The sequence below is a fragment of the Lepisosteus platostomus genome, chromosome 2 (assembly GCF_059453375.1).
Source record: "Lepisosteus platostomus isolate fLepPlt1 chromosome 2, fLepPlt1.hap1, whole genome shotgun sequence".
NCBI lineage: Eukaryota > Metazoa > Chordata > Actinopteri > Semionotiformes > Lepisosteidae > Lepisosteus > Lepisosteus platostomus.
This window is the reverse complement of record NC_142612.1, coordinates 18,721,244-19,009,601: the sequence shown is the minus strand read 5'-3', so window position 1 is coordinate 19,009,601 and position 288,358 is coordinate 18,721,244. Positions and strand designations below refer to the sequence as shown.

Below are 288,358 nucleotides of genomic sequence, written 5' to 3'. Positions count from 1 at the left end.
TAGTAATCAGTCCCAGAAGATGTCAAGATAATTGTCAATACGTTCTGTTTCTCACAGACTTGATAGTTTGTTGAAAACTAAAACCTTCAAAACGTATTGACTTTTCAACTGTTTTATACTGAGCATTTGATGTCCTTAATAAATTTAATCTTTGATTCCTATTCACAGGAAAATGTTTCATTTCACTTGTTTATGGCCCTTGCATTAAACGGGCACTAGAATATAAATACCAAAGCTAAGAAACTTAATGTTGAGAATTGCTAAACCTAATATTCCTCATGACATGAAGGATAATAAAAGGAATGGGCTTGCTCACCTTCATAAACTGGGATGTCTGCATTGGATGCAGCAGGCAGATTCGGAGGTGTTCCCCTTTGTAATCCATTGTAATCATATCAAAAGCAATAGCCTCAGGCACAGCTAGGATAACTGATAACACCCAGATCAATGTAATCTCTATTGCCGTCCACTTTGGGATTCCAATTCCTTTAATACGATTCCAAGATGCCACTGCTCGATACCTGGATGTGAAATGAAGAATGTTACAGTATATCTAATACAAGAACAATCTGAATGCTTAAATATCAGTTAATGCATAAAAATGTAATGAAGATTTTTCAGGTACCGGTCAATGCTCAGTGCACATAAACTCAAAACTGTGATCCCAACAGATGTTTTTTGAATAAAGGGCACAAGTTTGCACATTCCAACTCCAAATGGCCAGTCTTCTGCTAGGAGCTGTGAACAAGAATGACTGAATGTTAACCATCATTGTTTATAAATACGAAACCATTGTCCTGTCTTAATTTTGGAAATAACCCCCAAACAACTCTGAATTCAAGATGACTAAAATGGGGTTGTGAATTCTGCTTGGATCACTGTCACAAAGACCATGAATGAGAACAAATTGCTTACTTTCTGTAGTAAAGATTAAACTGGTACTGGTATCCTTCAGACATTCCTACTACTTAAATAGTACACATTGTGCATACATCACAATGAAAGATTTTGCTAGAATACATATTTATATATTTAATCTTCTAAGAATGTATTGTAAATATACATACAAATTTTAATGTATCTAAAGGCTTCAAACATTTGTAGGGGTTATGATGTGGGAAAGTAATAAACACGTGCTTTTTGGATGGGGTACTCCGTAATACATTTTTTCATTTCATCACATAATATTTCATGTTCTTTGGTCAAAATAATAAAAAGGAAACACAGCAATTGCATACTGTAATGTATAATATTTACACTATATTTCAAGAATACGAGTTGAAATCGTTTGGTTAAATAGCCTTCATACAATACTCTGTATAGTTAATTTAATAACACTGACATATAAATTGTAAATCGTATCTGTTACATACTGTGAAAAAAATATGAAATAAAATATTTGTACAAATGAACGTTTTGTATTTCACTTTTCACATATTCACGTTTGTATTGATGTTATTGTTCTGATAACTCACTCTGAACAAAGTCTGAAACACTACAGGGGATAACTATGCAACTTTTTAAAATATTGAATATTTAGTATTTATTTCAGCAAGAAACTAAATGCTCGCATGACTTACAAAAATGCAGTACCATTTTTGGTACTAATGGTAATGGTAACATAATGTAACAAATAGAGAAGATTGTAGTTATGAGTGTTTTGGGACGAATGGGATCAAATTATAAAACGTTAATAAATTATAACTTGCATTTCACTCAGTGAAAAAAAACACTTACCTTGTACACATTTATAGGTATATCAATCACAATATGCAGGAGATCTCCCAAAGCGAGACTTGCGATGAGGATGTTAGGCCCGTTTCTCATGCATTTATTTTTGTAGATAATTCTCAGCAAGGTTGAATTTCCGATTATTCCAACTACAAACACTAGGCAAGAAACCACGGTGTTAATGTATTTAAAAGTATCCCTTATTTCGGTGGGTCCTGCACACATAGGCAACTGGTTGGAACCTCCTGACTTGATGGGTTTCGGGAAGTTGCGAGGCGTTAGCGAATGGGATGTATTTGAGTTCACTGTGTTCCTGCTGGTTAGTGATTTCGGCGTAGGAGCCAGGAACGGGTGTTGAGGATGAAGGTCGTGCGAGACAGGTTCCAGGTTTGGATCTTTGCTTTGAGCAGAGACAGAGCGACAGAGAGGCTCCGCGAGTAGCTGTAATAGCAGCAGTGCAAGAAACTCTTTCTTTGCCATGTCAGGTTTTGTCTAATTTGGTGCTGTGTCCAAGGTGCAAAAAAAAAAATAGACCGTCTTCTCCGGGATCTGGTTTTAAATTCTGTTTGCTCCTCTGAAAAAAAGAACAAATAGTTTAAGTTTCCGAACGCGTGTAACCTTAACAGACATAACTCGACTTAAGCTTTCCAAGACATGGCATACCCCTCTTTTAGCCACAGCCAAGAGTATTTTATATATTAACTGTATTTTACATATTAAAAAAACAATCCCCGGTACTCTGCAATGTGTATTTCGGTTAAGTATTAATCTTATCCCGGTCAAACAACAGGCATCCATTGACTTGTGTAATTATCTGTCAATAAAGGGGGAAAGTGGCTGCGGACAGTTGTAAGATTGGTTTTGTTAACATCGATTGCAGTTATTAACAGCCTATAATCGAGAAATTGAGATCTCCACAAACAGACGGCATATCTGTGTAGCTTTGCTGTTGCTGGTGTTGATTACGTGTGATTAACTTAAAACAACAACAGGCTTAAAATATATGGTAAAATAATAAATTAAAGTAAGTATGAACGAAATTAATTCATTAACATCAATTTACAAATGAAGTTTAATTTCGTTGTAACAAAACGTTTAATCTCCTAGCAGCTCTACTACAATTTCTCATATTATCTTAAGTCTTTTCTTTAGTTGGAAGATTTCCATAAGAACGTCTTGTATTACCTTATCGGGAACGCTTCAGACACAAAGACACCACACTTGCATGATTTGCAGAAATCCGCCAGCTCAGCGAGAATAACCTGTTACTTTCATCCGCGCAGCTCTTGGCTGCAGCTTGTGAAAGATCCTACTGGAGTCGATAGTTGATGTTACTCCCGGACGGTTTTATCATCTGCGCTGTGCCATCAATCATAGTTCTATTAGTGCGGACTGACCCCTCCTACGTAGTGTGCCCGGCAGAAGAAAAGACTGAGCAACATCAGGCAGGGCCCCTTCTCCTTTTGTAAAGAGGCGAGCATACTGCCGTTTTAAGTTTTACGCGTTTGTTTTAGCGCTTTCTGTTTTAAAATAGCAACACCTTCCTAAGAAGACAGAACATACAGCTAGTGAAAAATGACACCTCTCATGCCGCGCAGGAAATTAACATTATTTTAAAATATTTTGAGCTACTATTTTGGGTCACATGGTTGTTCATATGGCGAACCAAGGAAGAAAAACCTGATATTTCCAATGCATTCTGGAACGGTACAGAGCTACATTCTATGGCCTCCCTGAGCCCTGGTTAGTCTTTCAGTTAAGCGCTTCATTCCTGCACTCTGTACAGTGAACTGCTGCTTTATCTGCCAAAGCAGAGCACAGCGGGGGTAAAGTCATACTGTAGTTGTTCTTTGTGTTGGGCTTGGAGGTTAAAACTGCCATAGCTCATCATTACAAAGCATGGTAAAAGGTTTCAGCTTTGGTATGTTACCGCTGGTAATTCATCTGTGCTTTTTCTAACCAATTTATCCACTACAGGGCTGCGAGGGAGCCGGAGCCTATCCCAGCAAGTGATGGGTGGAAGGCAGGATACACCCTGGGTGGGACACCTATCGCACACAGACACACACACACACTCACACCAGGGCTGATTTTCATAGAAGCCAAGTAACCTGCCAGAATATCTTTGAACTGTGGGATGAAACCAGAGCACCCATGCAAACACAGGGAGACAGGATCCCAGGAATTAAACAGAGGACCCCAGCACCATGAGGCAGTAATGCTCACCACTGCACCACCAGATGAAAGAAGGGAGTCATTTGTAATTTTGCCACTTAATAATGTTGTTTGACCTCACGTTGGCCAAAGCCTTTTCAGTGGGGTACGTGTCTCCCTCATTGCAGTGTTTGCTGCTGCCACAGGGAAGCTTCAGCCGAGGAGATGCAGGGTCCGTGCTAGCTTTGTATGATGGTGCGAGGGTGACTTAGACTCACCCCTGACTTGTTCTGTTTCACAGTGCCTCGCCACGTTCAACAGCTGTGGCCGTTTTCTGCAGTGGCGGACAAATGACAGAACCCTTTATGCTCACGAAGAAACATATGAGCACCATGGGATTCTGAAACAGTATGTTTCTGTTTGGAAATCTTTCCATTACTAATCAACCATAATAACAAAAGACTGGCGGTGTTACTTTCATTTAAAAGTACGTTTGCAGCTGACATTTCTAGGAGAAAACAGACCCTCTTCGAATGTTGTCTGCAGGATTGTTCACATGTTCGTAGTTGAGTATTGTCTCAGGATGCTACTTACTTTTACTTTATTGGAAGTTACTTTCAATAATATATTTTTATATTTTACTTTTGAAAAGTCACCTATATAACTATAATGGTCCTGCCAGCAAAGTAAACTCTGCCATGCCTTTGTCTCAAGTATCAAACTTCAGACTGAGCTTATCACATGTCAGCCTAGACGTAGAACACAAAAAACTGCTGATTTGTATGAACTGTTGCATTTATTTGAATATGTGCAGGGCACAGACAATTTTATTTTCAATCCCGTTGAACTGTCACTTGTAGCAGACAGATCTTACACAACCTTTGCCCGATGCTTCTGCTGTTTTTGTGTAGTTGTATTGGGAGCTTATTGTAGGCTTTGCAACCTGAGTTTAAACATAGGTATAGATCTGGCTTTCTTAGAAACCGTGCCCAAGCAACCTTTTTTCAAGCAAACAGACATTCATGTGTGTCTCAGAGCTTCTGCTTTATGTGTACTGGAAATATGCCAATTCTTGCCCACTGGGCATGCATGGCCAAGCAAAGAGGAGAAAATGAAAGTTGATAAGAGAGAAGGAGGCATCAAGAACAAAATTCAAGAAAATTCAGGGTTAGTAGGCAGTTTACAGCATAGAAGCTTAGATTGGTAGAACCTTTGAAGGTAGTCATATATTGTATTTCCATATTTGCCATTTGTCTTCAGTTATGCTTCTTGAAGAAGTTACCCTTTCCTTCTTGGCTGTTTTCCAAGAGGAACAAGAGCCTTTGATCTGAAATTATGATCAAAAGAATTTGAGATCTGAAAAGAGCACTAAACTGTTACCATGCTGAGTTTTACAAAGCTGAAATCGTCCACTTTTTGTTAACACTGGTGGAAATATATTTTAGAATTGTATTTCAGAATGGCAATCCACAAGCTACTTCTTCTAACTACAGTAGATAAATGAACTAAGAGCAATTTCTCATTGGGAAAACTCAACTACTGCAGAATTCAGATGTACGCATAAAGAATCATTACAGGTTACTACCAGAACTTTTGTATTTTAAGGAACGCTGAGGATCTGATGAGGTGTTTTAAGAATCCACCTGATATTTGGCTTTAAGCTGCCTGTTTCAAAAACAGTGTTGAAAGGGAAGAAACCCTGTGCCTTTTTCAAGAGAACACACAGCTGTCATAGTACAGGAGCAGGCAAATTTAGCTCTTCAGTTCCATATTATTACAAGACTTTGGTCTTTGATCTAGCAAACTATTAATGTATTGACATCTTCAGCAGGCCATTAATCAATTAATCTAGACCCCCATTTGAGTCTGAGTTACGTCATCATTGATCAGCAATGAAATGTGAACAAATTCCCATTTACTAGGATAACCTGGAAACCATTTTTACAGCAGGGAATATACTGGAGCAATTTGAGCCCTAATTACTACTCCACACTGCTGCTAATTTACTTACAGTAATAGTTTGAAATAAATGCTCTGATCTTTCTCTAAGAAACAACATTTCTTGGCTGTGCTTAATAATGAGGTCTCAGAGAAATACTTGTCTATACCGTTCTAGTTTCATTAGACATAAATATAATCTAAAATATATACAGTAAATGATATACAGCAATTAAACAAATACAGGCTTTTTGAAAGGATTTCATAACCTGTGACAGTGTTTTGAATGTCAGATGCAACTGTAAAGATGCTTCACCTGAGATGGTGAATTATGTTCTTGACAAAACCATAGGAAGTTCTCTCAATGTATGCTGAGTATTACACATTGCTTTCTGTCTGTCACATGAAGAGAAATACAATCTGAAGGACATGTTCACAAACTAAGCTAAACTTCCCGCTCAGTTCCAAGGAACGTTGATTCGAATGAGACACACCTGGTTCTGCGATGTTTTATGAGCTTATTTTCAGAGTTACTGGCTACAAATAGGAGGAGTGTTTGTGCAGCACTGAATCCAATGAGACCAGAAGAAACCAGATGGAGTCAGAGTTCTTTATTTTAATTGAGCATGACCTGAGGTACGTTCAGGGCTCTGGTGTGGTACAGTTAATTTTATCAACTTTTTTAATTTGATACATTTTATAAACTATATCTGGTTTTTCAGTGAATAAAACCATCGAATGCTGTGTTATACTACACCAGTTCCTCCTCATTTATGTTTTTTTTAAAGCTGAGAATACAAACTCTCATGTTCCTGGAAATAATTATGGGGTGTCTGATAAAGTTGAAGGATCCATCCATTTAATTTAATTCTTTTTTTCCTCCTTTTTGCCCTGATGATAGATAGTTGTGGTAAAACACCCACCACAAAATAACATGACCATGTTTTAATTTATGAATACATATAGTTGTCAGTGATATACAGTTATATGATACAACAGCACACAGATTAATAGAAGATTACTATTGATATCTCACATATCATGTACAACATGTGATGTGACTACCAATTTCATTGACGATAAAATACAATTTTAAGGCCATATTAAAACTTTCCCTTTTATAAATTGGAATCTGCACAGCACACACCCACTGGAGCTGCACATACTGTATGCATCCTTTTAGTTTTTAAATCACATTTTTAAAATGTTAAAAATGAAAGTGTGGAAACGTCTTATACTTGAGGATAATTACTCTTTTGCTCAGCTTTTCATAATTCATTTTCTCAAAGTACAAAGATTTTTATTTCCATTTTGTATTAAGCAATGTATTGTTCCATCTGAATGAAGAAATTTACATTTGGATTTTTCTGTCAGTTTCTAAAGATAACGTTCTTGTCTATGTAGTCATGATTCACAGAAAGGGAAGCTTTCAGGGTGAAAAAATCGTATATTGAAAATAAGGGTTGCATTATACAGTACAATAGAATGCCATCTTTTTAATGTATTGGTGTGAATACTTTATATACACTATTACTTTAATGTGCATGTATTACAGATACATGTCCACAGAATAAAACCGGGGTGAAATGATCCTTGTGCTGTAAGGGAGTTTTTAAGAAATGTAAGAACGGTTGCTAATTTTATTTGTATTAATGCAAATCAGATAATGATATAAAATATTATACATATTATATTTTGGTGACCATCCTCTTGGTGTCACATACATTTCACTTCAGGTCTCCAAGTAATTGCTCATCATTTATATTTATCCCCTTATTATCCATTGTGTTGTAGGGAAACTATAGGATAGTTCCTCCATAATTAGGTGTAACCTATTTGTCTTCTGTCTCCTAGGTTTTGAGTTGTCTGTGGGGCAATTAAAGCATGATTTAACTTGTTTCTCAGCAGGGTGAGATGAGGTCAGAGAGCAATATGTGACCCCTAAGTTGTGGCTGGTAAGATATAAACCCCTTGACAAATTCGAAGAAAGAAGAAGAGTTTCACCCAACTTCTCATGGGTATAAATCATTGTATACGTACTTGAAGTAGCTCTTCACACCACTTTCTATAAAGATCTTTACCACCGTCTTAATCTGTATTTGGACTCTACTTAGAATTATAACTATCAGGTTCCAGGTATAGGTTCCTGTTCCAAAAAACAATAACTGGTTCTCTGCTACCCCACACATACAAATAAACCTTTGCTGACTTTGAGAAGTCTTTGATCAAGTAACGAAAGATCTGCATTTTGGTACTTTTCCTCTACTGCAAAGGCATGTGCCTCATGGTCATCATGGTAAATGTTCCCAACCAACATACTTATTTAGTTATTTACTTACTGGATGTTCTCAACTAACTTTATTTACTTGAGTAATGGATCGATGCACAGTGATTGTTTTCAAGGAAATTATTTTCACAGTGCATGGTATTTAAAATACCTGGACTATGTCTACCACCTGTGGTTGTATTTTGATATGGTTTGAATTATTCTGCTCACTGCATGTATGATAACATGAACACATCAAGAATGCTTTTGGCGTAACTATAAGAACTGTAGTATGATCTGCCATTTGGTAAAATTTAGTTTTTTGGAGGGCATCAATAAATTTGTCCAATATTATGTAACTAACACTTTGAAATTCTTTATTTTTTTACAGGGAAGGTGGCTTCAGAAGGTTTGCTCAGATGTATTAAATGACAATCCCTTTACCATTTTTTATCCTTGACTATATTTTATGCACCCCTTTAGGAGCAAATATATATACTTGTAGCCACAAGATTAAGTGTGATTTGAACTGCTGCAAGCCAAGATAAGAGATAATCAGGCTTTTGTACGGAGAATCTGTTTTCCAGCATTACCACTGATGTCCAATTATGCCCTCCAGCAATACTTACAAAGACCTCCAGTTGTAAATGTGATGAATGCTGTGTTAGTCAATTAATACACAGATCTAGCTGCTGTGGCAACAATAGGTCCTTTACATAAGTCATTTTGGAAAAAAGAATCTGTTGTGTTGAGTGGTCATGCCCTAGTTTCATAAACCAAGAGTTAATGCAGGTAACACAGATGCATCTGTTGAAAGATGAGTAGGACAAATAATCAGTCAGATCTCCTTCAGCACACTAAGTTTGATTCAATAGTGAAGATTCTTTGAACAAAGACCACAAAATTCAAGAAGTTCAACAAGCGCCTTGCACAAAAATTGCTTGAGCTAGTAGGTGTTTGACAAAATATCATTTCACCCAGTTTTCTAAATTGTGCTTATGTTGTACAGTATCTTCTATGTGAACGGAAATGGAAAGAAAGGAGAAAGAGAAAATACACAATCCATGTTTGTTTATAACATTTATAAATACTCGTGGATTGACTTTATAATGATAGTTTTGATTTAAGATGACATGATAAACTATTGAACCAAGTCGTGCAAACAAGGACATTGTAAAAAATAAACATAATAAGGTCATTCATTTCTCATGCTCAAACTACACGCTTGAGGTATCCATCCGTTATCAGAAAGCCCTTTATTTCTTGATGTCATCTTGGTGTTTATCTCAAAATTATGGAGAAGAGGGCAGAAATATGGTCTGGATAGGTCACCAGTCTATGCAGTCATACAGTACGTCCTTCTATCCATTTTCTAATCACTTTGTCTCATTATGTTTTTAGGGTGGAGTGGTGGCTCTGTGGCTAAGTATCTGCGCCCGTGGCTGGAAGGTTGCCGGTTCAAATTCTGTGGCTGGCAGAGGAATCCTGCTTTGCTCTGCTCTGAGCAAGGCCCTTAACCCCAGGGGCACTGTATGAATGGCTGACCCTGTGCTCTGACCCCAAGCTTCTCTCTGCTTGTCTGTGTGTCTCATGGAGAGCAAGCTGGGGTATGTGAAAAGACAAATTCCTAATGCAAGAAAATGTAAATGGCTTATAAAGTGATCTTATCTTAAGTGCCACATGGGAGCAGGAGCCCATCTCAGCAAACACTGGGCTTGAGGCAGGATACACCCTGGAAAGGACATCAGTCCATCGCAGATTTAAAGTAGACATAAATGCTATACAAAAATGGTATGCTTTACCCCATTAATTAGATGAGTCCAATAGGCAGAGTAATGTACAGTACATTCATTATTACTAACAGGTGATGGCAAAACTGCTATTTTTCCAGCTTTGCTGCTGGTTTCAGAGACCGTGGTGATTCTACTGTAAAGAGGATTAAATATGGCAGAACCCACCGCAATGAATGGTTATTAATCATCCCATCACTCCTTCTAGCATTCAGTTTCACTTCATTACCATAGACTTAAAAGGAATTACAGAGGAGATCCCTGGGAGAAAGGAACTGGTTTTCTTTTCTACAGAGCTTTTCAAAACATCTACAACTGGATATTCAAAACATGTAAATACTCAAATTCCATGTAGGACTGCAGTGGGAACTTAAGTATTTTGAATTTACAGACTCTACTATCTAAAGATATCTTCCTACTTTAGGCTGTATATTTTCAACACACACAAAGATTTTGATTATTAAGCTCCCTGAATGTTTTGCAGTATATTTCAACCAACATTAATTAATTTCTGTAGTTGTTTTTTCTTACATAATCATAAAATCTTGTGAGATACACATGCTAACTACAACACACACAGACTTTGATGTTTTTCCCTTTTGTGTTTTTTTCAAGCATGAGCATTTTTTTTTTAAATCTGACACACAAGGGCCTTTTGTAAAGCAGGCAAGTTTCCCGGTTTCTACAGATACGTTAGCCTTTCTCCTCAAGGTTTGTGAAGCAAATTCCAAACAAAATTTCAATGTGATAAAAAAAGCAAGCTCTCAAAAAAGGTGTTTAGAGAAAGGGTTTTACCTTTTGTGAACAAATGAAACTTGCCCAAGACATGAGACGCATATGCCCCAGCTGAGATATCGGCGTTACCACTGCCAATCCTGTAAAAATAGGTCACCTTCTAGTTTCATGTATTTCAAATGACCAGTGCCATTTATAGATTTCCCTTGTCTGTACATTGAAACACTTCTTAACTCTAGGTGTTACAGACATCATCTTAAAGATATTATAACCTGCAACCACAGCATGTCCTAATTTGAAACCATATACACAGTTTGTCAATAATACCAAAACTTAAGTATTATGGGCACATCATTTAAAATTGTATTTTTGTTTAAATTATAGAGTATATGATGATATCCTGATAATTATATACATAGGTAATATACCATAAAACATAGTGTCAGTCTGCCTGTGTAACATTGTTCATTTAAGGCTCTTGCTCTGTCTAGCCAAAATATTGATGCATGCCTTGGTTTCATCAGGATTAGATTTCTGTAACACTTTACTTCACTTTACTAAGGTCCTTAACAGGTCATGAATTCAGCTGCTTTTGTGCTAACTAAAAGTACTCTGCATCATGACATATCTCTAGTCTTTAGCAAATTGCACTGACTCCCTGAAAATGAATGGACCGAAAAGGTTCAACTGGTTCTCAGATCACTGATATTCCCACCTCATCCTGAAGGGATTTCATTCCAACCTGGATTCTTAACAATATGATTGAACCAATCATTTTAATGTTAACCTACTGTAGTTGGCCTACATTATCACTGTAGTTTACACAGTAGCCTGTTGCTTTTAAGAGCCTGGTGAATTAGAGTAAATACCATTGGTCCCCTCTTAATCCGAGAACTGATGATTCAGGATTTTTTTACATTGCCTAAGAGGGCCACAAAAGGGGCAATCTCTTGTGAAAAATTAGGGACACTGCAACTGTTGACCTTTTCAAAACCTGCTTACGGAGATATCTTTTCACTAAGTCTTTCTTTGTATGATTTATTTTTACTCTTGGACTTCAAAAAATCAGTTTGCATTCTGATTGCTTTTTCCTGCTGTTGTGTATTCCATGTGCACTATTGTACAGCATTTTATGTTTGTTGAGAAACACAAATAAATTGTAATATAAATATAAAATAATCTTATAGGTGATTTGTATATTCTTGTTCTTGAGGAAATATTAACAATTGTACTTATAAAAAATCAATTCAGATGCGTCTGACAATTACATTGTAGCATGTCACCATTAAACACTTTAAGGTTAAATTTGTAGGTTAAAGGTTTCATTTTTACAAATACAATTACTACTTTTTAGTGTAGAATTTGCATTTAAAACACAAACGTTTTTAATTTGTTTCCATAATTATATCCAATGTAATACTGTATATAAACATATTTTTTAACTTTATACTTCATACACTGATGGCTGGTCACGTTATTGCATATTTTATTTGTCTATTGGAAGATTGCTTGAATTATACCTAAATTATAGCCAATGTTACTTTATTATAATTAATCTCAGCCTTCCTGCTATCTTTAAAAAATGTTTCCAGACTTTTCTTCTTCAATACTTTGTGTCCATGGATCATTTTTTTTAGCTTTTATGAACTTGTTCTTTTACACTGTTCATTGACCCGTGTGTTCTCCCACAGGAATTCAAAATGTGCTATTTTAGGTTCTTTCTTTCTACAACAGACAAGTAATTAATTTAGTGTATTATAGTTCCAGCTTCTAAACTTCAGTATGTGGTGTGAAATTAATGTATGCTGTGGCTGTAGGTTATAACCATCTTCATTCAACACATTTCAGTTCAACTTTTGTGGTTCACCGTTAATGGTTTGGTAAAGTAAAAGGAAGATTTTGAAAGTCTCTATTCTGGACTCTGTGCAGCCAAGTGGTTTCCACAACTATTCCATGTATACAAAAGGTTTTGTTTGTATTTGCTTTGCAGAGTATCTCATTCACGAGCTGACTGTTTGATGGCCTTTGAAGAATTTCTACCCTGTGTACTTTTAAGAAAACCTTTCTGCTGGTGCAGTCCAGCTCCCAGAAGCAGACACAACCCTGATTTGTTCCCATGAAAAAATACTTTCAGGATGCTACCTGATTCCCCCAATGGAATTCAATAGCTACTAAAGGAGTCATTACACATTTAATATATATGCACAAATGACCAAAAAGCTAAAAAACAGAAATAGAAGCCCATTTGGCAGATGTTGTGAAGATGAGCTTGCCTCATTGGTAAAGGTAACATGTTTTTACCCTGTCTCTGAAATTGGCACTGGGACAAGTACATTTTTGTGCAGGCAGCTGAATTTGTTTCTGTTCCAAGGATTTCACAGGATGCACAATGAAATTAGATTCCTTTTAGCATTCCTTTAGAAAAGTGTTTAACAGGTTTTAGTGGTTAGAGTGCTAAGAGCACATGCAGCTTTTGGTCTGTCGGGTTTTATATAATGCATCTTTCCTTTATGTCAAGTTGTTATCTTGCTTTTTGGTTTCTGCACGAATTTATTCAAGCTGAGAAGGCAGTTTTTAGGGTAACCACTGAATGAAAACAAGATTGTGAGAATGCTGGGCAGTGTACTGCAGCTGACTAATTGCCTGTGACTGATTTCTAATGACCTGCAGATCCTCTGTGAAAAGAAGTCACTGTTTGTTCTAACTAGTAGCTCCTCAGACAGCTCGAGAGACAAAGGAGCTGTTCCTTCAACTAGAAGACCCTTTTGTTCCTGTGTCGATTTTCCCTTTGCAATAAAAGGTTTTTTTGCAGTGTTCCACAGTGGCCGTGCCGAAGGAGAAGAAAGATGAATACGTAATTATCTGGAGCTGTTTTGCTGTGATAAATAAGGATTCTTTGTGCGCAGTTGATGCTGGACCATTCACGCTTCTCTTGAGTAAACATTCAAAAAGTTTAATTTGGACAAATGTTCTTAAATATAACTTGAAAAGACCTCAAAGGAACATTTCGAGTTTGCACGAAATACAGTACTGGGAGACTGACTTTTCCTCTTTAAGTAACACATACAGTATCACTTGTGTTATTCAAATCCAAAATACAATGGCAGTTTAAAAATAGTAAATCTGAATATATGTAGGATGTAATATGCAATTCACAGTTTCCCTTAGTGTGTTTTAAGCCACTGTGCACAAACATAGAACTGTCAAATATGCCTATGATGCTTACTATACACATTTTAAAAAATAAAAATGAAAAGCAGTAAACCCAGTAAGGCTGTTTGTTTTGTTTTTATCTAATTGCTTTTCAAATTTTAAATGAGGAAAACCACAGAAGCAGAAAACACACTTCTCATCATTGCCCTGTGATGGACTGACTCTCCCGGTCAGGGTGTACCCTGCCTTGCGCCCGCTGTTTGACAGGCTCCAGCTCCCCCACAACCCTCAACTGACTAAAGCACTTCGAAAATGGATGGATTTTGCATCATTGAGAACTATTACATTAAAAGATTTTAGAATAACTGTCATTGAAATCCTTGTACAGAAAGTATTTATACATTGAGAAATGATTAAAATGTCTTTTTATTCCATGGCAAATATTCTGTTTAGTATTTTGAGAACTATCTCAGTTTTATCAACATGTTAACTGTTAATTATACAATGTCCTTGGTTTTCATCTCAGTAGACCACAGTTTCCCATACTGTAAAGGAATGGTGTAATCCTTTGTTTATACATTGCCTGTTCCATAACTCATATTTCCAAAGCATTATCTCTATATAAATATTCCATAAAAAAAGACTATCATGAATACTTCAGCTGGCTTAATCAGGAGCTTCTATATTCATTTTAGTTATGCTGTACTAATGCAAAATATATATATATATGTACTATTTTCAGTTTGATTTACCCTAGCTGTTGTGAACATATCTCTTGACCTTGTTTTGAATTATTAATTAGCATGCTTTTAAAGCTTACACCATAGCAAACAGTATTCATGTATATGAAGACTTCTAATCTTTCTAGACTTTCTTAAGTATCTTGCCTCAGTGATGTTTTTAGATTTCTGTCCTGCTTTGCACCTGATGCTTGCTGACATTGGCTCCAGCTCCCCAACGACCCTGAATTGGATTAAGTGGTTAGAAAATGGATGGATAAATAGATTGTATTTCTTTTAAGAGATACTTTACCCTAATGGAAGCTAGGTAGTAAAGAAAAAGGGACTTAGCATTAACCGGTCGGTTTTTGTTTTGAATTACTGTACATCAAAGAATACTTACAAAGTATTTTCACAGTTTTTATCTCGCACTTAATCTGTGTTTTCCTGTTATCTGCACAAAATTTTACCAACAGTTTTTGTTTAAATATTTTATCGTCGTATCCTGTGTGTACACATATTTGTTACTGATAGCATATTTTTTAAAGCAAAACCTACAGTAAATCAATATCTTAGTTCAATTGGGAAGCTTCACTGCTCTAGAATAAATTCTGGACAGGGTTGTCTTTCAGTTGGGCGTTTCTGAGTTGCGACAGAGTACATTATCCTAGCTAACGTCACACTGGCAAAAGAAGTACTTATCTGGGGACCAGACCATTCTGTTACCATAGCTGGGGCACCTTGTTGGCTAACCTTGTCCGCTGAAACACTCAGACAGAAAGAGAACACCATTACAAAAGCAAAGTAAAAAAAAAAAACTAGCACATGTATTGAAACATATGCGACTGCTGAATCCATTTTCCCTCAAATGCAACCTATTATTACATGTAGAAAAAATATTTCATTCTTCTGTGAAGAGCTAATTGATTTCTGAAGGCCATAGCTAAGGAGTCTGGTCTAGTCATGTGAGTGCCCCTTGGCTGTTATGGGAAGCAAACAGCTGTCTCGTTGACATTTAATTTGGTTGGTTTCATTCTATACAGATAAGAGAAGACTAATGCCCTCTTACATGATAATCCGTTTACTATCCTGCATCATCTAAACAGAAGATATCCAACCTACCTTTATCAAAGGGAACAAAAAAAATGCACTAATTTTGTTCCTCCGATTCCCTACCTGTAGAAGACCAAAACAAGCTCTGTCCAGCAATAGCATTTACTAACAGTAAACAAACTGGATTTAAAAATGGTTGTCCATTTAGAGTTAAAATTAATTTATACAAAACATGCATCCATAAAAAATTGAATCTAAGAATTGAGTTGCAATAGGTTTTGTGCTCTGTAGTGCAGTGATATATTTCATGCATTTGGTACTGTTTTTATAATACCATGACACATTGTTTAGCAAACACTACATACTTTATGTCACCACACAGGCTAGCATAATGTCAGTGATCAGTGGCAAAGCCATGACTTATTTACAGGATAGACAAAGACAATGGAAAACAGAAAAGCGTAGCGTGCTGGTCTTGTGACAACATACCACGTCATCCCCACAGCTTTCTGGGCAACACAGAATATAGTGTTGCATTATTTGGTTTAGAGAAAAGGTTCTCATAGTTTAGCATTAGTTTTAGACAGGAGACTGTCCTGCAGGCTCTTTGGTTGTGTAGAAGCCAGAATCACCTCACTAAACTTTGCCACTAAACTAGCCAGCAGCCATATCACCCCGCACCTCACAACTGGCAGCCTGCTGCTGCTCAGCAGGTGTGAGCCCGGTCAATACCTGGAGGGGAGACCTCCTGGAGAAAAACTAAGATTTACGCTGGAAAAGGTATTAGAGGGGCCAGTAGAGGGTACTCACCCTGCAGTCTGTCTGTCCTCTCTGTGGTCATTAAAAATCCTAGGGTGTTTCTCGAAAAGAGTGGTGGTGTTACCACAGTGTCATGGCCAAATTTCCCATTGACCTTTACCAATAATGGCCTCCTAATAATCCTCATCTATGAATTGGCTTCATCACTCTGTTCTCCTCCCCACTGATAGCTGATGTGTGGTGAGCATACTGGCACACTATGGCTGCCGTCACATCATCCTGGTAGATGCTGCACATTGGTGGTGGTGAAGGGGAAGTCCCCATTACCTGTAAAGCGCTGTGAGTGGTTTCCAGAAAAGTGCTTTATACTGTAAGTGTAAGGAATTCCAATTATTAAACTACTGCATCTTGGTTGGATACCTTAGCCCATCTTTGAGGTGAATGGCCTGCACTCAGGGGCTCCCAGTAAGTGTAAAACACGTGTAAACTGTAGGTTCAGGTTTTAATTATTGAAATGAAATATTCATTTGTCTTTTAAATGTGTGTCTCCTCATAATGCTGTTAGCACGCAGTGCTGGGCAAACAAGAAGAGAGAGCACGTAATGACCTTGGTTGGATTTCAGTCCTGATTATAGAGGATATTTTGTCCTGTATTTTATCAAAGATTTTTACCTTCAAATCATTGCAACACCTCCTAGTTTATAATTTGACTATTGTTGTGACCATGAACATCGTTATCTTCACCATATATCCGTTTTCTCAGCATAAGGGGCATTAGGATTAGCTTCCTTCTCTTGTTGGATAATGGCTTCATCTCTACAGCATCAGCTTTAATTGCATTATCAGAGTAGGGCCTGATTCAAATTAAAATATATTTCTCTAGTCTTCTATTCAGTAACTAGAATGGCCATCCTTGTTCTACGAGGAGACAGCCTTATTTTTATTAGTTGCATGCATTCCTAATCGCTTTCCATTAACATTAAATTCCAGTCTTAAAGTGGTTTAACAAATCCCTATGTAATTTTGTTTTTAAGAGAGGTTTCATTTTCACTTATCTAAGGCTTACGGAGAATAATTAATAGTGTCTTTTTATTTAAGTATTTAAATGCTGTCTAAAGTTAAAGTCACTTGAATATTCAAACGTGAACAGCCGTAAAAATCTCGTATTTGTAAAACTGTGCATTCAGATGATCTTTGTTGCAGTTTCCATTAGTTAAGAAAAGAGTAAGCACACTGGTAATTCCTGGCGCCTTGTCCTGGCACTTTGATAATTCCTTGTGGAAAGTTCAGTTCCTTTAGGCCAGGAGGGATCAGGATTAAGGTGAGTTTCAGTCCCAGTTTCACAGAAAACATTTTACCTGTAACAGCACTGGTGTTCATGGGAGACCGTACTCCCAAAGAAGGATTTTCTTGGAATACAGCTTCAGATTTGCTAGCCAAGGCATTCTGTTTTTAAAAAGAAAGGCTTTGATCCCAAGATCATTGACTTAGGATTTTGATTTCCACCAAACCTTATTGTATACATATATACTGTATATAGGTGTATTGCCAGTATGTACATTTTGGATAAGACTGGTGTGCCAAAATCATTTAAGGGTAGCTAGACCATTGCTAGTTGGCCTTTGTTTTTCTTACTTCATACCTATATTTATAACCACTAAAGCTGAACAATTTTCAGAGTTTGGGTGAGCAAAAGTATTTTACTGTTTGACATTGTGACAGAGAGCCTGTTTTGGTACTGGGAATTGTACAAAGACCCTTTTTCGTTTCTCGATTTAAGTTTGGTATTTCTGGACATACGAAGACATTCTTAATATAAATGTGTTGTATCTTAATAGTAACTGGCTTTGGCCATTATTTAATTTGCTGATTATGCAGCACTGTAATGACCATCCCATTAGTTTCACTCTGAACTGTGTATAGTCTATGTGCACACAGTATAATCCTTTTGCTCTGTTTTGATCCATTGAGACCCATGTGAGAAAAGATAATTTCCACATAACAGGTTTGCAGTAAAAGAACAATACACTTGGAGGCAACACTATTTGGAATACGTTAAAATCTATTGACATAGTCAAAAGCTCATCCAAGTCTACAAACTTGTTTCAAACTATAACTGAACCTACTAGAATTCCCATTAAGTCGCCAAATACAGTAAATCACCCTTGCTTGACATGAAGTTTTAATTAACACTTTTTTATACATGATCTATATGAATAATAGGGGCAGAATTTCCCTCATCCAATCAACTGAAAATGTTTGGACCAATTTAGTGATTCTATTAGCATTACTGTTAATAAGCAAGCACAAATTTTGACATTCATAGTTAAACATTACATCAGTTCTTGGTTTAGAGCCCAAGCTAGCTTTAATTAAGCAGAAGAACCTGGGTTGGCAAACTACTAAGGCTGCGTAGAACCCCTTTGGTCAGCTTTTCTTCAAACAAATTAGAAATAAATAAGCACAAGCCTCAGATGTTTAAAATAACTATAACAACCAAGAATTTCCTAATCTCTCAAATAATCTAAAAGAAAATTCAAAACACATTTCAGTTAAATTTACGGAGGACAAATCGTAATTCTCCCATTTAGCCTTTTCAGTTATTTACAGAAGTAATACGTACAGTATGTGACAGGCAAAAAGTTGTTTTTTTGATTTAATGAAAATGATAGTTTTGAAGTGTGCAAAGTTCAGAGTCCCTTCGGTTTAACAGGAAAGTCAGTTGCTGAATAAAATAACTAGCTTAGCTTTGTAAAATTAACAGCATTATGTTTTCTGGTCATTATGTATTGGTGTTGACTGATTTTCAAAATCACTAAAAATTAACTAGCTGATCTCGTCGGCAACTGTATTTTTTCTATGATAGCTTTGGTTAAAACATCATATAAATGGACATGCTACATTGAGAAATTTAAAATTTCTCTCTGATTATTATAATAGGCCTCACACTTGTGCGACTATCTTTATAAATGTATCTTAGGCGTAACCTTAACCTGTCCATAATCTGCTGGCCTTCCTATTTGACTGAAGTCTGGACAATTAAGATTAATGCTACTGACACAGTAGCAATTTGTTATTTATACTATCTCCCCACAAGATTTAACCTCTTTTTAACAATGCTGTCTGCTCATGAGACAAAACCATTTCTCTACTCTCTCACCACAAAACTTTACCAGTATGTTCCTAAACCAGTATAGACAGCACTTGTAGAGTGTTGAACTGTTTTATAGAGGACTCAAACTGTAGACAGCTGGACCTTATTCCTCTTAAAACCATGTGTGAATGGTACTTGTCTCTGGTTTGTCCCTACAGTATAATGCTCCCTAGTGGTCTAACCAATGTTGACATTTCAGATTCAACTGCTCCTTTACTCAGGGAATAGCAGTTATGCCAATATGGGCTATGCTTAGCTCTTGAATAATACCTTCACTGCTCTATTTAGTGAGACGTTAATGTTTGACTTCTACCTTGGAAAAGAATACTAGAGTTGACGGACCAGCTTAGCCACATTTACCAATGTACCAATTTTCTTTCCTTTGAATGGGACGAAGAATTAGGAGACCTGAGTGAAAAATGATCAAATACACTGACGAAACAGCAAGCTAAGAGGTGCACAGACTGTTTAGACCAGCTCAGTATATGAGAATTTCAGCCATTATTATTCTTCCATCCTAAAGAGCTGAAGAAGCCAGAGTGTCACAGGGGGAACTACACCTTACTGTAGGCCAAACCTTCTGCAGCTCAGGCTACTCCGAGCCCTGAAGAGATCAACTGGAAATTTAGAGGAAAGAGCTGTGTTTTACATGTAAGAGAAAATGAATTTCCTTTTTGTATCCATCCAGCTGAGACTGTATCTTACAGTTGCATAGTCTAATCTAGAGAATTGGATGGCATCGGTTTTAGAGATCAGAGTTCTGCAGAGAGTTTCTTGTTGTGTAGAAACCATCATTAAGTCCGTAAACAACTGTGTCTTGGTGAAAACATAGTTTTTTAATTATTGTAAATAAATTGATGTTTATTGTTTATCTTTTCTCTGAAATCATGAGAGCCCCTTGACCACATTTATCTTTCCCTCACTGTAGGTTTAGTATCTTTTATAAACTTGGTTGTTAAGTAAGCTGGTGTCAAGACCTCATTTCTCAATTAAATTCTGCCTCATTCATCTACTTCCCTTAGTTTGTTACAGTATGAGAATGTCTGAGAGCATCAGAGCAAGAGCTCTGTGATTCACTGTCATCAGTTCCCACCAGGATGAGGCAACTGTATTTCAAGGCAAACTGAGATTTAACATTGACATAAATTGTGTTTGATAAAATTACTAATAATGTGCTTAGGCCACTGACTTCTGTGCAGAGAAGAGCCATTAAGAAACACTGGTTTACAAAATGGCCTCCAAAGCTATTTGTATATTTTTCAGCTATAATATTCATCATTAGTGCCCCCTATCATCCTCATCATTGTGAGCTCTCTACACACTAAACACGCTTTAAACAGGTTCCAATTAATCTACAGATCTCTATCTGGGAAAGCACATTCATGTTTTAATAATTTATTGCAGTACTCCAGAATTTAAGATGTAGTACATAATGTGTATCAAGCTGGACTTCCAAAGATCAGTTAAGACATCTTTTACAAATCATTTCAGCTCGCTGCTGCCAACTGAGATAATCTGCATAGTGAGCTAAAACTTTCCACATACTGAGCAGTGTCCTGAAAGCGTCTCAGGATGCTTTAAGTTGCATGATTAAATCATATGTGCCTGACTTTTGTGCAGTTTCTGTTCTGTTACTTAGTCTTACTGATTGTTCTCCATTTTTCCTTTTGTGTAACATTGGTGTCAGCATCGTCAGAGCGTCGTAGTGAATAAGAATCTGTTCTCTACTGATAATTTGTTTAAATTTAGAAGTATGGTGAGTGAAAATATTTCTTGAACAATAGTTTTACATATTACACAATACACCTTGTTGGGAATCGGGCAACGTTTATTCAGATCCTGCTAAATCCTAAAATGACACCTTAACTTTTAATATCCAAAGGGTTTATTTTGTCCACATTGTGACAAAACAGCACAGCACCCAATGATCATCTGTACACTCCAAAATCTAAAGATTGTTTAGCCCTCCAAGTACAAAGGTATACCAAATTAAAATTAATAAAAATTTTAATTAAACAACAACTTTTAATATGACATAAGATAAAACATTTTTTTGTCTACAATATTTGTTTTCCAGTTAGTCTGTTTTCTGGGAAGGATTTTATATTTTAAAGGCTTCAATTTCCATGTAAGTAGTCTGTTCATCTTGACATCATGCTATTAATCCATTAGCCATAGTTTCAGCTGGGGTTCTTAATCCCTTAAGGCTTGAACTGATCTCAGTTTTTTGCCTCTAGCATAATGTTAAGAGAGTCATCCTTTGAATAGAGCATTACATAGTACTTAACACATATTAAAAAAAAGAACTGAGATGTACTTGGTTGACTTCAGAGATCTAAATTATGTGAAAACAGGACTTTTGTGAAGGAACATTTCACTAACATTCAAAACATGAGATAATAAAAGGTTTCGCTAAAGGGAGGGATTTACATAAATAGGTAAAAACATTACATACCCGTACACAGATTCTTTTCATGGGCTTTTATTGGCTCACTCTATGATTAGCCTACTATTGTATTGGTTTCTTCAATCTATGCATGTTGCAAATAAAAAAACAGCACAATTATTGACTTCACTGGCATAAATCTGTGTATGGTGACGCACACAATAGACTATGTTTCGCTCATTTTTCATAGTAAATATAATGTTATTTATGTTTTGTATAGTGGTAGATAGGTGTGTTGACTGTATAACAATGAACCCCTTTTCAGGTTAAAGGGCCACAATCATAATATTATTATACTATTATAGGTATGAATCTTAGGTCTTTGTCAAATGATAATGCTACAAATCACAGAAATGTCTATTTCGCCGTTTATGCCATATAATATCATGTTTCTGAATACCCTGCTTCTGTCTTCTGTAGATCTAGATTAATCTCCTGCAGCATTGCAACAAAGTACTGGACAAAGATATAATTATTCACATTAAGAACCATGTTATGTTGTCTTCTTTCAAACCATTCTACATCACTCTGCACTGAGTCTGCTAAACTGACTGGGAAACATTTGCAGGTTAAGATGGACTTAACTTGCAGACGGTGACAGATTCGTTTTTGGGGAAATTAGATTTCAATATGCTCAGGCAGGAAGCCCATGTGAAAAGAGGAGGATTTCACAACCGAGTAGCAGGCGAAGGTATCAGTTTTCCAGATACCTATAGTTTAGCCTATGAGAGAAGAAAAGTGTTAGGCTGACATTTTGTCTGTTTTGCTTTGAAGTTGTACCAATTTTGACTGAGTTGTGACCGTTTTCTAAATTTAATTTATAAATATACTTGAACTAGAATGCACAGAACAAGCTCATCATAGGTTCACTTCACAGACTTTGACGCATCTGTTACATACTCTTATAAGGTCAGAAGATGCTGAGCCGGGAAGAGTTTTATCATGTTCAATTTTTTTATTCCTGCCTCTCAGAATGCAAAACTTCATATCCATATAGTCTGGTCTTAAGCCTTTTCACTATTTTAATAACCACATTCTAGTTAAAATTCATTTCCACCATATAATGTAATGGTTATGTAGAGTACACCAGTACACATCAGAAATCAATTTTTAAGCTTTCATTCCACTGGATTCAGTAATTCCATACTGTATAATGCAGACAAGAAATAGTAAATGGAATGGTGGGTGAATGATAAACATACTGTAACTCAGCAGTAATTTGCACTCCAATGCTGTCTAGTAACAGAGGTTGGGGAACCCAGAACCAAAATATAATAAGGATTTTCTACAGCAATGTGTCTGGCTTTGGGGCCAATTCTTCAGCAGGCACAAAGTTTGTATTTCGGAATATTTATCAGAATATTGAATATCGGAATAATTTCAATATTTTGTTTGGCTGAATAGGAAGATGTGCTACACTACCTAAGATTCTTTAGTTCTTATTCTAAGTCAATATTGTTATTGTTTCAGATGTATTATTATTTATTTATAGTTTTCTTTCTAGATTATTCACAGGTTTCTCCTCGTAAAAAAGATGTGTTGAAAATCTCCTTAGAGAACTCATGAAGAAATATCCATAAACCTAATTATCTACACTTCAATGCTTTTCGAATCATTTTATAAAACAAAGGGTTTTAGTGTTTAAAATAGAATTTAATTCACCCCATTTCCAACACAAAGAAGTGTCATCTTGACAAAAAAAATTACATTCATCCAGATTGCCTATAAAAATTCAGAGGAGTGCTGATTACGGGTGATACTTTTAAAAAAAAAAACGTATAGCAGTTCTTTAACTGCAATTATAAAATGCTGTCAGACAGCTACTTCAGCACAGAAGAATGCTGTTGGGAGTGTGATATGTGTGCCAACAACCTCCATACAATAGTCCATCAGTCTCTCCAAGAGCGAAAAATATGCGCTGTGAATATCCATTAAAATCATACAAAGTTTTAGTTTCGTAACTGACTAAATCCTTAGTAGCTAAAGAATACGTCGGTCATATTACATTTGTTGTATACAATACTGACATAACGTATTTTGTATTCAAGACAAAGAAAACAAAAACAACACTGACAACACACATTGAGAACAAAAGACAGAAATGCATAAGGCATAACTCTAGGGTAGGTCCGCGTGCAGGGGTTCAGCTGCAGATAACGAATTTAACTGCGTGTAATTAGGAGATTTATTTTAAAATTTTGACGAATGAGCTGAGCTATTTAAAAAATAAAATGAAATAACTGCAGTTAGGTAAACATTTCTTGTTACGGATCGTATTACTACCGCAAATGAGCGCACGGTGTTTTATCAGTTTCTGTTGCTGTTTTAATTGTGAAATGATGGCATCCTGTTGACGTAATAATACAAATTATTATTTCATTGTCACATCAATCCAAACCAACAAACTTAATAAAAACAACAGTAGCATTTCACTTAATATGAAACCACGTTAGGAAGAACGCTGTAAGTAAACGCGTGTAACACCGTATTATCTGAACGAGAAAGGCTTTGAAATAGGCAAGTTCCACCTCATTAATTTCTATACTTAAAAAGAAAGACCTTAGACTGTTAATCTCGCTGTAATTTCTGCCTGAATGAAGGAATGGGACAAACATTTAAACAAATTTGCTGCTCCAAATAGGACAAGGGTCCTTATAAGGCATCCGTGGTAGAGATGGCCTCTTCTGGTCCCGTTTTTAAAAAGATGGAAAGTTAAGGAACGCTGAGATTTTCTGAAAAAAAAAGTTTTAATCCTTCATAGCTATATTAATAGTTTCAGAAGTTGAAGAAATTGATAATCACTTTCGAACTGCACGCGTAAAAGGGTAAAAATTAGCAAAGTAAGCAGCTTTTTAGACTAAAAGTGATATTTTATGATATTGTACATAATCGATAAAACGTGAATTGAATTGAATGGCATATTAAATAAGGAAAACAACATTGTAAATGTTAACATTTTACATAACATTTTTTGGGTAAAGCAGTTTTGTGGGAACATAGGATTTCTTACTATTGTTATATATAAAATGATAGTTTAGATTATATTTGTGTGTACATTTATACACGTGTGTCTTGGTTCCTTATTTTCAGTACCTCATCACCTCCAGTACTTTTATCAGGAGATGCCTGGCTACAAGCAGAAATGTCAGTGCTAACGTTCCTTCTCTCTTAGTATTTGTACAACTGGAATGAAGTAGTATTATGAGATTGCATGAGAATACATGATTATCATAGATCTGTTACCTTTCTGTTCTGTATGTCCATATTGCAACATGGTGGTGCTGACTACTGCTTTGAATCGCACATCATATGAAACAACCTTGTTACACATATAAGTAATGCAGTACGTATTAAAGCTAAAGTTTTCAAGACAACATAAAAAATTACAAGAAAAAAGTGAAAACATTATGGAAAGCTGCATAATTTTATATCAGACTTCACCCTAGCTCACAGACTATATAACGCTAAAGTCTCAAGTAAACAGAGGTCTTAGAGGCTTGTAAGTGTCATATCTCAGAAACCAAAGGAGCACAAATTCCGTTTTTTTTTTACAGAAGAAAGATGAGTTGGGAGTTGTTTGGAGGGGTGCAAACTTCATGGGCTGATTCAAGTCATTCCCCTGAAAGGAATTCCTAATATTTTAAAATCTTAAGCAGTACAAACTCTCATAAAGGAATGAGATCAGTTTGGTTTTCTTGCAGTCTTCTAAGAGTGTGGGAGATGTCACTGTCTGACACAGAGTATGTAATATCTCAGAAACTAGTGTAGCCCAAATGCTACTTTAACTGGCACAAACCAACACAACTGTAGCACAAGTGAGTGATTACGATGAAATTGTTTGTGCTAGTTGTAGGGCGGGCAACTTCATGGGCTGAGTGACATCACTCCTGAAAAAAGAATGTCTTGTATCTCAGAAAGCAAAGCATACAAATGCTACATTTTATGGCTGAAGCCGGCACAAATGTAACACAAAATAATTAGATCAGTTTGATTCTCCTGCACCGATGTAGGAGGGTTAAGTGATATCACTACCTGAAAAAAAGAATGTGTTATATCTCAAAAATAAAAACTTTATAACGGGAGGCTAACCTCACGGATCTGTCTATATGCAACTCATCTTTCATGTAGGCTACACTAAAACAAGTGCTTCTGTTAAAAAGAAGGTGCTCATTTCTACTGGAAATACGTTGTGGTTGTGCGCTGTAAGTAATTTCTTCAGTAATAACATAATAAAGCTGAAAACCAATCTGAGGCCATTTGCCCCATGTGGCTATCTGATTATTTAAAGATCTTGTCCAGCCATTTCTCGAAAGAAGCCAGGGTATGGGCTTCAAATACATGTTAGAGTAGCTTGTTCCATACTCTCACGATCTGAGTATTTCACCATGGTAAGTTCCAGCACAAGGTATCTAAGAGACTGACAGCCCAGACAGGTGCCTTTTGAATGGTTATTGCTCGGGATCACGTGTTTTCAATTGAGTTTTTACAAAATTTCATTTTGATAACTATTTTGTCAGAAAAAGATCCAGCCCTACCTATAGAGGCCAAGACATTTACAGTGATCATTAATGACATTTTAAGGTCAGCATGGGACCTACATGTGATTTGTATCATGTTAGATCTTCTAACATCCTGTAAGATGGGTTCTAGAACCTCTCTGGAAATAATATTGATTTCTGAACTTCTGACTTTACTCGATATTGCAGATAAGAAGATGCCAGTTTAGCACATCAGTCCAGAGCCACAAATGTCTCAAGAATCGGTGCAGACTAGTGATGAAGGGGAACAAAATGCTACTCTTCCATCTGGGTTAAGACTTACTGTGGAAAATGTGAAGAGGCTGGAGCAGCAGTTTGAGGAAGATCGGCAGGACAGTGCTTTGGAGAGAATGGAGCGGTACGTCAAGGAGGCTAAACGCTATTGCCCACAGCAAAAGTCCATGGAGAGCTGGAGGGCCAATGGCCCAGCAGTCAGTGAGAACCAGTTAGGTGATGGCTCTACAGCTGTTCTGGTCCCAGGGGCTGCTGGGAAACCAGCCGGGCAAGCAGAAAGTTCTGACTATGTGCTGTGTAAGTTTCTCCTCAGAATGATGCCGCTTTTATGACATTATGTTGCGTCCTTTTGTCGTTGTCTGTTAATCTTCTAAGCCTAATAGTTTTGCAACTGTTTCCAAAAGAGGGTAACTGTGATGAGGTTGTGTGGAGAAGTAGGTAGGGTTCTGGACTCATTTCTGGGTGGTTGTGGGTTCAAATCCCAGCTCACTGCAGCTGGCATATGTATGAGTAAGGTCCTCAAAATGTACTGGTAGAAAACAGCAGCAGAATGAAAGCAAAATGCTAAAAACATCAGCCTTGGAATTAATAACACCACATTAAATCAGGTTCAAATCATAATGGGAACAATTCTAACAGTATTTCTGTTTGATTTCAGCGGTAGAGGAACACTTTGCACAGAGCAGCTTATATGGGTCAGTGTTTAATATGAGCAAAGGATACAGTGACAAGACAACAATGTAAGAAGGCACAGTGGCACTTGACTTCTGTAGCTTCAAAGATGTACAGGATTTTACTACAATACTGCTTAATTGTACCAACAGATGAGAAATTACTTCCACTACGGAAATGCAGGGAGTGATGTTTTTCATATACTGTATATGATAGTTTGTTCTATTCAGTATATTTATATTTATTTGTTCTAATGACAGTTTTATTCTTAGTCACAGTAATGTCACTATCAGTTTCTTGTTTCTGATGGCGATGCATTCATAAGTTAAGTCTTCTTGGGTTTTGTGCTGTTAGACAAGATCAGCTTTCACAGAGAGAGCTCTGTGTTTGTGTGATCGCAGTACATGAAAAACAGAATACCGCCATTACGAGGAAGCATTTCTGTCATGGGTATTTGCTTCTTCTAGTTGATCAGATGAGCATTTGACTTGAAGAGATTGTTTTGCTTCTTTACAGAACACCACACAGAAGCGCGTCCACATCACCTCAGTATATTCAGGGCTGCACTCTGGATGGCAGAACGTTCACTGCTGTGTGTGCAAAAACTCAGACTGACTGGGACTGGGTAGTGAAATCCAGGTCTGAATGGAGCAGAAGAGGACCTCAGGCTGTTTCTTCTGCTGCTCTTACAGATGCAGCTGAAGGTGAAGGTTAATCAGCAATTGAGACCTGTGTAGTTATCAATGGCTTTAATAGCCCCCATCATGTATAACTGGACTTACATTGGAATCCACGCTCAAGAAACTTGCTTTTACCTTTTAAAAAAATGTCAGCTATGTAATTGAAAAGTTAAAAAATTACTAAAATAAGTAACTTCTTGAAAGGCCTTTTAAAACATAAATCTCCATGAAGGATTTGAGGGGAAGGGGGGCACGGCTTATCTTCTCAAGAACAACATATTTGGTGACATTCATTATTTTTGCCAGGGGCACCTGAAACAGAGGATGATTTTCAGTTTGTTCAATTTGGGGAGGTTGAGTCCGAATCGCACCTCACAAAAGACTCACAGAGCTGTCCTGAAGGACTAGTTGTGAACTCATTATCAGAGGTAAGGAAACAGAGCTAGTATCTGCTACCTTGACATTAAACACTTTATGCAGACAGTTAGGCAGGTGGCTGAGAATTAAGCCATGGGCCTGGAATTACAGTTGACCAATGGGTTAACTACACTGCTGTGGTGTTTAATGAACATGCACATTTTAATGTAGCCTCCTCTTGTGTTACTGGATTATTCAGTGAGCTTTGCTGTAACTATTGGAGGCATAAAATCAGATAAATTGAAGTGCTGAAAGCTCATACACTTTTATTGTTTTTATCTTTTTCATGTTTCTCTGAAGTTGCTCTCTGTGATCAGACCTGAACAGATTTAATGAACTCAGCAGTACTTTGCGATTAAAACTTCACCCAAAACATTTTTCGCATGCCAAAGTCTTACTTCAAAGGATTGCTTTTTCCCCTCTCACTGAAAAACAGGTCAATAGAAAAAGAAAATGAACAAAAAGTCCAGATGGAAGTTCTTCCTTAATGTTATATTTCTGTTTAAAATCCTGTTTTGGCAACAGGATTACAATTACCTTCTGCTGTATGTCAAATCGGTAGTTCTCCATCTCATGGCCTGCTTATATACAGTAAATATACCGTGAAACATCGGAAGCACACCACCCCCTATCCCCTCACACACGTCACCGGCCCCAACACACAAGTCCTTATTCATGCCCGTAACCCTCCAACTGGGAGATTTTCAAAAAATGTGAAAACATTCCAGATTTTTCCATTAAAAATATTGTTTAATAGATACCGATACAAATACCAAATACCACCACCACCCTTTGACAAAGCATCCTCGCTTTTGAGTGTTCAAACCTGGTAACCTTCAATATTTATTTTGAGTCTGCTTCAAATTGCATAGTCACATTATCCTGACTGAAATTTATAGCAGTGAAACACAGACCTCTGTTGCTCAGTTATTCTCTGTTCTCTGTTTTTGTATTTTATATACTTCAAACATTATTCACATCATGTGTGATTCCCACGTGTGCACTCTTATAGCGTGGATGCTGACTTTTCCAAAATTCTGAGGCACACAGGTTGAGAAATGTTGGATTGGTGAAAGATATACAGTAAATAAACATGGATGAGGTTGACAGGATATGTGAATATTTACAGTCTTAACGTGAGCTGTATTTAGCGTCTTAAACATGGCACTGTTCATTTGCTCTTCCACGTTGTCCCTTTCCATCAGAGGAGAAACCAGTGTCGCTGTCCTTCTTTTTAAGAGTGAAGACACAGAAATCCGAAACCTGCTAGACGGTGGATTGTATAATTTACCTGAAGTTGGACCTCCTTGTCTTCTCGCATACAAACCAGAGTCCAAACAGCCTCCACCTAATTTTGATCTGGTAACTATCGACCTGCAGGAACCTACATGAACACACAGCTCAGAATCATCCATGTGTTCTGTGTAGTGTATGGTCCTACTATACGGGCAGATCTCGTGTTTCTGACTGCACCCTCTCTTTTCCATTTTCCCCTTAAGCTTTCTACAGAAGGGTACAGTATAATATCTTGTTCTAAATGAACCACAAAACTTTTCTCTCCCGCACCCTCAAGGTCAAGCTAAATTTCTTCCTTCTCCCTGGCCCTGTCCTCTATGTCCCTCATTGTCTCAGAAATAGTATCAAGTAAAATCGTTTTTAAAAAATCCTCATCTACTACCAGAAAGTTCTCTCTGTTTTTTATAGCCCAGGGGAAAAGTATTTTCTGTCCTTTATATGTAGCTAGATAAGCCACTGAGATGTCTCGATTGTTTGTCCAAGCTGGCTCCAGTATATTTTTCTTTGTTCATTCAAAAACAAACCTCCCTCATGCTGTCACCATCAGTAATTATAGTGTGCTACCCCCAAGACCCCAGGCTACTGCTAGATTCTCTGCCATGTGTGATACTGCCTAGGAAAAGTAGTTGGGGACCCCCTTTTAAAATAGGCATGTCTCAGGAATTAGACACAGCAGCTAAGCACATTCAGCAAAGAATGATCAAAAGCAATGCCTTTATTTCCAATGCAGAGAGGAAATACAAAACAGAACCGAACGACTGATAGCAAGGCAGATAAGCAGCTTAGTGATACTGTCATACAGTATAATAACTTTACCTTGTCCGTATCGCAGTCAAGACTTACACATTCCATAGTGCAAGACCTCACTCAGCAATGCAGGACATTTCAGAGTATATTCCTCCTTTTCTTAGAAGGTAGATGCAGAACAGGGGATGTCTTCAGGTCCTGCTTTTTAAGTCATCAACCGGTCAGGTGAAGGTGGAGGAACAGTAGATCATCCACCACAATGTCTCACACAGGACTCCTACATCCTTTGGTGTAAAATTCTGCTTCCTGTTCTTGATTTTAAATGTACACTGCTAAAGTTCCCACTTGTGTCTTCTGGTTTGGGTTTCACTGTTGATTCTGAAGAAGCCCGTTGGATGGACTTTGTTACAGCCTTTGAGAGTTTTGAACCAGGTCCCCTCATAGTCATCAGTGTTCAAGACTAAGAAGATTCAGTTCTTTTAAGCTGTCAGGGTAGGATGTTCCTTTAAGCCTGGATGTACTGTATCTGGTCTCTCTGAACTGATTCTAGAACAGTAATATGTTATATTATATAATATGAACTGGACTAGTTTGATAGCTATACCAGAATCTAGATACATTGATAGAAATAGTCCCAATACACATGCCTGTAGAACACACACAAATTTTCTCCCCCATATTGAGCACTTACACAAATAATTATCTGCGCTCTCCATTTTCCCTTTATTGGCCAGTTTTTAATCCACAAATATGCAATACCCTGAATAACTACCATTCAAAATTTGGAGAATTAAGTTTTTCTAAGGGACTTTGTCCCTCGTGTGTTGTGCTTGTGTGCATTGCTATTGCTTCTTCAAGAACACTTATCAGATTAGTTTAGCGAGACCTGCCTTTTCTAAATCCAAGTTGCCTGTCTCTCCTCGTGTGTGGCTGCCAGGACGTCGGGTGGTCAGAAAGTGAGGAGGAGCACCCCACCTGCGAGTTTTGCCAGCAAGTGACGGCGCCTGTCATGGCAGGGGAGCAGGTGAACACTGACCCGAGCCGATTGAGAATGCCCCCCCCGTCAGTGTGAAAAACCGTCTAGACGAGCAGAATCACATTAAAGCAGTTTGGTGGGCACATCTCACACAAACCTTTAGTGAGTGTCTTGATTTATTTTTGGGCATGGCATCCCATCATTGAACCTCAGGCAGATTTAGGTGTAGAAGCTTCCAGCATTGTGTGGGTGTGTATGTAATGAGAAGACTGTAAGGGATATAAAACATGTATTAAGAAACAAGCAGTAACTAACAGTATTCTATGCCACAGATTACAATTAAAGAACAATCTGAACTGGCGCAGTAAAACAATTTTTCAAATGACTACACATGACAGATTTGCTGTTCCCAGCTTCATTACACCAGCTTAACGCAGCGTGTTCAGCTGTGATCTGTGATAAAATCTCCGGTCATGGAAACTGCATTTGAACCGCGTTACACCAGAAACAGCTTGAGAGCCCCATGCTTCGCTAGTTTGCACAAAGGTGGTTGGACATTGGGCTTTCAAGTAAAATGACTTCAAAACAGTGTAAAACTGACAGGATACAGGGCCATTGACTTGAGCAAAAGGTCTGAAGTAAAATGGACATACTCATGGAAACTCCACTATTGTGACCACAGAGAATACCGTTCTGTTGGTAGTACCATTAATCAGTTTAATTGAAGATGAAAATAGGGTAAGAAGAGAACAAATATTTCAAATATATCAGTACATTTTGAAACCCATCAATTCCTTTCTTAAAGCTAAGACCATGCATCAGTTCTCAGCTGTTCACCATATGTGAACTGGCACTCAAACCAGTCTCCCTGCTGGTCTGTATTCAGTTGTTCTGCTGTGAAGCACATCAGAAGTTATGTGAATTCATCTGGGAAGAGGAGGAGGCTCTCTCTGCTGCCCAAGCAAAGAGGAAGATTGATGTCTCTCCTCACCCTCCCTTTAAGAGCAAGCAGGAGAAGAAGGCAGCCAAGGAAAAAGCAGCTCAGAAGTGAGGCTCTGAGTTTTTCAACTGTTTGACTTCTTTTTTCTTTTTATTTTTTAATAATTACTCATAAGCAGTTGATTGACACACTTCAATCGCAACTGACCCTAATTTGCACATGCATTTAGTGCTGTACTTTATAAGTTACGCCTGACAATAGATTTCCATGTTCTACGTTTTTATAGAGGCCTTTTTTAAGATTTTGTACTTTTTGTTTGCATATAGCTATCTTATTTTTGTTGGATGCAGCTATTTGTACTCTTGAGCTCTTATCATGTTAATGGTGCAAACAAATAGTTATGTTATTGTGTCCTTCTCTACAGGTATGTCGGTTTTCTGTGTAACATTAGTTTATGTCTTCTCCTGGCCAAATTGACATTGTAAATGAGAATCTGTTCTCAACTGGCGTATCTTATTAAGTAAAGGATTATTAACAATACAGCTGGAGTTGAGCACTGAGAGCAGAAGGTAGTTCTAGACTCAACTATTGATAGGGAAACAGAACAGTCTCCCAAGCTACAATAATGGATTCAGTTCCTTGGGATCGTGCAAGAAATGACTTGATGAAGTTCTTGAATCATTAGCTACTCCCAAGCAAAAGAAGAAAGTAAGAAGAACAGACTGCATGCTGACCCGCTGATCCCACACAAACCGATGACTGGCTGGGTACAGTATGCACAGACACAGCTGGGGAGGGACTGAAGAGGTTTTCATGTTTCATGTTTGTGTAGATGTGCTTTGTCTGTGGCCCCTGGGTGTCAGCTCTGTGTTGTTTTCAGGCTGAGAGAGTGGGAGCTCCAGAGGTTTAAGAACTCCATGACCCAGACGCGCTTCTTTACAAGTCAGTTTTGCTTTGTTCCCCTTTAAGCACCTGGATTTAATTCACCCTTCAGGAATGTTGGTTTCCACAGCCAAGTATTTAAAGATAAAAAACTAACAGAAAGTTAGAAGCCACTTACAGAATCTGGCTGATTTACAGATTGATTTTTTTTAATGTGATTGTTCTGGGTAAGAGACACACCTGAAGAATGCAAACGTTTTTTTTTGTTTCTTCTTTTCACTTTTTTTAAGGAATTAACCTCACCTTGTGCCTTTGCATTTACAACTGTCAACAAAACAATCCTCTAGACATAAATTGATGTGCTAAAGATACCACATCAGTTACAAATTATTATATTTCTAATAATCATTAAATATTATTTATGTAATGTGTTACATAAAGTAAAATACATGTAATTAGTGTATGTCAAGTTGAAATTAAGTTAAAGAAGTCTTATGACTGAATGAAAAAATCTTTTTTTACCATTATGTTCTGTTGTAAGTAGTTGTTTTTTTCTTTTTTCTTTAATTTTGTCAACATGATCTGTTCTGGCCCACTTTGCCTTCAGTATTCATCTATAATTAGCACATTTCATTAATTAAGGATAAACATTTATCCTTAATGCTTTAGCGCTGACGCAAAATGTTATTCTGAGGAAATGTTTTATTTTGTTAATACTGTATTGGTGTTTTTGTTGAGCACTGTATCTTGTTCAATACAGAAGGTCTCCAGACCAAGACCATAACCTTCAGGCTGTCTTCTGAGAATCCGGCTGCACAAAAACAGTCCCATTTCCCCACAGAAGAGGTCAAAGACTACAGTCAGCTATTTACTCTCCAATCAGGAGAAGAAATGAGAAAGGTAAAATGCTTTTTTTCACTTCAGTCACTTGTATAATGATAAAACTAGCCATTAAGCATTTTCATGTGCAACACATGCACACACACTGTTTTATACATTGCCTGACTGAATATAATCATACAATACGTGTGTTACATGAAAATGCTTAATGGCTAGTTTTATTATTATATTAATAATGTAATTACTCTTAAGTTGTGACATTATAGAACTTCTGAAGTTTAAAATATAGTGTAAATAATTAGGTAGGAGATTTTTCCTTGGACCTCAAAGGAAAAGGTCCAATTTTGCTGGAGCCAAGAAAAGAAAATTGCCTGCTACAATTTTAATATTGGTAGATGATACAAGTCAGCAAAAACAATTGTTTAGGATTTTTTTTTAAACATAAAGGATTTATGTGTATTATTAACAAAATTGACTGTATGAGCAAAACTTATGAAAATAGTTAGATTAGGTCAGAATTGAAGTTATTGAGGCAATAGAGCTGATCAATCAATAAATCGAAGTGCGAAGGGTTATTGAAAATATCCACAAAATTCACAGTATCATCAAAACGAAAGGCATTTACTCTCCTTTATTTTTACCTAACCATAGCAGGAGATAGAAAAAAGGTGTTTTAATTATATCGGATTGTGTCTTTGAATGAATAAAAAAAGCATATGGTGTTGGGGGAAAAAGATGTTCTGAACTAGGTTGCTGTGTGAACATCCTGTAATAACTCATCTACAAAACAAACTCGTGTTCCACAACATAAAATTCTTCATCCAGCATGTGAGCAGTATGGCATATTTATTCATATCTACCCTATGTGCCTAATCCAACAAGTAGTTGGTGTTAGTATTTATGGATTTTTCAGTTTTCAAATTGCAGTTTCTTCTTGTTTTACAGAGCACGCACGCAGTTAGAAAATTCTACCCCGGAGGCCAAACGTTTCTCACAATGTTCCCAGATGGCACAGGCCAAGCTTTGTATCCATTTATGCCAGAATGTAAATGGCTATGAAATTACTGTTGACATGTTAGTGGACTAAGGAGTGCAGGGCAGCAGGGAGGAGGAGATTCACTGCTTGTCTGGTGTTCACTGTGCAGGATTGGCACAGTGGCCTTGCTGCTAATTTTCCTCCTTCCGGCCATTAAAACAGCATCAGCACACTTAATTTCCAACAAGGTCACATAACACCAAAGAGCTCCTGGCATCCTGCCTGTCTTCTCTGCCACATTATGTGCCCAGATATACAGTACAAGATGTTTTAATTGGCTAGCAGTTAAAACATACTGGGAGCATAGTCCTTCTTCGTGGCTTGAGTTTCCTTTGTTTCATTTCTTCTCGTATGGCAAAAATGGTGATCATCAGCTGTTATCAATATAGTTTATTTTTTATAACTTGTCTCAAGAATTATAATTATATTCCTTAAAATCACGCAAGCTATCCATCAGGAAGGGTGGCTATCATGATCTCTTCCGTGAATCCAGCAGACTTTACCTATATAATTCTTGAAGATTGTGCCGTTAAGCCAAAAATACGAGCAATCTTCACCACCAGGGGACAGTCAACATGCTATCACCTTAATGGAATGATTTGGTATGTCATTTGTTAATCGTCATTCTTTATGAAGTCACTGGTGGATAAAGGCCTCCACATGATTCAGCTACGGACATCCCTTCCAGGGAGTATTCTTGATTGATTTTAGACTCTTGGGTTCCATGTCAGTATTTCTTTAGTACAACAACAATCTGTTCTTCTTGCTGCGTGTTGATGGCGATCAATTGTCATTTATGTCTCTCTTTGTTATTCCTAATGTACATCATCTCTCCATTCTGCTTTGGGTCATCTGTAGTTTCTGTATCTTTGTTCCACATCCATATACCAGTCAAAGGAGCAATATATACAGTATACTGTAGGTGCATACAGTAACATGGTTAATATGAGCACTGAATCTGTGATGTCACTCCTGCAGGCCGTGGACAGCACTGAATTCTTTGGTCGTAGGAGGCCGAATTACTTTAGCAAAGTGGAATTCTGCACTATTTTAAAATATCCAAATTCCAATTTATATATACAATCTTTAAAACAATTTTTAAACTTTCAGACATTTATATTATGCTAGAAGCATGTTATTAGTAGATGTTAAAGTTTTGTCTTGATTGACACCACCAGTTTGTAAAATATAAAATGTTCCCACTGGTCAAAGAATACCAAGGAGAATCATGCAGCTTCTGTACTTCTCTGGACTAATAATTTCAAAAGACAAGTACTTACACTACTGGAGTGAGATCTAAAGCACTTTTAAGATAAGGTGACAGTCAATACAGGCATTTGAGCTGGTGCGGCATTATCTTGGAGAGATATTGCACTTGAATCACAATGAAGTGTCACCAGTCAGTCTTGAATGCAGCTGCCATACTAGCAGTTTCAGTGGCTGGTGGTAGACATGGACATGTGCATTTAATCAGCTTGTCCCACTAGTGCTCGACTGGGCTGAGAGTGATGCATCTGGTCTTTGGGTAATGTAAATAGTGTTTCCAACTGTTTCACTCATTTCTGCTTTTTGTACTAATGGTCATTCTTCTGGTACTGTACAGACTGTACAAACCCTAATCTCACCCACTGTCTACCTATGAATAAATATAACGATTCTTGCTTACCCACGATTTCACCGATAGGGTTTAACGGAAGAGTGATGTCTTCCCAGGGTGAACCTGAACCAGCTTGGTGGCGTGTGCTGCAGCGAGAGAGGAGTCCCGAAGAGGCGCTGGAAGTGGTTGGGCTGGGATCCCCATGTTCATGCGCCTCCTTTCCAGCCCATCTGTATGGCTCTGAACCCCCACACGGGCATACGCATCCTCTCGCAGGAACAGATCTACATCACCTTCGCCTTCCGGAGGAACAGCGTCAGGTTTAACGTTGGGGCCAGGCTAAGGGTAAAGTTCAATTCTTCTTCTGAATTAATATTCTCTGTCGAACAGAAAACCGAATGTACAGACATGGAATCTTCTTGAAACGCTGGTCACTGGCCACTTTCTTTCATTAACACAAGATACAGCACAAAATCTAATAATCTTGGAAGCTCAAGAAACGCAATAGTTGATTGCATGTTCTTAATTTAGCATCATAGCCTCACTGCTCTGTTCACAATAACTAAAATCAGAGGAACAGTGGGGCTCGACTGCTGTTAGGAGATTGTGGTTTGGCTTTTGAACAGAAACCCATCAAAATTAAAGTTCTGCAGGAACTTACTATGCTGATTTTGTAACTAAACTGCCTGAATGACAAATTCCGTTTTTAACACAAAGAACAAATCCTGACAGAGAGTATACATTGGCTCCCTCTGAAGGAAATGGCAATGTCTGATGCTTCCTTTGCTAGGTTGAAGACCCCACGGGACTGAAAAAGTCCACGCCCGATATCCTTAACGAAGACCTTCGAACAAGAACGCTGGAGATCTACGCCCTATTAGAAAAGATCCAAAATTCTGTGAAATACCCACACTGCGCCCGTTCAGAGAAGATCCCTCCTCAGTTCAGCCTCTCTGGTCAGCTCCACAGGCTGAAGGAACAGCTGGGGAAAGCAGAATGTAAGAAGACGACAAAGATTTGCTCCCCCACCAAGGAACAAGAAGAGTGATCAAATGCTGCTCAGCCTTCTGCTCCTCTTTGGTTGTTTCTCAAGTAGCCTTCCACCAATAAAGCAAGGGATTGCTCAATTCAGGTTTTATTTTCTAAAATTACATTTCCAGTGATGCAGCATAATGAATTCCCAATGTAAATAGTGATGAAAATACAGTATTAAGACCCTGCTACCCTAATACAAGGAGTCAAGCAGTAGACAGGGGAGAAAAAAAAACCTTTATTTGAAGGTGATCAGAATCAGCATTCTTCATAGATAAATACAGTATTTCCATTTTATGTACACTGCTTTACATTTTGTGTTTATAAAAATGTTACATATTTAAAAGTTAATATAAACCTTATTTTTTTAATTTACCTCTTCAATCATTTCTGAAGGATAAGGAACACCCAATGCAATCCCTTGCCATTCATAGAAATATTTCTCCTTGAAATCAGCAAATTAGACCAGACAACTGCTGTGTGTGACCAGACGAAGGACAACTGTGACAGACAGAATCACAGTCCAATATTACTTATTTGCAACTTTAGCTCTAATCTTTAATCTTTAAAAAATATACAGTTATTTTACAAGTATACAGCAAACCAGTTGTCATGGAGTGTTGCACACACAGAGAAGACTTATTTTACATCGTTGACCAATGATTTAGTTACAAATCCTAACACTAGAAGATGAAACAATCAGTTCCAGCACAAGCTTTGTACAATACAGTAATGTAATTTCATACCAAAGTCTCTGCCCACTAATGATCATAGTTTAGCTATGTTTTCATCTTTGCCTATTATACCCATCTCAGAACAAGGTAAAGGGTCTTGTCCCAGTAAAGACGCAATAAAACTGACTTAAATAAAGCAGGGATGGAATGATAAGAGTATGAAAATATTTGAGGGTCAAAAAGAGAGAGCATCTCAGTGGGCTCTAATACTGCATCTGGGGACGGAAAGTACTTGTGAGTCTTAATTTTTACAGAACCAAGACGCTCTCCCACAGAGCCCGAGGTACTGTTTGGATCAGTGTGGCCATGCCTGAAAGCTGTCTCTGAGATCACCACTTACCACAGGTGGAAAACACAGCTAGCACAATAGGCCAATAGAACTCTAGGAGTAAAAGGTGAAACTTTGGATAATGGGGGAAGGACAGATAATCCACCAGATGGGCTGGACCCTGGGCAGCACAGCACAATGTTCCAGACAGCTCAAAGAACACAGCCAACGGAGACACACCACACTGCTTTTTTAGAGATCTCAGTTCAGGAAAAGATGTGATATGTCATGAATAGAGATATCCATTTAGCTTTTGTATTTTGTAAAATAATATTATGAAAGCTGTATTTCGAAAGCATCTAAGATGCTTCTCACTACCCCTATCAAGCAAGACTCTAGTATAGAGGTTTAAAACTTGGGTTTAGAGGATTAACATAAGTTATGTTATGTTAACCGCTTATCCAGAGAGGAACGTTTTTTATGCAATAATAAATCTGCACAACATCTTTAATTTGGTGGAAAAATAATGCATTCCTAAATACAACCATGAACGTCTGCTTTTAGAAAATCTATACATTACAAAGCTGTACAAAAAAAAACAGAGGCAATTTGTCCTACAAACAAAAGACAGAGCACAGAAGAAGTACTAAATTATTTTGTTTCCTCTTCTCACATCTGGACTGAAATCATACTATGTATACCAAAGACTTAATATTCCAATAGAGAAGAATAAAAATAACTAAACTAAAAATACCCACTGTTATTAATCAAAGCAAACGTCGCGTACCCCTGCAATCCACCAGCCACTCTTACTTGATGACCTTTTCGAAAGGAACAGCAATGCCTCCACATAATGAATGTGGGTCAATACATTCAGAAAACACTGTACAAAATTTCTGGCAACAATCTCTCCGTATCACTTTAGGGTATAGTTCAACCTTTACTTTCACTCTCTCTCATCAGCCAACATCACACCAGACATCCACAATGACAGGGGTCCCCAGTTCTGGCTGTGGAGGGCCAGTGTGACTGCAGGCTTTCTGTAGAAAGTAAAGCCGAGAAAAGTAAAGCTGTTCCAATTAAGGCAACAGCTAGATGAGTGAGGTCATTAGGAGCTGGAATGAAGACCTACCTGCAGACACACTGGCCCACCGGTATCAGGACTCCACACCACTGCTCAGAATCTGCAACCCAACAGGCGAATTAAGTATCCTTACATCAGCAACGGCTTCAGACCACCACAACACTATTAAATTGGACCAATTAACCCTGAGCCCAGCTAACTGAATTCTCTGTCTGAGGTCTTGTCTTTTAGAAATTTAAAGAGATCAATACGACCTGCTGGACCACCTTTAGTGCACAATATCACATCTATGGTTAAAATTCCCTTTCTGTTCTTCTTGTTTGGTATATTCATCAGGAACCCAGTCAATGGCTGCCATGATCTCACCTGCCTATCTTGTCCCAGTCTAAAGATGTCCTCAAACTATGAGAGACAAGAAACTGTTTTTGTTCAGAATCTGATTCCTAAGCTGACAGGATGAAGGAACTGAACTTTTTCGAACCTTTATCATCTTGAATAGAGAAAAAATAAAAGGGAACTGTTATTCAGAATCCCCAAAGGTTGTGACAAAGTCTACTCGGCAGATGTCTTCAGAACGAAGACTGAAGCATGAACCAAAAGGACATAAGTAGAAACTATGTAGAAGTGCACTGAAAACTGGGACCAGTAGGCACTTCTTTACCTAAACAGCTGAGGAAGTCTGTGACAAGCTACTCAGCCATTTTGCTGAAGCCAATACCATGGGTTCCTTCAAGAAAAAGAATTTGGATGACATCCTTGAATCCATTAACTACTAACTACTGAATAGGCTACTGCATGTGGGCTAGATCCTATGTTTCTTAAGAAGTCATGTTCCTCAGTGTACTCAGTGTAATGTTCTAAAGCAATCTTTCAAATGAGTTGTGAAACAAAGGGCCATCTGAACAGCCTGTTCTATGATCATTTGACTCAGCCTCATTAGATGACAGGATCTCAAATGCCACTCTGAAGTTAAGATCTAGTGATGTTAAAGTATCAGTTTCATCTTCCTGGGGTCTCTACCTCTGTCCAACTGCACAGCTCTAGTTCAACAAGGGCACAACTTTGCATAAAAACACTGATAAAGAAATAACACCCCAAGACCTGTACATGCTTCCCACTTCCTCGTGAATCCTCCAAATTCTGAATCAACGCTGAAACTAATGTTTTTTGAGGCTCTTGTTATTATTTTACTGAAGAACAGAAAATAAAACTGTATGGTTCAAGTAGGGAAAAGGATATTTCTTCGTAGAAGTGAATGGAAAGCCTTCATGCTCGATTTGTACAGATAGCTGTAGCCAAAGATCTATAGTACATTTGTAGATGTTTGGTGTTTTGTATGGCTGATATCTGGCAAATAGTGTCCTGCTTTTTTATGTTTATTTTCCACCACAGAACGTCCCTTGAACCCTGACTTTTGCCTGTTTCCCAAGTATAAAGACTAAAACTCTACTAATTACAAGAGATGAGAGGTTTCAAACTTATCACAGGCGCTGGGTTATCATTCCCGTATGTCAGTACTGTAGTTTACCAGTTGATATACATATAAGCATCACATCTTGGCTTGTGAAGATATCATGTGTTTCTCAAGAGTAACACATCCCCCCTTTACTCTTTTACTCATGATTCTTTCCCAAGGTCTAGAAAATCATCCAATATTATTCACTGTTCCTACCTTAAGACTACTGGATTGTCAAAATATGAACACTGTTGCATGTTTATGATAATTAACCTATTTAACTTAATATAGTAGTTAGTACAAAATATAAAAATGTAAAAAAGTAAACTTTTGAAAACATGGATAACAGGTGACTATAGGCAACACAACCACTTGTCCTTTTCAGCTATTTCCACACTTCTTACAGCCAGAGGAATGGCTTTCCTCAATTTCTGTGCCTCAGAAGCAATATGTTTTGCTGAAATTATGTTAAAAAATAAGGAGTATGTTCAATAATAAAAATCCCTAATAAATGAGAGCTGTCAAAAGGGAAGCATCTTCAGTTGAAAAAATATGACCCCATAGACTGAGAAAACAAGTATTAAAAATACATGCTTCATTGTAGCAGAAATTCAATTACATCGGGATTTCTGATAGCTTGGGGTGGATGTGTTCTCCAGTTCTTGAACGAAATATCTTGACACTTTTTTTCTCAGGATAACAGAGCAAACAATCACAGTTATGATATTTTAAATATGGATAATTATGATTCAAACATTCCCATATGTAGAGGGTAGTAGTAAGTTTTGCAAAATTGTCATCCAGTGAAGACACAACGACTGTTAAATGCATTTTAAAGGGAGGTATTTCACTGTAAAATAAACACCAAAATTGCAGGACACTACAAATAAAAATATTATCTATTGCTTGTGCCTAGTATCTTGATAATTTGTTATATACAATCATCCTGTAGTACATTTAAATAAATGTCACAACAAATAAGTTTGACCACCCTACCATAAATGAGTCTCTTTCAGTAATGTTACCTTTGACAAAGGAAACCCTCTGAATTTTACTCCTAAAGTACAAAACAAAACCGATATGCATATTGCTACCAGTTACTTGAGAGTACTAGAAGAAAATTTTGTGATTCTAAGTGATTATGCCATTTCACCTCAGCTTTCTGCTAGAAAACCAACCCTCCTGGGCCCTATGTGATTACCGACAAATTTCTACTTCCTGAATTCATACAAGTGCAGGATATATATTTATTGAAAAACCTGCTTCTGCCAATATCGTCTTCAGAAAAGCACATAAAAGAAGGTGATCAGGTATTTTCTTCAGATGTTAGTTAAATAAGAGTAACCACACCACTCCAACAAATATACAGGTACAACTGTGGCTGCAAGCTTATCAAATTATGTCAGGAAAAAAATACTTGGTAACAGAAAATGGTGCCAAATCAAACTAAGGGGAAGAGGTGCCATTTACATGTCAATAATCACCCAGCTTCACAGAGAAGCTCACCTATAACAATCACTTTCTCCCTGTTTCTCGTATTATAACCTGTTTTTTCAATGTCTAAGAACTTTTAAAAAAACTGAAAAAACACAAAATGCGTAAGAAATGTTGGCAAACCCAGCGTTCTCCGTTGTCAGCATAACATCATCTTTGGTTTAACTACTGTGCAACATGTCCCAAGGAACAACACATTCTCACAAGTCCGGGAAAAAAAACCTGCAGCTCGAGTTCTTTGAATGAATCTGCAAGAAGAGGTGGCGAACGTGGAAAACCCGACACCTGCATCCCGACAGCACCTCCAGAGTTAAGGCCAGTGGCTGCCTCTTCAAGACTTTCGCGGTTGGTTATTATTTGTTTACCGACAGCAGCAAATTGATCTGCAACAGAAAACAGAGCTTCAGATCTGGCGCACTGCTCCCTGAGGCTGTTCAGCACCATTCAAATCATGTGTCAAAATTAGCATCGCTCAAGTACAATTAACACACAGTACACCAGACAAATCGTTATATTTTGTAAATGTTGTCTAAATACATTTTGTTGCCATCAAAACACGAGATAAAGCATAGCTTGTTTCAAACTTCTGCTGACTTCTCTTCTGACATGTGCTTTGGGGTTTATGGATTCCACATGTTTTCTACACACACACACATACAACAGAAAAGTAAGGGCAAAACTTTGGAGTATAACAGATTTTAAAATAATTGGTTTTTCAGCTGAGAAGGTGAGATTGAAGAATCAAAACCTACAGTTTATTTTATAGGGAGGGTAACCCATTCCTATCCTATTTTTACAATCCTTGAATCCAAAGCAGAACAGTGAGTTCACATTGTTACAAAAAAGTATCATCACTGCAGCACTGGACTAAGACAGCTTCATTAATTCACACTCAAGACTTCCAAAACATTCTTAACAGGTCCACTGTTGTTGCCACTGATGTCCTACGATGTCGCTGTCCTTTCCTAACGTCCTGTCGTTCTGGGTGGTGGAGGGGGTCTGTCCTAATATTTGGTGTATGGGAACCTCATCATCTGGGAATTTAAAGTCTCCTCCTTACTCGATGCCCAATATTCAAAATGCTAGCAAACTGCATTATAATTAGTACCTGCTCCATAGAGGGACAGGCAATGATCTGCAGATCCTCCCCGCTGTATTCCTCTTGGAGAACTGTGTGGAGCTTCTGGAACACTTGTTGAATATTGTTCTACAAATGACAAAACACCAACAACAATGTCAGGCTCTGAGATTTTTTCTTGTGTTGAAATGGACCCGGTCCAAGTACAAAACCGAATATGAGAATACAAACAAGTTCAAAGGTGCCATCTGGAGCTCTATTGCGTTTTGACACAACCATCATACTTTATAACCATTTTAATACACAGCTGAGTTATCTGCCCCAGTAAGCATTCCAGGTGGACTGACGCTTAATTCACTGAGACCCCTCACTCTGGGTTACTCACCCGGACTGGCTTGAAAAGGATGAACTCTGTGTCTCTGTTGGCCAGGTACAAAGACATGCTTTGCGAGGTTGTTGGTAGTTTCGTTTTCATGGTTCTGTATGTGGCCGTCAAAAGCTCATTGATCTTGGCTGTGAAAGAAAGAAAGGCCCAGGAGCAACATGAGCAGCGTAAACAAGCTTTACAGCTTAAGTTTACAGCGTCAATTAGCAATTCCAGGTTATGGATTATGCAACATGCCAACGTCTTTGTAACACTGGCGTTTCTTGCAAAAAGACAAAAAAGCCCTATTTTGACTACTTGACAGGAGGAGGGATTTGGACACATTTGATTTAGGCTTCTGATGTTTCATCCTCTAGAATGTAGTTTGTGCCAGCACCCTTGATGTCCTCTCTTGCAACAAAATTTATGATGTAATGCTTTAGTTTCATCATCAGTGGCGGATTAACAGGAATCGGACTTCGCATCAAATGTTTTAACAGACATGTTTACAAGCCTTATTCCCTCCTGTTTGTGAGCAAGCGGTGGTCTCACCAGGCTGCGCCCATGGCTGCTGAGGAAGATTATAGCTTGGGCCCCCTTGGTTGGCCATTGTCTTCAGTGCTGTCACCTGAAAAACAGCACACTGGTAAACAGACTACATACTAATGTAATGCTCCATCAAATTCAGATGCGGCTTCTACAGAGAAGCATACATCCAAAACCTGTACAAACAGTTGCAGAAAGCAACACGTGCTGTACAATGTGTCTGCCCACATGAAGAGGCTTGTTTAAGGTCATCGCACTCAGAAGCTGACTATAATAATTCTGAGTTAAAACTTAGAAAGTGTGGTTCTGCTGCATTAAATCAGCAAACCTGCTAAGGTAAAAGGTATTACAGTATAACTGCATCTGCACAACATTCTTAAACACTTGTAACATATAAAGAGTGATTTATTTTTCTTCTCCGACTTTCCTCACCTTGGTTAGAAATTCCTCCAAGTTTCCCACAAAAAGCCTGGTCTGCTGCTGGATAAACTGTTCGCAGCTGGATTTCAGATGGCGATCGACATCTTTCTTGGAGTCTATATAATGCTCTTTTATCTCGGGCGTTCCCTGTAGCAGAGATAATAGTCTACAGCTATAAAACGCCTATGCAAACTCTGTACAACAACTTAAATGTCAAAAATTTTATACCATAACCAAGAGAGGCCAGAATAATCGTAGAGACATTATGGATCTATATAAAGGAAGACGGACAGGTTAATTTATGCTGAAAAGCAAGAAGAAAAAACGTTTCATCTGTGGAATCATCTTTGTGTGCGAGTATACCCGCTTCATACCTATGAAGGTTCCACAGCTGAACTGTTGTGTTTTATCTATCCTTCTAATTTTTAGCATGGAAAAACCTCTTCATATTCCTTTTCAAGCTGCACTTACTCAGCTACTCATTCTGACACTATACGCATATATTGGGACTATTCCTCTGGATCTTGGGTCTTGGGTCTTGGGTGTGAGCTCCAGCTGCACACACTGCTGGTGTACCTTCAAATGAGGTACTTTACCCCAGTTGGTCACCCAGCTCTACCAGTGTGGACCAGAATTACTGGGTGGGGGTGGTCATCCCTGTGATGGACAGCTGTCCCACCCAGGGGAGGGGAGTCCTGTGCTCAGAAACCAGGATGAGCTCTGGCCTGATGAGCTGCTATGACCCTGGTACACATTTATAACTACGTTAACACTAAAAGACACTGAAAAAGCAACAAGTGCTTCAAATGCTGTTCTCACTTTTGTGTTTTTGAAGCCTCTCAGTATGTATTTGACAAGCAGCATTGCTGCCTTTTAGCCTGATCTAAGAAGCTAGGCAGGGCAGAGCCCCGTCAGTGACAGGCTGGGAGACCCCCAGGGAAATCCAGGAGATGAAAGTGGTACAATTCCCTCTGAGCCACAGCTTCCTAAACAACGTCCCAATACAAAGGCAGAAACACTGAGTTCTTATGTTAGACAGGGATCCTAATTATTTCTGGTTGTTGGCAAGTCCAGGGGTACTAATTCCAGTGTCCTGGCTAAATTCCACTCTGGGTGTGCACAGTCTGGCCTCGCTTGCTTCACCCTGTTTGTGTCAGTGGTTAATGAATCGGGCCCACTCTGATATGTAAAGTGGTAAATGAATGCAAGGAGTGATCGTTATTATATACATGCACATATGAACAGGTAACGGGTTTATTCCATGCTGAAAAGAAAAGAAAGGAAACACAACGTTTTGGCCGTGGAGCCTTCTTCAGTTGTGTTTCTTTTATTTTCTTTTCAGCATGGAATATACCCGTTACCTGTTCCTTTGCAGCCTACGCATGCTGACGCAGCTCCCTACTCGAACTACATGCACATATGTAATCCAGATCACAAAACACACTGAATCACTCTTTACCTCAAGCAGAAACTGAAGGATAGCATTGTGACTGTTCAGTCGAAAAAACTTAGGAACTGTCCTAGGATTAAAAATTTTAAAAGCAGCATCTGAAAGAAAAACAAGAGCAAATAAAAGCCAGAGTAAAAAAATATAACATCTTACCCGTCCATATTAAAAGGGGTGGGGGCTCCCTCTACTGGATATAGTCTAATACTGCATGTCAATAAACCATCTTGTTCTTTGTACTCATCCACAACTGGAATACAGCTGCATTGCGTGTTTCTAAGTTTTTTAAAATCAGACTTGATCTTTGCTGTGGCATGATGTTTGCATTCAAATTTCTAATCAGTAAATATGAAAATATTTAAAATAATTAAATGCATGAAAATAGGAGGGTCTTCCTTTTTTTACACAAAGAAAAATTACTTTCAGCCAAGTTGTTGGGAGTTGGCTTCCTTCAAAAAAAGCTGGATAAGATCCTTCAATTAATTAGCTACTAATTAATACCAAATAAGCAACATGAACTGAAAGATCTCTTCTCATTTTTATTTTTTTTGTTCAGTACCTATTGTACATTGTACATATTGTACTTACAGCTTTAATTGTAAAAAAGGGTATTTATTAATTACCAGATCTAATACTGTTACATAAACTACATTGCAATGTAAATGACAGATAATTTACATTTACTGTCCACTGGCACTGACATGAATTAGAATAACAAGCGAGTGAAACTACAGCATCTAATCACTCTACCATGACCAAGAAAGACAGGCAAAACATATATTTAGAAATCTAAAATAAACAAACCAAATTCAGTACCAGTGCTGAAAGGAGTTCTGAGGTAAAGACAATTGAGAAATGACACGGATCATGTTATGAAGCAGGACCTAGCTACCCAGACCCGGCAGTACATACCTTTAGTTTTTTTGAGATCCAGAGAAATTTCCTTAATGGCAAAGTCAGTGTGGAAGGGAGCAATCTGTTCCCTCATGATCAGCAGGTGCTTGATGAGAAACAGCTGGCCATCGATTTGAGTCTGCACAAGAACAGAGAACATAGTAAAACCCATGTTGCATTATTAACACCCATTGCATACTTTGTTTTTAAACAGACTGTGACCTTACAGTGCTGGCATAAGAACAAAAGAAAGGCTGCTGTCCATGAGGGAAAGCTATTTAACCCACCTTTCTCATCTGGTGGTGATAGGAGTCAAGTGAAACGAAAATTTCACCCAGCCATTTCTTGAATGATCCTCCAGTTTGAGACTCAGACACTTGCTTATTAACCCTGTTCCTTACATCTGCAACTCTTTATGTAAACAAGGGCTTCCTATTTTTCATCTCGAATGGATTCTCCTTTAGTTTCCCAGTGCAACCCTATGTACTGGCGTTCCACTGATGAGTATAAATAATTCAGCCCTAGGATAAACCCTATCCATGATCTTTAGGATTCTATATACTGGTTACAAGTTTGATCTCAATCTCATTTGTTCTACATTAAACAGGTCCAACTCCTTTAACACATCTGTATGTAACAATCCACAGAGACCAGGAATATTTCTTGTTGCTCTTATTTGACTTTTAAGGCTATGCTAACCTGTTTATTGTGCGTTCCCCAAAATGGAGCAATTTTTTGGTCCTACTAATGCTTTCCAAATCTTGAACAATACTTCCCCAGTTTGAAATTGAACACTATTTGCTAAATATGCTAGCAAACTTGCTTAAAATACCACACATGAAATATGTACAGCACAGTGTATTTCCTGTTACCAGTGTGGAGCACTTTGCATTTATTGATGTAAAATTTAATTCCCAAAGGGCCTGCCCAGTCCATCTCTTTTTTCACGGTTTCTGTGTTAACAAACTGCTTTACTTTCACATCATCTGTAAATCTAACTAGTTTTCTAAATATACCAGAACATAAATAACTGAAATAGCTCACGAAGGTCAAAGGGCCTAAAAACGATGAACAGCTTAGATCGGACTAATCAGAGACTGTGCCCCATAAAATGCTGTGCGGATTCCTGTTTGTTAAGCAGTTCTTCATCACGGTGCACACACTAACTTGGATTCCTATGGCTTTTCATTTCAAAATTAATTTTTTATAAGGGCCTTTACTAAAAGCTTCTATTTAAAAAAAAACTTTTCAAAGTTCAAAATATATCCTGGCATATGCTTTATCAACTATCCTCATGGCTTAAAGAATTCTAGCTGTCTCTTAAAATGCCACCATTTTGGAAGTATTCTTTGAGTTTATCATCTCACTACTATTCCTGTAACTGTATCAGTAACAGAAGACATGCTGTAATAACTGGCCTGTGGTTTTCCTTTTCAGTTTTGCCCTCTTTTACCAACTAGCTTTACATTTGCAGTGATCTCCACTGTGGGAGCTGATCCCACCCGCACTGCGGGCGGAACAAGGGTGTCAGGGTGTTCAACCGGCATATGACTGGAAAGATATTCAGAGCAGGGAATCCTATCTATTACCCATCCTTCTGTAACCAATTCCACTGGCTGCTTGTTTCAGAAGCTGAGTCACCAGTCAAACTCCTCACTAAGCTACACTGCACCAATTCGCTCTGCCACAATCACTGTATATCACTCTTTGATCGCAGGCCGGGGAAAAGCTCCTGCAGAGACACACACAGGACGTCCCAGAGAGCATTCCCAACTGGCAGGGGTCTGGCTCCACTGGCTGAGACACATCTGATAAACGTCTTACAGCGCTAACCTGAGGCAATGCAACTGACGGCCCTTCAGACCTCAGCCCCCACACACCAGATCTAAAGAGCCCTCATTAACACAGAGGAGCCAGGCAGGCGTCACAAACATGCCTCAGCCTGAGGAGGGAACATACAACCTTCAAAGAGAAAAAAACTCTTTGCCACTCAGTACCTTTTACAGATGTCATAAAGTGAAATTAACTGATGAAGGATTCCCACACGCATTCTACTACCTTGACACATATCTGCTATAAAGCAACATTTGATAAACAAGTGACAAACCTTAAATTAACATTAAATGTAAACCATGAAAATAATCGCATTTCAGGCTTTGATGTACAGAGGTCAAGTTTCAAATTAGATAAAAGAGCTCTCCGTAATACAAATGAAACAAGTTGTATTTTCATTATAATATGCCATACAAATTAATCGGAAATAAAAAATGCTTGAATCTCAACACAATAAGACTGCAGTGCACTCGAATTCCAAAAGGATTCCCCCAGTGGCAGGATAAACTAGGACACTTTGCTCCGCTGACACAGCGGCTGATATCCTGCAACACGAATTGAACAGGAACTGCTCTTGTGGTGAAAGTAAAGGGTTGAACTCTGTCATGTAAACTACCGAAGTACCAAGTGGGCCACTGTATCAGTTAAGTTACCAAAATACAAAGATGTGAAATCGACTAAATTAAATTAAATTAAATACAACACAGACCAGTAAATAATGTTCAAATTAAAAAAACAAAAACACTCCCATGCAAAAAAACTAATCTCTGCAAATTCAGGATACTTTCTCAAACCATTCAGTGGATTAAGGAGAAAACGAGTAGGAGACTACCCACTGCACATGGACGTTATTCTGATTTAATGTGGCATAAATAACCAGATTCAGTATTTCCAGTAAAAGATATGCATTCTTCAGGGTAGTATGAAAAGATGAAGTACATGCTATGGCAGAGATCAACCAAAAGCTGCAGCATTTTCCCTGAAGCCTGAATTCCTGCATAACCCTCAAGTCAGAAAAATCAACAAACACAATCGAACTCCCAGCTCAAACCTGTGGGTAGGTGAATACTCCATGGGTACTGACTCAGCGGTTTGTAAAATTATTATTCCCAGGTGAGGAGTGAACTAGAATTTAAATACCTAGGGAACTTAATCACAGGATCATGACCGAGGCATCATCTTCATTACAGTAACCACTCACCTTGTTCTTAGTGATGGCATCTGTGGCTTTCAGTAGCGACTGGATACATGAAGACAAGGCCTCTTGTGATAAGCCTTGAAAAACTGCTCTCTAGAAGGAGAAAACAATCACATCAATGCAACCTCACTGACCGCGGCTTGTCAGCCGTCCGACAAAACAGTCCATCCACCTCTTCACTTCCACCCTCACAGTGGGAGAGGTGTTCGATTTCTGCCTCCAGACAGGTTTGCTGAAGGGCGACATCTTACATCAATACACCTGTACAGCTTGGACAGGCACACCAAGGTCCTCCTCAGGGTGGGGTACCACATGCCGTGCAAGTCCGCCGGAGAGATGGAGGCGTGCAGCCGAGCTCCGGGAGCTTCTCCAGTACCTGTGGTCGCAGAGAGGGCAAGCCGTCACACGCCAGCTCAGGAGGAGAGCTCTCCTCCTCAGGGAGCCAACAAACCTAATGATGGCCGCTGTACAGGCCAACCGGAGGAGGTTCCCCATGGGCCTCTTTCATCCGTTTCACCTGATTTGATGACATTTTTAGAGTCCGCGTCTTCTAGCTGGACATCTGAAAATGAAGAATCCAAGGAAAGCTGTTTCTTCTGCTCTTCCTTTAAGCTCTGGGCGATTTTCTGAGCAAAATGGGGAAAAAAAAAGGGGCAAAACCCAAGTCAGGTATTTGAAATCAGAGGGGGGGGGGATCCTTTCACAAACATAGGCATTTTCAAAGTAGGCAAACTCTATATTAGCTTACGGAATATTGCCTGAAGACCACTAATCACGCCAATCGAAAGGATTTTGGCCTGAAACTACAACACCTGAAATCCCAGATCATTTGGGTCTGTTCACTGGGATGTGAACTCGAGGGAATGGCAGTATTTTCCGCACCTCCATCATTTCCAGCTTATCAGGGTATGCCAGGTCTCCCGGGGCAGGGTTATACCCAATGATGTCAGTCTGGATGTAGATGTGGGTTCTGTACACAAGTCGCTCTTGAACGTCCTCCAACATCTGCTTAACCACAGCTTCGAAGGCTCCCAGCTGTTGCACTGAAAGGACAAATTCCACACAAAGTCACAGAGGCGCATGCTACTCTTAAAGGCTCTTCTTTAAGATATAGAGATTGCAAGAACACAATCAGAATTAGCCACATTAGTGAATAAGTGCAAACAGTGCCCTGCACGGTTTCCTGAAGAGGCCGAATATACAGAACACGTACTACAAGCCCTACAAGTACCACAAGATTTTGCAAACACAGACTAACGTAATTGAACTGGAATTAACTTCGTGAACTTAGTGAACTTCCTGTTCCACTGCAGGAGTAGTTTTGCATAGTACAGCAGCCTGCACTGACTGATGAAAAAAAACACTGACAATCATCCTTGATTGTGCAAAAAGGCTGAGCTGCCTTTAAAAAACAAGCAGGATAAATTTCCCCCGTGAAGAGAAACGGGTCGCACAGCCTTCTGATCTGATCTTACTGTTGTTCTGAACATGGTCCTCCAGCATCTCATTCTTGAGGATCCCACAGAGCTCTGACAGGGTCTCCAGATGGATGACGTGGATGATGAGCGGCCTTAAGACGTCGTACAGCGACAGGCACAGCCTCTCCAGCAGTTCACTGTGAAAGGAACAGCTCAGAGTGACAGTGCGAACCCTGCCTACCTCACCAAGGAGATCGTGGAAGATACAGGAAGAGATCGTACAAAAGTAAACTGCAAGACCCATGTAACATCCCAGAACAAGTTCAGCAATACCTCGCCCAATGCGGTTTCTATAAGAGCTAATGCTCCATAGTGCCCTTTGTTCTAGTAATTACTGTACTTTAAAAATATAAAACCTTCATGAAATATAAAAGCAGAATGTCTGCGACATGCATATTGACTAGATGGAATTACTATAGCAAAGTAGCGTGCTACTTTTTTGTGCTAAACAACAACAAAAAAATCCAGCTCTCATCCAAAAGGTATGAGTGTGGCATAACACTCATGTTTAATGCGCAATACAGCCTCATGCCAGCTGTAAACGTTCTGTGTCTCTGTGTGTGCACAACTTTACCATGGTCTCGCCTGTTTTTGCATATTAATATTCATGAGAGCCACAGCCTGACCCAGCTGGCTAATGTAGCTCCTCCCCTCAGTCTCCGCCAAGCTGGAGGAGTGAAGGCAGACAGTGGTTAATCCAAGCGAGCTCAGACCTGTATGTATGAATACATGGCCAATTCTGTTGTTAAAAAAACTCTGTTCTTCATAAAATGGACCTACATCTTTGATAAAAACACCAGCAACTGTGCTCATGGGAACACACCCCTATTAAACACATGATACATCTGCCTCTATTAGCACACATTCCCACAGTGCTCCTTTCTCTGAACACATCTTCAGTGCTAAGTGAGATACTGCTGTGCTGGATTACACTAAACATTTAGATATACTGCATGACTTTCACCTCACAGAAAACAACTTAAATCCAAGTGAAATGTAAAAAGCTAAGAATTCCAAGAACGGTCATTTGTAACCTCTCTCCTGGATTAGAGTACAAGTAGTGCGGTGGTCAGGGCTCTGGAGAGCCACCAAAAATTCATATTTATAAATACTGGATTATCTTGGCACTACACTTTGTAGATATGAACTACAGTACATTACCTTTTTAACTGCTAAAATGGGTTTTGCAGGAAGACACAAAAACTGCGCTAACGATCCACAACAGGTATACTTACTCTAGCTTGACTGTTGGCTTAGAGAAGAACTCGTTGTAGAGCTGGTGCTCGTCCTGACACACGTGGACCATGAAGGCACAACCACTGCGCACCTGAATAGCGACAGATGGACGTTAGAGGTTTATTTTTCTCTACTTGATTGACCCTAGTCACAGCTACCCCAGAAACATTGCACCACTCATTCCAAATCCACATGGCTTGCTGGATATCCCCAATTAATCCGTATGACACTCTGGTTATTTATCCACTGTTATGTTGCTTGTGTTTCTTATCCAGGCAGTGAAGGAAAGGATATACGATGAGGTCAGAGGATGACAAGGTTTCTAATCAACATGCATTCAGTCCTAATCCATTCCGTCCTTAAACAATCACTCAATTTCTCCAGCCAGGCAATCAGATAATGAACAAACCAGCAAGAGGGCGTCAAGACCAAGAAGAAGTTAAGGAAAATCTGAACGAAAACCACCACAGCGAACATGAGTCTACAATATATACTGTACTACCTGGTGCAATGTATTTGAAACCCAGCAATGAAGCACCAGATACTGAAGTAGATGGCATGATGAAACTGTAGCAGAGGAACTCAGACAGTGGGAACCATATAAGCCAATGTAAGAGTGAAGGCTCGTACCAGTGCACAGTGGTCCTTGTTATTCTGGCTGGTCAGGTCTGTAATGGTGGACGTTATGCTGGGACTGAGTAACTGCTCTCTCTGATCTAGGTAACACTGGTGAATTTCTCCTAATAGCTGCTGATACCTGAAAATAAAAAAAAGGAAATAGAGGTGATTTATCCAGATGCCTCTGTTCCATTGTTGTCTTTTCCAAGAAAAGTGTAGCAGAAACAAAAGTGTCTTTTGCAATGGCTCGGTAATATACTGTACATCTTGAAAAGAAAAGGAACCCAATACCATGTAACATTGGATGCCGCATCAGGAAACATGTGCTGATTGATAGATGTACCAAAATGTAAAAAAAACACAGTTACCACAACCATAGTTATCTTTGTTTTATTTTTATTAAGAGGAACGAGTAAGCCCAATCTCAAATACAAGTACAAACCCCATCTTGCAGGGTCAACAGTCTTAATTGGCGATATGGCCAGCAGCCATATCACCCTGCAACTCACAACTGGCAACCTACTGAAGCTCAGCAGGTGTGAGCCTGGTCAGTACCTGGATGGGAGACCTCCTGGGAAAAACTAAGGTTGCTGTTGGAAGAGGTGTTAGTGGGGCCAGCAGGGGGTGCTCACCCTGTGGTCCATGTGGGTCCTAATGCCCCAGTATAGTGACGGGGACACTATACTGTAAACAGGCGCCGTCCTTCGGATGAGACGTAAAACCGAGGTCCCAACTCTCTGTGGTCATTAAAAATCCCAGGGTGTTTCTCGAAAAGACTAGGGGTGTAACCCCGGTGTCCTGGCCACATTTCCCATTGGCCCTTACCAATCATGGCCTCCCAATAATCCCCATTTATGAATTGGCTTCATTACTCTGTTCTCCTCCCCACTGATAGCTGACGTGTGGAGTGCGTTCTGGCGCACTATGGCTGCCGTCGCATCATCCAGGTGGATGTTGCACATTGGTGGTGGTGGAGGGGAGTCCCCATTACCTGTAAAGTGCTTTGAGTGGAGTGTCCAGAAAAGCGCTATATAAGTGTAAGCAATTATTATTATTATTAATATGTTTTCTGTACGTTTTTATCTAGAAATGAGAAAAACTACATGTATCTTAAATATACATATATGTAAAATGTAAAGAATAATAAAGTTCACCAAACTATTAAATTAAATGTTGAATTTTAACCCTGTAAATGTAATAAAATAATGTGTACACCAGGAATTTAAGAATTTAAGAATAGAATCATTTATATACACACATTTTACAATCTTCATTACACAAAAATCACATAAAAATCTACGTTAACTTTGTAAGTGGTTGAGATACACCCACAACTTGCCAAAACATGCAGGCATTCACACAGAAGGGAACACAGCACTAGATCTGTACGACTTACAGACAGGGGACTTACTCAGGTATCTTCTCAGATCTCTGTTCTATCTGCTCTATGAGTGTCTGCAACAGAACAAGAAATTATAAGATGCCAGCAAGAATAACACATTGAAGAAGAGTCAAGGATGTAAGGCTTGAGGAAGTCTTTAAGAATAAAGAAACTTTTAATATAAAAAGGAGGTTTTGCTCAGGAGAAATTGTGAGCTTACATTACATACTGTACATTAAGCATCTGTTCACTAACTTCTGAGAAGCAATTGGCTCTCAACATGACCAGAAAAGTCCTTAGGCTTGCATACAGAAAGCTGACTGACGTTTCAAAAACAACAATACCAAATCCAGAACACCAGCAATGTGTAGCAAACTACAAAATGATTAGTCTGCTACAATACTGAAAGAGAAATTCAGTTTAAATTCCCAGAATAACACATAACCAGTGAGAAGTACAGTTTTCTAAACTCAGTAATACATTGTTACCCCTTCCTCCAAATTATCTCTTGTAATACTCCTATTAGATTCAAATTGTTAAGACTAAAATTATAAAAGCTATGAGACTGGAGTAGAACAGTAAGTGGCTGAATGTAAAGAGAACAAGGTTCACACATCAGAAAAAAAATCATACTTACTCTAACTTTAGGGGCAGATGCTCTGAACTTCACATAATACAATGTAAAAGCATTTTCAGAACTAGGCACACCCGATGGATCCTACAACATATGAAACACTTATGAATTTGTAAATACATAAAGAAGAAAAATAAATTAAATTATAGGTTTAGCCTAATAGAAGCCTTATTTCTTAACTCTGAAAACAAGATATAATGATTAGCATGTTTCCTCCATTTTGCGTTTAAATGCCTTACTCAAAGAAAACAAAAAGAGCTTAATGGTTTTAAAACGTCTTGTTTTAAAGGTCTGTTTAAGGCTTTTCTACAAGCCCAGTAACTACCTGACATTCTGCAAGGAACTGTCTCACACAAAATGGGTACTGGACATAAACCAATCACTGAAAGTGACCAATCTTCATTTTTCTTTCATCAAGCTGTGTGGTTGTTTTAGGAGGGGTCCTGGGTTCTGAAGTCAAACAAAATAATCATAAACCTTCCAAGTCATTTGGCTGCCCCCTTACCCTTTTTGTTAGCTGGGTGGTGAGGTTCTGTAGTGTGTTCACAGTGTGAGTCTTCATTAAATGCATAGCTTTGGAAAGGCATTGTTTAAACTTGGCTAAGTAAACAGGATAGTCTTTAAAATGTGGCTGGAAAATAAAAGTAAATCAGTTAGGTATAGAATATACAGTAACAATCATAAGATAAACACATTACAATTAAACCTTGAAAGACAAATACCAAATCGACTATTACTCAGGAAAGTGTAATCTTTTACATATTTCCTGATTAAAAGTTTTTTTCTCCACTATGCAGGGAAACAGCTTCCAAATGGATTCATATATTTGACAAACTGGAACAAAATACTGATTTAACTAAGAAAATAATGGTGTACATTCATACTTTTCAACATTTATGAATTTAAGTTTTTATGTATGAAAATGTCTATAGTATGAATGTAATAAAGAATTATTGCATGTAGAAATAAATTAATTTGAAAATGCCCTACCCATACATACTATACTACAGTCTTTTCATTTTTTTATTTAGATTAGAAATGTATTTCAAAATGTCCTACTGAATGTACTGTATACATACAGCAGGTTTTCATACTAAATCAGGTTTTAGTTATCGTTCATTAAGGGTATACTTAGGTTTAAAGGCTAATGCAAGTACAGTGTAATCACCTCAGTTCAATACCATTCCTGATTAAAAAAAAGTTTTGAATCACTACTTACATGTGAGGAAACATATTCGATGCAGTCGTCCAGTTTAGAGAGCATCGGTATAAATCCTTCACTATTCACAGACAATGTAGGAGAATTCAACTTCTGTAAACAGGAAAAAAATGTATATATTTTTGCCTTTATAAGAAAATAATCTGTCAAATTTAGAACACTACACTTTTCTAATGTCTTCCAACACAACAATCTTTTTTCTACAGCCATAACAGTGGCAGTTCACTAAATCTTCTTTTATTCAAGACTGTCGTGTTTGGATTTCTAACATGGAATTCATCAAAGAAGAATGAGTACTAATACTGCCTTTGGTGATGAGCCTCTCCAACCTTCCTTTAATTAGATAGAACCCTAACCTATAAAGAAAAAGTAAATCTTTTCTTTTAATACCTTCATTAAACAGCTCAACCAGCTCTTTAACTGTTAAATGTTTTTCATACTCTAACGTACACCATGTAAAAGCTGCAACCTACTGTACCTCAAAAGGAACTTACCGCGTTTATATTTTCTAATTCATTAAAATAAGACAGCTTCTGTTGTATGCTCTGTGCCAGGTCAACCAGTTCTGACTGTTGGAAGACAATAAAACATAAAAGTCAATAATTTATTTTCTTTGTTACTCATCATTCTATACCTTTCCATCATTCTTATGGCAAATAGTAAATGTTGCAGTATTTTGCAAAAAACAATCTGTGTGCTGTTTGTAGTGGACAATCCCCCACAAACTGCAGGGAAATGCATGTTTTTTCAAACTGTAAATCTCTGCTCTTTTAAAGTGAAAACTCCTGCTTCAATTTTGTCTTCACCTACTAGTTGCTTGTCTTCTACAATATGTGGCTAAAGATTCCCAACAGTGATAGTGCGGTCTTCCACGCTACACTATGAACTGCACTGTTGGGAATTGACTCACTCCGAGTAGGCATCCTGAAACAGCTACTTTGTCAACTTTCACACCCTCCATTTCTAACTCCACCCCCCTGACCACTTCTGTCATATCCCTTTCTTTCTAACAAAGTTGGGGACCCACTTTTCTTCCACAACCCCGATTTTAACAAGAGCCTGTGTCTTCACAAAACAGGTTGCTTCCTGCAACGTCAAAACAGAAGTCTCTCTTTCCACTTTTCCCAGGTGGAACAAATCATTTACTTCCAAGGGGATAACCCCCATTGACTGAGATTCCCTCGTTAAAAACAGCCCTGGTTGTTTTTGGTTCCTAGCTGAACAGAGAAAATGAGGTAAGCCACTTCACTGAACACCAGAACTGACTTCTAGAAGCTACCTCTGAGTAACCGCGGCCTACTGAGATCATTTCCTCCAGCTGAGACTAGCAGCCACAATACAGCTGATGTTAAATTTAATTCCTGCATAAAATGTTTGAGCTGCGAGACAATACCTGCTCTTTCAGGAGCTGTTCACAGGCCTCGTGCAGTGTTCCTGTCTTGGTGGATACGAACAGGTACTGCTTCTGCAGAGAGTCCAGGTGCTGCAGGGCAGTGTTCACATCATTCAGGATAGCATCGCACTGGTCCTGAAAACCACTCAGGTGATCTCTGGTCAGTCTGCAGGAAAACAATATAGCATTCAGTGGACCAGTGTCACAGCTTTTATTGTGCAAAACTGCACTCTGGATTCGGAGCACTAAGTCTGAAAGTCTTCAAGTACAGCTAGGATAGCCTTCTGGGTAGCAGTAGTTCAAGTAGGTAGCTGCATCAGCATGCGTAGGCTGCAAAGGAACAAGTAAAGGTTTATTCCATGCTGAAAAGAAAAGAAAAACACCTAAAGAACGCTCCACAACCGAAACGTTGCGTTTGTTTTCCCCTCTTTTCGGCATGGAATAAACCTTTACTTGTTCCTTCTAAAAATGGTCCTCTCTCTTTTTAAGCACTGAGAATGTTCCCCCATGTTTGGTTAACTGGCGTTCAGACAGCATATAAAACAGATGACTCTACATTTCTCAGACAAAACCATCTCCAACTGTGGAACATGCTGCATTTATCAATTAGCAGAGACCTACTTGCCTACCTTCATTTCAGACATTTCCAAAACGCATATTTACTTATTCCCACAAACCTGTTCTTTGCACCTTCATCTTGGTCCACCCGTGTCTGCAACTTGGAAAACCAAGAGAAGAACTGAAAAGCAAAGAGGAAAGAAATAAGTAATATTTTACAAACTCTTAGCAGATCCTAGAAAGCACAAATGATCATGGAATAATCAAATTTCAATTCAATTTTAAACTTCTGTGTTTATTTGTAGGACTCTGTCCTGCTTTCTACATGAGTCATTACATGTTTTGATGGTATTCTGTCACCTAGTAGGAAAGCAAAACAGTGCCAGGGGCTGTTTCAGGCCCTGTTCAAGCCCTGTGATGGCAATTAAACGAAGAAAATGTCATTTTGCCCCCTTGTCAGCTTTGCTGCGTTCCTAGCTAAGAAGATGATACAGTGGAGATTCTCTGGCTTCTTCAAACACTGTTATCAGGACTAAGGATGCCAGCAGTGTCAGAGGCCGTGCGCTCTGGTCAGTACCTGCTGTGCGGTCTCTATCCGCTCATTCTCCATGCCCAGCGACTGGAAGCCCTTGAACAGGACGTCCTCTGTGGAAGCCGGCACCGTCGTGGACAGCGGGGCACAGAGCGAGCGCGACGTCAGGCTGCACAGGTCTTCAATGGGCAACTGGTTCAGGAAACATCCGGCACAAAGCGTTACCCTTTCAGGGTGGGTGCTGAACAGGAAGGTTCACCATCACACTACGTCACTGTGCTGGTTCAAGACAAAATCCCTGGCAACCCAAGTCTGAGTTTAAACGAGTCACACAGTGACACCTTTTACCCTGCCCACCTAAAATTATATACACTCATAGTTCCACAATATAAATCAAAACGACAAACTGAAGAACAGAGAGTAATTTCTGAGATACAGACATACATGCATTTCAGTCCTTTGATATGCTTATGTTATCAATGTACGGACATACATGCATTTCAGTCCTTTGATATGCTTATGTTATCAATGTACGGATGCACTTTTTCCAAGAAAACTTCGGGGACAGAAAAGTGGTCCGCAGACCGAAGGATACAGGCAAACTGAAAGAACGCGTCTAGAGACACTGGTTAGGACCTGACCTCAGACAACACAGGTCATGCTCCTCTTGTAAGTCATGTAAGATCTGTCTTACTAGAAAATCTAACTTCTCAACACATTTTGAAAAACAGCCGAAACATTTAAATGCATTAAATCAGCGCGAATTGTGCAGTAGAGAGCCTCAGAACTGCCCTATCAGTCCAGGATGTGTGCGAGGACACCCTCTACGCACACTACTACGACTCCCCTTCTAGCTCTATAGCACGTCCTCTTTTAACTACAAAAGCCTTCAAATCACTGAAAATCACAACGAACCGCCGTAGATAACTCTTATTTTATTCTGATAAGACACTCCTGAGTATCCAGGGCCACGGTGCCGTTTAATTAGCCACTGTATTGGACCTCACCTCAGAAGGGATTGGGAGATTCTCAGCGGCTGCTCGGACCTCCAGAATGGAATCCGTCTGGCGCTCTGTCAGGGGCGCCATGGGGTCCGATCTGCGGTCCCAGAGAGACAGCTTCTCCCGGGTTTCTTTCTCACTCTGGTCCAAGACAGACACATCCACCGCCGCCATCTCCAACATCAAACGTCAGCACTGACAGGAGATCCTGTTCCGGGGGGCAGGGAGTTCAGAGTCAGACGCCAGCCAATCCATAAGGCGCCCCTGTAGCCACGCATCCAGGAAGCGTGCCTTCTTAAAGGGAAAGCGGGCACAGAGCTTGTAGTGACAAGCTGTCTCAGCTACTGTACGTTGACCTGCACATTTAGCCCACGAGAGATAAGAACGCCAGGATATATTTTTGGTAATTATACATATTGTTTTAGAGCAATCTGAACATTAAGGTGCTGTCTTTTTATTATTGTAATATTAACAAGAATAATAATAACAATAAAATGATTGCTGTCACGTTATGTTATTATTATTTTTACAGTTTAACCAATGCAACGAATTTTAGTTGCAATTTTATGAAAAGAGCCACCAATTATTAAAATATTCCAGTCCAGTGCATGGGTTGGGGAGACAAAGACATTTTAATAGCAACATGATGAGTAGTATAATAAAGGTACTGTATTCATTCTCTTTTTCAAGCAACAGAGAGATGATGAATAAATTATCAGAAATTATGCATGCTTGTTCAAACACCGCAAAGTATGATTCGTATACACAGTACCAACAGTTCAAAACAGGTCATAGTGTTTTCATGCAAAGTGTAGTTGCCATACAGATTTCGAGGAGCTGAGCCAGGCAGTGCCACATGTAATTCAGATACAGACAGTCCTGTGAGAATGCTAACAGTGTGACATGCTAGAAACAGCGCTGGGGGAATGTCACCTGAAATTCTTTTGACCAAAATGAAAGGAACACTTTGGGATAGAGCAGAAGGTCACTGGATCTCTTGCTCTTAAACCAACTCAAAAAGACACAACAGACCACATTTACACCGACAAGCTGGTTTTTGGTTGAGGTAGGCCTATACAGTATGATATACCACAAAATAAGTAAATCTAGTAAAGCATTCCTGTCACAGTGTATGGCCCTCTTTCATGCGCCTCTTCGACATCTGTGACTCCCAAAGACAGACAAGTCACAAATTCTGGAACTTGTGTGAAGATTCTAGCATTTGTACAATGCTTTATCATATCGTCTCCTTTAACAACAGTGCATTTTTACCCATTCATGCTTTTTCCTTGCCCTTAGTCTGTTATAAAAGCTCTTTCCCCGGGGTGGTTAGGGCACCTTTTACTCGTTTTGAGATTGTAAAGATGTGGTTGTGTTTTGGAAACAGATCTGGTTTTTTTGCCATCATTTTAAACAAGAGTACTCTTTGCTCTCAGCTAGTGCTTTTCCTAAACAATTACTACATAGCCCGTCTCCTCTCGGGAGCAGATGAAAAGATGCTGGCACTGCACTCGGAGCCTCTCATTTCCTCCCATGGAATCTTTGAACGCTGTCCTATCTTTGACATTATCTATATGGAGCTCTTATGGCTTACATCCAGGGAGCTGGACACTTGGATTCGTACTTCTGTCTAGCCACACAATTTCATTTTAGGAGTCATTTGATAGGTGGTGTACCTCTAATGGAGACTTGGGGATCATAGACGGGGGGAGGGGTACATTTAATTCATTTCATTCTGATTTTGCAAAGTTTGAAAGGAAAAAAAAATGGTTCACCAAAAATAATTTTATTTCTAAAAATGCTTTGTTTAGAAAAACAAATATCTTCCTTTAGACATTTGACCAGAAAGAATAGACTGCGTTAAACTGTGTTTTCATTTTAAACAAAAAAACTGTGCGCATGTCTAGGTAAACCTTCTGACATTTAGGAAAGTTGGGCATTTCAAGAAGAAAATTAGTATAGTTTTAGTCATACCTTATCCATTAACTTTTATGTTCTTACAACACTTTTAGTTCTATAAAAGTCAGAGGGAGTTCAAGATTTGTCTGGGACAAACAACAATGAAAACATCAAGCTGCAACACTGATTAAGGTAAGAAAAGAGGACATTTTAGAGAATCAGCCAGAAACCAGAGCAAACCCATGTTTCAATATGCTTTTTTATTTACTGCACTTTTGTGATCTTGGCAAATGCTAAATAATACCATGAAATGCTTTATAAAACATATTACAGTGTACACTCTGCAAATACATAAGACCAGTCCATTCATCACATGTTCACAACAGCAGTACTTATATTACTGAATGCAAAACTGCACATTTCATTGAGATTCTCATCTTCTTACTCTGAATTCCAGAGAATGTGCAGCTTAGAGACAATTCATTCTATGGAACACTTTCACAAAGATAACTATGAAATATCCCCTTTTTTCCACACCACAATGCAGGTAAATAAATACCCCCTCCCAATTTACAGCTTATCTAAAAGGAGTATACATAAAAGAATATCATAGAGAAGGCATACTCATTGTGCATATATCGAAGGCAGTGCAGGAGAAGTGTACCTGGAATGTTATTACAAAAATAAAACCTCTCAAACAGGACTAGTTGAAATTTTTGGTCCTTTCACAGTGCGATGTTTAGATTTCGGTTTTTTTCTAATCCCCACTGTTTTAATAGTAAACAGCAAATTCTGTTGTCCATGGCAATAATCTTGAAAAAGCTTAGTTATAAAACAAACACTATACATTGTTATCAATAATAAATGTAGGTGAAATGAGATACTGCTTTATTAAAATATTTTTTTTACATTTTCAGAGGTTCAGAGGAATTACATGAAGTATACTCATAAAAGAACTGCTGTGAATTTGTTCATTACTGCCAAAAGCGCGAGATACACCAAGTACCATAATTCTCTCTGGCCACACTTTTACAACTGCAAACCAAGGAAACAACAGGTTTTTATAAACTCACAAAGCATGAAGAGAAAAACGTTTGAGTGTGCACAGTTTGTCTGAAGGAATAATTCCACTAAGTGAACAAGCTTTACAAACTTAAAAGCTTTCAGAGGTCAAAGCGGAGAAAAATGCTTTAGAATTTCCTTTGGTAACCATTAAATGAAAGTGGCAGGAGGCAAGTTCATTGGCTGAATCCCATTTTGTAAGTTATGTTTGATCAGCTTGTTTATGTCACATTTCAGGTGCACACTCCTGGTACTATAACAGTGTGGAAAAAAAGAAGTATTGTTATTTCATTCCAGGTGTTTATCAAACAATACACTTCACTTATCATTGTGATTATTTTTAGAGGGCAAAAGTAACATTGTGTCTGACAACACAATAACCCTTCTCTTTTAATCTGCCTTGAGATATTTTTACTTTGTCATGATTTTAACAAAAAAAAATGCCTGCCTGGAATTGGCAATTATCCATACTCATTTTTATATATACTGTAGGTATATTTGATATATTGAGTGTAATATCTACAACTTCAGCTCCTCTCCTAGCATTGCCTTGATACACAACTCACCATCTCCTAACAACTTCCAGAAGAAATTGTGCAGCTTATTCATAAATGTGAACACGACAACATACAGTATGCATAAACAGTTCTATCACGTTTCCATTCACTGTAATGAATGATATATGCCCAAAAATATAGTGCATGTTGTACTTAAGTTCAAAGTCTTTGCTAAACATAGCCCTCAATGCTGTAATGCTTGTAACAGCTATTAAAAAAACAGAAAAAAAATCCTTTGTTCATACGTATGTTTTACAGGAACTTTTTTTATTATTAAAAAAGGTAGATTACTTTTTGTAAAAAAATATTTCTTGTTGAAAAACCTACTACTTACTGAGTAAATTTCCTTTGTAGTTTCTCCTTAGATTCCAACTCTGCATGACAGCTATTCAAGTAAAAATGACTTTAGGACAGACATCTGAAAGTCTCATTTACGACCAGCAAACAAGTTGTCCAGGTCTTTTCAGAACCTCTCTCTGCCGGAACACTTCAAAATTCATAACACTAGGTAATCATCATGAGCGATAAAGCAAGTCCAATACAGAGTCACCAATACAAAAAGTAACTAAAAATACTGATATAAACTGCATCTTTTTGGCACCAGATTCCTTTACCTATGTGTCGCTAACTTAAAATAAAAATAGGTGTCTGCGGAGACTAGCAGGTTCTTTTCTGCTTGTTGGAAATAATAACACTATGCAATCAAAAGACATTAATACACATTGGACTTCCATACATACAAGGATGAACCCACTCGCCAGATTATAAATATTTAACTCTATTATTGAATTAACACAGCTACCTGAAGAAGACCAGCCAGATATACAATGTGTCAATTCCAGAATTATTACACAGTGAATGTTTGAAAAGGTTTTAGCTTGCTGTTTTGGCTGGCTCAAATTAACTGAAAAATGAATCGTCATACACCTGATATTATTACACTGTGCTGCAAAGTCATTATAGCAAACCAAAATGAAGAAAGCCCTTCTCTATGGTCATTAACATGAATACAGTTTAATGTCATTGTAAGAAAGCAGCCAAAGAAAGGCAAACACTAGTCCTCTTCTAATAGCCTGCTGCCAGTGTCACAAATGTACACGTACACAGGCAAAAGAAAAGCTTAGATATCACCAGCTCTGACTACTAGTCAGTACAGGGACACTAACCAGCCCCTGTATGATGTACTGTATAACTAGCTAGGGCAGATATTATGCATTAAAAGTGCCTGGTGCTTTTGAGGTACAGGATTGATTCAAAATGATTAAGCAGATTACTTTTTCAGACCTGACAACTCTTAGTGCAAATTAGATTTGGATGGCAGCCATTTATGATCCTAAACTACATTAAACTTCCAAAAAATCTTTACCTGCAATTCCTCTAGGGACAAAAAGGTCACTTCTACTTGTCCTGGTTTTAAACAGTCAACAGAATAATTCCTAATTCCTTTTCAATAATTTAAAGGTCCATCTTGGGTCCCAAATCAGAATTCAAGCCTGGAATAAATCCTATATGGTCAGCAGTCTTGAAATATTTATAATAGTTACATAATTTGACACTTACACATCTGCATACCACCCACATTATAACATATTTTGAACAGTTTTGTTTTTCCTTATGAGCCCAGAATAAACATGATAAAAAATGAATCATATCCACATCCACTATGGCAAATGTGTGTTGAAGTTTTGAAAATAAATGCCTAGAATTGCAAAGGAACCTGTTAACTGAATACAAAAACTGCATATGTTGCCCTAGGTAACCCTTACATGAAACCCTCTCCTAACATGAAACATGTACCATATAAACTAAAAGAAGATAAATTAAAATAAAATAAAAAGTATGTTCCCAGAGATACGGGTATTGAGAAATACGGGTCTGAATTATCATATATTTATGTGTAACACAATGAATACATTACAATTCATTTTGTGATCCACATAGTGTGCTGTTACATTGCCAAGGACTTTTTTAGGACAACCCTACTTTCATTTACCATGTTTCCATATGGTAAATTACAACACATTTAAGGGATTTACCTCTTCACGCATCTCTTACAAATACTGTATATACAAATGTTCAAAACTGCATTCTCTGCATCTACACTTCACCATAATCCAGCTTTCCGAATAACATCTCTTAAGGCGACTAAATGAACAGACCCATGTTTTGGCCCCAAGAAGGCACCATCACTTCCAACCATTTCCATCTGTTTAGAGACAATCCATCCATGTTGGGCAACATACACTAACATGGTCAGAGGTACATACATCCAGGTGCGGAAGTCCAGACAAGACGGAAAAAGCAAAATCTTTGGCATCAGGAGCCAACAGTTTTGAGGTGTTATTCAAACTTCCCGACACAGAGTCAGACCTCAATCTTCTTTAGCTGCTCATACGTTATGAAGAACTGAGACAAGAAAGTTAAGGGGAAAAAAAAGTAAGAGCGCTGTAAAAAAAAATGCATGCTTTGTGTTTGTTACTTTACAATTTGATTTTTGGACTACTGTTCATTGTCAGCTACAAAACAAAAAATAATCAGCAAAAAAACATAAGGAAGAAGTAAAATATACCTAGTGTAAATAAAGGGAAATGTCAAAGCAATTTCAACAGAAATAGAAACACTTGAGTGTAATGTGCATATACAGTATCTGATGTGCAAATAATGCAAGGAAAAAGGATACAATGATATTCCAAGGACCCAGTCTCAGCCAGTTAGGAAAAAATCCTTTATATAGTGCAAAGAAACCTTCTGACCTCGATGTCTGAAAAAGAAAAAAAAACGAAAGTCTTAATCTTCTAGACATTTTCTTTTGTATTATAAAATACACTACTCATGCAAAAATAAAATAATAGGCTACCTACAATCTCAACCGTAAAAATATGTATAAATATAAGTCACTATGAATGAAAGCATTGGCTTTATTATTATTATAGTATAAAACACTTTTTTTTAAACAAATTCAGATCTCAAGTGGCAAATATGGACTCTCTGGATACCAGAATCAATCCTTGGAGAAAAACTACCTTAAAATGTCCATTCAAAGTCATTCACAGCACACACCAAAAGGCCTCTCAACCATACGAACACTGGGCACCCATGGCCCCAGTGGGCAGTGCCCCCCTGATGTACCTGCACTAGGCAGTCCAGTGTGCCCTTGTAGCCTGAACACGTTCCGTCAAGAAGCACTCGCTGGTTCATCATGCGGGTCCGTACAACATCGACAGGATTGGATGCCAGGGCTCCTGCCAGCCCACACACAAAGCTTGACCTGGAATGGAGGCATTGTTAGATAGGTGGGATCAGGAACCTTCTGTCTTCAGCCAACTAGGACAGACAGGATCCAGTGAGAAAGGCAGTAGTAAAGAAGGACGCTTGTAGCACAGAGACTTTGATCATAGGCACAAACAGGCCTGGTGCCCTGCAGAGCAAGCTAGCATTTCCACGGCAGCCAGCCACACCTATACTCTGTCAGTCAGGCTGGTTGCCCTGTATACCTTATTAGATAGCAACCTTGATTCACCTGTGAGTAATTACGTCCTTGATATCATTACCCTTTGATTTTAAAAATCCCTAACCTTCAGCGTCTTTTTGCAAAACATTGGTTATTAATTAGGTTAGTCTTTGTAAAGTCTGCATACAATAACACTAAAATCACAGGTATTTATGCTTTCATCAGAAGGGCATCACTTGGCCAGTTTCTTAAATCTGGTGATGAGAGTTTAATACATCAGTGATCAGGTTTCTGAGACTTTTACCAGGCTGATTTTGCAAGTTCATTTTGATTACACACTGATATTGAACTCCACATACAGCCCAGAGCCGAGCTTCAAGAACTTCTGCTCTCTTTCCATCCAGCCACACAGCTCCCTCTCTCATTCAGATCACTCACACAAAGTGTGTGTAGACGGTGTCCCCCATGTAGCCAGACAGGATCAGGTGCTTCTTGGTGAGGTCGTACACTGGCAGCTCCACGCCCACCACAATGGCAGCTCTCTGAGCGGTCAAGGAAACCCCCTGAAGCAGAGCAGCACATCTTCAATAGGCACTCATTTACATCCCTCTTCTTCCAGTGATAACAGGAACTTTGTAAAACCATGTATATTTCCTTCATGAAGTCAAAGTTTACACTGTTCATGCATCTCCTCTACAAATGATAAAATGACATGTACTTATGAAGGATAAAATTAGGGACCCTCACCAAAATAGGGAGCTGGACCCCTAAAATATGGTCATTATTTTGGGCAGAGAAAGTGACGGAGGTCTCTCTCATGCTCTTCAGGTCAACCTTCCACTGCAAGAGTCTGTTCACTTGGACTGTGGCTCCCTAATGTTTTTGCCAGTTTTGAAGGTTACAACGCACATTACAGTGGCCCAGAGAAATGTTAAACCTAAGATGAGCCATCACAGTAGGGAAAACTTACTTTCCAGAGACCCCGGGTTCCTTCCTGCTGATAGATATTGATAAAGTTTCCGATCATTCCTCCCTGGACCACGCTTCCTTGGGCTTGCATTCGGATCTAGTGAATGAAAAGGCACAGAAAAACGCCCTGTAAAAGCCCTGTACAGTATATAGATTCTACAGTGAAGTATGAATCATAATGAAACAATTAACAACACCTAAAAAACAATATACCCCCTTATAATTGGCTAACACAGGAGGCTTGCCAGCATTTGAAAGTGATTTCTTAATATTTCTGAGATACTATTTACTGTTTCACGACCTACTGTACATGTCAGCCCAGCAGTTCTCAAACCGGGACCCCTTGTGGACCAGACAGCTAGTACATTGGTTCATGGAAAAGAAAAATCAGATTTAAGGCTGAAACTATCATCGCTCCAACCTGGCTTCCTGCCATTGAAGTCAGTGGAACTGCACCAGTTGTCTCGTGAACTTACCCAGGACACACACCTTCACTCCCAAGAACTGCTATGCATCATACATACATTTCTTGAGGCCCAGATGTTTAGGTGTGTAAATTACAAATGTAAACTGGGCACAGATTATTTCTTTGTTCTGTTAGATTTCTATATATACTGGAGTGTAAAAAAAAATAGTAGTGTGTAGTGATCAGCAAAATGTTTGGAAATTGAAAAGGGGTCCACACACTCAAAAAAGTAAAAAAGCACTGTCTGAGGCTATAAAATGCACAGAAATGTTCTACATTTTAAAATATTTTAAAACATAAAACAGTTCACGAAAGAGAGCAGACTATTCTGCCAATTTAGTGTAGTTGGTGCCTAGTAACAGACAGATTTGAGAATCCCTTCCAGCTGTTTCCTGAAAGAAATGACGACATAGACATCACACTTTTGAAGGATACTGGAAGCATTGGCATTACTATTTGCTTGGTGTTCCCTTGCAATAATATTTGAACACATTTTCAAAGCATAATATAGTCATATTCTGCCACCTGTATAACAGTGCTATAACAGCCTTGCTCTGCTAACCTGATACTGAAATACTCATACATGCCTTTATTTAATCATGATTGGACTATTGTAACACCAATGTTATGGAGCTATCTTCTAGGTTTCTATCGTCATTGTATTAAGTAAACATACATGGCATTAGCACAAAACACCCATCCTTAGGGCGCATTTATAAGGTACAGACAGGTCTTGATCAAGATTTTATTTAGACATGCACGGGTATAATCTTACAATTGATTCAAATTCGAATTCTAATTGATCTACATTCACAAAAATCAAATCACACAACCATCACACACAACATCATTTTTCATAGAGCACTTGCTCTGTTCCGAGACACTTCTCTCATGGTCAGTCACTGATATTGAAAACAACACATGAAGTAAAGATGAAGGTAAAAGCAGAGCATATCACCTTGCATATTAACAAATACTGGACCAGACCCTCACCATTTTAGTGGTATCTGACAGCCTGAACATGTTTGAAGGGGACAAAATTTGGAAGGCGCTCAACTGTTTCTAGACTCATTATATTACTATTACTCCTCATAAGACATGAGTATAAGTATTATGTGATGTAGTTCCAGAATAGGTCAATCCAGAATAAGAAGTGAAAGTTCCCATTTCCTTCAGATTCTGAACCAATAGAACCTTGAAGCTTTATGGTTTAGCTTTTCCTTAGTCCTAAAAGCCGTTACGACATTGACTTCTTACATCGGTCCGTTCACTTTAAACTAGCTTGCTATTTTTGTATCTTCTGCTGAGATTTCAAACTATTTGGAATGCCAGTAACCCTTCTGTGTCACAGACGAAGCAAATTTGACTAAGGTTAATTTTTAATTGCTAATCTATCTTTTAAACGCACCAATACATGTGTTTGTGGTCTAGTAAATGGCACGGGGAACAGCAGTAGCCATGAGTTCTGCCAAGCATGTCCACAATCCTGTCAGAGCCCTGAAGGTTTTATTGATAGTAGCTGCAGCTGACACTGGCAGCAGACAGTGTGCTGGTTTGCCCTGTGATCTTTACAAGGAATTTCACTGTTGAAGGAACCTTCAAGAGTGAAACATTCCATCACCATTTCGGCTCTGTATGCCATCAAGTCTTTGAATGACTGACAAGATCTTTTTGCATTTGTCCACTGGAGTCAATATGGCATTTCATTTTCACACTAGCTGGGATCCCAATTTAAACTGCTCCTTTAAGGCCAACACACGTGCACACTTGGGTAAGCATTCTAAACACATAAAATTATACTACAACAAGCAAAACTGCATATGCTACAATTGCAACGCACGGCCTTAGTGTTCTCTTCAGATGCAGCTATAGGCCGCAGATGAGTTTGGCTTCAGTGGAGTGCATACTAGAAAAACACAATCCTAGATTGCGCTCTTTCTCTATTATAGTCACAAGACCCTAGGAGAAGCTGCTGTGTGTCAATACATTGCACCTAGGGCAGGAGTACAGTAATATACATAGATCATGAGTGGTCTGAGTGGGGATCTGTGTTAGTTTACAGGCTACAAAGGAGCAAATACAGGTTAATTCCATGCTGAATAGTCAAAAGAAGGGGGAAAAAAAACTATTTCGGAAACCCGAACTTTGTGTTCTTCCTTTTCACTTTCTTTCAAACATCTTCAGACCACCTCCACTGTGATCTAAAAAAAAACACTGCAAAATTTCCTTTTACTTTGCAAGCATGGAGTTCCCTTCTGCTTGTTCCTATAAATATATCGGTAAATACAAGCTGCACCGGTTATGCCAAGAGTCTCATTGACAAAAAGAAAGAATATCTTAACAAATAGACTGGATATTTGAGTCAGAGTCACCAATTCAAAACAAAGTTTCACAAATGTGAAACTACCATTACAATACAGGTCTAAATAAAGTTTGATTGGGAACAACATGTTATGTTTCCTTCTGAGCAGTGCCCATATCTGCTTTCTTTTCTACGCAATGACAAGCTATTAAAAAAAGAAGTACTTCCATGTATAACAAATACTGGCATTCCTTCAAAACTATAGCCATGGTCACTGTGTCTATTTTAATCCATTACCAGACGCGCAGTACGAAGTCACAGCGTGACACAGGACAAGCTGTTCCTTTCTGTTCTGAACTCATTCAACTACTGAACTCCTGGCACGATTAAAAAAATAACTGACCTAGAAGAAAGTGAAAGCTTTTACTTTCAAAGAAATAAAGGACAAAATCCTGACTTTCAATATTTCTACATTAATTACTTTTTGCTCTAATAAAATCTACACTTAGTGCTACCATGGGGAAGAAAAGGTAATCCTTTTTTTGATACAGTAATCAAATATTCTGCAGAAATAAAACTTTTAAGCCTCAGAATAACTTTTGCCCAGGAATTTACAAAATTGCCGAATGGTTTTCAACAATTTACTCTTCCACCACAACTGCATAAACATCTAACACAACCAGAAACTAAAACACCCTATTAGCATAATAGTTATCTGTTATTAGCTGTAGGGCTGTAACACACATGCATTTAATTTATTCAGCCCAGAACTACTGCTTTCAACTGAGCACTGTCATTTAAACATGCGACATAAGAAAATCTAAAGTCCTTGTTTGTGGGTCATGAAGTGTTTCTTGGTTTATGCACTTGATAACAGGTACTCAGTAAAACAAAGCAGCTAAAATAAATACTTTACAGACTCATTGATTCCCAACATAATATCACCATGGTATTTCTCTAATTAAATGGTCAAATAAAATATTCACCCACGAGTCACGTATTGCAACATACGACTTTCTCACACTAAAGGATAGTGGATTTTACAGTTTCAATGTCTCATTTAATGATCTATAAATCCTAAAGTTTGGTTTGACTATTGTATTGCTTTCACACTGTGTCAAGAAGAAATAAAACATCAACATAAGCACCCTCAGTCTTTTTTAAAATGTGCTTCTTCAAACTCATGTGCTTCCCATTCTGAATTTTTAGTTCATGTTTTTACTACCTACAAGAAACATTCAGGACTATCTACATGTCATCTATCATGTTATTTCCCAGTTCTTCCAGAATATTGCCTAAAACTTCCTGGATTTTCTTTGTAGCTCCTGAATGTCCTTTTCTGGACTGAAGGCATCTCAATTCACCCTTCTTACCTTGAGCACGTCGGTGGGGTTAGCAATTGAGGATGAGATCACTCCAGACAGAACGCCACACAGCATGTTCATCACCAGTGTCTCATCTGCACAATACAAAACACTGCATTTAAGATGTGGTACTAAAAAATGCACACCTGCTCCTGCAAATCTCAGAATCCACTCCCCCAAAGATATCACATTTCATCAAGTAACCAACCTCCACCTCGCTGAACTTTTTTCCCTTTTAAGCTTTTTGTGAGCACTATTTTCTATGCTCTTTTAAATCCTCTATACTCTCTCCTTTCCCTCCTTTTAAAAGACCATCTTATTTCCAATTAATTTTGGATGACAAAATCTTTGCGCAGAAGGTTCTTATTTAGAATTTTATTTATTTATTCATTCATTCTTTTGTCTTACAAATCAAAAGAGGATATATAATGAATATTTGCCCTGACCTCTCCCAAGACAAATACCTAATACTTTTCTAAAATGCATTTTTTTAATAATCTAAGAAATGTAATGTAAAAGGAATATGCAGTTGTGGGCAACCTGCTGGCAAAGCAACAAACAGAAACTGGGTTAAAAGTCAGAATCCACAGGGAACATCTTACTGGCAGCAGTCTCCATTGGGTTTCCTGGCTACTATTCTATTGCTATTCTTTAACAATTAGAAAAGACTACAAACTGCTTGTACTCATTTGTACAAGTTGCCTGGTTAAGCGCTGTTCTGCCTGATGTTAATAACTCAGTTCTTCACCGAATCTCACAATTTAAGTGATTACTTATTTTCTGCCATATATGTAATCATAACATTCCAGATAACAAGATCAAAAAAGTAATAGAGAACTGCAAACTCATTAATAGAAAATGCAATTTAGTAAAACAATTGGAATAACAGCTTAGCTCTGCACCTACAAGTTAAATATGACTGCATTCTCTAATACATAAATGGAGTCATATTTAAAGTACAGGAGCATCCAACCATCTGATTTTGATTGTTATAATGGTTCAACATTAGCTCGTTTCTCCAGGGCTCAAACAAAATGTTGTAATTTATAAATATTCCTTTCAAACCAATGAAAAAGGCACCTTGCCTTGTGCATGAGAAATGTTATTCTGCCTAAGATGCAAAAAAAGGCCTTAGTGGTCATGGCCACCTGAAGGTTTTAACATCTGTAAGCTTTATAAACGGTACTGGGTAAATATTTAACTAAATTACTCATTTTCAAAGGGTGTGCACTGTGCATTTGCAAATAAATAATCCTGGTTGTTACTGGCTAAATTTTATCAACCACTTGTAAAGTGTGACTTTGGGTTCCCATCTATAAACTACAGAATTTGCATATTTACATTCTCTGTGGGATAAAAATATTTTTTTAAAAGACTCATCACAAGGTTCCAGCAACAGAGAGATTACATGTCTTAAATGTCATAAACTATAAAAGTAAACTCATACCATAGAACAACATGACTACTTTTTAGGAAAGCAGGTAGAAAGCAAATTTAAACAAGAACACGATTTTATTTCTACCAATGCTTACGCTGTGTGCTTTAGCACACAAAATGGAGTAAATTAGGTGAGAAAATAGGACAAATTGAGTAAATTATTTAAAATAAATGTACAAACAAACATATAAACTACACTTTTTCAACCCATTATTCACGCAAATATTATTCCATAAAAAAACATATAGAATACCATCATTTAAATGTAAAAATATTCTAAGGATTCCAACCAATGTAGGCAGACCTAGAGGCAAATGAATCAGCAGGCTGAGAAGACTGAAAAGAACACTAGTACAAGTCCTACTGACTACAGTAAGGCAGCAGCTACTGAGGGTTGCGTCAGACAGCACTGCTGGTGAGGGGTTTCTCTCACTCACCTTCTGGCCTGTCCACAAACAATCGTTTGAAGCTCTGGTACGTGCCAATCTTGATGGTGCCATAGGAAGCCTGCCGGAGCATCGCAGGAGCAATCCTGGAATGTGCCACACAACCGTGAGAAACCAGGAAAATAACTAGACAGGAGTTAGAAGGATGGTATCTGTATTTTTTCCTTTACTGGACACTGTTCCGAATGCTTAACTGTTGTCTTGGAAATGGTAACATAAGATGGGGCTCTTGTCATCTCTTGGCTTCAGAGGACATCCTGCTTTAGGTGACACAGAGTTCAGCACTTAAAAGAAGAAATTAGTGGAGTAAGTGGGTTTCAACAGCTAGAGGAAAAATACTGAAGCCTAGGGGCTCTTCCAATCAGCACTCATCCTGACTTCTACAGCATCCAGTGGTCTGAGAATATGTGACTCTGCACTGGATGAGGGAGTCCACCTCACCAAAGCCGACAGCCATTTGTACAGCTGGGCAGACTGGAGAACTGGGGTAAAGTACCCTGTACCTCACTTACATCTACAGAACCCTCGGGAGAAGACTTGTTATTGCTTGAATAGGTAAAATCATTAACAAGTAATAATAAGTAATCATACCTCAAAAGGTACAGAGACTCGAACCCACAGCCTTCCACTAACGAGTCCAGAGTCATAATCACAACTCTACGCATCCTTTTTTGCAAATAGCTAATCACAAATTATACAATACGACTGGCGTAATTTTACCATTTTCAATCAATAACAAGACTCATTCTGGGGTTTCTGTAGATGGAAATGAGATCAAAAAGGGAATCGAGTTCTATCTCACCTCAAATTACCTTACATTTAATCAACTTCTACAAACTAAAGGGAATAGCTTAAGGAAACCTCCTATCCAGCAAAAAAGCCAACGTACAGACTTCAGCTCACAACAAAACAAATGCACAAGGCAGTAGATGTAAATCTAAAGTGTGGTTTTAACAACCAGAATAAAACAAAAACTGTATTAAATAAAAGCAGTTCAACACTCCTTGGATTAGCATCCTTTACAATCCTCATGACATTTGAGTTCTTCTGATCTGGCAGTACCGATTAAGGCTCTGTCTTGCTTACCCTGAGTATAGTGCCCTGAGGCCTTCCTCTCTGCATATCCGGACAAAAGCATGGAGCATTCCTCGGTACCGAATCTCTCGGTACTTACTGTCGCTGACCTGGCCTTGGACCTGCAAGCGCGTTTTAGTGAGGTCAATGGGGAAGGTTCCTGGAAGAAAAACCAGAAACCGTGGTTATAACCAAATCTAAGCGCTCTGCCAGGTAGTGAGGTAACATGGAAAAAAACTAAACTTAATAAATAAGTGCTAGGGTATGTGTAGAAATATATTTACCCCCCTGAAAATAATTATTCTCTGGTAACACTATGTACTCTACTACCCATTTTTCTACATCACCAATCAATTTTTTAACCCTTTTAAATCAAGACCTCTACCAATTTTGCTAGAATTTGTTCTGTGACAAAGTGATTTCTGCAGAAATGTCTATTTCACTTGTATAGTTATAGTTACTGCAATTTAATTGATTAATGACAGCAGTTTTACAACTGTACTTTCAAACAGCTGTGCCATGTGGCATCATTTAGAACCTTGTACTGGGTAGATCCTGATTAATAACTACTTTCATGTAATATGACCCTATTTTTATTCATAAAAAAGTACAAAACAACACATTCCGTTAAGAATTAAATTATTTTTTGCGCTCATAATCAAACAGACCCTTAAAAGATGCAACCTAACAGAACAGTTTTGTCCATGAAAACAGTCACAGGAAGCAATAATGAATGCCTTGATATATAAATTCTTGATATGCCTGAAACACACACTAGTCCCTCCAGGGTACTTTAGCTCCTTGTAAAACTTACTGCTTGCCGGCAGTTCTCCTACCTTCACAGGCCATCAGAGTTTTAAAAACTGTTCCCCATTTTGTGTTTTAATGTAGTCAATGCAAACAGCTTTCCCACTTTAAAAGCCTTGTCTTCAGAAGGATAACTATGCGCATAACATTGATTTTAAGCTTACAAATAAAATACAAACACTTACCACACTCTGCAGTCACAGAAGCCAAGCCTCCATACACAAAAGGCTTCCAGTTCAAATTAGACATTGTGTGCGCATATGCTTCCTCACGGATTCTGTAAGAAAAAAGGCTTTGAGCTACAGGCCGTCCCAGCTAACAAGCACTTCGGTACCATGTGTACTTCGAAACAAAGCAAGCCAGTGGCCTTATCTCCAGAGGGTTCGGAGATAAGACACAGTTGTCAGGACAGGAATTCGACTCCTTGTTCCAGGCTAAAACACATCAAGAAACTTGTCAGACCCCACCTACCCCTGCTGTGCCCCTCCTGGCCTCTGTCCAACCTCTTGCATTGCTCAACACTACCGGATGGAGGGACAGAAATGTTCGCCAAGGTCACTCGTGAGAAGTGGAGTTGGGCTTGTTTGTAAAAACAGATGTTTTCTTTGTTTTTGAGCAACACGCGTTGCATTTTTGTGGCCTTTTTTTAATCTAGAGATCATATTTGCCCTTTTTTGTTTGGAACTAATTTTGAATTTTTTTGTTTTTTTTTGTTGGATTTTTTTCAACTTTAAGTTTAAGTAAAACAAAGTTCAAGTCACTATTATTTTAGAGTCCTCTTGCAATAGATAGATAATACTTTATTAATCCCGTAGGGAAATTGATGAACTAAGTGTGAACTAACTTATGAACTAACACACTAAGTGTGTCTCAAATGAAAAGGGTAACTGAATTGAACTAATAAGGTTGGAAAATTAAGGAATGTACAAATGTAATAATATCACTCTTTAATTTCGGCTAAACTTGTTTTCAATGGCAGTGTCAGTCTTTCTGTTAACACTGAAACTACAACAACAGACATCTATTCTTCTGTGTTTTCTCTTCAAATGTGAGAGCTGCCTTTCCAAAATGTTCCAAAAATCCAAAGGTCTTTTAAGATATTGTCACCATGTCAGCAGTGTGTCAGTCCTAAACGTTAAAAAAAAAAACTTGTATCAAAAAAGACTTGCAAGTCTTCATTCTAAATATTTTATGCTAAATCAGGTAGTTTGGAGTAAAGTGAAGTTTCACTGGTTCAATGACCAGTTATTGCTGAGCTTTGCACAACTCAAAACAAGAAGAACTTGTTTAAGACACAGTGTAAACTTATTTTACTTTCAATAGGTGGTATTTGCATAACTATTTCAAACTCAGCTGTCTCAACTGTAACCATTAGCGGAACTGGCTCCATGCAGTTGAAATAGGATGGGCTGTGAATTCACCACGCCTAAAACAAATTTTCACAATACTAATGGGGGAAAACAGATCGGGGGAAAATTGGGGAATAGCTAAGACAATACCCAATATGCCTAACAAAAACTTCTACACATTACACACTTAAGAAGCCCCTAAAGAAAAATAAATAAACCTTAATTACTAAAGCTATGTTTTATTCTTGATGGATCAAAAATACCAATTTATGGGACCTTCTGCTAGTTCACGCATAGGCATTCTGTGCACAGACTATTATCACAAAGACTCATGTATACAGTTGGTGCATGGCACTTATTAACATAGTGAGAAGTCTTCCCTAAAGAAACCTTAATTAGTCCAAGAACAAACACTGTCTGATTTAATCTATGGAAGAGACACTAATAAAGATGAAGTCTAACACAAGTCAGGGCAGATAAGGTTTTGACTGGTCATGAAGGCTAGTGGAATTATTTCATGGAAACAGCACACTGATCTGATCTTCTGTTTAAAGACAAAAAAATTGGTTTGAAACTCTTTCAATCAGCATCACAGCTTCTAGTCCCAGTCAGATAAGGAAAATAATAAAGTCTTAGTATACTATAACTAAATATGATGTGATTTAGTACTTGGTTATATCTAAAGTCCATCAATTGTTGCAGAGCTGCTTCACCTAAAGGAAAATTGCAGCAAAATGAGTCCAATCCCCAATCCCAAAATCCCAATCTGTGACCAACTTTTCTTAGAAAGAGTCCTCAACAGTGTTAAACACAGACACCCGCCATCAAGTACTCAGTTTTATTTTGGGATTGGTGGGTGGGCCGAAGTTTTGATTTAATCAGGACTGAACTGAGTCATGGGACCTCAATGTCTGGAACACATGCAGGCAAATCCCCAACACCACCTCAGTCGCTGTCTGGCACTCATCCAGGATGGACAACGGGAAATAAATGCAGTAGTTCCCAAACCACAAACTTGCAGGTACGAATATAAGAAACAAAGCAGCTGAATGCCTGTTGACTTAATGAATACCTATGGTAAACAATGCAGAGGAATTCACACACAAAATACCCTGAACTCCACCACCTCACTATGTACCGGGTGACTGTTTTCCAACTCAAATACTGCCTGTGCCATCCATCCATTTTCTAAGCAAATTATCTAATTCAGGGACCCGGAGCATATCTTGGCAAGCAACGGGTGCAAAGCAGGATACACCATGGACAGGACGCCCGTCCATCACAGGCACAGACAGAGACAAACGCACACACTCACACCAGGGCCAATTTTCCGAGAAGCCAGTTAACTCACCAGAATGTGAGGGGAAACTGGAGCACCCAGAGGAAACCCAGGTGAAAAACAGGGAGAGCTTACAAACTCCAGATAGATAGCACCCTAGAAATTGAACCCAGGGCCCCAGTTCTTGCAAGGCAGTAACCACTGTATTGCTCCATTATGATACATATGAAAACACAAACTTCTATTAATTTAAAGGGCAAAAAGCAGTCTTGACTAAAAAACATCTGATACTGTATTCACATTAATAATAATTAAGCATTATGATTGCTTTGCTACACATGACAGAAAATATATTTATTCCTTTGCTCCCAATGAACAACAAAGACAAACTGGCCACTTTAGTGTCCTGACAGTAAGGAAGACAACATCTGGGACAAATGCTCCTTGCCCAAAACAGTAAAGCCAAGAGGAGGATCATCAGTCCTCTTCTCCACTGAAATGGATCAAACTGCTGATAGGACAAAAGGGGAAAATAAGTACATATTTTTATCAGCTCTTTTAGAAAGTATAGTAGATAAGAGCTGAACTGGAATAAAAAAAACCAACAAAATCTGTTCAGGACCTGAGGCAGGAATACCAAATGACCTGGCTTCTTCTCCCTTATACTCACAGATATCAGACAATTCTGTTCTACTGCAGTGGATGAGGCCTACAGAGGAACAAATGGGGCCAGCCAATTTCCTGTTCCTGTCAACTGAAGAGCTGAGGTCTAACAAGACCTATTCATTCCGGACAGGAATAATAAAATATTTTGTACACTAAAACACTGAGAATGTGCTTTTCTCTGTACATGGAATACATTAATATTTAATATTTGGACAATAACACACTAAGAATTTGCTTTTCTCTATACATTCCAATTTTGTTGTGGGTTCATGCATGATATAGACAAACAGCCTAGATGTAACTGCCTGTGTTGCTCTGTGTGCAAACAATGAACAGTTTATCTTCTTAAAGTATATAATTTGTGGTTCTCCTTTGTTGCTATTTCTTCCTCTAACAGTCCCGCTTCTGACAGAATGTCACAAAGTCTAGGCGCAAGACTTTACGAAGGAAAAACACATCAGCAATGTACCAGCCTGGTGCACAAGCAATTTAAGATTTCTCATGCAACTGGAAAACAAGTACCTATCGAATGTAGAGCTACAGTACAACCACATACCATTCACTCTCCTTCACCTTTCAAACAAGTCTTTTCAAGTTCCCCCTTCCCCCAATCGGTCATTACGAAGAAAAGCAGTGCGTGCAAAAGCAACAACATGAAAAGATGTGAAACACTAAACAGCAGATATAAACCACTACTTTAAAAATCAGATCATGAGTGGCACAGAGGATAGCACATGAAAAGCCAATGCAGGATTTTGGAAACTACATGACCTTCTGTGTCCTCTGCCACAAATAAGTATTAATGTGCCCTCCAGAGTCCAAGAGAGGACTCATTTGTCTTCACTGTAATCCCTAGTAGACACTGACAGGACTCTCTTCTTTCACCGGCCACTGAAAACTAGGTGAGGCAAAAGCCCTTGAAGTCCGAACATTATACATATGTGGGTTTCTCTGAACACACAGTTAACTTTAATGATTGCACAGATCTTATTGTAAATTGAATGTTTCCTAAATTTAAGCAGCAGTTTAATTGTACCCAAACGTAAATTTATCAGCAAGGCACACACATTCACAGCTGCTTTCCTAATTATACAGACAAAATATGTCTGCCACCACTCTTCATCTTTATATACTACTGTATATTGACCGTGGAGACACTGGGCTGTTGTCACATTTGGGCAACTTCCTCTGTGTGGTCCAATTTAAAAACGACACCATTGAATCCTAAGATGCAAAAGTATTAGAAAAAAAAGCAGAAGCGATAGACTCCCGCACAATCTTTTTGATGTTTCCAGACACTTAAAATAATACATATTACCTTAAACTAATCATATTAATAATTGTATCTTAACAATTTAAAAAACATGTTTTGCATTGCACTGATACCTACGCCTTTATGGGTTGGGGATTTGCCGTTTCTTACAAAAGCTTTCTGAAAATGGAAATATTAACATGGAATAAAAAGAAATTAAGCTTCGCATATCAATTAATGCACACAAAGCAGTATGTTTTTAGCTCCATCCATACCAAAGCGTCCACGAATTGTGGGCTTTGCCTTTTAGGGTCTAATAAAAAAAAAAGTTCCATATTATCACACTTACATAAATAGTAAAAACGAGTCTTTGAGCAGAGAAACTGCGTAGCACTTTTAGGATTGTATCATACCTGGAACTTATATCCCCCAAAATTTCAACACGATTGCTGCATTCATTAAACAGCTTGTTTATACCGTATTTCGTTGAAGTTGAAAAATAAACACTTCCTGTAAATGTTTTGATGCTGAACAACGCACGCGATACAAAACTACCACAAATGCAGAACAGTAATACGGGATAAAAACTACTTAGCAAGAGAATATAGGAGAACAGCGGATATAGAAAAGCTACTTACTTGCAATGCAGGAGCTTGCTTTAAAAACCGTGTTTCTCGCCGAAATCGACTGATTCTCCACGTTCCTTCACTCCGAGAAATACGAAAATTCAATAAAGGCACTGACGAGTTACGGCAGAAATAATGAATCATACACGTGTCGTTTATTCGAAACGCTTAAAAGCCCTTGCTGTGGTTTGGTTCTACTTAAGTCTGCGTGAAAAACAAGGCTTAATTGTTTTCATGCGTTCACCTTCAAGCACATTTTATGGTCTTTTCGAGCTAACGGATCGGATTAAAGAAGAGACAAGTTAATTTCACTCGTGGTGCGGTGGCATCATACGCGCTTCTTCCGTCAAGTTCTCACAAATGACATCCAGACCCTCTGCAACAAACCCGCCCAGTAGTTCTGCTCACACACCCCCCCCATCCGCTCAGACCGACAGCCCTTCCCTTGCACAACGAAGTAAATCGATGTCACATAGTAAGGTGCTGCCATTTGAGTTTTAATATTATAATTTTAATATTATAATTATAATAAACCGTAGTTTACAGATCGTTGTTTAGGAAATATAAACGGAACACGGTATTGTTCTGTACGCCGGTTACAGCCCCTTTTCAACAAAATACGCCATCCCTATTCCAGTTTGCAGGCAAAGATACACGGATTCCTCCTTCTGTTACACCGCTTTACCAATGCTGCCATCAGCTTTGTCCACCCCGTCCTAGTCACCTCTCTCAGAGAACATTCTTGCCGTCTGCGGGCCCGAAAAGCTCATCACCCTACACTTCAAATTTATGTAAGGCCAAGGCACTCGTAAAACTGGCCAACTTAATGAAAAACTGTTCTTCTTTCCGATTTCTGGCAATGTAGTCAAGTCTAGTTGTTTGGCGTGGTGAGGATCCTCGTTATCCTGATGACACAGAGGGTTTCGCTCGAAAGTTATTCTACTGAGCGGTGCCCAACATCGAACAACACAATGCTTCTCTGTTGCTTAGTATTTCCAAAGAAAATGTACACTCAAGGACCAGCAGAAGGCACTATCAAGCAGGCACAATAGAGTAAATATACAAATAAATTAAATAATGACAATGAGTCAGTTGAGTTAAGGTAATTGTAAGACACTTTCAGACACGTACCCCCTAATTTCCACTGGCTCCACTGTCTGCAAACACGTAACCAAGTCGACTACAACAAACCCCTCAAACGTGCTCTACAGCTGCAGCAGAAGCCTTCGGGCTCTCGGTGTATCTGGTTTTGACCGTAGTTTCAGAGCCAGAACAGGGAAAACAGACATTGACAAGTGACTTATTATGCAAATCATGCCACAACAAGTGAAACAGTGAAACGACTGAAAGTGGACAATTATCCCTTTAAGAATGTGTATAACTTAGTAGAAGATTGTATGATATTTTAGAGTGTGCACTCATCGTACGATTGGTATACATTGTGGAATAAAGTTTATTTTGTTAAACAAAATCGGGGTCTGACCGATTCTCACTGACTTGCTGACTTGCTCGCGGTTTCACCCATTTTGTGACGGGTATGAATCGGGTTCTGTAGGCTAGGCTTTGCAATTATCAGAGCGGTACTTGAGAAAAACAAAAGTTTGACATGCATGTAACACGGGAGCACTTTTGTCTTTAAAACTGCCTCAGAGTTTGCGTTTAATTCCTGTACAGGAGACCATGGCAAGCCATGCTATTTTATGGGCCTTAATTTTAGTCAGTCTGTTCGATTGTTTATTTCAATATTATTTGGTGCGAAAACGGCAAGAGATTTGTTTTTTTTTTACATACTTTACAAGTACATACTTTTCAAAATAGTTAAGTGAAGCCTTCAGGTGGTAGGATTTGCCAAATGCGCGCAAAGCAGCAAACAGGTAATGCAGGTCTGCGTTTTTAAAGTACCGTCCGTCCTCTTAACTGCTTTAGCCAGTACAGGGTGGAGCCGGAGCCTTATCCCGGCAAGCAAGAGACGCAAGGCAAGATATCACCCTGTACAAACACGCACGTACACCAATGTTAGTTTCCCCAGAAGACAATGAACTTACCAGTATGTCTGTGAACTGTGGGGGGAAACCGGAGTAAACCCACATGAACAAGAGGAGAACATGCAAACTCCTCATAGACAGCACCCCAGGAGCTGAACCCAGGGCTGCGAGGAAGCAATGCTAACCACTGTGCCTAATTAGGATTGTGTTTTTGTACAGAAGAAAACATAAAAAATGATAGCATTTAGGGCTTGTCAGGCATCATGCACATAAAAGAAACGAAACAATGAGCATAACACATAGGCAGCGATTAAAACTATAGGCTACACAATAACTATTCTAACTATATTCAGCATAATTGGACTACATGTATATATTGCATACACCATGGACACATAACAGCTCTGCTCACATTGAGTTTTATTCAATTTAAAAAATGTAACCTCAATTTTGTGATTTTTGTGTTTTTGTGAATTTTTGTGACTTATGTGAGCTCGCAGAAAAAGACATTTCATTGCCAGCAACTACTGCTGCACGCCGTATTGTTGTGCATTTGATAAATAAACTTTGATTTGATTTGATTTGATTTATCACAAAAGGTCACCCGAATATCGGTACTTTGCACGTTGCCTGCAATATGAAAGCCATAATGTCACAGGTAATTACCTAAAACAAACATCTTTCCCTTTTAATTTAACCTAGACCGTTATTAACGATCGATTTTTGTATGGGTTTGGTCAATACATAAGGGCTTGATATTTAGAAGTAAAAAGGAGACACCGAGCACATGGGCGGAGTGGGAACACCACTTCGAAAAATCATTCACAATTTTTACCGTAATAGCATGATAGTGTTAAAGCTTTACAGCCCGATTAATTTAAGGTGGTCTGTATTAAGAACGAGAATCGCTCGATTTGAGCACTTCTCGAAATGTTGCATAAAGTATTGTAATGCTAATAAAAATGTGGTTATGCAAACCAGGTTTCAGAAATCCGCTCCAGACTTGGATCTTATTTTGCCGATTAAAAAAAAAGTTTGTTGGTTCTTCGCTTCGCACTTCAAAGACCGTAGAAGACAAGCGATACATTTTAACCCCTCTATATTACCACCAGGGGGCAAATTTGTTTCAAAGCTTGTGGCTCAATGACGTCAACGATGCTGCCAGTATCTAAGCTGGGAAAAAAAGTATATCGCTCCTTTTCAGCCAGATCCGCTAGTGGGGAGAGCAGGAGCCATATTTGAATCAAACCCTTAAAACACAATCCAGCAGAATGATCATCTACAAGGATATCATCACCGGTAAGAAAGCGATGTATTCAGAAGAAGCAGTTTTTAAGATTTAGATTCTGTGTCTATTTCTTACCGTGGAAAGAATTAATTCGTAATATTTCACTTTTTTTATGCCCGTGTTTTATGAGGCCTAGTAGCGTAGGCCCCGGCTTGATACTGAACTCGCAGGATGCTGATTGACCATGATTTTGTTCTTTTTCGTTTGAAAATATTGTCGTGTTATAGGTTTTTAACCAGTCCCGCTAAAGAAAGACAAAAGCGAGTGATTTAATACAATTTCTTAGCTAAGCGGTATTTACGACAAGTAAACTTCGGGGGCCGGTTTGTACCCCCCCTATAAAGGCTTTATTCATGAAATTCCATTAGTATTTTACTTGTACGTGGCAGGATGAAATACTACTCAATCGAATAGTGAAATCGGTTGCTTTAGTATCTTATTCTTTGTAAAGTAATTCAAAACGCGAAGGAGATTTTTATTACCTTTTGCCCCCAGTTGGGACGCATTTTACGCTTTAAGAGGGGCCGAAGTATTTCTGCTTTTGTTTGTTGGAATGTGGCGGGACCTCTTCTAGAAATATTCAGGCGGGGTGTGAAAATAGCGGAGCTCAGTGGCATCCCGCTCTGGAGCCGGGAAGTTCAGTGAGGGCTGCTGGAAGTCGGATTCACGTCACCAATTTTCTTTCCTGCAGGAGATGAGATGTTCTCTGACATCTACAAAATCATGGAGTCGCCCAACGGAATCTTAATCGAAGTCGAAGGCAAGGTAAGGGGTTTTCGCAAGAGGCCGAGGTGTGCAGAAACTGTGGGGCTGGGTGTGGGGGGTGAATCAGCCTTGTTCACTGCGAGTGTGTTTAGTGGGGCGCTTCTCTGACGTGATCGTGACGAACGAGGGAACGTTTCCGGGTTGAATGGGAGCTTTAGAAATCGGCAGATGCTTTGATTTCCACACACACACACACAAAAAGAGTGCGGTGTTAAAAAATAAAGTAAATCGTTTCAGGCTCCTAGGTTATAGTGAAGTAATGGGAAATGGAAGCACAGCTTCCATTCTGAAATAACTGAATGCTCCAGATGTGGATTTATAGCTACTAGTCATCCTTTCACTTTTTCCTTTCAATGAAGAGCTTGTATGACTGAAAGGATTCCAACTCTGTTCTGTGGCTGCTGAGGTCAGTGGGAGAGAGTGAAATTTTGCCACGAGGAGGGAGGCCGGCGTGCCAAGTGGGCAGCCTAGGCTGAAGCTGTGGCCTTTGAGAGCCCCGCGTGAGATGGGCGTCTGCATAGAGTTTGAGCGGCTCCTGTAGACCCCCCCCCCCTTTTGTTCTTTGTTTTAGGTGGTCAGCAGGTCAGAGGACATTGACGACTCTCTCATCGGCGGCAATGCGTCAGCTGAACTCCAGGATGAAGGCACAGAAGCCAGCACCGTCAGCGGCGTGGACATCGTCTTGAACCACAAGCTGCAGGAGACGGGCTTCACCAAGGACACGTACAAGTCATACATCAAAGACTACATGAAGACGTAAGTGAGCGCCGGAGACCGGATCGCCGCCTTCGGCTGGCTGCATCGCTTGACAGGCCCAGAGCCTTGGGAAAGTGGCTTGAAGGGTTTTTTGTGTCGATGCAAGAGCAATTTCCTCGCGCTTTCTGTGCATCTTTGTCCGTAGCTGCTCAGATTGAAGAGGGGAAGACACGCTTTTTTCCCCTTTTGATAAGAATTATTTTTGTCCCTTATTGGGGGGAAAAGCCCAACATTTTAAGTGTCCATTCACAAAGCGTTTGCATTAATCTGGCTTTGAACAGAAGAACCTTTTAAGATCATAATGTGGTTTCTTGTTTTGGGAAGTAGCTGTTTGTATAACTTTCTATGTTATACTGAAATTCTGATGTAGTAAAAGATTTCAGGTGCTGTGAGGGGTATTTGGACTGTTTTTAGAAGACAGTGTAAGTATAGATTTTCAAGTTGTCATGGTGTTGTGGTATTGGAGTAAAATGGACAGCTGGAGAACATATATAAAAGTACCGTTAATGTGTTAAATTCAATAACTTCCAAAGATTGTGGTTGAGGCTGGAAGACCAGATGATATTATCCTGAAGTACTGTAAATAGAAGGTAAATTGTAGAATATATAACCTACCTTATGTTGAAACCTGAGAACTGAAAAGATTTTTCAAAGGTCATTTAGATGCTCCCAGATATGGTTAAAGAATTGCACATTTCCAGATCCAAGCAGAAGGCAGAACAGGACAGTGTTTTGTCTTGAATACATAAACATCTGAATCCCCTAGATTTTAGATGATGAAATGGAGACTTGCGGTAAAAAAGTCCTTGATATGTGCTGGAGCCAGATCATTCAAACCCATTTTGGTTATTGTCTTAATCCTAATCAGCTAACCAGTGCTGGGAAGCAAATACAGGAATAGTACTTTTAGCTGACTCAGACTTGAGCTATTGACAGACTGAATGTCTGTAATGTCACGCTGCAGTGTTCTCATTAATTTTCTAGATGCTGTATCGCATACACCACATCAGATAGACTGGTTTTCATAATAAAAATGATTACTGGTATTTTTGAAAAAACCTCTGCCTTAAGACTAATCTTGAATTTATAGATGCTTTGTTCACTAAACTTCATGTACATTATTTATGCAGACAATGTGGAGGAGTAGTAATACAATCCCATGCTACTGTTTAATGTAAATGCTGACGCTTCCATAATTAATATCTAACCAACCGTTTAATGGTAGGCATGGCAAATGCAGTATTAGATTTAGTCTGGAAGAGTAGTTGGATGTTGTCAACATTAAAAACTGATTCCTTAAGAATTGGTGATCTGGCTTGAGGATAACCTATGAATACTAGTTTATAAACAGCTGGAATCGACCAAGCTTACTTGAAGGCACCCAAGTAAGGCAAATATTTTTACTGTAAAATGTCTGGGGTCTGCTCTCTATCTTGTATAAGGTGGCTGACAACTGCTGAAAATGGTTAGCAAACTCCAAGTTAAATTGGGAAATTACATTGGATTGGACACTTGTTCAATGTTCTGTTGTGTTTAACTGGTCATGTTTCTGCATTCTTTCTGACAGACTCAAAGTAAAACTGGAGGAGACTAATCCTGAAAGGGTAAAACCCTTCATGGCTGGAGCGCAGGAAGAAATCAAGAAAATTATGGCAAATGTCAAGAACTATCAGGTACGGGAGCAGAAAAGGTCGCTTAGCAGCAAAGAACTTAGCAGTGTGCCATGATGACTATCTTAGGACACCTTTGGAGGGTTTTATCCTATGAAACGAATGCATTTCTCTGAGCACTTCACCAAGGGAATGTATGTGGAGCATTTCTGCTTTCAACTGTGATCTGAAACCTTTTCCTGTGTCAGTTTTTCACAGGTGAATCCATGAACCCAGAAGGAATGGTTGGATTACTAGACTACCGTGAAGATGGCATCACTCCATTCATGACTTTTTTCAAGGATGGCCTGGAAATTGAAAAATGTGTAAGTACTCATCGTTTGCCAGACAAGTGCAATTAGTCCCCCATTTCAAAAATACATTTAAAACACCTTTATTATTGTGATAATAATTGTAGTACAAATTTATTTTTTATTAAACATCCATGTTCATTTTAAGTACCTACCTACATCACTCTGTCTCATCACTTTGGCATCCACTGATAGACCTAAAGCAAAATGTATTGGCTTTTTGGTTTGCACTCGGATGCAATATCAAATTCCTTGCACTTTCTGGCTGTCACATTTGGCAGATTGGATTGAATAAAGGAAGACATGATGTTAGAAAAAAACGTTTGACGTTGAATTCTATCCATGTCACTATTTTAGATCCTTTAGCTTTTGAAAGATTGCATAAATTGCATTTGGTTTTGGTGCTAGAGGTATACTTGACTGCTGGTTATAAGGTATTGGCCTTAGCTTGGATTACATGGGGCTTACATTTTGTAGAGTGAAATGCAACATTTGTACCAAACAAAATGTACCGATTAAAATATTGCTGTGATGTGGTTTAAATGCAGATCAGAAGTGCATTTTAATTAACTGTACCCTACCTGTGTTAATTAAAAAAAAAAGTTTGTATTTCAGGTGATTTTAAATAGTATTTTGTATCCTTTGTTTTCAGTAATGCTTCAGGATCTAAATCTTCATCATAACCGGCTGCTGCTTCTCATCACGAATTTAACGAACGTGGACTGGACTTCATTTGCTGTTTATTTGGAATGGAAGCATTATTTTAGACTGTAATATCAAAATAAAAATAAAAACTTACTTGGTCTATTGATGGCCTGAATCACAGATGTTGGAGAGCATCAGAGGAAGAATTTACATCACCTTATCCCACAACAAAGTCTGAAGTGAATGGTGCAGTATGAAACAGTTTTGTCAAAGGATTGTCGTTATGAGCAGGGAAATTTCAATTGGATCTATTTTTTCAGCTCATTAAAACAAATTCTCAGCCTCACCGCTTGCCCCGTGTATGCAGCTAAATGAGACATGAACTCCCTCTCCCCCAGGATTGATCAGCCCCTGACTTGAGTTGTAAGAAAATAAACCACTGGATACAATTTCTCATTCATTGTTTGGTATCTTAAATGTTCTTGCTTGGCTTCAATTTTCTGGCTTTTTGTACAGTAATGCAAGAGAAGTGAGAGTACAGGAGCCATGAGGTGTTTTGGGACTGCTTTGTTGACATTTGGAAGGCAGGTAGCTGAGTTCCAGGATTCTGATTACAAGTGAAGGTTAATGATGATAGTACGGACACCGGTGAGAAGCTCTGCTTCTCTAAAGGGTGCTAAATCACCTGTCAAATATACTCCCACATGGTGGATCACTATTCCTGCAGGAAAGAACATTGATTACCACCATTAAAAATTGATGATTCCAAATAATTGGTATTTATCACAAATGACAGTTGGAGAACAAGGTATAAACTTGAGAAAAACGTAGTAGAACAGAATGTGCACATTCAACATGCTATTATGACTGATTAAATTCGTTTAATGCGTGTTGCTTAACCTTAAAGGAGCACCACAGAAGTATGGGTAGATGGATGGATTGTGCCACAGGTGCATTTTGTCTGTTGAGAACATAGTCAAGCATCAAGGTGAAGGATGATTCATCTGGATACATAACATTTCTCGGCGTGGTAGTCCCACCAGATTTTCAGACATTTGTAAGGTGTGATGAGCATTTAGTGCACTACAGCCCCGCTGTGGAGTTCTTGGGTTGAGTGTTTCTCATTAACTGCTTGCTGCCCAAAAATGTTAAAAATTGCAATCAGTTGATCAGCAGTTACTCTTTTGATTTGCCTGACACTTCTAATGAACACTCTTATGATCCTAGGGTATTCTCTTCTGTTCCCTGGTGTCTTTTGGCACCGAGTCTTTGCTTGGGAATTTCCATGCTGACACTAGGGAAACACCACCCTCACTAAAGCTCCTGCCAAACGTGTCCCCACAGCCACTCCTCTCAAAGTCACTGAGGTCTCTTCTTACAGTCATGATCGTCATAATGATGAGCAACCAGGCCTGTCCAGCATTTTTATACATGACCCTCAGCATTCTGGGATGTTAGGTGCTACAACTCAGAGTAACAGCTGTGTGAAGGTCCCAGGTTTCAAAATACAGTAATTTCAGTGGTGTCCCTCATTTACCGGTATATACTTTTTTGTCCACTATCTGTATGTGTGATTCTGTGCAAAGAACTGGTTATGTTGATTTTTTTATATTCAAATTTATTATTAAGCAGTCCAACCCTGAATTAAAACATGAAAATATTCGACATTTTCACATTTAAATTTACAAAATATGATTCTGTTTACGGGTACAGAACCGGATAAAAATATTTTTCTGACTAGTTCCAGGCAATACATACTGTTCCTCTCAACTGCAAATTCTGCTTGTAGTAGACCATCCATTAAACAGAGGGGGGAAATAGTTAAAAGGTATATAACATTAGAATTGACAGACTCAGACTAAATTTGAAAGACTCAGAACTTGAGTAAGCCGATACATATATTCTCCCATCTAAAAGCACAAATAAACTTATGGTTTTAATCAATATTTTTTCAGACCCTTGGTAAATGCTTACGTGGTTGTATATGCATACTGATTGAGCCACTTTGGCTCCTGGAAACTAGAACAGAAGAAGCTGCTTTGTGAATAGCAGACTTCAAAATCCTTACTCTGGACAGCCGACAGCCCTTCATAAGAAACTACCAGCATTTTTCTCGGAGGGCTCGTCTGTACCAGAAATATTGGCATAAATAGAAGGAATGCAGCTGTGCCAGGGGATGTGACGAGGCATCAGTGGCACAGTCCTGTTGCTGTGCTAGTCGCTCTTGTCCTCTCCCTGGTAGTGCCGGTACTCGGGCTTCAGCTCCCACGTGTTCTTGTGGGTGCCTTTCACGTTGTAGATCCCGATCCCACGAAGTATCTCCTTCAGGTAAATCTGCAGCAGGGATGAAACAAGAGCGTGCAAGCCTGCGGCCCATGGTGGTAATACTGGGAGCAAACCTGCCCTAGGTCATAATCTCTTGAAGGCTTGAGCTGTCCAACACATGGACAGATAACACTATACACACCCAAAGCCATGGGCTCAACAAGTACATGTAGCCCATCCAGAACATCAAACTTGTATGTGGTACGCACACACAGGAAAACAATTGTATAAATGTTTTGGGCCCACTTCTTAAGCACTGGTATCATGACACTGTTCCACTTAGATTTCTTTAAAAATGATCTGAAAGGAAAAAGTAAACAGCTGTGATATTTACAAGCTGTTACCCTACACACACAATGAATCCCTTCAGCATGTGGGCATTCAGACATACTTAGCATGAGATGTATTCTGAAAACTAGCATTTGCAAGCACAAAATGCAACCATGAATAACAATGACCTGCACTGGAGTCAAGTAACAGTTCTTGTGATATATTTTGTATTTTTCCAGCAGAACTGCAAATGTTCATGAACACAGCCAAGACTATTAACAGTATTAAACCAGTTAATGGATTAACTAAACCTTACAAACTTAATCATGAAAAAACACAAAAGCAAAAGCAAAACCTTAAGCTTTTTTTATTCTAATAGTAGTGAATCTGCTTTTCCTCAAAATATTACCGGATTATGTTGACACAAAAATCCATGGAAAACAACACAATGACCACTAGGTGTCTATAGCTGATAGTATTTTAACAGTCAATATATATTTCAGATGACAAAAGATGAGTTTGGCATTAAGCAATGAAGAAGTCTGCACAGGTACATCTCCAGGTATATCATAGGGGTGGTTAAAACTCTTGACCCAGAGAATTAACCAGACTATAAATGCCTAAACACATAAAGCTCTTGTGAGCTCTGATTTAATAAGTTTCAATTAAGTCAGGAAATGTCACCTATAGTCCTTGAGACCTACACTGTGTCAATATTTTCATTCACATTCTCTCTCTATGCTACCTAACACTACAAAATAAGTGGCCAAAACATAGTGAAAAAATCATTTCAAGCCCTTAGAAAGTATTGATTTAAGTGAGATTCATTGAAGCTGCTGAATTGTTTTTCCAAGGCCAAGGCTGAAATTCTATATTCCCATGATGATGTGAAGAATATGATAAATGTAGAAAATGGGTTCAGATTCCTAAATCTTAGTAAGATATATTAAACTGTGTAAAGATGCTGAAAGCTATTGGCAGCTAATGCTGTCCCAAATATATCATTTATGGCATTAGAATAGAACCGTGATTAAAAAAGGAGAAGTAACATAAACCAGGAAATAAGTGCTGTCCACTGAGAATAGAAAATAAAAATGAAAAGAACAGGATGCACACTCTACTACATAATAAATGTATCATCTTGAGAGCTAATACATTCGCTGGAGTACATTTTATTGTTTCCAATATAAAACTTTGACCAAGTATAAGATAAGATCACTTTATTGGCCATATACAATTTCTTGCATTAGGAATTTGTCTTTCGCATACCCCAACGTGCTCTCCATGAGACACACAGGCACACAGACGGGGAGAGAGAAGCTTGGGGTCAGAGTGCAAGGTCAGCCATTTATACGGTGCCCCTGGAGCAGCTGGGGTTAAGGGCCTTACTCAGGGGCCCAACGTTTATTCCTCTGCCAGCAGCGGGATTTGAACCACCAACATTCCAGCCACAGGCGCAGATCTTTAGCCAAAGTGCCACCGTTCCGCCCCATACCATAAGTATGCTTAAGATACCAGTTTACTTTTCAAATCGTTTGATTTATACATTTATCCTAAAAGCAAAATCATTCTGGTGATCAACAGCAGGTCATTATTTACTGAATAAGCTGGAAAGAAATAGACTGTACATGGAAATCACAAATAGGACCAAAAAAAAGCTGTTTCCAGGAAATCCGCCCACATTGAAGGTGTTACACTTAAATTCCAATCTAACTCTACAATTGATAAAACACATACTCTGTCTTGCATAATGTCAAATACATGTTTCACACTAAAGTGTTTTAAAGCTTACTGAATACTCAATAGTGAGTAAAGAGGTTGATTACACAACCAAAGTGCTGACAAAACCATTGTTTTGCTGAGGGTTTTAAACCATTGTTAGGAAACCAATTCTCACTTTAATACATCTGTGGTAAACCCAGGTATATTCACAACTTAACTGCATATTTCATCTGTTTATCCTTAAAACAACACCCCCAGTGTTCTACCAATGGGTTTGAGTGCCTTCACTGCTATCAGAAGTGACATGCAGTGCTTGATGTCATACTTCAGGGACTGGCCTGTTATTTTATCATGAGCTGTGAGTTGTGTCTGGAGCGGCGGCGCAGGACTCACCACGGGCTGCTTGGTAATGTCCACCAGATCCTTGATGTTGTAATACTGATGCTTCTCAAAGGCAGAGAACAGCATGTCCAAGACCTGCTGCTTGTCGGCTCGTGCGCGCTTCCCTTCCTCCTTCTTCTTCTTCTCATACTCCACCTGCACCACAGAGCGACACACACAGGCTGTGTGAGACACCAGGACCCCAGGGTGACACACGTCACACATCTCGCAACACGTGTCAGGCAACACACGTCACGTCTCACGACACACATCAGGTGACACGTCTCGCAACACGCATCAGGTGACACACATCACAGGTTTCACGACAGGCATCAGGTGACACACGTCACACGTCTCACGACACACATCAGACAACACGCGTCGCACGTCTCACGACACGTCAGGCGACACGCGTCGCACGTCTCACGACACGTCAGGCGACACGCGTCGCACGTCTCACGACACGTCAGGCGTCACTTGTTAGGAGAGACGAGCCGCAGGTCTGACGTCATACACTGCACAACAAACAACCCACAGAAGTCTCCAGTGTCTCACATTGTACGTGTGATTCGCCACTGGCTTATAGTTGGTGGTGACTGCCTTATCCAGCTGCTGTGACAAGCGGGCAGGTTTAGATGATTCTTCAATCTGTAGTCTAGGAAAGAAAAAAGCAATCGTTACAAGGATGCTGTAATAAATTTAAAGCAAGGAAAAACTTGATGGGTTGACATCTGCTTTCTCCATGTGACGTTAATTATATGGTTTCCCTGGTACAGACTAATTCAAGAGTTTCTAATGTAATTATGAAGTATACCGATTCATGTCTATTCTAAAAGCTGAACCGGTGTCTTGTCATTATTATGAAAGCAATTTAGAGGCATATGATAAGAACAACAAACATGTCAATTGCTCTTTTTGTTCTTTATGTTCTACAGCAATTAAGTAAACAGCATAGTGAGGGACCTTAGGGCCTTGTGTCTCTTCTAGTAGAAGGTTTTGAGATGTACTGACTACGGATAGTTCATTCGAATCCAGGTAATATTAGAGGTGCCCAAGGGGGCACTACTTTGAAATGAGCACTGGGGGACTGAGTGGGAAGGAACTTCCCAGGCAAATGCACACACCTCAGAGCATTCATGACTCAGAATGAATATCATCTGTCAATTCTGGATTAAAATGGTGGTAATAGCTGGTCCTGCATTTACAAAATGTCAACTGTAGGAATACCAAAAGTATTTCCTTTTGTAAAAAAAGGCTGCTGAGCTCTGACAATAACTCAAGTCATGGTTTCCAGAATATACCAGTTCACACTTAGTGATCCGTTTTCTGCATTGTTCAAATACACAATGTTTTGCGAGTGGGGCTTAAACAAACAATCCCAGCTGCGATCTGGAGCAACTTGGTACATTTCAGAGGTGCCTTTTCACAAAACTACTGTATTAATTCATGGATCTGAAATGGCGAATGAGATAGCTGCCATCATAAGTTAAAAATAAAACAACAACTCAATAAAACATCCTGTCATCTAATGATACCTACTTTTTTAACTTCATGTAATTCTCATTGACTGCAGGTCTGCATTCAGCTCGTTGCACCACTACTCCTTCCAGTGCAATTTTGTCTTCAAAAGAGAGGGGAGAGAATAACACTTCATTAATTTTCCATTCATCCCAAAGAGCTGCAGAACACCTTCAGTGCTTCCAGCATAGTTCATACTGTCATTTTATGCGATGTGCATACAACAGTTATATCCACAACCACAGTCTTTTAAATTTACTTAATATCCATCATGGATGGCAAACATCCCATTTAACCTTCTTAATTGCAGCAAACTCATGTTACCATATGACACAACTGAGACAGAAATTGTGCCCGATCCTTTCAAACATAATTTAGTTGCTCATGCACTTGGCAGGAATATATGCTCATCACTGTTGCTTAGCTTCTGTTCCTGTTTTAATGCCCGAGAGGTCTGGGAAACTTGTTCTCATTTGTGAAGGATGTTGCTAAACACATCATATAAGTAAGTAAAATGCGTTGAACAGCTAAAATAGTGTGGAAAGGTTTATATTTCAGATTTGTTATGGCTGTATTTTCAGTTTCTCTACTCTAAGAGGTAAAACTAAGCATTCAAAATTCTGCAATCGCTTCAAAGTAAGGATTTCTTTTTCCAAAAAAAAAAAACAAGATCTAAAGCATGGAATGTGTACGTTCTCCCCATGTTCCAAGGAATTTCCTCCAGGTGCTCCAGTTTATTCCTACAGTCCAAAGATATACTAGCAGATAAACTGCATTCTGGGAAAACTGGCCCTGCTGTGAGTGTGTGCCCTGAAAGATCCAAAGATTTAATTATTAGTTGATAACAAAGCTACTTTTCAAATCTAGATGCAATTGCAGATGGCTGGTTACAGTTTACATATTTGTCAAGCATTTCTTGGTTATTTATTAAGTGCCAACATCCTCTAGGTCTGCAGAACAATTACAATGGACCAAGGCATCCCTTCCTTTTACATCTAAATGCATTTTTTAACACTATCCTTTAACACACAATCAACCTTTGCTCTCCTATCAAAGAACCAAACAGTCTGAGAACCTTTGAGATTTGGCTTCAAGTTAGTGTAGCCACTACAAGACCTACTGCCAGCCATGCATTGTTTCAGAATAACAAGCTGTACCTTTTAGCCTGTCTTTCAAACAGATCAGCTTCACTTTTTACATATATCCATATATGTCCATTAAAACGGCATACTTCATTAACATCACAAACAATTTTCATAAAGTATTTTAAAGTTAAGAGGCACCTCTCACTCACGAAATTCATCACAACAATTCTGGTAATGGACAAAATTGCTTAGAATCACTAAGTGCTCTGGTACTTGTTTTAATAACCCAGTAAACACTTGTATTCAATCATGTTAATAGAACAAATGGAGGCAGGCATTCATGACGCCTACACATGCATTTCAAATCATGCAAAGTTATCAGCACAAGTGAAACATCGATTTGCAGTTAAACATCACATGACATGTTGGCTGAGTTGTTGGCCTAACCCTGATTACGCTTCTGAAACCCTGCAGGCCAGGTTTAAGAGGCTTACTCTCCAACAGGAACTTTTTTTTTCCATTGTCCATTGTCAGTGCGCATATTTCAGCAAGAGTCAAAAGGCTTCCTGCCTGACGAAATGCTTAGAAAGTGGAAATGAAACTTTTTACAGGTCTGATGTTGATGTACATCTTGTTCCGCTGGGCAGATTGCTAAAAACAACAAATAATGACCATCCTCACGATTTGAAATCACCTAAGAAACATGAAAAGCACCAAAAAAAGTTTAAGCTTCAAGTTTGCTCTCCAGAGCCATTCTAGAAGCTCTGCTGGCAAACGGTTATGTAACATGGAGCTGTCCAAGGGAAGTAGGAGTTGATTGACTTTCACAAATCCATTTAAGGGGAGAAAGTGACAAGGGCCAAGCCAGCCTGAGGCTGCAGAGTTGGAGGAAGAAAGATACAACTGCCACCGGGGGGGGGTGACGAGGTGGGCTGGCCACCCCCTCATTTGAGTCGAGCATCTCTGCTTCGCTGCTCCCTGCCCCTTGCTGCTGCACCTCTCTCATTGTGAATGTGAGTCTGCTTTCATTCTGGCTGGTAGAATCACAAAGCTGCTCAGCCTTCTGTATCGTCAGGTGGACCGGAACGCCGATGCATCTCTTCCCCGCCGGTCCTTGAGCCCCGCGGCCATACAGACCAGCCAAATCTGCTGCACTCTGTTCTCCCAGGCTACCAGCATCACTTGGATAGTGAGGAAGAGGATTGGAACTTTGTTTTATTGTTAATTGTATGAGATCATACAAACTCTAAGGAGAAAGCACCCCAGGAATTGAACCTGGGGCTCCAGCACTGTGTCACCATGCTGCCATCATACACAAATGAATGTATGAAACTGCCCCATAATTTTACTATCATCACTGTGTTAAATAAGATAAATAAGAGCTGTAGAAAAAGTACACAGTATTTTTAAGGTCATGCAAAGTTACATTCTTAGATGTTTCCAACACACATAAAATATTTTATTGCTAAGGAATTCTTTAACAGCTGACCCTGTTATTTTAACTGTGAAAGAGATAAACAATACAAAGAAAGGTTCAGAATGTAATGCATTACCCCTGTCCTTCTGAAATTATATAGTCTATGCACTGATAAATGTGTTGTGCTTAAACATTATAGAACAAAAAGTGTCATTTAAAAGTAAAAGTTAACCAATCGATCAACCACATTCATACAGTCATATTCCCATTTTGAATGTGTGTGTTCTTGGAGCTGTCTGCCAAACCCATCCACAAAATGCCTACCAGTGTACTGTATGTGGATTTCTTGGATTATTCACCATTATTAGTTTTTTCTCACATGTAGCATAAACTCGAGAGGGGCACATGATTCATTTACTCCCACATGCACTGATAAGAAAAACAAAAGGCTATTTTTTACCTAGGGAACACAGCACTAATGTTGACTTGTCCCAGGGTCTTATAATATGCATTAGCCTTATATAGAAGTAAATAAATATGTATCTGAAAGGTATCGCTCTGCATCTCCAGACTTGAACAGCCTTACAGATTCCTTCCTTGTTTACTGTCAGCAGCACCACAGTATCCTTTGGTTTCAAATAATGGAGGGAAATTCACCTTGACTCATTGGTAATGCTCAAATTGCTTAACTTTCTTGAGTATGTCACATACTGCTCTTACAGTGCTAAACTGTGTCAAGGTAAACCATTAACAAAATAAGACAAAAAATACTTTATAATTAAATAAGACATTTTAACTTGAATTACCATTGTGCTTCTGGACATGTTTATTAGATGTTTGATTTGACAAAAAACACCCTAGTATTATCTTGCTTCCTGAACAGCATGTTTTATTTAATATTTGCTATTAAAGAAAAGAGTAACCTCTGCAAATGTGATCACACTGAGCCCAGAGAAGGTTTTTGGAAGAAATCTGCGATAAGAAATACTCAACACGAAACACACAATTTTAATGAACAGGAAGTCAGATTCATTCTTCCTTTGCCAAACAACTCAATTCTTTTCATCAAGTGTTCCATCTTTATTTTCCTAACTTCCCATGGGTTGAGTCTGTAGCAGAAAGTACTTGCACAAATCCCTCACAAGCGCTTCAGTGTGGTAAATCAAGGTACATTTTTAATTCACTTTCCTTTACCTTTCTCATGCATTAGTTCTCGATCGACCTCATTAATCTTGTGCTCAAGTACAATATTCCAGTTCCCATACCTCATCCATTTTCTAACCACCTCTTCCGGTTCAGGGCCACAGGGTAGCTGGAGCCTATCTTGCCAAGCAACGGGCACAATGCCATTCCATCACAGGGCAGACACATCACACACACACACAAGGGCCGATTTTCACAGAAGCTAATTAACCTACCAGTGTGTTTTAACACTGCGGAAGGAACCCAGAGCACCCAGAGGAAACTCATGTCAACAACACGCAAACTCCACAGAGACAGCACCCCACGTCTGAAAGGATCCCAGAGCTCCTGCATTGGTGCCCTGAAGCGCTAACCACTGTGCCACCATGCTGCCCTGAAACATCACATTTCACAGAAAACGAGCCCTGAACATATATGCAGAGACACTGAACGCAGTAACAGATTTCAGCTTTAGCAGCACACAAGTACCAATGACTGATATCAGACTTCAATCAAAACACTGTTACAAGCTGTAATTAATCTGCCTTCACAGATCTACATGAAAGTGAAGAGTCCTTTTATTCCTTACTGGAGATCTTCGGTATTGAAAATACAACCCTGATTTCCTGAAAACCCGAGGCATGAATTATAATTGACCAGGAAATGCTCAGAATGATAACCTCAGAATGATGCGTTTTAGTTCATACAGTCTTCATTCTGCAACTAGAGATGAAGAAGCAGCCCTGCTTCATTTTCACAAAGCTTACTGCAAATGTGCAGCTGCAATAATGGCACCAAACATTAATCTTGCATTATTTAAAACTCATTATTGCATTATTCTTATTAACACCCTTTTTTAAAGCTATGCTGGACTGCTCCTGCTTGACAATTAATCTGCACCTCTATAACAAACAAATATGTGTGCCAAACTTAACTTTAAGTAAAGCCAAAATAGTATTAATACTATTATTTACCAGTAGCGATATATTACTCATTCTTGAAATACTACATCACTATCGACTATTTTTACATAATTCATTCTTTGCAATGGTGTCAGATTCTCATTTTCTATACCTCAGTCATTTATGTCATTCATCTCACACCTAAACATTTATACAAAATACCATTATATAAATATCTATTTCAATCTATATATAGTGTTTAGGTAGCACTAAAGAGAATTTAAGCCTACAACGTGCCATTTTTGTGTAGCTGGTACATTAGCAATGCATGATAGCTGGCAAATGTTATTAAGCAGTATTTCCCTTTAATATCAGAGCAGCCATATTACAAGTGTTACAAGTTCTGCATTCAGAACCATTCAGGCTCTGGCGAATTGAGGCAAGGGCTCTGGAGAATAAGACATTAGCAGGGAATAGCCTTCAGAAACTCAACAAAATTGTTATTGGAATATATTATTAATAAATGATGGGTTTTTGGAATATTGCTTTTATAAGTAATATCTGTCAAACTGTAATTTCACCTTTCTTGAATATTTCAAGATTAATTCACACTACAAAATATAGGAAACAAGCGTATAAGTATATGGACATTCGTGCTCTGAATTTTAAAAAGCTTCAATGTGAAGACAATATATAGGTTTATTCAAAATATATCACAGGTTCAAAGAAATCCATAAAGAAAATCTTGCTCCTTGCCTACTCTCAAGAACAACAGTAACTGTTTTTTTCACCCATATGGCTTCTGCTGTAAAATCTGGCTTCTCATTTTATTGTTCAAGTAGAATGTTCATATCAGCTCACAAATAAACTTGCATTACAATACACTGCTTTAAATCTTTATTCTAATCAGACAGCTTTTGCCGATACTGTGACACAGCAATTAGGGACAATTCTCTGGTAAAATTCTGGGAGCAATACAGCTAGTACAAAGGATGTTTTTGAGCCCTGCAATACTAAAATGATCACATATAATGGAAATGCCCAGTTTCCCACAACACTTACTACAATTGTGGAGAATTGTGGCGTTTTGGGCTTGCAGTGAGGCACAACAACAATCCCACAAACCACGCTATGTGCTTTTTTGTGTTGTAAGTCTCACATTATTGCTGTATGAGACTGCTTGTCTCGTAAAGATCACAATCTTATACTACCTCATCACATTCTCATGAAATGCCGTAGGACCTTTACAAATCAAAGAGTTCCTTTCCGGCCTTGCTCTCCTAGTTTCTAATGAGGTTTTTTCTACCTTATAATGCCTCGGAAGGATAAAAAGGCAGCTACACACACACACGCACTATGGACGAAAAGAGAAAAACACGACTATCTCCTAATTAAACAGCAGAGATCACTTTCCTGGTTTCTCCTGACCAGCTGGAAAGTCAGGTGCCTTATTTAACAGGTAAGTCAAGTAGTAATATGCATGACAACAAACGCCTATTAATACTACTGTTACTGTTACATGTACTGCTAACAATACAATTAAATTAATAATATTTATGTTAGCAGGCCCAGACAGCAGCAGACTGTCTTACAACTAAAAGCATCTGTCAGTCGTTGCAGGTGGCTGCTGAAAACCCATGCAAGTGAAAAATACGACACTACCTGATATAAATCTTAAAGATATAAATATCTCATATCTATATCCATTCATAAGTTGTAGCATAACTCCAGACATTTTGGTTCTCAACTTGTAATCTTTGACCTTTTTTCTATTACAGATTAAATTATCGTTTGTCAGCATTTATCAAAAACGTCCCAGACCACTAATTGTAAATAAAGCCATGTTAAGCACACAGAACACAAGGGAGTGTTAAATACATGATTATATTGTCAACAGCCAGATTAAATATTTGCTTGCTACATGGATTACATTGTTAATTAAACATGTATAGAAAAAAATAACTGGTTGCAGGACAGAACCTTGAGGTACTCCTTTTATGATTAAGAATAAAGGAGTATGAAATCAAATTTTTATACACTGCAGTGGAAATAGAGGAAATCCTGAAACCAAGACATAGGTCATTAAAATTAACAAGAAAAGCTGAATAACCAAAGGCAACAAAAGTCTGTGATCAGACTAATCTTCTTTAATAAGGTCTGTCCCTCATGGTTTTCTTTTTTCAAATAAATCCATCAAACAGTTGATACTTAAAAAGGCAGAATTTTACAAACTGTCAAATGATTTTCTCAACTAGGTATCGTTTAATTAACTAGAATTAACTAAAATAAAAAAACAGAAGAGAATTAGGTCCTGAGGACCAGCAGTAAGAACATCTACAATAAATAAATCTACAAACCTAGAAAAATAGGTCTGATTTTCTCATGGGTGTTTAAAATGTGACAGCAGCTGTAAGAGCACCGTGCCCATTTCCAAAACCAGACTGCGTAGCACAAACATTATCATTGCCGTCTGAGAAATAGTTTAACTGCTTAACAATTAGGCTGTGCATTAGCTTTCACAGGTATGGCAGAGCTGTCATGGACCTAAAACAGATTAGATAAGACCTGTTAAGTTAAAAAGTAAATAGTTGATCAATTAACTTATTTTTTGTCACCAATGTAATGCATTATCAGCGATTTAAAATTTTCCACTCCTGGTGGGAAAACATTCAGGATCAACTGTACATGTCACATGTCAGTTTTTCCTGGCACTCTTTTAGTGCCGAGAAGTCCTGATTAAGCTTGGAGCTATGCTATACTTTTTTTCCGTTAAAAGCTATGGCATGTTCCTTAAGAGCATGAAAACAACAATTTTCCTAACAGCATCTTCAATGTCCTAAAGATATTTGATTTCATTACCTCAGGGTTATATCTGCCTCGCCAGCATTATGAAATAAGCCAATAGCATACTGTACCTTTGACTCCAAGAAGTTTGCAAGAAGAAAAATATGGATTACATTTGAGGTACACATTACCATGTCAAACATCAAATATGCTGTATTTACTACCTATTATTTGTTGCACTTGAGGGGTGCAGGAGGAGGGTGGAGCAGAACAGGTAAAGGGATCAGGAATTTATTTATTATGGCTTGTACGTCTTTCTTAATTAATATTGCTGTTAACATTTTCAACAAAGAGTTAATTCCACATTTTTTGTACAATAAAAGGCTCACTAACTCCCTTTAACCAACATATTATACCTTTCCTCAAAAAGATTTCCATTAAGCCAAAAATGCCATTTTGTCATTTATGCTGACAGGAAACAGTCTGCATTGTCCACCTCTTTTGTTTTTTGTTCTCAAGATTCATTCAGTACTGACTGCTCTGGTTACTGAAAATACATTGACAGGAATACCAGCATGTCTTAACTGCTCTCCGCAAACTGACTTTTTACATAACACATTCCGGGCACAGCTCGGGAAAGCAGAAATTGACACTGAAGAATCGTAGGTAGCGATGCACAGAATCCCAACAAGCAAATAAGACAAACAGCAAGAGGAAGACATTTAAAAATATTCACCACAAAGGCCACCATAAAAAAACTGTATGGATATATTTTTAAATACACAAACCCCCTTTTGCCTTTAACATATCAGAGTCATGTTTACAAAAAAAATGAGTTTGGAAATTAGCTATGGCTCTCTGTTGCACCTATTATTAATTGTGGCCATTTTACACTGACAATTAAGCCCAAGGGCAGCATGACAACTTTAAAAGAAGTGGATCACGCTCATTATGGCTTTAACAGTTTAATTCTCTGTGATTTTTCATCTCCACAAGAGGCATTCGTAGTTCTTACAGGCTGCAACTCACCTTTCATCACTGAGAGAATGTTAATTGCCCGAAACACTGCTGCAGCACACTGGAGTAATGAAGTGATTAAATCATCCTTTTTGAATGGAGGGTTAAAAGCTCTTCTCCCCATCCCCCGCCTCCTCATCAAGCCCACCTCACAGCACAGTCGATACACCTCCTACAGCGTAGCTGTGCTGAAAGCTTAAGAAATGTAAGCAGCATTTGCATATCTCTTTCACAGCCAGCACTGCACAGCTCAGCACAGACAAACGCGCACACAGGTGCTCCAGCTTCACAAAGGGAGACGAGGCACAGCCTGACAAGGGAAAGCACATTGCTCTGGAATGGAATGGAATCTCAGAAGAATGGACAGTGAACTGAAGCACATGAATCCTGATCTGCTTCAACCAAGCAAAAGCTTTAAGAAGCCGTCGTCTTTCACCATTACCCTCAATATAGGGGGCTACCTCTATGTCACCCAAAAGCAGACTTTATCGAAATACCCGGGCTCTTTGCTGGAAGAGATCATCAGTGGAAAAAAGCCAGTTTTGCATATGGATGCAGTCGGCAACACCTTTATTGACAGAGATGGTCCTCTCTTTCGCCACATCTTGAACTTCCTGCGCATTGGGGAGCTCCTCCTGCCCGAAGACTTTAAAGAGTTCAGCCTGTTGATTCGTGAGGCAGAGTTCTACCGGTTAGGGGAGCTTGCCGAAGCCGTGAAAGACTGCGAGCAGCAGCAGGCGACACTGAGAGAGCCAGCCTTCCTGGAGGTGACGGACAGCCACGAGCGCTCCCAGGGCCTCAAAGTCTTCTGCAGCGATTCCCATTTCATCGACAAGGTCAAGAGCCGCCTGGTGCAGGTCTCCAAAAGCAGGCTGGACGGCTTTCCCGAAGAGTTCATCGTGTCTTCCAACGTGATCCAGTTCCGGCACTTCATCAAGTCGGAGATGGGGTCACGGCTGGTGCTGAAGGAGGACAACACGTTCCTGTGCACCCTGGAGACCCTCAAGCTGGAGACTGTCATGCTGGCCCTACGAGGCGGCTACCGCCTGCTCACCAGCCTCGACAGCTCCCGCGGCTCCGTCGTGCACTGCGAGGCGCTGCACTTCGTCAAGTGACTGCGCGGCGAGGAACGCCAGCCTGCGTCGCCGAGAGCACACAGCCCCTTAGCAGGATCCCTTCTTAACTCGCAGATTCTGCTTCAGATGTTGTTCATCGCTACCAACGAGCTGTCTTCACACCACAGTTCGGGATGACATGGAATTGGTGTGCATTTCTGTCTCTGTTTCATTTCTTTCACATCACCCAAGGCTTTCAGTTGTCTTAGTGAATGACGCTGTTTTGTGCTACATCAGGCTGTTCAACAACTTGGATTAACTATCTCCTTGCCAGGCATACACCGTACTTCTTCCAATTATGGCAGAACAGAACGAGTAAATGATTCAAGGATTGTCCTATACTTCTTATCCACCACCTAAATGGCTTGATAATCATTCAATTCTCTGAAACAAGCAATGAGGTTCTTCCCTGAAGAATTAAATCATTTGGACATTTGAATGCTTTACTTAAATAGGTGTGAAATGTATCAGATCTTGTGCTGTGTAAAGAAAAAAAATGACATACTGGAAGTGTTTTGGAAGATGTCTGTAACTGCAATATGAAGTTATATTTGCCATATCAAAATGTTGTTACATATCTGAAGTAATGCAAATGCTGTATTAGATAGAATGAACGATTTTGTTTTTCGTGAAATTATAGGTTATTGCATGCAAAAAGCTCATTTATGATTTGTATCTAAAGCTTACTGCTTATGTTGTTTATTACACTGAACTTCAAAATTGATATTAATCTGTGTAGAGATCAGTTAACTTATAATGAAAAAGTGACAGTCACATCAATTAATTAAAACATCTCCCATTCAAGAAACGTCAGGTAAATTTTTTTAGAAATTGAGGAATGCAGGATGTATTAATACCACGGAGTACCGATACACTGGCTTCTACAAAGTGTTTAAAGCATTTTTGAAGTTGTTCAGGCAGATGCTGGGATGGGTTATTCATCTGGGTTTTCAAATGTAATCAACAGTACAGACACAGGAATGAAACGGATTACATTTTCATCTAATTATCATTTCTGCTCTCATGAGCCTGAAAAAAATATTTTAACTTTTTTATATGATCATTAGAGCTGGCTGGATCTTTTGAGGGACCAATCAGTTTTTCCAGGTGGTGTTTTTTTCTTCTTTAGAAGGAATGTGTTTGTAAGGATAAAGAAAAAATGCATTTCTGAGGTTAGTTCTGCATAATTATAGTTACCTGCCAGAAGTGTACCTTACTTTACAATAAAGCTGTACATGGCTCCCTGCAGCTCTAACGAGATCATTACCAAGTTAAACTGGAAAATGAAAATGTTCTTTTGTGTAAGCCTACAATGAAGAATAAATATCTGTCAAAGCAGATCTTAAAATAGACTGTCATTACTGTACTGTCCTCCTACCAAATTCCTACATAGTTTGCATTTTAGACAGCCTTTTACTGTACTTGAAGAAAAGATAAAACTGAAATTACTGCAAGTATAAAAGTAATAACTGCTGGCTACTGTACAGTGCTTTAACCATGAAGAAGCCCCAAAGGCTTCACAGATCCTCTCCATCCACCCCTGCGGTGCAGTGCCCACCTGACGTGAGGCGGCTGACGTGTGGTGGCTGTTATGTGCCAGCAGCTCCACGACTTCACCAGAAGAAATGAGGGAGAGCCTGAGGCAGGCCAGGCTGAACGAGTGCACAATTTAGCCATGACGCCTAAGTGATCAATCCTGCTCTTACAAATACTGCAAAAACATTTTGCTGCAGCAAAGTTTTAATGAGCAAGCAGCCACTACCCCGCAAAGGATGGTGCCTCCTACAGTACGGCAGCCCCCGGTCTCCATACGGGGGCATTGGTTTGGCAATTCATGTCCAGAGGGAGCAACTACACCAATTAAAGCAGCAAACAGGTTTTCCTTAGTGGTCTCCCATCCCAGTACTAATTAGGTTGAGCCTTGCTTCTGAGATCTGCTGATGGCGAGATCACTGCTTTTAGTTTGCATATATTGATATGTGCATAGCTTATATGATACATTACCATATAAGCTAAGCAATCTCCAAAATCAGATGACATTTGTTGTTGCGTTACCTATGTCTGCTGAGGGATGGGTTGGAGCATGTCCCCTACTGTGAATTGTTTGCATAGAACATCATCATCAATAATTCCTGTAACAAACACCATCCTTACTGTGGATCTCTACTGTTCACTGATAATTTTGTCACTCACAGCAACAGTCTCCCGGCTAGATATCTAGTGACAAGGAAAATACGAATTATTCATGGAGAGAAAAATGTATTTTTTTTAAAAAAAGGGTGAGAGATGGGGGGCATAGAGTCACAAGTATTAAATTTTACAACACAGGTGTTAGTACTCAACATAAGCTTAACTATTTTCACTTCAGCTGCACATCTCATTAGAATCAAGAGATTGGTTGCCATAGATACTTGACTGAATCAAGGACTTAAAGCTTCTTTGAACAATACACTGGCCAAAAACCACCACCAAAATATCTGGCGTGCTAAATGGCAAAGATGTTTGTTAAACTATTGATGCCTCTAAATTCTGCTGCATGCCCTGCAAAAATAATTTTATCCACCACAATACAGGCTTCAGCTACAAGAAAAAGAAATGCCACTGAATTAGTCATTCAATCAGCCGTCGATTTCACAAAACTCGCAATGATTCCTAAAAAAAATCACGGATCCTCAGATGGCTGTCAGACCTTTTCTGTCATGATAATCACAATAAAAAAAGCAATCTATGAAACAACATGACTGCTAGTCTTTGCTATTTTACCTGTAAACAGCTGAAGCAGTATAATAGATTCAAACTAGAGAGCACTTTTTTTCCTAATTGCAGATCGGGGCCATTAATTTTTTATGAAGATTCAGCAAGTAACCTTAGCTGCTTATTAAGCTACTGCTCTAGCTTATATGGTTCTAACCTACAGGCAGCGTGAAACAAGCACCACGGAGCCACAGAACTGGCAGCCTTCCTTTAAAACTGTGATTAGACTGAAAAAATCAAATCCAAAGATTCCTTTTGCTGACAATAGCTGGAATACCATTCCTACCCTTTGTGCTTCAGAAGATCTTGTGAGAATGCAAATTGTTAAGTACAGGCGGGCTCTTGATTTAATAATCTTTGCAAGAAAATCTCAAAAGCTGAAAGAGATTAAAAGACACTGGGGTGAGGATTATGTTCTTAAGATTTGCACTGTGGAAACAACCAGGAGTTTGGGCAGAAAATGCAATTCTGTTGAAATGAGGATACACTTAAAGAGAAAAGAACTTAAATCTCAGCAAAAGCAGTGACCTCCCGATAGAACAGACAAGACGGCTGTCAGTACACTTACCTGGACTGCTGCTGTCAGATTTTTCTTCTGACTGTCCTACAGAAGAAGAATGTGCTGCTGTCATTGGATGATCACAACAAAGTCATTGACAAAATGGACATATTTCAGTTTTAACAACTGTAAATGAAGCCCATCCTAGTTATTAAACATAAGGAACCTTAAGAAGCATTATCCAAAATGTGTTAGCATTAATTGTAAGGATTATAAATAGAACAAAAACATATGCCAATTCTTAACACAGAGATGTCATCTCCAATCAATTGAGACTGATTTTAAGTGTAGAGGCATTATGTCATGTTATTAGATTCAGTTTTCTAGGAATTTTGGTTAAAAAAAAACACAAGACTCAGACCAGCTCTGCCTGATTGATCAAAATGACAAAGCTGTATGTCAAACATTTTAAAAATGATATATTGCTGTTGAAGAATGTGTTTTCATATTTTGACAAATGATCATGCCTCAGGATGTGTATGATACAGCAGCGTGCTAACTTTGCATGCCTTAGTCTTAACAGATGCAGGGCTTGTACAGCTGAGCTCTCCTGAAGCCCAGATATGGGCATCGGCAAAGTTTTCGTGTAGGATGAAAAGTGTAGAAGCCAGTTATGAAGGGATTAGGAATCAGGAAACAGGCCCCTGCAGGCTGGATCTGGGGTGGCTAGTATACACCCCTATGGCAAGGAGCAAGGAAATCTCCTTGCAGAAAATCAATGAGCTAAATACAGATGTACTGTATATAATGTATAGATTCACAACCATTGCTGCATGAAACTCACTCTGTTTTCAAATATCATACTTCCCTATTTTAACTGTGCTGAAGTTTAACCCTTTGTCATGTCACAAATAGAGACACGAAACAGCTACAACTCCAGTTGCAGACACCTAACGAAAGGCATAAAAATAACTTCTTAATTTCCATTCTGCAAAAATGTCTCAGTTGCCAAAGGGTTAAGTTGTATTACACGTGGGAGTGAAGATGTGTTTCTGTCTCTTTCAGAGACCATATGGTAATATGTAGAACAGCAAAAATGCCAAATATTTTTATGTAACCTAAATATATACATACATGCGCTGTGGCTTACTGCTAAAAGACAGGTAACTGAAAAAGATCACATTTAAACTTGTCCAAACAACTCAAAAACCATTTATATACAATATTTAAAATTAGTTTTAAAAATTATCTTTCAAAGTCTCTCAAACATGTATTCTATAAAGACACCTAAACTGACCAAAAAGGTCATGTTACTTAAGCAGAATTTTGAATCACTTTACAGGAGCTGTATTATGCAGAGCCAAGATCTGAAGCTCAGTGTGAAATGTAGAAAAGGTCCACAAATAAGCACAAATACTGGAAGAAACAGATCCAGTGAAAAGGAAAGCCAGCAACTTTGACTTGAAAAATAGAAGCTTCACTAATATGACAGAATCAAGACACAATTAAAAGCAAAGGATAATGGTGATTAAGTTGTCACTTTCCCTTGTTTCAAGTCATAGTTTTTCTTCAATCATTTTAATAAACTTTCATTAAAGTACTAATACATCACTATGCATTTCTATCACATTTGCCTGGTGATTGGGTTGTCTACAAATATAATTAGAATAGAAAAATATTTTAAAATATGCATGTAATGTGTAGCACCCATAGCATTAAAAATCATTTAGCATTATATTTTTAAGCACTGCACAGAGAAATAAGTAAAATAGTCAGATGTGATTTAACGTTCAGATTATTATAACATTGCTTGGTGTCGGTGTTGGTTCTGAACCTGAAAAAAAGCCTAATCAAAAAAGTACTAAATTTCATCTGAATTAACACAGTTTATTAGATCTATGTGTTTATCTGTTAGTAGAAAACATTTGAAAAAAAAAATAAAGCTGGAGATCACAACACGGAGAAAATGTTTTAAAGAAAAAGTGAAAAATAAATCACCATTACTTTGAGCCCTGTTAATGGAACATGCCTCTGGCATCCATATGCAATGAGTAAAGCAACATTTTAGAGAATCATAAAAGATAATTCCGCAGTTTTATAATAACGGGTTTTAGAGATCCTTTAGTATTAATTAGGAATTATCGAATTGTTTGACTTCCATAAGATACACATAAAATATAAATCCTGACTTTGAGACCTTGTGAATTTCCTGACAGATGGCGCAGGTAGCAATCTCTTGAAAGTATTAATATAGAACACTGTAATTGCAATCACAACTTGCTATATACACTAGAGATTTCCCACTGGTTGCTATACATATTCTCCAGTTCCACTTCTTAAAACCATTGGCTTTATTTAGATCTTTATTTAGATTCTTTTCTTAGCCAACTTCAAAGGATCATTCTAAAGTGTGAATATTTGTGATTTTTGAAAAAGTGTTTTAGATTTGTAATCATGGCTCCCTCCATCTCAGGGAAAGGTTTTCAGTGGAGTAGAATGATCATGAATATAACTTCACAAACCTAAGTCATGAAGTCATGCAGTTTCTTGCTGGCTCTCAAAATACCAAAACATCCCAAAATCTTTTGGGGAAAAAAATATTTCCCTTCTTTTGCCATTATGCACCCTGCCCTGTTACTACAACACAACCGACCTATACAAAGATCAGAGAAGGAAGCCTAGTTTCCACATTGCAAAAAGTTACAGCACATTGCAAGATCATTAATGCAAGAATACCACCACCTCACCACACATTTTACAAAGAAAAGTACAGAGCCTTTTCTTCAGCAGGTTTCTCCTTTAAGTTGATATAATGGGGATGTATTTAATAGGGTAATGATTAAGGGAGACTAAAGATGTTAAAGGTAGAAAACAAAACTGAGTACAACTTGCCTTGACCACTCTTCTGGTATGAACAGAAGGGTATACAGTAATAAGAAATGTAGATTTGTTAATTAACTACAGCAATAAAGATGCACTTGTGCAGGACAACAGAAAAGTGATTTGCAAAATATGAAGACTTGCAAACATTTTTCATGATTCCCATTAGACCTGATTATAAGCCCAGTCAAAAGCAGAGAGAAATGCAAGCAAAACACACCAAGCTGAGAAGCACAATGACCTGTGAAGAACTAAATAAAAACTGAGCAGTACTTACCAGAGATACCAGTTCTCGTAAAATATTGCTTCATTAAAACAAGGTATACTACTCACTCATGCTACACTCATACAGGAAACAGGAAAAGGATGGCATTCACCCAAAGAAATGTCAAAACCTGTATCAAAAGAAACTGCAGCTCTTCCTTGCTGATGACCTACATCCATTTTACATGAGAATTTCTCAGCTGAAGGTATAGACCTCACTGATTTTTACAATTCCTAAAGCACAACAATTAAATGAGGATAATCATTAAAACAGCATTTTTAAATAACCTGCAATAAATGTGTGGTATAACATCTGTGTTTAAAGGATGTAGATAAGAATGCTTAAAAACTGCAAGTATACCAACCGACATTGAGTATCTTAAACTGCCTACTAAAAGCTCAATTTCAAGAACCTGTAGCTGTGGTCCCATAAGTAAGAATAAAAGGTGAAATTCCTATTTTTCTCTGAACCCTTGCCACTACAGGAGGAGCAACTAAATAAATTCTTCATCAAAAGATAACTAGTAATTCTCTCCTTTGGCTCAGGGTCAAATCGCACGAACACAAGCCTGTAATCTGGTAAGAAAGATCTTTTGTGTTAGGTTTATCACAGTATTGTTTACAGTCAAGTGACTGACGCATTCAAAGGAGAGCTTTTCACCTTTAAACACTTCCAATCCACAACTCTAAGAAAAATATATTTATTGCGGGCAGAATTGGAATTGGACTCAATACCATAAAAAATAAATTCTGAAGCGCTATTCATTACAAAATTCTATGGCAAAACTAGTTGCTTAGCAACCACTTAATCAATACCTGCAGTAAGCTAACTTCAATTGCCATTTTCAACGTTAGGGCTACATAGAGAAATCCAAGCCACAGCTGAATGCTTGCTTTTTCAGTGAAATTGTCATTCTGCTCATGTTTCTGGATGAATAAAGTCACCAATTGGCATAATTAGCATGACTGTTACAAACACGTGGTTAAAATTAAGATCAGTAATCCTAATGCAAATGAGATTGTAAAACAGCTGTTGGTCTTTGAAAAAAACTTTTTTTTTAATCATGACTAAAATTACAGCACAAACAACCAACTTAAAGCTCAATCAATTTCTATCAACTAATGAAAATGAAACTTTCCAAAATGCTTGCAATGACATAAAAAATTAAATGTTTGGCATCAGTGGTCACTCTGAAAAGACTCTGATAAGTCCCATTTCTGTCAACCCAACTGAAGAGTCATCGATTTCAGGCCAAAAACGCACAATTTATCTCATTACTCAAATGCCAAAGAGTACAATTCCTGCAAAAACTATGCCAGTAATAGCCTCGAGTATTACTACCATACAAATCTCCAAAATAACTTTTTGGTTTGTAGTCCTTTTAATACTTGGAAAATTAAAAATGTTTTAAAGTTTTAAACTGTATTTGATGGTTATTTTAGTTACTGTAAATATTCTCACATAACTTGCATTCTGTTTTGACTGAATCTGAATATTATTATTAAGCAGCAGTGTGGAAAAAACCGCAAGGATGCAGGTTCAAAACTGCTGTTGTACACTTTACAGCAATGTACTTTCACCTGAATCATTACAGTAAATTACCCAGTGTCTTTAATAGGTACTAATGTAAGTCACTTTAGGTAAAAGTGTCAGCCAATAAACAGCCTCAATTAGTACTTATAATCCACCAAAGCAATATTAAATTAAAAAGCTTAAACAATACAGATTAGGTTACTTTACTACAACTGCTGCTTTTGGGCAACTTTTCCAGGTGAATTTGCTACTGGTTAGAATTATTACACACAATCTATTGTCTATTGGGACAGCCTTGTAATCTCTAATGCACCAACCAAAATATTGAGCTAACATTGTCCAGGTTATCACTTCTGGACTTCAGACTTCTGTTAGCTAGTTTTTGCATATTGACAAAAGTCTTTCATTTTTCAATTTTGGAGTGCACTTATATGATGCCATTTGTCACTCATACATAAGGTTGGGGGCTAAAACATCCGAACGACATCTAATCTCTGTAGTCTGCCCGGTTTTACAGTAACGAAACACTAGACAACAAAAGCTTCATCTAGGGCATACTGGGCGGTGTGAACACAAGTTTAAAAACAATCTAAAAGTGGAGAAATTTTCCATGACAGAAACTACTCTCCTTCTTATGACCCCAGAAAACTCTGAAATGAAAGGAGTCCCAGAGACCAAGCGACCCCGACTGCATCTGCAGTGACCGCAGACGTTCCTGAATTTACTACCTTCATGCGGAGACCTGCCGCTTACAGATTTTGTAAGAACTTAAGACTCACCGGAGGAGCTCTCTGTGAAGACTGCCAGGGTCTGTCCTCCAACGCTCTGCATGGTGAAAGGGTGATCCCGAGGTGCTTTCACAGAGGACGACTTGTCCCCGATGTCCGTAATAGTTGCCAGCTCTTCATTAAGAGTGAAGGACACCTGACAAAATTAAGATCACCATATGAACCAATCAACAGTGAAACAGTGAAACAAACAGTTGTTCTGAGTCACATTCAGCATTCTCGTGTTTTTTTACCTGCTTGAGACTAGCTCAGATTGCCAGTTGCCTTACAGAAGCTGTTACAAGATAAAGCTAAGCCAGCTCTTCTACCTGAAGTCCGAGTAGAGCCAGACGATGCCAAAGCCAGAATATAACTGACTGAGGAGGGACTTTAGACCTTCAGGACCTAAGCAAACTGCTACCACAAGACTCCGGACATATTACTTCGTTTATAAAGGAAAAGACATTTATAGAAAAAAGTATTTAACCTATGAAAGTGTTTCTATTTATATGCCAACATGTGCAGGAAGATAAAGTTTACAAACAAGAGAAGGCAGGTCCTCTTCCTCAACTGGGATTTAAAGTAGAACTTTTACAGTCTACCACTCTTTTAAAGGCACTGCTGCTCTGTAACAGGTTCTTATTGCTGGCCCTTGAAGTATCTTTTAATCATCAACAGCCTGATCTCTGGAGAAGGCCTTGACATTTAGTGTGACGTTTTAACCGTCCTCTCAGGAGTAAATCTACTTTAACATTACAGAGAAACAAGCTGAAGAACTGGACCTCCCAGGAGTCCCCTGCTCTATGCCTTATGCAAAAACATAGATGGACTAGTTTTTTTTATAAATCACTCACATTTACATAACTTTTTTTTTACATAATCAAACTTTTGGGGAATATGAGCAAACCCACCAGAAGGTAATGTTAATTATAATCCAACCCCGAGTTCAAACACCACTGCAGTAATATTGCCACAGCTCCACTACAAGCTATTTCACTAAACCCTAAAATTAATCCCAGTGTTATACTGTAGTCAATTAAATCTACATTTAATCACAAACCTAACCCATTGGAGGTCACCACAGAAGAAAAGCAAAATAGATTCTGGGGTGCATTCTCTTGATCTGCTTCAGCACACTATTGGGTTTATTATCGAGGGGCACCAAGAAGGCTTCAAGCTCAACCCATGCTCATTTACACTAAATTGATCTGTCAAGGATCACCATGTCTGTGAAAGATGAAACGTGATTCACAAAACTGCACCATACCAGAATCAAAACTGTTCAAACAGGACAAATGCCCCAGAAACACTCAAGTGAAGTGAAGTGAAATTTTACACAGTTACCACATAAATGCAAATCCCATCTGGACGTACCTGTTGCTAAACTGCAATATTATTAATAAAATGGAACCAACACAGAGGATATAAAATGTCATCCTGCAACACTGACACCCAGTGGCACACAGAACACCTCCAGCACTAAAGCAATTCTTACATAATGGCAGTTATCACTTTTTTAATTAGACGTCATGCTTACCTCTGCTTTTCCCTGATTCCTTTTAAAAAAAGAAGAAAAATGTGTTAACAAGTTCTATTAATGTACATTAAAGTACTTCTTTATGAAGAGATACAAATGGTTTGTCTGTGAAAGTTAATATGCGCCCTGCTGACCACCTTTTAATAATAACATCACTTTATTAACCCTTTACAATTTCTTGCATTAGGAATTATCTTTTCACATACCCCAGCTTGCTCTCCATGAGACACACAGACACACAAATAGGGAGAGAGTCTGCCATTGTACAGCACCCCTGGAGCAGTTGGGGTTAAGGGCCTTGCTCAGGAGCCCAACGGAGTAGGATTCCTCTGCCGGCTCGGGATTTGAACCGGCAATCTTCTAGCCACAGGCGCAGATCCTTAGCCACAGAGGCACCGCTCCGCCCCAAGTATAATACTGTAATCATTAGAATGACTGTATATATGATGTCTGGATAATATCTGGATCTACTCCACACTCCAACTCTTTTGGCAGGGACTCATGCATGCAATGTGTCATGAACAAGTGTTGAATGGATAAAATGATCCTATCATTTCTAACATTGCATAACTGCAAAAAAAAAATTGGGTGTTACTTTGATGAAGTTACAGAATATCAGGGCTGCCCAGTCTTTCCTAGAGGGTCAGATTGTCTGTAGAGACTGGCATGATTGGAGTGCTACAGCTTTAAAACATACTAGAAAACGTACAGACACAGTGACCTTCCAGAACCAGGACTGAACAGGCCTGCAGTATATCCAACCAAAACATAGTCATAACTATTTTCTAAACCATAGAACATAAAAACAGAAGTCTACCACTGCATAAACCTCTAAAGATAAAGGTGGGATTTACATAGCTGCTTGCATTTGTATTGCAGTTTTCATCCCAAAGTGCTACACACATATCAAGCGAAACATCATCCACAGCTCCAGTGCAGCACCTGACTGGGCAACACATGGGGGCCATTTTGTGCCAGCAGCCCCTCTAAACAGCAGAGTAGTGAGGAAACACTAAGTGAACTTGAATTATGGGGAGAATGTTAAGGAGGCCAGCTTGAACAAGCCTAAAGTGAACTTTATCCAGAACACCAGAGTAACACCCCAACTCCTACAACGTGCCAAGGGGTGTCTCTGGGCTAGTCGGGAAGTCTCTAGCTGAGGGACAGCACATCTTATAGCGCAGTGTTGCCAGTCACTGTACTGGGACAATGGTTGGAAAATTTTGATTTGGTGGGGCAATAACACCACCGCCTGGTCGAGCAACAGCGCTTAAAGTAGCAGCTAATGTTCCTGAACAGGCCCAGCCTTGCTAAAGAGTAGCGTGAAGCTAGCAACATTGAGCAATGTGAATTAATTGGAAGTGTTTGTAAACAGCTGAATTTTCAATCAAAGTAAAAGTCCACACTGCTCTTGCTCGTGCAGAGATCTGGGCACAAGGAAGTCTAGTGCTTTAAGTGCCTTAAGAAATTACTACATGGGTGAAACAGGTGCACTCACTTGCAAATTTTGAGCTTTCCTACTTCACCCCTGCCTGTTGCTTTGGCCCACTGCTGTGAAAGGTACTTTGGAACCTGTAAGGAAGAAGATTAGAAAATATCTCTATATCTTTTCTCTCTCAAGACAAACCTTTGGCCATTTAATTTAACATCTCTAACAAGAGACTGGGTCACACGCCCCATTACACACTACAATGAGTGGGTAGGCAGACCTTTTACTTCATTTTAGGTAAAACTTTCATTAATGCATTTTTCCACGATTCCCATTAAGTGAACGACATCCATATACAGTCACTGATGTGATTAGATCATCTATCTTGGCACAAAAACGAATCATTCATCAATTCTGGCGTGTACTACGTCTTCATCACATTAAACTTCTTAGGGTCGATGTCTTTTTTCCCCCACAGCTAAGGATGCCTGCTTACAGGGTAAAAAATTGAGACTTTCTCCACCCCGCGATCTCTACCCACGCTGCACGAACAGAATACAATAACAGCTGAACTTATTTCCCAAAAGACAGGAGACACTATTTTAAATGATAAAACACACAGAAGAGAGTGGAAGAATGTGGATATTCTTATGAAATTAATGTAATTCAAATTTTAATGTCACAGCTGAAGCACTGCACACGGGTTTATTACCAGGCTAACTACAATTTTCATTTCGTGTCTTTAACTAAGGGATTTAACTTTTTGCGACCCGATGCCTGTATCAGTAGCCAACCAGACAAATAAAAAAACATTTTCAAACGTCTGGGTTCCCGAAAAGCTTACCTTTACCAACCAAACGCCAGTATTTTGTTTGGCTCCTGTTAAATCGACTTCTCCCTTCTCAGACATTATTATAGTGGTTGTTATTATTATTATTATTATTTTATTATACAGTATTTGTCACACAAGCCACCATTCGGTTTTTGTTCGTGCACTACGTCTCAGAACACAAACACTAGTGCAACTGCGCACGCTAATACGGCGGCCCTAAGGGAACAAACTTCATGACTCACCATTACAAAACGCGATTCACTACAGTGATTTTGGAAGAAGTTGATAACATCGTTCTCTTAACGGTTAAAGAACGTATTATATGTGTAAATAAAATTACGAAATCTGTTGGCTAAGTTTGGAACTTAATACAAATCTGGTGCAAGCTCATACCTAACTAAAGGGTACATACTAAGATTTAGTTACACTACCACATTTTACACCTGTTCTATTCAAAATCCTATTTTTTCAAATGTTCATCAAATTTATTTTTTAATTTTAGATATATATATTTATACAGAAAAGGAAAAATAGTTTCACAACATTGTTTTCCCTTGAACATTATGATGATATTGGTAAATTACTCCTTAACAAATGCAAAGCATTACATTTAAAATTCAAGACACAAAACAACTACTTCAAAAACGGGTTTTCTAAACTGACTTAAGGTCATTTACAATTATTTTAAAGGCACAGCATACTTTCAAATAAATACTAAAGACACATTTTCAAAAACTTTTAATTAAAAAAAACATGTAAAATGTGATGGACTGAAAAACTACATTCATTGTATTAATAGAAACTAGCAGAAATGCATTTCAAGGATAATTTTAAGATACAATACATTGTACACTTAAACATCTTAAAATAGCTATTTTGAAAGAATTACCCAGAAAAATAATCCACTTAAACATATTTACATTAAACACTAACAATGTTCTGTGATGCAATATTTATAGGTTTTTTTCTCCACAACAGGCAATACCTTATTTGAAAAACATTAGATTTTTTTCTCACAGTAATTGCTGTTTTGGTCTTTATGCATTAGGATTTAATGTAAGACCGAAATGGCCTGGTCACTGCAGAAGTTTGCCTTTTTTTTTTTTACACTGCAGTCAGTGGTGTTCTTTCCAAACCTGTGATGAACTGCAGTGTGTCTTATCCCAACTGGATTCAGAATCTATCAGGCTGTGCTAGATTTCCTGACATGAAAATGTTAAGTGAAGAGGGGAGCAGAAAACCTTGTGCAAGGTTTCTTCCGTAACATTTGATTCGGAGTAGAAAATAAATATAAAGATGGTCCTCTTTGCATGATCCAGATCTGTTATGGCTTGTAAAACAGCTTCTCTTAGAAAATAAAATCTGAAAGTCAAATGTCCCTAAAATAACAATGTGCTACCCACAGATCTATAATGAATCAAGAACCTTGTAGAACTGGAATGAATCCTAAGAAATTGTATAGATCAGGAGTCCTCACTCTCCTAGTCCTGAAGAGGCACTGCTCATCCCTGTGGGCTTTATAAGGAACTTCCAAAACTCTTCATTGATTACAGAATTAACAGCTGTAATATTAACTGATTAAATCAATAGCGGATTGAATTAAATAATTAGGAGCACCGGTAGACTGGAAAGCATGAAGAGCATGGCATGTGGCTCACCAAGATCAGAAGTTTGGATCACTGCTCTAAACTAACAAATTCCAGATGACATTTCTGGACAAGCCTGAACACACATAAACATGTTTCGTGAATGGTCAAACGTAGATCTGGCAAAGAGAGATTTCAGTAAGATGATACAACTAAATCCGACATCAGGTCCACAGGGATGATATTTGATACTACCCGTCTTTAAAAATCTGTCTGAAAGTCATTATTCCCACCTACGGAACTCACAAAGACTTTCCCTAATAGATTCTCTCTCTTTTTGTTCAAACTACCTTCTTCAGAATTCAAATGTACAAACCCCCCTTACACACAAGAAACAAATCACACATGATTTTATATGGTATCTTCATGTAAAACTCTGCCCTCCGATTAATCGTCTGCAACATCCTTCTAACTCCTACTAATACTTCCATCCTAAAGGAAATAGAGCACACCAGTTCTGGTCAAGTCAGGCCTGCAGCCTGGAGCAGAGCAGACAGCTAGAGGAACATGGTGCCTTTGCTATGTGAGAACCGGGTGTTGAGTTCCTGAGACTTCTTGATAAGAGCCTTCTTCTGGGCCTGGTCAAAGCGATTCACTTGCAGGTCCTGGTCCCTGTCAAAAGGCCGTCTCTCCTGGGGCTTTGTGACTTCCTCCTCCGTCTTCCTCTTCAACTTCTTTGTGTGCATGTTGAGGAGAGACTCGGACCGCTTGGAATCCTGTGTTATTAGGGAAGAGGCGGTTGATTTTAATGCAGAGCTGCATCAGAACCTAGCTTCACAGATAATCCACAGAACGCATTTTACTTCATAAACATGCAGGGGAGAGGGGAGCACAATGATACCGAGGTTTATTTTCTTCATTGAAACCACACATTTTACAGGGTTTTTCTTGCTAACTAGTATGTACAGGATGGTATTCCCCCCCTTTGTGACAATAACACACTTACTGTAACAAAGCCAGTGGATACTATAACAGAAAACATGACCATGTTCGATACACGTCTCTTTTTTTGGATAAGACAAATCTGAAAAAATGAACATCTTTCCAACTGTGTATACTGTAAATAACTAGTTCCAAGGGCATACTTTATTAAGATCTAAGATGCAACAGAACTGTATCACCATAACCAACTGGCCTGTATTTGATAAGACAAGCCTATGGAGAGCATGTACTGTTTTACGTGGTGGAGAAAATGTATTGTCATTTCTACAAAGCCCTTTTAGCTGTTAGGTAAGCAGGATGTCTTCGGGTTGCTTTCTATAAAAAAACCTATCTGGTATTAAATATAACAGTGAAAAACTTACTCTGTATACAAAATCAAAAAAGATCTGGTAAATCAACTCTCTTAAGCTGCAATTATGCTTTTACTATTTTTGGACATGCTGATGATTTGCTATTAAGGTACTCACATTGTACTTGGACACCTTCTCCGCCATCTCCTGATCCCTCTCCGACAGCTGTGGGATCTCCTCCTTCTCCGGACTCCTTTTCCCTTCCAGGCGCTCCTATGGAAAAAATACCCCCAGAAAGGTTACAAATGAGAAGGAGAAGAGACCACAAGGAGCCTTCCTCATTTTAAATGATAAACCCGAGAAAAAGAAATGATCACGACACACATGATGCGAATGTTCATTTTACAAAGGTGTACAGTGATGTGACTCTGCAGTTTTGGTGGGGGTGGGCTGTATTGTTTTCAACAGGAAGCCGTGGTTCCAGTGGTGTAAACAGATCTCCGTCCATCCATTTTCTAATCCACTTGTCCAAGGTACACGCTGGTCAGAATACCAGTCATTCACAGGGCAGACACAGTACCAGACAAACACACTCTCACAGACTGGGACAATTTTCCCAGAAGCATGTCCTTAAATAGATTTATTAGCTACCAATATGCCTATGATTAGCTATTAATGCCAGATATGTCTTAAACTACAAATATTAAAAGACTGGAATTCTGTAACTGCATCGGCAATGAGTAATGAGTACGGAAAGGAGAATTTAGATTTCCTTTCAGCCGTCATGCAGTGAGATGAGTGTAGGGAATATTCTGACAAAGGCTTTGTCATAGGGAAAGGACACCATGGGTTCATAAGTTACAGGCTCTTTCAAAAATAGTCCATAAGAAGCCGAAAAGCAGTACCAATTACTTGTAATATTCATTTGATTTCCCACACCTCTCTATGCAAGAGCTCCCCAGATCAGTAATCTCTCGCTTGTTTATGCACAAGGCACGGTTACTTTAAATTGCTTTTACTAGTTTCCCTCTTGAGTGAAAGGAAACTCGTTAGCCCACCCTGGCTTTCCTCTCCTTGTCAGCTGGGGTGTCAGTCCACAGGGAGCGATCTTTACACTCCGGTCCCGATCTCTTCTTAAAGGTTCTGGGGCCGAGGCCAAAGTGCTGCAACTCAGGGGGGAGTTCGGTCATCCACGTTTCCCGAGCGAGCTCTTTTGGATCATCCTGAGGACAGAAACACATGCCATAAGGTTACTGTCAATTCAAATAATTACTATGATTGCAATGATCATTTTAAGTGGTTTATTATATTCGCATACTGCAGAAAGAAATAACGACCCATATTAAGTTACTTTTATAAGGAAAAAGACTTACATGTTTATGTACGCTATATACAACATTTGGTGGCAATTTAACTCAACCATCCCTAACTGTAGATGAAAATTCTGCTGATCACTTTAAAAAAAACCCAAACAGATGCCATCAGCTTCAGAGAGGCATGATTTTTATGTTGAAAGTGATCTTGACCTTATAGGAGAATGAAACCTCTTCCTTACATTGCCTCCAGAAATCAGCTTTTCCTTCATTTTCTGTGCTCGGCGCTCAAACTCCATGGCAACAGTGCTTTCCACCGGTCTCTTTGGGGGCAAGGGCCCTATGACTCCACCTTCTTCCTCTTCACTGCTGGAGGCCTGCAGCAGAAACACACAGTTTGTAACAAGCCAGGCTGGGGGGAATAGCAGGATGATAAGCACTGCAGCAGCCAGGATACTGAGGACACTGTGGACAAGGCATAAGCAGGTTTTCAGGTTAAGCTGTTTAGAAGTGCAAAATGTCTGAAAAATGTTACATGGGAACTGAACTTCAGATATTAGAACCAGAAAATAATGGCTAGGTTGTCTTTACAATGCACTCGAATCTAAAAAGCAAAACGACCGAAGCAAACACTACAATAGTGACAACTAAAAACAACAAGACGCCAAGGTGAGGTAAAGGGGAGTACGATGTACGATATTATTATTATTAATTGCTTACACTTATATAATGCTTTTCTGGACACTCCACTCAAAGGGCTCTGCAGGTAATAGGGACTCCCCTCCACCACCACCAATATGCAGCATCCACCTGGATGATGTGACAGCAGCCATAGTGCACCAGTACTATCAGCCATCAGTGGGAAGGAGAACAGAGTGATGAAGCCAATTCACAGATGGGGATTATTAGGAAACTATGATTGGTAAAGACCAATGGGTCTGCATGCCAGGGTTACACCCCTACTCTTTACGAGAAACACCCCAGGATTTTTAATGACCACAGAGAGTCAGGACCTTGGTTTTACGTCTCATCCGAAAGACCGCCTTTTTACAGTATAGTGTCCCCGTCACCATACTGGGGCATTAGGACCCACACAGACTGGGTGAGCGCCCCCTGCTGGCCCCACTAACACCACTTCCAGCAGCAACCTTAGTTTTTCCCAGGAGGTCTCCCATCCAGGTACTGACCAGATTACACCTGCTGAGCTTCAGTGGGTTGTCAGTTGCAGGTTGATACGGCTGCTAGAGATAAGTCTATATCCGACGAGATCCAGCTGCAGTCTGTACTCAACGAGAGCAGCTCTCCATGCTCCTGCCCCTGCTTAGATTCAATCCCTATCCCTGTCGCTTGCAGTAAAGATTTCAGAGGGGCTGACATCTCTTCTGTGTTTCTCAGAGCACTCAGCCCTGTTACACACACAAATTAACACCTTCCTCCGATGCACAGATCACAATCACACTACCCCCTAAAAACAAAACACTCATACTGCAGTTTGCTCTGACACGCAGTTTATGGTCTGCTTACTCCACACTGGCTCTCAACTCTGATTCATGCACCTGCACACACCTTTATGTTTAAAAATGCCCGGTCAAATAAACAGAGACTGACAACTAAGGGAAAAAACTACAGTTGCTGCTGGATGAGGTGTTAGTGGGGCTAGTAGGGGGTGCTCACCCTGCAGTCTATGTGGGTCCTAATGCCCCAGTATAGTGACGGGGAAACTATACTATAAAAAGGCGCCATTCTTTGGATGAGATGTAAAAGCGAGGTCCTGACTCTTTGTGGTCATTAAAAATCCCAGGGTGTTTCTCGTCAAGAGTAGGGGTGTTACCCCAGCATCCTAGCCAAATTTCCAATCGGCCTTTACCAATCCCAATCTGTGAATTGGCTTCATCACTCTGTTCTAATCCCCACTGAGATCTTGTGTGGGGAGCGTTCTGGTGCACTATGGCTGCCGTCGCATCATCCAGGTGCACATTGGTGGTGGTGGTGGTGGAGGGGAGTCCCCATTACCTGTAAAGCGCTGAGTGGAATGTCCAGAAAGGCGTTAAAATCAGTGTAATTACTAATAAGTATTATTATTATTATTAACACGACACAAGACCACACGCAGACCCTGAATTGGCAGAAACTCTGGATCATTGAAGCAGAGATGCACACGCACGCACGCACGCACGCACGCACGCACGCACGCACGCACGCACGCACGCACGCACGCACGCACGCACGCACGCACGCACGCACAACAGGGAGAAACAGAGAGGGAACACAGACAACACACTGTACTGGCCAGTAAAACTGGAGGATACCAGGTACTGTAATTCCACACACAGAGTTAATGAACCAGAACATTACAAGTACGGTTCAAGCCAGTGCCGGTTAGCTCTCTAACCGGTGCTTTTCTCTTGCTCTAAATGTCCCATTTGCAGCTGCAACTCTTCATGACCCTGAAAGGAGGGATTCTGGAATCAGCTAAGATTTTTGTTGGGTTTTCCCCATACAGGTATATATGCATTGTGCAACTTCAGCTTCACAAACCCATACCCTCACATAGCTCGAATGATCAGATTAAAGGAAAAACAGCCCCTGTATTGCTAATACACTATGAATTGTACGTTAATCCTTCCATGTTTAATCTGCATGTCAAAGTTAAAGTCTAGAATCATCATTTCCTTTCAAATGAGAACACGGCCACCTTCTCCTCACCGTTGCGCTGCAGCCTGGTGGCATTGCAGGCCCAGGGCCGTCTTGACTGTCGTCATCATCTTCATCATCATCAGCAGGTCTCTTAAACCCAGGGGGCAGCGCTGGCCCGATCACAGGCCTCGAGGAAAACCGACAGAGGACAGGTCACAATGACAGGAGGCCATGCAGCTCGTCTGGCCTGTTTGGTAGTTAATAGTTAATCGATCCAAGGTTCTCATCCAGTTGTTTGTCAAACGAAGCCAGGGTTTCGGTTTCTACACCATCGCTGGCCAGTTTGTTCCATTCTCCCACAACCCTCTGGACAAAGACCTTAGTTTTAAAAGCCCATTAAAACTGTTGATTCTGTAGAAGTTCACAGTGCGGACTTGTCAGTGCCTTGAAGACTTCTGAATACTCCTCTCACAGTCTTCTCTGTTCAAAACTAAAATTAAGGCTGGAATTTATCTAGTGTCTATTCTTTGGACTGATTCCTGAAAAACAGTATATGTTTTGGTAGAATGACGACTGAAGTATACACAAGATTCTAAATCCATTGAACAATTATAACATCCCTTGATTTAATATAATACAACATCCCTTGATCCTTGATTTTTTACATTTAAACTACATTATCCCAACATTGTTCACCTTTTTATTCTAACATTGCTTAAGGTAATAAAAGTGCTTCATGTTATAAATTCCTTATTAGGTTGCCTGCTTCTCTTACATAATTATCTTTGTCTAAAGAAGCCAGCAAATGTACATAGTAACCCTGGTTTTAATGACAGAATTCATGGTAGAGTGGGATTTCACAAGTATTGAAAGATCTGAAAGCTCCTTTGATATCATTTATATAGTAGAAATATAGTTACTTCAATGTAGCATATTCGTTTGCATCATGCACTGCTTTTTTATTTAGGATAAATGTTATCATGCTGAAGAATGTTCTCAACAGAGTCATAATCAAATCAATGCCAGTTAGGCGTCAAATCCAATCCAAAAGGCTCTGGGAGTTCATTAAAAAGAACACTACTGAACAACTATAATATTTTTAATTCAGAATGCAATGGAAATACGCAATCGACATTTGACCATTTCTCTGGAGCATTTTTAACATTCAAAGTTTGAGGACAGTTTGGTAGCATTGTTTTTTTGCTTAAGAGCTGCTCTTACCTCTCAGGAGAGGCCTGTGGTTTCTGATACCCAGGAGGAAGAGCCGGTCCAAAAAAGCCATCCTCCTCCTCCTCCAGCCTTTTCTCTGTTCCCTGTGTCCTGCACATTTTGCTATGAATTCAAAAGAGCATAAGCTTCTCAGAAATTGTTCTAATCAGTTAGCTGCTCTCACTCAGTTTATTTATTGGTTAACCACCTGCAACTTGACTAAACATATTCAATCAATACATTATGCACTGTACACAAATGCAAGTACTGGACTAAATTCACATATTTTCTGGCCTTTGAGTAAGGGAGTCATTTGTGTCAGAGCAAACACACAGTGACCTATGGTCTTCATGAGAATCCTGTTCCAAGGATGACAAAATAATGCAGCGCAATACTGCAGTATTGCGAGAAAAATCAATTAAATCAAACAGATGAATATCCATCCACTTTCTAACTGCTTGATCCAATACAGGACAACAGGAGGACTGAAGCCTGTCTTGACAAGCAATGGGCACAGGGCAGGGTGCACCTGGGTTGGGATGCCAGTCCATCGCAGGCTAGACACACACACACCAGGACAAATTTTCCCAGAAGCCAATTTACCTACCAGTATGTTTTTGGACTGGGGGAGGAGATCATACAAAAAGAACATACAAACTCCCTGCAGACAGCATCCCAGGAATTGAACTCAGGGCCTCAGCGGTGATAGGCAGAGATGCCGACCAATGCATCACTGTGCCACCAATGGATGTATAGGATATTAAATATGGAAACTAAGAATCTTCCTGAACTACAAACACCTTCGTTCACATAATTTGTTTAAATGGTTTACCTTGGTTTACAGCCATCATCTGTGTCATCCTGTGTCATGCCACCTGGAGGCTGAGCATGACCACTTAGTCTGCCTCTTTTAAATCCCGCGTCCTCAGGCTCACTGTCCTCTGAGGAGCTGGAGCTGTCCCTCGGCCTGTAGCCTGGAGGCAGAGCTGGCCCTGCAACTGTTTAGGAGCCGGTGAATTGCTCATTTATGCAACACATAGAAATGGCAGCGACAATAACATCGCCTTGGCCTCATCTCTGATGAACAACAGAATTTGGCAGCCAGAATCCTGACAGGGCCGCAAGCAAGCAATCACGTTACGCCTGTCTTCGAGTCCTAGTACTGGCTTCCTATCAGGTATCGAATCAACTTCGAAATCCTCATCCTCATTCAGTACCTATCTGGCTTATTATCTGTCTACTCCCCACTTTGCAACCTTCATTCGTCTGACTCAGGGTTGTGTTTCTTGTCTTCTCTTTTCAGCATGGCACCCAAACAAGGCTCCACAGCCTAAACGTTGTGTTTCTTTTCTTCTCTTTGCAGCATGGAATAAATCTTTACTTGTTCCTCTGCAGCCTACGCATGCTGATGCATCTACCTACCTGGTAGGTACCTACTTGAACTACTATAAATGGAAAAGACGGTAAGTAATAAGCCTAGCAGCCATTCCTTCCTAAATAAACCTTCATCTGTCGATTTTCCTACAGGTGAAGTTTGAATAATGAACTACACATATGGAAATCAGTCATTTAAAAGGCAACGTCTGTTGCAAAATGTTACGTCGATGTTAAATTCTGTTGTTCATCAGTGATGACGCCAAGGCACTGTGCGGCATAGAACAACTATATTTACGCACCATAATGTACAAGCACAGGTCCAGCTGCTTAATGTCTAAAGTAATTTTATACTGTAGAAACGTTTCTGAATTACTAGCTTGAGAGCTACTATGTATGGTAAATTACTGATTTAGTTTAAATGCTAACGTTTGTGTTTACGTATATGATTTTGTTTTGCGATTAGTTGCTTATAATGAACATACTGCCTCACATTTTGCGTTTATCTCACAGAGACCACACATTACCTTCTTCCTCAGAGTCGCTTTTTCTGTTGTCTCGGAACCCCGGAGGAAGGGCCGGACCAATAATGTCATCAGACATAACACTCATATTTCTCAGTTCGCCCAAGTGCTTTTACTATTAAATCACAAAATACACAAGCTCACACACTCCTCATACACTCACACACAAGGAAGTAACCCCGGAAGTAAACAATCAAGTAAAGGATTAAAAAAACACCTACTGCCTCCTAGTGGAGTAAAATGAATAGAACCTTTAAAATACAAATAGAACGCCGTTAAAATACATCCGTAAGCAAGCTTCACGGACTTATAAATAATAACTAACACAAAAGTCGTTTTTTTCACTGGGGTTTAATATTTTAGGCACAAGTATGTAAAACACATAATGCATAACCAATAAGTTATAGTTTTCTGTGTTTGCAACACCCTTCATGCTTCTCATTCTGTCAACATGCTACATAAAATATTTATAGATGCAATTCATATACAAATTATTGTCGTTTTATTTTAATGATTAATTCATTGAAAACCTTCCTATTATATTTTGTCTCGCGGTCGCCCTCTGGTGTTTATTCCGAGTGTTGGTTCCCGGAAATGACGTTCTTACGGAACTTGCACATGGCTGTGTGTTTGCAGAAAAACATGTGAGGCACAGCTAGGAAATCCTGATCGTGAGTTTTTGTAACAAGTGTGGTTTAAACTTACTATTAAGGCTATTATAATGAATAATTTCGGAAATTATCCTGCACCAGAGGCCAACTGTTTGCCTCCGAGACCGATGCTTAGACCTCCAGTATTTCACGGGCCACCTCCGGGCCATCCCGGCAACTTTCACCCGGGGTTCGGCAACTGGTTTGGACCCCCTCCCGGGCCTGGGGCTTACCCACCTCCAGGACACTGGTACGGAGGTCCCCGTCACCCAAACCCTTGGTTTGATAACCGTCAACAGAACACGTTCGGTGAGTTGTAAGAATTGGTCCACCCGTTTAGTCAAATCGTGTTTCAGACATCACAAATATGAAGATATACAGTAATCAGTGTGCCCAACTCTGAGCTGCCGATGATAATATATATGTTAGAGAACGTTATACTGTACACGGATATAGAAACAGTACGCTCATTGATGGTTTAAGATTTTACATGCTGCCGGTCGTACGTGGCGAACGGGTACCGTCTGCTCATGTCTGTTTATTTCTTGTAACTTTGAGTAGATCCATTTAATATTGGTGTTTCCGCAACCCGCACGCCACCCCGTTAATAATACTGCTAGATCGGTTTATAACATAACATAAAGTGGTGTAGTAGGTGGTCATGGCGATGTATTAAACCAGAATTCATATAATATAAAGCGTGCATTTTCTTTTGTAATGCTCTAAAATCGGTGAAGCAATATGAATTCACATTTTTGCTGCTTTGGGTTATAATGTGCAGATTTTATTAATGGCTTTCTTGTTTGGAATTTTGTCTTCAGGTGTTTAAGATAATAATATAAAAACTCTATTTTATATATGTTCAGTCTTGTCACAGTTAAGATGAAGGAAATTTTGAGTCATCCAAGTTTTTATGTCAGAGTTGCAGTTAAAATAAAGACGGCCACATCAGTGTCAGGTTTGGTATGGATGGGCATTTGAGTATCATCAGCGTAGAAATGATAGCTGAGGCCATGTGATCTTAAAAGCTGACCAATTGGAAACATGTAATTGCTGAAGAGCAAGGGGCCCAGTATTGAGCCCTGAGGATGACTGAATTGTCATCTTGTGTTTTCAGATGAATCTTTTTCTAGGCTGTGTTTTTGTTCTTATAAAGGATGTTTTATCATTAACAGGAGCTTGTCTAAACAAACACTCAAAATTGATCAAATATATGATTCCCTTTTTTTCACTACACCTGGTTTTTGCAGGTCCGCAGAACCATTTCAGCCATCAGAGAGAGACTCAACAAGTTGGACAGAATCAGAACAGTGATGGAAAAAAGGTACCGATTGCCTAATGTTAGCTGTACCTTGTGTGTGTTGGGGGGATCCCTTATTTCACTGTTCAAGACAACTTCTACAAACAATAGAGGTGAGGGAAATCAGACAGGACTTTGAAAGTGCTGTGTAAGCTTTATATTGTGCTTTTTTGTTTCTGCAGAAGAAGAAAAAGGAGCCAGAGTATTCACACTTCTGTGATACATGTGACCGAGGCTTTAAAAACGAAGAGAAATATCAAGAACACGTTTCACAACATGTAAAGGTAAACTGTATTTTCTATTAAAAGGTCTGTTGCTACCGTCTGTAACTTAAGAAGCTTTCTGTAGTAGAGAATGGAAGAATAGAATATACTTCAACTCCAACTGTTTTTGCATAATGCAGAGAAAATTAGAAAAAAGTAATGCATTTGAAGGTTAAATATGTATTTAGGTAGATAAATGTCTGAGCAAGTTTTAAACCTTCCAAAAAAAAACATTACAGAAAAGGAAAATAATGTTTGTTTTTCCAGTGCTCTGCGAAGGACTGCAGTTTCACTGCCCATGAAAAGCTCGTCCATATTCACTGGAAAAACGTAAGTAATTTTGATTTGAACTACTGGATTTTAAAAGCTTCTTCCGATAGGTCTTCCTTGGAGCTCTTGCCCATACTGTTGGATGAGTTTTGGGTGTCTCTGAAGTTTATCATTTTAAAACTCTTTTTTTATGATACTTATGTTTTTTTTCCAAGGTTTATTTTATAAGGGACATTGGGATCTTCATTTCTTTATTTGGATACCCCCTATTTCAATAAATGATGCTACAGTGGTAAATTTTTAACTTTGATAAAAGTGCTTTTCTTTGACTTGTAACAGTGGCTTCCAGACAACTGCAGTATGGTAAAAAAAGCTGCAGAACTACAGATATCCTCATTCCTTAAAAAAATCCTTCTCTCTTTTATTAAGATGCATGGACCAGGAGCAAAAAAGATCAAACTTGATACTCCAGAGGAAATTGCAAGATGGAGAGAAGAAAGAAAAAGGTGAGCTTCCAGCATTTTATTTTTTAGTAACGGCAGTGTTTGTTAGTTTATATTTTGTTTAATATACTGTTGTGCTCCATCCATTAAATTTGCACAATTTGATTAGCTCAACCATGTTCCTCTCACGGCACCAAGAGAAATCCTTTAATTACATCTATAAGAGCTTATTGGTGTGAATAATTTTGAAGCATACTTTATATTCCTAAGTATTTAAAACAGACACAGTTATCATGTTGCAGCAAGGGGACTGCGTGTATCAGGTTTGAGGTGTACTTATTTGAATCCGCCAAAACAGATCATACATACTATCGCGATGTCTTATTGTTATTCAGGTAAATGTGTTTACAGCACAATGACATGACTTGTATGCATGGGGTTTTTCATTTAGACTAAATTCCACTAGGTGGAGCAGTTTTGTGCCGTTAATTTACAGTCATTATTATTTTTCATAGACTTTCTAGACAAGACTTTCACTTCTCTTTCACTAAGTGTAGTGTTTTGCTTATGAACACAGTGGTAACATTGCAGTCAGCATTGCTGCCTCACAGCTTTCTGATCCTGTGTTCAATTCCAGACCAGGCAACCTTTTGTGTGGAGTTAGCATGTTCTCCCTCCTTCTTCCGAAGATATTGTAGGCTAATTGGCATTTCTGAATTGACCCACCAAGTGCTTGTGCGAGTGCGAGGCCTGGGATGGCATGGCGAGCTGTCTAGGGTAACCCTGGACATTCGCTGTGCTTACAGGATGGGTGGGTCATTGTCGTGACCCTTACCAGGAATAAGCAGCGTTCTGATAATGGACGATTATCTCCTTTCACACATTATTTTAAGTGCTTTACGACTTTGTGAGTGTAGCAGTTTTTTCCTGTAACAAACAGGAAGACAGCTTCAAGCTTTGCTGTGGCACCTAAGGCTACAGTACTTCAGATCCAGTTGCCTTTTGTGTGCAAGGACTTGGTATCTATAAGACAAAACCTTTGTCTTTGTGATATCCCACTTCCCTCTGCACGTCTGTGCAGTGTTTGTTTCTCCAGACCATTTTGGAATAAGGGCTTTGACGTTTAGCACTCCCTTACCTTGTTTGTTTTTTTTTGTACTGTTTGATGCAGAAACTACCCCACTCTGTCCAACATCGAAAGAAAGAAAAAGATGAAGCAAGACAAGCAGGAAAGAGGAGACGTGCTGGAGACGGCACAGTTTGGGTATGTTGCCGCGAAAGTCCCATTTTGAAAAGCCCTTGCGGAGTGCTTACTCTGGGAAAATACACTATACACTGAAGCTAAGCAGGTGTGAGCCTGGTCAGTACCTGGATGGGAGACCTCCTGGGAAAAACTAAGGTTGCTGCTGGAAGAGGTGTAAGTGGGGCCAGCAGGGGGCGCTCACCCTGCGGTCCATGTGGGTCCTAATGCCCCAGTATAGTGACGGGGACACTATACTGTAAAACAGGCGCCGTCCGTCGGATGAGACATAAAACCGAGGTCCTGACTCTCTGTGGTCATTAAAAATCCCAGGGCGTTTCTCGTAAAGAGTAGGGGTGTAACCCCGGCGTCCTGGCCAAATTTCCCATTGGCCCTTACCAATCATGGCCTCCTAATAATCCCCTCTATGAATTGGTTTCATTACTCTGCTCTCCTCTCCACTGATAGCTGATGTGTGGTGAGCATTCTGGCACACTATGGCTGCCGTCGCATCATCCAGGTGGATGCTACACATTGGTGGTGGTGGAGGGGAGTCCCCATTACCTGTAAAGTGCTTTGAGTGGAGTGTCCAGAAAAGCGCTATATAAATGTAAGCAATTATTATTATTATTATTATTATTATTATTACACGTTTCTGTCAACATCTTTGTCCTCTTGGTGTTTATTGCCTTTATGAAATGAGAATTACTTCAATCTTTTTATTTAAGTAGCAGTTCTACAATGTAAATTTCATGGTTAGGTTTAGATTTGTTTTGTTGGGGGGGGAATTTCTTTAGGATTACAAACCTGCTGTTGGTCACTTTGGAGTGTCAAAGTGTGACTAGTTAAGCAATTCTTGTTTATGACTGCATCAGTTGCCTACTGATGAACAAAAAATATTTTCTTCAGAAAGAAGGAAAGCCAAATAAGGAACGGTGATTTTAAAGGTTTATATAGATCTCACTGATCTTTTAGAGCAAACTCTTAATTTTATTAAAATAGTGTTCATTTGGAGTATTTGATCTTATACAATAGATTTGATCTTCCTTATCAGAGAATACACCTATATTTGTAAGAAGGCCTGTTTGCTTCTCAGCAGTTTTTAAAGATGTCCCAAAGAATCAGCTTTGGCAACATGGCTGTTTTGCTCTTTCTAGACATCGACATCACTTTGTCCTGTATTTTCAGTGTTGAGACTTCTTATCCTGGTTGTCTGCTTGTGTTCCTGCATGATTGTTTCATTGTTGTCTGTTGCCCTGGATCTGTCCAACACACTCCAGGGTTTTGAAATTGTACATCAAAATCAAATGTAGATTCATATCCTGTAACTTTTCTGTGTCCAAGACCTTTAAGTTGAGGAGCAAAGCTAGTCTTTGAACTCTTTCCAGAGCAGCAATGTCCCTTTTGGAGTTAGATGACCAAATCTTCTCCCAGTGCATGCATTATAAACAAGATCCTAGGCATGCTTTCTTTAACTTAAACATTACTTCTCCTGATGAAGTTGTACAATTTTCATTGTGCACATATGCATTTTGTTGGTCTTGTTAACCCGTCCACTCGTAGTTTTTTTTTCTGGCCCATGTGAACACCTAAATCATTTTGCTTCTACTTCAAATTCAGGGGTCTCCCAAACTGTAGTGTGCTGTCCGATTTCTTGCGTTTAAAACTGTGCACTCGTCCAACTCGGCTACAGCTGTTTTAAAGCGTTGCTCGCTTGCTCACGCTGGTGTGTGATGTGTTGTGCACAGGCGGATGAAGAGCAAAGGACAACGGGCAGCGCCTGAACGGGAGCCCGAGGGGCGCAGGCACCAGGGGCCAGGTGGAACGTTCCAGAAAAACCCCTGGGGCAGAAAAGAGTGGAACACGAGGGCTCCGGAGCCAGAGGGCCGAGAGGCAGAAAGGCCTCAGGAGGGAGACCCCCTGGGAGCCCTGGCCAACAGTGATGCAGGTGAACCTTCACAGGGCTTTGACGGGCGGGTGAAACCTGGGCCCACGTGAAATAGGAACTTTGCCCCACTGGCCTGTCGCAGGTTTCGGACCCAGTACACAAGCATGGGATGCACTTAGACGGAAATAGCCTTCGACGCCTTGGTAAAACCAAAAGCAGCCGTCTGTTACAGGCTCTTCCAGATCTCGGGTATTTTTCTAAATGGGCAGATGGGTTAAAATAGTTAAAAAAGTTTTCTGTTCCAGTTTCTTCAGCGTCCTATGTCCGAATACGACCTGTAGATGCACTTGTCACCTGTCCTGGTTTGTTTTTATTATTCCACGATTCCGAAGGTGGACTGTTTTTTGTTTCTGGGTGAATGTAATCATAGCACTTCTTACGTCCACTGGTTGCTCATGTCGACGTCGTGGAAACTATTTGAATGTAAAAATAGTCTTAAGAAGGGCCTTATGTTGATAGGCCACTTCCTTTCACAAAATCAGCAAAACTGTGTGCTTTTATGATTGTTTTACTTGGCAGTAAAATTGTACTTACCTACGGGGATAGAATGTTTTATGGACAGACGTTGTTGGAAGACTGGAATTCTTCAAAGCCTCTTTTTCAGATTTTCAGTATAGTCTGAGAAACAAATAGGGGAGAGCAGAAGGCTGTGGTACATTTTAACACAACTTGTAAGTTAACCTAGGTGAACTTTTCTCTAGTGAAAACATTTGTTGATTAGTCAGCAGCACGTGCATTGAAAGCATTACCTCAGTATTGAATACATCTGTTAGTGCTTTGTGCAAACGTGTAATGTGTAATTCTCTTTTATTATCGCATTATATCAGAATACTTGCAGGAATCAAGTATTATTGTGAAGCATGAAGAGTTCATAAGCTGCCTTTCATAAGGAGTATATGGAAATTTCAGGCAGTGTGAAGCAGAGTTAACTCCTTTTTCTTGGCATGCTGTGTTCACCAGCTAAAGTTCAGGAAGATAGGAGTGCCAACTGCACAAAGAGTGTCTTTCACTGCCTTTCAGCACCTCTTTCATTATGCTTGATAAGACTCAAAGCTGTCCCAGGCAATTAAGTGCCCATGAGTCAGTGTTTTTTTTTTTTCTAGGTTAGTTTCTTTTGCTCCATATCTCAGGGTAAGTCTCATTATGGAAATGTGATGAAAAGTTGGACATTTTCTCCTTGTAGATTCAGACAAGGACGAAACAGCTGCCAGTGGCAAGGGGGGCCTGACTGTGATCCCCAAACAGATAACCTCAAGTCTGGCTGCGCTTGTCGCAAGCTATGGCAGCACATCCGACAGTGACAGTGACCAAGGGCCTGAGGGTAGGTCATACACTGATTTGTTTTAGTGCCCATCTTCACCATTTTTTTCTGTTTCTAAGTTTTTTAAGGGATTACATTACTTTCCAGTGAAGTATTAGCAAAAACAAATTGACATCAATTCCAGACAGAGTTAGAAAGAGTTAATTTCTCTTTATATCGTTTTAAGATTAAATCTGGAGTTTATGTAATTAGTTGTTTTCTTTGCATTATGTCCTGACATATTTTGTTCTTTTCAGAACTATATTTTGCACGCTGTTACGCGTGTGACTGTTGACTCTGGTATCTTAGGCAAATAAAAAGCAAAAATAAAAATATATAACTGACACCATAGATGTTGGTGGATATAATTTCCTTCATACCGTTTTTTTGTTTGCGGTTTTCCCTAAGAAACACCTCTGGTGAAAGTCTCTGCGGCTCTGGAAGAAAACGTGGCCCTCCTGAGAAATTGTCCAGAGAGGGCAGACTACAGGATTTCCCAGGCAGCTAAGCGAGACCACTCTGAGGACGGGAGGCAGCCCCTCCAGCCAGCAGCCAAAATGGCCAGACCCAAGAGGGCGCGGCCCAAGGAAGGGAAGGGCAGCAGTGGGAGTCAGCAGCGGCATCGACGGACCCTGCTGGAAATGGTAAGCCTGTTCCCAGGCCTCCACACTGCCTTTGAGCCTCGCAGAATTCGGTTATAAGAATATCAGAAAGGTTACAAACCCGAGGAGGTCATTTGGTCCATTCTCGTTCATGCCTTTGAGGATTCTGGGTTCTTGTAGCGTCTCTGCTGAAGTCTTACCTCATAAGGTTCATTTCATTCAGCCTGTCAGTGTGAAATATGTCTTCAAGCCCCAGAATACATCTGGCTGTTCATCTGTAGACTGGTTGCAGTCCAGCAGTATTTTGGTCTATAAAAATGGGGCACAGTATTCTAAATTAGATCTCACTGGTGCATTTTAGAATTTTAACATCTCTTGGTTTGTTAACGTTTTGTTCTCCTTTTTGATTTCCTCCCCACATTGGCTGGGAGACTTATGCGTGGGGTTTTCTAGCTCTCTGTTTCCCATTTAAAATGTATAGCTTGTTTATAGTTTGTAAATATAATTTGTTTTTACCGTCAGCGTGCAACTCTCTCCAATCGTTGGCATGAAATGTCGTCTGCCAGGTGTTTGGTCAGTCTTGAGCGTTTTCTAAATCTTAATTCACTTCTCTTGCTGTTTCTGCAGGGTTTGTGAATCCTGCTACTTTGAAATCTTCAGTAGATTTGACTAGTTTACTAGCTATTCCTGAATCTTGATTATTGATATAAAAGTAAAGAGTAGTAGTTGTCCTAGTACAGTTTCCTGTGGCACTCCAGTTTGATCAGTCATCCCTTGAATGTCCATTCTCATACTGGATTTTTTAAGTATTTTGAAAATAGAACTTACTTTTTGTGCGAAAAGTACTTAACTAGAATGAATTATATTGGGTTTTTCATGTTACTTAAATCCAGATGCCATGGTCATCGTATGGACAGTTTACGACTAGATAATTTCTCATTGCGTAGTTTTTTAGCACTATATATCTATTAGAAATATCTAAACTCCTTATCAGTTATAAACACATTATAAACACCTGTTACAGGTTGTAAGTGAAATGATTGATGTAAAACCATGGTTTGGTTTCCCACAGTGGTATACAGGCCCGGTGGGCCAAAAATGAGAGCCAGCCACCTGGCGAAACAAATGTGTGAACACTGGCAAAATGTGCACAGGAGTCTTATGTTGAAACTCTGTTTTTTAGTAATAGACTGCAAGATCATTTGCCAGTCAGCATTACGCACAGTAATTGCACAGGTCTCAAGGCATGAGACTAAATCTTGGTCTTAAAGTCTCACACATTTGCATCAAGACTAGGGTGAATAGAAACAATGAAGTAATTAAGTAAAGTAATGAACATAAAGTTCTGAAATTGTTGTAGACATTCGTGATTAACCAATGAGTTTTTGTACGCGTAGAGAAGAAATAGTGCAGTCACAATTTTTTGTTGTCATTTGCGAAAGCTGGTGAGAAATATAATTTCTGTAGAGTAGTAAAGTAGTAGTAATGGAAGTCACTTAATTTAAGTAAAAAAAAGACCTCGATATTGCCTCATTAAGAATAGAAAATAAATATCACCTCAGAAGGCAAATGAACACAATTGTGGCTTGATGCATACAGAATATAGCAATGTGTTTCAAGCGCAAAGTTCTTCCTTGGACATCATCATGGGCCGCCTGTATATATTAAAAACTAGTTTTGGTGGTCAAATAATGTCTAGGTCAGGTAATCCTGTTAAGGTACAACAGTTGGATAGCTAGTTAGTTCACAAGTTAGTACAATAATCTAGCTGTTAGATAGCTAGATGAGGGGGGCTAATGTTAAGGAGCCACATTGTCGTTTGCGGGAGTTTACCACCTGGCCAAAGCCTTTTTCCACGCAAAACCTTAAATTTATGTTAGGATATAATCATCTCTGAAATGGAAATAATGGACCTTGAAGCAGAATACGTCATCCATTTAAATTTCTCATTTATCCCAAGCGGAAACGCAGTTTTGCATAGTCAGCTTGCTGGTGTCACAACAACAGAACGGTTTCATAATAATAAAAAAGTGGATACAAGCAGCCTGCACCTTCGGCTGATGGATGCCAAAAGTGATTTAATAGAGAAGGCTGTTCAGCTCAATTCTGCTGAAACCCCTTTTGTATGAGGTTTTGTGTTACTGAAGTTTCTCCAGTGGCCGAGTAGTTTCAGAAAAGATCTTGAGGGGCTCTGTGAAATTTTGTGATTCAAACCTGTTGCTAGGCGACGAACCCCTTTGGGCTTTGGACCAGGGCCAGGAGAAAAGGCATCTCTAAATTATTTACCTAATGAGTCTGCACAGGCTTGGGAAAAGAATTTGTATTCACATATGAAGATTGATTAGTGAATGGAGGAATAATGTGATTTGCAGCCATTAATGACACACTTGTTGCCTTAATTGATAAACCCCACATAATAGCTGTTGTTCAGACAGAAGACAGAAGAGGTCCACAACTTTTAGGCTGATTAGCAAAAATTGGTAAAATTATGGATTGCTGTATTCAGCGTTTATACGCTGGCAATAGCAAGAACACATAAAATTGGCTTTCTGTTGTTTGTAACCCTGTCTCATGTAGTTTTTCAGGCTGCGAGTACCTAATTGATTAAAGTAGTGGTTCTCAAACTTCTTGGACCAAGTACCACCCCTCATCAAACCAAAGCATCCAAGTACCACCTACAAGTCATCTTCTCATAGGAACCACAGAAAATCTCAATGACCAACATGAGCACACACACACACATATAATAAAAATAGGACTAAGCACTTACCATTTCAGAGAGAGGGGCGAGCCTGTTTAGTGGAGCAAAGCAGATGCGATTTCATTGGTTGAGCCTTGATACAATTCACAACTTTGACAGCAGAGTCTAACAGGTTTTAAATCCTCAGGCATTTTCTTGACTGCCAAGGCCTTGTGGTGGATGCTGCAGTGCGTCCACTTTATATCTGGAGCAACCTCTCTAATTCATGCAACTACACTGTGTCTACCTCTGTCTGTACAAACTCCGATGGATTTTTTCCAGTCGATGCCATTCTCTTTGATAAATTCATTCAGAAGCTGAAATATGTGCTCTCCTGTAGTTTGTGTTGGTAGCGGCTTACAGAACAGAAAGTCCTCATGGGACGTACCTGTACCCTCAAACTCGTATGAAACGTAAACAAGCAAATTGGCCAAATCAACAGCATCTACAGACTCATCTAATTGCAGTGAAAAGCATCTGCTCCTCTTAACGAGCTCTATCAGCGTACTTTTGACATCATCTGCCATATCAATAATTCTACGAGTGATTGTGTCATTCGAAAGGGGCAGCAGGTCGAAGTGTTTAGCAGCATTTTCTCCACGCATAATACGTCAGCTCTTTTGCCAACGGTAAACAACGTTCTTCACAATTAGTGTGGGGTTTACCTGCTTCAGCAATCTGCAAGCTTGCATTTCCCCGTTTCCATTTCAGGAGTCCGTCTCAGAAGTTAAAATAAGTTTTTATTTCATGCGCATGGGAGCGAAACACAGAGACGTGTCTAACCTAGAACAGTCCTTAAATATTTTTCTGTTATCCATCACGCTTTCTCGTGCTCATGAGATTGGCATCAATCCAAAATCACGCACATTCTCCTACCTCCCTATTTGCCGGAGATAACTTTTTGTAAATACAATTGGTCTCTTACGTTCGTAGCACGCATTCCTATACAGTGGTATAGAATTACATAGTAGCTCTTGTGTCCACTCAAGTATTCGCACGCTCTGTATCGTAGTACATAGGCTGCATATTTGACACATAAACTAATTTTATTAAAATATGAAAACCCTTCCCAATTTTTCAGTGCACACAACAAATTTCCAGGGTCATCTGGCATACCACCTGGGGGCACTCCACGTACCAGCATTGGTACACATACCACAGTTTGAGAACCAAAAGATCTCATCCAGCCATTCTAGTGCATCTGTGTCAACAACATGGCTGGATAGCTTGTTCCTCACTCACACAGGCCTTGTGTGAAAACGTACTTCCAGTTCTTGTTTAAATTCACTTCCCCCTGGTTCAGGTTCCCTTGTTAATTCTAAAGACGACCATTGGTTCTGTGGATTTTGAATCCCTAAGTTCTCTTGCGCTCTTCTCTGTTCAGGACTAACAAGACTGGGTTTTTTTTAGCTTCTCACTGGCAAGTGACCTTGTTCCTGGGTAGCTCTAGTAGGTCTTACAGGTCATCCAACGGTTTGGCCCACATGCACTTTGATCAATTGAGTAAATACATTGGTTCGTCTACATCAGGAATGGCCATCTGTTGTAATTGAGTACTTTAGCTTGAAGCTTTACCTTTGCTATTAATTATTTACTAATTTCTTATCCCATACTTACTTCTGCTTCTTCTAATTCCTTAATAGTCTGCTTTCCTGAAACTGGAACCATTCATTTGGACTCTACCTGTCCATCAGCCTTTAGCACAGAAAGGTTTCTTGAGTCGAGATTGCTGAAGCCTGCTTTGCCGCACCACATCCTCAGCCATGTGTTCACGGATTCTCATTTCCAGTTGTTCACGTCTATGTAGTGCCAAATCCACGAGAAACCATTGATTTTGCTCCTGCTCTTCAGTTTGTTGAAATAGTGTTGGTTAAATAAACCAGGGCTTGCTGCACACAGCTGTTCATTCATGGTCCTTGATTAATATCGCACCTGCAGTGTCCCTGAGAAAAGTCTCCGCCATCCACAACCTTTTTAAGAAAAAATGCTATTTCTCTATGGCCGTTTAAATAGGATCCTATCAATTGTATATACTCATTCACAAAGAAACAAAGGTGATATTTATCTTATCTTTCTGATAAACAGAAGTACAGTGCCTGAAAAAAGCAGAATTCTCTTTAAAGAAAAATAACCTGATATTTAAAATCCTCCCATTCACTCACCATACAATTAAAGTATACACTCTGTATTTTGTGCTATATTAGTATCAATACAGTGAAGCATTAAAGATGTAACTTGATTTTTTGGCAACAGCTGTGTTTGAAAAGTGGTGTCCGCAGATGGCTTGGCAGTGAGTCATTTAGAATAGACTGTATAAACCTCAAAGTGGACAGCAGGACTTATGATAGCTTCCTAAAAGCTTTTCATTTGATTTTGTTTTCCATGGCTTGTTTTGCTTGCTTTTGTAACTAAGTAAAAATTGAATGCAGAAAAATAAGATAAACCAGAGCACTGCAAGCGTCTTTGAAGTTTGTATGCTGTGTGAATGCACGGTGAGTATACTAAGCAAACAAGTAGAAAGATACCTGCCACGTTTGGATTTTAGTTTGCCAATTGGTTTCTGAGGAAGAGCAGGGGGCGTAATGGGGCACATTGCACCAGGCGCTTGATCCACTGATGGGGGTGTGTAAAGTGTCGTTTCAGCCTGTGAAGTGCCATTTCAAGGCACGTCTGGGTGTGATGAAGCTGCCAAATGTCAAGTCAATCCATGCAGCATTTCCCAAGACAATTGCAGTTAGAATTTTGCAAATAAATTGGCAGATAGGCAGCCATAGATATAGTCATCAAAATGTGGGTAAAACTGTGGGTAGCAGAATTATCAGAGCCGCTTGCGAGGAGCAAATCGGAAAAGAGCTCTTGATTTTCATGAGCGCTGCCAAGCTTTGAATCGATCTGTGCAGTGGTTCCCAAGACCAAGGCATTTTGAGTTGTGACAACCGAATGCCAGGTCATCTTGATATTTGCAGGAGTAGTAATGTGTCCAGCGTTTGTGGTATGCTTACAAGAATGACACTTAATACTCCTGAGTTGAGCAGAGCAAATGATTTTTAAAGGACAGCAACCCAAGGTGCTGTGGGAGTAATGGAAAGGCTGCCCAGCCGTGTCTGTGAAGCTGATGGGCAGGCTTCAGTTTGGAAATGGATGGATGAGATCCTTGGATCAATTAGCTACTCACTTGCAGATGGGTTAGATGAGCCAAGTCGTCTCCTTTCGTTTGTGACATTTCTTGTCTTTATATTATGAAATGCTAAGTTTGCAGTTGGCACAGGGCACATTAAAAAAAAAAAAATCACGTGCCTTTTCAAAATCTGTCTGAAAGTGCATTTTTAGCCAAACAAACTAGAAGAAGTCATAACTATGTATCCGATTCTGCAGTATTTCTCAATGTTTTTCTTTCTCCCCAGTTGCTGGCGAAAGAGATTCGTCACGAGCGAAACGTCATTTTGCAGTGCGTCCGCTACATTGTTCAGAAGAATTTCTTTGGACTGGACACAAAGACCAAAGAAGCCAGCGTGGGGCAGACTGACGATGACGCTGGTGTTGCTGCTTTGCCTGCAGCCTCCAAGGAGACTGATGAAAAGAAGGAGAAGCCGCCAGTTGCGGCTCTCTGCTCCCCGCTGTCAGGAGACGCAGACAGTAGCCAACACCAGCACCCTGGAGATAATCCCTCTGTGCCGGTGGACGATGAGATCTGGGAGCTTCCGGTACTCCACCCCAACATTTGCTGATATTTCGGTTCTTTCAACAACTCCGTTCAAAGAGTTGCTGTGGGTCTAGGGCTTTTTAATCCTGGTTCAGAAGGACAGGTGTGTCTGCAGTTCATTCCTGTTCAGATCTTAATGATCTCTCATCAGCTCATCCTTACAATATTGCTGATTAGACCAATTGTACACAGCCTTTTTCCAGTTCTTCAGATGCTGTTGCTGTAAACCTACAGACATCCTCCATGACCCAGATTGGACATCCCTTGTATATCCTTTCTTCTTGACATTTGTACACAAAGTTTTGATCTGAAATTAAACTTTCACATCTAAAACTGATACATTCCTTTCTTTTTTGAAGCTAACTTTAAAAGACTGTTTTCAGTGGGAGCGTTAGAGGCAGTGGTGCTTGTAACCTGAGAGTAGAGCACAGTCACATTGAGCCTTGCACAGAGCTACAATGTTCTAGCGTGGCTACAATGTTGGCAAATAAGTAGCAGGATTGTCCCCCTACAACCACACATTCTCTTTTCTAACATTAGGTCATCTTCAGATTATATTTTCCTGGGTTGGCAAATGAAAAGCCTTCTAGTATTTGTTTGCATTTTCAGATGTTTACTTATTATAGAGTGTCCTGCTAGAAAATTCGAGCTCTGTGATCTCATATGACAGACATATGGTCTGTCATGGATACTGTTTCATACAGTTGGAGATCACACTAAAGAGCTTTCATTGTTCTTGCAATGTCAGGTTAAAGTACCTTATTAAGACAGGAATGCGGGGGTGACATAAAATTCTACATTCTTGGATTCTGTCGGGCCATTTTAAGTGGCTAAAATGCAAAGCCTTATAGATTTGTTCCAGTCTCCAGGTTATGAAACCCACCACAAAGGTTGAATTGTTTGCACGCTGGGGTTTTGGATTTATTGCTAGTGCTCACATTGGTCATTTCTCAAGTAGCTTTATCTGCACGTTTTGGCGAGAGCTTTGGAATTTTTCTCCCCAAAAGTGGTTCTTGGAAAAACCACTGGATTACCATTTGAGCCAAAGGATTTAGTTCTATCATTAGGGTTTTACCAGTACTTACCTGAGCTATGTGTGCTATTCCTTGATAACTAAATGATTTTGATTCAGCCACATTCAGTTTCATCAGTAGGCAACATTTAACCCTAGCTAGGCAAGTTTTATTGGTAAGTCTTGTGTGTTATCTAGTTAAAAGGTTTGGTTAGTGGATCCAAAGGATTACCCAAGTGTAAATATAATGAGAAGAAAAATAAATGCTGAATTTAGATACATGGCAGGTAGTGTGAAGTTAAGTGAATGCTTTATATAAAAAAATAAGAGCAGTTCCCTCTGGTTTGTAACCTTTTGGCCTCTGTAGCCCATTTGGTTGATAGTGGCTATTTAATCTCAGGATCTGATCCAACCATGTATTGAAAGGAGTCAGGATACTGGTTTCAACAACATGGCTGGGTCACTTGTGCTGGACTCCCACAACCGTTTGTGTGAAGAAGAATCTCCTGTTATCGGATTTAACCGCATTTGCACATAGTGTGTGCTTGTGTCTTCTGGTTCATGTTTTGCTGTAGATTCTGTAGAGGTTGGTGGTTTGGCTTTGTCAGTGTTTATTTAGATTTAGTTGCCAGGAAAAAAGCTCCATATTGAAAGTGTTTTAGATTATTATTAAGATGTCATTTTACTTTAATAGTAAGTTGTGGCCCCATCATTTTACCCATTCAAGTAAAAAATTAAATATAAGCAGAAAGGAATGTTTGCCTCGGTTCTTGGCTTACAGTGTTACTGTTACTGTTACTGTGTTCTTGGCTTACCTACACAAGTAAGTGAACAAACCTGGGCTCCAGCCTTTAGGTGAGACCTGAAAGTGGGATTCTGTTGCTAGTGTCTCTATAGCAGTGGACATTTTTGCCTGCTTCATCCTCTAGTGTTTGCCTGTTGTTTCAGCTGTATGCCTCACTGAATGTGTACCAGCGTCAAGCTGAGAGAGATTTCTTCACAAGTAAAACCTCTGGTGCCTCTGTGGTAATAATGGCGAGACAACTTGGGAAAGAAAACGTTTTTATTAAGCTTTCTATGCTCTCCTCCACCCTTCCTCTGGTTTATCTCTGCATTGTGACTTCATGGTCATATTGGAAACTGTTGTTTTCTGTTAGTGTAGGTTTCAAAACATACTTGTCTGGATGTTCAAACTTTCAGAACTTTAATACATTCATTACAAATCCCATTTTCTCTATATTTTTTTTAAAAAAACATTACTTTTCCCAAACCTATTTTAGGAGAAATATGAAAAAGCCTCAATATGTAAACTGACATGCTGTCTTCTTCTATTAGAAGAAAAGGTTACTCAGTATTTACCCATTTTCTTCTCTTATTTTTGAGATCTACAGTTTAACCAAATATCAAGTTAACTGCAGGGTGTTGACAATAGTTCTTCTCAGATTTCATGCTAACCCAGAGCTTATGTGAGAAAATCAAACAACCAATAACCATAAGATTTTTTGATGAGGTAGTTGAACTCAAAGTTCACTGTCTTTTCTGAGTCTCATTCGTGCTAGAAACTGAGGATTCAGAGAACATCAAAGTCATTTTGTGATGCCCCAATGCACAATCATTTCTATTGACTTGTGATCATTCTCTTTACAGGATAATGTTATTATTATTGTGTTATTATAAATAGTAGTGTTCATTGCTGTGTGCAGTATCATATACCAAAGTACAACCCCAGAGAAAGGCCTTGAATCACAGTTAAACCTGCAAGCAAGTAAAAAATAAGATGTGTATAAAACACAGTAAATCATGTGAGATAGAGGACTGAATTCACAACATGGTGAAAGATTTTTTCTATTCTAATTTAATCATGAATTCTAAGATTCCTGTAACTCTTAGTGAGTTTGTAGGATCTTGATATTTAGTTTTTGTATTTAAAAAATCCTTTTTATGCATGTTCTATTAAGGATCAAAAATGCAGATGCATTAAAAATACTGAAATGTGCAATGAAACTTACTTGTGATTAAGACTTTAATTGAAAGATTAAAAAATTAGCAAGGTCAAAGAACCAGTTCATATGAAGATGTTGAGCTAAAGGGGTAATTTTCCTCAAGACAATTCTACTGAAATAAGCAAATGGGGAAGTAATTCTTGCACTGTCTCTCGGTTATACTCCCACTAAAAAAGAGATTTTGACATGCAAGGTTGTGTTGTATTGAAATCTTGCCTGTTCTCTGCTATTTATGCTATGTCTTTCACTCTTTCTCACCTCCAGAAAGTGTTAGTGATCTCTACTTTTGTGGTAAACATGAAGGTAGATCTATGGTTCTTGAAAGGTTTTTTTGTGAAGCAAAGGTGATCAGAGCACCTGTTCTGCAGTATATATTTCCTTTTCTTGTATTCCCATGTGTGGAAAAGAGCACACTGATTGAACAAGCCTGTGTGAAACACCTCAGGGCAGTAGAAAATACTGAACAACTGCAGTTTTTAACAATGGTTATTCAGCAGTGATATTTGGTGAGTCATTTTAAGTGTACGGGACAACGTTTATCTCATTTGGTATTGAGCTGTCTAAGCTTTTCAGCCATTATACTTTATTTCTAAAGTAACCATAGAATCTCCAGGAACTACTTTAAAAAGGTTTAAATGAATAGATAGTAAGGAATTTGTGCTAGACATCCAGGTTCTCTTCATAATGCCAAAAGCAAATTCCAGTTTGGTATAAAATTAAGCATGCATGTCACGTTTGGTCATTGTAGAATATGTGGATAACATATATCCCCACTCTTTTTGGTTGAAAAGCATGTCTTAAGAATGTAAAACTTTAATTTTCTCTGTTTCATAAATCTGTTTTATTTTAAAAAATCTCAACCAAGAGCGGTTGGCACAGCTTTAGCTGAAGGCTTGTGGGATTGCAGAATCAGCTACCCAGCCATGTTGTTGAAGCCAATACCTTGGCATCTTTCAGGAAACGGCTGAATGAGATCTTTGGATCAATTAACTACCAAACAAGATAGATGGATAAAATTGTCTCCTCTTAATTGTAACCTTTGTTATGTTCTTGTGTCAGCAAGTTTAATTTCTTTGACAAGATTTACATACTGCCTTGACGTGATCTTTAACACCCAGTGAAGAGACAAGACCTTTCTATTATGCCCAGTTGAAAACTCTTTTAGGCAAAAAAAACTTTCTTCTGAGGGCCACAGTATTTTAAGATGCTCCGTTTCTTTAAATCAAGCTAGTACCTTAAAGTAACCATCTATACTAATGTTTTGCAACAGAATGGTTTTATACAATTGTAAAAGCAGGGTTTAGTGAGGATTCCTTTGATATGTTTTTTGGAATGCTAGTGTAATAGGAGACTAGTGTCTTTTGGACAGAACCACAGGGTCTGAAGGACCCTTTGCAATAAGTAAAAACTACTGTTCCCATGAGACTAGAGCAGCTCACCCAAGGAAACGTGTATATTATCTTCAGAACAGAACATCCTCAACCATGAGAGTTTTTTTTAAACAACCTACTAATGTGTTAGTTATGACAGACATTGATGAGAGATTCACATTCTGGCTTCACAGAACTATAAACAACAAACTCCTTGGAAACATCTGTGACCAGATGACAAGAAATACTGTTATCAATGCAGTGTAACAGAGGGATTAGCCATGCCGTGTTGCAGGACTGGGGCCCTAGATTCATTTTGTATGGGTGCTGTCTGTGTTCATGTGGTTTTCCTCTGGGTGCTCCAGGTTCCTCCAGCAATCCAGAGACATGGATGGATGTTTGCCCGTTATGCCTTTCTGCGTGTGAGGACAGCAACATCCTGTTGCATTTACCATAACATTAGTTTGTTAGCCTTGTGTCCAACCTTCAACATGGAAGACCTGGTGCCCGATGTGGGACACGAACCCACTACCCTGAGATTATGAGTCTCATGCTTTATCAACAGAGCTAGTCGGGGCCTAATCCAGCGTCATGCCAGTAGTTTAATTGCCTTCTGGGAAAACTGGCCCTGGTGTGAGTGTGTGTGTTTGGTATGTGTGTGCCCTGAGATGGACTGGGGTCTCGTCCATCATCCAGGGTTGTGCTTGTTTCTTGCCAGGATGGCTTCACTGAATCCCTATATTGGATACAGCCGTTCAAACATGACTAGAAGGATACATATATATTAATACTAAATCCATCTCATTGTGGAACTTGCTGTATATAACAGTGTTCCTTTTTTTACATTACTTCTGTCTTCATGGTTTCTCAACCGTTTTTTTTTTTCTAAATACAGTATGTAAGAAATAAATGGGTTTTCTACTAGGACATAGCTGATATGTCAATTACAGATGGTCCTCATTACCAAATACTTTTGTGGACACAGAAACATTCAGAAGAGTTTAATGCTATTTTGTGGGAGCAGTTTTCTAAAGCCCTCTACTATATGTTCTTATTACCTTTCAATTAAAGTGTAAATATAAAGAGTTCTTAAATAGTCACTAGTGACAAAGAGCACATTGATTTATGTCCTGGTGCAATATATTAAAGTGTTTTACAGTGGATTTGCTCATTAAATATGGCTCATACTGAGCAATGGTTTAATATTAGTTATTCTGGTTAGCTCACATGTAACAAATTATATCTATTCATCCATCCGTTTTCTAACCTCTTCATCCAGTTCAGGTTCCTGGGGGAGCCAGAGCCTAATAACAAATTATAAATGAAACAGAAATGATAGTTTTTTACTTCTCTGTTGTTATTTGATATGTGTATGTAGATAGTTTTGGTTCTTATTGCTTAAAATGCAAGAAATAATCTAATGTTATTCTATTTTATGCCTCAGTTGGCAAACTCGAGTTGTTATTCTACTCTGAAGACATACACAACATCCTCCAAGGTCATATGATTAAGCCAGTTGTCTCTGAGCAACGTCAAACAGAACACAAACACAAGGTCACATGCAAACTGGAGGTCACACACAGATCACACAAATTCTGGTTATCCTGGTTCTGGAGGAGCCTGACCTACCAAGGTTTTACCCAGCTGTTTTTTGGGTGGATCCAGGCCAAAGTTGAGCAACACCAGCTCACAGTGTACAGCTGATGCTGGACACCATTTTGTTGAGGAGACCGTATACTTCCAAATACACTCAGTGTGATGAACCTTCTCGGTTGTGACCTGGAAGCCTTCACTTTCTGGCCCCAGAGCAGATAGGGACCATCTTGCTAGGGAGAAGGAAGTGATGAGAAATTAATTCTCCTCAGGATGTTAGGTAATTTCTTTTATTTTGAGTCGCAAACCTCATTGGCCCAAGCTTAGCTTGGCATCCACGGTGTTAAGCAAACAGCAAGCACTTAACTTCTAACCTGGATAGGATGCCAGACATTGCAGATCCTACACCCAGCAAACACTAGTCCCATTAACACCGAGTGGACTCGAGCAACTGGGTCAGCAGCCATATCACCCTGCAACTCACAACTGGCAACCCACTGAAGCTAAGCAGGTGTGAGCCTGGTCAGTACCTGGATGGGAGACCTCCTGGGAAAAACTAAAGTTGCTGCTGGAAGAGGTGTTAGTGGGGCCAGCAGGGGGCGCTCACCCTGCGGCTCATGTGGGTCCTAATTCCCCAGTGTAGTGACGGGGACACTATACTGTAAACAGGCGCCGTCCTTCGGATGAGACGTAAAACCGAGGTCCTGACTCTCTGTGGTCATTAAAAATCCCAGGGCGTTTCTCGAAAAGAGTAGGGGTGTACCCCGGCGTCCTGGCCAAATTTCCCATCGGCCTTTATCAATCATGGCCTCCTAACAATCCCCCTCTATGAATTGGCTTCATTACTCTGCTCTCCTCCCCACTGATAGCTGATGTGCGGTGAGCGTTCTGGTGCACTATGGCTGCCGTCGCATCTTCCAGGTGGATGCTGCACATTGGTGGTGGTGGAGGGGAGTCCCCATTACCTGTAAAGCGCTTTGAGTGGAGTGTCCAGAAAAAGCGCTATATAAGTATAAGCAATTATTATTATTATTAACTGGTGTAAAGTACCTCACACAAGGTATAACAGCTCAAGGTCTGCAGTGGATGAGTCCACTTCTAGCAAACTAGAGCGAAATGACGGGAGCCTGGGTGTTCGGGTGGACGTAAGTTACAAGAAGTGAATTTTAGATGTGAGAAAAAGAGAAGCTGAAGAAAAAAAGTAAGAGCAGTTTCCTGTCTTGTTTTAGAGAGGTTATATTTAAAACATGAGGAATAGGAATAACTATGTGATACTCTCCTCAAGCTGTTCTTCAATAGAAAGGGCAAACAGGATGGGGTTCAGCTGAGACGAGAGGGCAGTGTTTGACTTGGATGAGGCAGACCGTACTGAGGGCATGGTTATGAAAGTCAGCCTCATCGCTACATTAACTACAAAGTCTTTGGAGCTGTGAAAAAGGAAGCTCTTTGGGATTTAAGGAACAGTAAAGGAGATAATTGTAGGTTTGTAATACTGTACAGATAAACATATATCCAGGAAAGCAAGAATGGTGGAAGATGCATTAGTAAGCTTTTTAACTTAGTCTTTGTTTACAGCTGGCACCCTGACGTAGTTCCCCTCTTTAAATTCTTCAACGGGGGCTTCTATCAGATACAACAGTGAATTCTCTAACTGCATGACTCCCATGTGTGAATGGTACTAAAGAAACGATTAATGAATAGTTTTCATTACCCAATGTAAACTGTATAATTGTTATACATCTTCCCCTTAAATATGAGACAGAAGGATGAGAAAATAAATGAGTCATATACTGTACATAATACAGAGAAAATGGCAAATAAATGTATCAATGTTTTGCTTTACTTTTTTTACATTTTTACTAGGAGCTGTCGAAGAAGATGAAGTCTCAGATCTTTCCAATAATTGTAAAACTTTTTCATAACAGGATAATGTTTGCACACTTTGGATCATTTTATTTTGTGTACAACCATGATGAAATGTTGATATAACACTAGTGGAATTTTCCTATGTCAAGGTAAACTGCTTATATTTTTAAGGTCTAAGGTAAAAGTTAGAACAACGTTTTTTAAATGGACAGTGATGTAATCCCTTTCCTTTCCCCAGGACACAAAGAACTTGAAGTTCTACGTATTTCTTTACAGTTCGCATGATGAAAAGTTTACCCTGTCACAACCTTTCAAAATCCAAAGCAAGTCCTAACCTCAGGCTTAGGTGGGAATATTGAAACCCCATGAGGCATAACGTGTATGAAATCTGGTTTCCATAACTACAGTGCTTTGGATCCCTTTAAGTATAAACATGTTCAGCTTGTCATTTTTTCTGGAGGGTGAGGGGTAGTGGTTAAAGGACATTGGCTTTATTGCCTCACTGACAAATTACTGGAATTACTGTTAAGTTGCTGCTTATCCAAAGTGAATTGTTTTTTTCCAGATAAACGCATTCAAAAGAAAAAAAGTTTCTGGAAGTCTTTTGTATTTTTTAACCTTACCTGGTAAATCCATGATACACCCATTATCAGTCACAGTTACTCATCATGCTGACTTTAACGTGTTTGGAAGCAGTATAAGGTCTTTAATATTAAATCTGCTGAACTGTGGGTTCCTAGGAAGCCAATGAGTTATAACAACCAACAAACTGTTGAATTGAAGTCCTGGGGTCTCCAAAGTTTGACTGACAAATATGCTTATGAGAAAGTCAATGTTGTGAATATGGTATAGAGGAGAGATGTTTAAAAGTGTGATACTTTTTAGTTCTCTGATATTCTTTATCTGTCATTATCCTTTAAATTGTTTTGTGCAATGATCCACTGCTGTTTCTGCTTGGATGACAACACAGTCTGCTATTAAAATATTCCAGGAAAAATGCTTCTGAACAAATTTAATCAAAATTAGTCAAGAATTCAATGAAATGAGCTGTTACAGAATGTGACACTGGCTGGAGTGTGCACGCCTTCACCACACAGCTTGAGGATTCTGTTCATTTGCCTCAGAACCAAATTTAATTAAAATGAAGCAAACAAAAACGTTAATGAGAGCAATAAATGGCACATCAGGACTTCCTGTTATGAAGGTTAAGTTTCTATTGTTTTTCTGAATCTATTTGTGTAGATCCAGACACATGAGATACAGTCCAGACAGAGCCTTCTATATTCAGAGTGACATCGAATTGTCATCATGGCTAAATGAGCAAGTAGAGCACACTACAAAACACATACTGGAAGCCTAAAACTGTGATGTTGTAATAACAGCAAGATTCTTCACTCTTCTAGAAAATGATATCTTAAGAAGGGCAAAATAGTAGTCTTTCAAAATGGAAATAAAGCCTTAGACAAAACTTCTTCCCTCAAGGTCCTGGTGTTCTCAAGCACAGATATACAGTAGATTTCAAGCTAATTGGTATTACTGAGCATTCCACCTCAATCTGTCTAAATCCTATTTTGATTCCTGGCATGTTTATGTATACCTCAGAGGTTTATAAGAGCTTTGGCAACAATATTTTTATTTGATTAACATTACCCATCTCAGTGTTTTTTTTTTATTTTGTTTAGCTTATCAAATTTTAGCCTGATTAGCACAATCCTGTACAGACCTTAGGCTTGTCTCCACATTAACATATTCTCAGCAAAAGGCTTTTGCAGTGGCTCTGCAGACATTTCAATTTTATCCATTTACAGATGGGTGGATGGACACAACTCGTATTTAATTAGTTCTTAGATTTACATTAATATGATTTATTGACTTTGGCTCTTCCTAAGTTAAAGCTTTAAATTGTATAATATAAGCGGAATTGAGAGAATAAAATAATCATATCCTGGGGGATACACCATAATGGATTGTATATAGTGCTCTGGTACTAAATTCCAGGCAGACGTTACAAGGATTCTTCAATTTAAAGAAAAATACATTATACAGCTCTAGCAAAATGAGCCTTACAGATGACACAATCCTGAATGGAAGAGTTCTATATTACTCTCTTCCTATTTTCTCCCGCAATGTAATGCTTCCAAAAAAGTTGTTTTGGGTTCTTATGAAACTGCACTGTGTCAACAGCCCTAGTTAACCAGTCTTGGGTAATGATGAGCTTCTGTGACGACAATTTTTTTTTCCATTTTGTATACAACTGTCTCATGCAATCACAAAACTCAATAATAAACAAGGTGTCAAAAAGATTCCTGATTCTTTTCTATTTTTTCATATCCCCAGACTGTTAGCTGAGCACAAAAGCCATTAACAGCTAAACCAGAAGTGAAGAAAACACTAGGCTCATAACTGGTTTGTTTCAAATTGATTATGCTTATTTCAATCACTTCATTAAATTTTGAAACCATGCCTTACGTAGATTCGCCAAGACGTTTCCAGATTGATGTTTTTAAACGCAGATCTTATAAACACCGTGACTGATCCTCAGGACGGGGAAAAAATGAACACAGACCAAGCCGTGGACAACTGGAAGTATCTGTAAAAAAAATGAAACAATCATAACATTTTTTTTCTGTTCATTAAACGTCCGTTTGAAAGTGTTTACAAAATGAAAGCAGGCTTTAGTGTATAAATTTAACATTATTGTTCCCGAACACAATAGCGCTCTGTGCTTGTTGTTGTCGAGTGCCAGTGTGATTTAAAGCTGCTGACAGCACCAGACGCTTACATTGCAATCAGCTCTCGCTGGCTCTCACACAGCGTCATTTGTATGGATGGGTACAGTCTGTCTGCCTAGCCTGGCCAAAGACTCCCAGGGACAAAGGGCACATGTTAATTACCGTGTGGCAGCATGCTTTCATTTAATATTGATTAGCATGGCACACCTGCTTATTCAAGACTTCTGGAGCCCTTAACATTTAATTAAGCAAATATAAGAGTAGCCCTTAATTACCTACACAGGAATAACTATAAAATGTCACCGAACATGTAGTAATTTGCAAATAGAACACCCATGGACTTGCCATTTTTAACTGTAATAAAATCAATCTAACTGTACCTATAGTCAATCCAGAGAAGTTGAGCAGTTAAAAGGACAGATTATACAAATCATGCAAAATGATTTATCTAAAATTCCACTTAGGCAATTGATGGATGTAAATTACATAAGAGATTTATCTTTACAATCAAACAAAATATAAATACACATTCACAGAATACAAACATGAGCATATAGAAGTAAATTTAACAATTTGACAAATGTATTTGGAAACCCTTACTTTAGCGTTTCTGGTGCTGAATTTTGCATCCTTTATGATTTGCAGTCCTGTTCTGGATTTTGAAACCAAATCCTGGCACGTTTCTCAAGAAACATGTTCAATCTTCTGCTCCAGTTTGAAGTTCTGCAATTGATGTTGACTTAATTTGTGGAACAGCTGCCGTCAAATCAAACCACACTGATTCTATAGGATTCAGGTCTGGGCTTCTGAGACGCACAATCCATAGTTTAAATGTGCCTTCTTTCTGGAATTCATAGAATGGTTAGGTTTATCATGCTGCCAGAATACACTGAATGTCTGTTCAGTTAGCATTTATTTCAGTTTCCATTTCATGATCCACTTCAAGGCCCACATCATGATCCCCTGAAGTGCAACACCAACCTGGGTGACATGCAGCCACCAGATGAGGTCAGGCAGTGAGAAATTGATCCTGTAGTTGAGTTACGGGAGATCTTTTTTAAAAGAATCACTTTATTGGCCATATACAATTTCTTGTATTAATTTGATTTTCACATATCCAAACTTGCTCTCCATGAAACACAGAATCAGGGAGAGAAGCTTGGGGTCAGAGCATAGGGTCAGCCATTTATACGGCGCCCCCAGAGCAGTTGGGGTTAAGGGCCTTGCTCAGGGGCCCAATGGAGTGGGATTTTTCTGCTGGACACGGGATACAAACCAGCAACCTTCCAGTCACAGGCGCAGATCCTTAGCCACAGAGCCACCGCACCACCCCAAGACCAGTGTGTGGAAGCTCAGAGCCATGACCTTGGATCTGACACACCTACCTATACTGACCAACAGTACCTTCAGATCTTGACCTATTAGTTAGGACCCTGGTATAATGTCTCTTTAGAAGGATGGTACCTAATGCAGCACAGTGTACCCTGTCACCACACAGAGGAATTGGTGTGGCAATTTTCCTTCAATTAGTCTCCCATCCTAGTTCTAACCAAATCCACAGGAACAAGTAAAGGTTTATTCCACGCTGGAAAGAGAAGAAAGGAAACACAACGTTTTGGCTGTTGAGCCTTCCACAGCTGAAACGTTGTGTTTCCTTTCTTCTCTTTTAAGCATGGAATAAACCTTTACTTGTTCCTTTGCAGCCTACGCATGCTGACGCAGCTACCTACTTGAACTATTCTAAACAACTCCAGCCTTGTTTAGCTTCTAAGTGCTGAAATGAGATGGAAAAGGTGGAAATCAACCTTAATATGTGTCCATAAAATGTGGTTGGAGAACATCCAAGCATATCAAGCTTCTTCAAGTATTCAAAGGAAAACTCTAATCACTTTGCTCACTTTTTACCTATGAACATCCTTGGTTTTGATATGGAAATGTTTAAATAGTCGTGACCATTTTTTCCTCAATTATTGTCAAATCATTTGCACTTATTGCAAATTTGGCAGGATGATCCAACAGTTCTTTTTTATTTTCTTAAACATCTTGCCCACTGGGAGCTAATTGTGGTATCTGTGGTGACTGTTCGTCTGTTTATCATTTATAATTTACATAGAGATTTTTGATAAATAAGTCATTTTGCTGTTTTTCTGTCATTTTTCACTGTTTAGCTTATTTATTTACTGTTATGCATTTGTGACATTTTTGCTATATATAGTAGGTACACTGGTATATAGACTGTATAAACACATGTCCCCAATGGGACAATAAACCTTGAATTAAATAGCATTTTTCAACACTACACTACATGTTCTAGATTCTACAATTATCAAGTGATGGTTTTCCATCATGATAATTGTTCATGACTAGCAGTGAATAGGTTTCATGCGAAATATGTTTAGTTTCCCAAACATTCGTGTCAAATTAGGAAATTTGTACTGGTCAGTTTCTACTTTATAAACGTTATGGAATAGTATATTCTTTTTTATAAAGCTCAATGTTTAATTTATTGATTATCTTCCAGCACAGCCATCTGAAATTATAGAAAATTATGTTGTTTTTTCTGTGTTTTAAAGAACAATAATTGCTTACACTTACATAGTGCCTTTCTGGACACTCCACTCAAAGTGCTTTACAAGTATTGTGGACTCCTCTCCACCACCACCAGTGTATTGCACCCATCTACTGTAGATGATGCAATGGCAGCCAAAGTGCACCAATACACTCACCACACATCTGCAGGGAGGAGAACATGAAGTAATGAAGACAATTTGTAGATGGGGATTATTAGGAGGCCATGATTGGTATGGCAGAGACAAATATGGCCAGGACACTGGAGTAGCACCCCTACTCTTTTAGAGAAACACCCTGCGATTTTTAATGATCACAGAGAATCAGAACCTCGGTTTTACATGTCATCCAAAGGACGGCACCTTTTCTACAGCATAATAACCCCATCACTATACCAAGGCATTGGGACCCACACCACAGGGTGAGCACCCCCTACTGGCCTCACTAACACCACTTCCAGCAGCAACCTTAGCTTTCCCAGGACGTCTTCCATCAAGTACTAACCAGGCTCACACCTGCTGAGCTTCAGTGGGTTGCCAGTTGAGAGTTGCAAGGTGATATAACTGCTGGCTAGTGTTTACTAGCTAAACTGCTTTTAGCTATGTGTGCCTTTGCTTGACTGTATAATAGTGTGCAGTATACAAGCCTGTAAATCACTTTATCCAAATTCATCACACAAGGATAACGTTTGCAACAGACTTCAAAGTCAGAAGAATAAAAACCTAAAAGATCTAATGTAAAAATGTTGTTGAAGAAGCTATGTTATGATAGTGACCCCTAAATGTAGGAACAATTCTTGCTTACTGTATGTATGCAACTAGAAAGATGAGTAGCAAGTATAACTTTACTTGATATTACTTTTACTATTATTAGTAATATTAATATTATTTATTAACAAGTATTTTTCTCAAGGTGGAAAACATCTCATTCATTTCAAAAACGCTTACTGTTATTGTGTAATTCTGCTGCCTCCTCTCATTGTGTGCTTTTTTCCTGTCAAGCATTTTGAGAAATCACTTCTAAAGGTGCTATAACAAAATCTATTATTATTACAGAGATTTTCCTGGCCAGGAGATGAGCCGTTTTCAGTTCTCAAATTCTTAAAAATAAACGGCCTCATAACCACCACTTTCTGCTCCTTGGAAGAACTCACCTCTCTTTGATCCCTTTGGAAAGCCTCCTCTTTCTCCCTAGCCAGGATGACAGCCAGCGGTTAAAGAAGCCTGTGCTCTGGGGTAACTCAGAGTAGCCTGGCCATGGGACATCAGCCACCAGCACTGGGTGACTTTGCCCTGCAGTGGGACAAACCACAGACAGCAAACACGCAGTTAAGATTGTCTGCATGCCAATTAAGAGGAATGTATCTAAGATCGAATTTGGATCTTTCACAAAATTTCCAGCGATTTAAAGATTTTTCAAGAAGTAACGCAGCTCTGCTCCCCTAATCAAATGGGAGACAGAGTGGTAGCGGTGCCCAGCAGTGTTGCAAGGCTGTGCGGCCAGTTTCATACAATATTAATGAGAGGCTCATTCACCCAGCAAGACTTGCAAGTCCTGGAGGACTAAGTGGCAGTCACTGTCTGTCCTTATCATATCAACCTTCTGTACTGTACTTCTGTGTCACACTCAAGTGCGGATTTGGCCACACTGTTTTCTCAAGAAGCACCAGCGAGGATGTGTTTGTTTTAGATGTATCTGTTTTTTTTTTTGGTCTTCAGTCTGAAAACAAAGATAAAACGGCAATCAACAGCAATAAAGGTAAGCATTAATACTCCTAACAAATACTGAGATGAAAGTAAACTTAAAATTGGAGTGACTCTGAAAGTACCACAATTAGATCATGCTATTTTTTGTGTTTTGAATGGCAACAGCTGAGTAGTACAGCGAAGCTATATCCTTTTTATCACCGTCTGAGAGCCTTGTTTACCTGTTTTGACAGCTCATTCGGTGATCATATGAAACCCACTCAGTGACCCCGGCTTCCATGTCATGTCACAATAGCAACAATAAAAGCGAAAGCTCTGGAAAGTGGGGTTCCCTAGGTGTCCACAGAACAGGTACTGCAGAAGCAGCAGGAAAAAGAGAATGCCCCACTGTATTAGTTAAGCAAACAGTGGCGCAGAATACAGACACAAGGCCGACACAATTACTCTTCTTCACTGTCGGGCCCATGGCACTGCGCACAACATTTCTCTAAAAACATATGGTCTCTACTTACTCTAGATTTTACCACAAAGCTGGAAATTTAAAATAATATGATAATATTGATAAAATTGAAAAAAAAGCAATTTAGTAATGATGTCGGCACACACTGAGGTGAATTTCATTATTTGCTTGTTTTAAATGTGCTTTTAATAATACATTTCTCTTAGTGTCAGAGTGCAAAATAAGTTAACAGCTTACTCCCATTAATATAGTGGAAACTGAGACTTGAATGTCCTAACTGAAATACAAGAACAGGTAAAGTTTCAGTCCATGCTGAAAAGTAAAGAAAAGAAACACAACATTTCAGCTGTGGAGCCTTCTTCAAGTGTGAGGGCAGCTGAGAAATAACTTGAACTTTAAACTAATTCTTAGAAAATAATACAGTCGTATTGGATAGGACACAATGGTGCAGTTCAAATTTGTTCTAAATATATATTCTGTTGTTTTAAGAGGACCAAAGTACCAGGCAGCATTGATCTTCGGAGGTATCCAGGTCATCTGTGGAGTTGTAGCTTCTACTCACATCACAAACTCTCCAGCACTGCTTGAGAAAGAACTAAAGCATTCTGGTTGACAGGTCTGAGAAGCTAAGCAAGGCTGGAACACATCAGTACTGGGATGGGAAACCTCCAGGGAAAATCGAGTCGTTTCAGAGTTTCAGAAATGATCAATGCACCAGTGACCAGAGACACTCTGCTGCAGGAGGTCCCGTACTTGAGACCACACATTAACCTGAAGCCCCGATTGCTTGGTAATTAAAGATCTCATGGGCACTGTGGGCAAAAGTGGGGGGGATAATTCTGGTGCCCTGGCAGATCTACCTAAAGACCCTCATTAATTCAGTTAGAGAAGCAATTTCTCATATCTCAACCTAACCTGTGGTAATGGGGCTACTAGGTGCACAATGGATGACATGTCTGTCCTAGGTGGGTGCAGCACTTCAGTGGTGGATGAAGTAGGTCCCCTCCTACAGTATGTACAAAATGCTATGGGATCTTTCTGGAAGAAACACTATAGAAATCCATCAGTCGTTGTACTGTTAATTTCAAATAGAAAAAAATGGTATTTTCTAGTGGGACTGACATACATAATAGGTTATAGCTTTAATAGACTAGGAAATTTAAAAAAATCTGTCCTGGTTAAGTTTTGTCAAGTAATTATTTTTTCTGGGGGGGAGCAGTGCTGCAAGGCTTCAGGAAATTGTGCATTTAAAATTAAATCAACAACAGGGACCCTAGCAGGAGAAACACTTCTACTCTGACAATTGAAGGAAGGAAGAGAGAATATTGGTAACAATGTTGAAATCAAATTATTCTATCACACAAGATGAAGAGTCTCATGTATCTACTATTTATTCATCTGCTTTGCTAAGAATGAAAACACATCATTTTACATATTTTAATGTGATATTTATAAATACTGCTCTTATACACATTAGGAAATTGAATTAATCTTTGTAGAAAAAAAAAACTTTTTTCTCTCGAGTTATTAGCCAGGAATGGGCTGGGTGAATGACCCGAACTAAAAATCTCTAGAGATACATTATTCAGTTTTTAAGAATGATGTGTATTGTAACCTTGCTTGTATAACAATAGAAACAGACTTTGTATTTGACCTGTGCTCATTGTTTACCGTCTTCTAAGTGCTTGTGACAGTAGTATCCCTCGCCTTGCAAGATTGCCATTAACTGTAAACAATGAGTACTGACATTTGTTCTAAATGCCAGAAATCTGCGTCGTCATTTTCGAAAGTTCTCCTCATTCAGGAAAAAAAATCCCTATCTTTTTCCTCAGTTTAGCCGGATACAGCATATTTTAAATAAAACATTCAATTAATGAAATGTATCTTTAATCCGAACGACGCATCTTTAAGACTTGCCCACAGATGCACATTACAGTACAGAACCCAGTAAGACAGCACTGGTGTCTGCATACAGGGAGGGGGGGCTCCAACGTGAAATTAAGAGACGTTGATGATGCGAGTGAGGACAACGCCCATGCAGTCGTAAAGAGATATGGTTAATTTCGCCGTTTGATTGTCCTACTGTGCCCTTTTGATTTCCAGTGAATAAACGTCCGACACAGTCTGCATTTCTTTTAACTATCTGTCCCCATCACCTTGTCCCTCACCCTTTCTCGTCCTAACACACCCACCTTTAATTTCTCAACACACGGTATAAAGCTTTCAGAATCTGTGTCGAACAATGCTGTGTACATTCGGCACCTTTCGTTGGAGCCTCGTTTTTGTTCGACAGTTGCCGTCACTGGCTCTCGGTACTTTCCGGGTCAACTGCCCGAAGCTCTTTTTTTGTTCGCTCTACCGCTTCCCCCCTCCCCTCCGCCTCTCCCAGACTGGCTTTATGTCTGGCTGCTGTGCGGCTGCACTGCGCATGCGTCTTCGCCATGTTAGCAAGCCCTCCTCCCCCTTAGTCTCGTCATAGTCGAGAGAGAAACAGTGCAAGAGGGCTGCTGGTGAAGAGAATCGGTGAGTGAGGGGTGATACAGCAATCATTGGATAAAAACAGAAAGATGAAAGCATGGATTAAACAACTGCCGTGACAGACAAAAAGGGAAACCTCTGTCCAGCACATTTTTGCACCGGCTGCGGACTGTTTCGTTTCATTTTTTTTTTAAAAGGGCAGTGATGGAGGTGATTTCATGGTGCACTATTGGTAGATATACATTATTTTCTCATTGCCATACGGATTGAAATTAAGAATATAAATACGCACATATCTGAAAAGGCTGAGAGATGTTGAACTGCGCCTAACAACGTTCACAGCCTACCGCGTCTGGATAATATAACGTTGAGGGCGCACCGCCGACTTTGTTTAGCAGTATATCTCGCAGGGGAAATATTTAAATAAGGAAAAAAAAGTTGAATGGCGGCGGCTTGAATTTACATTAGAAACGGTTTGGGCATTTCTTCGGTTTCATTATTTTGCGTTGTAAAACCTACCGCCTGTTCAGTACGTATACACACACGTACTTGCTACCTGTATTTACAACACTGAAAGGAACTACCCCTGGAATTTTACAAAATGCATCATCCGGAATCTGCAGGAGATTCTGCTAGCACTAGGAAGATGGCGCACCCGGCAATATTTCCAAGAAGAGGCAGTAGCACCGGCAGCGGCAATATCTCGGCTTTGGCAGCGGCAGCAGGTTCCAGCATTAGCAATAATGTCATTCCGCCTGATGATTACCAATCGCCCTTGTTAATACAGCCTCCACCCCCGGCTGGGTCTTCCTCCCCGGTGCCCCAGCATCCTCCCCAGAGCCTTAATCTCCTGTCCCAGTCCCAGCTGCAGGCTCAGCCTCTCCAGTCGGCCGGGGCGCAGATGAAAAAGAAAAGTGGCTTCCAGATCACCAGCGTCACGCCGGCCCAGATCTCCGTCAGCACCAACAATAGCATTGCAGAGGACACCGAGAGCTACGATGACCTGGATGAGTCGCACACGGAGGACTTGTCGTCCTCGGAGATCCTGGACGTGTCCCTCTCGCGGGCCACGGACCTGGGGGGTCCCGAGAGGAGCTCGTCGGAGGAGACGCTGAACAACTTCCACGAGGCCGAGACCCCTGGGGCCGTCTCGCCCAACCAGCCTCACCTCCCCAGCGCCCCGCCGCACCACCAGCTCCTTTCCCAGCAGCAGCAGCAGCAGCAGCAGCAGCAGCACGTAGCCATGGTGAACGGGACGCACCATCACCATCAGCCCGGCACCCATCAACACGGCCAACAGCATCACCACCCTCACGCCGCCGCCGCCACCCCCCCAGGAGCCCTGCCATCCGCCCTGTCCACCCCAGGGGCTGGGGGCCCTCTTCCTGCCGCGGCGGCGGTCGGCCCCTCTGTCACGGCCGCCGCCACGCCTCTGCTCGGCTCGGCCCAGAAGCTGCCCGTCGGCGCTGGAGCGGCTCTCGAGAACGCCTCCATCGTCCTGCCCCATCCCTTGCCCACGGGCGGCCCGGGCGCTGCCACCGGCATGCTCCCTGCTCCGGCCGCCACCGCCGTCGGGATGAGTCCTCTGGGCAGCATCGCCAGCGGTGCCGGCGCGGGAGTCGGGAGCTCCGCCGGCGTGCCGGGCCTGGGGGGCTCCGGAGTCGCGGGCACGTGTGGCAGCAGCAGTGGCCTTCCGCCCGGGCTGATGAGCTTGAATGCCAGCGGGCAAAACGTCGGTGTGATGCAGCCACCAGGCGGCGCCGGTGTCGCGATGGGGGCCGCGCCGGCTTCAAGCGCGATGGCCGGCGCCGCAGGGGGCGGCCCGAGCGGCCTGGCAGCCCTGGTTCAGGCCGCGGCCCCCCAGGGCCAACCCCAGCAGACGCAGGCGGCGCCGCCCGCCGCCGCCAGCTCCCGCTTCCGCGTGGTGAAGCTGGACTCCAGCTCCGAGCCCTTCAGGAAGGGACGGTGGACTTGCACGGAGTATTACGACAAGGAGGCCGCGGCTCCCACGGCCCCTCCCTCCGACGGCCCCCCGGGCCACAGGCTGGTGGAGAGCCTGCGGCAGACGGCACCCGAGAGCGCGGCGGGGTCTGAGCGGGAGAGCACCAGTGGCAGCTCGGTCAGCAGCACGGTCAGCACGCTGAGCCACTACACCGAGAGCGTGGGCAGCGGGGAGGTGGGAGCCCCCTGCGTGCTGCAGGCCTTTCAGCAGCAGCCTCCTCAGCCCGCCGACTACAGCGGCCCTCAAGGGATGCAGTGTTCCCTGCCGGGCCTGCCCCAGAGCGGATCTCAGCCGCAGCTGGCTCAGGCTCACGTGCACGCCCAAGACGTGGTGCACTCGCTCCTGAAGACGAGCGGGGCCCCCTCCATCCCCGTCAGCATCGGCGCCATTCAGCAGCAGGCCCCGATCGGCCCCATGCAGGGCTCCGTGGGACATCCTGGGGCCGCCCTCCCCCAGCAGCAGTTGCCATATTCTCAGAAGGCTGGCCAGCCTGCCCCTGCGGGCGTAGCTCCGCAGCAGATGGGATTCCCTGCGCCGCAGCCCTCGGCAGCTCCTACCCAGATGCCCCCGGCGCATTCCATGCCCGTGAGTCAAGGAGCCGGCCTGCCACCCGACTTCGTGCCCCACCAGCCCCTCCTCCAGACTCCCGTGCCGCCTGGGCCGCAGCAGCAGCAGCAGCAGCAGCCTCCGATGCCTCCTCTTCCTCACATTTCGGGTGCGATGCCCCCTCCGGCGGTGACCGGGAACAGTCAGATGATGGCGGCGGGGCAGCAGCAGCCGGGGGGAGGCGGCAGTGGCGGCACCGTCCCCGCTGCGGTCGGCCAGCCTCCCTTGCAGGGAATCCTGCAGCAGTCGACGCCGTCGCCGCCCCAGATGGCCCAGACCGCCCAGGGCGGCATTCTGCCGCAGGTGTTGCCCGCCGGCGTGTCGGGCCTGGCGCAGCAGCTGGCGAAGGCCCATCCGCAGCCACCGGGACTGCTGCAGCCCCAGACCCAGCTGTCGGTCGAGCAGCAGCAGCAGCAGCAGCAACAGCAGCCGCCATCTCTGGCTCCGGGGCTGGCCGGCCAGCAGCCTGCTGGGATTGCCGTGAGCCAGGTCGCCGCTAACGTGCCTCCCAGCCTCCCTCAGCCCAGCATGGCCCAGAGCGCCGCCCAGCCTGTCCAGAACGGCAGTGTGCTAGCCAGCCTGAGCCAGGCCCCCGTAATGCCCGCCGGCGTTGGCCTTCCCGTAGGGCAGGGAGCTCTGCCGCCCGCTACTTCCCAGTACCCAAACCTGCCACCTCTGACCGCCGCGCAGCTGGAAGATGCCCGTCGCTTTCTCTTCCAGGAGCAGTCCCTGCTCTCTCTACCCAAGCTGGCAGCTGGGGAGTGTGCCTCTGAGGCCGGCACCTCCCTGGCGCACGATCCAAGCGGGGGTATCAATGCCTTAGCGGCCTCGGCCACCCTATTACCCCTGAAGACCCTGCCCCTCGCCACGCACGTAGTGGATGGCGAAGACGACAGGTAAGATTCCTCAGTGAGAGCCCCCGTTTGGGTACAGTGGGGTGTTCGGCTGCATATAGTAACAGCCGGTTTTGCTTTACAGCAGGTGAGGATGGGGGTGCGTGCAAACGGCATCAGTCCTTGAGAGTCAGTTTCCAGCTGGAAGCTCTGTGGTGCAGTTCTGCTGCTGCCTCTTCAGAAATGCGCATCTGTGCTCGAGCTGAAATTTTAACTGGTTATGCGCCTGTACCTAGTTTTGTCCTTAAGAACCCGTCTTTTTTTTTTCCCCTCAGCCGATCAAGATTACAATGCTCTAATTCACTGTTTAGAAATCTGTCAGGGTTCTGATTTTCAGTGCTTTGATTCTAAATTCGGAATAACTTGCTCAGGCCTGTCTGAAAATTTGAGGTTGTGTATAGTTTATGTTATTGCTTCGTATGCGGTTGCATGGTTGACATTTTAGTTGGTGTAGCCCTTCGAAAACCTAGTGAACAGCTAAATGCTTAAACTAAACAGTAAATTCTGAACACTTTTTACTCCTTTGAATTTTTTTTTCCTATATATCTCTCACTATCCTAAGTGAAGCAGAAGCAATGGGATTCACATGTAGCTTAACTGCTATATGTATAAGGCGTAGCTATATTGCACACAAATTGAGTTTAGGAATGCAGGATAGTTTTGTAGATAAATTAGTAAAGTTTTGCTTTGAGTAAAATAAGGCTAGAAAAGGACCAATTTTTTCATCTACTGCTAATCACCCATGCTTCACTAAATCTGTGTATAGATATCTTTTAATTGCATCCTTAGCCAGTACCTTAAAAGCTGCTTTTTGCATTTGAAAGATCCGTTTTGAGTCTTATGTACTGCAGAAAGTCTTACTGTAATTTGGAGTCTGATAGTGCCTTGACTGGTATGGGGTGCCTGCCAGTCTGTATCGCTTTCCCTGATGCCAGGGATGAGCACCACGGAGGCTCAGGTTTAACTGGCAGCAGAACCCCTAAATGGTTAACAGCCATCAAGTCACAATAACATAAGGACGTAATAAAAATTGTGTCGAGAGGAGGCCATTTGGCCTGCCTGGCATGTTTTGTATTGGTCGCTGATTTATGCCAGGATCTCCTCCTGCTGTTTCTCGATGAGGTGGCTGGGTAGCTTGTTCCAGACTCCCACAGCCCTTAGAGTAAAAAAAAAAACAAAAACAACCACCTCCTGTTTACAGTTCTGCATGTACACCCCCTTAGTTTCCATATTTTCCTCTGCTTCTTGTTTCACTGCTGATTATGGAGCAGTCCACTGGGCTGAGTATGCCTGTACTGTATCAGTGTTGGATTTGATGGCCTGGCAGTCTCCAGTAAATAATTTAAGGCAGCACAGGCAGGAGCCTACGTGGTTTCTGTGAGACCCGCACATAGGAACTGCATCCTGAAGGTCGCTTTCATCATTTGCCCCCCTGACAACTGCTGAAGAAACGCAGGCCTGAGCAGGAAGTGACGGTTGTGCGTTTGAATCTTGTGCCTTTATGTGTGGTGCCGTGTGCCGCGGTGGCGCGTGAATGCACACTTGCCAGAATGCCAGGCCTCAGTGTTGTATGTTGTGTGTACTCACTCTGTAGCGGAGTTACTGTGTTTAAGCAATCATTTTTCTCATCCTGTCGACACAGAAGTGTAAGGTTTTCTATGAAGGCATTAGGGGAAAGCTAATGGTGCCCAATATGTTTTGCTTCTTTTCCTGGGTAGGTCATATCCACTTTATTGCTGTAACAGGGTAAAATTACTGTACCAGGAAGATGTTCCCGATTCTATTATCCATGGACTTTTTGCAGTTGGTGATTCAGAATTGCGTTTCAACTACATGGCTATCTAGTAGCGGAGTCCTCCAGTACTGGCATCCAGTGACGGTGTGACCCTTATTTGGTCTTCGACTTTCCGTTCCATGAAGCTCCTCTTACGAAGCTCCTTTGTAGGACTGTAGTTCAGGCTCTGGATCTTTTCCAGTTCATTCTGGCAAAGTCTTTTAGATTTCTCTCTACCATGCTGAAGAGCATTTCTTCGGCAACGAGACAGCAGTGTTTTACCCTGATGTCTACTCGGAGTGTTGGGTAAAATATTGCACTGCTTTTAACTGTTTTATCTGTTTTGGATTTGGTTTCTGAATAAGATTAGTTAGGAAACCCTGTTCTTTATATCAGTTTTTTGATACAAGAGCTTATTCAAGGCTTAAACAGAAGGTCTGTGTATTGGAACCAGCTGTGATTTTGTTTTTCAGGGGGTAGGAAAGTCCTTGACACAAACATGACAGGGTCCTTTTTTAATAATACAGTCAAGTGAGCTCAACCAACATGAATCTGTACGTCTCGCGATGTGCTGGAATAAACGTTTTCAACAAGGCTACTGTGATGGAGAAAGGGAATAGAATTTGCTCACATAATCTCCTTCTAATGCTTGCCGCAAGAGTGCTGGAGAAAGAATTTTAATCACTTTGTTACCGTTGCAGGGCCTACATATTTAATAATGCTTTATTTTGCCCTTTCTCCAGATTAGCACTTAACCTGTACAGGTATTTGAAATGTTTTTTATTTTCAGGGTACTGTACCTAAAAGCGTACTCCGAGCTTTAGATGGGCTTTCTTCCTTTGAGGTGCAACCATGGATAGTGATTGTCGTCTCCGGCCTGAGACCTTGTGAGAGGTGCACTTCAGGTTGCAGATGCTTTCTGTTGTTGCAGAATACATCATAGTTGAATATCAGTTTAGTTCCAGATGGTGCATTCAGAGTTTATCAGTCTACATGTGTTGCATATTAAAGAATATATTTGCACAAATATATATATATATCTATTGCTTAATATGAATACAGGGTATGTATATATATTTATGTTTTTACTCCTTGATAGTTGACTACAGCAGTGGTTTTTAATCCTGTTCCAGGTGGATCACTGTCTTCTAGTTTTTGCTGACTGATTTTTTTGTGTGTGCTTGGAGCATATTTTTAGGTTTCCTGTAAGTTCTTTCTTAAAAACATTGAGTGGGAGTTGAAGCTGGATCAATACCAGCGAGATGGTTCTATGAACCACAACCATTCGGACCTGAGGAGAAAAAACACTAATTGGAGGCATTTTCGACACAGTCATTCTTAACTGTATCTGCTCTGGCTGAATACATCTCCTGTTTAGTGCTTTAGTGTTAAATCTGGAATTAAGGGTAAGCAAGTTGCAGAGAGACTGCTTGATGCTCTGTAAGCTGATGCTGTTGGAAATGTCTGCTGTAGTGTAAATTCAGCATATCGTTTGAATGTCAGAGTGGAGAGCACATTCATCAAAAGTCTTAACACAGCACTTCTCCAGAACCAGGGTTTGGGCCCAGAGCTGAACAGGTTATGACAGTGTCTTCCATGGAAGAGACTATTGTGTACATTTTCTTTACTCTTTCTGAATGTAGTGGCAGAGGTTTGAAATCTTACAGCTCTATCACTGTGTCTGACTTAACTTCCCTTTTCCAAAATTTTGTACCGGGCTTGAAGAAAAACATTTACTTTGCAGCAATTTCAAATACTATAAATAGCTAAAGGAAAACATCAGATTGGTCACAACTCAATTCATATACTTTTTGCCAAGAGAATGTGTAACCTCTGGGAGTGATGTAGATAATTTGCTTATAAATTGTATGTTTCTCTTTGTAACATAAAGCTTGTCGTTCGTGAAAAAGTCTATACCTTAAATAATGTTATAGTCATAATTTTCCCCTTTAACTTGCAGGGAAGCAGTGAGTCGTTCCAGTGGAATTTCCCTATTGATGAACTGAGATTCTCAAAGTTAAAGGCTCTAAAAGACAATAAATGCTTGTTTGGAAATATTTTAAAGTCCCCAAAATGTAGTACAAAAGACTCCATTGTTATGGAACACCTGGTTCTGTTCGGTTTATTTTATTTTTCCTGTTCTTCTGCAAGTATTAGAGCTTCGACATTGTTAAATACCGCAGACTTACTCTCAGGTACTAAGATGTACCATAATAATGGGTTGGTTGTCAAGCATTGCTTAATATCTCCTTGTCATTTGATCTTTTTTTTTAGTGTTCACATAAGCCTGGATTTTTAGTTTATATAACTGGATCGCTATTTAAATTCAGTGAAAATATTTAAACATCGTGCACAGGCTTTGGCACAAGTCTGATGATCCTTATACTTTCAGTATAGTTCCCTTCAATCCGAATGATTCCTTGCATTTACATACTCCTCAGACTTATTCCTACCCCAGATGAAATAGGAACAAATCCATTATATAAGAGAAAGATTTACAGATTGCTTAATGTTCTGCTGAAAAAAATTTAAAAAATGTCCTTAAGTAATCCTTATAGTATTACACAGAGCAAAGTCATATTTGTCATAAATACAGTCTAGACAACATGTGGGTCATATGTATTCACACCCCTGTAGTTATTTTGGAAGTCTGCTTCTAGCATGGATGCCTCTTGTAGTAGATGCCTACAGAGCAGTTTGGGTTTTGTTTGTCCAGTGTTCTAGGCAGAATTGTTCTAGGTCCTGGAGAAACTTTGATTTGTACTTGTGTTTGAACTGCGAATGTTTGATTGAGTTGAGGTCTGGAGATTGAGGGGTTTAGGTTTAGAGCATTTATTATGTGGGTACTTATCTGTCTCTTTCTGGACTGGATTTCTGAGCTTCTTGGCACCAGCTGCTTGGTGAGAATGTTCTGGTTGAATTCAGGATTCCTCCTCTTTCACAAGGGGTGTAGGATCCAAAAGTGCAGAACAACCCCAAAACGTAAAACTCCCAGTCATAGGAAGATTGACTGTCTTTTTAAAATCAGCTTCATCTTCTTATGCTAATCATGTTGATGTTGATGCACATGTCAGAAACACTAGAGACATCAATACGGCTTCCGTTGTACTTCCAAAGAGCAGAATGTTATTTCTGTTTGTTGGAATTTAAAGGTGTGCTTAGAAGTGTGACTAACTGTTCCCCTTGTGTTTTCTGGAATTCAGTGAATGATTTATGGCAAATATGACCTTGCTCTGTGAAGTGCTATTGCAATTCTGGTCGTGTATAACAGTTTACACTTGTCTGTAAGATGATTTTTGTCCCCGTTTTAATTTGGGAGCTCACTGTATAGTGTCCACCTTGGTGATGCGTGACAGCCAGAGAAGTGAGGAATTGAGGGGAAAATTCAGAAAGGTGTGATTGTACGAATTCAGAGTGGAATTAAGCTAGGAGGCGAGTTTTAACACCCCTGTTCTTTCAGAAGCAGAGACCTCGGTTTAATATCTCATCCAAGTGGTGGCGTCTCCTATACAGCGCAGTATCCTAGGGTGCCATGGGGCATTGATGATGAGCTGTGTCCAATAAGAGGAAAAGCACCAGACAGCCACTCACTAAAAGGTGTCTGATTGAGGACTCATTGAGTTAGGACAGTAAGAGAATTGGCTACTTAATACCTAACCGTATAGCAGGACATCTGAAGCTCAAGACCATCTAATGTAATGAAATGGTAAGCATCCTAGCCTGTAAGTCAGCCGAATCTCTCATGACACCACTTTCGGTATTTTTGTTCTAAAAGTCATTAAGCCTTAAAGGGTTTCTGAAGATAGGGTTTGGTCCAAAACTCTGGGTTTTCTGGGTGTTTTTTGGATTGGAGGCTTTCACTGCAAGGCTGACCTGTCCCTTGCTGGCCGACACATCTTCTTTCCACAACTTATCACTTGTCATCATTGTCCTTTATTTAGACTTAGAAGATTTTTTTTCACCAGATAAAACAACTATTATAAATATCTCTACATTTTTTTTTAACCAGTTTATAGTATGGTGGCTTTTTTCTTTCCTGTACTTTATTCCTAACTGTAGAAATTCCAGGAGACTAAAGGACTTGGATAAGCAAATCAGCTATGTGATCATTTTGATTGTCACATGGCTGAGGTCAGCTGTAAAGCTGTTATTGATCCTTTCTGGATTCTAATTATGTTCTGCTAGATTTCTGTTGAGACTAAAAGAGTAGGAGTTTTTGTCTTGAAAGTAACATTTATGGTTTTGAGGGTTATGTGGGAGATTTGATTACAGTGCCATATAAATGGAGCAGTGAGAATAATTTAGCAGTGACATAGTTGTAAACAGCTAGATTCTTCTGAGTATTAGATGGTTCTTCACAGAAGGACAGGCGTCAGAAGTGACCTTGGTTCTTTGTCAGCTTCAAGTAGCATCGTCGTTGATTGGCTGTGCTGACTGCCAAGAAAGGGCAGATTTTGTTTGGCTGGATCCTGTGAGGAGGACATTGGATTTCAAAGATTTAGCAGCTTTTGTTGCAGCCATTTAATTTACGTGAACTTTTGTGGATAGAAGTTTTGTTCCGTTTTCCAGTGCCTCATGAAATGTGCATTTTACCTGTCTAGAATATGCTGTTAAGTTATGGATTACACCACATTTGTTCTTAAGGCTCCAAAATTTCCTTACTATGAAGGGTATTGTTGATCCAAACTACACTAGAAACAGCTGTTAATTTGTATTGTAAAAATGATTCCACTCAAGTGCAAATTCAGAGAACTCAAAAATAAGGCTGTGCTCTTACTTTCCATTGAATCTAACCATCAACTATAGCCATTGTATAGACCTTAACTATAACGTAAGTGAAATACCGATGGAGGGTGTTCAGCAAGGAATCTTTTTTAACATTCAAAGATGTTTTATAAAAGCTAGATACACGTGTATCTGTAAGTGCAGAGGACTCTCTTTCAGGTCTGGCATATTTAGTGTCAGGTGGTTTTAAAAAAAATATTAAAACCTACATTTAGTTCTAAACTTTTTTTTTGTTCTTAAATCCAAGATGAATTGCACTGATGAACACCTCAGAAAGGCTTAGTCCTCAGAACAATATACAGACGACTTAACCAAGGAGATTACCATGCCTTAAATTATAGGCTCTACGCAGTCTTTTGAGAAGTTGTCAGAGTGCACATGGTGTGAACAGCCGTCTTGGAATGCATCAGTGCTAATCTATGAAATAAAGTCCATGTGTGTCCACAGTTTGAATGAATCATTCAGTGAATCCGGTAGTCTACCCATTTGAAGGAAAGAACCAACTTGCTCGGAAGATAAGATCCACAAATCGCTCCCTAGTATCGCAAGGGAATACCGCTCAAGACCAACGTACACAGCGAGTCGCATGCTTAGCTGTAGTGTGGTTTCGTTTAGAATAGTTTGTTCTGTGATTTTGTGGTGACAGTTTTGGGGTATTTTGAGTGTTAATACCTATTAAATTGCCTGAGAAAAGGAAAAGTGATAAAAACGTATCAAATCCTAAAAAAAGAAGGGCTGTAACCTTTGAAATGGAAGTGGATAACACTTTCGGTCCAATTATTTAAATTATTAAACATAAGAGCAACGGGAGTTAGGAGTAGGGCATTAGAACTTAAAGTCTGGGTGTAATCAGAGAAATGTTGTCATGTAGTCACTGATGACCGTGTTCTTGTGGTGGTAGAGGTAGGCCTGCCTCGGACCACTCTGCATCCCTTTTCTAAACCACTTCATCCAGTACAGAGTCACCGGGGAGTCGGAGCCTATCCCAGCAAGCAACAGACCCAAAACAGGATACACCCTGCATGGGATGTCACGGGACACACTCGCATACACGCACCACAGCCTATTTTCACAGAAGCCGATTGACCTACCAGCATGTCTTTGGGCTGTGGAAGGAAACCGGAGCACCCAGAGAAAACCCACGCAAAATGTGGGGAGAACATACAAACTCCATGCAGATATCCACTCTGGATTTGAACTCGGGGCTCCAACAGCACTGTCAACCAATGTGCCACTGTGCTGCCCTTCTCTTGTTTCCTGAGGTAAAAATACGTTTTTGTGTCCACTCGGACTGCGCTGTTAGTCAGTAGTGTCTCTGTGCTGACATCAAGCATGCTCTTCTAAGATGCATCACGTCTCTGAGGTTTCTTCGCTCTGAAGATGTTCTGCTGTGTGTTGCTCTTAAACCTCTGCTTGATCACTTGTAAGAAAAGCTCTATGTATTCTACAAAGTACTTTATGCCAGAGCTGTGGGTTCAGTCATGGCTGCCGTTTTATTGTTATGATTTGGTTTTGTTTCAGGGCTCGTTTTGGATTACCTTGGCTATAGGTTTTATGACTTTTCACTAACAGTACACAATATGAGTTATTCTTAATTCTATTCTAAAAGAATAGACACAGAATAGACCTGGCACATTGACACTTTGATATTAGAGTTACTTTTCCTAAAGAGTAGGCTAATGTTTTAGTCTTCATATTATAGTACTGAAATGTCTTTCTTTTCTCCAGTTGGGATTATAACATGGCAGTTTATAACTTGTTATAACATGCAGTTCAATTAGCAAGTCATGTTTAAATGGGTTTGGGATGGAAATGGAAGTCATGCTATTTACAAGCTGTTTAAATCGATCTCTAGGTTAGCAGAGGCCTGGGGGTGGATCTGGAGCTCTGGAGTGCCATATGCTCTGGGGGTATCTGCTCAGCAGTGGTCCCTTTCCCCTCACTGAAGTGAGGCTACCGGAAAGCTTGTTGAAGGATGCTGTATTCCATGATCACCGATGGGTGGAAATAATTCATGAAAACCCAGACAGCCAGTTGTAGTTTCCTCCCTGGAATCCTGAGCCCCCTACTGTGCGCTGTGTGGCTTGTGTCCCTCCCTGTGTGTGTGTGTGTGTGTGTGTGTGTGTGTGTGTGTGTGTGTGTGTGTGTGTGTGTGTGTGTGTGTGTGTGTCTGCAGTCGTGCTGTATGCTGTGTCCCACAAGCAGGTCACTCATTTGCAGACCATATTTATTCTGGGCTAGTGAATTTCCTGCATTGTGCTGCAGGTTGGGACATGCGATATCTCCGGTCGCTTAATTATTTTCCGATTCTTTTGTCTGTTCATGGCCAGTTCTTTGCTGATGGAATATCAGGAAGTAATGCACACTTTTTTTTTTTTTAGACGGCCTGATGTCAGGCTACCAACTGGATGGACTATAGAAAGATTATCTCATTTTCTTTAATGTAATCTGCTTTTGGCACTGATAGAGCTGCACACGAGGATCTCGATGAATCATTCTTTGTGTTGAGATCAACTAGATTATATTTCCAATTAACAGGGCCCGTGGAATTAGTGCAGAAAAGGTAATGCTGAAGTTTTCCAGACAGCTTTTGCCGTACTGAAAATCAAATATCATGGTGTGAGACAGAAGGTACCTGGCCAATATGTTTGTTGTCATCTTCTCATTGAATTGGGCTACTGTTAAAAGGCTTCAAAATTCTTATGTTTTTCCAGCACACTGTTATTCTCCTGGCAGATGAATTGTGCTGGTAAAGATGATGCAAAAAACTTCACCTCGGCTTCTGTGAGCAGTTACAGTATGGCAGAATTTGTTAAATATTTACCATGCCTACGGATCTTGGACATTTCTGTTTCTAACACTTCTTAAACCTGCAGGGATCACTAATGTCATCAGTGCATGTGCCAGCATGGACAACCCTGTTAAATATGAGGAATCTGGAGTCTTGTGCTCATCTTTCCAAAACTACAACACTGGTGACCTCTTTACATAGTTTAAAGTAGACTCTGGACTTTTTAAAAATGACTTTTTAAATAAATTCCTTGCTTAAAAGAATAATTAGGCAAGAAATGAAGGTGTGAGTAACTGATCAGGTTTTAGAATTTCTAGCACAATCGTAATTTCTCCTGTGTAAACATGGGTTAAATGAGCCTCACAAGGTTCAAGGCACTTCAAAGTTAAAATGTTTTAGAAAACAATATCAGAAATGATGAAAAGCACAGTTACCAGAACCTAAAAGAATTACACTAATAAGTGAAACTGTAGCATTAGTATGCCAATGTTGGTAAAATCAGCAAGTATAAAGTTAGGTCTTAAATCTAATGGGAGTTAAATTAAAAGGAGCTGCTGTGGGTGATCCATAAGTAAGTCCTCACCTGCAGAGTCTGGGTACAAAAAGTAACTCCTTTCTTCATCTCTGAACTTGAACTTGATTGCCATGTGTAACCGGTACATGTACTTGTACAATGGATTTCTTACTCGCAGAAAGAGTCTCTCAATTGTTAAAAAAGTGTAAATACGGGGAGGGGCACAAGCAATTAATCTCAACATGCACTGAGGTATTGGGGTATCAGGAGATATGACTGGTGCTCTGGTGCCTTTCTAGTCAGCAAATGGATTCTAAAAGAATGCAGAGATGCCAGCACAGGAGTTATTTTGTATTCCTAAGAATGGCCCTCACAGCCACATTTTATACATACTGGTGATGGAGAACTCCAGCAAAGAGAGCATTACAGTTGTCCATTTTGGATTAAATAAAAGCATGGAGGTTTTCTCAGAGTGAGATAGAAATGTCAAAATTCCGGTTGTTTCTTGGAAGCTAGAAATTATTATATAATAGTTCAAGTAGGGAGCTGCGTCAGCTTGCGTAGGCTTCAAAGGAACAGGTAATGGGTTTATTCCATGCTGAAAAGAAAGGAAACACTGAGAGACGGGGGACGGTGTGAACCTAGTTTCAGGATGAGTTTGATTTCTGTTGTCTTTCTGCTGTGGGAGTTGAGAAGCGGTCTTCTAGTCTCCTTCTGGTATCCCTAACGTTAGACAGCTGGGCATTTTTTGCAAGAGATACAGTAAATGAGGTTGCTGGAGATACAGGATGTCGTCTTGATGATCCGGACCTGAGGGGCCCTGAATGAGCGTGTTGTTACATATGTGTTTGCAGGTGATGCAGCATGTTCTGATTTTGAGTGACATTATAATGATTGTATAATGTCACTCAAACTTATGATGCAAAAAATAACTACTTATTTAGGATACTAGATTAGGAGCAAAGACACCAATGTTTTGGAGAACTCAAGTTGTTGATGAGAATCTGCAGTTAAAATGTCTGTCTTATCAGATTTGAGTGACTTGCAGAACAGTTTGGAACATCCAGTGTAATACATGAAATTAAGACTGTCAGGGTAATTGAATCACTGCATAGCTTTTAAAAAACACTGAATATGTAAAACAGAAGTTAAAAAAGTGCTAAAGCCTTAGGAGGCTGAATAATTTATCTGACATGGCACCTTTAATGTGAGAGCAGCACTTTTTGATTAATCATTTTGATGTCCCAAGCACAGTGAAACTGAATTAGAAGATGCAGGTTCAATGGGTTATTGCAAGACATACTCTTTATTGCAGATCAGCATTATATAGCAAAGTCTGAACAAGAACTATTGAAATTCTTTCACATCTATCTTCCTCGGCAGCACACATTTTAATTTTATAAAGATTTCTACATCTATTCTTTCACTGAAAGAACACGGATTTCCTTTTGCCCTGAAATGCTTTGTGAGCTTGCTGTAAAAAGGCAGACTTTCAGTACCTGTTTCCAAGAAACCGGTAGACTGATTTACGTCTGCAGGGAAAGGTTTGATTAATGTAGCAGGAGTTAGTTGTACACACCTAATAACCAAATGATCTGCATATCACAAGTCAGCACACCTGTACACATTAACCCATTCCTACAATATACACTTGCATAGGAATTTCAGCTTTTGAAGTTGAACTCTGTCAGGGTCTTTCTGTAGTACACATTTATAACATGGGTTGCAGTAAATTATTTGAAAATCTCTTCTAGAACACTTCAGAAATCCATCCACCCATTTTGTTTATCCCCTTTATCACATTCAGGGTTGTGGTGGTCCCGGCAAGGAACAGGCACAAGGGTGGATACACCCTGGATGGGACACCAGTCATCATAGTGCCACGCACACGCACAGCTTTCCCCAGAAGTCAATAAACATAGCAGTATTTTTGGACTATGGAAGGAAACCTGACCGACTGGTGAAAACCTGTTGCTGAAGGCAGCCTCTGTGTGATCATGCTGCCCCACTTCAGAAATGTATTCCCATAATCCTAAGAACATAAGAAAGGTTACAAATGAGAGGAGGTCATTTGACCCATCTAGCCCGTTTTGTAGCTAGTAGCTAATTGAACAGATGATCTTATGTTGCTGTTTCTCGGAAGAAGTTAGGGCATCAATGGCGATGAAATGTGTCTGGGCAGCTTGTTCCATATTTCCACAATGCTTTGCGTAAGGAAATGTCTCCTATTCAAGACTCAAGTCAGGTTTATTTTTTAGCCTTAGGTGGCAAGCTTTCATCATTTGTAAACAAGAGAGATTAGGGTCTAGAGTTATGCGGGTGACACTGCATTCAAGTACAGTATCCCTGTGTAAGTGATCAGGAGCTAACAACGTATTCAGGATTGCACTAGATTTGCAAGAACCATCGACCAGATGTTGCTCAATTCAAAGTGTAAAGCAATGCAAGATGAGTGAGTGTACTAACGTAGAATATCTACCCATCTGGTCCCTCTGGTGCTTGGTTGGGTGAGATCCAGCAGTGCAGTTGGCTGGTGCACGATGCTTCCAGATTGAAATTCTTGTGTCACCCTTGACTTGAGAGTGCGGTGACTATCGTGTGGAACTCTAGAGATGATGTTTGCGCATGTGTTGCACCTGGGTCGCAAAATGTGGTCAGTAAAGCACAGTGAAGTGAGGTTAACTTTAATATGACCAATTTCCCAAAGTTTACGTCAATTTACCTTGTCTTATTCCTTCAGGGTTTCTCCTCTGTACAAAAATGCCCAGTGGGATTCATCTGAATGTGTGACTTCAGCAAGTATCTGAGGGGGTCTTCGTCCATGTTAAAGTTACTGGGCTGCAGTCTGTGCAGCAAGTCATGCTATTACCAGTCTGGGAGTGTTGATGTAATGCAATACATTTAAGTCCCTTTTTTCTGTAGTTCTGTTTACTGTGTATACACACTTAAAAAACTGACACCCCCTCTTCAGGTGAGCTTCTTTAATTCCGCTTTTCTCCAGTTGATCTAACCTGTGTTAAGTAGGCCCCAAACCACCCAAAAATGTTAAATGTTACATTTTCTTCATATCACATTTATTAATTTGTAGTGCCGTTTTCTTTTGGAGTTCTACGTCAAAACATGTCATGAAAAAACAAAACTGCACGCTGGAGAAAGTTTTGACTTTTTTTTTGTTGATCTTTAAATTTAATGCGCTTTCCCTTGCTTTATCGCGTAACTATCCAGTATCTGTTCATGAACCTTGTTTTAAAAAAGTTGCATCATCCATTCATTATTTTTGTTGTACCATCCGATTTTGTAATCCCCGGTTGTATTTCTCTCGCTTCTCAACTTGCGTCTACCAACCCCACGACCGCACGCAGAGGAAAGTAAGGAAGTGCATGTTTAGTCACGCCATGGGTGACACGGCCCCCATACCGCAGGATGAGTGTCGATTGGAAGAGAATAGCGTCCTTCACTGACGGCACCGCATGCCTACATGCCCAAGGGAGGCCAGAGGGATCTCTGTGTTTGCCTGGAGCCCTGACTGGTCCACCCTACCATTAGTGGTGCTCAGCCAACTGTAGGCCCCCACTGGGAGAATCCCAGTCACAGTTGGCTAGGAACGTGACCCAGGGTCATACCCATGATGCTTGCATCATAGAGCTCATTTTTAACTGGGTGAACCCCTTGGGAGGCCACTGTTTTATACTTTTTTTATTTCAAAAATCTCCTTCAGAGTTGGAAATGGTAGTAAAATGCGGTATATTGCTGCTCTGGCTTTAAGGATACTGACCCAGTTTGCGTATCCGCTGCTGTTTTTAAAGAGCTTTTTAATGTAAACAGCTGCCATTATTCCCAAGCTTCCCTCTTTGGTTGTCCACACAAAGCAGTCCGGAGAGAGACAGAATCCCCCGCGTTTTATTAGCAATAAACTTTCACGTAATTTCATTTATCCCTTTCATGGAAACCAATTGAATCGACCTGTGGAACAGAACAGAGGGCAAGTGCAAAACAACTTGAAACCTATCGCTTCATATTTTGTGAAGCGCTCCCATTGTTCTCAAAGGTTAATACAATCAGTCCTGGCTAAATGAACAATTAAAACATGGCTTTGTGTAGTTTAATAATAGGAGACAGCTGAGACACAGGGACATGAAGGGTTTTTTGCACACAAATCTTTTTCAGATCCTGTTTTGTGTCTTTTGTGCCTCTTGTGCTGTACCAACAAGGCGCTAATGATGAAAATAATTGCATAAAATCATAGTTACAGCAATTGAGCTTTGGTAACAAATGAAAGCTAGACCAGATCTAAATGTGGGGATTTTGGTAGCTTCATGTTGTAGAGGCTAGTTTGATTTATGTACCATTTTTTGTGGTTAAACTTAAAACCTGGAAATTCATAAAGTTGGATACACATTGAGTACCTTATCTGTAATTGCAAACATTCTCCAGATGTTCTGCTAATTAAGTGTAATATGCAAGATAATAGCACTGTACCAAATTTTGTTCTTGTGCAGGCTGATTTTGCATGAGAAGAGGTGGATTGGCTTAGTGGCATCACTGCTGCTGTATCGTCACACCCAAATTGGAGCTTTCATTGTCCGTCCCTGACCTGACCTTGGTCAGGTTTGTTAGCTCTGTTGCTTCAGGATCATTACGATCCGACTCTCTGACTACAATTGGTTAGGGCTGCGCCGTTGAATGGTTAAAAGCAGAAATGTTTAAATTCCGGGCGTCAACGGAGCAAGTTTATTCTGATCTTGTTTTTTCACAATTAAATCAAATGTAAACAGTGAGGCCTGTCTAAAAGCAGCAGTGTTATTCACGGTGTGTCCTGTCAGCTCATTATGCGTGTAATGTTAGTTGACATCCGCATAGCACGTACATGTTTTTAAACGTATGTGTGGTAGTTGGAGGCTAACAGAACTACTAAGCGCTGTTTAGTCTCTTGGGAAATATATTTTGAAACTAAATTGCCTTCTGGGGTACAGGAGGTGGAATCAACTGTGACTTCAGCTCTTTCCTGAGTGACTGAATGATGCTAATTGCATGATGAGGAACCACAGTGCTATGTGCCAGCAGTGCCTGTCCTTCTGTAGTTTAAAAACAGTCGAAGTAACAAGGGTGTGTTCGGTTGCTGACTAGGCCCTGGGCAGGAAGAATGCAATTTAATTAGTGAGAAAACTTCTGGAATAGCTGTGCTTGTATTGTTTTTGATTTATCTTTGTTTTGAGCTGCACAGTGTGGGTTAAAACATTCTTGTCTGATATGTAAAAATATATAGGCCCCTTATCCACATTATTTGTGAAATGTATGCTCCAGTGTGCTAACAGTCTCGTAACGGGATGTGGAGTATCTGTAATTTATTGTACAAAGTATGTAAGCATTGCTATAGTTTGTTGCAGGCCATTTGAAAAAAAAAAGACATTAGAAAGTCTGGAATTGTTTAAATTCTAAATGGTAGGGCATTAATTTCTGTGTCAGCTGCCAGGAGGGCTGTGTATGCTTTCTTGCAGTTTCAAAATAAACAGAAATAACTTGGAATAAGAATTGAGGCAGTGAAGAGAGAGCAAATTGTGTATGAATTGTGCCACAAAAGGGCTGTCCTATATTTGATTTCACAGCAAGTAGAAAGTTTGAAGCCCCTGAAAAGTTAGCTGCTGTTATGCTTAAAACAAGTTTTTCCTCTTTAATATGCTCTGCTGTAGCTTTGGAATGGCCTGGCGATGGGTTGTGGCAGGAGCTAAAGTGAGATTACGACTTGAGGCTTTTTGCTTTGCTGCTTCTACTCTTCCAAATTCCTCTCTTTTAAAATCCGCATGAAGGTTTTTCTAGGTATATAGGCTATCATCAATTTCCTTCACTAAGTCCAGTTTGTCAGGTTTAAGTGGGGCTTTGTGCAGCAGAGTTTGAAATCAGGCATGAATGTGTGATTCCGAATCATTGAAAGCAGTCAATTAAACAGGAATAAACGTTTGCGATGAGGACAGAGAGCAATCCACTGCTGCTCAAAGAAAGCATCTTTGATCTCATGTCCTAGATCAGTGTTCATGATTGTGCAGCTCCCCCCCCCCCATCTTTGGATTTGACCTTTCAGACCTTCCTAGGTTTCGAAAGAGTTGGTAAACTTAGAAATGAATCTTTCGTGGTGCCTTAGACAGATGAGCAAGAAACTCAGTCGGAGTTTAATCTCTGGGACTATGGCGCCTGTGGGAATTGTGGGAGGTACAGTTCATGGAGATCACTTCAGGTTCTGCTCCTCATCCAGCTTTGCAAGGCACCAGGGTTTCAGTAAGCAAAAATGAATTGGCTTTTTGTCCCCTTGAAGAAAATATAATGAATTTGACAAAAAAAACATGAGAGGCCATGGCCAGGAAAATGAAGCAACTGTAAGTGTATCAGATGCTTGGAAATTAAGAATCTGCAAATGCAGCTGAAAACTACTGTGGAACAAAGTTTCATGCCTTTCAGGAGATATGGAGGTGATTATTTTCAAGTGTTGAAAGTGTTTTGCTTTTAAGCCTGTTAGCTTGATGAACCAGGTGACGGTTTATTTAAAAAGCAGCACTTTGGAGTGGCATTTGTCAACAGTACATATTAACAATATGGAGAAATATACATTTGACAATTCTGTTTGATAACAAAATCCTCCTCTCACTGAGCAAAATCAATGAAATAACAATGTTTATCATTTACTTTAAAAGTATTTTGTGTTAAATATCTAGGACAGAAATTAGATGCATCACTTTGGGAGAGTGTCTCTGTTAAAAATACAGCTTCTTTATGGGGTTCCTAATTAACAATACGATGTCAAACCCAGATGTCTGATTGTTACCTTTGGTCTGTTATGTAGCTTATAATGTCAAGGTTATAGCATACTTTTAGTAGATTGTGGTGTTAAATGGCATTCTATAGACATTACAGGCACAAGAAGGATGTTTCATTGCATTGGAGAAAGGTGCATAACTCAGAAAATACTGTAGGTTAAATAGGTACCAAAGTTAATAATTAGGTGTACAACTTCCTTCCTGATCTTTCTGATACAGCTGTTTCTTACTAGTTAAAAGTGAATCGATGGGCAAATAATGTCGTGGAACGCCTTTCCAGCAGATAACCAAGCCTTTACATCAAATATCTATTTTTCTTAAATGTTAAATACCTTAGTACTTTGCTCATGTTAGAGAACATTTTAAGCCAGCCACCATATGCACACGAAAGCCACTCATTAAATACAGAATGTGAGATTTGTGAAGAAGATATGGATTTGGTAGTTTGCTACTATTTGGTAGATGAGAAAATTGGGGCATGGTGTACAAATAGTGTTTGACTAGCAATTTAGTAGCATTCTTGCACAACACGATTTCATGTAACTAAAATAACATTGCTTCCCTTTCAGTAATTTAAAGTATTTTACAAAATGGCTGTTTTTATCTGTTTTCAGTTAGTGCACAAATGTGCATTAAAGATTATCTTGAAGAAGAGGGCAAGACAGAGCCCTTCTTATGAGTCTGTTTTATCTACAGCTTCCCTGCTGCCCAGCTGGCTGATACAGACATGCTTGTTACATGGTTGATGTCCCCTGTAAATTGTGCAGATGGAGTGGACATAATATGTTTGCTCATGTTTACCATATAATACTCAGTTTAGAGTAGTTTTCTTTGTGATATCATTTGTATTTCCAGAAGTTCTCATTAAAATGTAGAAATGTTCGTCTCTCCGTTACATTTTATTTGCCTCTGTCAGTGCAAATCTGGGAAAGAAAAGGTCAAAACCAGCGATAAGTTTATAGCAGTTCTGTGACTGCTGGTGTCTTCCTCGCTGTGCAGTCTTTTTTCGACAGATGACAAATAGGATAGGAATTTTTTACTCTATATTTGTCGACTGTTTTGTCCTCTCTGGTGTATACCTCATATGTACATTTTCCTATGTGAATGTCAGTGTTGAACAACAGCTGCCCCTCAGACTAGGTAGTCGCGCACCTCATTCGGCACTGAAGTGCAGCCCAGTCTCAGTGACATACACCTGCTCCTATGAGCCAGTACCTCCCCCTTATAGTCCATCAGTGTAGAAGTGAGAAGTTGCTTCACCATTAGCAGAAAGACCTGATTGTACAAGGCTGGAATGGAGTTTAACGAAGACTTTGGGATTAACCCCACTAATCCTTCAAAAAAATTGCTGTGGGATCTTTAATGACCAATTAGTCGAGGCCTCGGTTTAATGCAGGGACACTGCCGTAGGATTTAGGATTTGTGCTCAGTCTCATCCAAAGGACCGGACCTTTGTTCCCAGTCACCATACTGAGGCATCGGTTAAGAAGTTCAGGTCCAGAGGGGAGATCGCCACTTGCTGGTCCACCAGCACTGCTTGCAGCACCCTTATAATTTCCTTGGAGCTCCCATCCCGGTACTAACCAGCCCCAGCCTGGCTTAGCTGGCTCCATTTCCATTACAGAACCACCGCAGCAAACACAGTAATAACGTGTAATTATGCCATTAACAAAAACTGAACTTACAGTTCGCAGGACAGATCTTTTGTAAAGATGCCACAGGAAGAAATGAGCTCTGAAAATGAAAAACTGCCTTTTTTGTCTTGATATAGTCTTAAACTGTACTGCACAGTCAACTGAAAGGTCATTTGCTTTTTCCAAGTCTTTTCATATCTGCTATCTCTTAGATTATTTGTATCCCGCTGCTCTTTTATTTGCAGCGTCCCTTTTCCTCTTGGTGTTCGGGCTTCATTCTGATTTTGCCGCAGCTGTGTTTGCTCGCCATTTCTTGTTTTTTTTTTTCTTCTTGCACCTACTAAGCAAGCAGTGAGGATTCAATCCCAGTACAGGGTCTGTTGCTATAGTGCTAGACCTTTGGTAACTGTAGCTTAGACGCGCCTGCCAACTAAAGCCAGATGCATGACAGCGCTGAGGTGGGATGCGATGCAGGATCTGCTGGCTCAGACTTCTCCTTCTTGGTGTAAGCCTGAGGCGAAGTGTCTCGGGCTCTGCCACAGTCTGCCATTGCCGGGCACATTTGGCCATTGAAAGCCTATCTATTAGAGTGTAGAGGTGCCCTTGCTGAAGGGCATCTGCAACAGTTGCTGCTGAGCTTTATTTTCGATTGTGTGATTAATGCCCCTATGGATTACTAAGACAAAAGTCTCACAAGCCCAAAGAATTCATCAAGTATCTCTGTTGTCATGCCCCATCCTGCAGAGTTTGAATATTGAGGCTTCAGGGTTTGGTGCTGCAGCTGGTCTTTGTTTGAGTCATTGATGGGATGGTGTAGTGTTCCGTTCACTTGTGCTTGATGTTTTATGGTCTAGCATCAAAGCATTTCTCAAAGCCTAGGACTTTTAACAAGGCCGCCCGCTATTGGTAAGTTCTTGGACAACCAGTGATTGCGCTTGTAAAGCATAACGTCTCATGGGCTTAGGTCTAAAGCTTCTTTTATGAACTCATCCCCATGGTGAACTTCTGCCTTTTTTTTTTTGCAGTCGCTCACATTTGGTAATTTATGACACGCATTCTGTAGGGCAGCAGCACGGTACAAGAACGTTCAAGTCGGATGTTGTAGTTTTTTTTTGCTGCTGCCTGAAACTACCTTTTCAACTACAGTATCTTAACCAAAACACCTGCAATGCCATCCGTTGCATTTTAATGGTATAAAAGGTAGAAATGCTGTTTGATGATGGAGGCATGTCCCCAGTGTCTGTGGATTTAGTGTTGCAAGTCCACAGGCTTTGCCATCCTACTTAAGCCTTAAGCCTTCTCCTGGACATGCTCAGTCCATCTGTAACTGCATCCTGTCCTATGAGTGGTTTGAAAAGCATGGCTGTTCAAGGAACTTGTGGATTCCTCTTACAACAGCTGTTGACCTGTGTAGAGACACTGTCTTAGTTCCAGGTATACCCAGGCCTCACCGCAGTGGTTACAGATTTAGCACTACAAGTCTTGTGCCCCATTTCCAGTTGGCTTATTCCAGCTGTAATTGGGCTGCCTGAGATGTAGGTAGAAAGTATTTCCACTGTAGGTCAGATACATCTTGTTCAGCACTGTTCTGTGTCTCATAATACCTAGCCCAGCATTTCTAGACGCGTTGTGCTCACTTGCATGCTAATCCAAGCAACAAAGTGTTGTTGATATTTTGTTCCTGAATTTAATTGCTTAACTACCACACCTTGTGACGTTCAAAATATGTGTTGACCAATTCATAATTGAATACGTCTTCTAGCACTTTTTAAAATATATATTTACTGATTAAACTTGTATATGACAGTATGAACTGCAAAAAAAGTGGGGCACCACTTCGTCCTTCCTTGCTAATTTGTATTTTGCTGCTTTGTATTTCCTTAATTTATTGAAATTTAAAGGGTACTTCCTTTTATCTGATGTATAAACGGGAATTAGAATTTTTGAATGTAGGCGAACATATGTAACCACAGCCCAGCCGGCATACCTGGAGCTGAAAGTAAGCCATTGGAAACGGGCTGTTGATTAGCAACAAGAAAACCAAGTGAATCAAATTAGTGGCTGACCTCTTTTGACTCCATGAATCAGCCTGTTGCTCCTCCTGCTACAGCCTTGCATCAAGTGATACAGTGACCCACTGCAATACTGTAAAATCATCATATCTGTGCCTAGCACAGCTTGCCTCTAATAGCTTGACCACCCTCCTTCTGTGCTCTACAGGATCTGCTTCCTGAACAGCACTGCTTTGCTAATGTCTATTACACGCAGTGGGATATGGCTTGGGTGATGCATGTTTCTGCCAGGTGTGTGCCCTCTCTTGAACTTTGTCTAAGTTCTTTTGAATATCTCTGTCTAATTTTTGCCATCGCCCACAAACCTGCCTGGTTTTCTGAACTACACCCCTTCCTTCTCATCTGTGGTTTCACATACTCATGGTGTTCAGGTCATCACATTTGCCACAAGGTTATTGCACTCAGTAACTGTAAAGGTACGTGCTTTATGTTCATTTTTATAATCTGTTTTATAATAGAAAACTGTGCATTACTGTTTTTTTTTCCTCTATTTGACACATTTATGTTGATTTGCATGGTGTTTTAAGCATATCCATGGTATATATGTGGTATAGGGCAGTTTTTTCCCCCAGTATGTGTGTTTGTCATTATCTGCAGAAAATTTAGTGTATCAAGCGTGTCCCCCACGATTAAGGATGTCATCAAAATCTTAAAATCAGGAAGATCAGAGCCCTCATGTTCTTCATGTGGCGCCCCGCCTATGACATTACCCAACCTTGAGCTTTCTGCATTTATCTTATACATGTATTCTTTCCTGTGCATTAACTTGTTCTTAACCCAAAGAAATGCCTTAACATATGTTCTCCATATGCTCTCCAATGCTCTTTCATTTTAAGAATACATTATTTCTGACTATTTTTTTCAAAGGCCTTCTGAATACACCATGTCTCAACCTCTGTTGCATTTACCCCTGCTGTTGCTCATTCAAAGAAGTGTTGCACATATCTGGAATCGGATTTGATGGGTGGGTGTGCTTTTCTCTGATGAGAAGTTGAGAGATGAGATGAGACTCGATTGACTGATTGGTGGTTTTTGAAAGCAGTCGCACACTTTGCAGAATTTGCTGGCTCTTCAAGGTTGGACTCGAGCTCTTATGATATCAATGAGTGGACATACCAGGTATTGAAAGGGCCTGTTGTTAACATTCATTGAAGTCTGATAAAAGGACTGGTTACGTTCGACAGTTTTATTACTTTGGGTTTCGAAAACCACTGCTTTCCTCTGCTGACTGCTGACGAGTTTCCATTTTTAGCCTTTTGCCAAGGCCCACTGCTTAATTGGTAGATTGCCCTTTTTTTCTCGCACAGTAAGCCTTTCTAACCCAGTCAGCTTTGGTGTTTTAGCTCATATGCTCAATTCTTTAAATCAGCTGCTCTGGAGACTGCGGTGATCCGAGAGCTTGTTTTTAGTAGGTTCATGCTGAACTGCGCTGACGGCACCTTCTTCCAGAAACAGGATTCTTTAGTTCTGTTCTTCAGTGCAACAACTGCATTTAGAAACTGAATTGATCTTACAATTCTGGCTCGGCGTTAATTTTCCTGACAGAGTCCAAAGACAGTGGGAGTTTTGCCCCCTTTGTTTGGTCAGATCTTTCCATCCGTTTATTATCTTGAATTCTTGTTGGGTTCATGTGACACATGTTCACATGTTGGGTTCATGTGACACATGTTCACATGTTGGCATGTTTTTCCCCATTACTATGACATTTGTACTAATGCCCAAGCTTCTTATCTTGTTTATAATGTCTTTTATAACTTAAGAAAAGGTTATTTGTAGCTTATAACCACCTGTTATGAAGGTTTGTGTAGTCTAAGTGAAATCCAGGACATAATCTCTTCTTCTTTGTAACTTCTCTCAGGCTTTGATTGTAGGAGTCCTAAGCTATGTACCGAAAAACCTGAGTGTGCTCTTATAAATGAGTGGAGAGCAGAACGACTAAACATGCATGTCTTTTGTCTGGCTGACAGGCTTCCAGCAGGCATGTTTATTCCTGACGATTTTGCCGTCACGGGGTAGACGTCCTGAGGTTATAATATTTTCAGTATATTACAGTTCCTGTGGAATTAGATTTTGGGGTTCCAGCTATGTAACCCAGGTATTATGTTTGTTCTCCAAGAGCTACAGTAAGTCACCCAGTCTTTCAAAGCGTGTTGTAGCCACTCTCTGTGTGGCTCACTGCATCTCAACCCTGTGAACCAGAAGCTGCTGAGAGAGAAACAGTAATTCACCAGCTGTAAAGATGGGTTGTGTTTAGCTTCAGACTGTGAGACGCATGGGGTGGTGTAGCAGAAATGTTCAGCCTATACCTCATGGAGACCACAGCACAAAAGCACCAGATTATGTATTTTAAATCTCCCATCTCCCATAAATCTCCCATCTCCAACTTACCCTTTCTCTCTAAATTTCTAGAACGTGCTGTCACACTTCAGTTACATAACCACCTCATGACAAACAACCTTTTCGAACCCCTCCAATCTGGCTTCCGTCAACTTCACAGCACAGAAACCGCCCTAGTCAAAGTCACCAACGATCTCCTAATAGCTTCTGATTCTGGTTCTCTTTCCATACTCATCCTTCTTGATCTCAGTGCTGCCTTTGACACTGTTGACCATAACATCTTACTTTCTCGTCTCAAGACTGTGTTTGGAGTCTCTGACACTGCCCTCAAATGGTTTAAGTCTTACCTCACTGATCGCTGTCACTTTGTCTCTCTCAATGGGTACAGGTCTGAAATTGGTCTTGTCAAGTCTGGTGTCCCCCAGGGCTCAATACTGGGCCCCTTGCTCTTCAGCATTTACATGTTCCCACTTGGTCAGCTTTTAAGATCACATGGCCTCAGCTTTCATTTTTACGCTGACGATACTCAAATATACATCCATACCAAACCCGACACTGATGTGGCTGTCTCTATTCTATCTAATTGCATCTCTGACAAAAAATTTGGATGACTCAAAACTTCCTTCATCTTAACTGTGACAAGACTGAAGTCATGCTTATTGGTACCCCCATCAACTTCGTAAAGCCAGTCCTGTAACCCTGTCTGTAGATGGCTCTGTACTTGAGCTTCAATCAAAATTGAAAAACCTTGGGGTTATATTAGATTCTGGCTTAACATTCGACCCACATGTACAGCATACTGTCAAAACATCTTTTTTTCACCTTAGAAATATCGCAAGACTATGCCCTATGCTATCATTAACTGTGGCTAAAAAGCTGATCAACATATTTGTATTCTCTCGAATTGACTACTGCAATGCTCTACTCCCTGGGGTATCTAAATCTACTCTGAACAAACTGTAGTATGTCCAAAATTCAGCAGCCAGAATCCTGACCAGGTCTAGTGCAAGTGTTCACATTACTCCTATCCTGGAGTCCTTGCACTGGCTTCCGGTCAAATTCCGCGTAGACTTTAAAATCCTCATGCTCACCTATAAGGCTTTACATGGCTTGGCACCTCAATACCTTTGTGAACTTTTATCGCCCTACTCCCCACCTCGCAACCTCCGCTCTTCAAATTCTGCCCTCCTTACTGTCCCCCAAGCCCGTCTTCATTGTAGTCTACATTGGGCGACAGGGCCTTCTCCTGCTATGCCCCCAAGCTCTGGAACTCTTTGCCCAAGGATATCGGAGAGTCACCTTCTCTAAACTCCTTCAAATCTAGACTCAAAACCTTCTTCTTCAGAAAAGCCTTTACTTAACTGGTTCCATTCTTCACCCTCTCTGCTCTTTTTAGTACCACCTTCCACGGTGTCCTCTATTGTTATTGTTGTATTGTTGTAATTATAATTGTGTCCTATCTTGTGAAATCTTCTTAATTATTGTTGTAGTCTTCTTATTTATTGTTATTGTCATCCTGTAAAGCGCTTTGAGAAGCCACCTTTAAAGGCGCTATATAAAATAAAGTTTATTATTATTATTATTATTAAATGCACCGATTTATCATCGGGCAGATTTAAATGAGTTGAATGATGAAATTAAAGGCTAATCTTACGGGTTTCATTTCTCTGGGGGGATCAGCGAAACCTCATTGATGGTGTTAGTGAGAGTCTTCCTAACGGTTCTTGCATCTCTATTTCCTAGCTCAGTTGATGGGCTTCAGGCCTGAGACTCTAGCTAGGGTGAGCTTGGGGCTTTACCCTGGCTCTTTGAGTGTCTGAGGTATTGGTGTCCGTATATGGCTTACTAGGTTGTACACCATTTCTGTTTTTCATCATACTGAGCGTGTTGCATGTTTACGAGTTCAGTGACAGTTTATACACACCGGACTTCTGCATTCTCTTTGTTTCCTCGTAAATAAGGCAAGTCACCCTTTGTCTGAAGAGCCGCCATCTTCTGATTGACACCGTGAGGTCACTGCTTTTGCAGCTGTTATTTTTGTAGGAAGACCATGAATCTTGCCTGTGAATTTATTCTGTTGTATCATATGGTCAAAAATCTTGTAAGGCTTGAATCCTGTTTCTTGGAGATTTTTTCAGTTTTTTTTGTAAGAGTTTCCAGTTATGGTTTGGAATCGCCAGCAGTGTGCTTTTTGCGGCACAGTGGCACACGAGTTTGAGAATAAGGAAGCGTAGGCAGACTGCTCCAACCCTCCCACCATTGTGCCATTGTGTGGTTTATAAAAAGGCTCAGCTTCACGCGACATTGATCGGAGGAGGGGGCACGTTCCTCGTGCCTTTGAAGCTGAAGGGGGTCTCTGTGTTGCCCCGACCCAAGAGGGCGCTGCTGGGTCAATCCACACTCTAGTCGAGATAGAGCCCAGCCATTTAAACACTGTTGCTGGGAGAGCCCCGGTCTCAGTCATGTAGTGACATGATCCAGACTGGAGTCCCCCACTCCTGGATCATGAGGGTTCATCCTTTCTTCCAGGACTGTCTACCTGGGGAATTTCCCCCAAACTGTGCTTTCTGCAGATTTGCTTGTCTGCTGCACAAAATGTGGATGCTATTTATTTCTGCTACATCCTAAAAGTAGGTTGATGTTCTGGCTTTAGGATAGTTTTCATAGATGTAATACATGTGTAGCATATTAAAGCATACAATTTGAAAGTATGGTAATACGGAATAAGTTCTTTTAGTGCCTTTCATTCTATTTTGTCCTAGAGAATAATGGGTTACCACAGTGAGCTCGGCTCCTTTAGTTTTCTCTAATCTATGTCATTAAAAGAATTTATATTTGCAAAGTTTTACAGTTGCCAGCACTCTAAAAATGTTAATTATAATCTGCATGAATGCATAACATGAAAAACAGTTGCAGCTACTTGGGGAAAGTATTGTAATTCACTTGGATTTTTTTGTAGAGGTAGAATAGGTTTCCAGAATCTGTGTTTACGAAGTCCTGAGCTGATGCACTAATGCAGGGATCTAGGCAAACATGTCAGTTTTATTGCAGAGGGATATTCTCCAGAGGTTTGCCAGAACAGACCGGTCATGATGGTCCTCCAGCTGCCCCGCAGCACATTCCACAGTTGCTCCTATCTTCTTTTCATAATCACGAACACGCTTCAGGTGATGGTGCGGACGGGGCTCAAAGACGTCAATCCGTTCGTGAAAGCATTCTGTCTGCTGGCTGTATCTGGCGGTCTTAACTGCTGTGGACTTTGGAATGCTGTTCGGTTTCAAAATAAAACCGCCACACAGTAATGGATTATTTCCTTCTAAGTATAACCGATGAATGTTTTGCTAAAAATGCCAGTTACTCACATATGAAAATTCCAGTTGTTAGGATGTGCGTTTTCACACACTTCGTGTGTCTGGCAGTTTTTCAGTGGAAACTCCCAGTCTGATATAAGCAAAATCAACTGGCATCGTGCAGACTGAGGTAATTGTTTTACCAGTGCAGCATCCCAGAACCTTCAGTGTTTCATCTACATGCAGAGCAGTCCTGTGCTGCAGTTGCTCTTTGCACCATGAGCTCTCTGGAGTCCCTTTGTTACGTTCAGGGCTCCCTGGTGTGGGCAAGTCTAGAGCAGCTTCAGAGTTGTGCAGGGGGGTCTCACATGGGTCCAGGTTTCTTCCTGAAGGAGACCCGCAGAACCTTGATGCCCAGACCTGGGTTTGCATGAGGTTTTCTTCCGTTGTGGTTCTGCTTTCTCCATTGCGCCACATATTGTCTGGAGTCCCAGGCGAATAGTTGTTTCCAGACGGTGCCCTTCTGGAATAAGAATTTTGCCTCACATCTGTGTTGATGAAATGAGACATTATATCCCTGTGAAGGTTTTACATATACATTTTATACCACCGTTTTGATTACCTGCATGCATGCAAGTCTCTTCATTCATGTAACGTATTGGGTAAACAATAACATTTTAGGTGCTGCTACTGCTTTATCTTCATGTGTAGTGTATTTTTTCAGCGACGTGCTTCCCTTTAACAAGACCTATTCATTGCACAGTGGGTATAAGATGTTCTTTTAGCATTAACTATAATTATTGTACAGTTCATCTCTGTACAGCTTCTGTCTTCTGCCGGGATGATATTGTTGAATACATCTCGCTGAACACCTTGTAAAAATTAAATGCGCATATCATTTGGTTAACTGCAAAAGTGATACGAGTAGAAAACAGGCTCTGGGATTAGTGATCAGCGTCACCTTTAAACTGCTTGAGAGATAGAACCAAAGGCTCAGCAGCTGAGATGTGCAGAGAGAAGTGGCTTTGCCGTGCGTAATTAGCGGTTTTAGTGTCTGAATGAGTAACAGGATGGCCAAAGACCTGTGTGCAGGAATGTCACACCATCAAACTGAAAATCCGTAACGCTGTTCATGTAGATTTCAAAGGACAAATGATATAGGATTTTCAGAACATTTTTAGAAAAATGCACTTTATTCTAGAATCCTGTTTTCTCTTTTGTTTTGCATGTTCTGACAGGTAAAGGTCAGCATCAGTTTGACCTAGACTGGATCTTCTTTTAAAACTGTTTCTATGAATCCACTGGGCTTCACTACAGCTTCATTAGAGGCTTAAACCTTTAATTGTTCTTAAAGCTAATTTTGTACGTATAAATAACTTTTGATTGTGCAACAGCAGGGTTTGAATACTTACGCAATCATGCCTATTTTCGTTGTTTTCAGATCAATTCGTTTTTCTTGTGATTTTCTTTGATTAAGTGGAGTATGCTGTGAATATATCAAGTATTAATTACTATTTCAAAGTTTCATCACTGCAGGCTTAAAGTAGCTGTGAAAACTGTGTAAGGATCTGAATACTTTCGCAAGGCTCTTTGTGACAGCTAGCGGTGCTTTTCATTTGCGTGCTCTTCTGTCTTAACTTAAAGCTACCTTAGACTCCGTGACTGGGGTCTGCAACTTTTAAATCACGAGATTTATGATCCCAGCTCCGGAGTTTATAATCACCGTTTTAGAGTGTGCAATGTTATATAAAACTATATAGACCTGGATGGTATAACATTTTCCTTCATCTTGTCTGAATGGCTTTGAATTGGTGTAGTTTATCTGTTACTCTGCCAAGACTTGGCCAATTGCTCACTGAAAGCCTGAAAAAGGCTTTTAAAAGAGGCTGCACTTTGTATAAATAATTCATATTAACACTGGTGGTGCTGAAGACATTCCAGACTTTTAATAGCTCTCGCAGAACTTCATCTACATTTCTGTCAAACAGAGGGAGACAGTCATAGGATACTAAAGCTCAGTGTACAGTAAAGCCATTTGAAAATGGCATTTTGGAAAAATTCCAAGATCTTTTTGGGTTGCAGTAGTGAAATTCAGAGACAGTGTATTATATTCTGTGTTACTGTGGTTAACCCAGAAGATTTATTGTAATTGTTCCAACTTGCTAGAAATGTCTTAATTTCTGTTAAAATAAAGAATTAAAATCAAAGATTCAGATTCTGTTCTGGAGGCATTTATCCATTTCAGGTTTATTAACAAAAATTAAATTTTGTTTTGTATAAACCTTGTTTTTAAAGTTTATCTCTGCGTGTTTGAGATCCATAAACTTCATAGAGACGGTGTTGTACAACTTTAACTTCCTACCTTCTTTATTTCAGTTAACAATCTCATTTCTCACTTCTCTGTCTTGTCATCCTCGGTGTAGTAGGGCTGCTTGTGCATAATGGCTGCCGTGTGTCACCTGGGCGGCTGTCCTATACAGTGCCTTCCTATCAAACACATTGTTATCCAAGCCACAATCTTTCCTTTACACATATCCTGTTGTAAAAATTCAAATTTGTGTCATACTGTAATCTCACTATCTTTGTAGAGCCGGTTCCAGTTGTCCTTCAGATACAGTTTCGAGTCGCCTCTTTCACATCACCAGAGGCTGCTTCTTTGGAACCCAGCAGGAATATCTATTCATGCAGGTGAAGCTGAAGTTAAGTGGTAGTTTTTGAGACTTTGTATTCTGAAGGTATCCGTTTGTACAGGAGATCTCCATTTGTTACCTTTGGATTTATTGTTCCCTTCAGAAGTACTTGTATCGTGGAGACACAATATATTTGAGTCTTCTTCCTGGCAGTGTCACCAGTATACCAGGAACCTTAACTTTCTTAAAATGGACACGACAGTGGATGGTGGTAGATTTATCTTCTTGTGGGTTGTTTTATTACCATTCCCAGCTTGTAGAGGTTAATTACCATTTGCTTTCAGTCTTTAGAGAGATCTCAGACCTTAACCGTGATGATGCATGCTACTACCAAATTACATCTTTGTGGTACCTCAGGATACCACAGGAAACTGGGAACCTTTGGAGACCTTTGTGTAGTTCTGGATGATTCCATCGCCTTATATTGATATATTTAGAGGTGTGAGTAATTTAACCCAGTATGCACTGCGAAGACGAGATGAAAACTAAATGCCAGTAATGGGTCTCTCTCCGACTGTGTCAGCCAACCAGGTGATTTGTAAAGAAAAGCTTTTAAATTTTAAACTGTGACTTATTGCCATAAGCAGTGTATCGTTTAAATGGGTGAAAGCATGCACCCCTGAATATGTCATCTCCCGTGTGCGGTAACGCAGTTAGGAAGTAGAAATGAACTGGGTGCAAAAGAATTTTTCCTCCTGGTAACCTGGCAGTAAAGTACTTTGTTCTTCCTATCTCAAGTGGTTAAGTTCCCTCAGGCAGAACAGCACAATGGTTCTTGGCATGCCACAAAGATGAGGTCTCATTTGTGCTCATGAACTTCAGTTTAGCTAAATGCTTGGGTCTTTTGCTCAGGGTATTATTATGAATGTCAGTGGTACCATTGTTATCTAAAACTCTTTTTGTGTGAACTCAAGGCAGTGCATCGAACTATATAATTATAAAAGAAGCACTGCAGTTAGGTTACCTCTGTGATTTTGTGGCTTTGTTCTATTGTGATTAAAACCACCATTTTCAGCTTAAGGCGCTAACCCTTAAGGCCATTGATAGGGTGAGGGTTTTGAGGGCAACAAGCTTGAATTTATTTGGACTCTAAATCAGGCTTTTGGAAGAGTAAATGCATGACAAATACGGACATCTTGAAAGGGACTGACAAAAAGGTTCTGTGATAGAATTTATGGCAATTCAGTACTCCATTCCAAATTATTTTTGCACTTTAGATTTCCTTTCTTACTTGCTTAACGTGAGTTATATGTTCACTGTGAAGTAACCTTCTCAGATTTGTAACTTCGCCTCAGAAAAAATCATCAGCTAAAAAAAACACACAAAAAAGTCAGCTAAAAAAAAGTCCACAGCATTTCCCTTTTCTAGTAGTAAATTCTACATTAATGAGTATTGGTTTTAAAATTTTCTTGTTAAATTTGCTTCAGAATTTCAGGTCATTAGAAAGCTTTAACAAAGATGTATAGACATTTTCACTATGCAATGTTTTTTTGCTGTTAAGATTCAGGTACTTCAAGGAATAAAGTACTATTATTTTGTTTTTCTGCATCAGGTTTTTTTGTGGGGTGGAAAAAGTGTTCACCAAGCAGCATTCTGTCTGACATTTAACAAGAGGGATCACAACTCAGTAATGTCCTGCCCCTGCATCACATCTCAGCACTTGTCAAGTGTGTGATTGAAAGGTTTCTTAGTCCTGACCAGCCCAGTTTTTAAGGAAATCTGTAGTTAGGGTTAGCCAAGGGAGGAAATATGATCAAATCACCTCTATTTCTGCAGTTTTTAACATAGTTAAGTTGAGTTAATTTTGGTAAAAATCTTAATTCGATGGTTCACTTTAAATTATTTTGTGCCTTTGACCTTCACGTTGGTGGAAGTACTTATGATCTTCCCCCCCAACACACCTCCTGCCATCCCATTAAACTGAACAAACTGGGTTGAGTGACAGACTCATACACTATTCATAGACACTTTCCTTTCAGACCACAGTCCCTGCCACTCTGCACACCCTGTGGGCTGGCTACATGCAGGTAACTGGAGAGGCTGGTTTTGTGTCTGTTGTTTGGATCGTGGAGGAACTGCCGCTGATGTGGAGTGGTAGTTTCCTCTCGTTTCACCTGGAGCGCTCCGCAGTGAAAGTAGCCTGTCAACGCTGCTCGGATATTCAGTACCGTGAGCTCAAGGTTACAGGGTATAAATCATCTAGAATGAATACAACCTGTTACACCAACCGCAAGAGAGAATTCATGGCTTGTTTGTGCGCGTTTGGGTTTTTTAGGTGTTACATAGTGACAGGCCACCTGGAAACAACCGTCCTTGGTTTGATTTAAAAAAATATATATTTTTGAACAGTGCGTAGCAAAATGATAAATGGTGCATGCAGTCAGCTTTCTCAGTTTGCGAGATTGAAAACCACTCTGTCACCAAATCCGTGTGAGGGTTTCCCTGTTAGGGAATTTTACTGGGATGCCCATGTTCCCCTTGGGTTTGTGTTCATTTATTGGGCCCGCTATTAACTGTTAACTTTGGGAATCGTCCTCCTTTTGGTTTGTTATGAAAGTGTTAAAATATTCATAATGCTCTTTCCTCTTCGGGACAGAGGAAACAGTACCGAATGTTTAATTTAGCTGGCATCAATGTCCAAGATAGGTTACATTAAAAACAACGATGGTAAAATGTGTCAGTTTAGAGCACGGGTTACAACAGTGCAATGCCTACAAGACAGACACGCAGCAGTGCCTCTGAGAGAATGTTTTTTTGTTAAACGGAAATTACAGACCATCCGGAGGGACCATACAGTGGCCCAAATCCCACTTTGCATAGCTAGTAATAAGACATGACATGGTATACACAGGCAGAAACCCAGGCTCTGTTATTGCATTGGTAGACTTCCTTAAAAGTATGAAAATAAAGCCTTAATGTGAATTTGGCAATAAGTTCTGCATGAACGGTTTAAGGTTGCCTTGTGCATTGTCAAACTCGCCAATCTTTCAAAGGGTTTTGAAGTGCACCTGCGTTTTTTTTAATTGCTATACTGCTGATTAATCTTTCATGTAGTCTTTGCTTTGCCCACCATTCTTAGATTGTTGTTTAGATTTTGTTTTCAGAGTTATCGGAATCTGCATGTCCTTTCAAGTTCCCGCTCCAGAAGGACCAGGTGTCTGTCGAGGTGTTCTGATGATCACACGTCCTGACACAAAAAATGGGACCGTTTGAGTCGGCGAGAGTCTCCTCCTAGAGTGCAGGACAAGGGACCTGGTCTTCTGTTGCAGACTTCTGGGTCCATGTCAGACTGTGCCAGGTGTGTTGGGGAATGTGAACGTGGTAAAAGGTAAAGATTTAAGTATAGGCATATCACAAGGTTTTATTTTAAAACCGTTCCAAATCCAGAGATCATCACAGAATAGTGCTGTTGAAATGCTGTGTGTCCGATGCCGAAGGAGATTCGAAGTCCACTGGGGGAAAAAGCATTGCAATTCTTCTGAAACTGGCAAATAAGTTGTGAAAACACCTTAGGCATGAATACTTTAGAAAATCAATCTTATGTTCTTCTAAAATTTGCCTTTTTTAAAATCCTTTACTGGTAATACCTGAACTCCCATGTTCTTTCACTGTTAAGCCTCAGGGAGACGCACAACCACACAGGACATAACCTTCTTTCTTTAATGTAGATGCAACTAAAAGCAGAATAGTTTCATTCAGTTGTTAGGTATATTACATTAAAAAATTCCATTTAAAAAAGAAAGCATTACATTACAGTTTGTATAAGACTATGACTTGAGAGGGTTTCAAAATGCGTTCAGAAGTCAGAAAATGAACTCCATATTCAGCTAGAATACATTATTTTCTCAACTGAAAGCAGATAATGTAATTCTGTAAATTATCAACACTCACCACTGCTTGAATAATTCAATTTGCAGCAAAACATGTTTGTATCTTCAATAACAGAGTGTTTTCTTTCTCCTAAGCAATTTATGATTTTTTTTAAATCCATATTGGTTTTCTTCTTCTTCCCCCAATCTTATTATAATAGGTCAATTTCTTGGAGAAAGTACAGCAAAATACAGGTTATTGTCCATAATTCTGTTTATTCTCACTTTCTATTTTAAACTTTTCTTTGAAGAATACGCTAATACCCAGACATGTAACTTGGGCATTTTTTGGGAAGGTTTTCGCTTCCTGGAAACTCTATACTGACACACCCCTGGATCTCTGGGGGTGTACATCATGCTCTATACATCTAAAATACGATTCTCAAGGGAACAAGCACATCTGGAAAAACGTCTCGCTTAGAACCAAAGCAAATCTTCAAAGGTTTTTTAACCCCTTACAGGAACAAAGGGTGTTTTTTATGGATCAGTTTAATTAGCTGTGTAAATACAGTGCCACTGCTGCATCTGTACACATAATCAACCTTGATTTTTTTTTTTCCTCTGACTGCTGTGATTTAGTCATTAAGTTAAGGGGGAATGTGAACAGAGCAGCGTAGTTTTTGAACAAAGTGAAACTGTTTTAAGCAGATCTGTAATGTGAAGTTGTCACTGTAATGAGTCCTCGCTCTCTGATGCTGGAAATCTGATGGCCGTCTTTCGGTTGTTAGTAGGTGTGATCTTCCATGCAGCACCTCATTAAAGTACTTTTTAAAATTGCAGCTGCTGGTTAAGGCTGAACTTAACCAACCGCCTCAGCCTCTTCAGGGTCCTATCCCAATAATCTGTTGTCCATTCCTGTTCTAACACAAAAAAATGTAGTATTGGTGGTATTTTTGTGCTAAAACAGTTATCTCACAGTAATGTGTTTTCAAAGTCCCTGGCAAATAAATACAGTAGTCAAGTCAGATCCAGGGTTGGTTAGAAATCCAGTGGCAGTAGAGTGAGGAAATAACATTCATTGGGTTTCAGATTACTAATGTGAATTGTAAATTAATATCAATTTATCAATCGGTCAGACTGTCATTTTTAGAAAATGCTGTGTTTGTGTCTCAGGGGAAACTGGCAAATCTGGTGATGAGACATCACAGTAAAACATTGAGATATTAGGTATCATGTCTTTCCCAATGTTTAAAAACCAGCCAGTGATGTAGTATCTGGTGAATTATGTTATTGTCTGCTTTGCACAATTGATATGGTTGGAGTATTTTTTTTTATCATTTGTGCTCCCATATTAGTCATTGCAGGGACAAGGTCATGAGATACTGCCAGAGAGTTATTCCCTCTTTATTACCGTTGGGGTGAGTCTGATGAGAGAGTGAGAGTTCCAGGCTTTTCATCAAACAGCACAATAAAAGCATATACCATCTTATTCTCCAGCATTACATCTGTCACTGCTGATTTCTTTATCACGACTGTAAAGGTAATGTTTCAGCTCTTTTTGAAAAGCCTACAGGTCATAAAATGTATTGAGTTTAGAAGCGAAGGTTGGAGTATATGGGCATAATTTGTGTCACCATCATCAGCAGTGGTGGTGCCTGAACACGGAACAGTGGTTTATTAGTGGTGGTGTTGGTTAACTGGCATATTTATGAAACAGCCATATATCACATTTTAAGTGTTCTTAGCTTGAGTTACGGGCATCTTTCAGAAGGTGTCAGTATATGTATGTATACTTCCCCTTTTACTAAGCATGCAGCTTGCTAGATTACTGGAAACTGGGCAGCTTTTAGCCATTCCACACAAGAACTAAATGCCTTTTATTTCCTAGCCTTTGTTGGCAGTTTCATTTATTGTCTTCCAAAAAAAAAATCAGAAGCATTTGTCTTTTCATTTGCATGCATAACTTGTCGGTGATGGCAGTTACTTATTGTGCATAATGAGGTCCTGGAATGAATGCACCAGTTGTCTGTTGAGCTCTTGATGCCTGCTTGTGCCTTTCAAGTCGACAGAAGCGGAGCCGTCAGCCGGTGTTGATACTTCAGTTTTGCAGCCCCCAGCTTCCCCTCATTTTAACTACAGAACAGCTGCCACTGGAAGAACTTCCATATCATTTCCTTCTGTGGAACTTCAAATGCAGCATTTTATCTTAAGTGCAGGAAACAAGTCAATTTGCTGTTTAAGGAAGTTTTAACTGGATGATCAGCATCCACATCAGCTCACATCTCCCATGAGCTCCAGAAATGGAAGGATCTGAAATAGGACTGACCTGGGCATGGCCTTGTCATTCATTTCTTGTTTTGTGTCTTGAATGGAATCTTGTGTCTCGGCACATAATCGTTCATTATACTGCAAGTGCCTGCTAAACCAGCTCTTTCTACTCCTTGAATTATGCCCAGGGAGTACTGGTCAGGCCTAGCCTATCCTGTTGAAAGTGTACAGTGAAATGCATTTGAATTCCTCTTCTCTACATTGACTCCTTTCAGTTTCACTCTTATTGCATGCCATGGAGGGGCAACATGGGCATGGGTGTAAAGTTATCTAGATGAAATATCTAAAAGTCAAGAGACTTTTAAACATTTTGTTTCTAAAACTTGGACTCCAGTTTAGGGTGTTTCTCTATGATCAGTCCGGAATGTAAACTCATTATGCCATCTGTTAAGGCCATAAATTCCACGTTCCTTGGTGCTGGGACAGTGTGCTACCACTTGTTCGAAGCTGCTTGAGGGAATGTAAGGATTCCGATTTTAGGTTTTTTTCTTTTTTTTGCTCCTGCTTACGAATCCAGAAACGACTGTAACAACAGCGAATGTTGTTTTGGAGTTTTTGAGGTTCTCAGAAACCTATAATTCTTACTATTGGAAAGACAATTGGATTTCTGTGTTGGACTTGGCTTTCCGGACTAGAATAGGAGGTGCGAAACTGAGTGGGAGGGCTTTAAAAAGCTGACAAGAAGGAGAAATGGGGATTGGAGCTTTTATTTTCCTTTTTGATATTAAGACATTTATTCAGGCATTCACACTTGCTTGCTGCCAGACCAGCCTTTATTGAGCAAAGATGGTGTCTTTTGCCAACACAAGCTTATTGTTGCAGTGTCAACAGGCTCTTTGTCAGACCATTTAGATCTCTGGAACAAAAAAAAAAACCCAATGTGGTGACATCACCGCTTTTTTTCTTGAAGCTCTCTGTTGTATTCGATCGACGACTTCATGGGAGGGAATACCAGACATTAAAGGCAAAGAACAGGTTCTTGGCTGGGTCTAGATTTTGCATGGACTGCGGTTCATCCTCTCCACCTAACACACACCATATTGAGAGTCTCTTAGTATGTATATCTAGTACAGTGCATAGTATTTGTGAGAATCAATTAAGGTTCCTGTAATAGAAAATAGGTATTTATGAAGCGTATTAGTCAACTGTTTTTATAATATACAGTTAAGTTACAATACAGTTAACAATTACACTTAAAAGCTGATGTTTTTTTCTTCTGCCTTGTCTGGAAAAAAAAGTTTTGCTAAGATGAGAAATAAGAAATTTAAGGCAATTATAAATGAATGAAAGCTACAGTATTATCCATATGGTTGCTGTGTGATCCGTTTTGCACGATAGCTGTTTTTGCGTAGTAGTGAGATCTATTTGACTGTGTGACTTGACTTCTACTGAAGGCACAACATTAAATGTGAACACAGCACCGACCCCTGCAATCAGAAGGGCTTGTGGAGAGCCCAAGATCTCTTATCTGGTAGAGATCAGTTTGCTGTATCACTGAAGCACGATAAATAATGTGTCAAAGATGTGACTGCAGCATCAGTTCCTGAAAACAATAGTGAGGTTTAACCTATGTGATGCAAGATAAAACCTGACTGACTAGACATTTGGCTACTTCTGCAGTTCTGCTGCAGAACACAGTGGTTACAGTAGGTTAGTCTCTAGGCATTGTAGAAAAGGAGCTGTGCGAGAAGTACTGTAAAGAAACTTAATCCTGTCAAAATGAGCTAAAGCTGCTGAATAAATGACTGTCTGTTGTTGTTGGCATTGTTCCGTTATTGAGATATGTTTTTCTGGCCATGTGCTCTCATGCTTTCTAGCAATCCAACACTCAAAGGAGAGAAAGGCCAAAACTCTTGCCCCACAGTTAATTTGGATAGGAATTTCTGGTGCCTCTGATAGTGCCTTCTAAATCCTGCAAGAAAAATGGGCAACTGGTTTATTCATTATCCCAGAATATATCCCAGAATTGCCTTTATAGCTTCATTATCTTGCTGTAGTGAGATAATATAACCAAATACAGATTCCGATGCTGGAGAGCAAAGCTTGTACTTTTCTGTTTCCAATCTGAAAAGCCAGGGAGTTTGTGGTTTTGAAACTCATGTCTCAAGTTACAGCATTATTCCAAAATAAGTTTTTCGTTCAGTTGTTTCTGGGAAGAGGCCCAAAGGTCTAATGTCAGCATGGGGTTGACTGTCGTTTTGTGTAGATTTCAACCTCAAGCCATCTCTTCTTGACAGGCTAGAGTCTAAGCAGATGCCCCGTGTGTCCCATTGTTTTTTGAATATGGTGAATCTCCAGCTTGAGAGGCTGGCAGTTTAATATGAAGTGTACCGGTATATTAGCCTCTGACTTCGACACGCTCTGCTGCTGAGCAGAGCTGGCTTTATGGTAATGCTTTGGTATGCTTTAAAGTTGTATGAGAATGAAGCATTTGACACCAGCATGTTTCCGTTTAAAACGACTGAAGATGTCAGCTGTACAGTTGACTCCCCTTTCCCACCCATTTTCCCAGTTGTTGCTGGTAACTCACAAGGGAACTCTGTTCAGAATTCTTTAATTAATCCAAAATTCCTGCCAGACAAAGAGAACCGTTGGCCAGAGCTTTCTGGCATGCTGAACACATAATAACTGCACAACGAAGAAACTCCCTACAGTGATGCATGTGTCCCTAGCAAAGTTCATCCACCATTTTGTGTGCACAAATCCAGCACAGGCAGCAAAATCTTTGCAAAAGCTACAAGTAGGAACCAGGAAAATTGGGCTCAGAACCTTTCAGGATGCTATAATTTCTGTAAACCTTATTGAGGGACGTAGGTGTGTTTTTCTTGTTTAGCTTTTGGGTGTGTTTTATTAACCTGGCTGTAGACCTGGGTTAGATTCAAATAAGGGAGTGGATTGAGGTCAGAGCACCAAACACACAGCAGATGAAAGGAAAGGGAAGAGCTTAAAGGTCATTGGATAAGGAGATAATTTCCTGGTCTGTTTTAACTCCTGGAGGAGTGTTGAGTCTGTTGCCCAGCATTCCCTTTCTGCAGAAAGAGATGCATCACTGTTGATGCTTCTTGTTGTCCACAGCATAGGCTCTGCACTGGAATAATGTAAATGTCACCCTGAGGCCAGTTCTGTTCTCTCAGCTCTTTCCTTTCAAAGCTATTTGGTTGTGTTAATGCTTATTAAATAAAAGGTACACTGTGGTTTCTCACATTTTTGAGTCACATTGTACTAAGGGGGCTGCTCTGGTACGTTATGATGATGCTGAAACCTGCTTTGTTTTCAAGAGGCAGGAGGAACGGCTTGAGTTGTACCTTCCCAGACCATCTGAGCATGTTGTGCAAGCGTAGGATCTCTCTCTTGCAGAGGAAACTGTTGTCACAAACGTTTTGCAATCTGGTCTTTATCTGGACCACTGGGTGTGAGCTCTGACGGTGCTATTTGTTCGAATATTGTTTCTGATCTTTCAGATATGTGAAACCACCAGAGTCCTATGCTGGTGTGCACTGTAATGTCATGTTTGACGTGTTTGACATGCGTGACAGGGACTGATGAATTATTAAACTGACATGTGTCTGAGGAGATGGCTTTTTAAGTTATTTTACCCCGTTAATGTAGACTCCATGTGAGTTTCATTAGCTGGAATTTAGTAATGGTTTCTCATATGCTGTAAGAGACGAATAAACCCGAGGAAATTAAACACTAGCCCTTTAAAGGCCCGTCTCCTGCATGAGTGAGCGCCCCCTTTTGGTTCCAGTCCGGAAGGTGGTTTGTACAGGTGTGGTGTCTGCTGCCCTCTAGTGGCTGCCCGCTTTTTTTTTTAGTGTTTCCATTGGCGTAGAGTTGAAATTGTTTAGCGAGCACAGCGCTGGCAGATCACTAGTAAGAAGCTTAAATCAAAGCCATTATAATACTTTACATAACCGTCACAGTGGTTTTCTTCTGATACATCAGGTACCTTACAGATGGTGGTGTCACTACTGAATGTATTCCTGTGTGCTCTTGGCAGCCCTTACTGTTTTTTACTGTCCCAGATGGGAGATTTGCTTTGCACATAATTCAAAAAATGTACGCGATACATAAACCATTTAACGCAGCACGATCCGTTAACAAATAGAATTCATGCATGCGTAAAATTAAGAAAGCTGTAAATCCTCACAGTTCGAAAAATGAGGTCATCAGTGACCTCACTGAGTGATGCGTAAGATACATTCTGAAGACAAAATCAAACAATCGATTACCGGCGCAAATGTGGCTGGTTAATAGCTGTGGAAATAATAGATAACTTAGTTGTGTTGCAATTAAATCGAGGTAGTCTGAATTGACTCCGTGATAGAAGGAACTCAGATTCACTACGCAAGGGGTGGTCAGGACAGTCAGTGATTATGTTGACCTTCCGCAGTATTTGTTTGATGTAGATGTCTGAAAACTGTAACTGTTGTGCACCGATAACGTTGCTGGCTATCCACATTATCCCTACTAAAAGTGGGAACTCCAGGCTTTGGCTTCCTCTGTAGTTTTCAAACATGGTCGCCTTACAGTATTATTATTGTTCACCCAGACATCCAGTTCCTCCCAGTATCCCCCTTGAACAGTGCTTGATTGGCCAAAATAAGTTTTAGATTTATGCAATGCTGGTTTGAATAATTCTCCTTTTGTGTTTTTAAGCAGTACTGACTTTTTAAGGTTTTGAAAATGAAAGTGAATCTACGGGGATTTATTGTAATTTAATCTAAAAATAACTGGATTGGCTTTGTTGCTGAAGCTGTACAGTAGGGTCTGTACTTGTGAGGTTTCGGTGCATGCTTTGGCCTTCTGTGTTTGCAAAATGGTTCCTTTTGGTGAATAGCTGAATAGCTTGGTTGCATATAACCAAGTCCACCCTGAACTGTCACAGGCTGTATTACAGTAGATAGTATGTATGGTGAATTAAAAAGTACAGTAAGTGACCCGCCCATATATGATAATTAAAGTACTAATGTAGTAAAGTTCTAAAACTAACGCATTGACTTTGACTTAATGAACATAACATTAGTCAACTAACACAAACAGTAATCACAACCTCATGGTAATCAAATAAATCCCTCCCCTGCCTCCTGCAGATGCCTGCACTTTCTCCATCTCCCCTGCTCCCCTGCTATAAAACGGTTCCGTGGCTAATCTGAAAGTCACATTTAAGAGCCTTCGCCTTGGTTTCGTCTGGCTGTGCTCTTCTTCCATCCAAGTCCCTCGTCAGCCAGACCGAATTCCCAATAAACGAATTTGCAAATAAAAACACAGATGTCGAGACCCTGCAGTATTGTGTTCACCTTGGCCTTCAGTAGTGTTTGGATCCAGAGAATGTGCTGCCTCATGGTTGTTCAGTGCATGATGTGGAAGTGGAGTGCCATCTGCTGGCGAGACAGCAGGGTTTCAATCTACTTCAAATATCAAATTAAGCTTTAGAAATTCCTTAAGCAATTGGAACTTTTAATACTAATAATAATAATAATAATAATAATTTAATAATAATAATTTAATAATAATTTAATAATAATTTAGAAGATGCTATATACGCTCAAAATCTTTATTATAGTACTCTAGAAGCATCTAGGGATTTGCTTTTGGTGAATTCACCCATCAAAGTCTAAATCTTTTTAAATCCCCCCCCCCCAAATGATTATCCGTCTTATCAGGAAAAATAAACTTTACAAGAATTGTATCAATATAAACATGTTGAACATTACTATAGTGCAGAATTTTATAAGTGACACACATTGAGATAAACAACATATTGATGTTTTAATTATTCAGCTTTATATTGTATTCATTTATCCACATACATATACATACACAAAATCTAATACTAAATGACTAATAGAGAACACCAGTTCCACAATTTAAAAGAAAGCAATGCTGATACATTATCAAGTAAAAAGTGAGAGAGAAGTGTCTGTAACATGCACGTTAGAATATTGTTAATATGTCAAAATGTAGTGTATTAGTGCAATGAATTGCATAAAAATGTCTCTGACGGACCTCCAGAAAGTTTTTTTTTTTTTTTAGAAGGCAAACCTACTATTCAGGTAGGTCTAAGATTGATATAGTAGTTCAGGTGGGGAGCTGCGTCAGCATGCGTAGGCTGCAAAGGAACAAGTAATAGGTTTATTCCATGCTGAAAAGAGAAGAAAGGAAATGCGTTTCGGCTGTGGAGCCTTCTTCGGTTGTGAAGAAGGCTCCACAGCTGAAATGCTGTTTTTCCTTTTTCTTTTCAGCATGGAATAAACCTATTACTTGATCCTAAGATTGATAAATTCTCTCCAAGTATAAATGCGTGGTAGATTGTCAATATTTGGTTTGACAAACCATCATTTACAATAGCCTAAGTTTGAATAGGATTTGGAGGTAAATCTGTTCAAGTTGGTAAGGTTAAAATGTTTTTTTGTAGATCTGAATAAATTCCTCAAACATTCTATTGATTGAGGTTGGCCTACCAGTTTTAGGAGATTCTTTTATTAGATATTCACTTGTATTTTAGTTTGATCTTGAGAAAGTGGAAATTTTAAAATTATGCAAATACACCTGCAAATACATATGTAACAACACGCTTATTCAGGGCCCCTCAGGTCCAGATCACCCAGACAACATCCTGTATCTCCAGCAACCTCATTTACTGTATCTCTTGCAAAAAATGCCCAGCTGTCTAACGTTAGGGATACCGGAAGGAGACTAGGAGACCGCTTCAGAGAGCATGTTAGGACTGTGAAGATTAAAGATTTCTCCAAGCCCATAGTTTCTCATTTCACCTCAGACAGCCATGATCACACTGATCTCTGTTCTCAAAGAGGGGTTTCTCATCTCCCACAGCAGAAGGACAACAGAAACCAAACTCATCCTGAAACTAGGTTCACCCCCCCCCCCCAAATACCAGACTTGTTTTCGTGTAGTTTTCTCTATTCTCATGCAGGTTTTTGACTTCACACCTTTCTCCACCCTCTCCACTTTGCACTTCCTGAGTGGCCTCTCTGCCTTTCCCCTCTCCCTCCTCCTCCTCAACTTTTCCAGCTTTTGTTCTCCTGTGCTATTTAATCTTTGCCATTTACCCTGTCTTTCTCACCCCTGAAGAAGGCTCCACGGCCGAAATGTTCCTTTCTTTTCTTTTAAGCATGGAATAAAACCGTTTGTTACCTGTTCCTTTGCATGCTGACTCGGCAACCTACTTGAACTATTTTAAAATTGTTTAACACGTTTGAAAGTGACCTACAGTCTGGCTTCAGTTTTCCTTGGCAGAAGTGACTCAGGCTGAGAATGCAGATTGTTTTTCGCACACTGAGGTTGTTCTGGTCAATACAAGTAGTTCCTGTGAGCATCCACAGGGTGGTGCCATTGAAGCGTATTTTACTTTGGTATGAATTTATTTAAAGTGTTAATAAATGATAAAGTATTACAATGTAAGCAGTGCTTAAGAACATATTTCTTCATTTTAGTTGTTCCTAATCCTAGAGTGTGCCCTGAGGGTGAGATGACACAGTTTTTGGATGCCTGAAAAACTGCAATTCCCTGTCTTGAGGCCATTACAGATCTGGAGTCTGTTACAACTTACAAGTGTCATTTAAAAGTTATTTATCATCATTCAGTGTTTCCTTTGAGGCCATTTAGCGTCATTTAAAAAATTATATCTCATTTAAATCTTGTTATATATGTTTATTTTCTCTGCTTGATGTGTTTTAATGCATGTATAAAGCTCTATAAGAGACTGGGCTGTACAGTTTAAAGCTGACAGGAGTTCTTGGTTGTAAGTTAATGCTACGAGCCAAAGACCTCAATGGATAGAAACGCACAGGAATAAAGTTGAGCAATAAATTTGATGTTTGGGGTCTTTCAATGGAGTTGTTGGATTACAATTAAAAATAAAACAACATCACCTGCTCATGCCCGTCACCTGACTGGCATGGCGTCTGATCCCCATCCTTCTCCTTGTGGGTGGGGAGCCCACATGAGGGCTCCATGTAGCCGCTTAAGGCTGAGCCTGGCTGGGTAACGAGGGCATCCCAAGCACACCTCCCTCAGACCAGACCCCACAGGTGTGGGTTTGCCAAGAGTGACCCTACCAGGACAACACAGCTCCAAGACACCCCGGGGCACTCAAGCCCCTCCACCATGACAAAACCACCATCCCAGGGGACGGAGTACTAGACACAGCCTACTGGGAAGAAGAGACGCTGGGGCAGATACTGGACATGCAGGAGGGATTATACCTCTCAGCTGAGAATCCCCCAGGAGGAGCTGGGGAAAGAGAAGTCTGGTCTACCCTGCTCAGCCTGCTACCACCACAGCCCTCACCAGGAGTAAGCAGTTAGGAAAGCAGATGAGATGAAAATTGTAAGGCATCGCAGACATTGTTGAGAGTTCATACATAAAGCAGCCTGGAACATTTATGTTCTAGCTGGGACTCTTAATATGTTTGGTAGGATTGTTTTTTTTTTTATTACAAAATATTGTAAAAAATATGTAGTAGAAAATAAAAATACTAACACCTAGGGCATTGCTTGATTTCAGTGTTTAGTAAGTAGGTATTGATAGTTATGTTTGTAGAAATATTTTCCATTGTCCATTTCAAACTGAAAATTGATCAGATGTGTATCAGTGCCTAAGCTTAGGTTTATTAAATGTCTTGTAAGACATCCAATTCCTGTCAGAACCGCAGTGCTCGACTCCCTTCAAGAATGAGCCGCCGTTTGAATTCTTTCCTTAACATTTAATGCATGGCATGACTTGGAGCACTTTTCTGGGCTGGCACCATGAAAAGGATTTAGAGATAGTTGGTTTTTGATGTTGAAGTATTAATTTCTTTACTGCAGGTCTTGTGACCGCGCAGAGAGCTCTGAAGATTTGGAACTGTTGCCGAGCCAGTGCCAGTTGATTTTAATTATTTTTAATAGTTCTTTGCTGGTCGGCGGGTGGAAAAGCCGAGGGAGAGGAAATGACTTGCAGTGCGTCAAGACTTAGTCTGGGAAAATTAACAATTGGCAAGAGCACAGCGAGCTGTGGAATAGGGTTTTCCACAAGCTCTGCGTAATACACGCATCAAATCCTGTCTGACGTTTGTACTAGTTTGTTGTTGTGATTATTTTCTGTGTTCATGTTGGCGTAGTTGGGATCAAAGAGAGGCTGGAGAGCACAGATTAAGTTGTTGTTGTTTTTTTTTTGCTTGTTTTAGAAAGGGCAGCATGGCGGCGCAGTGATGGACACTGCTGTCTTGTGGTTCGGGGACCCTGGGTCCCATTCCTGAGGTGCTATATGTGTGGAGTTTGTACGTCATCCCCAAGTTTGTATGGATCTGCTCCGGGTGTTCCAGTTTCCTGCCACAGTACAAAGACATACTGGCAGGTTGAATTGGTTTCTAAGAAAATGGACCCTGGTGTGTGTGTGTGTGTGTGTGATTGTGTCTCTCTGTGCCCTGTGATGGACTGGCATCCCATCCAGTTTGTACTCTGCTTTGCTCTCGTTGCTTGCCAGGTTATGCTCCAGATCCCCCCCCCCGACCCTGCATTAGATCAAGCTGTGAGAAAATAGACGGGTGAATGTTTTTGAAACACGTGTCATCCCTTGACTGTGATTTAATAAATGTAGCACTAAATTGTGCAGAGTATTTAGACATGCATGCGTTTATCAGACAGGAGGGGGTCTTGGGCTGTAGAAAACATTACATTTATAAGGTGATAGGATTTGAAGTTCAGAATATAGCATTGTTCAGTAAGTAGTTTACAATAAGCTATACATTCTATTGAAGACGGAGGTGTAGCTGTTTTCCGAGCTTATGGGTTGGAATATTTCAAGACTAGAGCTTAGAAGAGTTGAAAACGTCCTCCTGCAGACATTTCAAATTCATAGTGATTCTAACAACGGAAACATAGAAGCAGAAGCAGATTAGGTGTTTGTGGATATTCTTGAATGGCCAAATGTTTGCAAAATTATTGATTTAGCAGTACAGCTGTTTCCCTGATTTATTAGGAACTGATTAAGATGTTGCATTTCCATGAGCTTAGATGTCCCTTTTTGAATTTTGAAAAAACAAATCCACTTTGGCCCCTCTTGGCATGTGTTGCCTTTTTCCTTCCGAAAGTTGGCACTTCTGCAGAAAAAGAATTTGGGCTGACCGTTTTTACCAGCGGTTTAAAGGATCTGAAGCCTTGGAAGTCCAAGCGCGCTTTTTGGTGTTTTTGAACTGATCAGATTTGAATTTCCTACGGGAGCCCCTCTGGTGCTAAAGAAACATCTGAGGTGTTTACTGTGCAGTAGGAAGACGTTAGCCAAAAATTCTGGGTCATCGCGTTTGTGCACCCCTCCCTCCGGAGCCACTGCTTCAGTTAACCGATGACGGAAAAGCAACTGAAAGTTGTTTGGAGCGTCGGAAAGAAAGAAGCCGGAATAAAGGGGTCTTTGTGGAGTTTCCCCCGCCTGGCTTCAGAGATGGCACGCCGAGGAAGGCCAGCCACACAGGGCTCCGTGGCAACAATGGCGAGAGTGCTGCTGTGACTGGTTCAGACCAGATCCGCTCACTCGCACGCCGGCCTGTAGCTGAAGGAGGAGGAAGTCGAGGTCCTGGGACTTGAATCCCTGCGTTGAAAAGTGGCTGTGAGGGCGGTGCGGTAAAGTGGGGTCAGCAAAAGCTCTGAATAGCAACGACTCACCAGTATTCACTGGTGCAGTCGTTTAAGCGCAGTCTTCCAAGTGAATTTCTATTCAACTTAATGTAGTGCTCAGTTTTTTTGTTTCCTCAGTAAACAGTCCTCAGTCTACTAGCAAACGTTATTCAGTGCTTTAGGTGTCTCAATGTAGAGGTTAGAAATGATTTTTGAATGATGTATATGAAATCTATCATTTCTACTCCTGTAAATTCCACGTTGATTTTTTCCTGAACCTTGTTGTACATACTGTGCGGCAGTCCTTCTGTATCAGAGAAGGGCCGGGAGGGTGTGGAACAAGCTGCCCAGTCATGTTCTTGAAAGCCAGGGTATCCACACCAAGAAACGGCCGGATGGGATTGTTGGATATGTTAGCAACCAGCTACCAAAGGGACTAGAATGGCCACGTCTCCTTGGTAACTGTTGCTTTCAGAAAAACATTGTGAGGGAGAAATGTACAAGCACATCATTTCTCTGGTGTACGCTGACTAAGACTATCGTAAAAAAAAAAACAGGAAAAGGAATGGCTCAACTCCATAAATTCTATCACAACTAAACAGCATTCTACTTTTCTACTCGGTTCCATTAGAATAATTTGTAGGGAGACTGTGGCTGACATTTTTTTGACATCGTACTGCCTTTCCCCAGTACTGTTCTGGAGCGTGTCATTGAAGATGTATACAGCCGTAAAACACTTCCAACTAAGAAAAAATTAAAAATAACGCCTAGGACAGAGATCCAGCTACATAGCTAAACCTGAGACACTTATATTTGAACAAAATCCAGCTTATACTAAATACCTCGGCGTCATAGCTTTAATGTTGACGTACTCTCTAATCTAGGACATTTGTGACCCTGGCATTGAACATTTAATTGGATGTGGAACTGATCAGGGAGAGAAAAGCACAAGGCTGCATCAGAGTAAGAAAGGGAATGCTGATCTACAAATGCTACTGTGGCATTTCTGATCCAGAGAGTCACATCTTTCCTTGTTCTGCTGATGCATGTAGTCATACTGGAGGCTTATTTCCTGCTGGTTGGAAATTAAAGAATGGTTTAGCTGCTCTTTAAGGGGAGCAGGTTGTCCAATACAATCTGCAGTGTTCTTGGAGTTTGATGTTGTATAACGTGACAGTTGATGTTAAAGTCACAGGCTGAATTCACAGTGTAAATTAGTGGGGACGTTAAAGAGATCTTGTTAATGACACTGTGTCATCTCCGAGTGTTGGGGCTAGTTCTGTTCTGTGTGGGGATTATCAGACTCCTGAACAGTTTCGTTTTCTATGTCTTGTTAAATTTAGCTTGCGTTGTGCATGGTATAGGAGCTGTTTTTCCCTATGAACCATGCAGTACATCACAGTAAGGCCTAACAGTTTCAATATGAAGATAAGGTAAAACTGAGGAATGAAAGCAATTCTTGTCTCCTAAATATTAAATGAATAAGTATTTTAAAACATGAATTACCTTTTGGTGGTGTCTACATCCACAGAAATCGAGAGCCCATCAGTCATGATGGAGGAAGAGTCTGTTGCAAATTCAGTGCAGTTTTTCACACTGAAGGAGTACTCTCTGATACAGAGTTAGCTATCTCGGTTAAAAAAATGTAACCATGTCTAGCTACTGTAATTCTAAAACTAACGGAGGGATGCCTGTTATATTTGGTTTATTTCAAGAAAGCTATGCAAATGTACTTCCAGTCAATCCTACACAGCTGGCAACGTCAGATACCAGAGAGCTTAACAGAAATCTGAAAGCAAGAAGACAGGACTGGGCAGGAGAGCGTTACTAAAAGGCTTTCTTATTGCCAGTTATTTGGATTCTATGTCGATTTTGTTTGTTTTACTGATATCCTCAGACTTTGGTTGCAACTTTCCCTACAAGGTGAAATTATTATTTAGGCAGATATTTAAGACTGTTGTGATAACACAGATGTGTTGTAGTTTAATTCTGCAAAATGTGGACAAAAAGAAGGCACTTCTCGGTTGGAGGGGAGGCTGTGTGATCTTCCAGAAGTCTGAGGTGAATGGGGTCACACCAGTGAACACAGCGTTTGTTCTTGTGCCAGAGTGAGGGATTGTGGTCTGTAGGAACGGAAGGAGGCTTTCTACAGGTCTGAAATCTTTGTTTTGCTGGCCTGTTAAATAATAGACTTTTTCTGTCTTTTCATCTTGTCTAGGGAGTCATTAAGATCCGTTATCTGCGTTTCAGACATTTGAAGATAATCATTGCTCCATATTTGTCTGGAAGAGTTTGAATAATTTACGTATTTCTGATAATATTAAATGCTTGTTATGTAACTTCTCAGGCTGTAGAGAAAGCAGATTCTTCAAAACTGTTTTCGGCCTCACTGGTTCTGCAAACCGTTTTGCAGAACCAGTGAGGACATGGTGGAGACAAGGTTTCTCTCTGTATCGCTTGTTCAGATAGTACTTTCTGATCACATTTTGAAAGCATTTGACCAAAAGAAAATGATACTCGTCACCACAGTGGAAGCGAGCTATTATAATCTGAAGGTTTAATCTCATATGTTCCATCACCATGCACGTTATGAAGAACGGGGCTCTAGCATGATTAAAAATATTTGTTTCTTGTGTGGTGTTGCGTGTCGTATGAAGTTTTAACAGTATAAAAACTTGGCAGTAAGTCCAGGTATTCATACACTTCTGTGTGGTTAAGGCCTCACGAAAGAATTCCTCTGAAACAAAGCCAGTTGTTTCATTTGGAGACTGGGCAGTGCTCGTGATTTTCGTGCTTACGCTGGGGACGTGATGAAGTGGCACAGCGGATAAGCCCTCCGAGGCTGCAGAGCTGCGAACCCCCTCTGTGGGCTGCCCGGACGAGCGCCGAAGCCCTGTGCTAAGCAAACTGGATTCTGCCGGTCTGCACGCTGCAGATGGCCTCCCGGAATTAGGGCAGCCAGCAAGCGCCACGACTGCGGACCTGACAGGTGCACATACTATAGAGCCTTGTGAGTGGAGCTCCCAGACGAGCATCGCTCAAATAAATACATAAAAAAAAATCAGATTGCATCACAACGTTACTCCCTCTGTGTTGAATCGCCGTCTGCTCTTTTTATCATATGGCAACTCTTGGCTTTTCTGCACTGGGACTGATGTTGTGACCCAGTATTGCAGTCTTCTGTTCCAGAAGTGTGCTAATACTCTATTGTGAAAAGCATTAAAAAAACAAACAAACAAACAACCATCTCAGTGTTTAAACTAATACTGTTGGTTGGGTTAGAAATTTAAATTGTTTAGACATTGTTCAAATTCTGTACTGTATAAAAAAAAGTTGAGGTGTTTTTTTTTGGTACTCGTTTTGTGCCAGCTATGGCGAGGCTGAAGCCAGAGTAATTGCACCACTGGTATCTAAACACAACAGTCCTGTTGAGCACAAGAAAGGAAACGTTTGCTTTTAGACTTACCTGAGAGTCATCAGACTTCACCAGTTTGTTTGGGAACTAGATTAAAATTATCTTAACCACCAAACACCACCTCACAAGACAGTCGGTTGGGAGAAGGAAAAAAGGTATTCATCTACCATGAGATTGCTTATGTTTTAAGGGGAAGAAAGCCATTGAAGAAAGTAATTCCCAAGAAGAGATTTAGAGATGCTATCAGCCATTTCCACACGGGTAGATTTGCAGTTTGAAAACCACTTCAGGTCAGAAAGGTTTATGTAAACTCGGAAGCATGCGTGATGTAGCCAAGTTCACGTCATATTGCAGTCTTTATTTTTGCCACTTAAGTGTTATAGGTGTCTCATAATGGATGCTTTGTAAATTAAATGAAGTAACAACTGTAACAACAGTCCTTTGATATCCATAGTGAAGTAGGAACAGCTCTTAATCAAAATGCTGCCTAAAAGCTGCATGTCATCTCGGAAAAGAGGAGCTGTGTTGTGGTCTCAGATCTTTTATGATTATATGCACAGTTCACTTCCATTTTACAGTTTGTGTCCAATATGCATACATACACAGGGTCTCAGTCTTGATTTTCTTCATTGCATTTTTCTATATGGTGTATTTCATTCTCAAGATATCGTAAATTGTGATTTTTGGAAGGATTGCTTAACTCATGGGAAGTTGTAACTCATGAATAGTAGCAGGCTATGGTGGTGGTCAGACATTCTCTTCCATGTACCCTGCTTGTATTTGCCCTTTTCTGTTCTTGTTGATACAGTTAGTGAATACCGTGGACACAAAACCTGCAGACTTCCTTAATTCTAGGTTATCTGCTAAGTCTTTCATGGCACAGAAATTAATTTCAAGTACTTCTAAATGTATGTGACGTTAATCAGTGAACTGTATGTTGGCAACAGGAAGGTGAAAGAGTGCAGTAGTTGCAGACAGACAGAGAGCCTTCATTTCTTGAAACTGGCTGAGAGCACGTCACTCCTCATTAATCTCCAAACTCCTTGTAGTTTCTGTGCTTATGGGATCCCGCAGAAACCTTGTGTTTCAAAGAAAACACTAGTAAAGAGTCAACTGTCAGTCTCCATATTCATCAGTTGTTGTTTGGGGTGGGAGGTGGGCAGGGGATTTATATGGTTTTAAGTTCCCATACGTGGTGGGATAGGAAGTGAGTTTTAACATGTTCTGTTTGTATTTTCATTGTTGTTATTTGATAAGGTTTTTGATCAGAAATTATAAAAAGTCCCTAGATGTTGACTTGTATAATTGTTTGATATCTTCATGTTAAAACAAGCCACCAGTGATGTTCGAAGCAGTTCAGGAAATGACAAAGGGTAGATTTGGTGGCACCCCTCCTGAAATTGATGAGACTATTTGAGCTCTTGGAGTTGTGGCAGTCATTGGTACCTCTCACTGATCTGCTTGGGCACCAAACAGTGTGTGAAGATGCATATCGCATCACTATCACCAGATTGGACGACCATGATCTGGCAGGCTTTGTTGCAGGATGCCTGGCCTCCACTAACATTTGCAGTCTTTTCTGGATTGTACGTGTTTCTCTGCCTGGGCCTTTGTTTCATGAGTTGTGGCGAAGGCATTTGATCAGCCTGGGGGGGGAATGGCTTCTTGTTGGGATCAAGTGTCATACGTATGGTCCAGATTTTCTTTGCCAACGCTTTGGCCGGTATTATCAGGCAACAAGTGTGTGTTCTTTCCAATGATCAGGTTCTAGGGGTTCTCTTTGCTTCCTTATTTACCCTGTCTCTGGATCCCCAGCCGAGGCCGTTCGTCCATGCGCTGCTGTCACCCTCGTGGTCATGGTAGTGCTCAGTGTGGGCAGTCCCGCGTGGGTCATGCGGTGAAGGCGCTCAAGCACAGTTGGGGCTCTGTGAGTGCAGGTTTGAGCCAGCGGTAGGTCGCTGGTCGTCGATGACTAAGGCTCCCCAAGGGGCTTGGCGAGATTAGTCGGCCAGGTCTCTCTCAACCCTTATCCCCCACCACAACCACTGGCAACCGATCGAGGCTCTTGTAAGCACACGGGGCTGTTGGTGAGAACCTGTCCTGTTGTGGAAACTAAACGTCCAGTATGGGACTGCTTAGCCAGTGAGGATTTCAAACATGAGTGGCTCTAAGGTAGACGGATCGGAGGATTCGGCCTACACTTTCTCGGTCTCTCCTGTTTGCGGTGGTGGGGTTTGTAGCTTTCAGAGACATTGGAAAAATAGGCAATTGGCAGTTCCCTATGGTTTTGATAAATATATTGGTAATTTTACGTTTATAAAAAAAACTAAATAATTAAAAAAAAAACAAACACAAAAATCTTGCTTTTTATGGATCTATAGTATATATCTTTCAATCTACTTCATCTTCTAAGTTGTGGTGCTTCTGGTATTTAATAAACTGACAGAAGAATCATTAATGGTGTTAATACACAAGTTTTGATGAAGCAAGAAATAGATGAACGACCTTTTGAGCCAAAGCTACTTTCCTAACATATTATTGCTGCTGGACTACAAATCTGTGCTGCATCTCAGTAGCTTTTTCCCTGTTTTTTTTTTTTTTAACTTTTAAGTCTGTGGTTGTGAACTCTAGAGCACATTACACAAATCTAAACAATATCAAGTAATTGTTTTTATTCATATATTACATTTGTAAAGTAAACAAAGTGTCATGCTGTGCATTTGGTGAACAAGATAGAGACAACTTTAAGACTGTACTCGTGGAAACTGTGGTGTGAACCCTGTTTATCAAGTTTGATGGATATAGAAAACAGTCTGAGAGCAGTTGTTAGAGTGGTTGTGTGTTTAACTCTGGTTAAATGTTGAAGTGTTGTATTGAATATTAATATTAATGTGCTGAGACTGGTGATGTGTGGAGGGAGGCGGTGTGGTGCATTTTTTATGTAAGCTTGCCATAGGATGGAAAAGATTGAGAAACACCGCCATTAATTCCAAGCTGAAAAAGATCTATCATTCCAGCAGTAGAGGCTTCCTCAGGTATAACAGTAGAATCGTTAATTAAAGGCTCTGTAGCCATAATGTTGTGGATTTGGTTTTTCAGAGCGAAATGAACCTCTATTTGTTCTTGTGCAGCTCACGTGCTGATACAGATCCCTGCTTTGACCTCTGTAGTTGTAAACTGATGTAAAATCAAGTAATCCTCCAGCAGTGCATTGCAATTTCTGTTTTAACCTAATTCAGTGTAGCCTGTTAACTGTGTATTAGCCTTTATATAGGCCTTGTGCTATAGCATAATTAAGGTATGCTTTCCTTCAGGTTTGCACGTGTAGGTAATTTTATTGAGCATCCTTGTACATTAGGAGGTACTGTAGCAGGTCTTCAGCTAATTTCATAGGTCTGTGTCTTTTTGATCAAAAGTCCTTGAATTTGTGCTCATCACTCAAACGCAGCTAACGGGAATGTGGATTGAATGAATAATAACGTTTGAAAATGCTGGGGGAAATTTCCCGATCTGCAGTGTGTTCTTGGACTCTCCGGTTGAGCACAATTAATTCAGATCAGCTATGTCTGAGCCATTTTCAGATCTTGTCAGGCGTGACTAGTGGAAATGCCTCTGTAAATATGAATAACATATTCCAGATATCTATTGGGCTGCTGTTTGTTGAGGGGGAGGAGGGGCAGGTGTGATGCACCATTTTGTTTTCCTCAGCTGCACAAATTCGACCTGAAATTGATTTTTAAATTGCAGACAAAAGGCGATTCGGTGATCAATACGCACCCCAGCTCCCTCCGTGCAGAAGCTGTGGCGGCTTGACTTTATTACAGTAAAGGGGCCAGGGCTCGCCTGCTTCTTCCATCGTAACGATGATTCATCTGTCACTTTCTATAAAGGGCGCGATGATCCCACACAAAAGAGGGGAAGGCACAAACTGGTGTGGATATGGTGACTAGGAGAGCGCAAGAGAGAGCAGCCCTCGGCACGCTCTAAGCCTTTTCTTCTCCTGCAGCTGTGGGCACTCTTTGATGCTTCACGCTGTAAAATGTATTTGGAGCAATTTGTTCGACGTTTTCTGCACATTTTTTGGTTAATCCTGTTAATGCCTGATTACTTTTCACATTATTTCACCCACTGCTTTCATAATTACCACTGTTCACTATTACATAAGATGCAGCGTGGATACACCATTAGGGAGGGGCATTCAAGGGTGATGATGATTTTTTTTTTCCTTTCCTGGAAGTGTTTTAACTTTAAGTGTTCTTTTACGTGCTGGACTTCAGTTTTTTTTTTCCCCTAGAAACCTGTCCATAATTATATTGTTTATTGCGGTAGACGTAGAAAGAAATATAACTGAAAAGGGTCCAAAAAAGTTGTACGTTATTGCATATTTATTGTCTATACACGTTTAATTAAGCCTTTTACATCATTATAACAATGAGTCTGTACCTACAGTAAATTCGAAATTATATACAAAAAGATTAAGTAAATTCGAAACATTTTTGACACACAGTCCCATTACTGAACCATGTGGCTCATTTCTGGACACCATTTTTTATGCTAATTCTTGATGGTGGTGCAATTTTTAGAATTGCTTTGAATGTTAAAAGCGACAACTTTTCTTTAGTGTTTTGTAGTGCTGTTATAGAAGCAATTCAAGAGGAGAATTTCATAACCTTCCATATACCAAAAGGTAATGCAGTTATTTCATGTACAAGAAGAAAGTAATTAGTCCATATCCTTGTGCTGTGTGCAGTCTGTGGTTTTTGTTTCCTTTCTACCAAACCAGTCTTCAAGCCAGCAGAATTTTACAGTGCAAGAGCTGCAGTGTCTTGCTTGATAGCACAGCACAAGGAAACCACAGGGACTGAGATAGAGAAGTGCAAGGAAACAGGAAAGCTGGGGTCGTGAATCATATGGACTCGATTGGCAGCACAGCAGTAACGGTGAATTATTCACAAGTACAATTTTTGTACGGGAGACGCATACGTCACAAGTGCTGAATAAAACAGGATACATTGGGCTCTCTTGAGAAGTCTGTGCTCTTGACATTTCAGGACATTGTGTGTGTGTGTGTGTCACGCAGTGGTGGTGTGATAGTCACGTGCATTGCGTGTGCTTGTGTGTGTGTTGGGTGCCCAGTGGGTTAAGGCACAGCGCTGCTGCAGGGGTGGGGGGAGCTTATATCCACAGAGCCACATGTCTAATCTGTTTCTGTTTTGATGGCGCTTTCTAGCGTGATGGGAATGGGAATCGGATTGCACAGTCCAGACTTCACCCTGCGCTGCTTGTTAGTATGATGCAACTGAGCCTGCTTCACCACACATTCCCTTTCACTGATTTCACGCCTCCTCTGAACAAGAGCTATTACATTATTGTGAAGTAAAGCAAAGTGTATAGTCTAGAGTGACATGAACATATAATTGCAAGAAAAAGCCAGTAACACAAAGTCTAATATTCTTTAGCCTAAAGCCGGTAACATTTATGTCAATGTTCAACTGAGTCCTTAACTTGCATGGGAGCCCTTTTCTACGTGATTTTTTCTCCATGAATCATATTGAAGCAGTGCTATCCTACATATTAAAAGGAACCTTTGCTCTTTACTTTAGATATGGACAGGTGCTTAAAGAAATGTTCTTTACGGTGTTCAGTACTTCAGACATGGAAGACGTGTGCTTTGCTCTAGATCTGGATCTGTTAAGCCCTTAGTTCATAACCGTAGTATAAGAGGGTGATGAGAAGTGACAAGATACCTTGAACACAAAATTAAACCAGAGGGACCTGTCTCGAAGGAAATAACGTGACGAGCACCCAGTGTTTAGCAGGGAGGCAGCCTGTACTCGGTGAGCTGTAAAATCACTAATCATCATGAAGATTTTAATCTCTGTTGATGGTTTATGTAACAGCTCGTCACGTGACACGAGAACTGCGTGACATCACGGCTCGTCCTGCTTTCTGTTTTCATGCAGTCACTAGCAACCTGCCCCGAAGCAGCTCAGTGAGCACTGCACACGAAGACAATTGAAGAAATAACCACTCTGCTTTGACAAGCCTGCCCTGGACTCTCGTCCTGTATGCAGCTGCACGGAATATACTGCACTGGTGGGGCGGGGGGTGTGGAGAATGCAGGCTTTTAGTTTCCCAGAAAGGAAACCCTAACTGAAAAAGATTGGTCTTTTGGTAATGTGAGGTGAACGTCAAATTAACATATCAATGAGAGATCCAGTTCTCCAGGTACAAGGCCGGGACAGAATGGCCCTGAAACTGTTGTTTTGGGAGCTGGAACAGCACTTGAAAAGGTAAAAGAAATGAACAGCATGAATTGAAACACGACCCATGTGAGCTTGATAAAAGTGCCTTTATGATCTTTGTTTGGTTCGGTGTCACTTTGGTTCTTGTAGGTAGGGGGTATCCGAGTTTTGCAGGGATCAAATCTGCTGCAAAAGAAGCTTATCTGTTTTTTTTTTCCATTTTAGGAATTCTTGCAGAAGTGTGTGCTTTGGGCGTGGAATAGTGTTTGTGTAATCCAGAGGACTAATTTAAATCTTGAGTACATAATTCTTGTAGGTGCAGTGCACTTGTGAAACCTTTGATTTGTTGGATAATATTTTTCGATTTGTAATTGTGTAAATATTACTTATTGTGCTTTTAGAAATCACTGGTATATGGAGGAGGCTGAAGTGGAAAGAACAGATAGAGGGATTTCGGACACGTTTTGTAGATGAAGTAGCTTTAGTTTCGTTACTATGGTTGTTGTTGTTTTTTTAAATGTAGATATGTTTGTGGCTACTGTTCGAGTCATCAGGTGATTGGTTATCTTTTAGATATTTTGATTTTGTACAATTGCAAGGGTGGTATTTATTTACAGAATTTCATCTAAAATGCCTGCTGGTCTGAAGAATAAAAATTGTGTAATCTTCTTAACCGTTCACTAATCCGAGCATGTTTCTTTACAATGCACTCATCTGCGTTATGTTTCTAGCTTGAAATACTTGTGTGTATGGATTAAGGTTTCTCTATTTTAAAATATAATGTTAATCGCATTATTTAACATCCGTATCATAGTGAAATATGGTCGTTTCATGTGGCAAGTCTTTTTGTAATGTGGCAGTCGAGAGAGCTTGTACTTGAGAATTACATTCTTTAATTTCCTTTTTTTAAACACAGTCCAGTGCTTACTGTGACCAAAATTTGATATAATGCTGCTGCATCTCAGTTTGATTGAGATTACTGAGATAAAGAAAAGTCTTTTAAAGGTCCAAAAATGGGAGGGAATTTTGAGATTTGTTTCGGTTAAATATTATCTTCTTTTAATCTTTCATCATCTAGGCTCTTTAGAAGCAAAGTCTGATAATGAACACTACTGAGGAATATGGATTTTGTTGATTGCTTATTTAAATGTGTGAAATGGCTGGTGCTAATTTAGCATTTTTTATAATTATCAAAATATTTTCTAATTTTTTTGAAGTTTTGAAGAGTTTGAACACAAGCATTTTGTGCCTTTACTAGAAAATTCGATTTTGATTATTCTGATTCCTTCTCTCCTTCGCCATTTGCTTTGTCCACTCTTGTTTGCTTGTTAGTCTGCACTAGCTTCCTTGCTTTGTGATGTTTTTTTTTAATTTAAATTAAAATAAATTTCAGTGCTAAACCAGAACTTTGTGCTGTAATGAGGAAGGTCTGTGTTTGGTTTTAAAAAAAAATTAGCTCTGTTCCTTTAGTATATATATATCAACTAATAATGCTGATTTAGGCAAATTCCCATTGCACTTTGCCTGGCAGCTACACATATGCATTTAGTGTGCCCTCAGTGAAAATGTTTGAGCTAGGCAGACAGCAGAGTGTGGAGGAGAATCACATTTCCTTGCAGTGTCTCACGGGACCTGCTCCAACAGTGTGTATTGTATAGTGGTATGTTTATGCTGCCTGGGCTCCACATGGGCAGCAGCACTGCTGAGCATCACCTAGAAGCGAGCTGGTATCCACAGGATCACTGTGGTACAGACACGTAGTGTCATTTAGCAAAGCTAGAATTACAGCGGAGTGGTAACAGTTGTGGCTTTCTCCTGCATTGCTTGGAAAAAAGAATTCTTCACATTTCCCTTGGTCATAAATAATCCTTAATCAAAGGCAGCTTTGAAGTAACAATGAATTAAGACCTAAGCACAGTGAGATACATAATTAAAAACTTTTGTATTCATGATAAAAGTATGAATTAAACTTTATTAGGCTACAGAAATTAAATCCAGCAAATGTTCAGCATGGCTTTTTATATAGACAAAAAAGATCTTTGACTTTCTAAAATCAATTCATTGCTTTATTGCATTTACTTTAATCCATAGGTAACGGTTAGGAATGTTTAATGCAAGTCTTTTCGTTGTATTTTTGTATTAAGTGTCTCTGTACTGTTTGAATATATATAATGTCACAGAAATGCACCAGTTTTTAAATAGTGGAGGTGATAGTATGACTATTTATACCTCCATCTACCCTAAGCGGTCCATTTGCTTTTTAAGGTACATCATAGTGCATGAAACGTCAGAATTTAATGGGGTCATCACCAGGGAAAGTGCTTTCATAGCTACAGACAGTGCCTACTAGATATCAACCAAACTGATGTTCTGGCTTGGCAAATTGGGCAAGAAGGGGCAACCAAATTAATAAATTGAAGTTTGAATGAGAGGAAAAGAGTTGTGCTTTCAGGAGTGCTTATACCAGTTTAGCTGTGACACCCAGTCAGTGGATCTCTGGAAGGATTACAATATATGACACAGAAATTGCTACTCAACATCGAAATAGTCTCTGTTTTGGTGGCTTGGGTAGAACAGCCTTCTGTTCTTTCTTAACATTCTTAATATGTTTGTCTGCATGCTCTTGTCCAGTGTGCCACATGTGTGTTACAGGTAGAGCTACGGCGAGTTGTGACTTTGTTGAAAGTCATTAGCGGGGCAAGCTGAGAAATCAGGGTCCTCTTTTCCTAATCTATCTGAGAAGTTTCCGGAGGCATCCGTAGTCTCTTGTCAGCTGACGTATAATCGCCTCCTTTAGCAGCATATCCCTTAATGCGGTGTTTCTCGGGCTACAGCACATTCGCATGAATGTAAAGATCGCGCAGCCCATCTCAGCCCTCCTCTCGGGCACGTCACCAACCCAAGTACATCGCTATTCAAGTTGTCAACAAAACATTTTTCACTCTTTAAAGGGGAACTGCAACACTGTTTTTGTATTTCCTAGTGAGAAAGGATCAGCAATGTGTAGCGCATTTCAAACCACAATCAAAGTAAAATGTACACAGTAACGTGTAAAATATACTCATTTACATCACAAAATAGAGTAAAGTTCCAAGTATGCACAGTGCCGTATTCTGGGTTGCGGCTCTATTACATTGTAAACAATTGGGCATATGAACATCTCTTTTAATCCATCTGAAATCTTGCTTTTGATTCCGACAAATACCAACAAATACTACTTGTTAACTCTGCTTGCAGATCATGTTGGAACATTTCTGCGATGAAGTGTCTGCTGCACAACCTGTACTTATTCTCCTGTACATCACATTACATTGGTTGTTACGGTGATTAGTGAGCAGGAAGGGCCACATCACATTGCAGTTCATGGGAGCTCAAATGCGAGTTTGCATCAACATGGTGACCTACAGTACTTTCACAAAGTTTACAATTTTGTGCTTAATTTGAAATTGTCATTTTTTTCTGTAACGTCAATGAATTTAGTGTGTTAAATGATTAAATGATTCGTCTGATTGGTCTTAGAAATTGGGACTGCAGTTCCCTTTAATCTGAGTTTGCCCTGAAGTGCTTAGTCACCTTGCTTTATCCTGGCAAAAATTGGCGACTGTGAAACATAACAGCACTTGCTCAGATGCTCTCAGATGTTCTGTTTTTGTTTTTTTTCCCCGTCAATCTTAAAAAACCTGACTCTCGCCACTCGCAATTCCCATGTGCTTTTTTTGAGTGTGGAATCTGTCTCATGTTTTCATGTAGACAATGAACATGCTGCACAACACTTTGGTTATTCCACAGAACTTGTATATAAACAGTTGTTTTTTATTTTTCTCATTTGAGGCTTTTCAAATTTCTGGAGGCACATCAGTTGAGAAACTCTAGAACGCGAAATTTTTAAATGTCTGTCTTACACTGAGGTCTTGAACTGATAATTCGGTGACCCATTACTTTTGATAATGTGATAATTGTTTCAGTAATCACCTCGTCTTGAAAGTCCTGTTTCCAATGAGATTGTGAACAATCTCAAGAAAATGGATCTATATTCTTTGCCAGTTCTGTGTTTGACCTAATCGCTGTGTGAAGGAAATACAGAGGATTAAATAAAAGGTAATTCCACATTGGAAAAATCCGTGTTTCAGCTCTGGCGCAAATGAAATACTTCTGTCTCCAAAGTGCAGTAATATGCTGAGGTGCATTAAAAATGCAGGAGGTATTGGAACCAATAGCATTTATGTTTTTTAGTTCTTTTGGTATAGGTACAAAATGTTTCTTTTTGCATTCAAAGCAGTTTTATATCAAATCCAGTTTTTTATGTCATGAATGCTTGTCATAGGTAATCTCTGTACCATTCAGAAGTTTACTTTTTATCATGGCCTAGTAAGGTGTTATTGCATACTATGAATGTCTAATAGTGGTCTTATTTGCTAACCACATAGGCTTTACATACCAGATGCCTGTCTAAAATGAAGGCCTTGGGGGACCAAAATAACCATGATAAGCTTCTTAGGGAAAGTCACAATGACACCAAAGCTAATACAGTAAGGTCAGCCTGCGTGTTCCAGGAGTATATTTGGATTCTGTAATTGCCTAAACCAGCTTCCAGTCAAAGAACTCCGGAAGAGATGGGAATTTATCTTGAGCAGCTTACTCTTCTTCTTTGCCTGCAGTGGAAAGTGTCTACTTTTAAACAGGGACCAGTCGGTTGCGTTTAATTCTCTCTTTGGTATTGGCCCTGGTTGGTCTTTTGACACCTCTTTTTAGACCTTTTGGCCTCTTAATCATGAATTAAAACTGTAAGGTTTTGAAGCTGGTGTATGAACTCGTGGAGTTTACTCCGTGTGTGGGCTGCAGAAGGAACCAGTAGATGTTAATTCTGCAGTGAAAGAAAGAAGTAAAAAAATGCTTTACAGCTCAAATTGTCTATTTCACTTTTTCAGTGTATAACTCGACTTTTAGCCTCCCATTATATGGACCTATTTTCCTGCTTATTTAACAGGATTTTCTGCTTTACTTTAACACTTCTGTGCATTCACCATTGCAGAGCGTGATTAGCAAACAAATGGTGTTTTGCTTGTTTTTTTGGTAGTAGCTATGTGGAAATTGTGTTGTGTTCGAAGTGGGAACAGTGGTAGAGTGTCGAGTGTAGAGTGCAGGTGCATCATAGCAGGAGCTAGAAAGCAGGCCTTTTCTTTTCTGAAGAAATGTGCAGCCGAACCGTCTTGTGCTTTTCACAGGAGAGGAGTTCCAAACAAGGAAGACGTTTCTCGCGGGAATATTTTAAAGGCATAGTGACACTTTTGAAAGGGTACCTAGCTGGTCCCCAGTCATTACTGTCTGCACAATAAGCTCTTTTCTGCGGCAGTCAACTGCCCTCTGGTGGGTGTGGTTAACACATCAAAGGCGTTCATCTCTAAAAGCCTACGGCTTCATTCCACGTCACGTCCTATTCGGATCAAACCCATATTGCCACTTGTCTTACAGTCTTCATAACAGTCTGCAAGCACTCTGGAGCTGGAGACGTCTGGTCTATAGAGACGATGTTTTGGACCGAGCATGAATAAGCCGCATTATTGCCTGAGCTATTGGGCTGCTTCTTTAATGAATGTTTTAAATGACAGACAGCCTACATTTTGTTGTGTTTATAGCTTTATACAACAGATGTGTTATGCAGTGTTTTAGTTGCAGTACTGATATATTTTAGTAAAGGCAACTTTATATGTAGCTTCTTTGTGTGTTTCATTGTCGGTTAGTTACCCAGCGTTGCGGTTAAGATGTGGCTCCTCATTAACAACCTTCAGAGTGATGTAGAACAGTAGAGATTCTTGGAAATCAAACGTAAAAAGCTTTTCTTTTTTTTCTGGCAAATGGAAAGGTCCTGGTAAAAATAAAGTACGTTTCAAAGTTTTAAAATAACAATCGTTTCTTTTCCCATTATGTAAATATACTTTTATAAAAAGGACAGTTTCCTTCATTAAAGACTTATCTAAAACTGATGGATGAATTTTTGTTTTATAATTTTTCATTACAATTGCGGACATGTGTGTGTGACATAAGTTCAGCATTATCCTTGGAATTAGATGAGAAAAGACTTGTCTAATTCACAAATGTTCTTCTCGGTATTAGTGATAATTGTAGAAGCTTCCTCCTGGCTTTTGATGACTTATACTTATTACTACACGTATTGTTACAAAAAAAACTCAATACGTATTTACATTTGTGCATGACTGTTTAACCAAAATTAATTTTAGTAGGCCTTTTGTTAGTATTACAAGCCTTGTCGTGATTTAAAATTTCCCTAATAAGTTAGATCACATCACATTCAGCCCACATGATCGTATCCTACATGAGAGCAAATGGTTCTTCACTAACCTGATTACATTGTGCTGGGCCCAAGGAGTTGAGTATTGGCAGGAGTATGCAGTTCGCTAGCAGCCTAGCAAGAAGTCATTATTTATTGTGCTGACTCTGGCGAGTCATGTGGGCTTCATTTGGAGACATCAGGGCTCTAATGTTTTATAATTAAAGAGGAGCGCTGTTTCAGTATTACTAATCCCAGTCTCCACTTGACGTTTCTAGGATGAATACCTATTTCGTGTACTGGTCTTAATCCAGCTCCAACCCATTAACAACTATCACGGTATTCAGTATGACTTGCTCATTACAATGTTAACTTGAAAAGGAACTCGTAATATTAAAATGCATTTGGAAGCAGCGTGAAAACTGAAGTAAAGGAAGATTCTTCACAGTTTTGAGAAGGGAGCTGCATCCATGTGCAAACTGAGAAGGAAAAGGCTGAGGTTAATTCCACACTGGAAGAAAGAGGAAACGCCGCTTCTGTTTTTCAGCATGGAATTCACCCCCTGCTTATTCTAGTCAGTTTATTAGAACTCCACCACCTTCCACGCAACAACATCGTAGGAGGGAATGTGCCATTCCCTTAATCCTGGCCTAAGATGGAGACTCAATAAAAAGTAACCTTTGGGGTCCAGACAGGGCTGTTCCAGTGGCGTGCTAAAGAAAATCTCCCTCTGCCGACAGAGGTGCAATAAAACTGAGATGCCCTTTGAAACCAATAGACGTTGAAATGAGGAGCAAAACTGGCCAGTCTGCAATATCCCGAATACTGCACTCCTGTCTGTCCACACTGTTACTGCACAGGCTGGGGAAAACAAGGCCCAGAGACAACAAACCTATGAAAGCAGTGGAGCCACGAGTACAATGGAAGCAAGAACTGGTGGGGAAATCCTTTTCTGATAGCTGGTGGCAAGTCTGTAGCTGTGCACAGAAGCCATCGGTGATTCTTTCCCAGGTCACATGCAAGACTCTGACTATTTCTTATCCCACAGCCTGCCAATCTACCATTACAGTGGTAGCAGATACTATTGTTCCTTACTCCCTTTTGGCACAGTCTTATTTCCCGACGGGCACAGGTTTCCTTGTACACTTCTCGGAAAATTGTCGATGTTTCTTTGAAAATCATCCAGCCTGAGAATTACACCTGAACCCACTCGCAAGCGCAACAAATATAGTGGCCTGACGCTGTCTGGAGTGTGATGAAACTGGTGGTTTTATTTGTTCTCTGTACGTGAAAGATCATCTCCGCCATTTTGTGCCGGTGCTTCTGTGTCGAAGAGGGCAATGACGTGACGGAAGAAGGAAGGGTTTCACCTGCAGTGTAGGTGGAAGATTTGGGGCATGAACACCCTGCTGTGGCCAGCCTGTCACCTGACAGAGAAGCTTGCTTGGCACACAGGTGTGGACACTCCCCATGAAAGCATACTAAAATTCCAGGACTGCTCATCTTGCACATGTTTTATTGCCTTGACTAGGGAAATATGTGGAACCACAAAACATACATTTTTTATAGTGTTCTACATGATTTGAGTATAATCAGGAATGCATATGAAGCTCAGTAGTTAAGACAGGCTGTTGATGGACGTCATACAGTGTACTCATAATGCAGCTAGGGTAGAATTAGTTCAAGCAGGCACCCGAAGAAGGCTCCATAGCCAAACCATTTCTCTCTTCTTTTCAGCATGAGATAAACCTTTACTTGTTCCTTTACAGTACACTTACTCAATTGTTATTTACATGAAATGTGTTGATATGGTACATGAAATATTACAACGTGCCTTTTTGCGAAACAAAGATGCAGCTTCAAATGATTTGATTACTATTGAACGGATAAATCCTTAGAACAACAATGATCCTGCATATGGCTGTTTTGATGGATTATCTGATTGTCCCCTTGCATGTCCTTAAAATATCATCTTAAAGTTTGAGGCTGTTCTCTTAGTGCATTATTTCTTAACATGATGACGTTGTATATCTGGATCTCTTTGCATATACAGTATTTTAATGAAGTAGTGCATAGAGTAATGGAATGAACAGGCATTAATCCAGTGACATATTAGGTTATGTACTGCCATTCTGAGCACTATACAAACACGAGCTGTCACAATGGCATCTTCTTTCTAGAAAGTTGCATGTTGATGCCCGAGGTTCAACCAGTAGGTGGCAGCGCTGATGCACTGTAGTACTGTACTTATGTAAACGTCAAGCTCTGCACCTGCACAGCGCTGACGGAGGTATGCTTCTTTCCGTGTGATCGATTTAACATTGCCAACTAATACCGTAAGGCAGCGGAAAAAAGGTGAATATTCTGAATTATGAAATGATTTTTTTATATATAAATCAAAGTTACCGCAGTATTCTGTTGTTGATCTGAAAAAAAAATAGCAAGCCCCGAGTTGGCAAAAATAAATCGTGCTTGAGAATTGTTCCTTTTTTTTTTCCCCAACTGGTTTTTCCCAGTTGGAAATGTGCCCTGCGAATATGCTAAAGAAGTCGGCCGAGCACCAGGTGGGGGCGTTTCTGCATATATTACTGGAATTTTTTAGCACTCAGCCAATGGGATAGCGCAGGGTGCTGTTTTTCTTACATAAATTATGCAAATACACTGGAGCCTGCAGATTTTCATCGAGGCAGAGATGAGCTGACCTTGGAGATTTCCTTTGTGCCGCGTTAGAAGCGAGTCGAGCTCACGGAGCTGCGACAGTTGCTATAAGGATATAACTTTTTTCCCCCCTCTCTCTCCGATAAACGCCTTTTTTTAAGCGTCGATAATGTGAATTTTAGCAATCGAGGAGGCATTTTTTTTGTTTCGCTGCAATTTGATGTATGTGGATGAAATAGCATGAATGCCCCGTGCTGTACAGTGGCGATGGATCTTGGTGTTTGCCAGCTGAGAAATTTTTCTATATCTTTTTTGTCATCACTGTTGGGTGCGGAGAGTTCGGCTGTCAAGCTTGATAATAGGTAAATGTCATTACGGTGTCGCCTTTTGCAGGGAGTCTGCAAATCGTTCGGGAAAGGAGCGGCAGTAATGCTGCATGTCTTTTTTGTGTGTGCTAATGTGCACAACATTCAATTCTTCTAGAGCTGAATTTTTCTTAGCTCTTAACGGGGGAAGCACGCCTGGTTTTTCTAGCAGTTGTTGCTGTATTTGTGCGCAATGCTTTCCGAAAACTGTCGGCTCCCAGTGATGTACGTGACAGGGGATATCAGCTGGGCAGTGAAAGATGCTGTACTGAACAGCCTAGTTTCTTGCGGTTGTCATGGACTTTACCTAAGCTGTACATCCACGTTAATTCTTTGGGTAAAGGGATTCGTTCTGAATAGAAGATATTCGTTAGATCGGGGTTTTTCAAACATGCTTTGGTGGTTGAAGTCCTAGTTAGCAGCACCGTGTCTTCTATGTGTATCCAGTGGAATACTGCTGAGGTACAGGGCGGAAGGTATTTGCATAAAGCAGGTATTGTCCGGTTTGATGCTGTTCGAACTGTGCTGGAAGCAGTAGACGACTCTAGTTTTGTCAGATCATTAAATAAGGTTGTGTTTTTTTTTTCTTTTTTCAGTTCTTCGGGTGCCAGTGTGGTGGCCATCGACAACAAAATTGAACAAGCAATGGTAAGTTGTTTTTTTCCTCTGGAAGAAAAAACACGGGCACGGTATGTTCCGTGCATAGTCAGTGATTTTGTGGAATGTTTGTACAGTATGCAAGTCTTCGGTGTGTGCACGTCACACATCCCTCAGGTCTGTGCTGAAGACGTTCCTTTTACATTTTCATATGCTGAATAAAAATAGGACATCGCTACATGTTTGCATTATTTACACTTTTTAATTTATGGATCGGATTTTCTTATGTAAGCCTTACGTGAACAGCAACACAAATTATTAATTCCTTTAACATGGTAAGAAAATAGTGAACAAAATAGGTAAATAGCGTTTTTGTGTCTTATTTATATCTAGCATTCGAAGTAGTAAGGACTTTTTCGATTACGTGATTGCAACACTGTTGTAATGAATGTAACATCTACTCGGCAGAAAAATACAAGGACATTGTCAAAACAACCTATTGTATTATTTGTATAACTTTGGAGTTCTAGTAAAAACAACATTATATGAGGGCGGCCTCTTGTCCCTCCAGTTTTAGTTGCTGTAATTGTAGTGTTTGTATTGAAGATTTCGGTTTCCTTCTTGGCTGTTCTTTTGTTATTGGATCCGTGCCTCCACAGACTCTCACGCGATTCTCTCGACTGACTGTTGCTAGGCAAACTCGGAATCTTTAACGCACGGTTATAAATAACTCGCCTGCTGATTGGCTCCCCTGGCTGGAGGCCGGCCATTTTGTTCTTTATGACGACTCTTGTGGTCACGTTAAGGAAGAAGGAGTGGCGTGGTGCTGCAGGGCGCTGTTTTGTTGGAATGGTTTCGGGCTTCATTAGCCGTGTTTTGCAGCGCTCCGTGGACAACGGCAAACACAAATGTTGGGCGAGCGATCTATTTGTGTAGGTTTCCGTTACCTAATTTTAAAAGCGGAGTGCCAGTGCAGCCAGGCTCTCACTGTACCATGACACCTAATAACAGAAAGAAAGAGGAAAAAAGATTTCTAGTGTGATGGCTTTGCATTGAGTAACCCGTTCAAGTGTAATGCACCGATTATAACTCCGGCACTTCATGTGTAAAAGCACAGTTTGTCCGAGATTTCTTTTTTTTCTAACACCCTCTCTCTTCTTTCCCTCGCTAAGGACCTGGTGAAGAGTCACTTGATGTACGCAGTGCGGGAGGAGGTGGAGGTTTTGAAGGAGCAGATAAAGGAACTGATCGAGAGGAACTCGCAGCTGGAGCAGGAGAACAACCTGCTCAAAAACCTGGCCAGCCCGGAGCAGCTCGCACAGTTCCAGGCACAGCTACAGAGCGGCTCCCCGCCCGCTTCCTCCCAGCCCCCGGGGACGGCAGCCCAGCAGGCTGGGGCGCCAGCCCAGCCCGCCTCGCAGAGCGCCGGGCCCTCCGCGTAGCGCCGCCGAGACCCCGCGGCAGGGCCGGGCAGGGCTGCGCCGATGGGGGCGCTAATAAAACTCAAGAACAAACACGCCGCAATCACAGGAATAGTCCGTTTCCAAATTTGCACATATTTAAAAATGTCAAAACCTTGACGCGACAAAGACATAGCTCTATACATATATTTGTGTTACGATACCTTATAAGACGCTCGATACACTTTAAAAGACAATCGTCTTGACGAAAAAGACCTTATTCCGTGGCCGGCTGAGCTCTTAACTGCGGACCGGGGCGCTTGGCAGCGGGAGGCGCATCTATCGTGCCCGAACATAGATATGGATATCAAGCGACGTCCATTTCATCGGCGGCCCTGGAGTTGTACGGCTTGTTGGCTGCGCTCATCTTTTAAGACTTGTCGTGTGGCGGCTCTGCTCGGGGCAGCGGCCGAGCAGAAAAGGGGGAGAAACAAAAATGCACTTTCTGTGGTGGCGAACGTGAAGGAATCCGGACAGCCACCTTGACGGCGGGCACCCCCATCTGGAATGCGGGGCGCCTGGGGGACAGGAGGCGAGTTACAGTCGCATCCGCAGCTGGGTCGTGTGGTCCTTTGGATGCGGGGGGGCGGGGGTGGATGGGGGATCTCTTTGCTTGAGGTGGCGTGCAGACGTTTTCAGTATTTAACTTGGGAAGCTATCTTCGCGTTTTTGCCTCCACCCCTCCAAATTGACGCTATTCCACCGCCACCCCCTCGCTCCTACCACCCCCCTTGCAAAAAACAAGATTTTGTTAGCTGCGGGAAGCAAAAAAATGTTTGGGGTTCAGCTGAATTTCACTGAGGGTTAGCCTCATGTATATTTGTGTATTTAGTGTAAGTACTCTGTAATATAGTGTGACCTGTAAGTATTTAGGTTGTACAGATTGAAATTTAGCTGTTTCATTGACCTGAGCAGGTTTGGACTGTCATTTTTATGCTGTAACACAGATGTGCAGCCTACACCTGTTTAATAATGAAGCTGACAGTGACTTGTATTTGGAGTTTCTAGACTGCATCAGTTCAAACAGCAAGCCGTTGTACTCTCGGGAATTATTTGAAGTAAACCACCGTTGTGATTTTTTTTTTAATTTTCGCTTTATTTTATTTTTTTGACAGTGAAGCACACCGGATGTTCAACAATTACTCTTGGTGACATAACAAATCGGATATGAACTTCGCATATACGTACAAGTTGTATGCTTATGTTTTGTGCATGTTCCTCTGAAACGGGGGGGTAAAAAAAAGTTGTAACATGAATCAGTTGACTTGACTGTTGCACCTCTCAACTTTAAATAAAAAAGAACCATGTAAAACCGAACGCAGTTTATTTGTGATTTAAACGTGAGGTTTGCGCCTTCTGTCTGAACTTTTCGTCCTTCGCTGCTGGCCCGGTGTGTGCTTCTCTGCTGCCCGCCTGCCTCCGCTTTGACAGTGAACCTGCCTCGGTTCAGGAGGCGGAGCGGCGTGTAACACGGTGACCAGTCTGTGAACTTTGACAGGCGCGGCGGCGGCTGTGGAGCTCTGCCCCGGCCTCGCCCCTCCCCTTTCCCCGCCTCCTCACACGGCGAGGCACGCCGGGGGTTCCCTGGCGAGAGCTGCCTGGCGGGCAGGAAAGCGCGCTGAGCTACGTAAATGTGGTGAAGGAGCCGTAGAGGATTACAGCTCTGAGCTGTGGCGGTGTTGCACCGGGAGAGCTGAGGCCTTGGCGATCAAGCCCGAACATCAGAACGTGGGATTTTGAACACCGGACGGGTCCGAATATTTAATGATGAGAGCACTTGGATCGAGTTTACTTGGGAACATAAGAATATTGACAAATGAGAAGAGACAGTTCTGCCTACCTAGCCTTTTTTTGGTTAGTAGCTGATCCAAGGATCCGTTTCTTGGAATAAAGCAGGGTATGGGTTTCAACAACATGGCTAGGTAGCTTTTTCTATGCTCCCAAATCTCTTTGGGTAAAGAAGTACCACCCTGTTCTCAGAACTTAATGCATTTCTGTGTACTTTCACTGCTGTGCTCCCTGGTTTGTCTTTCATCATTCTTTCTGAAAGACGTCTGCTGGGATCACTGCCACAGCCCTTGAGGAGTTTGAATACTTGTCTGAGGTCAGCTTCTAATCTTCTGTTCAAGACTGGAGAGACTCAGTTTGGCCAGGCAGTGCAGGATTCCCTTAAGCCCCTGAATGTATCTGGTTGCTCTTCTCTGGACTGGTTCCAGAGCTGGAATTTGTTTTCTATAACATAGTGACCACAACTGTACACAACAATCTAAATGCAGGCATTTTAATGCATTATACAATTTTTACATAACATCCTTTGATTTGAGAGCTCTGCTTTTAACTACACTGTACATTCTGTCATTGTTCTAAATCGATTCCCACATTCCTGTTTAATTAATCTGTGTCAAGAAGATGTATATGATGTGTCAACCTAAACGTCTAAGTCTGTTTCATAAGCAGCTCTAAGCTCTCCCTGGCACGCAGAGGAAGCCTGGAGAACAGCCAAGACAACACCCATGGAATTTGCCACAAAAGTTTCATAACATTGATGTCGTTGGCGAGAGCAGTAGGGAGAGTTTTCTCCTGCTCTTTCCCTGTGTGTGCATTTCCTCATAGATTTCATTGTTTACCTTGATATGTTAACTTGCTATTATTCAAGTTTGATTAAGGAAAAACATGAATAATCAACATGAATTCAGTATCAACATGAATTCAAATTCAAGATGTATTGCATCTGGTTTTTGCACAATTTAAATAGTGCCCTTTAGATTTGTTTTTCAGCATGCTGGGTTAATCTTATGCAGTAGGATACCCATTTACAGTAGGAGTGTAAACCTCCAAATGTAATATGCCAGTATTATATATATGCTATGAAATAACACAAGTGCAGGCAATCAATATAGTATTTCAAATCTCACTGTCTTGAGGTTGAATGAAACCTCATATCTGGTTAGAAATGACTAAAACTCCACAAAATTCAAAATGTTAAATGTATCTGTACATGATATGGTGTTTTCCAATCCTTTGAAACAGGATTTCAGTATAGAGGAGTGGTCAGCGATCTGGACTCTCCGTTGGCAAGTGTTGGGGTTAAACCCTTGGTGTCTTGTATTCCTGAGCAAGATACCCACTACAAACTGCTGTGTGATTGGGTGCAAATGGTAGTTGCTTTGGATAAGCCTGTCATCCCAAGAAATGGTTAAAAATGTCTTTTATATACAGAGGCAATAAAAACAACAAATTATACCTCTGAACCAATATTGTTGTTTTTAATGCTTCCCAGCATATATTTTCTTTTTAAGCAAAGAACTTGAATTTGATTTGACTGTAATGTATTCACACCTTTTGTGCTGAATGCAGTGAATATTGAATTAAATTAACCAAAGCAGGACTCCCCAGGGTTGCACTGGGCTCCTTTACTAGTATCATTGGGTTAAATGCCCTCTGCTCTTTTCCCTCATGGAACGGTAGAATTTATCAGTTTGTTTTTTAAACAGTGCATTGGCTTTGCATTGCATTCTAAAGTAAATACTAAAAGATGAATTAAGACTTCCCCATGTCTTCTTTATACTAACTGCTCTGATGGTTTGTTTCTGACCTATGCGCAATGAAACTAAACTTCTGAATCTCACCATTTAGGTGCCTGAGAGAAAATCAGCTTTGAAATCTGCTCCCTCTAGTGAAGCCAAGTTCTTGATCACACCGGTTTTGGCTGGTTGCTAAAATAGCAAAGCTATTCTTCTGTCACTGTCCATGACTCCTATTGCAGGAGCACTGTTATCAAGGTTTCTGTGATGTCTTGAATCTAAACATTTGAGAATAAGATGTGATTTATGGCTCAGTCTCTAGTGCCAACACTAACGTGGCTTTGAAATCCTCCATCTAAAGCGACCCACTGTTGGACAATTGACCTTCTTTACTGCAGGAAGTGAAACATTTTCTTGTTTTTTTTTATTTATCTCTAGACAATTTAGGCTGAGTGGTCCTTTACCATCATTTCACAGTGAATATTGAACATGTTTAACAGTTTATAAAGTGGTGTAATTTTACCATTAAATTACGTGTTCAGCTTTTTTTCAAACAAAATCATCTTTATACTATGACGATGTGTCATTATATTTATGCAAGTAGAGGTTAATTCCATCCTGAAAAGTGAAAAGTAAAAATGTTAAATTTGTTTTATTGTTTAAATGTTATTAAAATGCACCAGAAGAAGGCTCAACACAGACGCACTGACTTTTACGTTCTTTGTATGCAATGCACACTAACTTCCCTCTCATACAAAATTTACTATTTTATTAAAACGTATCAACGCTATAGACATTAAATACTATTTTGAATTACTGGGCTTGTGAGACTTCGGGGATTTTAGCAGTATAATTTCAAAATATATGGAGTACAGGCTTATGTACATTAAGGAATTGATTGATTACCATGAGTATCCTGCTGCAAAGGCAAAACCCAGCAAATGAAAAGGTGTCATTTACAGTGTTTTATTGCCATTTTCTGAGATCAATAATGATCCCCAAAAAGTTTAAATGACCATGAAAATGTGCGTAATGTTCAATTTGCGGGAAAACTACGTGTAGCACTGATTCCTCATACTTTTTCCAGAGTTGAGGAGAATGAGCTTTGCTCTAATGACGTGTCAGTACTGGAGCACTGAAGAATCCTAGGCAGCAATAATGAATAACATCTTGAGCACGGATGACAAAAAGACAGCAAGCTGCTGTCAAGTGATGTGCAAGTAAAGTGACCTCAGATAAGACTATTTGTAATATGTTATTGATTTTCATAGTTTTGCTCATCTTGCTTATCTGATTTGTAAGAGCATATTGATCCAACAAAAAAACTACTTATAAAACTACTTATTAAAGGACCAATGACCCACAAGTCATTGACCCAGTTACCCACAAGAGAAGCTATTTTTTTAAAGCTTTCTAATCCATACATTGGGCTCTTAGAGCTGGCAGAGGATTGAAGTGACAAGTACATTTTTTATATCATCAATTCAATTATTTATCGCTGGTTTAAGGACTAATATGTGTGGTGCAGTTGTGGAGTTAAAATTTGCTTTCTCCTTGATTTTAAAATCTCATCCGTCGCAAAGTGAAATAGGGAAACAGTGCTTAATTACAATTTCTACGTGAAACAGCATTTGGTATATTCAGGAAGCTCCTGAATTGCGTTAATACACTAAAAGGACTATCATTATGACTTGAATAAAGTGAGTTTTGCTGTATGCTACCAAGCAACATCAGAAATATGACAGCTACAAAGAAACCAACAAAGCTTTATCAAAGGGGTACCTTGTCAATTGGTGCTTTCAACACAAAACTGTGAACAATTAATAAGATGTCATATTGAGTTGCCAAACAGGACAGATTTATCATGTTATTTTAAAAACGCTATGGCTGCTTATACAGATGATTCTGTAAAATACAATCACTCCTTCTGCTATGAATTTCATCTGCAGTTAATTACAGTCATGTTTGTTTAAGAGCCTGTTCTTTTTTTCCAGCAGTTTGGGCATCCTGCATCTCTAATAAATGCGAAAGTACAGCTTTAAATTGTTGCAGTGTAGATGAACGAAGAACATTCCCAGGGGGAGAATTTACTGTCATTTTCTTTTCTTTCTCATGAAAACAAGAAGTTATTGATATCTCCATTTCATTTAAATGGACGTGTTTTTAAGCTGTAGATTTAAAAAATAGTAGGAAGTGTACCGTATAGTACATTAAAGGGGCAAGAGTTGAAGAGATAAGGATTATGAAGGACAATATCTGACATCACGGTAGAAAAGGCGCAGTTTGTTGAACATTTATTTGAAAAAGGTAATTAGTAGTGTGTAGGAGCTAAACATACATAATTAAAGTATGGTACACATATTCAGCGATCACCTCTCTACACTAAATACAACAATAAGGATGAATGGAATGGAAAAAAAGATGGGTATCAAAGCCAACCAATATGGTTAAACCACAGAGTCAGTATAAAAGCCCTGCGTCCCCTTTGTTGAGGATGTTTTTGACAGACTAACGTAGATGTTGGGGACAAAAAGGGGTTCACGTGGTCTTCTCTTCAGTGCTTCATGAGCAGACGAAAGCCAGTGAGCACATCCGGTGTCCCCTCAGACGACACCGGGCTTGGCGTGAGGAGGGAAGGGTCAGCAGAGGCCAGGGATCTACATTCCCATTCTTATGCTCTGTATGATCTGAAAGATTGCTGCAAGAGAGAGCACAGGACCAAGTGAGAGAGACAACATCATCACGAAGCCTTTTTAATCAGCCGCAACTGATACAAAGTAATAAAGAAAGAAGAAACTCAGATCCTGGGGAACAGCACAGTACATAAAGACGTGGATTTCCTATCAAACTATACTGTATACAGATCCTCAAACACTAAACTGTTTACAGTTTCAAAGTGCATCAGAAAAGAAGGTGTTAAAGAACTCAACAACAATCATCTACATATTTTTGTCCTTGTCAAACACAATTCTAACCAATTCTTTTTGGAAAAGGTTTCCCTCACCAAATAGACTAACGGACAACAAAGAAGCAATTGGAAAGTGGAAAAAATGGCAAACCCTGTCCTGTGAATTCAGGAAACTCGCTGCTCGATTGGTTTGGTAAACGTGCAGCCGTGATGTGTAAAATGGTGTTTTTACCTGAACCACATACAACAAATACAAACAGAGCCAGGAGCCAGGGTCCCACTGGATATTTTTCTTCTTGCGGTCGCTGGAATGCAAACGCATATCAATTAAAAAATGTCTTATTTTCATAAAGAAGAAGGCTACTTTTGTAATGAAGCGGCAGTGATAATGACAGCATTGTCATCGCAAAACAATTTTATGTATACTTTAATTATACTTTCTTTGTTTATTGTTGTTCCTAATGTGCCAGGTTAACGTGTTTTGCCATGTTTTATTTTTCCATGCATTTATAGACAACTAATGAGCATCCTAAATGTGCCCATGTGAATCCGGCTTTCTGACAACAGATATTTCATTTTTCCATTGATGTTCCATAGTAACACCAAGATTATCACCAGATACAAGACTCTTCCAGGTGGCACAGCCTCTGAGTCACCAGGGACATTTTTAGATTTAAAATGTCAGCATATTAACAGTCTCAGACAGCTTAAGGCAACGTAATGTAGAGCCTTTTTGGGTGGAGCCCAGAAGCCTTATTCACAGGATTCAGCACTTTGTGACAAAGACCAGCAGAGAGGCCCTCTGCGTACTGGCAAAATCCTCACAAGAATGTAAGAAAGGGCTACAAATCAGAGGAGGCCTTTTAGCCCATCTAACCCAGTTGTCATTTAGTAGCTAACTGATCCCAGGAACGTATCCAGCTGATTCCTGAAAGGACCCAGGGTGTCAGCTTCAACAACATAGCTGAGTTCCACACTCCTACTGTACATTACACTCTTTTGGTGTGGCAAACCTCAATTGAGGTCCACAAAATGACCTTAATGAGTCAGACAATTTGGTTGATTTGCCTCTGCCTGTGTGCAATAATAGTGGTACAATGGTTTTAGAATAAATACATCTGTCTCTGTAAATCTGTAGTCTCTTGTCAAATAAAATGGCAGGTGGACTTTACAGACACAGATGTATTTATTCTACAAATGTGCACCAAGCTGTACTGAGGAACTGGTAGGCACTTCCCCCAAAATGTCTTGTGGCTTCATTTGCTGCCAAAGGTGCTTGCACCGAACACTGAGTTCACAGGACTGAGTACTAATGCAATCAACATATTTCAATCTTTTCTCTTTAGATTTTGCTGACATTTGCTGTAACTTACCTTACCCTCAGAAGAAGGTTTTGAATCAAATATTAGGTGTAAAACATTCATTTTGTAACAAAATGGAATATCGTAGAAAGGGTTTGACTAGTTATATAATGTAGTGTAAATGCACTTCAAATATCTTCCACTTGAGTAATCGGTTTTATGTTTCACTGGTTTGAGTTCATCAGGAGACCTTCAGTTTGGAAAAAACACCTTCATATCCTGTAAAAATGAGTGCTTTTTGCTGTACCATCCTGGAATTTAAGATTTACTACTGACTTTGAGCGCAAATGTCTTCCATTTGTTATTGCCAGTGACTGGAAATAGCTGCAGAGCTCCATCCATTTCTAGCCACTTCATCCAGCTCAGGGTTGCAGAGCAACTGGAGCCTATCCTGGCAAGCAGTGGGTGCAAGGCAGGGTGCACCCCAGACGGGATGCCAGTCCATCGCAGGGTACATACACACACTCGGGAAACCCACACGAACACGGGGAGAGCATACAAACTCCACACAGAAAGCACTCCAGGGCTGGATTTGAACCCAGGACCCCAGCGCTACGAGGCGTCGCTACAATGCTAACCATTACACTACCATGTTGCCTCTCTCCAAAGGCTAATCTAAAAAACAAAATCAACTTTGCAGCTATGGGAGTTTTTAAGATGCAGGACTATTAGTTATTTCACTGCTGTTCCCTGTGCCACAATGAGGTGAGCCTCTTGTCCAAGCTGTCATTAGAAATGGTTAAGGAAAGCACTATAAGCAGAAGACCTGCATCCTGCAACACACTAAGGTCATTGAGAATAAAGAGTCCTCCCGCATTGTACTGTAAAACACTGCAGTTCCCAGTCATTTCTAACTTTCTAGGAAACTACTCAGACCCTAAAATCTGGTACCTGACAGACAACCAAAAAGCTGCTCTATCAGCAGTCATGAGTGTCTTTCTTTGCTCCGCCTAAATCGTTATAATTAATTCATAGACACGCACTTCTAGTGGAGAAGTAAGTTTGTAAAACAAATATCCCCACATGCCATTTAAAGTCTACATGTTACAAGCATAATGTTAACACCAACTTTATTTATTTATAAATAAAGTTTATAAATAATTATTTTTATTTAATAAATATTTATGTATTTATTGTTGTTATCATCCTCTAAAGCGCTTTGAGAAGCCACCTTTAAAGGTGCTATATAAAATAAAGTTTATTATTATTATTATTATTATTATTATTATTATTATTATTATTATTATTATTATTACCAACTGTCAACTATCAAAATGTGCTCATGCAGGGGTAATGGAACTGTGTTAGTGTCAGTCAAATCTTAGTGCTGAGAGTTAGCTGACTCTACGACACAAAGTGGGCGAAGTAAACAGTAGCCTGATTTCAAGTCGAGCAGTTTCTTGCTGGATAATTAAAATCACGTCAGCGTTTTTAAAGGGCTAATTTTGTGGTAGCCCTGCCAAATGTTAAAGAGCTGGGCAAAGAAGACTCGACATGAATTCTTCAAGGAGAGGTGCGGGCGTTGTGAGGTGTTGGGAGTTCTGCCGGCATGTGTTGGCAACAAAGGAACACAGGTTAATTCCAGGTTGAAAAGTGGAAGGAAGAAACACAACATTTCAGCTGTGGATCTCACTTTAGACGTGCGTTACTCATGTTTTGTAGCCTCCTTCACTTCACTTGCTTGTTGCTTTGTGAGAGTACTCTCTCACTCTCATGAGAAGAGGTGTCAGAGAAACAGTCTGATGAAATCTAATGCAATAAGACAGGTTTGCAATTACAATTATTGGCAGATAAATGAATGCATTTTTTGAATAATGGCGGGATTGAAAAAAGAATTCTATCTCTATCACTGAGAGCTGGTGGAACTTGAAGAATAATCCTGATTTCTGATATCTTTCTGAAATAAGGGCCCTGGAATCCATAGAAATAGTACACAGACAGAAATGTCGGTGTAAACATGGCTGGGAGAGGTCAATTTGTCAAAAACAAATTACTAATCTCAAAGGAAAATGCAGAGGAGGGTATGTATTGTACTGGAATGTCAATGCAAACTTTACTCAGCAAATTTTCTAATCTTGTTAGATGTAACAGTTGCACAATTGGCTTTATGGTCTGTTGATGCCCAATCTGTCTAATGAGCATATATATACACCAAAATACACAAAAACTATAAACAAAAGCATATATATACACACACTGGTACATAATATGTTGTCCCTATCAAGATCATCATTTAGCACCTCAATGGCATTAAAGTTAGAAATGTAGGAGTGGCCACTGCAATTCAGGTTAAGTCCCCTCACATATTAGAAGATCCACCTATGAGTAATTATTACAAGATAATTTTCTCTCCTGCCTTCAGAGCCTTTGTAACCTCATTATAATACACTTGCCTACAACACCTTTTCAGGATGGCTACCTACTGCAATACCAGGGTTCACATGGACCTCTGGTCCCATCTATTTCAAGTTCATTTTGCATTTAATAGTAAAAACAGGAGTCATGTCTTTACGCAAAGAGGGGTGGGAGTACGGAACAAGCTGCCCAGCCATGTTGTTGAAGTCCATAACCTGGCTTCTTTCAAGAAACTGCTGGAAGAGATCCTGGGATCATTTAGCTACTACCTACCCAATGGTCTAGAAATGGTTGTAACCGTTCTTATGTTATTTTCTGTCTTCAGGCTCCCGATTGATAAAATCACATGGGGTGATGCAGTTCCAAGAGATTAACGTAAAATGCCAGAAAAACATACTTACTGTTAGCTTCTCTTTTGAAATGGATAATATACTTTTGCCTAAAACAAAAGAATATATCTAGCTTTTCTTTCTTTAAAACTTGTACAGAATAGAATTTTAATATTCTAGTGTCCATTATTTTGACTGTCAATCCAAACTCTGATTCGTTTTAAATCCAGTTCACATGCACAATACACCACCTCATTTCGATATACTCTATAGACATGACATCCACATTTTGCAGCATGAAGATCATCCCGTTTCTTTATCATTACAAACTCACGATGTCTGAATACATACCATACGTTAGCTAAATAACACTGTATTAATAAATACGATTAAACAAAATTATGTCACACCAGACTGACAGCACCTGAGGCACAGTGTTATCTTCATGGAAATCTTTAGACGGCTCGTTAAGAAAAAAAAATGCCTCTGCCTGTGGCGATTCCATTATCAATTATTATAAACCCAGTTCAGGATCCAAAATTTATTCCCTTCACGCTAGTCAAGAAGTCAGGGAGACATTCATTCTCTGAAGAATCACGTCTTACCAGGGTCTTTGCAACGTTTCCCCTCTGAGTGATATTTTTGCTGTGTTTCTCATTGGCCATTCGGATCCTCTGTTTTGCTACCATCTTCCGAGGAATTTCAGATTTTGGCGTCCTATAAAAATTGCCAATTATTTGTGAAGATGGTGACGGGTGCCAAGAAGACCGCTATCCCTCAGCACCTGTAGTCGATCACGTAACATGTAATGGACGGAAGTACGTCTCCCTAACCAGCGTCAGTTGTAAAGACGGTTTTATATTGTGTTTCCAAGGAGGGTAATGAATTCTCATCTCTGCATCTTTCATTGTTATTTGCTCCGTTTCCTAAGCCTGTATATGCATTTGTGTCCGTTCTATTTACAAAACGCTAATTGTAAATTTAAGTTAGCCACTTTTATTCTGTGTAGGGGGGCATTTAGATTGAACTTGAATTCTAAGCCACATTTCGGGGTTATAGACTTAAATACACCAGCTCGTGTATCTCAGGCTTCTACTCTTTGTTCAGAAGAAACTCGGATTTGTGCGGTTGGGGATGCTTAATACATGATCAGTTACGCTTTCAAGACTGGCATAGCAAGGTTTTGCAACTTCGAGTGACATCCCAGCTGTGTAAGAAAAAAAGGTGGAATATTGGCTACATAGAACAATCTACTGTTCACATTTCCAGTTATTTTGTGACCAAAAGCTTGAGTGTGTGTCAGTGACAAATGTACCCAGACGCCCAGACGGGAACTAACCGTGGGACCTCTATTAATTGGCATGCACATTTATTTTAATATTTTTGTTGGCTTTTTTTTTCAAATAATTATTGCAATCTTGTGATTTACAGTTTTTATGAAGGCTTCTTCGGAGCGGTTTTTATATTTCAATAGAAATCGAGTCCTGTTGTTGAGCGCATTTCTTGTCTTTAGACCTTCGATTTTGTTCGTTAGTTATTGTTTGTATTGAAACTTCCTACAATTGAATGTAACTTCTTGGTTTTTGGGTTTAATCTTTGCTTGAATTCATTTCACTAAGGGACCGTAGAGGGACAGGTGTATTTATTCTGAAATCTTGTGAACCAATATTATTGCACACAGAGGTTATCCAGCTAATTGTGTGACTTGACAAAGTAATTTTGTGTGCCTGAGCTATTTTCGGTTGCCATAACAAAGAGGGTAAATTATTTTACGACATATTTTAGTTTTTGTTCGGGCTGAGCATTCAAGTTAATTAAAAATACGCACTTCAGAAACAACATGTGTGTATATCATTTCTTATTCAAGAAAAAGGGATATAATTGAAAGAGCGTAAACACTTTTGCAACAAGGTACTTTCCACACATCTGGCATCATCTCCTTCTCCTTACAATGCAAATTTAAAGCCTGTCACGGTCATTTCAAAAACGAAATACTTAAATGCATTAAAAGTGTATCTTGATGTGTGCACAGTAATAGAGCACACGACTCTTTTCTTAGATTAGAAGTTATCTTTCACTCACTTTGACTTGCTTTTCTTTTAATGCAAGTTTTTACACTAAAATTAGAGGTGTCAGCGTGAGAAATAAAATGGATTGTCATATACCAGGTGAAAACGTTTTTACAGCAATACAAACATCACATCTAAGCTCTATCTTAGATACGTTGACGATATCATTTGTATTTCTACAAACTCTCATTAAAACCTGAAGCAGATTTCCATTCAGATTTGAAATATACATGAATTATTTCAGCAACAGGCAAACGTATAAAATTCTTAAACATTTCCATTTCAATTTCAGGTTCCCGTATTAACACCACTGTCCACTGTAAACCTGACTGTCATTCTTATCTACGGTACAACGTCTCTCACCCAAAAGCCTGTGGAGATTAAATTCTCAATCGTAACTTTTTGAGACTTGGATATAAGATCCATTTGCAGCACTGATCAAGTTTGTTAAATCAAAAGCGAGATCACGTGGCTTCTTTGAAACCGTGATCTTCCAAGAAATACTTTGTCCAGCTAAACTGAAAGAAACTCGCAGACAACAGAATCTTTAGTCATCTATTATCACCTTGCCAAGACAACAGTACGGCTCATTACGCGGAAGAACTTTAAAATTCTACAGCACCTATTTTTAAAACTCCAATCAAGATTTTTTTTTTCCTGCAAGGAACAGAACTTCAAAAGAATGCGTGGTCCACAGTGAAGTTCCTCCCCTTGGGAATGTTTTAAAAATACCTTTCTCGAGTAACAGACAAAAATGTTCCATCTGCGAATACATCATTCACTGCATATTGATTCGAATCCATAATCATCACTTGCCATTCACACAGCTGTATATGCACGTCTGAAGCAGTAGTTTATTGCATTACCTGTAGAAAAGGTAACCAATAATGCACTTGAGAGACTAAAGGACAATTATCTGACTGCTTTGTGGAGCATATACAACGCATTCAAATTAATACCACAGCATCCCCAGGTGCCTCACATTTCAGTAGCTATAATCACACATCTGAAAACATCACCATCTGAGGAGTTAGTGTTATGGAACAAGTTCTTCGTGTAATTAAAAGGAGAAACCTCTTGAAATGACTATTCTGTTCTGATGTTGTGTCAGCGTTACCCACAAAACATTGTGAACAACAACTAATTTATTGCACTGTGGTTATGTCCTGAAACAAATGTTTGTTGTTAGGTTATACCCTGTGTTCTTCCTTTTTGTTATCTGTCCACATTATAATAATAATAATAATAATAATAATAATAATAATAATAATAATAAACTTTATTTTATATAGCGCCTTTAAAGGTGGCTTCTCAAAGCGCTTTACAGGATGACAATAACAATAAATAGGAAGAATACACAAGATAAGACACAATTACTAATTACAACAATACAACAATAACAATAGAGGAGACCGTGGAAGGTGGTACTAAGAAGAGCAGAGGGGTGAAGAATGGAACCAGTTGCTTTTCTGAAGAAGAAGGTTTTGAGTCTGGATTTGAAGGAGTTTAGAGAAGGTGACTCTCTGATATCCTTGGGCAAAGAGTTCCAGAGCTTGGGGGCATAGCAGGAGAAGGCCCTGTCACCCATACAATGTAGACGGGCTTGGGGGACAGTAAGGAGGGCAGAATTTGAAAAGCGGAGGTTGCGAGGTGGGGAGTAGGGCGATAATAGTTCAGACAGGTATTGAGGTGCCAAGCCATGTAGAGCCTTATAGGTGAGCATGAGGATTTTAAAGTCTACAGGGAATTTGACCAGAAGCCAGTGCAAGGACTCCAGGATAGGAGTAATGTGAACACTTGCACTAGACCTGGTCAGGATTCTGGCTGCTGAATTTTGGACATACTGCAGTTTGTTCAGAGTAGATTTAGATACCCCAGCGAGTAGAGCATTGCAGTAGTCAATTCGAGAGAATACAAATATGTTGATCAGCTTTTCAGCCACAGTTAATGATAGCATAGGGCGTAGTCTTGCGATATTTCTAAGGTGAAAAAAAGATGTTTTGACAGTATGCTGTACATGTGGGTCAAATGTTAAGCCAGAATCGAATATAACCCCAAGGTTTTTCAATTTTGATTGAAGCTCAAGTACAGAGCCATCTACAGATATGGTTACAGGACTGGCTTTACGAAGTTGATGGGGGGTACCAATAAGCATGACTTCAGTCTTGTCACAGTTAAGATGAAGGAAGTTTTGAGTCATCCAAATTTTTTGTCAGAGATGCAATTAGATAGAATAGAGACAGCCACATTTTTAGTACACTTAATGGAAAGAATAGAATAATAGCCATACTAATGCAACATTTTAATATAACAGTTGAGAAAGTAGTACAGTCAACACACAATGGGAGCAAAAGAAAAAAAGCACAGCAAATTTACTTCTGAAAGTAGTAGTAAGACTCAATTACACATTGCAAGCTAAAGTAAAAAGATGGGTCTTCAAGTGAGATTTGAAAATAAGTTTCACTTGAAGATTTGAAGAATGATACCAATGAGAGGAGGTAATTGATGTGAGCCACTAATTGTGAAATTATTTGAGGCTGTTTGGACTGGAAGGACATTGCTCCAGTCCACCCAGAAATACTAATGGGTCCCATTACTGCTGAGGTTAACCTTGTGATAGACCTCATTCAGGGTTCAGTCACCTACTCCCAGTCTGCTGAACACCTTAGAAACTGGGATATTTTTTTCTGGACTGATGAACCTCTAATCTGTTGTATATAATTAAACCACTTGAAAGTAATAAAATCCTCCTACAAGATAAGGTATCCTTGAAGGTTTGTTTCGTGACCATGTTTTCTCAATTCTTGGGTGAAACTATTTGCAGTAATCCAGGAATTTTGCTGGGCTGCTCAGGCAAACAGAGCTTCATCTGCATTTTTTTCTGGCAGATTCTCCTTTGTCAGGCCATATTTTAAACTGAATCTTTGACTTATCTTCCAAGGCAACAGTTAGAAATGATTTCTTTTTAAATTAGAACAGTGTCTTGATAATTTATTAGTGAGCTGTTCATTCAAAACTAACTGATACAGTCACCCAAGGAGAAGAGAGCTTGAAGTGTCGGTTTCAAACCAGCATGCTTTGTAACAAAGCTCTGAGAAGGCTGCACTCTGCTATTGCGATGGTTTTACCACATCAAAGGTTCCCTCAGAGCTCTACAATACAGGCTGCTGTCGAAGAGTCACACCATGTTGATCCTGCTTGTCTCTGTGTAGGCTGCAGTGCCGGCATAATGTTGTCATTAACCTGAGCTGATGATTGGAAAATACTCAAAAAGGCTGAAGAAAAAGAAGTGCTCGGAATGTTCTCATGGTAATATGGGTTCCTCACAGATACAAGTGGTGCGTGACTGAAACACCCACATACAGGTCACAGGCCGCTTTCACATATTAACCAGCTCCTACTTGATGCACATTGCAGGTTTTCTAAGAGTGAGCTTGTTGTCTCTTAAATTCTTATTTCTGATATCTTAAAACACTAGTCCTGAGCAAGCTCGGATACATTTGAAAGCCATATCGTTTCTTCAGCCATTGTCTTTCCTCCTGGCAATTTGCAAACATTCAAGGCTGGACTGGACTGGAAAACTGGAATACACTAGGAAGTGGCATGATGTTTCCATCTTCTAAATTAAATTCTATTGCTTCTAGCATACTCATATTCTTCAGATTGTTTTTGATCTTTATTGTACAGTAACCTGAACAGTACTTTCAACCATTGTACAGAGCCTACTGCTAGTTCACATAAGATTCTTGGAAAAATAAATTGCATTCATGAACCACAAACATCTGTAAAATCATTATCACAACAAGAGAGACGCTAGAATTTTTCCCTATAAAGTGTATTCATGCTGCGGTGAGTCATGGTGTTTTACTGAGAGGGGAGAAGGAAAGGCGAGAGACTGGTCAAGCAAGTCACTGTTAAGAGCCTGGAATGGACTCATCGGTCCAGAAAATATCCCAAAGTATTCTGTGTGTAGGAAAAGGGATGATTTGTAGAAACATTAGCATTACTTCTATGTCAGACTAAGGCCTGGGCAAAATAAATACTTTCTGCTACCTGCTAGTCATGATGTGACAACAATTTTACAACTTTCAAAGCATGTACCCTCTGCTCACTTAAAAACACTAACTTGATATCGGGCTTAACATTCTGATTCAAATGTACAATTCAAAGGGAATCCATGTGACAAACTAAACTACATGTCGTCCAAATTGGTACAGGCAGTAAAGCTAGTTCCTCATATAGAAATTTGTTTTACTTTCAGTGACAAATTGTGCATAGAAGATGACATAATCTCAGAAATCTCTGACAGAATGGAAACTCTGCTGGTCCTCTTAATTTCCCTACACGAAACTATTCCATAAAATCAACAATACAACAAATGAAGTAAATATGTGATGGGCCTTATCCAACATCATTTTGGGAACATTTGACTGTGCAAATATGTACAAATATTGTTCCTCTAGTAAAAGAACAACAGCCCTTTTTAAAAGCAGTTGTTTTACCTAATTTGTAATATGACTTCACACATCTTTGATCAGGTTAAATATAGAACTGTTTTGCTGAACACATTCATACCACAACTTTGACTCACTTGACTGGAGGCTAGGACTTAATGAACCAGTCTTAACTGGGAAAAAATGACACTAGAACCTGTGTTTACACAGAGCTAATAGTTACCAGGAGTGGCTGTTCTCACCACATTTCTCCAGGCGTAGAGCATTCCAAAACATCAGACTAGATTAGTGGTTAAGGCTTCGGCCTTCCAGCCGGAGAGCTGCGAGTTTAGATTCTGGGTGGGATTCTGATGTATCTTTGAGCACGGGACAGCACTCCATAGATTATAGCTATAAATCCCAGTCCTGCTGTATATATGGGTACTCTTGATTCTGAATCCTAAATCTGAATGTGCCCTTAATTGACTTTACTTGGTTAAACAAAAAAGGGAGCAACAATACACCAGATTAGAACACACATACACACACAAAAACACTGAAACAACTGAAAAAATCAGAATGTTCCAGAAAGCAGGGCTGGGGCTAAAAAATGCTAGAATCCCTCACTGTTTCTCCAGCCAATATAAGTATTGGCTTTTGAGTACAGTGACTGAAATCCTATATGGTTGGATTTTTTTTATTATGATAGTTTTTTTTTATTATTAACTTTACTTTAAACTAATAAAAAGTAAAATGTCCAACCTTATATTCCTGTTAATCCTATTTATCAAATAACTAAAATTAAATTATGTATCCTGTTTAATCTCTAGATAATAATCTGTAACCATTATCTATATAGCCATTTTTGTTTTTCTGGCCATAGTTCCTTTAAAATGATTACTCCCATGGCTTGTTTTTTTACACATTACCTAACCTTCAAGCAATTCACACTTCATTGGTAAATGTCACTTCACTTTGCATTGTCTAGCAACAACAGATCTGGTAAACAATGGAAGCCCTTACGTTTAAATCTGTACTTACTAACAAGAGTTAACATTTCGATCACAATGTTAATATTCATTTAGAAAATGAAACTTTCTGCTTTTACAGTCTTCATCAGGGAGACTCCGTGTTCATTGACCTCGGGTTCAACAGAATGCTTAAGTAAGTTTTGGTTTCATCTACATTCTGTCTGCATATTTGTGGTTAAGACGTTTGTCTGAGCGCAGTTAATAACATAACCACAAAGCAATGTACAGCTCGTATACAGTTTTTAGAGTTCAGTTCTTGTTTGAATTGTGTTTAACCTCTTTTCAGTGTAGGGGTGGGATTTATGATGATGGACACTTTACAAACAAAACAAAAGACATTTTGACATCCTCAGTTAAAAACAACCACACACTACTTTGTGAAATGTTTATTTGCTGAGCCCAAAATGTAAATGAAATTCAGCCTATACTCTTTTTAACTTGTGAATTAGATTACAATAGTATGTTGTTTTCAAAAAAGCAGTGGCAAGAACTGTTGGAAGTGTGGAACAAGCTACCCAGCCATGTTGTTGAAGCCCATATCCTGGCTTTTTGCAAGAAACAGGGCTACTAACTACCAAATGGGCTAGAGAGGCCAAAAGGACAGCTGTCATTTTCATTTTGTATCTAGGATACAAATTGAGGACCCACAAACAATTTCATCCAGCCTGCCATTTTCCAACCATTTTATTCAATAAAGAGTCACGGGTAAGCTGGGGCCTTTCCAAGCAAACAGTGGGCACAAAGCAGGATACTCCCTGGACAGGAGACTGGTCCATCGCAGGGCACACGCACACACAAACTCACACAAGGGCCAGTTATCCCAGGAACCAATTAACCTACCAGTAGGTCTTTGGACTGTGTGAGGAAAGCGGAGCACCCAGAGGAATCCCAGGAAAACTAGGGGAAAACAAACAAACTCCACTCAGACAACACCCCAGGTTGGGAATTGAATCTAGGGCCACAAATTAGATTCCATTGCAGTAATGAGAGAGACTGAGTGTCTCAGTGGTTTGGTTTAGGGTTTTTACTTGACCCTGGTGAAGATACCCACAGGGAGGCTATGAAGGAACTGGTAATGAAAATGAAGACATTCACCTGCCTTTCATTCACCGTCTGTCAAATAATTTAATCAGTGTGCTTCAGAGACTTTTCTTATCCACTTAAACCGAACATCCAAAGATAATGTTTTCAGGTAGCAGTCAAGTTCTCCAACCCACCTGTGTATTTTCACTTCCTATGGCACGATTTCTGAATTTAGAGCAAGAATCCTTGTAAGGACACTTATTTTATATCTGACGTTATGCTAATCCATCATCACAGTTTTAACAGTTAAGAAAAAGGTTGTAACAAATGACTTGCGTTAAAGTTCATTAAGGCAAAAAAAAAGGTTTTCCACATTGTAATCTTCTTAGAAGGACTAAGATTGGCTTTCATTCCAATTGAGAATGGCCACACAAAAACTAAATCACCTATTCCACAAACTAGCATCAAAATCTAAGCTAAAAACAACTACATCAAAAAACTACCAAAAAACAAAAGCAAAAGAAAAGTGGTTTGATACGGAGTGCAAAAACATCAGAAATGCACTACGAAAAGTCTCAAATGAAAAACACAGACAACCACACAACACAGATCTGTGACTCAGGTACTGTGACATGGTAAAACTTTACAAACACACGCTGAAAAAGAAAAGAAACACATACATAGACAAACAACTTGCAGAAATTGAGGAGTCACTAAATCAGAACTGTTTCTGGGAGAAGTGGAACAACTTAAACAAATCAAAACCAGAAGAATTGGCCATCCAAAATGGAACAATCTGGCGAACATACTTTGAAAATCTCTATGAAAAGCTCCCAAATACAAATCAATCAGACCAAAACACCATTTATGAAAAACTCAAAATTTTGGAATTGGCTATCAAAGACAACCAAAACCCCTTAGACTCCCCAATCACTGAGCAGGAGCTACTGGACAAACTCCAGGCCCTCAGACCACGCAAAGCCTGTGGCCATGATGGTGTCATAAATGAGATGCTGAGACACAGCAGCCCAAAGTTGCAACAAGCCCTGCTCAAACTCCTCAATCTCATCATGACAGCTGGATGTTTCCCCGAGGCCTGGAACCAAGGACTGATCACGCCCATCTATAAGAGTGGAGATAAACTCGATCCCAACAACTACCGGGGCATCTGTGTGAACAGTAACCTGGGGAAGGTATTCTGCAGTATCCTGAACACACGAATACTGGCCTTCCTTACCGAACACAATGTCCTGAGTAAAAGTCAGATTGGCTTCTTGCCAGATCACCGCACATCTGATCACATTTACACCCTACACACACTGATAGACAAACACGTCCACCAAAAACACAAAGGAAAAATTTTTGCCTGCTTTGTCGATTTCAAAAAAGCATTTGACTCGATTTGGCATGAGAGATTGTTTTATAAACTACTCCAAAGTGGCATAGGGGGCAAAGTGTACGACATAATTAAATCAATGTATTCAGAGAGCAAATGTGCAGTGAAAATTGGAAACAAAAGGACTAAATTCTTCACCCAAGGCCGCGGGGTGAGACAGGGCTGCAGCCTGAGCCCAACACTGTTCAATATCTATATCAATGAATTAGCAGGAATGTTGGAGCAGTCTGCAGCTCCTGGTCTTACACTACACGACACAGAAATCAAGTTCCTGCTCTACGCAGATGACCTGGTCCTGCTGTCACCCACAGAACAGGGGCTGCAGCAGAACCTGGCACTGCTGGAGCAGTACTGTCAGACCTGGGCACTGACAGTCAATCTGGACAAGACCAGAGTTATGGTTTTCCAGAAGAAAGCCAGACCTCAGGGAAACAGGTACAAATTCACACTGAACAACAACACATTGGAGCACACATCCAGCTACACATATCTCGGTCTCACCATCAGCTCTTCCGGGAGTTTTGACCTGGCAGTGAAGGCACTGAGGGAGAAGGCACTCAGGGCTTTCTACGCAATAAGAAGGAGGCTCTTCAACATCAACCCACCAACAAGAATCTGGCTCCAAATATTTGAAAGTGTAATCCAACCCATTGCCCTATACGGCAGTGAAGTGTGGGGTCCCCTCACAGACCAGGATTACACCCAATGGGACAAACACCCCACAGAAACTCTGCACATGGAGATCTGTAGAATCATACTCCATGTGCAGAGAAAAACTCCTAACAACGGGTGCAGGGCCGAATTAGGCCAGTACCCACTATTGATAAACATACAGAAAAGAATATTAAAGTATTGGCTACACCTAAAAAACAGTGACCAAAATTCCTACCACCACAAAGCCCTGCTGAGCCAAGAGCTGAGCCCAAAACAGAGCCCCCTGAGCCAGCTGGTCCTGAGGCTCACCGACCTGAGCCACACCGATACTAACCAGCCTCAGGACAGCACTGCTAGAGCACCACAACCCAGACTCAACCACATCACAGCACAGATCAAACAGCAATATCTCACACACTGGGACACACACACACAAACACAACATAAACTGGAATGCTACAGAACCTTAAACAGACAATACACACTAGCTGAATATTTGACCAAAATAAAAAATAACAAACAGAAACAGACCCTGACGAAGTACAGGCTCAGTGACCACAACCTGGCCATAGAAACTGGGCGACACAGGCAGACCTGGCTGCCCAGAGAGGACAGGCTGTGCTCCCACTGCCAGCGGGGAGAAATAGAGACAGAGGTGCACTTCCTACTGCACTGTGACAGATACTCTGGGATTAGAGAAACATTCTTCCCGAAATTCAGAAATCTAATCCCAGAGTTCCCACACCTGCCAAAACCACAACAGGTCCCAATCCTACTGGGAGAGGGAGGAGGGAACTCAGTTGATCTGGCAGCCCAGTATGTGATCTCCTGTCACAGCCTGAGGAACAGTGAGTCCGTCTCCCAATAATGCTCCAGCCGCCTACAGTATATGTCGATATTATATAATATGTCTTTGTTGTAAATGTCTGTAACATGTCTGTAGATTTTATTTTACTTCTATTTTTTGTTTTGTTCTATGTTAATTTTATTATTTTTATTTGCTTTGGCAACACTGATTGTACCTATCGGTCATGCTAATAAAGCACCTTGAATTGAATTGAATTGAATTGATACATGATTGATTCACAAACTACAGACCCAGAGGACGTTTAGGTGTCTTCAAATAATGACCTTAAATCTATAACATGAATTGGAACAGCATAACCTTTGTGCACATAACAAGAATACAACTTTTAATGATTTGAACTTGCCATTGTGGCTGTTGAAGACCAGGATTGGGGACTCCTGATAATAATAATAATTGCTTACACTTATATGGCACTTTTCTCGACACTCCACTCAAAGTGCTTTATAGGTAATGGGGGCTTCCTTCCACCACCAATGTGTAGCACCCATCTGGATGAGGTGATGGCAGCCATAGTTCACACAGTACACACTCCAGCTCTCAGCGGGAAGGAGAGTGATGAAGCCAATTCATAGATGGGGATTATTTATTCTTTTCGAGAAACACCATGGGCTTCTTAATGACCAAAGAAAGACAGGACCTTGGTTTTACATTTCATCTGAAGGATGACATCTTTTTACAGTATAGTGTCCCTGTTACTATACTGGGGCATTAGGACCCACATAGACCACAGGCCGCCCCCCCGGCCCCACTAACACCTCTTCCAGCAGCAACCTTAGTTTTTCCCACGAGGTCTCCCATCCAGGTACTGACCAGGCTCACACCTGCTGAGCTGCAGGGGGATATAGCTGGTGATCTGGGAGAATTGAGGGCCCCATTACATAAAAAAGGCCAGCCTTGTGCCAAACAGGTAGAACTGAGACAGGAGGTGTCAAGATGAGGGTGTCAGTTCACACCTGGATGTCAGTTTTGAAAGGAACTTCTTATTAACAAAACAAAAGAGAGAAATAATCTGCTGAATCTGACAAGAGAAGTAAGTTTTACAAGAAGTGCCTATAGAAATAATTATCCCGTTTATCCTATAATGCATTAACCCTTTTTTGCTTGTCAGTGATCTCACTTGAACTGCCTTTCAGGTCAAACCCTCTTTACATGCATTTAATTTCTATTCAGATCACCATGTCCCCCTCAGTCGGCATCATGATCACCATATCGCAGCAGAATTACCAAGCAATTTTGTGTGCGTGTGTGGGTTATCATGTTCAATTCCTGTGGAGGAAATAGGGTACTCCCTTAGCTTTACTATCAGCAGAGGGCCTGGAACACTGATAAGCATGGTTGCCTAGCAACTACATGTAGGGAGCTATGATGACAGCATTGCAAAAGAGTCCAGTCCTTACGATGGCTAGCAGTAATGTTCCCTGCTATTTCTTTGTGTTTCATTAAAGGTAAATCGTTCATTTATTAGAAGTCTTTTGAATGAGACCGTTTTCTACAAAAGGTCACTGATGTTATTATGCAGTTTAATCTTGCTTTGGAAGGTAACAATTGTGAAGTGTTTTTCATGTGAATGATATAAGGGAAACCCTTCATTTCTCTTGTGCTTTTCATCCCAAAGGATCCCAAAGAATTTGATCTACTGGGGGGAATCTCACTGTTTCACCACTGAAGTACAGCACACACCTGGGTGAAATGTAGCAGCCATTAAGCACTGGAAGTCCTAGTGTACAACGGATCAGGCTCAGGAGTGAGAAATCCAGCCGGGGTCTTTAATGGCCAAGTATTCAGGCTCATGTGTGTCTCATGGAGAGCAAGCTGGGGTATGCGAAAAAAGACATTCCTAATGCAAGAAATTGTATAGGGCTAATAAAGTGATCCCTTGGTTCAACATGAGAAGCATCTTCTACTGAGCAGAGTGCCCTGTCACCATATGGGTATGTGATAGATATTCTCGTCTAGAGGGAAGAGCACCATCTACTGGTCTACCAACATCTCTTACAGCAGCAAGTTCATTTAGAGCCCTTCCATCCCAGTACGCATCTGGCTCAGCGTTGCTTAGCTTCTGAGATCTGATAAGATGAGGCTGCTGGATGGAAATGCTGCTGTAATGTTTAAAGCATGCTAATCGGACAATTTAAAAGAGGCAAGTACAGTCCTATGCCGTGCAGCGGTACTGCTCAGAGCTCCAAGTGTCACTGAACAGGCCTGTGCTACAACAACATTTTAAAAGGAGCAAAACATTTGTCATCGGGTCTTCAGATTAACTTAATAGTATTTAAAAGTGAGTGTCCTGTGTTGAGTGAAATACACCAACCCAGTCTAAAATTAGGCTGCTCTTTGAATTGTAGAAGTCAAAAGAACACAACAGTTACAATTCAAATCCTAGCCAAGAACAATAAAACACGCCCACACTTTTCTTCACAACAAAGAAAGAACAAATGTGCTTCCTAAGAACATTTATGTAAAGAGCCTTGATTCAATTGTGCTGTTTGCTTTTCTGTAAACAGGAAGACGAGCTCAATATCAAACCATAACAGAGAGACTCAGACAAGTACTGTGCAGAATGAGATCAGCTGATTTAGCTCACTCACACGCTTGTGTGTTTATTTTAAAGAGGAAGCACACAAAAAAAGTTTTTATACTAATATTTGAATAATTGTATCATTTTTAATCAGTAATATGCTTTCAACTACAAAATCCAATTGAATTGAATATTGGTATTCAGGACACCTAATTGTGAAATTGTGCACAGATGTTTGTACAAAAAACACCAATGAAAATAGTTTGGAATGCTTTTGGTCTTAGATTCTTTACCATAAATATACAAAGAAACTGAAGCTGTTTGATTGTCTTGGCATTGAAAAGGCAACAGTCTATCTAGCATGAAAAACAGAAGGCTATGTGGGGGCCTGGTTCAGGTATACAAAATAAAGAAGGACATTGATCAGGTCATCTCAGCAGTCCTCCTCAAGATCAGCGACAATACAAGGACAGAGACAAAAGAAGAAGCTAAGCAAAGGGGTATTCAGGACAGAAGCCTTTTTGTTTTTTTTTAGTTTTAGAAGCTTTTATGTAGAGGATTGTAAGAGCAGGGGTCCATCTAAAACTTACTCAATGACATCTTTTAAGAAATGGCTTAATGGAATTATTGGAACATTCAGTTACCAGCACATACATTTACACATATCTTTGTATATTTATGGTAAAGAATCAAACTACAAGAACAAAACAAGCCTTGTAAGTACTACTGACCCCTCCCTCCCAAACAAGCTTAACACCTCCCCCCCCCCCCTCGAAGCTCAAAACCCTGAACCAACCACCTGGACCACTACTCCCTTACCACCCCACCCCCCACACTATCCAAGCTAGATGTGTGAAAATCACTAAGTAGAGTGAAAACACAAAAAGCTGCTGGACCTGACTGATGTCTGTACTGACATCATCAACCTGTCCTTGGCCCATGTTACTATACCTAGCTGCTTCAAGACAACCACCAATGTGCCAGTACCAAAAATATCAGCACCCACATGCCTGAACGACTACCGCCCTATTGCACTCACCCCCATCATAATGAAGTGCTTTGAAAAACTACTTATTCCACTCATTAAAGCCATCATTCCAAAAACACTTGATCCTCTCCAGTTTTCCTATCGCACAAACCACTCCACGGAGGATGCAATCTCTATTGCTTTACACACCACAATAACCCACCTGGAAAAAAGGAACACCTATACAAGAATGCTGTTCATTGACTTTAGCTCAGCATTTAACACCATCATACCCATAAAACCTGCTACCAAGCTCAGGGTTCTAGGTTTAGATACCACCCTCCCCTCTGTAGCTGAATCCTAGACTTCCTCACTAGCAGACCCCAAACTGTCAGGATTGGCAACCTCACCTCCAACATGCTCACCCTTAACACCGGTGCCCCTCAAGGCTGTGTGCTCAGCCCACTGCTTTACTCCCTGTTTACCCACGACTGTACTGCCAAGTTCAGCACAAACGCCATCATCAAGTATGCTGACGATACCACAGTCGTGGGCCTGATCACTGACAATGATGAGACTGCCTACAGGGAGGAGATAAAACAACTTGCAGACTGGTGCCAAACAACAACCTATGTCTCAACATCAGCAAAACCAAAGAGCTGATCGTTGACTTCAGGAGACAAGGAAAAGTCCACTCCCCCATCTACATCAAAGGGTCTGCCTTTGAGATGGTGAATAACTTCAAATTTCAAATTGTTTCAAAAATCAAGAAGGCACAACAGCAGCTGTACTTTCTGAGAAGGCTGAAGAAAATACTTCAGTATCCACAGATCCTCACCAGCTTCTACAGATGTATGGTGGAGACCAGCTGACCAGCTGCATCACAGTCTGGTACGGCAACTGCATCGCATCCGACTGCAAGGCCCTGCAGCGGGAGGTCAAAACTACCCAACACATCATTGGCAGTGCCTTACCATCCATCCAGGAAATCTACAACAACAGGAGTTTGAAAAAAGTCACCAAAAATATTTCTGACCCCACTCACCCCAGTCATAACTTGTTTGTCCCCCTACCATCTGGTAGAAGGTTCCAGATGCTCCAGTCGCACACAACTAGACTCCAAAATAGCTTCTTTCCCAGATCCGTCAAGCTGGTGACGCCTCTACTCCCTCCCATCATACTATGATCTCTCCTCACTTCTTCCTGTACCCACAATGACTGTACTCCAACACCACTACATACACGACAACTGAGTGTAAGCCGAAATTGTTCTTAGAACTGTACTAGTTGTACTATTTACTAATCGCCTTATTATTTTTGCACTGTTCGCCGAATACTTTTGCACTCTTTGTGTCCTGTTTGTATACTTTTCTCTGTTTGCGTATTTGCACAGTTTTTGACAACTTTGCACTGGCACCATACTGTTGTTTACACTGTTATTGTTATTGTATTAATGTCTATTGCCTTCTCTTCTGTTCTATTTATATACTGCACCTGAGAGACTAATGAGACACACTTTTCATTATACAATGCACCCGTATAAGTATAATGACAAAATAAAGTTGAACTGAACATCTTGGCCAGCAGCTGTCTCACCCTGCAACTCACAACTGCCAACCCACTGAAGCTCAGCAGGTGTGAGCCTGGTCAGTACCTACATGGGAGGCCACCTGGGAAAGACTAAAGTTGCTGCTGGAAGTAATAACAATAATTAATAATTGCTAACACTTATATAGTGCTTTCCTGGACACTCCACTCAAAACGCTTTACAGGTAATGGGGACTCCCCTCCACCACCGCCAATATGAAGCCCCACCTTGATGATGCGATGGCAGCCATAGTGCACCAGAATGCTCACCACACATTAGCTATTAGTGGGGAGGAGAACAGAGTAATGAAGCCAATTTATAGATTGGGATTATTAGGAGGCCATGATTGGTAAGGGCCAATGGTAAATTTTGCCAGGACTCCGGGGTTACATCCCTACTCTTTTTGAGAAACGCCCTGGGATTTTTAATGACCACAGAAAGTCAGGACCTCGGTTTTACATCTCATCCACAGAACGGTGCCTTTTTTTACAGTATAGTGTCCCCGTCACTATACTGGGGCAATAGGACCCACATAGACCACAGGGTGAGCGCCCCCTGCTGATCCCACTAACACCTCTTCCAGCAGCAACCATAGTTTTTCCCAGGAGGTCTCTATCCAGGTACTTTGTGGGTCCTAATGCCCCAATACAGCAATGGGGACACTATACTGTAAAAAGGCACCATCCTTCAGATGAGACATAAAATCCAGGTCCTGACTCTCTGTAGTCATTAAAAATGGAAGACCATTTCTCGAAAACATTTGGGGTGTTACCCTGGTGTCCTGGCCAAATTTCCCATTGGCCTTTACTAATCATGGCCTCCTAATAATCCCCATCTACGAACTGGCTTAATCACTCTCCTCCCCACTGATAGCTGGTGTGTGGTGAGTCTACTGGCGCACTACATTTGCTGTCGAATCATCCAGGTGGGGCTACACATTTGTGGTGGTGGAGGAGAGTCCCCATTCCCTGTAAAGCGCTGTGAGTGGGGTGTCCAGAAAAGCACTATACAGTAGAAGTGTAAGGATTTGTTATTATTACATCTCGTCAATAACCATCTCTTGATAGTTTATCCCCATCAATGCACTCCTTTTCAAATAACTTTGCTACACACAGCTACTTATCCAGACCCTGCTGTTTTCCCAGCTAAACCACTGTAGCTCTGTCACAGCTGGACCCCCTCCTTCAGCTAACGCCTCATTTCAGCTCATCCTAAACTCTGAAGCTTGATTTGTTTTTTTTCTCTGCCACCTCACTACTCCTCTCCCTCCATTGGCTACCACAGCCTGTTCCTTCACTCGCTTTGCCCCTCGCTGGTGGAAGGATCTACAGAGATCACCACTGCTCAGGGCCTGCCATCATTGTGATTGTCTCCTCTTGAGCTGCAGTCAGCCTTAGCCTTCCCATCAGCATTGGCTTCCAATTATTGCGCCAAGGCTGCTCCACACTTGGAATCTGCAGTCCCCCTCACCTGTTGCACCACTGGGGAGCGAGGGAACGGGGGGAGAGGATGAGGCGCGACCTCTCCAATGGGACGTCTCCACAGCGAGGGAGCGCTGGAAGGGACTGTGGGCCCTGTACAGGGACTAAAGCAGAAATCTCTGTTCCCTGAGCTCCTGCGGAGGACTGGACAACTGCAGTTTCAGAGCCGGGACAGGGAAATGGCAGGGACAAAAGCATGTGGGGGGGTTTGGAGGGACTCTTTCATTGTGGAAATCCGGCCCCAACATCCACTTGCACTGACTGATGATAGACAATCACCTGATTTAGAAAGTTTTTAATTGATGTGAGATTGATAAACTGTTAGAGTGTGTACTTATTGTGACGTGTTTTTTTTTCTGTGAAATACAGTTTATTGTGATAGAAATTTTGATGGAAAGCACCGCTTGTTTTGTTTGCTGTATGTGCACTTAGCCTTTTCGAAGTTTGTTCTGCAATGTGGAATTATCCCTCCTTTCAGATTTGCATTTGTAATTACCTCCCTCCTAGGCTCTTTAGCGTGCTTGTTCCTGCCTGGAGCTATCTTTGTGCTGATTTATGACATTTAGTGTATTTTCTTTGCATTATTATGAAACCTGATTTGTTTACCCACTTTTGTGTTTTGTGTTGATTATATTCCATTATACATCATCCAGGATAGGGATATCAATCCATTTTTTAACCTCTTTATCCAATACAGGGTCACAGGAAGCCAGATCCTATCCCAGCAAGCAACAGTCGCAAGACAGGATACACTCTGGATGGGAAGCCAGCCCACGAAAGGGCACACACACACCAGGGCCAATTTTCCCAGGAGCCAATTAACGTACTAGTATGTCTTTGTAGTGAGGAAGGAAACCAGAGCACCCGGTAAAAACCCACGCAAACACACGGTGAGCATATAAACCCCACGCAAATTGCAGAGGTCCGGAATTGCCAAAGTGCTGCGAGACAGCAGTACTAATCACCCTACCATCGTACTGCCCCGAATAAGGATATATGATCAGCAAATGAATAATCAGAAAATAATAGAAACCATATGAGTAGCAAAGGTGCTCAATGACCTCCTCACATTTACTATTTTCTCGTGTTTTTAAACCAAGAAAGATCATTGTTTTCATGTTGCAGAAAGGTCTTATACTGCTCGTACAGCTACTCTAATATAAGCAAAGGCAAATATTGCTCACGTGACTGGAATATGTTGCTATGTACAACTGCTCCTCCATGAAAGATCACTGCCCTCAGAGAATTCTGCTCTCTTTTCCTTAGAACTGTGCTGTGCTCTCTGCTGCGGCCACTCAGCTTGGATGGTTTTCACAAAGCAGTGCATGCGTTCCGCTAGCGCTGCTCTTTGTACATACTGCTGGATACTGTAGTATGTCAGAAACAGCCATTTTTCTACAGCAATAAAGTAAACCACATGTCACAAACAAAATGCAGATGGCAAAGATATATTGCTATAAATGGCAAAAGCATCCCGTTGCGGCCTTGGGAATGTTCTGAATGTGACCTTTTGTTTTAACATTTTCTGCTAGAAAAATCTCTCGCAGCTCTCCGCACCCCTCTCGAGCCTCTGTGTCCTCTTCCAAACGATGTCCTGGCTCTCTGAACCCTCTCCTCCTGTGCAGTGTTCTTGTGCACAAACTTCACTCGCGCAGAACGATGAGCAAGGATGTGGACTAAAAGAGGGTACTGTTACTCTGCCAAAAACTAAAACTTTATAACGTACAATCTGTTAAAGCCAAACAAGATAAAAAGTAATAATATAATAATAACTTTTGAGTACTGAACCAGGGTAGTGAGTGTGACCTTAATGAACTGTTGTTTTACAACCTTTTTAAATTGCTGCACAAGCTGATACTACTATCAACAAACAGGTGGCTCTTCACAAGAATGCCAGTCATTTTTGCTTAATTCTAAGTATTTATAAAGGACTATGGCAATTTGTTTTCACTAGAGGATTGCTTTGAGAGGAAGGGATGAATTTGTTGATGAACTTGTTAAGATGCTTGAAAAAGAAAGTAAACCCGCTGAAAATTTTCCACACCAGGTTTATTTAAAGAAAGATGCATCATACATCAAGTAATCTTTACTATATATACACTATACGTGTGCGTTTTTCTAATAGCACCATAATGTGTCTCTTCCATTGGGGAATTAATTATAATTATGAATCCTGGGGATAAAAATGATCCTGTTACTCTCTTCTCCTGACTTCCCACAATTCCCTGTTTAATTAGATTCTCTTACCTCACTCGCTTGTTAGTTATAAATAGATACAGATGATGGCAGTTAACCTGACATTAAAATTTGCAGGGCAGAACATGAGACGCACTGTATCAGGTTATTTTATGTGCAGGTTGCCTGCTGTTTATTTCATTGTACCTCTGGCAGTAAGAGGAATGTGTGGTGCAGGTGACATGGCTCACTACTGCAGGGCTTTGTGTAATCCTAGTTAATGGTATACTGTCTTGATAGTTTATTGTCATTCATTTATATGGCTGACAATAAATGTTTTGATAAAAACTTTATAATGCTTTTATAAAAACAGGGGTTATAATGACCTATTTTAAGATACAATATTGCCAATAGTTGGGGTTGTTGGAGCGATCAGGCGAATAAACCTTTGCTCAAGAGTACAGCAGTTTCCCCACCTTTGAACCCTCAGTTCTCCAGAGAAAGCATTATCCTCCTCATCGGTATTTGTTTTTATCATTCACATTAATAAAAATTGACTACTTTAGCTCTTTAAAAAAACATTTTTTCTCCAAAATGTTAAAATAGTGAAACACATTTGATTGAGTGAGGTGAATAAGCAGCACAACAAAGGCCTGCGCAGTCAAAAATAGCCTGTGGCAGTGTGGTAGAGGTACATATCCAAACAAAGGCTGAAAGCAGACATTATGATCACCGTTTAAAATTCTGTCATAATTTCTCAGCAGTTCTGTCTACAGTAATATTTCCAGTGAATAATCTACCTCCATCCTCCGGGGTCCCATTGTAGCCAGTTTCCAGATATACAAGTAGGGAGCCGTGTCAGCATGCGTAGGCTTCAGAGGAACAGATAAAGGTTTGTTCCATCATGCTGAAAGATGTGAAGATGTGAAGACACCAAACACACCTGAAGAAGGCTCCACGGCCAAAACGTTGTGTCTCTTTTCTTTTCCTTTCAGCATGATGGAATAAACCCTTAACCCGTTCCTTTGCAGTTCATAGACGTAGCCTAGCTAATTTGCCCTCACTCTGAATGCTCACAGAGTGCCTGGTAATGACTATGTGCTCGGCATTCCCTGAAGAAGCAACCTCATTCCCAGCCCCCCTCCCACCGCCAGCAGGTCTCTGCACTGCTATGGAGCACTGCAGCTCTACATAGGGAGGAAGACGAGAACAGCACCTGGGGTCCACAGATCTTGGACAGTCCCCTTCCTCACCTCACCTTTCCACCCACACTGTCTGTACATGCACTGACCAGCAATTGTCCATGGTTCCCGAATCGTCTTTTAACAAAGAAAAACCTGCGTGATTTACCAGTTGAAACGGGTATATTTTTTAAAAGTCAGGAGGCCCCTGCCCTGTGGATAATGATGCTGTGACCGGTGGGGTGCAGTGGCGAGGGCACAAGCTGGGCAACACCTGGACACGAACCCGGGTCTCTGGCGTAACGCAACAGGGAATCAGCTGAGTGAGCTAAAGGTGACCAGGTCCCTGTTACGCACAGGGAAAGTGATGACATCACCATACCCAAACTAGCTCCGCTACAATGCACACTCAATGGATAAGCTTTTCCTGGACTCCATCTCTTCTTCATATTCTAGTAGTTTCTAATACTCATTAATGTTTACTTCCAAACCTTTCTTTCCCTGTTTGTATTTTGAATTGTGACTTTGGAATGTTCTTTATTTATGATCTTTGTACTTTCCTCCAGTACACAATTTGCCCCTCTTTTCCTAACACAAATATTATCATCTATGTTATCAGTATATCAGAGAAGGCTGAGCCATGACACTCTTATCAGTTTTGAGAATGCAGTCATTTGCATGTTAGACAGCGCTGAAACTTGCTAATTAAGCAAATGTACTTCAAAGGAGCCCCTGCAATGCACTGGACAGATTTTGTACTGAATTAATCCCGTGGGATTTATTTCTGATAGTTAAATGTACTGCAGGGACTGACATTGGGGCCATTGCTCTTTCTTATCTTAATATTTGTCCTAGTCAATGCTATAATTAGTAAACTTGCTACATTTTCACATAACATAAAGACGAAGTAATATCTGGTGTACATGTGCAATGCAGCCAAGGGAATCTGGGATGGTTCGGGAAAAAAACAAAACTGAGCAAAAGTATTGCTGATGCACACAATTGGAAGTGGGGTGTTTGTGGAAATTTGAATTTCAATTGTTTTGAAACTTTACGAAAAATAAACAACACGGCAAAGCTCCATCATGTTTTGTTTTATGTTCGGATACTAAAATGTTTCCTGTACAGATTTTAAACAGTTCTAGGCAAGTGATTCAGATGTGTGGTTAGACAGTAGGCTTCCTTGGAAGTCTGGTCCTGTTTACAGTCAGCGGCACTTTTTTTAATTCTGGATTACGTATTTTTCTTGTGGTACATCTTCTACGCAGGCTGCTGTTATATTTAACCTCGTACTAAGAGCTGAGGAAATGTTAAGGTAAACTTGCAGTGGGATTTGGATAAAACATGGAAGACTTTTTCTGGTTTGAATTCCCTTCCCAATGGAAGAGAATTTGTTTGTCTGCAGCAGTGTGTGAAAGGCAAATAAGGCTGCTTCCACCCGTCTGAAGTTTATTTTACAAATGAACTTTCTTGGCAAGTATACAAAATCCAAACTGCAAGAGCCCTTACTGGGCTTTGGTGATTTTGACGCTGATATTTATTTGCATGTCCGTGTGAAGGAAAAAGTCATACCAAATGATGTACACACCCTTTCATTCTTCAAATTCAACAAATATTTAGCAAGACCAATTACGTCTAAACATTATCTTGCGTGTTTCACAGTCAATTAAGTTAAAGACTTTAATCTCTTCTGGTTTTGCTGTTTATGAGATATTCCCCATCTTGTATTGTGTCTGGTAATTCTTACAAATAACAATAGTGTTTTTTAATCCCTAAATTCAAATGCAATTTGCAACCTATTTAACAACAACAATTCTAGAAAATTAATTGTTTAAAAAGGGATTAGCTGATGATTTTGTTTTTTCCTTTTATGTCCACTGAAACAGAACACCTCTTATACAAACAATGACAGGAGCAGAAATTGTGTTTTTGAAATGGAAGAAGGTTTTAAAAACGGAGGAAAGAAAAACTGTGACGTGCTTTCCTACAGCTAGCCCTGGTCAAAGTTCATTTTTTTTTATCTGTGAAATAAAGCTTTGAAACAGGGCACAGACCAGATTGTCTTATCCATCCTTTCATCCTCTAATCATCCATTTTCTAACCACATTATCAAATTCAGAGTCCTGGAGGAGCCAGAGTCTATCCCAGCAAGCAATAGGCACATGTCAGGATACACCCTGGACTGGACATTAGTCCAATTCAAGGCACGAACAGACACACACACACACCCATATATTTATAAATCCTCACACTTATATAGCACTTATCTGGTCACTCCACTCAAAGCTCTTTACAAGTAATGGGGACTCCTCTTCACCACCACCAGTGTGTAGCCCAACCTGGATGGCATGATGGGCCAATTTTCCCAGAGGTCAGATATCCTACCAGTATGTCTTTGGAGCACTCAGATGAAACCCCCATGAACATGGGCACAACATACAAACTCCATACAGACAGCACCCCGGGAATAGAACCCAGGGCTTCCATACTGCAAAGCAACAATGCTAACCACTGCACCACCCCAGATAGGGATGTTATCTTTTTAATCGGTACTCATTTTAAATATCAAAAAAGGGAATTTTCAACAAAAATGTCCTGGAACATCAAGAGAAAAAGATTGAGAATAAATCTCAAGGCTCTTGGTCTGTGGGGAAATAGGTCACTAATCTGTGAGATTTTTTTTTGCACTACGAGGGCTATGTATTATGCAAGAGAAGAATGCCATAGAAATGACCGTGGATAATCAGCTAAACCAGAAATGCATCTGCAGGGATACAATTAGAAAGGTTAGGAAAACAATCACAAAACATCCAACTGCTGTGTGAGCATCCCACTACTGTACTGCACAATTAAGCACTCTTTCTGTAAACACCAAACAGCTGCTGGCATAGCTAAAATGGGCCACAGCCAAGTGCAAGTCAGTGCAAATCCTATTTTGCTCTGTCTGTCAAAGGGATTTTTATGGTTCAGCCCCTATTTCACTAAGTCCTCTGGCCTGCAGACAAAGATTTCCTGGGCTTTTTGAATTTAAGATCGTGGGGAATAGTTGCAAGCTGGCATTTTGGTTATACTGCTGTTCCCTTTAAGTTCTGTGAACACATTCATTAAATGAAAATCAGGAAGTGGAAAAATGTGAAGTGTGGAGTGATCCTGTCAAGAAGAGTGTCAGTGTTTGTCTTTCCCTTATCAGCAGTTGTTACCAAAGTAAATTGAGGCTGGTGTCAGATAACAAGAAGAGTACAGTTTTGTTTGTGTTTTTGTCTTTATTGAATTAGAAGCTGGCTTTAAAAAAAGCGAATGAGACTGGATTTGTTAAGGCTTTTGTTAAGTGACTTATCTTATTTGCTCATCTCTGGTGTTTTGTTTAAAAAAACACTTCTTGAGACAGCAAACATACCATCTTTGTTCAGGGACAGAGGAACAGACAGCAGATGGCCTCATTTAAAACCAGGTTCAAATGGGGAGCTAAGTCAGTATTCCTGTCTTCAAAGGAACAAGTAAAGGTAAATTCCATGCTGAAAAGTAGAGAGAAGAAACAGTGTTTTGGCTATTGAGGTTTATTCACAAAACAGAGAAAACACTGTGTTCTCCCTGTGGGTACATAAGTTTTTGCAAGATGCTAGTTTCCTCCTCCAGGCCAAAGACTTGCTGGCCAGGCTGATTGGTATTTTTCTGTTGTATAATGGACTGCCATCTACCTTATGCCCAAAGTCTACGAACTTAAACTCTGGCTCACTCCACCCGTGTATTAACATCTTTTATTTTGTACAATACATGACACACGTTTCAATAAACGTGATTTGTGTGAAACAAAGCAGAAGCAAAATTCACGTTAAAGGTTAAAAATGGATACCAGGATATTGGCTTAAAAAAACACAGATGGGAAGATTGTTCTACTTCAAATTGGCTCTCAAGTGATTCAAAATATTCCCCGAACTTTGCTGTGGTGAATTTGCAAAAAATATTTTAAATTTGAGGTGTCCTGAACTTTCTTTTTAAATTAGTCCATTTTTGAGACTTTATCCAGGACAGGGTCGCAGGGGAGAGTTGGAGCCTGTCCCAGCAAAGAAACGAGCACAAGGCGGAGTATACACTGGACAGGTGGCTACTCCATGACTGGGCACACGCAGACACAAATATATACACAGACTCACATCAGAGCCAGTTCTTACAGAAGTCAACTAAACTACCGGTTTGACACATATAAGATCATATAAACTCCACACACATGGAACCTCAAAAATTGAACCAAGGGCCCCAGCGTTAGAAGGCAGCAGTGCTAACCACTGCACCACTGAACCACCCTCTTGTAACAATCTTGAAGGATAAAAATAATTTGAAATAATATTTGATATTTGAAAGCTTATCCACAAGAAACAACTACCAATCTGTGAAGAGCAAGGAACAAATGGCAAAATTTCACAAATGTTTGACTTTTCAAATTCTATAGCACCATGAATCGTATCTTGTGAAACAAAACTGAGTCCTGTCCTGTGTTCTACAAACAAAGGTTTGAGAATGAAAGGACAATCCCTTCAACCTCATTTGGTTAAGTTTAGACAGGTAACAAGCACTCCCTATTAGCGGCTGGGGAGAGAGGAAAAGGTTCACCGTTTTCCACCAAGTGTCCATATTTACTTGTGAAATATAACATGATTTCCTGTGGAATTTGGATGAAGTGCACTTTGAGTCATAATGCATTCATGGGTTCTTGGTGACCTTTCATGTTCTCTATGAATTAAACATGAAGAGCCACCGTTCACTTCACTGTGTGAAGTGTTGTCAAAAGAATTATAGACCTTAAAGGGGAACTGCAGTCCCAATTTCTCAGACTGGTTATTAAATCTCAGTAAGGAAATAAATTTATTGACGATACTGCAAATTTTTACAAATTCCAAATTAAGCACAAAATGGTGACAGCACTGCATAGTCACCATGCTGTTGAGAGTCTGTGAGAATCGTGACATGAAGCGGCCCTTCCTGCTCACTAGTCACTGTAATAACTAATGTAATGAGATAAACGAGTGAATAAGTACAGGTTGTGCAGCAGACATTTCATGTCCCGATCGTAAGCCCCTGCTCTTAAGGGCGCTCCAGCACTTTCTTGTTTGTCTTTGATTTTTTGCACCTGCCTCCTGTTCCAGCCCCTCCCTACAAAAGCCAGACGCTTCCACTATTCCAGGCTCAGCTTTGGAAGATGGACGTCCGGAAGCCCGCCTACCAGCAAGTCCAGGAGCGACTCAACGGCATAGGCTTCGCAACAGCGTCCTGACCATCTGGGTCCCATTACCCCTTTTTATTACCCCGACCCTTTGCCGGATCCTGCTCCGGCTTTTAACTCCTGTCTTGTCTGTCATGGATGGATTACCCAGCTCTGGACTTTTGATCAGTCCCTTCAGACTGTCACGATATTAGTTCCCCCTCCTTAAGGGTGTTCCAGCCCTTTCACTAAAGACTTCATTCTCTGCATCTGTTTCCCATTCCCTGCCCACCTTAAAAGCCAGGCGCTGACGTTCTTCCGGGCTCTGCATCTGATTTCCATATCGTGCGAGTCCGGGACCTGGAAGCGCCTGGTCCCGTTAAGGTTTTAACCTCTGTTCCCGTTCCTGTTCCCCGTCCGCCGGTTCCGACCCGGCCTTCGTGGTTTTTTAATTCTTGCTCTGATGGATCTCCTGGTTTTGGACTTGCCCTTGCGTTTTGGATTTTCCCTAAGGACTACTCTCGGATTGTTCGCCTCGGCCACACCTCCCCATGCACCAGCGCACCTTGGACACGCCCCCCTGTCTTCAGCCCCGTTTTCCTGCATGACGTTTCCCTAGTGTTTCCCCACTTCGTCGGACTGTGTCGTCCGCATAGGGTCCGGAAAGAACTGTTCGTTACACAGACTCCCTTTGGACTTTCGCCTGGACCACGCCCCCCCCGAGCACCAGTGCACCGTCGACACGCCCCCCTGTTCGTCTATCAGTTCCTAGTCTTCTCCCCCCTGTGTCTGTTTCACTACTTTCCAGATTCTACCGTCTGCATAGGGTCCTGAAAAACGCTTCGTGACAGTTAACAAGTAAATAGTATTTGTCAGCAAAACCGTCTCAAAGTTAAGAGCAATATTTCTATTAAATTAAATTAGGTATTTACAAGCCTGCTCGTTTACAATGTAATGGGGGCGCAACACGTAATTCGAAGTTCTGTTGCTTCGTTTTGAATTGTAGACAATGACAGCCATATGGCGCTGCACGTACTTGTCTATTTTGTGATGGATATTGGAGGTTTTACACATTACTGTGTTGTTTTTACTTTCATTATGGTTTGAAATGCACTCATCAATGCTGATTCTTTCAAACCCTATATATAAAAAGAGCATTGCAGTTCTCCTTTAAGTCTGAATCTTGTTTTTCCTCGAACTCTGAAGTGTCACAGATTCACCACTATTTTGTCAAGAAATTATAGAAAGGAAACCAAATCAAAAGGGTATTTACATGGCCCTATATCAACAATGTAATACTGTGTATGCCAGCTCATTAACCTCAAATTCATTGAAGATATTCAAGCTTAAATAGTTTAGAAATTGACTCATAAGCATTAACTGTTTAAGTTATTTTATAGTGAATAAAGTGACCGTCCAATGATGTGTTGTGTGCTAAAGGAGAGCATGTGTAATGGAACTTTTGTGAAATGCTTTGCTATAGCTATTGAAAAATGAAATCACTCCAGAATATTTATATGAAAGCATAGAAAAGATTTTTATTTTTCTGCTGCTTAGATGATCTGTTTTTTTAACTGGACTAGTTCAATACCTTTAACACATCTCAAACGTTTAAGAGACCTATTTGCCTGTGGGACCACACCCCTTGAGGGCTATACGACTTATTCCACTGATGTTATTCTGAGATCATGTAGTTCTGGAAACAAAGTGGCTTAGATTAAAAATGAGGCTAAGTGTATTGAATGACTTTTGTACTCATGAGACTAGAAGAAAGGATTTAAAAGGGAAATAAATGTATTCCATATTCCTTGTACCCTATTGCAGTCCCATCATGACGTTAGTTCACTTTGAATGCATCACACACTTAATTATTCATATATACAGTGCATATGTGTTCAGATGATAAGTCTCTGACACTCCGAACTCATGACTGCTGGGTTCCATGTCCAAGTCCCTGCTGCAAACACAGTTGCTGTACCTTGAGTGAGGTACGTTACTCAACTGTTTCATTCTCCCTGGTTATGTGAATAGGAACTAGTGTTTACTTTAATAGACTGGCATCCTATGCAGGGAGTGACTCATGTGTTCTCTGCTTGCTTAACGCCACTTAAACCAGCTGTTCTGGCTCAAATATGGAAATACCTGCCGGTGTACGTTCCTTCTTCAGGGTTTCTTAAGAGTGACCTTTCTTTCAGGATATTTTGGTTGTGAAACCAACCCATCTATAGCTGGATGAAACAGATCAGGAACCATTAGATTCAGTTAAATCAGTTGACTGGAGCTTCAGCATTTCAGTCCTTGAAGAGCCAAGCATCTTGCTTTTACATAAAGTGTTTTCAAATGAGTAAGATTCTGATCCTATTGAACACCAAACTCCAAGGTATTAAGGGGAAAAACTACTGTTAACATCCTTAAATCATCTTCTGTGAGTTTGGTTTATGCAGTTAATGTAAGAATAATCAATTTGTTATTTAGGTTAAACGAATAACATAACATCACTTTATTAGCCCTATACAATTTCTTGCATTAGGAATTTGTCTTCTCGCATACCCCAGCTTGCTCTCGATGAGACACATAGATACACAGACAGGGAGAGAAGCCTGGGGTCAGAGAGCAGGGTCAGCCATTGCACAGCACCCCTGGAGCAGTTGGGGTTAAGGGCCTTGCTCAGGGGCCCAACAAAATAGGATTCCTCTACCAGCTGCAGGATTTGAACCGGCAACCTTCCAGCCATAGGCACAACCTTCCACCACTCCACCCCTGAATAACCCTGTGCATGTTCCCTTCCCAGTTCAGAAAGCATCCCTACAGATATATAAAGGGTTTTGCTAGTTGCTATCATACAAAAAAAATGTATTTCTTTAGAGATTGGAAAGAGCACACCACTCCTTTGTTATAAAAGCTCTTTAATACAATCAGGACACAAGAGCTTTGCTGTTCCTGATGAGCTGTTTTGCTCTGGTTGTTTAGCCAGGCAAGTCTGTACTGAGCTGTGCTCTCATCTATACACAGTAATGAAATGCTGCCCACTCAGATTTCAACTGTTTTTATTAAAATACAGCAGGAAATGCTTGTGTGCAATGAGTATTAACTGTAATCTTCTCCTAGGTTCTGAGGTTCTCAAAATACACAGTGAAAATCGTGGAACAAAATTAGAAGTATTAACTATTTCCACAGGTAAGCATTTTTCTATACTATGTTAGACATGTTTTAGTCAGACCATGATAAGTGCTCTGTCTACACATTAGCATAGTCATTTTCATATTACTAGCAACATTTGCTTGCAAATTACTTGCAAACTGCACCAGGTGTGGCTAACTGCATGTAAATAGGTCGGGTGGACTTTGGAAACCCTGCTGTGCTGTTTTTTTGTCTCACAAAGCTTTGCTGGGTTGTGAGTAGAGATCGTGGTGTCTTTGGAATTTGCAGCACAAATGAAACAATCAGCAGTGGAGTGTTGGTAAAATGACCCTTAAGACTGCGTCCTGTAAGAATCAAAACACCAGACTGCATCTGTGAAAACTGCCACCACAAAATCCAGTTATTCCCGCAGAGTGATTGTACTACCAACCACCATTGTCATGGAGATATATGCCACAATTCATCAAAGTACATGTAATTTGTTCCCAGAAACCCTTTTGTAAAGCAAAAAGTATTAACAGTTATTAAATTATTGTTAAATTATTAAAAATTAATTATTATGAATCGATTATTTAAAAAATATTTTTTTTTCGTCGGGAAGTAACAATCATAACTAACATTCATACTGTGGTTTGTGTTTTAGTAATAAAAACCACTGCTTACCTAGTTAGACATCATTAATCATAAATAAGTACGGTACAGTTCTGTACTATACAGTAGCCACTTTATTTGCTTTTGTGTAATTACACACACACTCTCAATTTCCATTTTCTTAACACCTTTAGGGTCCTTGATAAAGTCTTAACAACAAATATTATAATAAAAAATTAAGAACGCACACAACAGCGATTGCACAGAGTCAGACGTGGTGAACTGTATCGATCGTCTCTTGTGCTACTCTAGGCTCTGTGCTCTCACCCATATTTGGGGGAATGTGATACATACGCTCGATATGAAACTAGTTGTATGACGGCTTCCTCTTCACTCTCTACATTTGGCGGAAGTTTCGAAATTTTTCTTTGTACAGCTTTTTCGTAGTTTCAAAGTTGGCTTTCTTTATTCGACATGTTGGTAACAATTCATATGCTTTGTAGTATTGAATTTACATAAAAAGCACATTCATAGAAAGAGTTACGGATGTACCTGTGTAGAGATACTGCAAAGAAAATACTGTGGAAGCTACAGTTGAAACTGAACTGTACAGTTTAGATAAAATACTAGAAGGGACAGAAAACGGTGAATGACGTTATATGTAGACTAGGCGCTGAGTGTTACATGCAAGTAGTAAAAACATGAACTATAAATACGAAATGAGAAAAGCAGAGCATGAGTAGGCTGCTCATGAAAGATGAAGGTGTTACTGTTGAGACATTTTTATCAGCCAGACACTGTGGTAGCAATAAAAAAGCAAACCGTCTCCGGATGCATAATTACATGTGAAGAATTGAAACCAAGGGATGTCAAATTGCACAAAGCATTAGTAAGTCTTCATTTAAAACATTGTGTACAATTTCGGTCACCACAATAAAAAAAAACCTGTTGCTCTGGAATCAGTCCAGACAAGAGCATCCAGATACATGACTGGTCTGAAAGGAATATCCTTAACTGACAGTATTAAAGGATAAAAGGACAGAGGATAAAAGAAATGAGTCTTTTTCGGTCTCAATCAGAGAAGAGTACAGGGAAATCTGACTATAGTATTCTATGGCCTTCTTTGTCAACAGTGAAACCTAAATTGGAGGACATTACAGAGAAGTGGTTTAGAATAATAATAATATTATCACTTTATTAACCCTTTACAATTTTTTACATTAGGAATTATCTTTTCACATACCCCAGCTTGCTCTCCATGAGACACACAGACAGGGAGAGAGCCTGGGGGCAGAGCACAGGGTCTGCCATTGTTTAGCACCCCTGGAGCAGTTGGGGTTAAGATCCTTGCTTAGGAGCCCAATGGCATAGGATTCCTCTGCCACCTGTAGGATCTGAACCAGCAACCTTCTAGCCACAGGTGGAGATCCTTAGCCACAGAGCCACCACTCTCCTTTAACCAAAGGGGTGCTGAAGTCTAGAACAAGCTAGCCAGTCATGGTGTTGAGGTCAATATCGCGGCTAGATAAGATCAATCCATAAATATAAGTTGAGATCGTTCCTGGTTTTAAATATCTGGATGCTCCCATTGATTATAAACTACGTTTCTCAGACAACACAGGGTATGATTTAAAAAAAAAAGCCATGCAGATATTATTTGTCTTGAAGAGGCTGAGGAGCTTTAATATAAGCCAACATCCTGGAGTCGGCCAACATAAGTCTAGTCAACAAAAAGTTAACATCTCCACCTGGTATGGCGATCTTGGAGTCAGGGGTTGAGCCACGCTCTTAAGGATTATAAACACGGGCAGGAGAATTATTGGTCAGAAACGGAACCAGCTGAACCACATGTACACTAGGAGTGTTTACAGGAGTGCAGCACTAACAGTAAATAAAGCCTCACACCCGCTACATTGCCAATTTGAAAAATTACCATCTGGTCACCAGTTTAGATTACTAAAGGCTAGAAGACACATCTTTAATGAGTCATTTGTACTGAGTGCCATTACTCTTTTAAAACACTGATGTACGAGGCCCTTCAGAGGATTGTACTGACAGCATACAGTATGAACTGTATGTTTTCATCACACTTGAATCTTGTGTTTTTTTAACTGTATTGATTTGGTATTCATATTGCATGAAATTTACACATATTTTAAAATTTACTGGATGTTTTGATATCCTGCATTATGCTGTTTTTAGTGTGGTCTCAGTGGGGCCAAAGGAAAATTTCTACTGTATTTGGACAATAAAGTAGATTCTGATTCTGGTACTTGGATGAGTAGCTCCAGACCACTAAACAAGCTAGCTCGGCTGAAAGGCCTCATCTCATCTGTAACAGTTAAATAAATATTCATCTTCATTTACAATTCCACTTAAGCTTAAAATTCTTTCTTAGTAAAAACACATAAAACTTGTAAAGACAATGATAATAATAGTCAATTACGGATTGACAATTAGAAGGGGAATTTTTAAGACTACAATATACTTGTCTTCCAATGTGATAGCGTCAAAAATGAAAATTAAAATGAGGACTGCATAACTAACTTTGTATCATTCAATTACTGGATTGTAAAACATTCAAACAGCAACAACAATGTGGAAAGATAATGATATGTAAATATATAGTTTTGGACAAATTACAATTTACATATTAAATTCAATATGTATGAATTTGAATTTTTGCAAAATTGATATATAAGTACACAATAAAGAACTGAATGTATTTTTTACAAAAAATGTTAAGGTGTCCATGCTATTTTGTTGACATGGCACAATGTGATTGGGGTCTTATAAACAATCTAATAGTGTCAAACACGCAGAAAGCCTGTATGAATAACGTTTAAGTAGGTAGCTGCATCAGCAGGCGTAGGATGCAAAGGAACAAGCAAAGGTTTATTCCATGCTGAAAAGAGAAGAAAAGAAACATAACGTTTCAGCTGTGGAGCCTTCTTCGGGTGTGAAGAAGGCTCCACAGCTGAAACGCTGTGTTTCCTTTCTTTTCTTTTCAGCATGGAATAAACCTTTGCTTATTCTCGTATGAATAAAGGATGTGATTCGATTTCAGAATTTAGAATTCAGATTTGTGAGACCCGTACTGTTCAGAAAAGTCATGGAAGAGAACCCAAACTTCATCAAGTGCTGTGAAGGTCAGTTCTCTGAGGTGATGAATGACTTTGCTGCGGGTACATTGCTTAAAGGATTTTCAAGTAAGATACACGCTAGTGCAGAATCATCTAGTGAAGCTCTTCTGAAACCTTGGTGAGGCAACACAGCAATAGGTTGAAATGGGTTAACAGACATGAAACTGTGGGATGATCAAATCTAGAACAAGTGCTTTTAACAGGCAAGTCCAAGTTGTTTGGCAATAATCAATGGCAGTTGGTTTGAAGGCACACTGGAGAGTGGCGTAGGAGTCCGTGTGAAATAGCTTCAGTAAAGTATGGGGATGAATCAATACAAGTGTTGGGTTGTGCAGTATCTTTGCCAAGGGTGTCAGGAACTTGGATAAAATCAATTCCTCAGGTATTGATCTCTTCACGTGGTAGTCACCCTCCACTTGGAGCCAAGGTAGTCCAGCCCTGTTGGGAAGGTAAAGAAACAGAGTCCTGATCTGAAAATCCCATGGCTGGATCTTAAGAAAGTTGAACGGCAACAACCGGGATGAATTGTTTAAAGCATTTCAGGACGCTTCCAGTCCTTCATTGATAAAATGCATGCAAAAATGAGAATGGACAAGATCTCATGCTCTGTATACAGCAAAATGTTCTCATACAAGATACCAATGGTGCAAACAACGCCTTTGCCTATTTTCTTAATAACGAATTGCACGTGCGCTTAAGAACACTGCAAAAGAGAGGAGGATATTTATCCCATACACTTTGCTTGGTAGTTAGCAGTAAATTGATCCAAGGATATCATTCTCCTTGAAGGAATCCAGGGAACCGGCTTAATGAGCGTGGCTGGGTAGCTTATTCCACGCTCCCACAACCTTTTGAGTAAAGAAGTGCCTCCAGTTCTCAGTTTTAAATGCACTTCCACATAGTCTCCACTTGTGCCCCCTTGATTGGTGTTCCACAGTTTATTCAGTCTGTGCATATTTGCTTAAATAATTTGCATTATATACTCACTTCGTCCCATGTTTCCATAATTATTTCCAATGCCCAACTAAGGCTCCAGCAGGTATTTAGGTCACCCAGAAAACTGGGCTAAATGCTTCCGTCAGCTCCTGGCACATCTTTCAGGCTTAGGCATTTTTGTGTAAAAGACTCCTTGTGTTTCAGTGAAGTATTGTTTAGACATTTCTTTGTGGAGGTTAAAGCAGACTTTGTTTATTTTCAGATCTCCTGTGAATTCTGGGGTACTTGGATTAGAAATATGATGCTTCTCTTCTGTGCTTACCTCTGATTGTTTATCATTTCTATCAGGACTAGAATGCTTTTCAAATTCTCAAGCCAATTTTACCACAAAAGGAAAGTCAAATTACAGGTAGCCTTTTCAAGCTTTGTCTGTGGTTGTTGTAGTAACCAAGTGGACAGGTTAAGAAAACATTAGCTAACAGGACATACTTTTTTTAAATTTAATGTCAGAGGAAGTGAGATTTGGCTCAGCCTTTTTCCAGTTAATTCTTAGCTCTGGAAGGAAATACACACACACATGTACTGTATATAGATGGCATCTTACTCAGTTCTCATGATGAGTGGCTAAAAAAAGTAGGGTGTGACAGAGCACTCATTCTCCCAAAGACATTTACCTAAGCATCAGACTAATGAGTAATATGATCACCAGACACTGCTGCAGTCTGACTGAGAGCCGCCACAGTTCTGTCCACTGTTAAGCCTCTCTGATTAAAGTCCCTCTCAGTACACAATTTCAGTTTGTTTTAAAGACTGTACACAGAATGTATTACAGAATGTTTATTATACATTAGCCTGTCAGAGGGTAGGAGCAGGGAGATAAGAGAATTCCATCTCAGAAAGAAAGAGATAACTGTTTATGTCTGGGTAAATGAATTCTGTTTTTATTAACTATTAATAAAGTTGCTAATTATGCTTTATTTATAACTTTTTAGTAATTACTTACACATGGTTATATTTTAGCATAATATATATATATAACATATAACAATGATACGCAATTCACTAAGGGTAAAGTTACTACCAGGGAGATGAGACTTCACATTCTGAAGAAACTGTGTAATTTCTAACTTAATTTCTTAATTAAGTTAATGGTTTGTCTTTCCCACCGTTTGTGAGGTGTTGACAGAGCAAGTAGAGAAAAATATGATAAAGTATTAACAGGAATTTTTTTGCTGATTGGGATGAGAGAAACAATGTTTTTCCAAATATACTCATCATTCTTATTGGGAAAATGTGTATTCACTAGGAACGACAACACCCAAGATCAAAGCATGCTGAACTATTATGGAGAGGATAATGGGTTAACCCGCTTGGCTGAGGGCCGACCTCCTGGCCATAGGACAAGCAGGCCAGGACCCCCCCACAGGGTAACCAAGGGGCAGCTGCAGAGGTGGAGTTGGGGTGGAGGTGGGATGCAAAAGTCGTACGCGAGAGAGAGTAGGAAATCACGTTGGTATTTATAGCGTTTGGTGGAGGAAAGATGACGGGAGCGATTGCTAGTTACTGACAGCTGAGTACGATCGAGCTTGATTGTTTTCATCCCTCCCAAACATTCGTTATAAACTCCATTAGTTGTCATCTATGGGCTGAAGAAGATGTCCACTGAAAATCAAATAAAACTAAAATATGAGAAGAGCTCTGCAAAGGTTCTCTATTTATTCTTTTATGTGATTAATTCAATTGGTTCGGCTGTGAAGAAATAAAACGCTAGTTACTATAATTTGTAGAACTTTTAAACAGAAAAGATTTTGATTAAATAATTTGGAAAACAGTGGTGTTGACCAATTTGAGTCCTCAACATAACACAAAAACCTGTCTGTCTTGAAATGAATCATTAACAGCTTAATTACAGTATATGTCTCTTACAATATATGTGAGCTCAGGGAAAGAGCTCAGGAGGTAGTGGCTGCTACTCAGGTCATTGCTTCAACAGTACCAGGAATATTAGACAAATATTAACTTATTAACCGATGAGCTCAATGAGACCAGTGTTTTTGTTGCTGCTTCACATAAAACATTAAGTTTTTACAAACCTAATGTTTTTGCGAATTCAGAGTCCTCTTTCTTTTATTATGGCTTTACAAAATGAACAGAGAGCTTGGAAAACAGTAGTGTGATGAAGGTACCGCCATTTTAAAATTTATTATGCTTTTTTGGACAAGAGGAAATAAAATGAAGGCTTAGAAGTACATTGATAATTTAACTTAAAGAGTACATGAACGATGAAAATAACTCAAGATTCACCTATTAGTAGTAGTTTTCAGAATCCACTTTAAGGAAATTCTTATTCGGTAAAAGGTAGATTGGATTGATATAAAAAGGCCAGCTGTGTTCAGCATCCATTTTTTGGATATTGAAGATATTGAAAGACGAGCATTATAATAATCAAATTCTAGAAATGATACTCTAGTGTGTGACTCTACAGTGAAGCTCATCAGCCTTGCCCTAGATTTTCAAGTTACATAAGAACATAGGAATGACTAGAAACAAAGGAAAGCCATTTAGCCTATCTAGCTTGTTTGGCTGCCAGTATCTCATCTGGCCGTTTCTTGAAAGAGAGCTTCAGCTTCAATAACTCCATAAAATCCTGTGTTGCATAAACTCCTGTGCTTCCTGACTCCTGTCTTCAGGAGAACAACCCCGTTTTTCTATCACAGAAGGAGGTGACCACGAGTCAAGTTCACTAAAAAATGTAATATACAATTTTATAGAGCTTGTATTTTTCTTGCTTTTTTTTGTATGCCTGCATTATGGTTTCCAAGACTGTACTACTAGCCTAGAAAACCAAACACTGTAATTGTATGGTTGGATAGTAGCGGATAAAATCTCACTGTGAACTGTGTTGCTAGGAAGCAGAATACAGAAACAGCTGAAGAATGGGTGGGTGATTCAGGCTGAATCATGATCCCTCTATATAGTCTGGGGTGTTTGAAACAGCCTAAATAAACTTGCAAAAGAGCTGTCAAGGCAGATCATTTAGTGCAAGCAGAGCGAAATGAGCTAAGCTGTAAGAGGGGTATGACGCTATAAATATTATCGTGCTCCCGCAACTCTAAGGAGTAAATTATGGTATTATTATGATATCCAAACAAGACATACCAATGTTCAGCTCAAGGAATAGAGTGTGTCCGGCTTGATTAAGAACATCAAGTTTACAAACGAGAGGCCCATGTAGCCAGTTTGGTAGTTAATAGTTAATTGGTCCTAGGATCTCATCCAGCCCTCTCTTGAAAGAAACCAGGACATCAGCTTCAACAACATAGCTAAGTAGCTATGACCCTTTGGGTAAATAAGTGCCTCCTGTTCTCAGTTTTAAATGTATCTTCTTGTATTTTCCACCTATGATTAAAGGTTTATAGGCAAAAGCAGGTCATTGGTTTGGAGAGATGAGCTCACCAGTTTCTTGCTGTAAATTTAGGAAATGCATTGGCTCCTGCCCAAGTATTGGGGCAGTAGCTGCCGAAAACAGCCACAGAGAAGACGCAGCTGTTGTAGTTTAATGTTTTATCAACTGGATTAGTAATCGATTAAATGGGTAATTCTTGAATGAGTTGGATGAGGTCAAGTGTTAATACGTAGTTAAACCAAGTGAAGTGAACCTATTTAAAAAGTTCATCTTCAGGATGCACTGTGCACTGGCTTAAAATATCTGGTTTTGATAATAGTTTCTGCTGAGAGGACGATATCGATTGTATATTATGAGAAAAATTCTTTATGCTTGTTATCAATGCTAAGCAAGTGTACTACAAGCACTATAATGACAAATAGACTAAGAGAATACAAACATTGTAAAAAAATCAGTGAGCTTTAACTGCTTTTCTCGGTAACAGTTTATTTGAACTTTGCTGCATAATGGCTTCATAATCTCTTCATAACTGCTCCATAAGATATTATAATCACTTGCATTATGCTTTATAGGGACATACACAAATGACATAACATGCATAAGGGATCACAATATTTGTTTTTCATCACAGGTATTGTACCAAATGCTATAAAACAAATGTCATCTAATGTTATATAATGGGTCTGCTATACTTGTAGTAAATTCAAGGAATCTCTAAAGACATCTAAACATGTTAATTTATAGAACCATGATACCCACTACTTTAATTCTGTAAGTAATTCAAGCTTATCTTTAGATATAATAGAAACAGAACAAAATGTGTCTGTACTGAACTTCTGTAGGTTTTCCCTTTCTCCCTAAACAGAGAGAACCAAGTACACACAAACAGCATGTAGCACAGTAAATTAAACAGTGAGAAGAGAATGAAAGAAACCAGTCCTCAGCATAATTTCTTTGTGGCACTTTTCTGACATGTGACAGAAAAAATTGCACAGCATTTAGAATTTCCAAGACCACAGCTAAGTCACAGTCCATTGTGTTAAGGTGAATATCTGCAATGCAAAACACCAAATGTGATTTCTCTTTGGATGGTCTAAATGTCCTATTCTCATGTCCCAGGTGCTTTCTAGTCAAAAACTGACTCCCGGATTTCGCTATGTTTGATCTTTCTTTGGTTTTGTTAGTAGTGTGCTATCTAAAGTTCATATAAGGTCACATTTTCAAATACTAAAAGGAATAGGCCTCATAGTAGCATTGACAGTAGCAGTTGTAATAATGCGTACTGATGTACAATGAATGTACAATTCAGCAGACTACATTTTACACCAATAGCTCATTGGCACACATGATTGTGTTTACATATTAAATAGTTGTCACAAAGTGTTCTTTCAGGGCCCTATGCAGACAACACGATCCAGGGGGAAGTGAAGAAAACACGGGGAAAGAGGCATGCTAGGGGCTGGAAGGAAAACAGGGGGCATGTCCATGGTGCACTAGTGTTCGGGGGAGGTGTGGCCGAGGCAAACAGTCCGAGCGAGTCCGATGCAAATCCATGAGTGAAGCAAAAGTCCAAAGCCGGGTAATCCATCCTGACAGACACACAGAAGAGTTAAAAACCGGAGCTGGATCCGGTGGAGGGTCAGGGAATAAAAAGGGGGTAACGGGACCAGACGCTCCCTGATCCCTGACCCCTGACCCAGATGGTCAGGACGCCGTAGTGAAGCCTATGCCGTCGAGCCGCTCCTGGACTCGCGGGTAGGCGGGCTTCCGGGCGTCCATGATCCAAAGCTGAGCCCCGATAGCATGATAATCGTGTCCATCTCTGCATGATAAGCATTTTAAGACTGTGCTGGCTATGGCGTGAGAGGAGCAAGGACAATAGCTCTAGCTTGCTGTGCGCAATTAAAATAAGTTTCATGCCAGTTGGTCATTCAGGGGGACAGCCAAGACCCCAAATCACCTGTGGGCCAGAGAACATCTGAGTGTGTTCCAGGGTGGTGGGGTGTTTTCTTCTCTGACAAATACTGCTGTGTTCTTGACAGAACTGGAGAAAGACAGTGTGTGTGGGAGACATTGTGGGGAGCTCTTTCCCGAGACCTGTGTTGTTCGTTACGATGTGGATTGCAGTTACATGACATCAGGAAAACAAGGCAGAGGCCCCTGGAACACACCTCGCCAGGGCTGCTATCAACAGCAGACTGCTGGAACATCCCACAGCAATCTGTTCAGATCCTGATAAGATCTACAGTATGCGTCAACGCTGTTAAGACTGTTAATGCTTAAGGAGGTCCCGATGCCTGATACTAGCTTTGCAAGGTTTCAGTTTGACGGTGTCACTTTTCATACTGAAAATGTGATTTGTTTTTTGTTCGTCTTCTGTTGTATTGATTTCGCCAATATCCAATAAAGCTGAGTGGATGCATTTCTGTGATTCAGCACAGCAGAATATGTCAGTGAAAAACTGTCTGACTTTGCTCGGTGCGTATATCGCTTGGAAGGAGTTTGTGACAGGCAGGCAAGACATGATGCGCTGTCTGATTTTTCTGTTTGTAGGTCATCCGGCAGGTTGGCATGGTGAGGGCTCTTAAATAGTGGCAGGCTGTGGGTGGGGGAGAGCCCTGTGCATCCCACGTTTCCTCAGATTGCTTTTCATAATGCATGAAGGGAGGCCATGTATCAGCAGGCTCATTAAGGCGGCGGGAATTTATGGGTGGAGCAGCGTCAGTCTGGGGAGGGAACGGAACTAAAATAGCTGCATTTGCAAAGAGTGAAGAAGAGCCTTAGTATAGCACTGACCTTCTGTACCGGTCTTTATAACCCTGCTTGTCCAAACAGTGAGAACCCAACTACACCCTTTATAATTGGCTGTAGTAAAAATAGAACTCCTTATAAAGAGAAGATTACCCACGACTATTTATCAGTAAAGACTACAACATTGGAAATTTTAATAGGATTAAAAAAACAACAGTTTCAAGCTGAAATAAAATCCTGTAAGGAAATTATCTACCCTGACACAGATGGAAAGGAACGTTTTTTTTAAATCTTACAACAGCAAAAGAACAGGAAAGGATGTCGTAAGGTGCAGGAAAGGTGTCGTAAGGTCAGAGACAAAAATGGGAAACGTTTAAATGATGAAAAGAAGTAGTTTGTAGGGCTAATACATGAGATGGACCCTTGCACTTCTGAAACCAGAAGATAACGTCAAGGAGCAGAGTACTGTAAGTTCTACATTAAAAATAATTAACATATGAGACAATAAGCCAGGGTCTGGTAGTATTCTACCATTTTCAAGAAAACAAGAAGTCATGAGCTGTTAGCAAAATGCTTCCATTACTCAGTCAAGACAGAGGTAACAAGGAATAGTTGAAAAATTGCACACATCCACCAAAATGGTGACAAAAATGAACTAATTATAGATTAAGCAGTCTTGCATTACATTTAAGGATGTGGTAAAGATGATTAGAACTAAACTACAGGATCCTCCAGAATTCTAACAGATAGTCATCATGAATTTAAAGAGGTCATGTTTTGCTTTTCTTGTTGGGTTATTCAAAGTCTTTGAAAAAGCACCATCAGTTAAGGATGCACAGTGCATGTGCCGATGTATACTTAGAAATTCAGAAGGTCTTTGATAAAGTTCCTTATGAAAGTAAATTATTAAATTGTAGACACTACCTATTCAAGGTAATGAATGCACCTTCAAGGTAATGCACCTTTCAGATAGAGAATACTTCGTAGACAAAAGTGTGTACAGGTAAGGGATGAACATTCAGATCAATGTAATTAGTGCAGTTCTAGAAGAATCTGCATTATACATCACAGCTCCCTCAAATTTCATCAATAATCTTGATTTCATCATAGTTAATACTTGAATAAAACCTACAGTTGATAGCAAAATAGGAGAAATAGGAAACACTGTAGAAGTGGCAGGTTAATTGGCTTCTAGAAGAATTGGCCCTTGTGTTAGTGTGTGAGCCTATGTGTGCCCTGCACAGGACAGGCGTCCCGTCCAGGGTGTGTCCCCCCTAACTCCTATTGTTGTTGGGACAGTCTCTGTGTCCCCAGGACAAAGCAGTTAGAAAATGGATGGATCACCTAATCTGTAATGCAAGTATTGACATAATGATTATTATCTAAAAGTAACTCTATATATACTTCCTTCAGAGCAGAAAATTCCAGTTCTGGAATTCATTTGCCTACCCTGCACTCAGGTGATTGCACAACATCTCAAGAAAGCAAACAACAGTTTTATTTGGTGCGTGTCGTCATATTTTCATATGTTCCTTCTGTTCAAGGCTTAGCCAAAGGTACAGAATGTACCAATGAGAGTGAGAGAGCAAAATCAGGATTCAACAAAGAGTGGAAATGCACTTGCCAGCTGCTCAATGACAAGGATTAGAACATTCCTCTTAGCCTATAATGCAAACCACTGAACCTTGTTTCAGTTAGAAGTTATCTATCTTTTAGAAGTTAAAAGTTTCATCTTTTTTTTCTTACTCCAATAGTTAAAGCGTTTTTTTTTTTGCTTTTGCTTGGTGGTTTATACAGGAAGAGCTAAAAAAATGCTTCCTAGGTAAGAAAATAAACATGCAAATGTAATCACTGGCCAGATACAAGCCTCTGTCTTCAAAGCTGTGCTGCTGCATTAAAATGCAGCTACAAAGAACTGCACAGAAGAAGAAACCTGTGATGTAACAGACCCACTGTACAGGTCCTTTGATCTTCATTGTCCCGGCTCTGAAGTGCAGGCTGGGTGGAAATCAGTCTCCTGGGCCTGGGATCAAGATCAGAAACTGGGAGTGCTCGTCCTGTTAGGTGATGAGAATGATTGCAGTAGAAAGATCCAGTGCATTTGCTTTGGAATTATGGCTTCTATCAGTTACCATTGTTTAAATATGTGTCTAGCGATGCCGTTTTTATTTTGCTTTGTGAAGTCCTTCTAATTATGCTGTAAGGCCACAAGCCCTGCCCTCCACCTCCCAACAAAAGAATCACACAAAACCTTTTACCCATTTTCAACAATACTGTGAGCAGCAGACCTTTAGCTGAGGGAACCAGTGCAGGACAAATGAAACACAATGCCAGTGGAGGACCCAGATGTGGCAAGAATGTTACTGAACATGATTCAGTGACTGATATGTGTCGTGTCTCATTGTAACATAAGGGAACTGCTCTGTGTGGGAATCCCTCATCTCAGAGCCCTGCCGGAACAATGTTAGGGAAACAGTGCAACCTAGTGGTGGCTGCTGTGGCACATTTACAAAGCCCAGTTTTTCTGCGGACAAATCATGGTTTTACTATGGGGTCTTGAGGACACACTAGTTACCGAGTCTCTGTCTGACTAGTGATGCACTGTTTACAGTCAGGACCTGCACTGTCCGAAGGAGATACAGCATGTGGCATCTAAACCAGGAACAGATAAAATCAAGAGTTCTTGTACCACTGTAGTCATTACATCAAACAGCGAAGTGGTGTGGTGGCTCTGTGGCTAAGGATCTGTGCCTGTGGTTGGAAGGTTGCTGGTTCAAATCCTGCAACTGGCAGAGGAATCCTACTCTGTTGGGCCCCCTCAGCTGCTCCAGGGGTGCTGTACAATGGCTGACCCTATGCTCTGACCCTAAATGTCTTTCCCTGCCTGTCAGGATCAGGCTCAGGATTGAGAAATCCTACTGGGGTCTTTAATGGCCAAGTATTCAGGCTCATGTGTGTCTTATGGAGAGCAAGTTGGGGCATGTGAAAAGACAAATGCCTAATACAAGAAATTGTATATGGGCAATAAAGTGATCTCTTAATCACTTGCCTTTACTCCTGATTTAATACGGCCACTATTCCGAGATACAACTTTGTGGAGAAGTAGTGGTATGTATGTTTTAACTGGCAGAGCGGCTTTGATATTCAGTATAAATGATGTCCTTTGAAACCTAAAACATGAACATGTACTTGCGCATTCTGGTTCAAATGCACCATAAAGATTTTGAATGGTCTTATAAACTGGTTATGATTCCGCAAAATAGTCTGAACCAGGTTCCCTTGTGCTGATGGTTTCCCATCTTTCTCATATCTTTTCCTACTATTTATGCTTTATTTCTGCAGTTAATTAACTGATAGTTTACTGTTACTGTATGCACTGCTCAAACTCTTCTTAACATGTACACTCTTTCAAAAGAAAAACACCAGTTAATCTAACAATGTTTACAAACAAGAGGGAGCCAGATTAGTCCATTTAGATAGACAGTTTTCAGCAGTTACTTGATCCAAGGATCTCCTCCAGCCATTTTTTGAAAGAAGCCAGTGTATGAGCTTCTACAACACAGCCAGGTACCTTGTATCAACCCGAACAACCCTGTGTGTAAAGATGTGTCTCCTGTTCTCAGTTTGAAATTTACCACAATTTACTGTAGTTTCCAATTCATCTTTCCAGAAGACCTCACTCATTTGGCTTTATAAATGTCAAACAGTGGGGCCAGTGGAGGGTACTCACCCTGCGGTCAGTGTGGGTCCTAATGGCCCAGTATAACGCTGGGGACACTATACTGTAAAGAAGGTGCCATCCTTTTGATGAAACGTAAAACTGAGGTCCAGATTCTTCATGGTCATTAAAAGGTGCTACCCTGTAGTCCTGGCTAAATTTCAGCCTGTCCTTTACCAATCATGGCCTCCTAATAATTCCATCTATGAACTGGCTTCATCAATCTGTTCCCCTCCCCACTGAGAGCTGGTGTGTGGTGAGCATACTGGCCACTATAGCTGCCATCATATCATCCAGGTGGGATGATTATTATTATTCCTTTGAATAGTCTTTTTGATAATCTCAATATAAATATTTATATATACAGTATATATATAAATATCTTACTTTTTCGAAGATAGTAACCACATTTATTGTTTATTACATAACAAAAATTATACTGGATGTAAAAATACAATCCAGATGGATTATTTCATTAGATTTCTGTTTTTCAATTTAGTTTTGGATGAAATGTTTAGAGAACTTCTCCAGGCTCATTTCAAATGGATAATTTTATGATTTCTCCAAAATAAACTAATACTTTTGCCCTACATTTTAATGTTCTGTGACTGATTTAATTTCTTTTGTGAATATTAAAGGCTCTACTTTATATTTTTGTTTATTCAGAATCAACAGCATCAATAAAATCTACTTTTTTCCCCACTGGTTTCCTGAACACACACACACACATATATAAATTCATATATATACAAGACTATGCACAGCTAACTGAATTTGTGAAGCTCATGGTAATAAGTATTGATGTGGAAGTAAATGCACTTATTCGAAACCACTCGGAGCCACAAAGCAGAAAAGTAAATTTATTTGAATTGGTCTCATGATTTGAGGTCTAGAAATATAAAAATACGAAATGTTACTTAAAAAAATCAAGATTCTCTTTTGCATTGTGAGATGCAAAAGTACTTTACTAAGTACAATGTACAGTACTTAGTAAAATGTAACGCTTGATGAATTATTTTTTGTAAAGATTTCTCTTCAAGCTTGGACTGTAGCATCTGGATATTTTTTGCATTACAAACAAGTTACTGGAAAATCAACAAATAAGGAGACAGGGGACAGGTGGTGCAAATGGAACCACTCAAATGGAAGAGTGTTTTTACAGGCAGTTTTGTGTCTGAGGGATTACAACAGCATCGGCATTAACCTGTGTATGATTTCCTTAACATTTATCAGTCTTTAAATTAGATGTTTTTGCCCATGTAAAACAAACAAGACTCAAGTAGCCTGCACAGGAAAGCAAACATCCCACGACAGTAGCCAGCATGTGAAAATGCCAGTCACGACTCAATGCCCCAGTGTCTCTGGATCTTTTAAGAGTGAATGCAGACTCTCAGTTCCCATATTAAAAATCAAACATCTCTCTCAGACCTTCAGTCCCAGGTGTGCAGTGATACACTGGTAGGTTATAATAACAGCTCACCACATGGACAAGAAATACAGTGCTATTAATCTCAGGGCAAAATTGCCAGTTTTCAGGGAAAAAAATAAAAATATCAAGAGTGCCTGTGCAGATGATGTGATGATTTCAACAGCTGAAATGTACATTTTACTAGTTTAATTTTAATGTTGAATTTTGAGGAGCTTTTAATTAAGACACAGTTCTTGAGTGGTAACTTAAAATTATTGGGTAACTCTTAAAGGATAGGAACTCTGCAGGTTCCTGTTATGTAATGCAATTTTTTTCATATTACTTTATAGAACTTTCTGCACTACCATCTGCACTTTCTCTGTTTTCATGATGACAGCAGCAATAATAAGCTCATCCAAAATCAGGTCCAGGAATGTTCAAGAATTTAGTCAGTGGAACACAATCTACGAAAAAACTGGGTCATACTGTACCTTAATATCTCACTACTGACTTAGTGGTTTGATATGCCCTTGTTCCTTGCTGGAGGAATGCTATAAAATGTAACCAATAGGTGATTAGCAACAGAAAGATGCTGGTCTCTGTATTTTGAACATCCATATCTGAGGCCTCTACGGCTAATGAGCTAATGAGAAGATGGATAATGGCAGGTTTAAACCATGCATTGAACAACAGGTCTAAGGATTTCATGAAGCATTTTAATGGTAGTGGAATTACTGTACAAATGCATATATATAGTTTAACACTTTTTCGTAGAAAGATAACCATTTAAGCAGCATTATCATATAGTGAACGTGTCTGTAGCACCTAGACCCTGCTGCTTTAGCCTAGAGCACAATCCATTTTAACACTCTTCTTTCATTTGCACACTTGAAAAGGGGGAGAGTGTGAGTTTGCTGAATTGTTTTGCAGAACAGAAAACAATCCCTGTCATATAAACAGGAGGGATCCCCAATCTGAGGAACATTTGAACTTAACCTTCTGCTGTGTAATATGTTTTTCAGCCAACATATACAAACAGAGCCTTGAGATTGATTATAAAAACAAAGGAGTTTAGACAGACACATCTGGAAGAAAACCACCCCACGTTTTAAGAGTTCAGCAACATTCTTTCATGCATTACTGGCAAAAGGAATAAAATTCTACATACTAGAAACACAGTGGACAGAATGTTCAGCTTCTGAAAAGGTAACCTGCTAGCTTTTAACAAATTAAGGAAAGGAGGTTTTCTCTTTTTTTCTCTTAGAAGAAGCAAAATTATTTCATAGCAGATTTTTGTGTTTTTTTCTGAGAATAATTAGTTGCCTTTTAAAATCTCACAAATTTCTTACCGGTCTTTGGAAGGATCATCCCTCAAAGATAATTCCTGGACCCTTTACATCTCATCCCTTCCTGATGCTGGACCTCAATCAGAAACTACTTAATATCCCATAATCTCTGCAGGTCTGTGGTACTCCCACCTTCAACTGTAAACAATTTCAATGAACTTTCCTTGACATACTGTACCAATAAGAGCAACATCAAACAGCAGTCTGAACATTAGCTCCTTATTGTTTCATGCTTTTTAGTGCTATAGGGGAGAAATGTGTACAATTATCATTTTTAGTAGTTCAGGTGGGTAGCTACGTCAGCATGCGTAGGCTGCAAAGGAACAAGTAATAGATTTATTCCATGCTGAAAAAAAAAAAGAAAACACAACGTTTCGGCCGTGGAGCCTTCTTCAGGTGTTCCCACACAGCATGGAATAAACCTATTACTTGTTCCTTTTTGCATACTCATCTTATTGCGTACTTCCTGAGACTTTACATTGATCTGTACCATCAGTGTTTTGATGTATAAAATATGTCTGAGTCTCATGTCCTAAGTGGCTCTCCTGGCTGACACACAGCATCTACGGAAAAAAAACTGAGCAAAAATACAATGCAAATTTAAAAAATCCTTATGCAGTGGTGTCCTCACTAACAGAAGAAAAGTTAAAAAAGAATGGTGACAAATTAAGACAGTTAGGAAGTTAGAAGAAAATTAACCCAAGATTCTCTTTTTTTTCTCTTGAATTAAGTCAGGATATCACCTTTGGATAAAGGCAGGGTAGCTTGATCCACACTCCCACAACTCTTTGTGTAAAGAGCCCCCTGTTGCCAGATTTAAATGTGTTTCCACAGTTTTGCTGTTGAAATCGAAGAGTGATTATGACACTCCTATAACAATCCTTAAAGGCACTGACATTGCATTGGCTTTGCCAGTGCCTTTAGGGATCTTGAAAACTTGGATCAGATCCGCTTGTAGTCTTCTCTGTTTGAGACAAAAAAGGTTTAGCTCTTTCAGGCAGTTACACTGTAATTAACATGTTCACTTTAGCAGTTCACATTTCATGGGAACGCCAAATAGTTCACATCATGTCATGCTGGTCTGTTAGTGGACTCATTAAATGAGCACCTTGGCAGGAAAAAGAGAAGAAAGACCACCTGTTTACACCTGTTTACATCTGTGGATAATCTGTCAGTTCAGGTAAATGTTTTTAATCATCGGCTATGTGAAGCTCCTTATTAACCATTGCTTAAATTATGTATAATGAGCAACGTCTCTTGAACACATCAACAGGAATCATCAGAGATTTTGTGCATACACCTGAAGGATTTTGATGAAAACTGTATTTCAAGTGGAAGAATGTTTTCTCTGTATTAATCTCCAACAAGTATAATGCTAATGTGTAATGACATAATGCTGTACACTTACTGTACCAACAAAAAGGAA

At 40.0% G+C, this 288,358-nt stretch overlaps 11 protein-coding genes and 2 non-coding genes across 24 annotated transcripts in view; 7 read left to right on the top strand and 6 right to left on the bottom strand.

The window, feature by feature from the left end:
• Positions 1–3,241, bottom strand: part of ednrbb (endothelin receptor type Bb) — a 6,261-nt gene extending 3,020 nt beyond the window's left edge. The window contains exons 1-4 of the mRNA XM_088602916.1: positions 2,917–3,241; positions 1,738–2,305; positions 626–738; positions 317–521 (exon numbers count right to left, since the gene is read on the bottom strand). Of these exons, the coding sequence (XP_088459042.1) occupies positions 317–521; positions 626–738; positions 1,738–2,211 (792 nt within the window). The 5' untranslated portion in view covers positions 2,212–2,305; positions 2,917–3,241. The remainder of the gene's footprint in view (positions 1–316; positions 522–625; positions 739–1,737; positions 2,306–2,916) is intronic.
• A 21,067-nt stretch (positions 3,242–24,308) lies between these two features.
• LOC148676113 (glutamate-rich protein 6-like) lies at positions 24,309–37,880 on the top strand. 6 transcript variants are annotated; one of them, XM_088602885.1, is made up of 15 exons: positions 24,309–24,415; positions 24,989–25,042; positions 26,605–26,967; positions 27,329–27,365; positions 27,859–28,046; positions 28,329–28,450; positions 29,679–29,801; positions 31,420–31,506; positions 32,345–32,505; positions 33,279–33,340; positions 34,041–34,180; positions 35,066–35,145; positions 35,603–35,758; positions 36,870–37,098; positions 37,544–37,880. In XM_088602885.1, exons 3-15 carry the CDS (start codon positions 26,646–26,648, stop codon positions 37,799–37,801), a joined length of 1,965 nt encoding a protein of 654 aa, XP_088459011.1. In that variant the 5' UTR covers positions 24,309–24,415; positions 24,989–25,042; positions 26,605–26,645; the 3' UTR covers positions 37,802–37,880. The 6 variants fall into 6 exon arrangements, with proteins under 6 accessions (XP_088459011.1, XP_088459004.1, XP_088458983.1 ...); XM_088602878.1 differs by having other exon boundaries at positions 27,329–27,410; positions 34,044–34,180; XM_088602857.1 differs by having other exon boundaries at positions 27,329–27,410.
• Positions 37,881–38,003: 123 nt separating this feature from the next.
• cog3 (component of oligomeric golgi complex 3) lies at positions 38,004–60,906 on the bottom strand. 2 transcript variants are annotated; one of them, XM_088602835.1, is made up of 23 exons: positions 60,658–60,906; positions 59,696–59,842; positions 59,238–59,299; positions 58,561–58,726; positions 57,662–57,736; positions 57,168–57,260; positions 56,454–56,579; positions 55,952–56,032; positions 55,345–55,388; positions 53,946–54,072; positions 53,315–53,406; positions 52,077–52,216; positions 51,484–51,644; positions 51,119–51,227; positions 50,853–50,977; positions 50,605–50,694; positions 47,589–47,709; positions 46,689–46,777; positions 45,242–45,376; positions 44,816–44,891; positions 44,285–44,412; positions 43,930–44,028; positions 38,004–43,204 (listed from the first exon to the last, which is right to left on the bottom strand). In XM_088602835.1, the coding sequence occupies exons 1-23, from the start codon at positions 60,832–60,834 to the stop codon at positions 43,175–43,177; spliced, it is 2,493 nt and encodes an 830-aa protein (XP_088458961.1). In that variant the 5' UTR covers positions 60,835–60,906; the 3' UTR covers positions 38,004–43,174. The 2 variants fall into 2 exon arrangements, with proteins under 2 accessions (XP_088458961.1, XP_088458970.1); XM_088602844.1 differs by having other exon boundaries at positions 59,696–59,948; positions 60,658–60,792.
• Positions 60,907–65,154: 4,248 nt separating this feature from the next.
• Positions 65,155–85,622, bottom strand: LOC148676111 (kidney mitochondrial carrier protein 1). Of its 3 annotated transcripts, none has more exons than XM_088602767.1 (10): positions 85,413–85,622; positions 76,671–76,762; positions 75,691–75,838; positions 74,596–74,690; positions 72,731–72,816; positions 68,591–68,686; positions 68,059–68,183; positions 67,299–67,437; positions 66,850–66,930; positions 65,155–66,575 (listed from the first exon to the last, which is right to left on the bottom strand). In XM_088602767.1, the coding sequence occupies exons 2-10, from the start codon at positions 76,732–76,734 to the stop codon at positions 66,534–66,536; spliced, it is 876 nt and encodes a 291-aa protein (XP_088458893.1). In that variant the 5' UTR covers positions 76,735–76,762; positions 85,413–85,622; the 3' UTR covers positions 65,155–66,533. The 3 variants fall into 3 exon arrangements, with proteins under 3 accessions (XP_088458893.1, XP_088458901.1, XP_088458883.1); XM_088602775.1 differs by lacking the exon at positions 85,413–85,622 and adding an exon at positions 82,789–82,882; XM_088602757.1 differs by lacking the exon at positions 85,413–85,622 and adding an exon at positions 81,670–82,638.
• On the top strand, positions 84,785–89,512 carry tpt1 (tumor protein, translationally-controlled 1). The gene is made up of 6 exons (XM_088602820.1): positions 84,785–84,941; positions 85,622–85,695; positions 86,267–86,451; positions 88,019–88,124; positions 88,310–88,426; positions 89,064–89,512. Exons 1-6 carry the CDS (start codon positions 84,914–84,916, stop codon positions 89,064–89,066), a joined length of 513 nt encoding a protein of 170 aa, XP_088458946.1. The 5' UTR covers positions 84,785–84,913; the 3' UTR covers positions 89,067–89,512.
• LOC148676110 (small nucleolar RNA SNORD58) lies at positions 88,170–88,242 on the top strand. The gene has a single exon (XR_015931071.1). It is a non-coding gene; the product is annotated as a small nucleolar RNA SNORD58 (small nucleolar RNA).
• Positions 88,591–88,718, top strand: LOC148676109 (small nucleolar RNA SNORA31). The gene has a single exon (XR_015931074.1). It is a non-coding gene; the product is annotated as a small nucleolar RNA SNORA31 (small nucleolar RNA).
• A 1,136-nt stretch (positions 89,513–90,648) lies between the features above and the next one.
• On the bottom strand, positions 90,649–117,471 carry LOC148676106 (general transcription factor IIF subunit 2). Of its 2 annotated transcripts, XM_088602788.1 has the most exons (9): positions 117,283–117,471; positions 116,508–116,581; positions 115,010–115,028; positions 113,485–113,629; positions 108,097–108,132; positions 95,294–95,375; positions 94,310–94,409; positions 93,767–93,910; positions 90,649–91,390 (listed from the first exon to the last, which is right to left on the bottom strand). In XM_088602788.1, the coding sequence occupies exons 1-9, from the start codon at positions 117,346–117,348 to the stop codon at positions 91,271–91,273; spliced, it is 786 nt and encodes a 261-aa protein (XP_088458914.1). In that variant the 5' UTR covers positions 117,349–117,471; the 3' UTR covers positions 90,649–91,270. The 2 variants fall into 2 exon arrangements, with proteins under 2 accessions (XP_088458914.1, XP_088458924.1); XM_088602798.1 differs by lacking the exon at positions 108,097–108,132 and having other exon boundaries at positions 117,283–117,470.
• On the top strand, positions 103,781–106,112 carry kctd4 (potassium channel tetramerization domain containing 4). The gene has a single exon (XM_088602808.1). It carries the CDS (start codon positions 103,998–104,000, stop codon positions 104,772–104,774), a length of 777 nt encoding a protein of 258 aa, XP_088458934.1. The 5' UTR covers positions 103,781–103,997; the 3' UTR covers positions 104,775–106,112.
• A 522-nt stretch (positions 117,472–117,993) lies between the features above and the next one.
• gpalpp1 (GPALPP motifs containing 1) lies at positions 117,994–127,394 on the bottom strand. Its single transcript, XM_088602747.1, has 8 exons — positions 127,209–127,394; positions 126,140–126,305; positions 125,320–125,430; positions 124,168–124,285; positions 121,704–121,838; positions 121,207–121,371; positions 120,326–120,421; positions 117,994–119,632 (listed from the first exon to the last, which is right to left on the bottom strand). The coding sequence occupies exons 1-8, from the start codon at positions 127,291–127,293 to the stop codon at positions 119,414–119,416; spliced, it is 1,095 nt and encodes a 364-aa protein (XP_088458873.1). The 5' UTR covers positions 127,294–127,394; the 3' UTR covers positions 117,994–119,413.
• A 403-nt stretch (positions 127,395–127,797) lies between these two features.
• Positions 127,798–142,001, top strand: nufip1 (nuclear FMR1 interacting protein 1). Its single transcript, XM_088602733.1, has 10 exons — positions 127,798–128,164; positions 129,106–129,179; positions 129,338–129,439; positions 129,686–129,748; positions 130,118–130,194; positions 131,303–131,395; positions 133,120–133,319; positions 134,503–134,640; positions 135,028–135,263; positions 141,366–142,001. Exons 1-10 carry the CDS (start codon positions 127,927–127,929, stop codon positions 141,687–141,689), a joined length of 1,545 nt encoding a protein of 514 aa, XP_088458859.1. The 5' UTR covers positions 127,798–127,926; the 3' UTR covers positions 141,690–142,001.
• Positions 142,002–159,436: 17,435 nt separating this feature from the next.
• tsc22d1 (TSC22 domain family, member 1) lies at positions 159,437–230,748 on the top strand. 3 transcript variants are annotated; one of them, XM_088602690.1, is made up of 3 exons: positions 159,437–162,956; positions 227,971–228,022; positions 229,144–230,748. In XM_088602690.1, the coding sequence occupies exons 1-3, from the start codon at positions 160,054–160,056 to the stop codon at positions 229,411–229,413; spliced, it is 3,225 nt and encodes a 1,074-aa protein (XP_088458816.1). In that variant the 5' UTR covers positions 159,437–160,053; the 3' UTR covers positions 229,414–230,748. The 3 variants fall into 3 exon arrangements, with proteins under 3 accessions (XP_088458816.1, XP_088458835.1, XP_088458826.1); XM_088602709.1 differs by lacking the exon at positions 159,437–162,956 and adding an exon at positions 217,790–218,110; XM_088602700.1 differs by lacking the exon at positions 159,437–162,956 and adding an exon at positions 227,036–227,371.
• Positions 230,749–235,234: 4,486 nt separating this feature from the next.
• serp2 (stress-associated endoplasmic reticulum protein family member 2) lies at positions 235,235–241,996 on the bottom strand. Its single transcript, XM_088602719.1, has 3 exons — positions 240,514–241,996; positions 236,096–236,168; positions 235,235–235,653 (listed from the first exon to the last, which is right to left on the bottom strand). The coding sequence occupies exons 1-3, from the start codon at positions 240,595–240,597 to the stop codon at positions 235,613–235,615; spliced, it is 198 nt and encodes a 65-aa protein (XP_088458845.1). The 5' UTR covers positions 240,598–241,996; the 3' UTR covers positions 235,235–235,612.
• Positions 241,997–288,358: the final 46,362 nt, after the last annotated feature.

Excerpts from the sequence above, each read along its gene's own strand:
- LOC148676113 (XM_088602857.1), top strand. The coding sequence starts at position 26,646 with ATGTCTCAAGAATCGGTGCAGACTAGTGATGAAGGGGAACAAAATGCT. Across the intron at positions 27,411-27,858 it reads TACAGTGACAAGACAACAAT|AACACCACACAGAAGCGCGT; the intron begins GTAAGAAGGCAC and ends GCTTCTTTACAG. Across the intron at positions 35,146-35,602 it reads GATGGCACAGGCCAAGCTTT|CTATCCATCAGGAAGGGTGG; the intron begins GTATCCATTTAT and ends AAATCACGCAAG.
- LOC148676106 (XM_088602788.1), bottom strand. The coding sequence starts at position 117,348 with ATGTCTGAGAAGGGAGAAGTCGATTTAACAGGAGCCAAACAAAATACT. Across the intron at positions 94,410-95,293 it reads AATTACATGAAGTTAAAAAA|ACTACAGATTGAAGAATCAT; the intron begins GTAGGTATCATT and ends TTTCTTTCCTAG. Across the intron at positions 91,391-93,766 it reads ACATTACCAAGCAGCCCGTG|ATTTACCTGAAGGAGATACT; the intron begins GTGAGTCCTGCG and ends TCCCTGCTGCAG.
- kctd4 (XM_088602808.1), top strand. The coding sequence starts at position 103,998 with ATGGAATGGAATCTCAGAAGAATGGACAGTGAACTGAAGCACATGAAT.
- cog3 (XM_088602835.1), bottom strand. The coding sequence starts at position 60,834 with ATGTTGGAGATGGCGGCGGTGGATGTGTCTGTCTTGGACCAGAGTGAG. Across the intron at positions 51,228-51,483 it reads ATAAGCTGGAAATGATGGAG|AAAATCGCCCAGAGCTTAAA; the intron begins GTGCGGAAAATA and ends CATTTTGCTCAG. Across the intron at positions 43,205-43,929 it reads CCTGTCCCTCTATGGAGCAG|ATCAATTTGCTGCTGTCGGT; the intron begins GTACTAATTATA and ends TTTCTGTTGCAG.
- gpalpp1 (XM_088602747.1), bottom strand. The coding sequence starts at position 127,293 with ATGAGTGTTATGTCTGATGACATTATTGGTCCGGCCCTTCCTCCGGGG. Across the intron at positions 124,286-125,319 it reads CCACAGGCCTCTCCTGAGAG|GCCTGTGATCGGGCCAGCGC; the intron begins GTAAGAGCAGCT and ends GTTTTCCTCGAG. Across the intron at positions 121,839-124,167 it reads CACCAGGCTGCAGCGCAACG|GCCTCCAGCAGTGAAGAGGA; the intron begins GTGAGGAGAAGG and ends TTTCTGCTGCAG.
- tpt1 (XM_088602820.1), top strand. The coding sequence starts at position 84,914 with ATGATCATCTACAAGGATATCATCACCG. Across the intron at positions 85,696-86,266 it reads TAATCGAAGTCGAAGGCAAG|GTGGTCAGCAGGTCAGAGGA; the intron begins GTAAGGGGTTTT and ends TCTTTGTTTTAG. Across the intron at positions 88,125-88,309 it reads CAAATGTCAAGAACTATCAG|TTTTTCACAGGTGAATCCAT; the intron begins GTACGGGAGCAG and ends TTCCTGTGTCAG.
- serp2 (XM_088602719.1), bottom strand. The coding sequence starts at position 240,597 with ATGGTAGCAAAACAGAGGATCCGAATGGCCAATGAGAAACACAGCAAA. Across the intron at positions 236,169-240,513 it reads GAAACGTTGCAAAGACCCTG|CGACCGCAAGAAGAAAAATA; the intron begins GTAAGACGTGAT and ends TTTGCATTCCAG. Across the intron at positions 235,654-236,095 it reads ATTTGTTGTATGTGGTTCAG|CAATCTTTCAGATCATACAG; the intron begins GTAAAAACACCA and ends TCTCTCTTGCAG.
- LOC148676111 (XM_088602767.1), bottom strand. The coding sequence starts at position 76,734 with ATGTCTAATTTGAACTGGAAGCCTTTTGTGTATGGAGGCTTGGCTTCT. Across the intron at positions 74,691-75,690 it reads CTCAGGGCACTATACTCAGG|GATTGCTCCTGCGATGCTCC; the intron begins GTAAGCAAGACA and ends GGCACATTCCAG. Across the intron at positions 66,931-67,298 it reads CACTGGACTGCCTAGTGCAG|ACATCGAGGTCAGAAGGTTT; the intron begins GTACATCAGGGG and ends TTTCTTTTTCAG.
- nufip1 (XM_088602733.1), top strand. The coding sequence starts at position 127,927 with ATGAATAATTTCGGAAATTATCCTGCACCAGAGGCCAACTGTTTGCCT. Across the intron at positions 129,180-129,337 it reads AGAACAGTGATGGAAAAAAG|AAGAAGAAAAAGGAGCCAGA; the intron begins GTACCGATTGCC and ends TTGTTTCTGCAG. Across the intron at positions 129,749-130,117 it reads TCCATATTCACTGGAAAAAC|ATGCATGGACCAGGAGCAAA; the intron begins GTAAGTAATTTT and ends TCTTTTATTAAG.
- tsc22d1 (XM_088602690.1), top strand. The coding sequence starts at position 160,054 with ATGCATCATCCGGAATCTGCAGGAGATTCTGCTAGCACTAGGAAGATG. Across the intron at positions 162,957-227,970 it reads GTGGATGGCGAAGACGACAG|TTCTTCGGGTGCCAGTGTGG; the intron begins GTAAGATTCCTC and ends TTCTTTTTTCAG. Across the intron at positions 228,023-229,143 it reads ACAAAATTGAACAAGCAATG|GACCTGGTGAAGAGTCACTT; the intron begins GTAAGTTGTTTT and ends TCCCTCGCTAAG.